The sequence below is a fragment of the Tachyglossus aculeatus genome, chromosome 11 (genome assembly GCF_015852505.1).
Source record: "Tachyglossus aculeatus isolate mTacAcu1 chromosome 11, mTacAcu1.pri, whole genome shotgun sequence".
Classification (NCBI taxonomy): Eukaryota; Metazoa; Chordata; class Mammalia; order Monotremata; family Tachyglossidae; genus Tachyglossus; species Tachyglossus aculeatus.
The window spans coordinates 55,942,888-56,228,155 of NC_052076.1; the positions used below are offsets into that span (position 1 = coordinate 55,942,888).

A 285,268-nucleotide genomic window follows, 5' to 3' on the forward strand; every position below is an offset into this window, starting at 1 on the left:
GTGATGTTGAGAGCATCAATTTGGCCATCAAGGGAAGGAAGTTTGGGTACGGAGGCTAAATGAGGTATGATGATTTCAGAAAAGTGGATGGGGTCAAAAGATCGGAGGTCTCTGTGGGGGAACAGCATAGATTTGTGGAGAGGAGCTGTGTGGGAGAGAAGGCAGGTGAAGAGGCTGGGGTCCAATAGAGGGATTTCCTGCCCTCCCCTTCTCACTCTTAGATTGTGCGCTCCCTGGGGGCTAGGAACCTTACCTCTTACCTCTTACCTTACCTGCCTCATTCGTGGATTACTTTTCCATGTTTAGAATGGCACTTTGCATGTACTATATACTGTAAATGACTGACTATTCTGACAAGCCCAGAGACCTGTGGGAAAAGGACAATGGTGTCACTGTGCCTATTACGAGGCCAAGGCCCACAGAGTTATCAGGACTCCTGCAGTCCCACCTATTGAAGGGATGGCATCTGGCCAAGCCACCATGGTTTCTGGCATCTGGCCTGCCCCTTTATGGGTGTCCCAGCTTAAGAAGACCACCAGCAAGGGTAGCAGCACACTGAACATACTTTAATAAGTCCATCAGAGGCACAAGAACATCTATACAATGTAAAAAATATATACAATAGACACAGTTACCTATTTTAAATGGGCTACAAAAAATATATATTATTTAAGACATAATGCAGTAGTCTTGACACCCCTGGGCCCTTTCAAGGTTGTGGGGATGGAGCAAAATGGGGGGAAGCCAAAGAGATTTCAGTGCAGAACGGAGACTCACTGTGCGTCTGCCACTCATGGAAGTCAAAGAGGAGCCCTGGTACCTTGATTTGGGCAGAGGGGACCACGAGGGGAGAAGTCATATTCAAGAGGTTGATACCCTCCAACCATGGAATGTTTGTCCAAAGGAAGACTTCATTGTCCCATTCCTTCCCCGGGAACTGGTCCCTCTCATCGCTGTTCCAGACCCTGGAGCAGTCCACCCGGCCCTTCTCAAGCTAGTTCTCACCCCCAACACTCGCTGTTCTCCCCTCCTAGGCCCTGGAAAGACAGGGCAGATCTTGGGGAAAGGGAAAAGACATCGCGCGGTAGGCCTGATGGTCTCAGGTCCCCGTTGGAAAGCTGTGTCTCTGGATTTCTCCCAGGCCCGCTAGTCAGGCTCCTCCCATCCTTTCTTTCACTCAAGGGCCACCTTCCCCCCAGCCTTTCCCCACTCCCCCGTACACAGAAAATGAACTCTTCAGGAAAATATACTCCCACAAACATCTGCCCCGTCCCTGACCCCCGCCTCCAACCACCACCCCAGCGACAGTCTCCTGGTGCCTCGTGCGGTGGGAGCCGGGAGCCCCCAGTGGCTCCATCCCTTGGCCGGATTCTCCCCTCAGGACCCGGACTGGCATCCCGGTCCAGAAGGCGCTGAAGCTGCCCCCGCCCACGATGCTTGGGACGGAGAAGTGTGGCTGTAAGCCAGGAACATGGAAGTGGGCAGAGAGAGAGGCCCAGCGATAAGGCCAAGAAGGACTTCCAGGCTCTGTGGAGTGTTGAGAGGCCCAGGATCGTGCATCTCTAGGTCCCAGAATCCCGTGGGACTCGGGCAGGGCTCACAGGCGGTAGGATGAGGTGTGGCTGCCGCTTTGCAGCTTGACGCTGTCTGACGTGCTCTTCAGCGGGGAAGAGGCCTTAGCCTGAAGCTGCATGGACCAGTACCAGAGGAAGATCAGGAAGCCTGGAGGGAAGGGACAGAAAGTCAGGACACTGGGGATCGCCCCTGAGAGAGCTAACGGGAGGGTTTGGGGCAACAGGAGGGTAAAGCACTCGCACTTAAATTTGCACCCTTATTCAACCCTCCCTCAGCCCCACAACCCTTAAGTCCATAGCCACAATTAGTATATTTATATTAATGACTGTCTCCCCTTCCGCACCGCAAGCTCATTGTGGGTAGGGAACATGTCTACCAACTGTGTTATAATGTATTTTCCCAGGCGCTTAGTACAGTGTTCTGCACACAGTAAGCATTCAATAAATACCACTGAGGGAATGTGTCTGTTTATTGTTATATTGTACTCTCCCAAGCGCCTAGGACAGTGCTTTACACTTAGTAAGCGCTCAATAAATACAAGTGAATGAATGAACTCAATGAATGATTACAGCCTTCTCCTGGCTGAAAAACAGAGGTAACAGGAAGGGACTTGATTGGGATCATTCACCAAGTCAGAAGCAAAGTCAGAAAGATAACCCACAGGTTGCAGCTGTCTTCGCCCTCCTCTATTTGGGAACTCCTTCTCCGGTCTCACCTCACCCTAGCCCCCAGGCTAATGGGGCTGAGGGAATTTGCTCCCTTCCATCGATGATGTAATTTGTTAAGCACTTTCTATGTGCCAGACACTGTTCTAAGCACAGGAATAGATACAGGCTAATCAGGTGGGACACAGTTCCCATCCCACAAGGGGCTCACAGTTTTAATCCCCACTTGATAGATTAGGGAACTGTGACACAGAGAACTGAAGTAACTTGCCTAATGCCACACAGCAGACAAGTGGTAAAGTTAGAATTAGAACCTGGGTCTTTTAGACTTCTAGGCCTGTGCTCTATCCTGGCTGAAAAATAGAGGTAACAGAAGGGGACTTGGGATCATTCACCAAGTCAGAAGGAGAGTCAGAAAGACAACCCACAGAGTACCACTAAGCCACTCTGCTTCTCTAAGGTCGAGTCCTTTCTGCTTGAGGAAGAAGGCTCGGGGTCTTTTGGGGCAGAATTCCACCGGTGAGTCAGGGGATCTTTCTTTGGGGGGGCCCAGTGAGGCTAGCACCCCCAGGAGCTTAAAAAGCAAATAATAGTGACCTCTGGCCAGCTCAGCATGCTGGCCATGGAGGCTCCTGGATGGGGACCTAGAGTTAGCGCTGTCCGGGCTCCTCCACCCCCCTCCAGCCCCCGTCCTGCAGGCTGGTCCCGTGCTAACCTTGGAAGGAGGTGATGATGCTGAAGAGATACAGTACCACGAGCTGGAAGGTGCCGGAGGTGAAGGCGAAGAAGACCAGGCCCCAGGGGATGCCCAGCAGCAGGCTGAGGCCGAGGAGCGTCAGGACGTAGTGCCACTCGTCTCCCCGCTGGCGGTTCAGCTTGAAGATCTGCACGGTCATGATGACCAGCATGATGGTATTGAAAAGGAACACCAGGCAGAAGAAGCCCAGGTTCATCACGTAGCTGATGACCGGGTCGGTGAGCCAGCACCTGCGGGAGAAGGTGGGGAGAGTGACCGGCATCAACGTTACAATTAGCATCCCTCCGAACTCAGAACCTAGTCAATCAATAAATCAATCAGTGGCATTTACTGAGCGCTTACTCTGTGCAGAACACTGTTCTAAGAGCTTGGGAGAGTACAATAGAAGATAATTCGGAGGCACATTCTAGCTAGTGAGCTAGACCGTATCTCAGCACACACTGCAGCTGGGAGTTCAGTCTGCCCAGGGATCTTCACTCCAAGATTCCAGCTGGATTCCTAAAGGTGTCTACTCTTACCTGTATCCTCCAGGAAGGAAGGGACCAATTCTAATAACAATAATAATTGAGATCATTGTTAAGCGTTTAACTAGGTGTCAGGCCCTGTACTAAGCTCTGGTATATGTACAAAATAATCAGGACCCACGTGAGGCTCACGGTCTAATTAGGAGGGAGCACAGATGTCGAATCCCCATTTTGTAGATGAGGAAATTGAGGCACAGAGAAGTGAAGTGACTTGCCTAAGGTCACACAGCAGGCTGGGATTTGAACCCAGGGCCTCTGACTCCCAGGCCTATGCTCTTTCCACTAGGCCATGCTGCTTCCCAACTCTAATTTGTCTTTCTCAGTCTAATAATAATAATAATTATTATTATTATGGTACTTGTTAAGTGATTACTATGTGCCAAGCACTGTTCTAATCTGTTCTAATCAGGTTGGAGCCCTGTCCCACTTAGGGCTCAAGTCTCAACCCTCATTTTACAGATGAGCTAACCGAGGCCCAGAGAAGTGAAGTGAGTTGCTCAAGGTCACACAGCAGACACGGGGCAGAGCCGGGCTTAGAACCCACGTCCTTCTGGCTGCCGGGCCCATGCTCTTCTCCACTAAGCCATGCTGCTTCTCTACATTAAAGGGAAAGTGGGGATGGGGGTGGGAGGAAGAGAGGTAGGACCCGAAAAGCTGTCTGTCTGGCCTCAGCCTAGTGTTTCCCAGCGCTTCCCAGTGCTCTTACCTCAGACGCAAAGGTGGAACTGTAGGAAACTTACATGGAGGGGTGGGAGGTCTGCTGAGAAGACATGTGGACGGTGAAAGTGAATGAGCCGTAGTTCTTTCCATCCACCAGCACAGTAACCAACACCAACAGCAGAGGCAGACCTGAGGAGGAGGAGGAAGAAGAAGAAGAAGAGCTTCATCCCTCACAGTTCTTGCTTCTGATCTCCCCAATCTTCCCCTCTCCCTCCCTTCTCTGGAGGTGTCTATCATCCCCTCTGTTCTGGGCCTTCCTCAGATAGGCCATCTCCCTCATCTGATCTCTTCACCCCACTCACTGCATCTAACACCCCACTTCCTGAGGGAAGACCCCAAATGGGACAACCCCTGGGTGAGGAGTCAACCACCTAGTTGCTGAGAAGAGGGCTCAGAACCACAGGACAATCTCCTCCCTCTCCTCTCGAACTTCCACACCCCTCCACCCTTCTCTGCCCAACGCTGGGCACCCCTCCACCATCTCTGAGTCCCCCACATTGCCTCACCCCAGCCCAGCACACAGAGCTTGGTGAGGTAGTGCGGGACATAGGTGCTGAAGACTTCAACGACAAGCCGATACAGGTTGTAGCCCTCGAGGCCCATCCAGGTCAAGCAAGCCAGAAAGGAGAAGTGCAGAAAGATGGCACTGGCCCGACAAGCCATCTCGTTCTCCAGGAGGGCCACGGGCTCGCTGAGAAGGAAGCTGATGTCCAGAAAGAAGACGGCCAGCAGGAGGTTCATGTGGACCTTGATGGTGTAGTCTTCCCGCCTCTGTTTTCTCCTGGAGAAGGGAGAAGGTGGGCAGATCCTGACTCTTTCTGGAGGGCTGACACCCTACAGCTGAAGAAGCCCTGGCCAGAGGACAAGGATTAAGGGCCAAGTCCTCTGGGGTCTGGCAAAGCCCATTCCGCAGCCCTAGAGTTTCAGAATCCACTGGGCTAACAGCCCAGAAAATAGGGAAGATTAATAATAATAACTGCGGCATTTGTTAAGTGCTTACTTGGCGCCAAGCACTGGACTTGGCTCTGGGATAGGTACAAGGTAATGAAATTGGGCACAGGGCCTGCCCCACATGGGGCACACAGCCTAAAAAGGAGGGAGAACTGGGATGGAATCCCCATTTCACAGATAAGGAAATGGAGACACAGAGAGTGAAGTGACTTGTCCAAGATCTCACAGGAGACGAGTAGCAGACCCAGAATTAGAATCCAGGTCCTCTGGCTCCCAGGCTCAGGCTCTTTCCACTAGGCCACACTGGCTTCTAGACAGTCTTCTAGACTGTGAGCCTGTTGTTGGGTAGGGACCGTCTCTATATGTTGCCAACTTGTACTTTCCAAGCGCTTAGTACAATGCTCTGCACACAGTAAGTGCTCAATAAATATGATTGAATGAATAAATACGATTGAATGAATAAATACGATTGAATGAATAAATACGATTGAATGAATGAATGATTGAACGAATGAATGAATGAATGGCTTCTCAGGGCTTATTCTGAGCCAGGCAATCGGGGACTCCCAAGACTTTCTAATGCATCAGGGGTCCCACCCCACCCCCCAACCCCAGCTGTACCTGGAGAAGAGATAGAGGCCGATGGTCAGAGTGCAGGCTACGGCCGAGATGATGCAGCCAACGTAGGAGATTGTGGTGAGATAGTGCTTGTGGACGACATCTATTTCTAGACTGGAAACCTGGGGTAGGGAGGGACGGGGTGTGAAAAAGGCAGGCAGTTCAGAGGAATCTCAGGGCGGGGGCTGGGCCGTGGGGCTGGGGATGGGCCGTAGGAGTGGGGAGGAGTGCTGAGCCAGGCTCGGGTCGGGGCTTGACCATAGTTTGGGAGGGCACTCACCATCAGGACCGCAAAATAAGTAAGATGGTTGCAGAGGCAGGTTGTCTGTCTCTCTCCCACCTCTGTCTCACAGCCAGAGTCATTCCAGTTTCCCGAGACATTTGCTGGGGGAAAAGGCAGTGTGTCTTTACCGAAGAGAAGAACTCGTCCCCCAGGTCCCAGGCTCCCTTTTTTTATGGTATTTGTTAAGCGTTTACTGTGTGTCAGGCACTGTATTAAGCATTGGGGTAGATACAAGGTAATCAGGTTGGACCCAGTCCCCGTCCCACATGGGGCTCACAGTAGCTCCCCATGATATACTGGGGAGATTTTACACAGTAAAATCTCCATTTTACAGATGGCATAACCGAGGCACAGAAATGTGAAGTAACTCGCCCAAATTCATGCAGCAGACAAGTGGCAGAGCGGAGATTACAACCCAGCTCCTTCTAAGTCCCAGGCCCATGCACTATCCACTAGGATTTAGTAATAATAATAATGATGGCATTTGTTAAGCGCTTACTATGTGCAAAGCACTGTTCTAAGTGCTGGGTAGGTTACAAGGTGATCAGGTTGTCCCACAGGGGGCTCACAGTCTTCATCTCCATTTTACAGATGAGGAAACTGAGGCACAGAGAAGTTACGTGACTCGCCCAAAGTCACACAGCTGACAATTGGCAGAGCCGGGATTTGAACTCATGACTCATTTCCACTGAGAGAAACCTGAATGGACCAGGTAATCCCACCAGCTGGAGCCCACCAGGAAGCAGGGAAGTTCTATCACTCGGAGTCTCGCTCGCATCAGCCGGAGCCTGAGAAAGACCCCCACCTCCCTCTATCTGCTTTCACCATAAGGACTCCCAACTTCAAATCCCAGGGCCCCGGTGGAGGGGTGAGGGGGACCGTAGACAGGGAAGAGAGGGGCGGCCTCCTGGAAGAGCAGAGAATCAGATGGAGCAGACTGGTAAGGCCGGAATCTCGGGCAGTTTGTGTCCTCTGCAGGGGTCTGTGGGATTCACAGTTTGCTCCCCCCGGCAGTTCCCCTGGCTCTCAGGCCCGTGGGCTCTACTTTCATTCCTTCATCCAGTCGTATTTATTGGGCACTTACGGTGTGCAGAGCACTGTACTAAGCACTTGGGAGAGTACCACATAATAATAAGCAGACACATTCCCTGCCCACAACGAGCTTACAGTCTAGATGGGGAGACAGACATTAATATAAACAAATAAATTATAGATATGGACATAAGTGCTGTGGGGCCGAGACGGGGGATGGAGAGAAAGTTAGGGAAACGCAGAAGGTAATGGGAGAAGAGGAAAGGGGGCTTAGTCAGGGAAGGCCTCTTGGAGGAGTGTGCCTTTAATAAGGCTTTGAAGTGGGGAGAGTTATTGTCTGTCGGATTTGAGGAGGGAGCAGGATTCCTCATCTCTTTCGAGAAATGTCTGTCCTGGGGCTGAACTGCATTGTTCTGACTCCTGCCTACCCTCCAGCAGGCCCCTCTCCCTCTCCGTCCTCTGGAGACCGGTCCTTGGCTGGTGGTGTTGGGGGACCTGGGGGAATATTCCATGACTCACAGTCTTCTTAGGACCAGTGTCCCTTCTTGGAGTGGAGGTGAGCCTTCTTTGGCTCCCTCATTCCTTTCCTCCCTCCCAAGTCCCGGGGGTCGAATCCCATCCCGAGTTCCAGAGGGAAAAGAGGCAGCTAAGAAACATGCAGGATCATACTTACAGGCCGAGTCTTCCACCCAGAACACACAGCACAGAGTCACATTCCTCTGCAAAGAAGAGAAAAGGAAGTCACAGGACCACTTGGGACTCAGGACCAGGTGCAGATGAAGGAAAAGAGGAATAAGGAAGAAATGAGAAGCAGCGTGGCCTAGTGGAAAGACTATCAGCCTGGGAGGCAGAAGACCTGGGTTCTAATCTTGGCTCCGCCACCCGTCCGCTGTGTACCTTGGGCAAGTCAATTCTCTTCTCTGGGCCTCGTTTTCCTCAACTGCAGAATACCTGTTCTTCCTCCTATTTGGATTGTGAGCCCCATGCGGGACAGGGACTATGTCTGATCAAATGAACTTGTACCTGCCCCAGTGCTTAGAACAGTGTTTGGCATGTAGTGAGTGCTGAACAAATATCATATATATTCTATATATTTTTAAAGAGAACAGGGCAAGCCAAGTTGAACAAGAGCCTATTGATGTCCCTCTCCCTAGCACTCAATAACTCCATGAGGGCTCATCAATCAATAGTAGTTACTGAGCTCCTACTGTAGGCAGAGCATTGCACTGTACAAAGCGCTCAGGAGAGTACAATAGAGTTCATTGACATGTTCCCTGCCATCAAGAAGCTTACATTCTAGCAGAAGAGATGTACGTTACAATAAATCCCACCCTGGAGAAAGAAGAAAAGGGGATAGGTCCATTAGTTTGTGCTTAAGTGGAAGGGTGTGTAATATTGGACTCTAAATTCCACAGGAGGTTGGGAATTGATAAATCCTAAGGGGGTGTGAGAGTGCTGAATGGCAGTTAAGGTAGGTGGTAGAACCTGGGGAAGAGTTGAAACTACCTGGGGGAGGCCTCCAGGAGAGAATGTAATTTCAAGATGGATTTGAAAAAGGAGAGAGCTGGGGTCTGGCAATTATATTTTTAATAGTATTTGTTATGCTCTTACTATGGGACAGGCACTGTATTAATCACTGGGGTAGATACAAGCTAATCAGGTTGGACTCAGTTCAAGTCCCACATGGGGCTCACAGTCTTAATCCCCATTTTACTGATAAGGAAACTGAGGTACGGGCAAGTTAAGTGACTCGCCCAAGGTCACACAGCAGATGAGTGGTGGAGCTGGGATTAGAAACCAGATCCTTCTGACTCCCAGGCTGGTGCTCTATCCATTAGGCCATAAATTTGAATGGAGAAAATAGAAGGTTTGAGCTGGGCTGTGGTGGGAGAAGACAGTGAATCAGTAGGAGGAGAGAGCTGACTGAGCTCCTTAAAGCTGATTGATCATAACCAATGACCAATCGATGAAGAGCCCAGGGAATTAATTCAGAGAGGGTCAGATCATCAACTTGAGCCCTGAGCTCTTGGATACACTCCTTCATCCCCAGAAATGACCACAAAAAGCAATGAAATAAAGGTCAGGGAAAGAGGAGGAGTTGGGTTGTCCTGATGGCAAAAACACAAAGGAGGGTTTTCCTCTCGCTCAGAAATGACGACCTTTCACCTTCTCTGGGGATTTGTCCATTGGATCCAGGAGGAAGAGGACATTTCTCTGTGGGACTTTGAAGAGGACGACTGACCCATTGTTATTCACCTCCAATTACCTGGGTGGCCAGAGGAGGAAGGGAAGAAGGGACCCCTCCTTGTCACAGGCTTGGATAAGTTGGAGGCAGAAAGAGAACGGAAACTAAGAGTGTTGATCTTGGGGCCCACCAGGACATGACCGGGAGGAACCACTTTCTAGAGCCCCAAGAGGCTGAAGGAAATGAGAGGAGGCCACCAGAGCAATAGCACAGCCTTGGGCTTCCTAAATTGGGGACCACAGAGACTCCTACTCTGGTAACCCTCCTCCACCCAGCCCGGTCCTCAGACTGGGGCCTCTATGGGGGCTTTGCTCACAGCACAGACCTGGAGTAGTTAAAAGCAGAAGCAGCCTCACTGTTTGAGGTTCAGGTGCAGCTGGCAAACAGGATGTCAACGAGGGGAAGGGAAAAATGGAAAGTGCAGAAGCAGAGAAGTGAGAGTGTTATTGTGCTAGGGCTAGGCTGGGGTATCCCCTATCTGGAAACCACGGGAGGCACTCCCAGCCCCGGGTCACAGACTAAAACCACCAGCAGTGGAAGAAAGGGAACTTCCCCAGTGGCTGTCCCAGAATAGCCCCAGGGGAGGGGGAGACTGGATAAAGGGGTGGGCAGACCTGCATGGGAAGGAGAGACTTCATTGCACCCTCCGGAATGTGAGCTTGTTTGAACGATATGACAAGAAAGGATTGGTCAGTGATGGACCAAGGGATCGTCTGAATTACCAGTGCAATGGTCTAAGAACTGTGGGCCAATACCTGGCCACCAGAAGAGACCAAAGGCCAGCGGAGTCTGGAGCTTAGCTATTTTTGGAGCCGAGCATCCGGGGACTTACCGACTGTGGCTGATGATGGAAGGTGAGGACCACGGGTTCTGGGAGGTCAACCACTTTGCTGCCGTGCACCACGATGCCCAGGACCTTCTCTCCAAGTACCTGACTGGAGTTCTTGTCCTGAAAGAGCAGAGGGAAGGGTGAGAACCAAGGAGCCAAACAGAAAATTTGGGTTGGAGAGGAAATGCATTTCCTTCATGGAACTCCACACCCCCTCGTTTGTCTTTATAGGGTCTCAGGCAGGAAGACCGCAGGACACAGAGACTCCCATCACTCACTGTGGGAAAAGCTGCAAAGGCACAGATCAACAAGGCAGACGGTATTGGGGATGAGAACCATTTGCTGCATTTATTGGATGCCCCCTCAGAGTGGTGCACTGTACTAGATGCTTGGCAAGACCAGAAGAACAAAATGACTCTGACCACAGGGAGCTTACTCTTGAAATGGAGGGAAGTGCAAGCCTCCTCTGCAATACTTTTCTGAAAGACAGGGCTAGACCAGGGAAGTGGAGAGCATCTTTTCAGCTCTGGTCAGGGAATAGCTCAGAATTTATATGAGCACCACCGCTCTAGGAGTATGGGTTGGCTGAGGCCCTGGCCAGGCTAAGGCTCTGCTCCTCGGTCAATCAGTGGTATTTATTGAGTGCCTACTGTATGCAGAGCACTATATTAATCATCTAGGGAGAGTACCACATAACGGTGTTGGTAGACACATTCCCAGCCCTCAAGAAGGTTTCCTGCCCTCTGAGTGCTCTCTGTCACTTCCTGAGGAACCAGGGTAGAGCTTTGCACAGGATGGCTAACTTTCCAGTTAAAGAGACCCAGGTTCACACCCTCACTGAGGCCAGATAGGTTGAGTCATGCAGACTTTCATTTGGAAACGGAGGCTCTCCCACCCTGTTTTGGTTTTGTTTATCAGTCTGTGACTAGTAGCCTCTGCTCAGGTGAGACTCGGGACAAGGGGCTCTATGGCAGAAGAGAGGGCAGGAAGGAGGAATTTGGAAGGCTGGGAGGAGAGATGGCAGAAGCTTGGCATTTCTGGGATGTTCAAATGCTCATCCCCCCTACCTCCCCTGCAGACCCCATGACACTAAAGCACTTCACATCTTGAGAAGCTGGGTCACTGCCTTTATTTATTACCTGGAAAAGGGCCTGGCTGCTGAAATCCACCAGAAGGAGTCTTTTCTCAGCCTTTCCTTGTCTGCCCTTGGTCATCTCGAAGAGCTTCCTGGGCAGAGTCAGCGAATAGCCCTGCACCTCTTTCTGATCTTTCTGAAAAACAAAAGGCAGCACCAAGGGTCACCAGGTGAGTGAATGAATCCCAGAACATGGCCAGGCCGAGAGCCCAGAGAACCGTTCCCGGAGCCAGGCACAGAGTCCCTCTGCTGCACAATTTGACCTAGTGAATGCAGAACCTTCAATCAATTGTATTTTTTGAGTGCTTACTGGATGCAGAGCACTGTACTAAGTAATCACTTGGGAGAGTATGATATAACAGAGTTGGTAAGTCAGAAGGATCAGGGTCCTAATCCTAACTCTGCCACTTTGCAGTGTGGTCCTTGGGCAAGTTGCTTAACTTTTCTGTGCTTCAGTTACCTCATCTGTAAAATGGGGATTAAGACTGTGCGCCCTATGTGGAACAAGGACTGTGCCCATCCCAATTACCTTGCATAATAATAATTATTATTATTATGGTACTTGTTAAGCACTTAATATGTGCCAAGCACTGTTCTATAAGCTGGGGTAAATACAAGTTAATAAGGTTGGACACATTCCCTGCCCCACATGGGGCTCACATTCTTAATCCCCATTTTACAGATGAGGTAACTGAGGCCCAGAGAAGTTAAATGACGTGCCCAAGGTCGCACAGCACAGTACAGCACACATGTGGCGGAGCTGGGATAAAAACCCAGGTCCTTCTGACTAGTAGGCCCATGCTCTACCCCCTAAGCAATGCTGCTTCTCATCTATCCCAGTATCTACCCAATGTCTTGTATCTACCCCAGTGCTTAGTTCAGTGCCTGGCACATAGTAAGTGCTTAAAGAATACCAAAATAATAGTAATAATTACTGTTATTATTAATATTATTATGAAGGAGCTGTCAATCTAGAGGGACTAGGACCCGAATCCAGGACTTCGAGGAGGCCCCGTGACAAGCTGAGTTTTTAGGCAAATCAGAACTACCCCATTCACCTAATAATAATAATAATGGTATTTATTAAGCATTTACTATGTGCAAAGCACTGTTCTAAGCACTGGAGAGGTTACGAGGTGATCAGGTTGTCCCACGGGGGGCTCACAGTCTTCATCTCCATTTTACAGATGAGGTAACTGAGGCACAGGGAAGTTAAGTGACTTGCCCAAAGTCACACAGCTGACAATTGGCAGAGCTGGGATTTGAACCCATGACATCTGACTCCAAAGCCTGTGCTCTTTCCACTGAGCCACGCTGCTTCTCTAATCCACCAGTAGTATTTACTGGGACCCCTAACATAAGCAGAATACTGTAGTAACCTCTGGGGAAAGTAAAATAGTTAGAAAGCATGAACCCTGCCTTCTGAAGCCCAGCAAAGAGCAGCAGGATTGGTAACTTTCACTGTGGACATTTAGTATGGCTTCTCCTCTCAGAGACCACCACTTAACCCCGCTTCAACCACCCCCCACCATCCTAAAGAGTCATTTCTCCTGCAGGAGAGCCCAGCCTGGGTCAGCTATGGGGGAGAGCGGGGAGCTTATTTTATTTTATTATTTTTAATGGTAGTTAAGGGCTTACTATGTGCCAGGCACCATATTAAGGGCTGGGGAAGATTCGAGATAATCAGGTTTGACACAGTCCCTGTCCTACATGGGGTTCACAGTCTTAATCCCCATTTACGGATGAGGTAATTAAGGTACAGAGAAGTGAAGTGACTTGCCCAAGGTCACAGAGCAGACAAATGGTGAAGCCACCTGCCTCTGATTTCCAGGCCCGTGGTCTGTCCACTAGGCCATGCTGTTTCTCAGTGATTTATTTGGTCTCCCATCAATCAATCAATCGTATTTATTGAGCGCTTACTATGTGCAGAGCACTGTACTAAGCGCTTGGGAAGTACAAATTGGCAACACACAGAGACAGTCCCTATCCAACAGTGGGCTCACAGTCTAAAAGGGGGAGACAGAGAACAGAACCAAACATACCAACAAAATAAAATAAATAGGATAGAAATGTACAAGTAAAATAAATAAATAAATAAATAGAGTAATAAATATGTACAACCATATATACATATATACAGGTGCTGTGGGGAAGGGAAGGAGGTAAGATGGGGGGATGGAGAGGGGGACAAGGGGGAGAGGAAGGAAGGGGCTCAGTCTGGGAAGGCCTCCTGGAGGAGGTGAGCTCTCAGCAGGTCCTTGAAAGGAGGAAGAGAGCTACCTTGGCGGAGGGGCAGAGGGAGGGCATTCCAGGCCCGGGGGATGACGTGGGCCGGGAGTCGATGGCGGGACAGGCGAGAACGAGGCACGGTGAGGAGATTAGCGGCAGAGGAGCGGAGGGTGCAGGCTGGGCAGTAGAAGGAGAGAAGGGAGGTGAGGTAGGAGGGGGCGAGGTGATGGACAACCTTGAAGCCCAGGGTGAGGAGTTTCTGCCTGATGCGTAGATTGATTGGTAGCCACTGGAGATTTTTGAGGAGGGGAGTAATATGCCCAGATCGTTTCTGGACAAAGATAATCCGGGCAGCAGCATGAAGTATGGATTGAAGTGGAGAGAGACACGAGGATGGGAGATCAGAGAGAAGGCTGGTGCAGTAGTCCAGACGGGATAGGATGAGAGCTTGAATGAGCAGGGTAGCGGTTTGGATGGAGAGGAAAGGGCGGATCTTGGCAATGTGGCAGATCTGAGACCGGCAGGTTTTGGTGACGGCTTGGATGTGAGGGGTGAATGAGAGAGCGGAGTCGAGGATGACACCAAGGTTGCGGGCTTGTGAGACGGGAAGGATGGTAGTGCCGTCAACAGAGATGGGAAAGTCAGGGAGAGGACAAGGTTTGGGAGGGAAGACAAGGAGCTCAGTCTTTGACATGTTGAGCTTTAGGCGGCAGGCGGACATCCAGATGGAGATGTCCTGAAGGCAGGAACAGATTGCGGCCCTCCCCGCACCCCGGATCCTGTTCTTCCCTTTCACCGACCTCCATCTTGGAGTTGAGGTGCAGATTCTGAGGACTGAAGGAGGATTTTATCTTCCAAACGGTCGCGTTGACATTCTTTTCCTCAAAAGAAACTATCTCCCCTTGGAAGGCCACGGCTGCTAGCTTTGACTCCAAACTCTGAAGATGCCTTTGGAAGAGATAAAAAACATTAAATGGAGAGCAGATATAGAAAGGGAGATGAGGGGCTCATAGATAACAGATGAGAAAAGCTAGACAGAGAGAGAGAGAGAGAAAGAGAGAGAGAGAGAAAACTGAGGCAGAAAGACAATTAAAAACACAAGAATACAAGAGCAAAGAACTTTAGCCTGCAACTTCCAGCATTAGAAGAGACCTGAAAGGGTGGATCTCGCTGATCTCTTTCAAGACGACAACCAGCCTTGACGGAGACTCCATGTTTTAAAAGCTGCTTAATTGTGATCAATTAGTATGAATTATTAATAGTACCATCCTATTATTGCATCTTATTAATAATAGTGATATTCAGTCTCCTTGCCAGGCACTGTGCTAAGCACTGGGGTAGGAACAAGATAATCAGATTGGACACAGTCCCTGTTGCACAAGGGGCATCCAGTCTAAGGAGGAGGGAGAACATCATCATCATCATCATTATCATCATCAATGGAATTTATTGAGAGCTTACTGGGTACAGAACATTGTACTAAGTGCTTGGGAGAGTACAATATAACAGAGTTGGTAGGCACGTTGCCTGCCCACAGTGACTTTACAGTCTAGAGCGGGAGACAGACATTAATATAAATAAATAATTTATAACACATGACTAGCTTCTTTCTCCCTAATGCCTGCAATTTTGCAAACAGCACGTTGCGATGACAAATGAGCCAAACCCCCGGGGCCAAAGTGGCACATAAACTCTCCTCACTTGTTTACTGTGTTTTGAGGAAACATCCTCTGGGCCTTGAGCGGATGGCTCATGAATGAGCTCAGCAACTTTAACTCCTTTTCCAGATCACACAGGTTGGTCGACCCATTGGAGCTGCCAGCTGTGGAGGGAGCTGAGGAAGCCAAGAGAGAGAGAGAGGATGTCAGACCCAACCCAAGAAAGTCAGGGGTTCCAATTCCAGGGTCTCACCCATGCTGGGTTTTCTTTACGGCCTCAGGGTCTATGTCATTAGTCTGGATCCCTCCCTACCCCTTTCGTCAGCTCCTCAGCCATTCCCAGTCTGGGGAACCAAGCCCAAAGAGCATGCCTTCCAACCGGTGGGATTCCTGTCGAGAAAAACCCAGCGCTGGACCCCCAAACGTCTCCCTTCATCTCACCTCATCATCATCCCCGCAGCCTCAAACTCCTCTGCACTAAAAGCCCCCAGAGCCCGTGGGCTACTTGATCAGTTTGTCCTCTGGCCTGAATCTTGGCAACAGAAATAAGGGAATTGTCCTGCTGAGAAGGTGGCCCTTCGGAACAAATTCCCACATGATATGAGTTAACTGAGACCTACTTCCTGGCTTCCATGATTCAGCACTTCAGCTCCCATCTACTCTGGCTCCCATCCAAGCTCACATCCCTGCTAGATGTTTGCTCTCTGGCTGTTCATTGAGAGTCCTGTAATGCTTCACATGTACCCACTTCCGAGAAGGGTCCCGCTCTCTAATTCAGCAGGGAGGCCCACATGGAGCCCACCGGGATCTGCAGGGCAGCTGGCCCAACATGCCCCAGTGGGGCAAGTCCACCTATTTCAGCAGAGCTGGAGGAGGGATAACCAAGCTACTGAATAGATACCTCTCCCAGAACCTGCTCTAAAAACATCCCACATGAGGACTTTACCATGGGAGTTGAAGCTGTACACGGCCGCATTAGGGAGAGTGGTGTTCTGAGGGAGCCTCCAGGAGCTGAAAGAAGTACTGAGAAGGGCCGGGCTTTTAGACCGATTCTTTCCTGGATGATCGAAACACAGAAATTCGTTGGCCATGTTACTTAACGTATAGGTATTTTTGCCATAGGTAATGTTGAAAATGCCCATCCTTTGAAACCAGTAGATGCAGAAGTGATAAATTCCCTTCTGATGAGGGAAGAGGATTCTGTTGGAATTCGGTTCGAATGGCGCAATGATCTTCAAGACGCTCTGATTGTTCTCGATGGTGATGTGGGTCACATCTCCCTTTTGATAGATGAGGCTACTGTCCTCGGTCTGATTTCTTTGGCCACAGAATATAAAGTCTTCTTTGTGATTCCTGCTTCCGGGGACCCCTGTATCATAAGGTAACCACAATCAGGGTGAGACTCAGCAACCCCACAGCAGCTGAATGTAACAAGGAAGCAGTGCAGCTTAAAGGAAAGAGCATGAGCCTGGGAGCCAGAAGACTTGGGTTCTAACCCTGGCTCTGCCACTTACCTGCTGTGTGACCTCGGGCAAGTCACTTCACTGGGCCTCAGTTTCCTCTTCTATAAAATGGGGATTCAAAACCTGTCTTCCCTCCCCCTTAAACTGTGAGCATAGGTGGGGCAGGTACTGTTTCCACCTTGATTATCTTGTATCCCCCCCAAGGCTTAGTACAGTGCTTGGCACATAGTAAGCACTTAACAACTACTACTATTATTATTATAATTATTAATGTTAAGCCCACAGGTGGGTTCCCTGGGTGGTTGGGTGATACACACTACTTCTACTCTGCCACAGGGGAAAGTCAGCACAGAGAAGTGGATCAGACTACCTGAGGTCACACAGGAAGTCCAGGCTGGCTGGGGGTACTTCAGACACTCCAACCTAGCTTAGAGAGCATCAGCTCTGTGAGGTTATTAGGAACATCCCCCTACTCTCCCCCCCAGCTCCTCAGTGAACCCCCATACTTTATAGAGGAGGCTGAAGGCACTTCTGGAAGTAAAGGGGAGAGGACTAGTACTTCTACTGGCTATTCAGACTGCATTATTATCATTATTATAATAATAGCAGTATTTGCTAAGCACTTACTTTGTGCCAGGCACTGTACTTAGCATTGGGATAGAAATGAGCTAATCGGGATGGTCACAGTCCCTGTCTTACATGGGGCTCCCAGTCTTTATCCCCATTTTACAGATGAGGGAACTGAGGTACAGAGAAATGAAGTGACTTTCCCAAGGTCACATGGCAGGGATAAGGCAGAGCTGGGATTAGAATCCAGGTCCTTCTGATTCCCAGGCCCATCTTCTATCCACTAGGCCACACTGCTTCTCTAGTTTTAGTTCAGAGAGCTCTAGTTTCTGGGGCCAGGAGGAAATTCAGAACTTGGCATCCCAGCAGTCATTGGCTTTGGAGCTTTACAAACCAGGGTAAAACACTTGTCCCTTTTCCCCTCCATGCCTGGAGTGAATATTTTCTCTGTTGATCGACTCTGCTTTGGGGTCTGGGGCAGGTACGGGCAAACTGGGCAGAGTGGTAGGAATGGAAGTGAGCCGATCTGTTCAAAGGAAAACGTTACCTTGGATGAGGAGGAATAGGCCAACCTGCCAAGAAAACATCATGAGCAGGCCAAGACCTTGCCTCTTGCGCCACAGCTGCATCTTGACGTTGTGGTCTAGAAAGAGACAAAATTAAATTGAAACTCAAATGGAGGGTTTTGGCTTTGAGCACCACTAAATTCCTGTGGCTGTCCCGTGGTGGAAGGGAAAGGGAGGAAAAAACAGGGAAGAAAGGGATAACCAAAGGCACTAGTGATGACTTGACTGAACCCTTCCACGGTAGTTCCATATGCCACTAGGAGGAGCAGCACCGTTTGTTCTGGAGGGAGACAGAGAACAAGAACATTCATTCATTCATTCATTCATTCATTCATTCATTCATTCATTCAATCGTATTTATTGAGCGCTTACTGTGTGCAGAGCACTGGACTAAGCGCTTGGGAAGTACAAGTTGGCAAAATATAGAGATGGTCCCTACCCAACAGTGGGCTCACAGCCTAGAAGGGGGAGACAGAGAACAAAACATAGAACAAAATAAAATAAATAGAATAAATATGTACAAATCAAATAAATAAATAAATAGAGTAATGCATACAAACATATATACATATATACAGGTGCTGTGGGGAGGGGAAGGAGGTAAAACGGGGGGGCGGAGGGGGGGAAGGGGGGGGAAGGAGGGGGCAAGAACATGCGCGGAAATGACGCTCACCTAGTAAAGGGAACATTTTTCTTCTCACAATGCTTCAGATTTCTGTTTTGCCATCAATAAGCAGCCTCTCCCTCGGGGCTTAAATTAGTCATTTTTGTTTGTCCCCTGGCCAAGCATTTGAAAATGTTTGACAACAGCCCATTGGCCACAATCATGATGCTTAGCTGTTCCTGAGCTCAATAATGTAAAATCAGTAAGTGCTTCTGGGCAGAATCACTTGTCCACTCAATGAGAAAAGAAACTGCCTATCCTGTCCCCTTTCTGGAGCAGCTTTTCCATCTATCATCAAAACAACCCAACCAGTCATAGGTTTGTCTCATATCTGTTGGAGGAGGAAAACCAAGTTCCAAGAGGACAGACCCTTCTCTTTAGGACTCTGCTAGGTGAATTAGAGTTTTAACTGATTCCCAAATGGGTAAGGTCACTTTATTCACTGGACAAAAGCAGTAGCTATATTTCAGAACCCCTGCCCTGAGAGGGACTCCAGTAGCCATATCGAAAGCAGCTCAATCCCACTCTCCTCCTCTACCTCTCTCCACTAGGAACACCAGTCCAAAAATAACCTTGGGGCGGAAACTGCAGTATAAAGGGCTAGTGATTTATTCTCAGGCACCGAGCCTGGAGTTGAATAGGAATCAGAACTCAGGACTCCTTTGTCTCAGTCTATCTTAGAAGAGACTAGTAACCTCCTTCGATACCACCAGTCTGGACTCTAGAACTCTCCCACTCCAAGCTTACCTCTGCACTCAGCTCCCATTAGAGTGGAAGCTCCTTGTGGGTTGGCAACCTGTCGCTTCTTTTTTTTTTTGTACTTTCCAAGTCCTTACTTACTTCAGTGCCCTCACCAAGTGCATGCTCAATAAATGCTACTACTCTACTACTACTGCTACTACTGCTAGTATTTCTTCCCAGACCCCTCTTCCAGAGACCTTGATTTAGGTCTAAGTTAGCTAGAGTCTCTCCACACTGAGATTAACCCCCAAGTAGCTGCCAAGAAGAAATAATAGTGGGAGAGCAGGGACAGTTTAGACAGAAGAGTCAATGGGCAGATGGGCAACCTCCAGTGGTTACCCATCCACCTCCACCTCCATAAAAACTCCTTACCATTGACTCTAAAGCATTCAATCACTTTCTCCCCAACTACCTCACTAGGCTAATCTATTACTATAACTCAGCTTGCACACTTTACCCTTCTAATGCCAACCTATTCATTATACCTCTCAGTCTAGTCTATCTTGCTGCCACAGCTTCCCTTTTAACATCCCCACCTTCAAATACTTTTTGAAGGCACATCTCCTCCAAGAGGCCTTCCCTGACTGAGCCCTCATTTTCTCTTTTCCCACACTCTTCTGCATCGCCCTGACTTGTTCCCTTTATTCACCAATCCCACCCCCCACCAGCCCCACAGCACTTATGTAAACGTCTGTAATTTACTTATTGATATTGTCTGTCTCCCCCTCTAGACTGTAAGCTCGTTGTGGGCAGGGAATGTGTCTGTTATACTGTTGTGTTGTACTCTCCCAAATGCTTAGTACAGTGCTCCGTACACTGTAAGCACTCAATAAAAAAGATTGATTGATTGATTGATTGATTTGGAATCAGAGGCTTACAAAGGAAGCTCTTAGCTGTCACTTCACCCACGTTCAGTCAGTTTCCCACTCCACAAGCAGTCAGTTTGGGTAGGCTAAAAATTCTGCTGCAGTTAGATTTTTACAGTTTGGCCCTAGAGGCTCTTCCCCTCACCAGAGACCTACATTCATTCATTCATTCATTTATTCATTCATTTAATCGTATTTATTGAGTGCTTACTGTGTGCAGAGCACTGTACTAAGCGTTTGGGAAGTACAAGTTGGCCACATATAGAGACAGTCCCTACCCAACAGTGGGCTCACAGTCTAGAAGGGGGAGACAGAGAACAAAACAAAACATATTAACAAAATAAAATAAAGAGAATAAATATGTACAAATAAAATAGAGTAATAAATACATACAAACATATATACATATATACAGGTGCTGTGGGGAGGGGAAGGAGGTAAGGGGGGGGGATGGAGAGGGGAAGAAGGGGGCTCAATCTGGGAAGGCCTTCTACATCCCTCAGAGCTTCCCTCCCTCCTCTCCTCCTCAAATGAGAGAGGATGAGAGATGGGGGGAAAAAGAAGCAACATGATCTAATGCTTAGAGTAGGAGCCTGGGAGTTAGAGGACCTGGGTTCTCATCCCATCTCTGCCACATGTCTTCTGTGAGATCTTGGGGAAGCCACTTAATTTCTCTGTGCTTCAGTTACCTCATCTGTAAAATGGGGATTAAGATTGTGAGCCCTATGTGGGACAGGGACAGTGCCCATCTTGTTAAGCTTATGCCTACCCCAGCGCTTAAAATAAAATACCATAAAATATAGGGGGGCTTGGAGGGGCTATAGCTCACAATGTTGTAACCCAGGCCACTGAGAGGATATCTTCGGTGGATTTTTAAAGATTCCCTAGGCATCAAATCCCTTGGTTTTGCCAATCCCTCAGAAACTGCCCTTTTCAGCAGGCTGATTTCCCCAGACTGCATGAAGGGAAAGACCCTTCAATGGCTGTCCCGAACCGTGAGTGTGATCTCCTGGGACTTTCTCTCAACATGTCCGGAGAACAAAGAGGGTTGAGTTCACTGAGCCAATGTGTGAGGACAGCCAAGGGGCAGATGGAAAAAGGGGAAGAAAATGAAAAAAGGACATCCCTGCAGCCGCAACTTTACCCAGGTATTGGCTACAACCTAATCTAAACAGAAATTGAAAATATGGCAGGGTGACAATTTTCCAACAATTAGGATTAGTGAGAAGACTAGACTTTGGTAACTATCAAAATTGATTCTTAGTACTCTGTTTTATTATTTTGGGTGGGGGAGCTTATAATGGTATTTGCTAAGAATTTACTACGTCAAGTCAGTCAATCAGTGTGCAGAGCACTGTACTAAGCGCTTGGGAGAGTACATTATAGCAATATAACAGATACATTTCCCTGCCCACCACAAGATTATACCAGGCACTGTACTAAGCCCCAGGATAGTTACAAGCTAATCAGGTTGGACACAGTCCATGTCCTATGTGGGGCTCACAGTCTTAATCCCCATTTTACAGATGTGGTAAATATCATTAAATACCATTAAAATACCATTAACAAAATACTACTGATGGATTTGATCGGGGTGAGATAGGTTCCAGTTTCCTCCTCAGACCAAACCAAACTCATCAAGAGCAAGGGTCGAAATTCCAGTCATCCATCTTTAACCTGAGGAGGGAGTCAAAGGAGCCTGGAGTAATGGTAGTCAGAAAGTCATGGGTTTTAATTCCAATCCCACCACTTATCAGCTGTGTGGTCTTGGGCAAGTCGCTTCATTTCTCTTTGCCTCAGTTACCTCATCTGTAAAATGGAGATTAAGATTGTGAGCCCCATGTGGTACAGGTATTATGTCCAACCCAATTTGCTTGTATCTATCCCAGCGATTAGAACTGTGCCAGGCACACAGTAAGTGCTTAACAAATACTAAAATTATTATTATCACTCCGAGGTCATGGGTTCAAATCCTGGCTCTGCCAATTGTCAGCTGTGTGACTTTGGGCAAGTCACTTAACTTCTCTGTGCCTCAGAAATTGAAAATATAATATGGCAGGGTGACAATTTTCCAGAGATTAGGATTAGTAAGAAGACTAGACTCTGGTAACTAATAAAATCGATTCTTGGTACTTTAAGTGTTTGTTTTATTACTTTTGGGGGGGCAGCTATAATGGTATTTGTTAAGATCTTCCTGTGTCAGTCAGTCATTCAGTTCGTGTGCAGAGCACTGTACTAAGCACTTGGGAGAGTACATTATAGCAATATAACAGATACATTTCCTTGCCCACCACAAGACTACACCAGGCACTGTTCTAAGCCCTAGGGTAGTTACAAGCTAATCAGGTTGTAAAATGGGACTAAAATGGGAAAATGGGAAGAAGACTGTGAGCCCCACATGGGAAAACCTGATCACCTTGTAACCTCCCCAGTGCTTAGAACGGTGCTTTGCACATAGTAAGTGCTTAATAAATGCCATAATGATGATGATGATGATGATGAGTAGACTCCGATTCCTGGGGGCCTCCAAGGGATTGATCTGGGTTCCCTTACCCCCACCCCCTCCTCACCCCCCCGTCTTGGGCCGAATGAGCACAACATCATGGAGGCGGCTGACATGGGGCTGGTGAGGGAAGAAATCCTCGGGCAGCAGCTGCAAGATGGAGAGTCTGGAGTAGAGCCGGTTTGGCCACCAGAATCTGTCTGAACAGGCTCTGCAACAAGGAGGGGACAGGCTCGTGGCAGAGGCCCAAGCTTGTCTGGCTTGTGAGGCAACCTTCTCCTCCCACCAACCGTGAAAAATCATAAATGAAGAGATGAAAGATCCTATTTTCCAGACTAGCTAGGACATGCTCCCCTTTCCATGATTGTACCCCCATTGCTTAGTACAGTGCTTGGCACATAGTAAGTCCTTAGTGAATACCACAATTTTTGTCATGATTAGGATGAACAGACTGATTGCCTTTCCTCCACTCAAAGACGCACCCCTTATGCCGACTAGGGCACCAACCTGCGGCATTCAAAGGAGCAGGGAGAAATAAAGACCATCGTATACTGGGCACTGGGTGAGTTACTCGGGGACAGAATTTCCCTGGGTGGTTATAACCTGCCATTTCCCCACCAATAATGGGAGATCCCTAAATACTACCCACCATGCTAAATGATGTCAGAGAGAGCATCAATTCTGCCTCACCAATGAGAAGGCCCTAGGTGGATTGCCTGATCTTTAATACAACTGAGGTAGTGGATCTTTTAAAGCAGAATTTGCTAAGTGCTCTCCAAAGGGCCTGAATTTAGTGCACAGCCAAAGTAGAAATGCTCCACTCAGATTCCACGGCTGGAGCAGGAATGATTGAGGTTTTATTTTGTGTGTGTTTTTTTTATTGTATTTGTAAGCACTTACTATATGCCAAGCACTGTACTAAGCGCTGGGGTAGATACAAGATAATACAAGATACAAGGTTGGGCACAGTCCCTGTTCCACACAGTGCTCCTCGTCTTAATCCCCATTTTACAGATGAGGTAACTGAGGCACAGAGAAGTTAAGTGACTTGCCCAAAGTCACATAACAGACAGGTGGTGGAGTTGGGAGAGAAGCCAGGTCCTCTGACCTCTAGGCCCGTGCTCTATCTGCTAGGCCATGCCGCTTCTCAGACCACATTGTTTCTAGGGTTGGGTTGAGTTCCCACTTCCTTCCCAATATCAATCAGTGGTATTTGTTGAGCTCTTACTATGTGAGGATCCCCATCCTGGGTGCTTATAACATAAGCTGGTTGTGGGCAGGGCATGAGTCCGTCTATTGCTATATTATACTCTTCCAAGCACTTAGTACGCTGCTCTGCACACAGTAAGCACTCAATAAATACTATCGATTGGCTGAATGACTGACTTTCAAGCCCATGAGCAGGTACAGAGCCTCCTCCTGAGAGATTACATGAAGGGAGGTGTGATGCACAGTCAAAACTTCTGTCGGAAATTGGTACCGGCAAAGGAAAGTGAAAAAGAATTCCTCAGTCCCATAGCTTCCACTTCCCCTCATTAGATGACTTCCTCCACGGCTCTGCCGCCTTACTCAGATCCGGGTTGCAAAATGTGGCTGCATTTCATCTTTTCCATCTCCTAAGCGTTTCTTGACATAGAATTTTTTTACAGGCCTGATAAGGTCTGGGGGAAATGGGAGGAGGTTTAGATCCTGGGAGAGATTTTGAGTCATCTGCCATGCCTCTTCTCTTCTTCTTTCACCTTCAAAATGTTGGAGAAGCTGTAAGTGTGTACTCATTGTGGGCAGGGAATGTGTCTGTTTATCCTTATACTGTACTCTCCCAAGTGCTTAGTACAATGCTCTGCAACACAGTAAGTGCTCAGTAAGTACCATTGACTGACTGGCTGTATGAGGCTGGGAAGGGTGGAGGCGAATAATAAAAAGGGCCAAGAGGCTCTAATGTCAGATTACAGACAGCAATTCAACATACCAGCACTCCATATCCACCCCCAACTCACAAACCCTTGGTATATAATGGGGCTTGAACTGGGGTCTGCTTTATTGAAGTTTTATTTTGCTTTTGTGCCTATTAGCAGGGGAGGTGAGTTTTATGCTATTAGATGTCAGGTTGGCGAGGAAGCATGGGTGGTAGGATCCACTCTTAGTTCACAGGAGGGGAGACCCCGGCCCAGTCACCACTCGGTAAGGGAAAGGCCTGTGGAAGGAATAGGTGAGGCCATGGGTGACAGCTCCCTGTTCCCACTTGGATAATAATAATAACAAAGGTACTCGTTACGCCCTTACTATGTGCCAGGCATCATACTAAACGCTGGGGTGGATACAAGCAAATCAGGTTGGACACAGTCCCTGTCCCACGTAGGGCTCATCGTCTCAATCCCCATTTTACTGATGAGGTCACACTGAGACACAGTGAAGTGAAGTAACTTGCCCAAGGTCACACGGCAGACAAGTGGCGGAGGCTGGATTAGAACCCATGATCCATGACTCCCAGCCCATGCTCTATCCACTATGCCATGCTGCTTCGATGAGGGTCCTGGAGGCGATGGGATTTATTACTCTATTTAGTTTACTTGTACATATTTACTGTTCTATTTATTTTATTTTGTTAATATGTTTTGTTTTGTTGTCCATCTCCCCTTTCTAGACGTGAGCCCGCTGTTGGGTAGGGACCATCTCTATATGTACTTGTACTTCCCAAGCACTTAGTACAGTGCTCTGCACACAGTAAGCGCTCAATAAATACAAATGAATGAATGAATGAATGAATGAATGAATGAATGAAAGGGAAGTCCTGTGACCTAGTGGATAGAAAGATGGGCCTGGGAATCATAAGGACCTGGGTTCTAATCATGGCTCCGCCACTTGCCTGCTATGTGACCTTGGGCAAGTCACTTCACTTCTCAGTGCCTCAGTCATCTCATCAGTTAAGTGGGGATTAAGGCTGTGAGTCCCATGTGGGACATTGACGGTTTTCCAACTTGATTAGCTCATATCTAACCCTGCGCTTAGTACAGTGGCACATAGTAAGTGCTTAACAAATACTATTTAAAAAAAGGGGAAATCACGGGATGAGCTCGAAGGAGAGGTCCCTCCAGGAGCCTCAAGCTACAGAATTTAAGCAGAGAAATTGCAGAAAACCTCCAGAATCCCCGTCCCTGACCGAACAACTGCTCCATCTGGGGACCAATCGGCCCAGCTAGCCACTCTGCCACTACTAATACCAGGTGGCCCATGGAAAGGGCAGAGCAGAGCAGGGAGCCAGGGTTTCCTTCTCCCCATTGGCACCATCCGCGCTCAGGAAAAAACTCCCTCAGTTAGATGCAGGCCACAGTCACGGACGGATAGACAATGAGCAACAGCCATGATGAAACTGCTTCACTTACGTCCTCGGGGAAGCCACCTAATTCTCTCCTTCCCCTCTGAACCAGTGCCTGTTTCCCCAGGAAGGGTGTTTCATACCATGGCAAACTCTCAGGTCCCAAGGGGTATGGGGAGGTGGGGCTGGGGCTGGTCAGAGGAAAAGCTGGTGCTGAATGGAGGAAAGAGAAAAGCCCAAATGCCTTCACTTGGAAAACCCCAGGCTGCCCCTTGTACCTCCACACAGCCTCAGACTTTCCAACTCATTTCAGGTTACCTCACACTTGACCCACTCTGCTAGCATCGACTGGGCCCAACATAACGATGGCGCCCTGATAATAACTCCAGTTGGGCCCCACATCAGTCCCAACTGTGGCTGAGTAACAACAGTTGACCCTTGTCACAGGCAGGGAAACTGAGGCCTAGGGAGGCTCACCCCACATCTTCACAACAGAGCCAGAACCATCTCCAGTTTCCTTACCCTCACCCTCTGGACCCTCTGCCATACACTCTGCTTCCTGAGCAAAGTCTGGCCAGCACACCCCTGACCTTGCCTTGTCCTTCCACAAACGCACACCAAGGAATGCTGAGGGTGGTAGCAGTGGCAAGCAGGACCTGGTAACCATGCCCCAGAGCCCGAGGCCTGACGCTGAGGCCTAATCATTCCCAATCACCCAGATCAGGGTGCGGTGATTTTTAATTTTTTTGTGGTATTTGTTAAGCTCTTACTCTGTGCCACGCACTATACTAAGCACTGGAATAGATACAAGCTAATCAGGTTAGACACAGTCCATGCCCCACACCAGACTCACCATCTTAATCCCTGTTTTACAAATGAGGTGACTGAGGCACAGAGAAGTGAAGTGGATTGTCCAAGGTCACACAACAAACAAATGGTGGAGGGCAGGAAAGGACTAATGCCATGAACATGTCTAATGCCAATGGAGACAAAGGGCAGAAAGTCCCCCTGAGCCCGCTTTCGCCAGTCAGGCGGGGAGTTAGCGTTCTTGCTCCTTAGGAATGTGACTCATTTCCTCAGGGAGGACCAGGCTGTTCCAGCCCAGTACCTATTGAGTTTAGACAAATACACAAGTCGCCATTTCCTCTCTCTTAAAATGCATCTCCCTGGATAGCCCATTTCCTTCTAAACCTCTGCTCAGGTTAACCCCTCTATGGGTACAGAGACCGACTGAAAAGAAACTTTCATTTCCCCACTCCCTTATTTCCCAGTTCTCTCGAACAGAGCAGGGTCAACTTGGCCCCAGAGAGTTAGTGTACTCTAAATTAATCAATGGTATTTACTGAGCACTTACTGTGTGCTGAGCACAGTTCTCAGGAGTTGGTACCAGTTTGAGGGTTGGGCGCCAACCAGGTGGGAGGCTCCAGTTGTTTTGGTGGCCAGAGAGATGGCATTTGTCCCCTAACCCCCTGTTAGGGATGTGGCATGAAACAAAGAGGCCTCAGGCCCCCAGGTCTCCCCACAGGTCTCTGCTGCCTCTGCTCTATCTGTTCTGTCCCTGCTCTAGGCTCTAAAGAGGTCATATTTGAGCACTCTTTCATTCATTCATCATTCAATCGTATTTATAGAGCCCTTACTGTGTGCAGAGCACTGTACTAAGCACTTGGGAAGTACAAGTTGGCAACATATAGAGACGGTCCCTACCCAACAACGGCTCACCATCCACATCTTTGAAATGGCCAAACTTAAAACAGTACCGCATCACAGTTCAAGACAGAACAGACTGTCTCAATGAGGACTGGGTGTCCAGCACATGTGAAATCTCACTCCAACTGTGCTCCCCATGCCCCTCCCCTTGGCATACTTTCCAAGGCTGGTGGGGGCGAGGGGGTGGGGGGAAAAGAAGGATCCACAGAGCCCTCAGTGGGCTCAGCTCCAACTCCTGTCCCCACCAGCCGCAGCAAAGGATCCTGGAAGTGCGTGTAGTCTGGCTCCCTCAACATCCTTCCACTCAAAGACTGTCAATAGAATCTGCTCCACAAGGCAGAATGACAATTTCTTTTGAATAAAGGGGCAGGAGAAACCTATTGAAACCAACTTGCACTGAAACACAGAAAGGATTACCACAGCGGCCCAGAGAGAAGAAAGAGGTTGGGACTTGAGTTTTTTTAAGTTTTGAAGAAGTAACAGAATCACCAAAACTCTCCCTGCTGGAAGGTGATTGAGATTCTTACAGGCTCTGGGCCTGGCTGCCTTGGCCAGAGTCTCATTCTCAGTGTATTTTGAGCCCCAGTGCCTTAGGGTCTGTCTGGATCTGGGGATAGTAAGCAATATCCACTTTGGATTCCTAGCCAGACAGGAGAGCGAACCAACCAGCTTCGGGAGTGGGAAGGGTGGGGTGTGTGGGGGGGGGAGGTATATCAATCAATGGTATTTATTGAATGCTTACTATGTGCACAGCACTGTACAAAGCACTTGGGAGAGTACAAGACAACACTCTCAGGTCATTTGGAAGAGAGCACAATTGGGAAAGAGCAAGGGGAAGGGAGAGCCATGTCTATCCCTCCCGTGGGGCAGGCTGAGGTCACTATCTTACTGCCAGCCTCTCGCCCATGTCCTGTCTCTGGCCTGGAACATATCCGACAGACGGTGATTCTTTCTCTGTTCAAAGCCTTATTGAAAGCACATCTCCTCCAAGAGGACTTCCCTGACTAAGCCCTCCTTTCCTCTTCTCCCCACTCCCTTCTGCGTCACCTTGACTTGTCCCATTTATTTAACCCCCCTCCCAGCCCCACAGCACTTGTGTCCAAATCTGTCATTTTATTTATATTAATGCCTGCCTCCCCCTCTGGACTGCATTGTGGACAGGGAACGTGTCTGTTATACTCTCCCAAGTGCTAGTCCACTGCTCTGCACACAGTAAGTAAGCACTCAATAAATACGACTGGCTGACTGGCTCTGACCTTGGAGAGCAATGCCTGGGGCTCAGGAGCAGGTGGGGAGTGTGTGACATGCTGAAGCAATCCATCCATTACCAGGCATGACAGTCTTCCTCCGAGAACAACCGAGCCGCCAACCCACTAGCTCCCAGGGAGAGTCCCGAAGGGTTCACACACACGGGCCATCTGTTTGGTGTGTGGCCTGTTTCCCAATCCTTGCCACCCCCCAACCATAAGGGTGTTGGCACCTGCCCTCCCCTTGGGGAGAGGCATTCCCTTGAACCAACAGGGAAGGCCAGCTGCCCCGGTCCTGACCTCTTTGGCCGGAGTGGCACCCCTCACTCCCACCAGCAGCTTTGGTTCCAGGGAAGTCCCTGCCAATGCCCTTTGGCAGATTCCGGTCAGAAGGGTCTGAACTGGGCAATCCCTAAAGTAGCCCGGTTGGAAATACCCAAATATGCATAGTTGTTGATGGATGGAAGGAGAAACAAAGTAATAATAATAATAATGGTATTTGTTAAGCGCTTACTATGTGCCAGGCACTGTACTAAGCGCTGGGGTGGATACAAGCTAATCGGGATGGACACAGTCCCTGTTCTACATGGGGTTTACATTCACAATCCTCTTTTTGTAGTTGAGTTAACTGAGGTCCAGAGAAGTGAAGTGACTTACCCAAGGTCACAAAGACAAGTGGTAGAATTGGGATTAGAACCCATGCAGGAGGTGATTAAGGTGCCCCTCTCGTTAGCGGAGGTCATGCTATGCCAGGCTCCCCACCCCCACTGCACCTCGCCAAACTGTCTGTGCCCCAACATTCAAAACACCAACTGTGTCTGGGTCTGTGGTTGCCCGATCCCACCTGCTTCCTCCGGGGTTGCCTAACTACCACAGGCCGGGCGAGGATGGTGTCTACATTCCATTCCAGAGGGGGCCACTCCAGGCGGGCTGAGAGATGCCCGCCGGAGCTCTCCAGGCTCTGTCCTCAGTGGGAGGCCTCAGGCTGCAGGGGGTTGGCCGGCCTCCAGACAGGGGCAGGTCGGAGCTCGAAGTTGGGCCTGACCGGCGCAGCGTCCTGGGAGAGAAGGCCGGGGGAGGACTGAGGGGGATCGGTATCCTGGACACAGGATTCTGGGATCTGTGTGGCCCTGAGAACACAGAACGGCTCCCTGGCTGGGGAAAGACCCAGGCCCGGGAGATGGTGATTGGGGAGGCAGATGCAAAGGGGGTTCAAGGTCAAGCCGATGAGGTCTAGAAAGATCTCCCTTCTTGTCAGGCCTTCAGCAGAAAGGACAGGGCATGGTCGAGCCTTGCTTCACAGCAGCCCCTGAGGCCATGCCAAAGTTGGCCTATACCAAAACCCGAAAACCCCCGACCCCATGACCTTATCACTTTGAGTCCCCAGAGAAACAAAGCAGGGATCCCAGCTGGCTCATGGAATATCCAGGGCAGCCCCCTGAGACTGAGACAGGCTGGGGACCAGGAGAAATTGCTGAAAATAAGCCCCTTCCACCTTGAAAAAGGCTCTTTGCTCATCAGAAGGGCAGAGTGTTTCAGCCTCCCCACACTGTGTCTATGAACTGCCTTCCCACACTATGTCTATGAACTGATGGAGTTCTCACCAGCTCAGAAGGACTTCATCTAGTGGGGAAAGAGTTTAATTCTCTCAGTATCACATAGTACTTTAGTCTGTAGAATGCCCATTTCCCTTCCCTTGGCTCATTCCCCCGCTGTGGTGGAGGTACATTGTGGACTTTCCCAACATGGCTATATTGATGGCTATTAAAATGCTTAGATGTTCAAGCCATGGGGGTGACGGTTCCCCCACAATTTGTTAAGCCGGACTGCCAGATCTGTTCATCCCACGTTTCACATCCCACCCTGCCTCCCAGCCCCTCTCAACATACCAGTCAAGCCTGGCTCCAAGGCCCTGTTGGTGCCCAAAAGACCCCGAAAGGAAAATGGAGACCAAACAGAGGAAAGGTGATGCAGTGGGTGACCGGGCAGAGAGGAGAGCATACGGGAACTCACCTGTGGAGGCCTTTTTCCAGGAAAGCTTTGTGGTGATGGAATGCCCATATTATACCTTTACAGTTAGGTGCTATTTAAATGGCCTGAATATGAATCTGCTCTTATAAATCAAGGTCCGAATTTTAGTTAACTCTGTACTCACTATTGTCTAGCCAAAGATAGATTCCTACAAAGTAAAGCAGCAGGGATAAGGGAATTTTAAAAGTAATCATTACAACAATAATAATAATAATGGCATTTATTAAGCGCTTACTATGTGCAAAGCACTGTTCTAAGCACTGGAGAGGTTACAAGATGATCAGGTTGTCCTACGTGGGGCTCAGTCTTAATCCCCATTTTACAGATGAGGCAACTGAGGCCCAGAGAAGTTAAGTGACTTGCCCAAAGTTACACAGCTGACGAGTGGTGGAACCGGGATTTGAACCCATGACCTCTGACTCCAAAGTCTGTGCTCTTTCCACTGAGCCATGCTGCATTACCATTGTTATTGCTACTACGGTAATGACTAAGCACCTATTAGGTTCCAGGCTCCACAGAAATACAAGATTATCAGATCAGATAAAATCCCTGTCCATACAGGACTCACAATCTAAGAGGCAGGTAGAGCAGGTTTTTTAATCTCCATTTTAAAGATGAGAAGACTCATTCATTCATTGATTCATTCAATCGTATTTATTGAGCGTTTACTGTGTGCAGAGCACTGTACTAAGCTCTTGGGAAGTACAAGTGGCAACATAAGGCACAGAGAGGTCAAGTGGCTTGCCCTAAGTCACATAGCAGGCAGAGGTGGGACTAGAGGAAAGAGCACAGGCGTGAGTCAGAAGTCATGGGTTCGAATTCCAGTTCCACCACTTGTCAGCTGTGTGACTTTAGGCAAGTCACTTCACTTCTCTGTGCCTCAGTTCCCTCATCTGTAAAATGGGGATGAAGACTATGAGCCCCATGTGGGACAACTTGACAACCTTGTATCGACCCCAACACTTAGAACAGTGCTTGGCACATTGTAAGTGCTTAACAAATGCCATCATCATCATCATCATCTCCTGACTCTCGGTCTCGGGCTCTTTCCAATCAGTCATGCCACCTCTCAGGATTCAATCAACAGTATTGATTGAACACTCACTGTGAGCAGAGCACTGTATTAAGCACTTGAGAAAGTACAATACAACAGAGTTGGTAGACATGTTCCCTGACTACCAGGAACTTTCAGTCTTGGGGGGAGAGAGACATTAATAAAAATAAACCAATTATGAATAGGTACACAAGTACTGTGGGGCTCAGGGCTGGGTGAATATCAAGTGTGAGTCCTATGTCTTCTCAATCTAAAATAAACACATTTTGAGTGAAGAGACAAAAATGAAGAAAACACGGGTCTCTTTTCTCCGGACAAAAGCCTGGATTTTAAGGAATTCTAAAGTCTGACTGGGAGAAAGTCAACCCATTGTTGCTTTAACAAAGGGTGGGAAACGGGGTGAGGGGAGTATCCCTGACATCCTAACAATTAGAGAGCATTTTCAGACATTTGACAAGGCTTCAGTCATTTTTATTAGCTATCCTAGGAGACACATAGTGTGGCCTCCTTGGTCCGGTTACACTGAGCCGGCTGGGAAAGTTGCAGAACTGGGATCTCAGCTCTGTCCTCCATGAGGTACTTTGTTTTCTGAAGTCTTTTTCTACCCTTCACCTGAGTCCTTAAAAGCCTCTCTGGGATCCCCTAGTCAACCTTTAGGACTAGTAGCAGTAGCAGTACTAGTATTAGTAACCTTTAGGAGTACTAGTTGTAGCAGTAGTAATAGTAGCAGTAGTAGTTGTAGTAACCCTCAGGAGTACTAATAATAATACTGTTGGTATTTGTTAAGCTCTTACTATGTGCCAAGCACTGTTCTAAGCACTGGGGGGATAGACGTGGTAGTAGCTGTAGTAACTTTTAGGAGTGCTACAAGTAGTAGTTCCCTCTCAAGTTCGCACCTGGAGAGTTTCCAGGACTCTACCAGACTTGGCTATGGGAGGGAGAGTCAAGCAGAGGCCTACCCATTCCATTCCTAGCTTGGCCAGTGGCTAGGCAGTGGAAGGCAATCTGCTACAAGTCAAAACTCACCCATGCTGGGCAGCAGAGGCATGGGGGAGAGAGTCGAGGGAGGAGACTCGAGTTGACAGCATGGAAGGCAGTCGTGGTAAACCACCCCTGTATTTTTACCAAGATAATTCTGTAATAATAATAATAATAATAATAATAATAATGGCATTTATTAAGCACTTACTATGTGCAAAGCACTGTTCTAAGCACTGGGGAGGTTACAAGGTGATCAGATTGTCCCACGTGGGGCGCACAGTCTTTATCCCCATTTTACAGATGAGGGAACTGAGGCCCAGAGAAGTTAAGTGACTTGCCCGAAGTCACACAGCTGACAAGTGGCGGGGCCGGGATTTGAACCCATGACCTCTGACTCCAAAGCCTGGGCTCTTTCCACTGAGCCACACTTCTCTATAGACACACTACCAGAACGATTTGTACTTCCCAAGCGCTTAGTACAGTGCTCTGCACACAGTAAGCGCTCAATAAATACGATTGAATGAATGAATGAATGAAAAATGGAGAGCAGGGTGTTCTGGGAGAGATGTGTCTGTGGGGTCACTATGGGTCAGAAACGACCCAATGGCATAAGACAATACTAGTAGTAGTAGTAGTAGTAGTAGTAGTAGTAGTAGTAGTAGTAGCTATAGTAACCTTTAAGAGTCCTGGAAGTAGTAGTAACCCTTAGGAATACCAGTAGTAGTAGTAGTTATAGTAGAAGTAATTGTAGAAACCTTTAGGAGTTCTAGACTGTGAGCCCGTTGTTAGGTAGGGACCGTCTCTATATGTTGCCAACTTGTACTTCCCAAGCGCTTAGTACAGTGCTTTGCACACAGTAAGTGCTCAATAAATACAATTGAATGAATAATAGTAGTCGTAGTAACCTTTAAGAGGAGGAGGAATAGTGTAGTAGTTGTAGCAGTAGGGATAGAAGTAATGATATTTACTAAGCACCGACTGGATGAGGTTGGACCATACTAAATGCCTAGGAAAGTACAACAGTTGCACAAGAGACATTCCCTGATCACAGAGAGTTTCCGCGCAATTTCCTTTTCTGCAGCTATTTCCATTTGACTCACCAAGGTACATTAAAGCGAAGGGTGTTACTCTGCGCATGTGAAATAAATGCATTTTGATGCAGATGCCTGAAGGTACTTGTCATCTTATGATAGCCCAGCTATCGCAGCTCATAATTGTTAATGTCTTAGGAAGAAACACAAGTGTTCATTCCTCATTTTCCTCACATTTAGACTCCAGGAGGATACCCCTGCCAAGCAAACACCCACCCTTAAGTACACGTTACCGTAAGGGTGGAGGAAATTAGAGGAAGCAAGGGAAGTGATCCAGGCATAGAAATTTCAATGTGTGTGAAGTTCTGATAAACAGCCTCCCCTCCATCACCTTCCAACTCTGTTTTCTCTGTGAGTCATACTGGCCACCTCAGCGGCCCTCCAAGTAGTCAGAATTTGGGGTCCAGTCACTCTGTGTCGGCTCCTGGAGAAGTCAACTCTGTTGCAGCGTACTCTCCCAAGTGCTTAGTCCAGTGCTCTGCCCAGAGTAAGCGCTCAATAAATACAACTGATTGATTGAAGTCACTCTGAAAGGTTATGGGTTCCAGGCAGAATGGTTCCAAGTCCGAAACCCTGAGGTCTGTACCCCTCCAGCCTTCCTCCTGCCCCACCTCCCGCCTTTCTTGCTGCAGACATGGGGAACTGGTTCTCTCCTTCCTCTTTGACTTGAAAGACTGTCAACACATTTGCCTTCCTGCAGTCTCCTTGCCTCTCCAGTTTTGGAGAGGACACAATCACTCATTCGTTTTTGGTCCTCAACAATCATGCATCTTAACTGTGTGGCTAAGTTGCTACCCCATGCCTTTCTTCTCACTCACCCCCTCTCAGTCCCAGCAAAAAAGGGAAGGAAGGGGGAAGACGATAGAAGCAACCGCAGCAACAACAGGGTACAACAAGCTAACCACCTGCATTCCTCCTGTTTGGGAGATGAGGATAAGTTCATGACCCCGCCTCTGCCTGAACTATCTGTATTTTAGCATGCAGGCAATGCCCACACATTGTTGAAATCGAGAAATAAACTCTGCTGATTACTGCTGGTCCTATTATTATGTGACCAACAATAAAATTCTTCCGAAGAGGTGGCTGTGTTTCTACGAAGCGTGAGGCAATCTTGGGACAGCTGGAATGCTGGGTGAGGCAGGCATGTCGGTCCCAGAGCTTTAGCGCAATGAGAATGATGGCTGTGTGGGAGCAAAGCATGAAACCAGGAAGGGGAGTGGGCTTGATTTGATCATCGAAAACTGACATAATCTTGTGGTCAGTGGCTTGTTGCACTGGGATCGCTAACGTTCCCCACTAAGGAGTCATAGAGAAGCAGCGTGGCTCAGTGGAAAGAGCATGGGCTTGGAAGCCAGAGGCCATTGGTTCTAATCCCGACTCCACCACTTGTCAGCTGTGTGGCTTTGGGCAAGTCACTTAACTTCTCTGGGCCTCAGTTACCTCATCTGGAAAATGGGGATTAAGACTGGGAGCCCCTCGTGGGACAACCTGATCACCTTGTCATCATCCCCCCAGTGCTTAGAACAGTGCTTCGCACATAGTAAGCACTTAACAAATGCCGTCATTATTATTATTATTATAAACATTACGTAGTTTGGAAGTTTGAAACTTAGCCAAGGGCCCTAGGGAACTCTGTCTCCTGCTGGCTTGTTCCAGCCTACCCAAGGTCTCAGAAAGGACCCTGTAGGGAGTGGGGGGATGGAGGCATGGTCAGGAGCCCCCCTGGGGACCCCTGCCCACCCTAAAGCCCACAGAAGTATTGGGGAAGATGGAGATGCTGCAGACTGATCTGGGGAAGGAGCATAATCGTCAGCACTCTAGAGAGGAAGAAGGAGGAGAATTTCTCCATGGATGAGGTGGTCCCGACAAGCCAGCAACTGGCACGGTCTACCGTGAAGCAGGCAGCTATTTCTGTCCCGTCCTAAAAATTTAATCAGTATTCAATTATTTCTTCTCGCTCCTTTACTGTCACTTTTCTTTGTTTCTGTGGGCTAGAATCATTTTCCCCATCATGTGGCTGAAGAAATTGAGGCAAGGAAAGGTGATCAGACCTTAATGAAAGAGCCAGGACGGGTCTGGGTTCCACCCACTAGGGACCCCATGTCTTTCAGAGAATGAGACTCCAGACACAAGTCAGCGGGGGGGAATGGTCATTCAATCCCAGCTCATCGCCCCAGGGTCAGCTGCCCACCCTCTCCCCCATCGATGTGCTATAGGGCAGCGACTCTCAGAGTTTCGCTGACCACAAGGAGAGAGCGGGAGGGGCTGCCTTCTGTGCAAAGCATATGGCTGTCATGAGTTTCACAAAGGGAAGAAAGGGGAAGGGGTAGATGTAAATAGGGAGCTTTCTTTCTTTAAAGTTCCAACTGCAACCCTGACACTCCCTCCACCTGTACAGACACATACAGGCTAAACTACAACTGGGAACTCCTGAGGGTCCCAGCAGCCAGCAGCCAATTCTCTGAGCTTGCTTGTAAGTATGTCAATGATATGTCCAGTCATTTTTTGAAGGTCAGTTTGTGGAACTGGGATCCTAGTCTCCACGACAAATTGCAGCCAGAGGAGGGACTCCCTTGAGGCTCCACACCGGTATACCCAGAGTTTCCCCCTTGTAGTCTGCTGCCACCATCCCACGAATGATCCTTAGGTTTGGCACCCTGGAAAGGTAAAGGAAACATTTGGAATTCAGTCTTTCAACCCTGCTCACTGCTGAGGCTTGAAAGAATTCCAAATGCTACCCTCCGGCAGGTTCCCTTAATCACTCCCCCCCCCACCCCAAACAAAATCTTACATGATTGCTCAGGAACCCTCTTTGGTTACAGACAGACAACTGGTGTTTATATAAGATTTCAGCAGCACCTGTGTCCCCAGTACAGTCCTGGAAAGTATCAATAAGGAATTGAAGTAGCACTTGGAATTCATCATAGCTAGTACCAGGAAAGCACAGTACAAACAGAATCTTAAACTAGATCCAAGGAATCCTGTCCCTGTCCTGGTATTTTTTTTCCTAATACCACTTATGTTTTTCCCAAAATTGATTTATTTGCATTAATGTCTCTCCCCATCTAGACTGCAGGCTCCTTGTGGGCAGGGAACACATCTACCAACTCTGTTATATTGTACCCCATGTTAGAACAGTGCTTGGCACATCGTAAGTGCTTATCAAATACCATCATTATTATTATTCTCCCAAGCCCTTAGTACAGTGCTCAGCACACAGTAAGCACTCAATATATGATTGATGGATTCCTAACTTAAACTGTGATTTCTGTCTTGTTGAAATCACTGTCATGTTCCCCTCAAGAGGGGAACATCTCTGTGGGCAAGCTACCCACAGGCCTGTCCTTGGTGGTTCCCCTAGAGAGCCACAGCCTCTAGGAATTCCTGGTGAATTCCAGCTTCCTTCCCTAGCAGAAGCCTGGCAGGGACTGAATCCCTTCAGGTCTCTGGGATTTGGGGCTCCCCTTTCCTCAGCCCCTCCTCCTTGCCCTGTTCTTTTCCTATGATTGGCTGGGCCCCAACTGTTGTCAACCAAGTAAATAACCGACATCTCACGTAAAACCGCTTTCTCTCTGGGAAATCAACCAATCAATTGTACTTATTAAGTGCTTACTAAGTGAACAGCACTCTACTGAGAGTTTGGGAGAATATAATACCACAGAGTTGGCAGTCACTTTCCCTGCCGACAGTGAGTTACAGTCTAAGAGAAGGGTCCCGGGGAGAAAGGAGTTTCTGGTCCACGAAGCTTCTGAGTCTCCCCGCTTTTCCACATGGCAGGTTAGCTAGCTGGATCATCGCGGAGCCCAGATGAAAACATTCCTCAATTCTGGGCCTTCTCCCACTCTAGACTGTAAGCTCGTTGTGGGCAGGGAATGTGTCTCCCGTGTGCTCAGTACAGTGTTTTGCACACAGTAAGTGCTCAATAAATATGATTGACTGACTGGCTTTTCCAGGTGAGGGCCATTTAGGTAGTGTGAACACACTCTGAGGGTTCCCATTGGCCTGTGGGAGACACCGGGGAGGGGGCCTCACTACAGTTGGGCAGGGGCAGGTTTTGTTACTGAATTCAGCAAAGCACGACTGGATGATGCCAGTTAAGGGCCCAGGTGCCAGCCACGGGGCAGCTCCCTCCGGCTGCCTCAGCTCCACCGTGGGGGTTTGACGGTCCATTGTCAACTGAGTGCCACCGATCGGAATGTGCATATGCTCCCGCCTTCTGGAAAACAGCACTGTGGGGATGGCAGGGGATTCGAACCAGGCTGCCACTGGATGTGTTGCTGCGAGCCAGAGGTGTACCCCTAGAATGGGAACCTTCCATGCCGGAACCCCCTGGGGCTGGGAAAGGAAGGTTTGAGCAGCAGGATGGTGGGGAGTTGTGAAGGGGTGTGGTTAGTCCCACACTTCCCCACTCTGGGTCCAGGATTCATTTTTGCTTCCTGCTGATCCATTCCACCTCAGCCAACTAGAAAGCTACGACCTAGTTGGAGTTGCCCAGATCTGTGAGCAAGAAGCAGAGCTCTGCCCAGACCCCAAGTCTGATGGACCAGTTGGTCCCACGTGCCTAGTGAGTGGCTATGCAGGAGCCCAATCCCATGAATCACCCTGTTCAGAGTTAAGTGAGACTGGGCAGCCCTGGTCACAGGAAAACCTTGTTCGAGAGTGTGGGTAGGCTCACTGAGGGCCTAGGGAACCACTGTCTCCAGTTCATGCATCTCCCCATTGGACTCACACCCCAAGCAGTTAGTACTCTGCACACAGTAAACACTCAATAAATGTGATTGATCAATTGATTGAGGCAGGGAGCAGGGAGGCTGCCACATGGTCAGGAAAATCTGGGAAAAGGGCTGCACAGGCCAGGGAACTGAAAAAGAAACGGAGACTCTCTTTCAGACTCTTTTCTCTGGGCTAAATCAATCAATAAATGGTATTTGTTGATCACTTCCTGTGTGTAGAGCACTGTACTAAGCGTTTGAGAGAGCACAATATAACAGAGTTGGTAGAAATGATCCTCGTCCACAAAGAGTTTACAGTCTAGAGCGAAGACTTACAGGTTAGCAGAAAATGAAGCCTCACTCATGGCATCATCCAAGCCTCTAAGGAGGGGAGAGGCACAGGCTGAGATTTTATGAGGATTTGGGAAAAACATGCCTGAACTGGAGCTAAGCACTTCACCTTCCCTGGGCAGCCCAAGGACATACAGTCTGTCTCGCCTGAAGAGTTTCTCAATCATTCTGCCTCTCATGGGTTTGTTTTTTTCTCCCCCTTCATTGATTTTTGCAAATGGAGCAGCGAAAAAATCTAAAAGAATTTCCTGCCTAGAAAGCAGATTGTCCCTTGTGGATTTTAAGTTATGTGTTCTGCTGTTCTCCTGTTGGAAGGCATAGGACCCTTTCTGATTTCTCGGACCATTGGTAGTGCCAATGTCGGGTATTCAAGCAACTGCAGGCTGGGTCCAGCACCCTCCTTGCACCAAAGTGCCTAAACTGTGGCACCTAAAGTTACAGCAGCTGCTTTTCATACTTAGGTGACACGTCATTTATTCTCCGAAGTCACACAAATCCACCCGGCACCCAAAGGGCACAGCCCAGCCAGCCTAACTGCAGTAAGAGCACGGGCCTGTGCGTCTGAGGACCTGGGTTCTAATCCCAGCACCGCTGCTTGTCTGCTGTATGATCTCGGGCAGGTAACTTAACTTCTCTGTGCCTCAGTTTCTTCATCGGTAGAGAAGCAGCATGGCTCAGTGGAAAGAGCACAGGCTTTGGAGTCAGAGCTCATGGGATCAAATCCCGACTACGCCAATTGTCAGCTATGTGGCTTTGGGCAAGTCACTTAACTTCTCTAGGCCTCAGTTCCCTCATCTGTAAAATGGGGATTAAGACTGTGAGCCCCACATGGGACAACCTGATCACCTTGTATCCCCCAGGCACTTAGAACAGTGCACATAGTAAGCGCTTAACAAATATCATCATTATTATCAGTAAAATGGGAATTAAGACTGTGAACCAAATGTGGGACAAAGACTGTGTCCAACCCAATTATCCTGTGTCTATCCCAGTGCTTAGTACAGTGCCAGATAAATAGTAAGCACTTGACAAATACCACAATTATCATTATTAATATTTAACTTCTCTGTGACTCAGTTACCTCATCTGTTAGATGGGGATTAAGACTGTGAGCCCCATGTGGGACGTGGACCTTGTACATCTTCTGTCTAACCCAGTGCTTAGTACAGTGTCTGACATAAAAGTGCTTAACAGATACCATTAAAATTTTAAAAAGTGAGCTAGTACTGTGAGGGAGGGTTATTTTAAGTTCTACACGGTTCCCCTTGAAACACCCCCATGGCTGGCTTTCAATTCCGACTTAAGGGTGCCCAGGGCCCAGGCTGTTCTCCTCAAAGAAGTATCTACCCCCAGCCCCGCGTCTTTCCCTCCCCTTCCAGCCATTGCTGGCTCAGATCTCTTCTCAACGGTTTTTTTGGGTGAAGAGAGAAAGGCAGGGACAGGCAGCTCTCCGTGATGCGGAGAGAAAGGAAGGATGGGACTCTGCAGACCACAGCAAGTCTATGAGACATAAGGGGAAAAGCTTAGCCATTAGACTGAAAGGAAGACTTATGAAAGTCAGATAGCTGCAAGTTGGACCATGGGCAGAAAAGGTGTGAAAACCATTCAAGACCTGCCCCCTTCTCTTCCTCCCGAACCAGCCAGCCTGGGAAATGCCCTTTGGCCAACTCTGCTCCTCGGTGGCAAGGAGAATTCATTTTCCTCACAGTCACAAACATTTTTTCCACCTTTAAAACATGGGCTGTTGGCAGTCCTGAGAGCCTCGGCCTGGGCAGAGCCAGCCCAGCTTGAGACGTCTTTGTGCCAGGCCGCTTGTCCACCTCCCCTGCGGTCTGCCAAGGCGGGCTGGTTGACCGGCTGACCGTCCGGGCACTGCTGGGAGTGCAGGAATCCCAGGGTCTGGCAGAAACTCACATGACGCCCATTAGCCGAGTGAGTCAGACAACCTGGGGCCATGGCTCCCACCACAGCCGGAGAAACTAGCTTTTGTGCTGGATGCTGAAAGGGGCACTTGTGTGGGCTGGTCCAGGGAATCTGGAGAGCGGGCAGAAAGGGGAGCACCAAGGGGGTTCGGAGCTGCAGATCTGGCTCCTGGTTAGTAGGGTGGCTGAAGTTGTGGTGGAAAATAATAATAACGATGGCATTTGCTAAGCACTTACTATGTGCAAAGCAGTGTTCTAAGTGCTGGGGAGGATACAAGGAGATCAGGTTGTCCCACGTGGGGCTCACAGTCTTAATCCGCATTTTACAGATGAGGTAACTGCTCAGCTCCACCACATGTCTGCTGTGTGACCTTGGGCAAGTCACTTCACTTCTCTGTGCCTCAGTTCCCACATCTGTAAAATAGGGATTGAAAACTGTGAGCTCCACGTGGGACAGGGACTCAGTCCAACTCAATTTGCTTGTATCCAGCTCAGTGCTTAGTACAGTGTCTGACACATAGTAAGTGCTTAACAAATACCATTATCATCATTCATTCATTCATTCATTCAATCGTATTTATTGAGTGCTTACTGTGTGCAGAGCACTGTACTAAGTGCTTGGGAAGTCCAAGTTGGCAACATATAGAGATGGTCCTTACCCAACAACAGGCTCACAGTCTAGAAGGCGGAGATTATTATTAAAATTATTGTTATTATCAGCCAAAAACAGAGGTGCAGCCCCAACCCGCTGGACTTTAAGGAGCTTTTGTTTTCTAAAGAGGACAGAGCCTTCGAGATGAGCACAGCAGCAGATGGAAGCCCGGCCAGGTCTGAGGAGGGGAAGGGAAGGGGCTGGGTTCCCCCTCGGTGATTCCCACCCGGTGACAGGCCATGGAAAGGTTATCTAGTGCAAGGGATTTAAAAAACACCATGTCCCAGCTGGGACTTTCAGAAGGGGAGGGGAGAGAGCACCACCACAAGCCCCCTGCCTTGGTTCTTCGAAGGCCTTATTAAACCCACCAGGCGGCAGGTCCCTGAGGTTGGGGGTTGCCCTGGGCACCCAATAAATACTACTGCTTGAATGACTAGAATGCAGATTCTCTGACTCTCAGGTTCTCTCCACTAGGCCACACTGCTTCTCCACTGGTAAGGATCAGTCTCCCCACAGAAACCGGCGTGAGAAGCAGCATGGCCTAGTGGAAAGGGCATGGGCCTCGGAGTCAAAGGATCGGGGTTTCAATCCTGGCTCCACCACTTTTCTGCTGTGTGATCTTGAGCAAGTCAGTTAACTTCTCTGGGCCTCAGTTCCCTCATCTGTAAAATGGGGATTCAATACCTGTTCTCCCTCCTATGTGGGACCTGATTATCCTGTATCTACCCCAGTGCTTAGTACAGTGCTTGACTCAGAGTAAGCACTTAAAAAATACCACTATTATTATTACTATTAATAATATCAACCAGACATGGTTCTAATCAAACCCAGGAAGGCACAACTACTGACAAACTCAGCTGGTAATCAGAGATTTTCACCTTTCCAAATGCAGAGGACCCCATGCTCAAGGGGCAAACAATCAATCAGTAGTATTTATTGAGCACTTACTTTTTGCAACTAAGTGCTTCGAAGAGTACTGTACTATAGAGTTGGTAGCCACGTTCCCTGTCCACAAAGAGCTTACAGTCTAGTGGGATGGCTCCATTTGGGATGGAGATCTCATCACTGCCACCCACGCGGGATTCCCAGTTCAAGCCACAGCTTGAGGTTGGCATCCCACCCCAGCCAGCCCGAGACAAGCCTAGTGCCATCCTGGGGCTGGGGGGCAGTCCCATAGCTGGCAGCCTCTCCCCAGAGCCAGAGGAAAGTGAAACAGGGTTACATAATAGTCCGTCTAGACATCCCCACCGTGAAATAGGCCACATCTTCCGCTTCTCCTTCGAAGGGATGTGGCCTGACCCAGGCCGGCCGGTTTCCCTCTCCCTCTCCCACAACCCCCAAGCTGGCCTCTGCGCTTCTCTGTGCATGATCTGGGAGCTTAAGTAGTGGTCAAATGGTGTCCCCTCCCTTGGCTCCCAGATGAAGGACCACCCCATGTTCAGTTCCCCCATTCTCTCTACCTCCTCTTTCCCTCACCCCCTACCCAGAGAGCTAGAAGGGCCTAGAGTTGTGAGCCTGGGCAACGTCCACCATAGCGAGTTCTGCATGGGCATAGGTCAGCCCATAGTCCTAGTGGACCCCTCAGCTCGTAGAAAGTGCTCAGTAAGTACTACTGATTGACTGACTGAAAAGGGAAATGGAAGAGAACAGAGCTGGACAGGCCACAGCCCTTCCCAACCCCTTCCCCCTCCCAGGCCTCTAAGGGCTGGGGGAAAATGGAAGCCGGGGGAGGAGCAGGGGAGGATGATGGGACCAGAGAGTAGGGATCGTTTTGACCAACTCTATTGCATTGTACTCTCCCAAGCGCTTTGTACAGAGCTCTGCACATCATATGTGCTCAATAAATAGTAGAGAGGCATCATGGCTAAGTGGAAAGAGTACGGGCTTGGGAGTCAGAGGTCATGGGTTCAAATCCCGGCTCTGCCGCTTGTCAGCTGTGTGACTTTGGGCAAGTCACTTAACTTCTCTGTGCCTCAGTTACTTCATCTGTAAGACTGTGAGCCCCACTTGGGACAATCTGATCACCTTGCATCCTCCCCAGTGCTTAGAACAGTGCTTTGCACATAGTAAGTGCTTAACAAATACCAAAATAATAATTATTATTATTATTACTGATTGACTGAAAGAGAGATCAGGTTGCCTAAGATTCGACTCTGGGGCTGGGCAGCCTCAATGCCTTGGGCACCATGGGCACCTTCTCTTGTACCTGTCCAGTAGGATGCATCGGAACTGAGCCAATTCCCTGCACAGCTTCAAGAAAGGAGCGTTCGGAACCAAACTTCCCAGAAGCGAGGAGAATTTATGGTGAGGGCTTCAGAAGTGACCAAGGTTCAGACAGACAAGGCCACTTTTCCCAAGCTCAAGATTAGAGGCTGAGAGTAATTTCCCCTTCTAAGCTTTAGCTCTATCGGGAATTTTGATGGTCGCATGTGCTGAAGTATAGATGAGGTATCTGTTAAGTGTTTACTCTGTGCTGAGCACTGGGATGCATAAGATACAATCAGATCAGATACAGTCCCTGTCCCAGATGGGGTTCACAGTCTAAGAGGGAGGGAGTCCTGGCCTTTAATCTCCATTTTACTGATGAGGTAACCAGGGAAGTTAAATGAATTGCCCAAGGTCACCAAGACGGCAAATGGCAGAGCTGTGATTAGAACCCAGGCCTCCCGACTTCCAGTCCTGCGCTCTTTCCACTAGACTCTGCTGTTTCTCATACTTTCAAAGGGAATCCCTTCATCTTTACTTTTATAGGATGACTGAAAATTTTTAGCTAGAATAAAAACGTTACCTACCATAGCATTGCCATCCTAAATAACATTTTAGGATCAAGCTGTCTCTTATTTTTAAATGGTATTTTTTAAGTGCTTACTATATGCCAAGCACTGTACTACGTGCTGGGATAGCTGCTTGTGGCACAGAACTGGGGAGTCTTTCCCCCAAAAACCAAATCTATCCAGAGTGGATTCTGGATAAATTGGCTAAACAAGTAAGACTTTTTTCCACAGACTGCCATTTCTAAGTGAACTACACAGCCCTGGGCCACAATTTTTTAAATTGGTACTTGTTAAGCATCCACTGTGTGTCAAGCGCTGTTCTAAGCACGGGGGTAGATGCAAATCAACTAGATCGACACAGTCCCTGTACCACATGGGGCACACAGTCTCAGTAGAAGGAAGAACAGATATTGAATTCCCATTTTACAGTTGAGGAAACTGAGGCACAGAGAAGTTAAGTGACTTGCCTATAACATACAGCGGGCAAATGGTGGAACCAGGATTAGACTTCCAGACCTGAGAGTGGCTCAATAGTTACCCTTGCTCCTTCAGCTCTTGTGCTCTGACCCAGAATTCCCAGCAATGGGGGCTTATCCAAAGCAACAAACACCACCGGTGGGCCTGCATCCACCCCCAGCCCCGAATCTGAGCCCCGGTCTATGCTTCTCTTATTCTCCACTGGCCCCAGTTCCATCTGGAACAAAGATGAGAACTCATCCCCAAACAAAACTGGTGGAAAATCCTGAATCCAGAGTCACTTATCATGGGCCAGGGATGGTCTCAATTCATCATGCCCCATTTAGTCTCCATATCCAAACTACCTTCCCCTTGATGACCACCCTCTCTACTGAATTCAACTCACTTGCTCCCCGTCCCTTCGTCAATCTCATACCACTAACCCACAGCCCTGAATCACTTCTGCAGTCTACCACCTTCACTCTTGTCCATGAGCCACAGAGCACTGCTGGCAGAAATCTAGATGTCAGGCCGACTTTATCCACTTCAAGTTTATCCTTGCGTGCCTTAACTCTGCCTTTGACCCCATGGCTTCCTCCAGTTACCACTCTATCTCTATCTCCCTCCTACCATTCCTCGTCAAACTCCTTGAGTGAGCTGTCCACACCCTCTGTCTCAAGTTCCTCTCCAATTCTCTCCTTGACCCTCTGTCCCCTTCACTCCACAGAAACAGCCCTCTCAAAGGTCACCAATGATCTCCTTCTTGCCAAATCCAATGGCTTCTATTCCATCCTAATCCTTGTCAAACTCTCAGCTGTCTTTGACACTGTCGACCACCCCCTTCTCCTAGAAACATTATCCAACCTCGGCTTCACTGACACTATCCTTCCTGGTTCTCCAACTATCTCTCTGGCTACTCATTCTCGGTCTCTATCGTGGGTTCCTCCTCTGCCTCCTACCCCCTAACTGTGGGAGTCCATCACGGTTCAGTTCTGGGTCCCCTTCAATTCTCCATCTACGCCCACTCCCTTGGAGAACGCATTCACTCATACGGCTTCAACTACCACCTCTATGTGGATGATACCCAAATCTACATCTCCAGCCCTGATCTCTCCCCTTCTCTGAAGTCTCGCATTCCCTCCTGCTTTCAAAACGTCTCTACTTGGGTGTCTTCCCATCACCTCAAACTTAATATGGCTAAAACTGAATTTCTTATATTCCCTCCCAAACCCTGTCCTCCCCTCATTTTCCCATTCCTCCTGTCTCACAAGCCCATAACCTTGGCATTGTCCTTGGCTTCTCTCTGTCATTCAACCCACATATTCAAGCCATCCCTAAATCCTGTCAGTTCTACCGTCACAACACAGCTAAAATCCACCCCATCCTCTCCATCCAAACCGCTACTACCTTAATACAAGCACTTATCCTCTCTTGCCTTGATTATTGTATCAGCCTCCTTACTGACCTCCATGCCTCCTGTCTCTCCCCACTCTAGTTTATAGTCCACTCTGCTACCCAGATAATTTTCCTGCAAGAACGTCCTGCAAGAACGTTTGTCCTACAAGCTCCGCCACTTGTCAGCTATATGACTTTGGGCAAGTCACTTAACTTCTCTGTGCCTCAGTTACCTCATCTGTAAAATGGGGACTAAGACTGTGAGTCCCACGTGGGACAACCTGATCACCTTGTATCCCCCCAGTGCTTAGAACAGTGCTTGGCACATAGTAAGTGCTTAGCAAATGTCATTATGATTACTATTATTTAGACCACGTTTCTCCGCTTCTCAAGAAACTTCAGTGGTTGCCCATCCACCTCCGCATCAAACAAAAAGTCTCAAAATTGGCTTTAAAATGCTCACAATCACCTTGACCATTCTTACCTCACCCACTACTTCCCTACTACAACCCAGACTGCCCACTTCATCCTTCTAATGCTAGCCTTCTCACTGTTCCTCAATCTCATCTAATCCACCACCGATCTCTCATCCACATCCTGCCTCTTGTCTGGAATACCCTCCCTCCTCATATCAGACAGACAAATCCTCCCCCAAAGGCACACCTCCTCCAAGAAGCCTTCCCTGACTAAGCCCTCCTCTTCTCCCACTTCCTTCTGCATCACCTTGACTAGCTCCCTCCATTCATCATCCCCTCCCAGGCCCACAGAACTTATGTATATATCTGTAATGTATTTATTTATTTATGCATATTAATACCTGTCTCCCCCTCTAGATTGTGAGCTCACTGTGGCAAGGAATGTGTCAGTTATTATATTGTACTCTCCCAAATGCATAGTACAGTGCTTTGCACACAGTAAGCGTGCAATAATTGCAATTGAATGAATGAATGAATGGATTTTAAGGAGCTGGGAAAGAGCATGACCTAGAGGATAGAGCACAAATCTGAGAATCAGAAGGATCTGGTTTCTAATTCTGGCTCTACTACTTCCCTGCTATGTGACCTTGGACAAGTCAATGAACTTTTCTGTGCCTCAATTACCTCCTCTGTAAAATGGTAAATATGACTGTGAGCCCCATATGGGACATGGCCTGCATCCAAATTGATTAGCTTGTATCTACCCCAGTGCTTAGAACAGTGTCTGGCATATAGTAAGTGCTTAACAAATACCTTAAATAAAGGAACTCAGTGCCACATGGGTTTGTCAGAGAAAGGTCTCAGTCAGCACTGGTGGGACACTGCCCTGGCGCCCCAGAGAGGCCCAGACCCAGGGCAGGGAAGCAGGGAAGTACCCCAGCCCATCTTTGGGAGGGGAGAGGGTCTGGGGAGCCACAGTGGGTAAGCTCAGCTCCTTGCCTATCAGCTGGGAACAGCTGGAAGCAACCAGGGAAGCGTTTGAGGTTTTCCTGTTTAACCGTTTCAGAATGCATTCTGGTCTTGGTCATATGCCCCTGCCCCCAACCCTCTTCGCGTCCCAGGCAATAAGTGGGGTAGCCAAGAGGGGAGGGAATCAGAGGAACTTTAATGGATCCAAAAGCTGAGCCCTTGTGCTTTGGTTTAGCACTGCAGAAACTTTCCCTCCAAGACAAACAGCCCATGCCCTCTGTACCCATCCAGGGACCAGACAGGCTGCTGTGCTACACGCTGAGGCCCTCCTGGGGCCACGCACAGCCCCCCACCTCCTCCAGCACCCCATCTTCCTCCTTCTGCTCCTCACTCACCACTGCTCCCTGGGTCAGGAGTGGCAACTGGTATGGAGAGGAGAAAGAAGAGGAGGGGGAGGAGGATTACCAATTTGTCTGGGGTGGTGCTGGGGGGAGATTGGCACTGTGCCACCCCCTGCACCCTGGTCACCCCCTTAACCCAGCCCTGCCTCGTTCCCTGTCTGGGCAGTGCCGGCACCAGTGAATCTGTTTTCTCCCTGTCCCGAATACTCCCTCAGTCCCTTGCAGGTTAGAAGATCAGCAGCCCCCACCCCAGGCCTTTCCCCACCAACCTAGCCTGTGGCAGAACCCCATCAGGGGGCACCTTGGAAAGCCCCTTGGGGCCATCATTCCCAAAACACTGTGCCGGAGTGAGCGGTGCTGCCGAAATCATATTTAATGTTAAGAAGAGGCATCTAAATAAATCCTAATGATGACAGAAACTTACATCAAGGAAGACCAAAGAGCCTTTCCTGCTCTTCTTTGGTAATTCCACCCTTTATGCATGCAAAAAATGCTGAAGAATACCCCGACAATGCCACATCCTGGCTCTCTGCACACACAGCCCCTGGCCAGGGTAGCCCCCTGCCTCCCCAGGCTGGTGAGAACCAGGGTAACTCCAAGGCAGAACATCTCATACACCCTTCCCCAGAGCCCACTGCGGGAGCCCTCGCTCTAAATCGAGTCCTCGCTGAGATTGGACAGGACGTTCCCAGCCAACCTACACTGAACCCCTGGGTTTTGGGTACAGCTAAAGGCAGAAGCAGCCACTCACAATCAATCAATCAATCAATCAGTAGCATTTAATTGAGCTCCCACTGTGTGCAGATCACCGTGCTAAGCGCTCGGGAGAGCTCAGTAAAACAGAGTTGGTAGACAGGTTCCCTGACCACAGCGAGCTAACGATGTAGAAGGGAAGACAGACATTATTGTAAATTTATAAAAACCTTACAGATACGTACCTTAGTGCTGTGGAGCTGAGGATGGGGTGAATACCAAATGTCCAAAGGGTTCAAATCCAAGTGCACAGTCGATGCAGAAGGGAGAGGGAGTGAGGCATAAAGACTCAGGGGCTCTGATCCTCCTTCCAAGCTGATGCCTAGGGTCCAGATCCTTCCTTCGGTAGATCTGTCTGCACTGCCTCCCCATCCCCCTAGATAAGACCCTCCTCACAGTTACCCGAGAAAGACCCCCATGCCCAAGCTAGAGAGAGGGGAGAGTCGAAATCCCATTTGCCAAACGTCCTCCGAAGCTTACACTTGTAATAATAATAATAATAATGGCATTTATTAAGCGCTTACTATGTGTAAAGCACTGTTCCAAGCACTGGGGAGGTTACAAGGTGATCAGGTTGCCCCATGGGGGGCTCACAGTCTTAATCCCCATTTTACAGATGAGGTCACTGAGGCACAGAGAAGTGAAGTGATTTGCCCAAAGTCACACAGCTAACAATTGGCGGAGCTGGGATTTGAACCCGTGACATCTGACTCCAAAGCCCGGTCTCTTTCCACGGAGCAGTGCATAGTACAGTGTCTGACACATAGCAAGCGCTTAACAAATACCATAATCATCATTACTATTATCATTATCCGGCCCCCAGATGAGTCCCGGGGGGCTCTGGGTCTCCGCTCCTTTGTTTCACAGAGTTCGTTGAAACCGCAAGAGCCCCTGAGCTTGATCTGGATCCGTTTTATTTCGGGGAAAGGGAAAAAACCGAAAACGGACGAGGGCGGCAGGTACCTGTGTCCAAGAAGGCGAGCACCGAGGCGAATGGGCTACCGTGGACCTCCTGAACCCGATTCTCCGGGGGATCCCAGGCTCGCTGCTACGGTGAAGGCAGGACTTCGGAGAGCGCTTGTCTGGAGAAAGAAGAACGGTGCACTCTCACTTAGCAGCCTGCCCAGTGTGTGAGTGTGTGTGTGAGGGGGGGTGTATTGGTGTGTGTCTGTGTGTATACGCGCGCATGCGTGTGTATATGTGTGCTTGTGTGCAGCGCTTACTCTCAGCTGGCTCTCTGCAAGGGAGGATGCACAATTAGTCAGACGCTGCTCCGGGTGGGAGGCAGGAGGGGAGGAGGAAGAGAGAAGCCTCTTTCCACTCTTTTGTTCAGAATGTGAATAGAAAGCAGTGAATCACAAACGGGGCTTTCAGAAAGGAGGCAGAGGGAGAGGGGACCCAAAGCAGTTTTCTCCTCACTCCCCTGGCCCCACTTCAGTGTATACTTCATTCTGCTGCCAGGATTATCTTTCTACAGAGACGTTCTGGGCATGTCACCCCCCACTTCATCATAAATCTCCAGTGGTTGCCTATCAACCTCCGTATCAAGCAAAAACTCCTCTCTACTGGCTTCAAAGCTCTCCTTCACCTTGCCCCCTCCTACCTTACCTCCCTTCTCTCCTTCTACAGCCCGACGCACACACTCCGCTCCTCTGGTGCTAACCTTCTTACTGGGCCTCCATCTCGCCTGTCTCACCGCCGACCCCTGGCCCACGTCCTACCTCTGGCTTAGAATGCCCTCCTTCTTCAAATCCGCCAAACAATCACATTGCCCCCTTCAAAGCCCTGCTGAAGGCTCACCTCCTCCAAGAGGCCTTCCCAGACTAAGTCCCCATTTCCTCAGCTCCCCCTCCCCTCCCCAACACCCCAACTCACTCCCTTTGCTCTACCCCACCTCCCCATCTCACAGCACTTATGTATTTATGTACCTATCTATAACTCTATTTATTTATATTAATGCCTGTTTACTTGTTTTGACATGTATATATCTATAATTCTATTTATTTATATTGATACTATCGATGCCTGTTTACTTCCTTCGATGTCTGTATCCTCCCTTCTAGACTGTAAGCCTGTTGTGGGAAGGGATTGTCACTCTTTATCGCTGAACTGTACTTTCCAAGCACTTAATACAGTGCTCTGCACACAGTAAGTGCTAAATACAATTGAATGAATGAATGAATAGCCCTCCCGCTCCCTGAGAGGGCTCCAGTGGATACCACTGGAGAAGTGGCGTGGCTCGGTGGAAAGAGCACGGGCTTTGGAGTCAGAGGTCATGGGTTCAAATCCCAGCTCCACCAACTATCAGCTGTGTGGCTTTGGGCAAGTCACTTAACTTCTCTGGGCCTCAGTTACCTCTTCTGTGAAATGGGGATTAAAATTGTGAGCCCCCCATGGGACAACCTGATCACCTTGTATCCCCCCAGCACTTAGAATAGTGCTTTGTACATAGTAAGCACTTTAAAAAAACAACGAAATATTATTATTATTATTATTATTATTATTATTATTATTATTATTACCAGGAATCCAGTCCAAAAACCTCAGCTTAAGGGAGAAGGCAAATTCTGTCCTATCCCAGGCGGATGGGACTGAGACTCAGAAGATAAACTAGGAGGCGTTCAGGTGGAAAGTCATTATTTTGGGGACTAAACAAGTCCACAGAATGGACCTCTCCCATGCCAACCTCTCCGAGACCCGTACTCCAATCTTGATGTTGCATGCTGGGGAGAGGGGACCTGATCTTAGACACCAGAGGCAGGGAATAACCATGAGCTCATCCGTCTGTTCCCTGGAGGGCAGAGTCAGAAGGTCCCTTCACGTGCACATTTCAATTTACCACGAGGGAGAAGCCGTAGGACTGGTCGGATGCTAGCTCTCTGGAAAAGCTTTTCTCATTCAGGATGAAAGTGGTGGTATTTGTTAAGTGCTTACTCTGTGCTAGACACTGTACTACGCACTGGGGTGGATGCAAGGAAATAGAGGTGGACACAGTCCCTGTCCCATGTGGGGCTCACAGTCTCAATCCCCATTTTACAGATGAGGTAACTGAGGCACAGAGAAGCAGCATGGTGCAGTGGGTAGAACTTGGGCCTTGGAGTAAGGGTCATGGCTTCTAATCCCCGCTCTGCAACTTGTCTCCTGTGTGACCTTGGGCAAGGCGCTTCACTTCTCTGGGCCTCAGTTACCTCTTCTGGAAAATGGGGATTGAGACTGTGAGCCCCACATGAGACAGGGACTGTGTCCAACTTAATTTACTTATATCCACCCAGCATTTAGTGCAATGCCTGGCACAAAGTAAGCGCTTAACAAATACCATCATTAAAGCAACTTGCCAAAGGTCATACAACAGACAAGCAGTGGAGCTGGGATTAGAACCCATGACCTTCTGACGCTCAGGCCAGTGCTCTATCCACTATGTCATGCTGCTTCTTATAATAATAATGATAACGATGGCATTTATTAAGCACTTACTATGTGCAAAGCACTGTTCTAACTTGTTTCTGCAGCTGCCTCGGAGTGCCCAGCCCTCCTCTGGCTCACCCTCAGCAGGGCTAACAAGGGCAGATCCATCAATTCATATTGTGGTTTCTTGGCACCCTCGTTTTTCACCGAACGCCCAAGCTCTGGGGAGACCTGGCTCACGCATCCTCCCAATGTCCCTGGAAATCAGCCAGGTGGACGGGGGAGGTCTTGCCCAAGGTCGAGCAGAGTTTCAGAGCATTCTTCTACAGCTGGCCTCCCAACTCTCCATCAAGGGCTTTGTACTAAAAAAAGGCACTTCTCCCACTCCTCTCCTCCCACCAGATAAGCTTCTCTGTCAACAAGACGGCTCTCCCTGGGTTCATTCACCTCAGAAAAGCAAGTAAGAGTTCAGAGGGAGAGAGAGGATCCAAAGCAATCAATCAATCATATTTATTCATCATCATCAATCGTATTTATTGAGCGCTTACTATGTGCAGAGCACTGTACTAAGTGCTTGGGAAGTACAAATTGGCAACATATAGAGACAGTCCCTACCCAACATTGGGCTCACAGTCTAAAAGGGGGAGACAGAGAACAAAACCAAACATACTAACAAAATAAAATAAATAGAATAGATACGTACAAGTAAAATAAATAAATAAACAAATAGAGTAATAAATATGTACAAACATATATACATATATACAGGTGCTGTGGGGAAGGGAAGGAGGTAAGATGGGGGAAGAGAGCTAGACAAAGCAGACACTTGAACTTCACTCTCCTCTGAGTGGGGACTTTGTTCCCTCTGCCGCCTTTACAGTCATCCAATTGGATCCACACAATTCCAAAGTCCAGTATTCCCATAGTCCAATTCCAAAACACAATATTGTTCCGGAGGCTGATACCTTAATGAGATTATTCATTTACATTAATCTCCGTCTCCTCTAAACTGTGAGCTTCTTGTGGGCAGGGAACATGTCTATCAGCTCTGCTGCATTGTATTCACTTAAGTACTTAGTACAGTGCTCTCTGCACAGTTAAGTGCTTAATAAATACCACTGATTGACTGGATTCATGAGATAGTTAATGCTCTGCTGGGCTCCTAACTGAATTAATAGAGTTTATGTGATTAAATTCAGCCCTATGCCAAGCTCTCCATTTCTTTTTTTCATCTTTTTTTTTTTAATGACCTATTCCTTCTTGGCACAGAGTAGGTGTTAGTAATGATCCTGTCTCATCCTTGCCACAGGCCTTCTGTCCTGGAGCTGGAGCTGACTGGCAAAAGCCCTTATTAGTAGGTGTTTTCTTTTTGAGGCCCATGACTGCATGTCTTCATAAATGTTGTGCAAAAGGAGGGTTTGAGTATGTGCAGAGTGTTAGTTTCTCACTGGCCTGGGGCTGATCTTTAAGTTAAATTCATGAAAGGGGCCTGCTAGAACAGATCCGTCTGCAATTTTGCTGGCTTCAAGTGCCCTCTGCCTGAAGAAAAAAATAAAAATAACTAAGCACTGGAGGAAGAGAGACAGACACCCAAAGGGGATTTCTCCACCTGCATCGCATTGCTGCAGGCTCAACTAAGATCCTCTGGATGGATGCCAGGCCTGAAATGGGGCTGGGGACTCCCTGCCATCAAAAGCATTTCTTGAAGTCTAAATATGAATATAAATATGATTGACTGACTGAGGCCCTGGCTTCCCCCACAGCAGTTTCAGCCCCTTCAGCCCCAGCTATGCCACCCAAATATGCTGTGCTCGCTCACTGTTCCAGTAAAAGCAGTCTTTTCCTTTTATCCCTGCCTTCAGGAGAAGCATAAGTCACAATCCTTGCCCTTGAGAGCTCACAGTCTAATGGGGAAGACAGTGAGTCCTAAATTGCTGAAAACACAGTAGATTAAAGAGGATCAGAATAGCTATATGTAGCTCTATAAATAATAAATAGGATCATCCAATATATAGAGAGCTGACATGATTGATAGCTGAGGTGATTCGTGATGAAAACTTATCCACGCACATAGATGTGGCTGAAAAGACCTAGACTGTACACTCATTCATTCATTCATTCAATCGTACTTATTGAGCGCTTACTGTGTGCAGAGCACTGTACTAAGCGCTTGGGAAGTACAAGTTGGCAACATATAGAGACAGTCCCTACCCAGCAACGGGCTCACAGTCTTGAAGGGGGAGGCAGACAACAAAACAAAACATATTAACAAAATAAAATAAATAGAATAGTAAATATGTACAAGATATCTCGTTGCGGCAACTCTATAACAACTCTATTGTAGTAGACTCTCCCCAGTGCTTAGAACAGTGCCTGGCACATAGTAAGTGCTTAACAAGTACCATTATTATTTTAATAGTATTCGTTAAGTGCTCACTATGTGCCAGGCATGGAACTGAGCACTGGCCTAGGTACAATCAGGAGGGACACAGTCCTATGTCTCACAGTCTTAATTCCCATTTTGCACATGAGGTAACTGAGGCACAGAGAGTTAAGTGACTTGCTCAAGATCACAAGGCAGACAAGTGATGGAGTCGGCATTAGAATGCAAGTCCTCTGACTCCCAGCTCTGTACTCTTTCCACTAAGCCACACTGCTTCTCCTTTGCCCACCCATTCCTCATGGGTTTAGTATGCTTCCTAGGTAGAAGAATTCAGTGAAAACATTAAGATCTGTTTTGCCACTGAGCCCTTTTGCTCGTTCTGGTTAGGAAACGTCTGCTAATCCTGTTGCATTATATGCTCCCAAGTGCTTAGTACAGTTCTCTGCACATAGTGTTTAACAAACATCACTGATTGTTTAACAAACACCGATTGACTAATTTTGCCTTGTATGGAGTTTTCTGAGTGTTGGCTGATGGATAACCTTTTTTTTAAAATCTAGAAAGTCCAAATCATTCTGCTACCACTGCAGAGCAGTTCAAAAGCAGCAAAGCCTAGTGGGAAAAGCATAGGCCTGCCACTCAGAGGACCTGGGTTCTAATCCTACCACTCCTTATCACTTGCCTGCTGAGAGACCTTGGGCAAGTCACTTAACTTCTCTGTGCCTCAGTTTCCTCAACTGTAAGATGGGGACTCAATCCCTATTCTTCCTCCTACTTAGATTGAGAGCCCCGTGGCGGGCAGAGGCTGAGCATGATCTGATTAACTCGTGTCTAACACAGCACTAAGTGCGGTGCTTGACGCATAGCGCTTAACAAGTATTATGATTGTTATTCTTGTGTACGTGCCTCAAAGGAACAGTCAACAACATCACCCAGCAATTTTTGGATGATTGTCTGAAAGTGTTTTGATGATGCTTTGTAGCCCGCTGAGTAGGAAGAGTTTTCTGATCCACGATTAAAGCCCCCAACCTGCTGGAAAAGAAGAACCGAAAGAAGACTGAATCTATCACATAGTCCTGCTTTACTCCAACAAAAAAGGGAAAATCGGATCCAATATCTTCAGTTCCAACCGATGAGACCATTGTGCAGTAGCCAAAGACCTTTCCTGGCCAGAGATATGTGTTTAACAATTGCTAATGCCCTAAACAGTGGAATATGTCAAATGCTTTTAAGTCTATGAAAACAGTACAGTGGTCTTGGTGCTGTAGTCTTGCAGCTGTCCCGCTGCAGAGATTAGTGCTGAGCTGTCTAAAGCCGCATTGCAGTTTAGTTAGTGTACAGTTAATTATATTTTTCAGTAGCCTGGCCAGAAAGAATTTGGGCTAGACTCTTTCCCGCAGGACAAGCATCTAAAGCATCTAGTCATTTCCACAGCCCCCTCTCTGTTTTTTTAATGGTTTTTGTTAAGCTCTTACAATGTGCCAGGCACTGTACTAAGCACTGAAGTAGATGCAAGGAGTCAGGTTGGATACCATCCATGTCCCACATGGGGCTCATAGTCTTAATCCCTATTTTACAGATGAGGTAACTGAGGCCCAGAGAAGTGATTTGCCTAAGGTCACACAGCAGACAAGTGGCGGGGCCAGGATTAGAACCCAGGCCCTTGCTGTAGCCATCTGGCCTTGCTGCTTCTCATCTTCTTGAAGAAGATGTCTTTGGTGGCATCTTTGAACTTTTGGGACACTTTTTTCAGCACCCAGTATGCTGTGAAAGAGCCACTGCACCTATTTGAGGATTAGTTGCCTTCTTACTTGTCGATTTCTGCAGGAAAAACAGAAGCAGTGTGGCCAGGTGGAAAGAGCATGCACCTCCACTTGTCTGCTGGGTGACCTTGGGCAAGTTACTTAACTTCTGTGCCTCGCTTATCTGTAAAATGAGGATTAAGACTGTAAGCTTACTGCGGGTAGGGAATGTGTCTGTTTATTGTTTTACTGCACTCTCCCAAGTGCTTAGTACAGTGCCCTGCACACAAGTGCTTAATAAATAGACTCGAATGAATGATTTAATGATCATGAACCCTATTTGAGATATGGACTGTGTCCAACCTAATTATCTTTTAACTACCCCAGTACTTAGTAAAGCCTAGGACAGTGCTTAGTTTGTCATATAGTGAGCACTTAGCAAATACCAAAACTAAACTAATATTCAGAAAATCACATGAAGCTCTCGCTGACTGCATCAGATTCCGTCTATGCTTGTGATAATGAAGGCCCACCCTTTAGGCTGTAAACTCATTATGAGCAGGGAATGTTTCTGCTAATCCTGTTACACTGTACTCTCCCAAGCGCTTAGTACAGTGCTCTACACACAGAAGCACTCAATAAATACCATTGATTGACCGATTGATTGATTCGGCAGATCTTTGATCACATGGACAGGGCCCAGGGCTGCTTTAGAGTTGGAAAGACGTCCTTAGCTGGTGGCAGATAGCAAAACACTGGATCTCTTCAACTGATGGTCATCCCCTCCTGGGGTTTCTGTAGACCTCCATTTTAGGAGCCTGCAAGGTACTATCAAGGTATTTTTTTTTTTTTGCAGAAAGTAGCTTTTCAGCTGAGTCATTTTCATCCAATCAGCCTTAATGGCATCTCCTTGCCAACTCCCGAAACTAATGTCTGCCTGAGAGTGCTTCAGCAGTGCCAGGTTCCCTTTTGTCCAAAGGAGACCAAGGTGGCCCAGAGCGCTTTGTCTGTTTCTTTATTCTCCCGAAGTTTGAAATGGAGCCCTCGCCACTTCTGTGTGACTTTCAGCAAGTCATTTCACATCCCTGTGCCCAAGTTCCCTCATCTGTATAATGGGGATCAAGACTGTGAGCCCCACGGGGGACAGGGACTGTATCCAACCCAATTTGCTTGTGTCCATCCCAGTGCTCAATACAGTTCCTGGCACATAGTAAGCGCTTAAAAAATACCACAATTAATTAATTAATTAGGGAAATACAGCATCCCTCTGCCTCACATATTGGAAACATACATTACTAATAAGCCCATTTATCAGTGCTTTATTAGTGCTTATTATTTAGGAAAAGCAGTGTGGCCTAGTGGAAAGAGCATGGGCCTGGAAGACAAAGGACTTGGATTCTAATCCCAGCTCTGCCACATCTCTGCTGACCTTTGGCCAGTCAATCAACTTCTCTGTGCCTCAGTTTTGTCATCTCTAAAATGGGGATTAATACTGTGAGCCACACAAAGGACATGGACTGTGTCCACCCTGGTTATCTTGTATCTACCCCAGAGCTTAATACAGCATGCCTGCCAGATAGTAAGTGCTTAAAAAAACCATAAAAAATTATTGGTTAGTAGAGGAGTACCTAGGAGTGATAAAGTGGCTGACAGATTAGTGTAACCAGGAAGGTGGGGGACAAAATTAAACAAATGAAGGACACTGGAAACAGGAGGCCTTTTAGAAGGACTGAAGGAAAGAAGGGATAATAATAATAATAATGATAATTACTGTATTTGTTAAGCATTTACTACATGCCAAGCACTGTTCTAAGCGCTGGGGTAGATACATGATAATCAGGTTGTCCCACGTGGGGCTCATAATCTTAATCCCCATTTTACAGATGGAGTAACTGAGGCACAGAGAAGTTAAGCGACTTCCCCAAGGTCACGGGGCAGACAAGTGGCAGAACTGGGATTAGAGCCCACATTCTCTGACTCCCAAGCCTGTGTTCCTGTCATTAGGTCATGGTCGGAGGTGAAAAAGATTAGAAGGAGGATTATTTAGGGGGTTCGCTTGGAAGAAGCAAAGAGAACAAGCTGAGGCATAGCAGGAGGAGAAAGCAGAGAGGCAATAGGGAGCCAACTAACCGAGAACCTTGAATTTGATGGTCAGGAGTTTGGTTTTCACCTGAAGCCACAGCGAGCCACTGAAGATCTGAGGAGGGGGGTAAGGAGTTCTGATCAAATTTTGTTAGGATGGCACGTGCAGCTGGAACATGGACCGACAAAGAGAGGCTGGAGGCATGGAGGCTAGCAAGGTGGTGACGGTTTTAAAGAATAACAATAATAATGATAATTATGATACCTGTTAAGCACTTACTATGGGTCAAGGACCGTTCTAAGTTAATCAGGTTGCACACGGTCACTGTCCCACTTGGGGCTCACACTCTTATCCTCATTTTTCAGATGAGGTAACTGAGGCCAAGAGAAGTGAAATGACTTGCCCAAGGTCACAGAGCAGACATGGGGTGGTCAGGTCCTTCTTACTCCCAGGCCCGTGCTCTATCCACTAAGCCCTGCTGCTTCTCACTAAGTCACGGTGCTTTGCAGTGGAGAGGGCTAGGATTGGGGAAAGGGTTAAATAAGAAGTGGGCAGATGGGCAAGAGCATCCTCATTTTATCATTCCAGGAAATGTGTGGGCAGAGAGCCTGAGGGAAGTCACCTGAGAGAATGGACAAGTGCAGGGGAGCACAGAGAATCAGGCTAAGAACAAGGCGGGAGCTGGCTGAGTAAGGCATCTGGAATTCTAAAATCGCTAATCCATAGTTTGGGATTCATTCTAGAGAGAGCATTTAATTTTATGCTCTTTTGGTCTCTCTCTCTCTGTCTCTCTCTCTCTCTCTCTCTCTCTGTGTGTGTGTGTGTGTGTGTGTGTGTGTGTGTGTGTGTGTGTGTGTAGCTGTCTTTTGTACTCAATTTTGCCTCGGACTCTCAATCCGCTCAGAGATTCTGCTCCCAAAGAGCCCCTCCTGTACGATTTCAGCCGGTCCATCTGCTCCAACTGTCTCCCGACTATTAGTTCATTCATTCATTCAATCGTATTTGTTGAGCGCTTACTGTGTGCAGAGCACTGTACTAAGCCCTTGGGAAGTACAAGCTGGCAACACATAGAGACCGTCCCTACCCAACAGTGGGATCACAATCTAGAAGGGGGAGACAGACAACAAAACCAAGCATATTAACAAAATAAAATAAATAGAATAAATATGTGCGAGTAAAATAAATAAATAAATAGAGTAATAAATACGTACAAACATATATACATATATACAGGTGTTGTGGGGAGGGGAAGGTGGTAAGGCGGGGGGATGGAGAGGGGGAGGAGGGGGAACATATAGAGACGGTACCTACCCAACAGCGGGCTCACAGTCTAGAAGGGGGAGACAGACAACAAAACAAAACATATTAACAAAATAAAATAAGTAGAATAGTAAATAGGTAATATACTATTGAATGAATGAGTGAATCCTGCATAGATGCCCAGCCATACGGTCTGAGGCTCCACTTCGCTGCATCCTACCCACCCACGTCTCACCCGAATATTAGGTTCCAATATTTCAGTTCACCACAGGGCAGCCTGTCATGCACTATGCAAAACTGTTTTAAAGTGAGCCAAGATTTAAAATGGAATAACTGACTTCTTTACGTGACATGATCTGAAGTCCATTTTGCAATCTGAGGGGCTCATTGTGGGCAGGGAATGTATCTGTTATATTGTTAAATTGTACTCTCCTAAGTGCTTGGTACAGTGTTCTGCACAGAGTAAGGACTCAGTAAATAGGATTGACTGACTGACACAAGAGATGCTGAAGTGATTGCTCAGGAAGGCGTTGAAGCTGTTAGTGGTGCACTCGGCAGCATTAAAGCTTTGTAGATCTGAAGTTTGGTTTAAAGTTTGATTCCACATTGTTGCCACACTGTCTGTCAATATCCTGTAAGGCATGCTGGTCTTTTTTGATTGGATTTTCTTTTAGTCTGTGGGGACATCGTTGGACAATACGCTACCTAGATTGTGCGAGAGCGTTCACTAGCAAGTTGCTCTTGAAGGGTCTTCGATCAGATGCAATAATAATAATAATGATGGCATTTATTAAGCACTTACTAGTGCAAAGCACTGTTCTAAGCGCTGGGGAGGTTACAAGGTGATCAGGTTGTCCCACAGGGGGCTCACAGTCTTCATCCCCATTTTGCAGAGGAGGTAACTGAGGCACAGAGAGCTTAAATGACTTGCCCAAAGTCACACAGCTGACAATTGGCAGAGCTGGGATTTGAACCCATGACCTCTGACTCCCAAGCCCAGGCTCTTTCCACTGAGCCACGCTTCTTCTCCTAGTGCAGACTAGGTTTTCCTAGTGCAGACTGGTACCTCTCCTCAGTTGTCTTCAGGCTTATTGCCCAGCCCCAGTGCTGGGATAACTCAATCAATCAGCCAATGTATTTATTGAGTGCTTACTGTGCGCGGAGCACTGTACTAAGCACTTCGGAGAGTATAACACATAACATACTCATTGCCTGACCACAAGGAACTTACAGCCTAGAGAAGAAACGGACATTAATATAAAGTGCAGAAATGTACATTAGTAATAATAATAATAATGGTATTTTTTAAGCACTTACTATGTGCAAAGCACTGGTCTAAGCATTGGGGGGTGATACAAGGTGATCAGGTTGTCCCACGGGGGGCTCACAGTCTTAATCCCCATTTTACAGATGAGGTAACTGAGGCATAGAGAAGTTAAGTGACTTGCCCAAGGTCACACAGCAGACATGTGGCGGAGTGAGTTGAGATTAGAACCCATGACCTCTGACTCCCAAGCCCGTGCTCTTTCCACTGAGCCACGCTGCTTCATATGATGACATAAGATGACTCTGCAAAGTGGTTCATAATCATCTTCGTCTCCAAATTTTCTTGCCTACACACCTGGAGGGGACAATCTTTCACTAACAGGAACTCCTGAATGACTCCCTCTAGGATTTTTGATGATGCTCAGAGAATGTTCAGTGACAGGTTTGTTGAAAAATCAGAACTGACTCTAACACAAGCATCCAAACAACTGTGGCATTTATTAAGCACTCACTATGGGCCAGGCACTGTACTAAAAAAAATTAGATCAGATATTGTCCCTGTCCCACAGGGGCTCACAGTCAAAAAGGAAGGGAGAACAGATATTTTGTTTTACAGATGAGGAAACAGGTCCAGAGAAGTTACGTGACTTCCCCAAGGTCGCATGGCAGGCAAGTAGCAGAGCCGGATATAGAACCCAGGTCCCAATCCTGTGCTCTTTTGATTAGACCCCAGTTTCTATGTGTTTTTCCCCTTTATCACTCTCCCCGGAATGCCCCATAGTTTCTTTACCGCTTTCTTTGAAGGGCAATAACAATGGAAGTGGATTCCGCTCTTCAATAAGGCTTTGACCCAGGCAGCGTGTGCCCACCCTTAAAAGCTGACTCTCCTCACCTCCGCAATCCAGTCCCATGATACCCAACTTCACTCTCCCCTCTCTCCCCCCACCAAAGCCTGAGCCTTCCTTCCTCTCAGCAGAGAATCAGAAGAGAAGGCCATGTTCAAAAAATAGCCCAGCGACAGGGGGGGAAACTCTGCCCAGCAAGAATGGAGAGAAAACAACACTTTGGATTAAAGGTTCCCAAAAGATAGAGCAGGGTCCCGTGTGTTAATCACGCTAGCTTGGGGGGATAGAGCGTGGGCCTGGGAGTTAGAATGTCATGGGTTCTAATCCCAGCTCTGCCACACATCTGCTGTGTGACCTAGGGCAAGTCATTTCACTTCTCTGGGCCTCATGTCCCTCATCTGTAAAATGGGGATTAAGAGTGTGAGCCCTATGTGGGACAGGGACTGTGTCAAACCTGATGGCCTTGTATCTACCCCAGTGCTTAGAACAGTGTCTGGCACATAGAAAGAGCTTAACAAATACCATTATTATTATTATTATTATTATTATTATTATTATTATTATTGTTATTATTATTAAACCTTCCTGATAACTGTTTTCAGACTCTATCCACAGCGCTTCCCTTCTGGTTGTCTGCTGGCCTCTCTCAATAATCCACTAGCCAACTGGCACTGGCTGCCTCATTGCCATGAATTCGAGCACATGACAAGCCCCAGCACCTGTGGCAGCAGGGAACTGGTGAGTGGCAAAACATTGGTCCTTATGTGTCCCGCCCTCCTTTGCCCCACACCCTCATGAGTAGTATAATGCTCTAGTCTTCACCTATGAAGCTGATGCTGCTTTCAGGCGATGAGTAATTCCTTCCTCTTCTCTATTATTCTTCTAGGAATTAGATGATGACCTCGCCCCATTTTGCTCATGGGACCCAGCTGGTTCCTAGGAACCCAGAAACTGGCTCTCTCTGCTCCCTGCTCTCAGCAGCAGCTCAGGGAAGGAAAGATAAAGAACGCATTGTGGAGCCCCTGTTTCCATCAGGCTGCCACGCTGGGCTTTGTGCACGTCTCCAAAAGAAGTTCTCGGGGGGTAAGGAGAGAGAGAGAGAGAGAGCAGGGGATGAAGCAGTCTTTTTTCTCCGCTGACATCTCCTAGGCCCCAAGCCATCAGGCCGTCGGCTGGTGCCCCTGTGTTTGACTGGTTCTGGAAAAGTTCCGTCCCACCAGCTCTCCAACTCCACAGCTAAACAGCACCCCTCATCCCTGCCAGGGCCCTTGTGGATCTGGAATCCACCTCCGCTGAAATTGTTCCCCTGCTTTGGAATTCTGGAAGTCTAATGGTGTGTAAATGTCCATTCAGGCAGAGAAAGCCACATTCCCTACCAAACCAGATCAGGCGGGAAAGAGATCAGGGAAAGTTTTGGGTGACCCAGGAGGACCTGAGCTGATGGGTCTGCTGCTCTAATCCATCAGGCTTTTATGGCCTTTGCCAGCTCCCTTGTTTTTGGATTCTCCACGCCCCTCGCTTAGAGCTTTCCCACAGAAGAGAGCTCCAGCCTGGTTGCCAGGTGACGTCTTTGGCCGGCATGACTACTTCAAAGCCCTGCTCTGTGCTCGGAGGTTCAAGGAGGAGAGGAGCCCAGTCTGTCTGGCTAGCATATTCTCTCGCCCCTCAAACAGAAACTCCTCACCACTGGCTTTAAATCACTCAATCACCTTGTCCCCTCCTACCTCACCTCACTACTCTCCCACTACAACCCAACCTGCACACTTGACTCCTCTAATGCTAACCTTCTCATTGCACCCCAATCTCGTCTATCTCGCCGCCGACCTCTCGCCCAAATCTTGCCTCTGGCCTGGAAAGTCCTTCCTCCTAATAATAATAATAATACTAATGGCATTTGTTAAGCACTTACTATGTGCAGAGCACTGTTCTAAGTGCTGGGGGGGGGGGGATACAAGGTGATCAAGTTGTCCCACGTGGGGCTCACGGTCTTAGTCCCCATTTTACAGATGAGGTAACTGAGGCTCAAAGAAGTGAAGTTACTTGCCCAAGGTCACACAGCAGACATATGGTGGAGTTGGGATTCGAACCCATGACCTCTGACTCCAAAGCCAGGGCTCTTTCCACTGAGCCACGCTGCTTCTCTAACATCCCCTGACATCCAACAGACAATTTCTCTCTCCCCCTTCAAAACCTTATTGAAGGCACTTCTCCTCCAAGAGGCCTTCCCTGACTAGGCCCTACTTTCCTCTTCTCCCACATCCTTCTGCGTTGCCCCGACTTGCTCCCTTTATTTAGCCCCCCCAACCCCACAGCGCTTATGTACATATCTGTAATTTATTTATTTATATTAGTGTCTGTCTTCCCCTCTGTATTGTAAGCTCATTGTGGGCAGGGAATGTGTCTGTTCATTATTATATTGTACTCTCTCAAGCACTTACTACAGTAAATGCTCAATAAATAAATAAACAGTCACCAGCCACAAACATCACACTCCACCCTAAGGAGGGGGTGTGCACTCCGGCTTGTCATGGTGCAGACCACAGGCCCTGCCAAAGCGGAGTTCACTTCCCCGGTGTAGGTGGGGAGTCAGTCGGCCCAACCTCCGTCCGCCGCAGCTCTGTGGGCTTGGTAAAGGTGACATGGCCCCCGCCCCCACACCAATTCCTTCCTCTGGCCTGGGCAGAGCCCACATCGCAAACAGGTTTAAATGACAAGAAGGGGCAATCGGGGAGGCCAGGATGAGGGGGCAGGCCTTGGAGCAGATACCAGTTTTCCTTTTTGGTGGATTTGCCCTGATCCCAGTGGGCACCGAACTGAGCTATTGGAACGAGGTTTAAAACCATACACCGGAAGCGCTCGGCAGACAAAGGGGCAGCAGTGAAGCAGAAAGCAGCTCCTAGAGCAAGTTGTCCCAGGCAGGTCCCGGTTTGGTTCTCCCTGGTGGGGTGGAGGGCGGGTGAGGGGGGTGGGCAAGCGCATGCCCAGACTCTCCTCCAACCTCACACTCCCTGGCCAGATGCCAGCACTGGATTACCAGGGGCCGGTGGGAAGGCAGCTTTCAAAAAATGCATTGTGCTCCTCCCAGAAACAGGCTGAGCCTATGCCAAGCTGCCTCAGCTCTGCAGAAACAGGAAAACCCTGGCTCTTCCAAGCATTCTGGCCCTATTCCCTCTCGGCACTGGAAGAGACTGTTTGTGGGTGAGTGAGCACAGCTCTTGGAAACTGTAACAGGGATCAATGATAATAATAATAATAATAATTGTGGTATTTGTTAAGTGCTTACTACATGCCAAGCACTGTACTAAGCGCTGAGGTGAATACAGGCAAATCAGATTGGACATAGTCCCTGTCCAGCATGGGACTCACAGTCTTAATTCCCATTTTACAGCTGAGGGAACTGAAGCACAGAGATGTGAAATGGCTTGTCCAAGGCCACGCAGCAAACAAGTGGTGGAGACGCAATTAGAACCCATGACCTTCTGTCTCCCAGATCTAAGCTCCAAAATACCCCTAAACTCCCCCATCCCTCAGCCCACCCTCCCTCCAAGCACCCCCCCAACCCCCGGTCCAACCCTTCCCCATTCCCACAGAACTCACCCAGGAAACCCAGCTGCCCCACACTGCAGGAGGAGTCCCGGTCCCTTCCGGAAGGGGAGGGATTCAGCTGAGGGGAGAAGAGTCTGCTTCACAATGGATCCAGAGCGAGTCCCTTCCCCATAAAGGACTGATGCTGTTGGAAGATCGGCCGATGCCAGCTGACAGCAGCTCGGCCTCATCCAGGCCCCGTCTCTGCCCCACTCCTGCCCTCCAGCCTTCCTAAAGCCGTTGGTCCCAGGGGATGCTGGCACCAGGTGACAGCGACCAGGGCCGCTCAAAGACCTCACAGCAGGCAAAGCGGGAAGACATCTGATGCCGCCTCCCCTCCCCCAGGATAGAATCAATGAGGCCCCATCTGCCAACTGTTTTTTTGGGCCCAGTGATGGTTCAACCACAGGGCCAACTCTGAAGCATCCCCTCTGCTCCCCACTTTAACAAAAAATCAAAGGCAAAACCGGTCAGCTTCATGGCAAGAGCTACTTCTCCAACGAGAAATAAAGGTCCAGGAACTTAGAAATCAGAGAGGGAGATTAGCCGCATACACTAAAAATATCCCCACAAAGGTTACTGGTGACGTGTTCTTCCCTTCTGAGGCAGATCAACTGATCAGAGAAATCAGATATTGCCCCGATTCAGGGCTGTGTTACATCGAGCACCGTGGTTCGTGTGGATTGAACCGAATCGGGAAAGGGCTCCTGGCAGGAAAGGTGGGGCTGGGTTCTGAATGACTGACCCTCACCGCGCTCCTCTTTCTCCTCATTCTGAGACTGATAAGAGCAGCTGGCAGGGTCTGTGAAGATTATGCTGCCCTACACCCCAAAACTAAAATCAATCAATGGTATTTACTGAGTGCTCACTGGGTGCCGGCCACTGTACTGAGATAAAGCCATAACATCGAGGCCCAGAACGCCCATCTGGCCTCACTCCAGACCCCCAGGGATGGGACCACAAGACTGGACCAGTCTGCCACAAGAACCCACCATACCCAATAATGCGAAAGGAAATGGAAGTGAGGGCAGTGCCAGCTGAAGCATCTAGAAGCCAGAAGATTGAGTACGAGATGGGTACGAGGTCTGCACAGTTTTCCAACATCGGCCGCTGAGAAAGCGGAGAAAGGCAACCATTCACTATGCCTTTTGTGGCTTTCCTTGGTCCCTGATTCAGGCTTGCGGGGACGACAGATTTGTCAATGAGGCTGGGGGACAGGCTTAGCTGAGACAAGGTGAAAAACCCTTCCCCCCCAAGTTCAGCTAGCAGATGGGACTCACAACGGTTTCCTGACGGTTGCCAAGGGAGACAACACGCTCCCCCCCTCATCCCACCATTCTTCACTCCAGCACTTAGTTACAGCCATCTGTCATTAAAATAATCGGGAGCAAGGACATTCTGGATCGGGAACTACATTTTGCTTCCCCAAGAGATTCGACCAATATACCAAAGCTCGCTGTAGGCAAGGAACGGGTCTACCAACTCTGTTATATTGTACTTTCCCAAGCACTCAGTACAGTGCTCTGCACGCAGTAAGCACTCAATAATTACAGATGACTGATTGATTTTTTTACTCTATTGGCTCCTGCCTTTCAGATTCCCTCTCTGTCTCTCTTTGGGGAAACCAGGGGGAGGGTTCCTAGCCCAGGCCCAGTTCTGGTTCCTATTACAGGCCCATTTCTGACTCCACCCGCTGGACGGGATTGAGGAATCAATCAATCAATCAATCGTATTTATTGAGCGCTTACTATGTGCAGAGCACTGTACTAAGCGCTTGGGAAGTACAAATCGGCAACACATAGAGACAGTCCCTACCCAACAGTGGGCTCACAGTCTAAAAGAACAGGCCGAGCCGTCCCCGCCACTGCCCCGACGGAGGACCTGGGCACGGCGCCGGGCGAGGAGGGCCGCTCCCAAGTCCATGGACCAGCCGGTGCTCCTTCAAGGGCTCCAGTGCTCTGTTCCACCTTCTCTGCTGCCCACCGCCGTCTCACCCACCCCACCTGCCCTACCAGCCTGTGCGATGCCCTGTCCTGGGGAAGGCTGAGGTGGGACCAGCCCACAGCCCTGCACCCGCAGCCCAGTAAGGGATGGGGTAGGGGTCCGACGCCCCAGCTGGGGCCAGCTGACGCCATGCCCCACTTCGCTCGCCGCGGAGCCGCAGCCCGTACCTGAAGTGGTGGCTCCAGATCTCCTCTGCTGCGGCTTGTCAGCAGCGGGTTCCCGGCCTGGGCTCGTCCGTACTCCAGGTGAGGCAGCGTGCCAGTGGGCTCCTCCCAGCTTCCTCCTCAGCTCTATGGCCAGCCTGGCACCTTGCCACGGGGAGCCGTTCCCGCCCCCACGGGGCCCTTCCCTACCTGCTGAGCACCTGCAGAGGGGGTGGACGACATAACAGGCCGAACGTTCACCCGGCTTTCTTCTTCATCTTTCATCTAAACAGTAATAATAATCTTTTAGACTGTGAGCCCCTTTTAGACTGTGAGCTCCTTTTAGACTGTGAGCCCACTGTTGGGTAGGGACTGTCTCTATATGTTGCCAACTTGTACTTCCCAAGCGCTTAGTACAGTGCTCTGCACACAGTAAGCGCTCAATAAATACGATTGATGATGATGATAATAATGGGAAGCATCATGGCCGAGTGGGTAGAACGTGGGCCCGGGACTCAGAAGATCATGGGTTCTAATCCCAGCTCCACCACTTGTCTGCTGTGTGACCTTGGGCGAGGTCACTTCACTTCTCTAAGAAGTAGCGTGGTTCAGTGGAAAGAGCCCGGGCTGTGGAGTCAGAGGTCGTGGGTTCAAATCCCGGCTCCGCTAATTGTCAGCTGTGTGAGTCTGGGCAACTCACTTAACTTCTCTGTGCCTCGGTTACTTCATCTGTAAAATGGGGATGAAGACTGTGAGCCCCACATGGGACAACCTGATCACCTTGTAGCCTCCCCAGTGTTTAGAACAGTGCTTTGCACATAGAAAGTGCTTAATAAATGCCATTATTATTATTATTATTATTCTCTAGGCCTCAGTTACCTCATCTGTAAAATGGGGATTGAGAGTGTGAGCCCTATGTGGAGCAGGGACTGCATCCAACCCAATTTGCTTGTTTTCACCTAGTGATTAACAAATAATAATAATAGTAATGGCATTTATTAAGCACTTACTATGTGCAAAGCACTGTTCTAAGCGCTGGGGAGGTAACAAGGTAATCAGGTTGCCCCTCATGGGGCTCACAGCCTTAATCCCCATTTTACAGGTAAGGTAACTGAGGCAAAGAGAAGTGAAGTGACTTGCCCAAAGTCACACAACTGAGAAGTGGCAGAGCAGGGATTAGAACCCATGACCTCTGACTTCCAAGCCCGTGCTCTTTCCACTGAGCCATGTTGCTTCTCTATAATAATACCACTATTATTATCATTATTCATTCAATTGCATTTATGGAGAGACTACCGTGTGCAAAGCACTGCACTAAGTGCTTGGGAGAGTACAATATAACAATAAACAGACACACTGCATTGCCATTGCATGGGAGGGGTCTTGGCCTCTTTGAATTGCTGCCTTCAAACCCCAGAAATGGAGATGATGGTATTTATTAAGCGCTTACTATGTGCAAAGCACTGTTCTAAGCGCTGGGGTAGAGAAGAGGTATTCAAGTTGTCCCACGTGGGGCTCACAACCAATCCCCATTTTCCAGATGAGGTAACTGAGGCCCAGAGAAGTTAAGTGCCTTGCCCAAAGCCACACAGCTGACAAGTGGCAGAGCCGAGATTTGAAACCATGACCTCTGATTCCAAAGCCCGCGCTCTTTCCACTGAGCCACGCTGCTTCAGAGCACTGTACTAAGCACTTGGGAAGAGATGGGTGTGAGGTGACTATTAAGAGGTTCCAGCTAAAAAGTTTGGACCCCGCCAGCCCCAGCCCTACCTCGCTCTCGCCTGTCCCGCCATTGACCCCCGGCCCACGTCATCCCCCGGGCCTGGAATGCCCTCCCTCTGCCCCTCCACCAAGCTAGCTCTCTTCCTCCCTTCAAGGCCCTGCTGAGAGCTCACCTCCTCCAGGAGGCCTTCCCAGACTGAGCCCCTTCCTTCCTCTCCCCCTCGTCCCCCTCTCCATCCCCCCAATCTTACCTCCTTCCCTTCCCCACAGCACCTGTATATATGTATATATGTTTGTACATATTTTTTACTCTATTTATTTATTTTATTTGTACATATCTATTCTATTTATTTTATTTTGTTAGTATGTTTGGTTTTGTTCTCTGTCTCCCCCTTTTAGACTGTGAGCCCTCTGTTGGGTAGGGACTGTCTCTATATGTTGCCAATTTGTACTTCCCAATCGCTTAGTACAGTGCTCTGCACATAGTAAGCGCTCAATAAACATGATTGATGATGTTGATGATGATGAGTAAGGCGAGGCAGAGAGGCCTCTAGACTAATTGACATTCCTCCATTGTGCAGGCATCTCCCACCAATGCAATCAGGTGCCTGGCCCTTTGCATAGGGAATTTGCACAGGCTCTGCACGTCTGTTGTTCAGAGCTGTCTCATTAGGGTGAAGTCGTCTCTCCACTCACAAAGAGGTGATTCTATGGTGGGAGCCTCCTGATGATACAAATGAACAAGAAGGCCCTGGCATAAACCCAGAGAGCTGAATCACAACCCACAGAGATATGTGGAGGCGGGGGTATTCTCTGCCACTCGGCGCAGACAACCACCTACAGTAGCAGCCGGGTTTGGATTTTACATACTCAGGAGATGGGAAATTCAAAATCAGGGCATCTACACAAGTCATCATCTAAAGATAAAGGTCATTTATAAGGTGACATTTGTCTGAAGGGAGCCGAGGACTGAACCTGCAGCCGATCCTCTCCTAAACCCGGCCGTTCCTTTCTCACGGAACCCGGGTTTATGAAAAACGTGTGTTATAGTTCCCACACTTGACTGATGTCACGCACATGTGCAAAACTTCTGTCTCACCTCAAGTTGCGTTTCATCTATCAATCAATCAATCAGTCGTATTTATTGAGTGCTTACTGTGTGCAGAGCACTGTACTAAGTGCTTGGGAAGTACAAGTTGGCAACATATAGAGACAGTCCCTACCCAACAGTGGGCTCACAGTCTAAAAGGGGGAGACAGAGAACAAAACCAAACATACTAACAAAATAAAATAAATAGAATAGATATGTACAAGTAAAATAAATAAATAGAGTAACAAATATGTACAAACATATATACATATATACAGGTGCTGTGGGGAAGGGAAGGAGGTAAGATGGGGGGATCATCATCATCATCAATCGTATTTATTGAGCGCTTACTGTGTGCAGAGCACTGTACTAAGCGCTTGGGAAGTACAAGTTGGCAACATATAGAGACAGTCCCTACCCAACAGTGGGCTCACAGTCTAAAAGGGGGAGACAGAGAACAAAAAATAAAATAAATAGAATAGATATGTACAAGTAAAATAAATAGAGTAACAAATATGTACAAACATATATACATATATACAGGTGCTGTGGGGAAGGGAAGGAGGTAAGATGGGGGGGATCATCATCATCAATCGTATTTATTGAGCGCTTACTGTGTGCAGAGCACTGTACTAAGCGCTTGGGAAGTACAAGTTGGCAACATATAGAGACAGTCCCTACCCAACAGTGGGCTCACAGTCTAAAAGGAGGAGACAGAGAACAAAACCAAACATACTAACAAAATAAAATAAATAGAATAGATATGTACAAGTAAAATAAATAAATAGAGTAACAAATATGTACAAACATATATACATATATACAGGTGCTGTGGGGAAGGGAAGGAGGTAAGATGGTGGGGATTGGGGTGTGTGTTATAGTTCCCACACGACTGATGTCACGCACATGTGCAAAACTTCTGTCTCACCTCAAGTTGCATTTCATCTAGACAGAAGTGCAATGTTGAAAGAATGTTCTTTACTTCCTCAGCTGTGACTGTTTACTGCTGTACTGTACCCTCCCAAGCGCTTTGTACAGTGCTTGTCACACAGTAAGTGCTCAATAAATATGATTGAATGAATGAATGAATGGTCTATCCAAAATGTGAAGGGAGACTCAAATACTAGAACTGAGTGCACATTAGAGTTGTTTTGTTTTAGTTTTTTCCCCAGGAAATCAATCGTGTTTACTGAGTGCTCACTGTGTGCAGAGCACTATACTAAGTGCTTGGGAGACTAGAGCAGCATGGTTTAGTGGATAGAGCATGGACTTGGGTGGCAGAAGGTAATGGGTTCTAATCCCAGCTCTGCCACGTGTCTACTGTGTGACTTTGGACAAGTCACTTAACTTCTCTGTACCTCAGTTTCCTCACCTGTAAAGTAGAGATTGGGACTGTGAGCCCCATGTGGGACAGGGACTGTGTCCATCCCAATTTGCTTATATCCACCCCAATGCTTAGTACAATGTCTGGCACACAATAGGCACTTAACAAATACCACTATTATTATTATTATTATTATTATTATTATTATTATTATTAGAGAGAACGTGGCATAGTGGAAAGACCTCATGGGCCTGGGAGCCAGAGGACCTGCATTCTAATCCTGGCTCCATCATGTTCATTCACTCATTTAATTGTATTTATTAATCACTTATTGTGTATAGAGCACTGTACTAAGTGCATGAGAGAGTACAATATAACAATAAACAGACACATTCCCTTCCCACAACGAGCTCACAGACAGACTTTAATATGAAGAAATAAAGTACAGCTATGTATATAAGTGCAGTGGGGCTGGGATGGGGAAATGAATAATAATAATAATAATAATAATGGCACTTATTAAGCACTTACTATGTGCAAAGCACTGTTCTAAGTGCTGGGGAGGATACAAGGTGATTAAGTTGTCCCAAGTGGGACTCACAGTCTTAATCCCCATTTTACAGATGAGGGAACTGAGGCCCAGAGAAGTTAAGTGACTTGCCTAAACTCACACAGCTGACAATTGGTGGGGCTGGGATTTGAACCCATGACCTCTGACTCCAAAGCCAGGGCTCTTTCCACTGAGCAAGTCAGGGCAACACAGGAGGGGGGGGAGAGAGAGAGAGAGAGAGAGAGAGAGAGAGAGAGAGAGAGAGAGAGAGAGAGAGAGAGAGAGAGAGAGAGAGAGAGAGAGAGAGAGAGAGAGAGAGAGAGAGAGAGAGAGAGAGAGAGAGGGAGAGAGGGAGAGAGAGAGAGAGAGAGAGAGAGAGAGAGAGAGAGAGAGAGAGAGAGAGAGAGAAGCTTAGTCAGGAGAAAGTAATTATCTGTAGGATTTGAGGAGGAAGGACATTAGATAGGACATGGGTGAGAGGTTGGTGTCGAGATAGAGGAAATCAAAGTACAGTGAGAAGATTGGTATTAAAGGAGCAAAGTATGTGGGCTGGTTTGCAGTAAGAGAGTAGTGAGTGAGGTAGGAGGGGATAAGGTGACTGAGTGGTTTAAAGCCAATGATGAAGAGTTTTTGTTTGATGCAGCGGTGGATGGGCAACCACTGGAGTTTCTTGAGGAGGGGGGAAACACGACCAGAACATTTTTGTATAAAAATGATCTGGGTAGCGGAGTGAAGTATAGACTGAAAGGGGGACACACAGAAGACAGGGTGGTCAGTAAGGAGGCTGATGTAGTAATCAAGGAGGGATAGGATAAATTCTGTGTCTGCCGTGTGACCTTGGGCTAGTCCTTTCCCTTCTCTGTGCCTCAGGTCCCTCATCTATTAGAGAAGCAGCGTGTGTCCTGCCGTCGACCCCCGGCCCACGTCATCCCCCTGGCCTGTAATGCCCTCCCTCCGCACATCCGCCAAACTAGCTCTCTTCCTCCCTTCAAAGCCCTACAGAGAGCTCACCTCCTCCAGGAGGCCTTCCCACACTGAGCCCACTCCTTCCTCTCCCCCTCCTCCCCCTCCCCTTCCGCCTTACCTTCTTCCCCTCCCCAAAGCACCTGTATATATGTATATATGTTTGTATGTATTTATTACTCTGTTTATTTATTTTATTTGTACATATTTATTCTATTTATTTTATTTTGTTAATATGTTTTGTTTTGTTGTCTGTCTCCCCCTTCTAGACTGGGAGCCCACTGTTGGGTAGGGACCGTCTCTATATGTCACCAGCTTGTACTTCCCAAGCGCTTAGTACAGTGCTCTGCACACAGTAAGCACTCAACAAATACAATTGAATGAATGAGTGAATGAATGAACTAATAGCCGGGAGACAGTTGGAGCAGATGGACCAGCTGAAATCGTACAGGAGGGGCTCTCTGGGAGCAGAATCTCTGAGCGGATTGAGAGTCTGAGGCAAAATTGAGTACAAAAGACAGCTACACACACACACACGCACACACACACACACACACACACACACACACACACACACACACAGACCAAAAGAGCATAAAATTAAATGTTCTCTCTAGAATGAATCCCAAACTATGGATTAGCGATTTTAGAATTCCTGACGCCTTACTCAGACCGCTCCCGCCTCGTTCTTAACCTGATTCTCTGTGCTCCCCTGCACTTGTCCATCCTCTCAGGTGACTTCCCTCGGGCTCTCTGCCCACACATTTCCTGGAATGATAAAATGAGGATGCTCTTGCCCATCTGCCCACTTCTTATTCAACCCTTTCCCCAATCCTAGCCCTCTCCACTGCAAAGCACTGTGACTTAGTGAGAAACAGCAGGGCTTAGTGGATAGAGTACGTGCCGGTTGTGTAGGGACCGTCTGTATATGTTGTCAACTTGTACTTCCCAAGCGCTTAGTACAGTGCTCTGCACACAGTAAGTGCTCAATAAATATGATTGAATGAATGAATGAATGAATGAATGAATGAAAGAGCACAGGCTTGGGAGCCAGAGATTGTGGGTTCAAATCCTGGCTCTGCTGCTTGTCAGCTGTGTGACTTTGGGCAAGTCACTTAACTTCTCTGGGCCTCAGTGACCTCATCTGTAAAATGGGGATGAAGACTGTGAGCCCCCTGTGGGACAACCTGATCACCTTGTATCCTCCCCAGCGCTTAGAGCAGTGCTTTGCACATAGTAAGCGCTTAACAAATGCCATGATTATTATTATTAAATAGGGATTAAAGCTGCGAGCCCCACGTGGGATATGGACTTTGAACAACCTGGTTATCGTGTATCTACCCAGCACTAAGTACAGTGCCTTGAACATACCGAACACTTAACAAATACCATAAAAAATTACAGTACCCCAGAGTTAGTAGATTCACCCTCTGCCTACAAGATAGCTTGCAGTCTTGAGAGAAAGTTTTATGGCTTGGAGTTTAGCTCCCAATGTTTCATCCACTTGGCAGACCCAAAACAGGCAGGTGTGCCGTGACCTGCGTGCAGAGTAGAATCAGCCCGAGGCAGCCTTGTGAAAGTAGAATGCTCCACAAAAACCTCTGTGGAAATGGGTTTTGGGACACAGCCTCAACCCAGAGGACCTCCAGTTTCCAAGAAGAAGATCTGACAAAATATATGCTTTGGGGAAGCAGCATGGGGTAATAGAAAGAGACTGAGAGTCAGAGGACCTGGGTTCAAATTCCTCAGCATCATTTGTCTGCTGTGTGACCTTGAGCGACTCATTTCATTTCTCTGTACCTCAGTTTCCTAAATTGCAAAATGGAGGTTCAATCCCCCCCCCCGCCCCCAACGTGGGACAACCTGATCACCTTGTAACCTCCCCATCGCTTTGAACGGTGCTTTGCACATAGTAAGCGCTTAATAAATGTCATCATTATTATCCTGCGACTTCCAATGAGGAACAAGGGAGAGGCCAGAGAGAGAGCTGGCCTGGCAAAGCACAATGGGAGCTGGGCAGATCAATAAATCGTATTTATTGAGCTCTTACGGCATGCAGAGCACTGTACTAAGCACCTGGGAGAGTACAATATAGCAGACACATTCCCTGACCACAACGAGGGAAACTTACAGGCTACTCAGCTGGGTATTTCTTCTTTTATGGTATTTGTTCAGATTGTTAAAATGCAAGCTAATCAGGTTGGACACAGTCCATGTCCCACATGAGTTTCGCGGTTTTTCATCCCCATTTTACAAATGAGGTAGCTGAGGCACAAAGAAGTGAAGCGGCTTGCCCAAGGTCGCACAGCAGAAGAGTGGTGGAGCTGTAATTAGAACCCAGGTCCTTCTAAGTCCCAGGCCCATGCTCTAGCTACTAGACCAAGCTGCTTCTCATCTAACCCAGCACTTAGAACAGTGTCTGGCACGTAGTAAGCACTTAACAAAAACCATAATTATCATTATCCCTCCTCCTCTCCCCTGGGCTCTCCTGGGTGAGTTCTCCTCATATCATCATCACCACCACTAGGTGTAGGAGCCTTAGACAATCAGCCTATCGGTAAACTTTCTTAAATTCCTGCCAACTAGATCCATAAACCTCTAAGCCCCTTGCAACCCGCCTTTCACACTCAACAAAACCAAAATCCCGCTAGACATTTCACCGAGCCACGTGGCTACATCAGGTGGGAAGCTCAGGTGTCTTCCAATGTGGGTTTCTATCTTTAAAGTGATTTGCTGGTTTCAGTTTTCACAGGAGCCTTTTTTATCTTTAAAAGTGAAACAAACAGACACAACCCAGCCTCTAAGCCCAGCATGTGAACTTGAGGTATCAGTCCGGAAGGTGTTAGATAAAAATGGAGTGGAGGGCCAGAGGGAAGCCCCATCCGGTGTAAGCAGAAGGCACAGAGGAAATTCCTAGTGACTCACTGGGGTAAAGCCTGCTTGACTGTAGAGCATCTAGCCGGGGACGGAATAAAGTATCAGATGTGCCAGCATGAGGGCACGCTCTTCCTTTTCAGTCATGCCCTAGCGGAAAGAACACTGGCCTATAATCGAGGGGTCCTGAGTTCTAATCACTGATCTGCCACCTTTTTTTCTGGTATTTGTTAAGTGCTTACTATGGACACTATGGTCCATACTTACTATGTTACTATGTTACTACGTTACCATACTTACTATACTTACGTACATACTTACTATGGCACTATACTAAGCTCTGGGGTAGACAACAAGTTAATCAGGTCGTAAACAGTCCATGTCCCACAGTATTAATCCTCATTTTGTAGGTGATGTAATTGTGGCACAGAGATGTTAACTGATTTGCCCAAGGTCACACAGCAGACAATTGGTGGAGCCAGGATTAGGACCCAGGTCCTTCTGACTCCCAAGCCCCGGATCTAACCACTAGACCATGCTGCTTTTCTTCACTTGTCTGTTTTGTGACCATGGGCATGTCGCTTCATTTCTCCGTGCTTCACTTTTCTCGTCTGTTAAAAAGGGGATTTTTAATACCTTTTCTCCCTTCCTCACATGTTTTCCCATGTGGGAAAAGAGACTGTGCCAGACCTGATTATCTGGTGTGGAGACCTAAGACAGTCCCTCCTAGCAGGATGGTTCACCTGGATCCTAACCCTTCCCGGAGTGCAAATGGGGCCGGAGGTGGTCAATTCACAGCATCAAGAGAGACCACGATCCTTCTTCCTCTACTACCCCCAACAATTATCTCCAGGTAGCAGCTCTTTCGGCCTTGCAGGATCCCTATAATAATAATAATGATTGTAGTGTTTGTTAAGCGCTTACTAAGGGCCAAGCACTGTACTAAGTGCTAGGGTAGATACAAGATAATAAGGTTCCACATGGGGCTCATAGCCTAAGTAGGAAGGAGAGCATATATTGAATATTCATTTTGCAGATAAGGGAACCGAGGCACGAAGAAGTTGGGTGATTTGCCCAAGATCACACGGCAGGCAAGAGGCAGATCTGGGACAAGAACCCAAGTCCTCTGGCTTCCAGGCCCGGCATCTTTCCACTCGGCTGCTTCTCTGTGAGCTTCTCTGGGAACGTGTGTGGAAATTAAAAGAGAGAGGCATGATTAATTCAGGGAAAGGCCTTTATCATCCCCTACGTTGTTACCAGGAGTGATTTGGAAAAGAGAGGGAGTCACTCTCGTTGCTCATTTTATAATAGCTGAATTCAGGGTTCTGATTCACGTTACCAATCCCTGGTGACAGCCTCCAGGATTGAAGCTTGTCTTTATTAGCTTGGGCATTTGACATCTGCCTCATCCTCAACTCCACAGCACTTAAGTACATATCTTTAAATTCTATACTATAAATTCCTTATTTATTTATGTTACCACCTGTCTCCCTGTCCAGACTGTAAGCTCATTATAGGAAGGGAACATCTCTGTTAATTCTGTTGTATCGTACTCTCACAATTGCTCAGTACAGTGCTCTGCACTTAGCATTCAAACGTACCACTGATTGATTGATTGATCCCATTTCTTTTTCCAGCCTTATTTTGCTTTGTTTGGGATCTGTTGATTGGATAGAGAGGATTCCAGAAGCTGATTATTTTTTCCACTATTCAATTAATTAGCAAAGGAAATGGCCCTACCTGGGCTCTGCAGCTATATTGTTGGGACACTTCCTGTGTTGCAGAACTTCAGACCCAGCTGTTCTATTGTTCGGTATTATAGGACATTGTAGAGTCCTGGATTTTGACCCCGAAAAAAAGCAGTGTGTTCTAGTGGTTAGAGCCTGGCCTGGGAGAACTTGAGTTCTGATCCCCGTTCTGCCACTTTTTGTTATGGAATTGGTTAAGTGCTTACTATGTGTCAGACACTTTACTAAGCACTGGGATGATAATAATAATAATAATAATAATAATAACAATGGTGTTTGTTAAGCACTTACTAGGTGCCGAGCACTGTTCTAAGCTCTGGAGATACAAGCTAATCAGGTTGGACACAGTCCGTGTCCCTCTGGGGCTCACAGTCTCAATCCCCATTTTACAGATGATGTAACTGAGGTGCGGAGAAATGAAGTGACTTGCCCACGGTCACACAGCAGACTAGTGGAGGAGCCAGGAGGCCTTCTGACTCCTAGGCCAATGCTTTAACCATTAGACCACACTGCTTCTTCATCCTCTGTTTATCTGCCACGTGACTTTGAACAAGTTACCTAACTTCTCTGTGCCTCAGTTACCTCATCTGTCAAATGGGGATTAAGACTGTGAGCCCCATGTGGGACGTGAACTGGTCCAACCCAATTGCTTATATCTACTCAGCAGTTAGTACAGGGCTCTGCACGTAATAAGGGCTTAATAGACATTACTACTACTAACTACTATCTTTTTACCTTAATCATCTTGAAGGAGTTGCTTTTTCAAAAATATGAAATATTTAGATAACTGAGCTGTCTCCTTTCAGATTCCACTGATAGCATCAGTAAGCTGGAGCTGAATAGGAACTGGGGAAGTGTGAGGCCAGGAAATTGTCCGCTTTGTGACCATGGGCAAGTCATTTCCATTCTCTATGTCTCAGTTCTCTCAACTGCAACATGGGGATTAAGACTGTGAACCCCGCATGGGACATGGACTTTGTCCAACCTTGTACCTCAGCGCTTAGTATATCGCCTGACACGTAGTAAGTGTTTTAACAAGTAAACAATTAAAAAAGTACAATGTATAGAATTCTATCATGTCTCTGTGGTCCAGGTAGTTTCCTCACAAAAAAGTTTCCGCATGTCAGAAGCAAGTTGGGGTTTGCAGTTACAAATAGTGTCACGTCTTGAAAGGTTTGAGAGAGCTGTCTCTGTCTCCATCCCATTGAGCACACGGAATGGATGATGCTTTTTCTGGTGCTCACAGATGTAGCAAGTCGCTTCACTTCTCTGTGCCTCAATTACCTCATCTGTAAAATGGGGATTACGACTCTGAGCCCAGTGTGAAGCAGGGACTGTGTCTAACCCAGTTTCCTTGTATCTACCCCAGCACTTAGTACGCGCTTAACAAATACCACAGTTATTATTGTTGTTGTTGTTGTTTTTATTATTAGGTGGGCAACAATTTTAGGTCAAAGCCTAAAATTCTTGTAACCTCAAAGAATTGTGAAGGCTTGAAAGTTTTGGGGAGAACTTATGTTCCCACATGCCGAAGAGCATGGGATGATCAGTCATCAGCTATCAAGTTGTTGTTGGGGAAACTGAAATGGGAGGCTTTCCAGAAGAAATCATGAAAATGGATGGGAGATCATGGGAGAAGCAATGGGATCTTTGCGGGGCGATTAAAGAGGGAATAGTATGGCAATTTTTAAAAGTTTTTAATGTAATCATTCTCTTTCAGCTCTTGAAATAGTTGATTTTTGCACCAAAAAAAGAAAAATCTTCCCTTTGCAATAGGTAGAATACCAACTAAGACTTTTAGTAGTAGTTGTAATGGTACTTGTTGAGTGCTTACTATGAGCCAAGCACTGTACTAAGTGCTAAGTACTAAGGGGTAGGTACAAGTTAATCAGGTTGGACAGTCCCTCTCCCATAAGGGGCTCACAATCTAAGTAAGAGGGAGTAGGCTTAATCCCCATTTTACAGATGAGGTAACCGAGGCACAGAGAAGTTAAGTGACTTGTCCAAGGTCCAACACAGACATCTGTTAGAGCTGGGATTTGAAACCAGCTCTTCAGGCTCCCAGGCTCATGCTCTTTCTGCTAGCCCGAGATGCTTTTATCATTGCTGTCCTTTCTAAGCTCGTGGGAACGAACCTACCAACTCTATTGTACTCTCCCAAGTGCTTAGTACAGTGCTCTGCTCATAGTAAGCACTCAGCAAATATCATCGATTGATTCTCTCCTTCCAACTTTATAAGTTGTCCTTTCCCCCAGCCTGGGGGAAATTCCTCAAGGGCAGGGACATTTCTTTGGTTTCTTTTGTTTGTCCTCAGTCCGTCTCTCCGCACACTGCAGGTGCTCCGTAATATTGTTGAGGTGTTACTGATTTTGTTGGGAAATTAGATTCTCTCCATTTAGTTCATTTTTTAAATGATATTTATTAAGTGCTTACTATGTGCAAAGCACTGTTCTAAATGCTGGGGAGGTTACAAGGTGATCAGGTTGTTCCACAGAGGGCTCACAGTCTTAATCCCCATTTTACAGATGAGGTAACTGAGGCACGGAGAAGTTAAGTGACTTGCCCAAAGTCACACAGCTGACAATTGGCAGAGCTGGGATTTGAACTCATGACTTCTGACTCCAAAGCCCATTCTCTTTCCAATCAATCAATCAATCAATCGTATTTATTGAGCGCTTACTGTGTGCACAGCACTGTACTAAGCACTTGGGAAGTACAAGTTGGCAACATCTAGAGACAGTCCCTACCCAACAGTGGGCTCACAGTCTAAAAGGGGGAGACAGAGAACAAAACCAAACATACTAACAAAATAAAATAAATAGAATAGATATGTACAAGTAAAATAAATAAATAAATAAATAGAGTAATAAATATGTACAAACATATATACATATATACAGGTGCTGTGGGGAAGGGAAGGTGGTAAGATGGGGGGGATAGAGAGGGGGACGAGGGGGAGAGGAAGAAAGGGGCTCAGTCTGGGAAGGCCTCCTGGAGGAGGTGAGCTCTCAGTAGGGCCTTGAAGGGAGGAAGAGAGCTAGCTTGGCGGAGGGGCACAGGGAGGGCATTCCAGGCCCGGGGGATGACGTGGGCCAGTGGTCGATGGCAGGACAGGCAAGAACGAGGTACGGTGAGGAGATTAGTGGCAGAGGAGCGGAGGGTGCAGGCTGGGCTGGAGAAGGAGAGAAGGGAGGTGAGGTAGGAGGGGGCGAGGTGATGGACAGCCTTGAAGCCCAGGGTGAGGAGCCTGATGTGCAAATTGATTGGTAGCCACTGGAGATTTTTGAGGAGATTTTCCACTGAGCCATGCTGCTTCTCATTAGGAACAGCTTGTCAATCAATCAATCAGTGGTACTCATTCATCAATCAATCACTCATAGTTATTAAACACTTATCGTATGCAGAGCATTGTACTTAGCACCTGGGAGAGTACAGTATAGCAGAGTTGGTAGACGTATTTCCTGCCCACAATGAGCTTACAATCTAGAAGGAAGACAGATATTAAAATCAATAAATAAATTATGGATATGTACATTAGTGCTGTGGGGTTGAGGGAGAGGTGAATGAAGGATGCAAATCCAAGGGCAAGGGCCTGAATGCAGAGTGTAATAAGCTTGGGAGAGTATAATAATAATAATAATAATAGTATTTGTTAAAGGATTGCTATATGCCAGGCAGTGTACTAAACACTGGGGTGGTTACAAGCAAATCTGGTTGGACACAGTCTCTGTGTAGGGCTCACAGTCTCAATCTCCATTTTCCAGATGAGGGAACTGAGGCCCAGAGAAGTGAAGTGACTTGCCCAAGTTCCCACAGCAGATTAGTGGTGGAGCCGGGATTAGAACCCGTGACCCTATGCCTCCCATAGCTCTAGCCACTAAACCACATCATCTCCGTAATATAGTAGACAATATACAATATAGTAGGCACAATCCCTCTATTGTACTCTCCCAAGCGCTTAGTATAGTGCTATGCACACAGTAAGCACTCATAAATACGACTGGCTAAATAACTTGCCCTAAGTCACACAGCAGACATGCAGTGGAACTGGGATTAGAACCCAGGTCTTCTGACTCCTAGGCTGGTGCTCTTTTCTCTAGGCCACGCTGCTCCTGCCCATATCAGAGCATCTCTAATGAGCTGTCCAGTCTCTCATTCCGGAACCCAAGCCCATCTGCTGTCTGCCAGAAAGGGGTTGTGGGGGACGAGGGGGTGCTGGGTGGCAGCAGTGTCAAGAAAGTGCTCTGGGGATAATCTTACCCGTTAAATTACCAATGCCCCAAACACTCTGTCACCAAATATAAGCAGAGCATTAGCCAACACTGTTCATACTTCTCCAGCAGCTAGTGCAGCGTTAACACACCTCTTGGGTGCTTAACAAATACTTTGTGCAGCTGTGGGTGACATCTATAAAAACACTTGGCCCAGCAATTAATGAACGTACCATCTGTGAGTGGGGTGGATTTGCACTCTCTGGTCCTCCACAATGTCTCACAACGTCTAGCTAGGCCAAAATGACTAATCGAGTCTCTGAGGGTAACTAAATAGTAAACTCCAATTTCACGCAATGGTAAGTACCTGCAATTATTTGAATTCACAGTAGAGAGACTTTGTCAATGGGAGATCAGTCAATGGGATTTATTGAGGGCTTACTAGGTGCCGAGCACTATACAACAGAGTTAGCAGAAACATTCCCTGCCCGCAATGAGCTTAGAGTCTAGGGACGATCCTTTAGACTTTGGGGAAGAAAGATATCAAGTCATTCTCCTCTTCATCATCATCATCAATCGTATTTATTGAGCACTTACTATGTGCAGAGCACTGTACTAAGCGCTTGGGATGTACAAATTGGCAACATACAGGGACAGTCCCTACCCAGCAGTGGGCTCACAGTCTAAAAGGGGGAGACAACAGTCTAAAAGGGAGAGACAGTAGTTTAGTAGTTTTGTCTTCTTAAACTACATTTCTTGAAGACAATCTCTCTGGCTTGATTGTCCTCCCTTGACTCTTACCGTTTCTTTTCTTTGACAGGATTAGACCCCAGGGAAACATAAGCAGTTCTGTGCAATATAAGCAGGAAGAGAAGGGCAGTCATGGCATGAGCTATCATGGCACCTAAACCAAGCAACAGCCCAGTATGCCCCACTGAATATGGGCTCTAAAGAGACTCAGAGAAGGCTTTCTGAACAAGACTCATGAGCAGACGCAGGAGGCGATTCATCAGCTAGAAGGAGGCTGGAAGGGGGTGGGGACAGTTCCATATTTATGGAGGGACATGAGTCAGTAATGAGAGGGAGGGAAAGAAGGCACCTGAGTAAATAAGGATTTAGAAGGAGCTGTGGGCAGAGCAATGAGCAGGCATCCAAAGCAGGAAAGGTTTGAAGAGAATGACAGAATGTTTGCTTATTATTATTTTTTTAATTGACCCAAGGTCACACAACAGACAAGTTTCAGAATAAGAATTAAATCGAGGTCCTTCTGATTCCCAGGTCCATATCCTATCCACTAGGCCTCGCTGCTCCCTTGCCTCCTCCATAGACTCCACAGTGCCTGCTTAGCAGACAACCAATGGGGATGACTAGTTTCCACTTGTTCCCTGACTTCCTGTCATCTTTCCCTGTAGATTTCCACTTTCCCGAGGTCTGATTAACCAGTAAGAGTCATCAGGGCAAGAGGCCAGAGCAGAGTGTGATGGAAAAACAGACTGGTGCAGAGAAGCAGTGTGGTCTAATGGAAAGAGCATGAGCCTGGAAATCAGGGGACCTGGGTTCTCATCCTGGCTCTGCCACTTGCCTGCTGGGTGGCTTGGGCAAGTCACTCAACTTCTCCATGTTTCAGTTTCTTCACTTGTAAAAATGGGTATAATAGCTGTCCTCCCTCCCCCTTTGACTGTAAACCTCATGAAGGCGGGGTCTATTTCTGACCTGATTTTCTTACATCTACCCCAGTGCTTAGTACAGTGCTTGACACATAGTAAGCACTTTTATTATTGTTGATAATAATAATAATAGCTGTGATATTTGTTAAGAGCTTCCTAGGTGCCAGACACTGTAGTGCTGAGATGGATACAAGCATATCACGTTGGATACATTTCCTGTCCCACATGGGGCTCACATTCTTCATCCCCATTTTACAGTTGAGGGAACTGAGGCACAGAGAAGTGCAGTTACTTGCCCAAGGTCACACAACAGATAAGTGGCAGAGCCAGGAATAGACTCCCAGGTGCGCGTTCTATCCATTAGGCCATGCTCCTTCATCAGGCCGAAAGGGATGAAAAGGGGTCAGAGCCAGCAGCCTCCAGACATCCAAGGAGGAGACCCTTGGAAGCAAGAAATGAGCCCTTCCTCCTCACACATATTTCCCTGCTCCCTTCAAGCCCCAAATAAAACTCCTTAAGCAGGACTAAAGTTCATTCTTTATAATAGAGAAGCAGCGTGGCTCAGTGGAAAGAGCCCGGGCTTTGGAGTCGGACGTCATGGGTTCAAGCCCTGGCTCCACCAATTGTCAGCTGTGTGACTTTGGGCAAGTCACTTCACTTCTCTGTGCCTCAATTACCTCATCTGTAAATGGGGATTAAAACTGTGAGCCCCCCGTGGGACAACCTGATCACCTTGTAACCTCCCCAGTGCTTAGAACAGTGCTTTGCACATAGTAAGCGCTTAATAAATGCCATTATTATTATTATTATAACAATGGCATTTATTAAGCATTTACTATGTGCAAAGCACTGTTCTAAGCCCTGGGAGGTTACAAGGTGATCAGGTTGTCCCACGAGGGGGGGTTCACAGTCTTAATCCCCATTTTATAGATGAGGCAACTGAGGCACAGAGAAGTTAAGTGACTTGCCCAAAGCCCCACAGCTGACAAGTGGAAGAGCCGGGATTTGAACCCATGACCTCTGACTCCAAAGCCCGTGCTCTTTCCACTGAGCCACGCTGATTCTTTATTAGAGACCTGTGGGAGCCCGTCTTCTAGACTGTGAGCCCGTTGTATTCATTCATTCATTCATTCAATCGCATTTATTGAGTGCTTACTGTGTGCAGAGCACTGGACTAAGCGCTTGGGAAGTCCAAGTTGGCAACATATAGAGACGGTCCCTACCCAACAGTGGGCTCACAGTCTAGAAGGGGGAGACAGAGAACAAAACAAAACATATTAACAAAATAAAATAAATAGAATAAATATGTACAAATAAAATAGAGTAATAAATATGTACAAACATAAACATATGTACAGGTGCTGTAGGGAGGGGAAGGAGGTAAGGCGAGGGGGATGGGGAGGGGGAGGAGGGGGAGAGGAAGGAGGGGGCTCAGTGTGGGAAGGCCTCCTGGAGGAGGTGAGCTCTCAGTAGGGCTTTGAAGGGAGGAAGAGAGCTAGCTTGGCGGATGTGCGGAGGGTAGGGATTGCCTCTATCTGTTGCCAAACTGTACTTTCCAAGCGCTTAGTACAGTGCTTTATTAAGCGCTCAATAAATACGATTGAATGACTGAATGAAGAGGGTGAATGGATGAATGACTGAAATGAACCAGATGACTAATCCTCATCTGAGCAACACTGAGTTTCTCCCTCTCTCCAGCCTGCTGGGTCCCCCCCTAAGCAGGGTGGAGACAATAGGGTAAGGCAGGGGCCAGTCCTCCAGACAGAATATGGGCAGGCTGGTGGGCAGAGCACACTGGCCAGCTCATTCCCAAGCGCTTAGTACAGTGCTCTGCACATAGTAAGCGCTCAATAAATACGATTGATGATGATGATGATCCCTCTACTGAAGCGAAAGCCCGATGGGCATCTCTGACTTAGTCTCTGCGAAGATGGGGTGCCATCTCCTGGCCATCTCAGCGAGTCTCCTGGCTGCCTTTTGGGGAGGTTCTGCTCAGTCCATTCATTCATTCGGTTGTATTTATTGAGCGCTTACTCTGTAAAAAGCACTGTAATAAGTGCTTGGGAGAGTACAGTATAACAATACACGGACACATTCCCTGCCCACAACGAGTCCCCTACCCTACGGACAGTGCCAAAGCTGAACCAGGCCCATTCCGGGAAAAGCTTGAATGCCTCTCGGGACGCCCCCAAGCCCCTCTTCCCGTCGGATGGCGTGCTGCCACCAACCCAGGATGGCTGGACCCACTGGGGACAAGTTACCATGGAGACCGGGGCCCACGGCAGGCATTCGTGGGAGGATGCCCTTGGAAACAAGCACACCTGGAACATCATCATCATCAATTGTATTTACTGAGCGCTTATTATGTGCAGAGCACTGTACTAAGCGCTTGGGAAGTACAAATTGGCAACATATAGAGACAGTCCCTACCCAACAGTGGGCTCACAGTCTAAAAGAACAGGACTGGTCCAAGTGGCCGCTCTCTCAGGGTCTGCTTCCAGCTGGCCGGGGTCTCTTTCCTGGCTGCCTCAGGTCCTGCCAGGGGTTCAAGGACCCTTCTGCAACACCACAGCCACCCCTCTCGTTTGAAGGAATAGAAACAATATGGGATCTCCTGGAATGTTTTAGTCATTGTCCCCTCAAATCTGAGCCAATTCTATTCTCCTCTTGGGGAAACTAAGGCAAGAACAGGGGAAGGAGCTATCTCTGACCCCTCAGGGTGTCACATATGGCAGCAGGAATTTTTACTGAGCAAAGGTATTTTTACTGAACACTTACTGTGTGCAGAGCACCTTACTAAGTGCTGGGGGACAGTTCAAAATGGAGGTTAATGTGAGATGTCCCTCCCTCTTATCATCATCATCATCAATTGTATTTATTGAGCACTTACTATGTGCAGAGCACTGTACTAAGCGCTTGGGAAGTACAAATTGGCAACATATAGAGACAGTCCCTACCCAACAGTGGGCTCACGGTCTAAAAGGGGACTCTTAGACTGTGAGCCCCATATGGAGCAGGACTGTATCCAATTTGATTATCCTGTATCTACCCTGGCACTTGGCAAAGTGCTTGGCACACAGGAAGTGCTTAACAAATATTACAATTACTGTTTGTCCGGCGATCATAATCTGTCACAGTACAGTACTGTTAGTTAAAGCTCAAACTTTCCACCTCAGTCACAGTGTTCGGGCGAAGGCGTGTATCTGCCTTTCCCCTAGAGCTAGCTCTCCTAACCGGCCCCTGAGCAGCCTAAGGGGAGAATTGAGATGGATGAACAAACAGGACATAAAGATTTGCCATGTTTAAACACAGTAGTAGGGATGCGGGCCAGTCCTAAGGTGTTGCTGCTAGGTTCAATAGAATTCTGTTTGGATACCAAAGATTTCAAGCAGGAGTTCAGAAGAAGTTGAGGAGGGTTAAAGAAAAGATACTGGGTGGGTTTAGTCCACCATGTTTCTGGAGTGGGGCTTTGCCTCTATACTGTAAGCTCATTGTGGGCAGGGAAAAGATCTGCCAACTCTGTTGTACACTTAGTAATGGTGCTCTGCATACAGTGAGTGCTCAATAAATACCATTGATGATGATAATGTTGATGAATGTCATCCAGGGTTCAGCTATGGGAATTGTTCTCGGGCCTTTTCCTGGAATTCAGACTGAAGAGGATGTTGGTGTCATTCATTCACTCATTCAGTCTTATTTATCGAGCGCTTACTATGTGCAGAGCACTGTACTAGGTGCTTGGAAAGTACAATTTGACAACACCTCCTCTAGCTTTTTTTGTTTGTTTGTTTTTAATGGTATTTGTTGAACACTTACTATATGCCGGACACTGTACTAAGCACTAGGGTAGGTACAAGATAATCAGGTTGGATACAGTCCCTGTCCCACATAGGGCTCACAGTTTTAGTCCCCATTTTAAAGATGAGGGAATCGAGACCCAGAGAAGTGAACTGACTGCCCAAGGTCACACAGCAGTCAAGTAGCAGAGCCACGATTAGAACTCAGGTCTTTCTGACTTCCAACCTTGTGCTCTAACCAGTAGGCCACACTGCTTTTCAGGCATGCTTTGTTTTGCAGCCATGCTGGGGCCAGAGAAAAAAAGATTCAGGTTGATGATAATAAAGAGGGTAGGGGGCAGATGGGGAAACATGAAAAGGCAAATTTCCAGAGCAAAGAAATGGGTAACCAAACAGTGATGAAGATAGCGACATCAATCAGTCAATGGTATTTATTGAGTGCTTACTGTGTGCGAGCTCTGTGCTAAGCGGTATCTCAAACAATTGCCCTAGGAAGCTGGTAACCCCTACCAAATCCAGGAAAAGATTGGACAGTGGGAATGTTGACTTGGCCCCGCCCAACTTCCCACATCATGTTAGGCAGGATTGTGAATGGAATATCTCCTCAACTCTCCAATAAATGCTTTTACTTATTTGTAGATTTATTTGGACATTCAACTCACGATTCAGCTATTTCATCCTGCGATATTTGTGCTCCTCCTTACTGTATTGTTCTTCTTCCTGCCTCCATAAACAAATACCATCTCCCTCCCAGACTAGATCAGAACTACCTTGAGAAGTGAGAGTGTGTCTTGCTTTCACTGTACACTTCCAAGCAATAGATACGGTGCTTTGAATTGTCAGCCTTCAGTAAAAACCACCGATTGACTGCTTATTCGAATATCATTCTCCATTCCAGCAGTGCTATGTGCAGCAAGCGTGGAGGGCACAAGGTTCACTGTGACTCTCCCTAGAAGAGCTTCCTGGAAATGCCTTGAAACCCGGAGGCTCAGAGACCCTTTTTTGGCCTGGGACATCAGTCTGGGGGGGCGGTCAGCCTTTCAGGCTTGACTAACATCTGTGATGGGGTTGTGGGAGAGGTGAAACGAAGATAAAGAAAGAAGACACGATGGCCACCTCCTGTGGGCTGGTCACCGCGAAGAGGAGCTGGACGATTTGCTTTCAGGGTCAGGATGATTCTTGCGGGTGAAGAACCATAGGAAAAGGAACAGGCCTAGGAGTAAGAGGTAAACAATGACAGATCACTGAGATGGTAATGGTAATAATAATTATTAAGTACTTACTGTGTGCACAGCGCTGTCCTAAGCAACGGGAAAGATACGCAGGGGGAAGTGAGATGTGGTCCCTATCCCTTGTGGGGATATAGTCAAGAGACCAACAGCCTTGAGTCAGGGCAGCTAAATCAACACAACAGGCAACCTTAGCACTTACGTATTCAACAGAACTTCCACTCTGAAAATCTGCATGGCCTAGTAGAAAGAGCTGGAAGTCAGAAGACCTGGGTTCAAATCCTACCTCCACCACTTAGGCCTTGGCAAGTCACTTAACTTTTTTGTGTCTCAGTTACCTCATCAGCAAAATGGTGATTAAAATTATGAGCTCTATGTGGGACAGGGATTGTGTCCAACCAGATTATTTTGTATCTACCCCAGCGCTTAGTACAGTGCTTGGCATATAGTAAGTGCTTAACAAATACCAAAAAAAAAAACCTTATGTGCATGTATGTTTACTTGGATTTGGATTCTAATCTGTATATTCAGTTACCTAATTATTATTGTTATTGTTATGGTACTTTGTAAGCACTTACTATGCTCCAAGCACTGTTATAAGCACTGGGGTAGATACAAGTTACTTGTTCTGCTACTGATCCTGATAAAACTTTAACTACTTTCTGTTACACCCTCCTATATACATTATTTGTGAATTCTTTATGTCAGTCTTCTCTAGTAGTGGCTGAGCAAGAGCGGGCAGGGGACACGGGTCTTACATCTAATCTCAGCTCCGCCACTTGCCTTCTGGGTGACCTTGGACAAGTCACTTAACTTTTCCGGGTCTCAGTTTCCTCATCTGTAAAATGGAGCTAAGACACCCACTCTCCTCCCATAGACTGCAAGCCCCATATGGGACAGGGACTGTGTCCCACCTGATTATCCTGCAACGGACAGAGTAAGCGCTGAACAAAGCCCCCAGTTCTTATTATGCTGTACTCACCCAAGTGCTGAGTACAGTACTTCACACTCAGAAGGCCTTCAACAAATCCCCCCGATTGTTGATGTATCGAAAAAGGGAGAAATCACAACCTTCCCCACATCTGAGCACTAGCAGGGACTCTACTACAGAGACGTGAATCAGAGACTGGCGGAGAACTGGGAGATGATCTTGGGAGCAGGAAGGATTCAGGGCCAGTTTCTGTCAGGGGAGGGTGGGTCAGGCCTCTGACGTCAGCTGCCCTGTTGGCTGACACCCATAACTTCCCGTAGAGTGAGATTGCTTGGGAAGCCCTAACTCAAGGATATCCTCGTATCAGAGGTGTCTTGGACAGTTTTGCTGCTGCAAGAGTCAGACGAGTAAGGTCTCTGCCTCCCCTCCCTCCCAAAGACCCCCCTCTCTTCTCCCTGCCCTTTCGAGGCCCAGCCATGAGGTCCGGGGATGGTTACTGACCATAGAGGGAATTGATGATGGAGAAGAGGAATTCCTGGACCACTTTAAAGTAGAAGAAGGCCAAGATCCAGGTGGTACCCAGCAGGACAGTCAGACCCAGGATAATGAGCATGTCCCGGAAAACCATAGGGCCTTGCATCTTCTGCTGACAGTTCTTGGCTCTCAGGCCCCAGATCACTCTCACCACGAGGATCAGGATGACCAGGTTGAAGAGTATGATGACACCCCCATAGCCCAGGACAAAGACGTTCTGGACCATCTGGGAATTTATCCAGCACCTGGGGCAGAAAAGGTTCCAGAGTATTAGCACCTGTTAATGCTAGAGTTTCCTCAGCCTGGGCACTACAACTGACACTGGGGAGAGGGGGCTCTCAGGAATCCCCCGGGTGGGGAGAAGCACCTGCCTGTTTTTGGACACTGGGTACCGACCCCACAGCTGCCCACCTTCCTACATCTGGGCTGTAGGGTTATAGGAAACATCCACTTTCGGCATCCAGCAACCTGGACAGAGCTGACAGCGAAAGTCAGAAGTCTCAGTTCTCAGCCCAAAGTGTTCCTCCCCTCACCCCGCCCACCTCCAAACCTTTTTCTCCCCTGGTGCTGCCCAGGAGACCCAAGAGGCGGGGGTCCGGAGTCCACCAAACACTCACAAGGCAGAGCTGTTGGAGCTGGTGGCATTTGGATTTCTGGTACTGAACTTAATCTCATGGTATCCGTATATGGTTCTATCGATGAGGAGAAGGCACAGGACCACCAAGGAGGGAAAACCTGCAGAAAAAAACAGGAAAAAATGGATGGATGGGGTAAGAGGGTAAGACACCCCCAGCACAGGGGAAGGCAGTGTCCAGGAAGCAAGGAAAATTGTGTTAGTAACTGCCAGGTAAATTCAGGAGAACTGCCACTGTATACCTAACAGGCAACATGAGAGCAGGAAACAAAAGGGCCTATATCATAATGACTGTGGTATTTGTTAAGTGATTATTCTGTGCTACACACCATACTAAGCACTGGGGTTGGTACAAGATAATCAGGATGAACGCTGTTCCTGTCCTTCATAAGGTTCACAGTCTGATGTGGAGAGAGAACAGGTATTTAATCCCCATTATACAGAGGGGAAAATGAGGCACAGTCAGGCCTGGTTAAATTACTCTAATCTGTAAGCTCGTTGTGGACAGTGAATGTGTCCGTTTATTGTTCTATTGTACTCTCCCAAGTGCTTAGTACAGTGCTCTTCACACAGTAAGTGCTCAATAAATATTACTGAATGAAAACAAATGAAATTAGGTGACTTGTGCAAGGTCACCCAGCAGGCAAGTGGCAGAGCCGGGATTAGAATCTAGGTCCCAGGTCAACTGACTCCTATGATCTTTCCACTAGGCCACACTGTTCTCAGCCTTTTCAGAGCCGTTTCATTCCTACAAAGGAAGGGGGGCATGGGGCCCATTCTTCCCATGTGACAGGTGTGAAAACTGTGCCCAGAAAACAGAAAAATAATAATAGTAATAACAATGGCATTTATTAAGCACTTACTATATGCAAAGCACTGTTCTAAGCACTGGGGAGGTTACAAGGTGATCAGATTGTCCCACGGGGGGCTCACAGTCTTAATCCCCATTTTACAGATGAGGGAACTGAGGCACAGAGAAGTAAAGTGACTTGCCAAAAGTCACACAGTTGACAATTGGCAAAGCCGGGGTTTGAACCCTCTGACTCCAAAGCCCGGGCTCTTTCATCTGAGCCACACTGCTTTTTATTTGTACATATTTATTCTACTTATTTTTTGTTAATATGTTTTGCTTTGTTGTCTGTCTCCCCCTTCTAGACTGTGAGCCCACTTTTGGTTAAGGACCATCTCTAGATGTTGCCAACTTGTACTTCCCAAGCGCTTAGAACAGTGCTTTGCACATAGTAAGCACTTAATAAATGCCATTATTATTATATTATTACTCCATTCATTTATTTTATTTGTACATATTTATTCTACTTATTTTTTGTTAATATGTTTTGTTTTGTTGTCTGTCTCTCCCTTCTAGACTGTGAGCCCGCTGTTGGGTAGGGACCGTCTCTAGATGTTGCCAACTTCTACTTCCCAAGCGCCTAGAACAGTGCTTTGCACATAGTAAGCGCTTAATAAATGCCATTATTATCATTATTATTATTTTATTCTCCAGAAGCAACTTGCCAAAGATTCCAGAATCCGTCAAGGTCATCACAAGACCTGAAGCCCCTCAGGGTTGTCCAGTAGGAGACATGGAAGTGGGAAAAGAAGGAAGAGTCCCTGATCTGTTTCTTCAAGGGCCCAAGTTGGGGCAGAATCAGCAGATAGAGCACAGGCTTGGGAATTGTAAGGACCTGGGTTCTAATCCCAGCTCCACCACATGTCTGCTGTGCGGCCTGTAGACTGTAAGCCCATTGTGGGCAGGGATTGTCTCTCTTTATTGATATACTGTACTTTCCAGGTGCTTACTACAGTGCCCTGCACACAGTAAGCACTCAATAAATATGATTGAACGAATGAATGACCTTGGGCGAGTCACTTAATTTTTCTAGGCCTCATTTACCTTATCTGTAAAATGGAATTAAGAATGTGAGCCCCATATGGGACGGGGATGGCGTCCAACCTGAATGACTTGTATCTACCCCAATGCGTAGAACAGTGCTTGGTACAGAGTAAGCACTTAATAAGTACCATAATTATTGTCCAGGGGTTGGCTCCATCTTTACTTGCCTTCCCCACATTCCACCACCCCCTGAAGAAAACAGTGAACAGGGGAGCGGGAAGACGTTGTCAAGTGGGAGGAATCGAGAGCATTACCCCCTGCACCTTACAGAACAGGGGCATGGGCCAGTAACGGGGAGATTGGAGTCCAGCAGCTGAGCAGTTATTTTTATTGTTGTTCTGTGCTCTCCCAAGCACTTAGTACAGTGTTCTGCACAAGTAAGCGCTCAATAAGTTCGATGGACTGACTGCCTGACTGACTGGAGTTCAGAATGAGTGGAACTCAGGTTTGAGGGATGGGCCACCCCTCAGAACAATCCCTGGCCTGCTGGAAAGACCCCTCATCTCTTCCTCTCGCAAATGGCGCTGAAATAGTCACTCCACCCCAATCCCAGGTGGTTTTATCGTAAAATGCTCAATCACAGCAGAGGGGTTGGGCGTGTGAATCTCAGCTGGACTTCCATTTGAACCGATCCGTTTCCAAAGTTAAACTGAGATAAACAGCCTGCCCATTCTAAAGACACATCCAACAAAAACCACAGTGTCCTTCTCCAAGAGCCAACAGTGTAACGAGAATAATTCACTGAGGAATAGCCTGATCTAGTGGAAAGAGGATGGGCCCACAATAATTGCTGTGGCATTTGTTAAGCGTTTAGTATGTGCCAGACACTGTTCTAAACACTGGGGTAAATACAATGTAATCAGGTTGAACACAGTCCCTGCCCCACATGGAGCTCACAGTCTTAATCCATATTTTGCAGGTGAGGTAACTGAGGCACAGAGAAATGAAGCAACTTGCCCAAGGTCACACAACAGACAAGTGGATTAGAACCCATGACCTTCTGATGCCCAGGCTCGTGTTCTAACTACTAGGCCATATTTAATTTCTGGAGGCGAACAGGAAACACACTCACCCCAGCCTAAGGCACAGAGCTTGAGAAGGTAGTGCTGTATGTAGATATTGTATACGCGCACCAGGAGCCGGTAGAGGTGGAACCCTTCGATGGCCATCCAGGTCAGGCAGCTGAGCAGGGAGAAGTGCAGGAAAGAGGCCAGGGCCACGCACCCTGGGCCCTCAGATGCCAGGGCAACGGCCAGCAAGAAGGTTCCGTTCAGAAGCAGCACTGACCCGGGGAGGTTGATGTGGATCTGCCATAAGCAATTGTCTTTCTTCCTGTGGAAGGAGTCCCGGGCACTGCAGAAGGTTACCTGGGCCCACCAGCCTGAGCAGAGGCCAGAGAGCACGTCCTGGCTGGAGGTATCGGGCGGCCCCGGCCTGGCCAGCAGCCTCAGCTTCCTCCCAACCAGGCCACGTTCAGACCCGGCCTCCACCCAGCTGGCCGCTTTCAGCCCCAAACCTACAGAATCTCAGCCCGGCCCAAGCCCGATGAAATAATAATAATGATGACATTTATTAAGTGCTTACTATGTGCAAAGCACTGTTCTAAGCGCTGGGGAGGTTACAAGGTGGTCAGGTTGTCCCACGTGGGGCTCACAGTCTTAATCCCCATTTTACAGATGAGGTAACTGCGGCACAGGGAAGTCCAAAGTCACACAGCTGACATTGCTCTGCACACAGTAAGCGCTCAATAAATACGATTGGTTGATTGACAATTGGCGGAGGCGGGATTTGAACCCATGAACTCTGACTCCGAAGCCCGGGCTCTTTCCACTGAGCCACGCTGCTTCTCCATGCCTGCCTCGATGTAGACCTGCCTGGGGTCCTGGTCTCCTCGAGGGGCCCCCGGGAGTGAGTGAGCTTTGCTCGGCCTGGAGACCACCCAGCAGCTGCACCTCCATTCCCTGCCTGGCCCCACACCCATCCGTGACCCACCTAGAGTGAGGGACAGGGAATCAATCAATCAGTCATATTTATTGAGCGCTTACTGTGTGCAGAGCTCTGTACTAAGCGCTTGGGAAGTACAAGTTGGCACCATATAAAGACAGTCCATACCCAACAGTGGGCTCTGAGCCTGGCCTGGATCTAGCCACTTGAACGGACACAGTCGGGGCTGCTCAGGGACTGGACTCTTGTCCGAGCAGATGGAACTCAGCCCCTGGGATGCACACCGGCAGCAGTAGACCCCTCCACCTGAGTTGTCCTGAACTTGGTCCCGTCCTGAACTTAGCCCAAGCCGCCTAGACCCACTTGGCTGCCCCATCTTCCTTCGCCCAGCCCCTCCCGGAGATTACCTGGAGCGGAGGAGGAGCAGGATCGTGAGCAGGGAAGCTACCACGGAGATGCTGCAGCCCGCGATGGAGATGTAGGTGAGATGGGCCAGCAGCTCCTCATCAATCTCGGCGGAGGAGATTTTCTGCGAACACAGGAAGCTGGAAGTCAGACTCTGGAGGGGAGACGGAAAGGGATCTGCTGCTGCAAAACAGTTCCCGCTTGGGAACTTCTACCCGCTGGGGTAAGCCAGGCCCGCCACAGGAGATGGGCACATACCATCAGGACGGCAAAATAGGTGAGGTGGTTGCAGCGGCACCGAACCCACGTCTTTTCCCTGATGGTTTGGCAGCCGTCACTTTCCCAAGAACCTGAACTCTGTTTTCCTACAAGGAGAAGAGAAGGCTGGCAACTCAAACCTGCTCCGAAATCAGCGGGGCTCAGACATACAGGAAGTCCAGTGAGGTTTTCAGGCCCGTCTACGTGACTCCACACCTACAAGGACCAGTTTGGCCCTCAAAGCCCTAGGATCTCTCTCCTGAACACCACCATCTCGGTCTCTCCAGGTGGAGATCACGTAGGCCTCCAACCAAATGTTTTGACTCCGTTCTCACCCTCAGCAACTTCTTGCCACAATGTCCGGGAGTAACAGTGGGTACTATCCCCCTAGCAAGAAACCAGAACCCTCATCCAACATTACCTTCTCCCTCCTTCCAGAAGACACAGGTCATATCAGCTGTTTCCTAAAAGAGGGGGAAGAGAAGCCAGAGCAGAAGGTTATTTCCCACCACCTCTGGTCAGAAGATACCTAGTGTGGCTCAGTGGAAAAGAGCCCGGGCTTGGGAGTCAAAGGTCGTGGGTTCTAATCCCGGCCCTGCCACTTCTCAGCTGTGTGGCTTTGGGCAAGTCACTTAACTTCTCTGTGCCTCAGTTCCTTCATCTGTAAAATGGGGATTAAGACTGTGAGCCCCACGTGGGACAACCTTGATTACTTTGTATCCTCCCAGCGCTTAGAACAGTGCTTGGCACATAGTAAGTGCTTAACAAAACCAACATTATTATTATTATTATACCTATACACATAGACACACAACCCACCTGGCACTTATGAATTAATCAGTTTTATTTATTGAGTGCTTATTGTGTGCAGAGCACTGCACTAAGTGCTTGGGAGACTAAGATACAACAGAATTCTCAGACATGGAAGTGTTTTTCATCTCATGCCCAGGGCAGGATTATTATTATTACCATTATTACTATTATTATTATTATTATCTCTTTGTTTAGACTTAGAACTTCTTGAGGACCCCTTCACCCCCCAGACCCCTCATCATCCTCCTAGTTTCCTTGTAATCCTCTGCAAAAGGAGTGAAGAGGGCAAGGGAAATTCATTCATTCATTCATTCAATCGTATTTATTGAGCGCTTACTGTGTGCAGAGCACTGTACTAAGCGCTTGGGAAGTACAAGTTGGCAATATATAGAGACGGTCCCTACCCAACAACGGGCTCACAGTCTAGAAGGGGGAAACAAACAAAACAAAACATATTAACAAAATAAAATAAATATGATTTACAGGTAAAGAAACTGAGACCCAAAGTGGGAATGAGGCTCCAGCTTCAACAGTCCCCAGATGATCTGTCGGGAGTTGATGAGATGGGGTGATTTTTTCAAAGCTGCTGGATTGGAAAGCAGGATTTTGGAAATAAGGGTCAGGAGTCAAAGCTAAGCGTCTCTGGGGCAAAGAGAGGCTTCCTTTGTGATCAGGTCCAGATTAATCTTAGACTCCTACACGTGCAGGCTGGCGATTCTTTCTCGATAACCCCTCCCTACGTGAGGCAGGGACTATCTGATCTGTTAGATTTGTAGCTCCCCAGTGTTTGGCACAAAATTAAGTGCTTAATAAATACCATAACCAACTACTTTAAAATAGAAGTATCCACCTCAGGTTCATTTCTCTTCAAATCTATATCTATCCTGAGAAATTGGGTAACTGGGTCCCAGTGTTCCTCATGACCCTGTAGACCGAAAGGTCCTTTTGGGCAGGGATTGTGTCTCTCAACTCTGTGGCATTATACTTTCCCAGGTTCTTAGTACAGTTCTCTGCACAAAGTAAGCACTCAATAAATATCACAGATTGATTGATTGATTGACCCCAAATCCTGCACCAATCCCCTTCACTCAGGCCTTCTCTGGAGTTGCAACAGGTATGTTGGAAGCAGGTAAGAGGTAACAGGTGCTTCTCAACAGGTAAGTTGAGAAACAGCATGGCTTAGTGGAAAGAGCACAGGTTTGGGAGTCAGAGGTCTGGGTTCTAATCCCAGCTCCACCACTTATCAGCTGTGTGACTTTGGGCAAATCACTTAACTTCTCTGGGGCTGTTACCTCATCTGTAAAATGGGGATTAAGTCTTTGAGCCTCATGAGGAAAAACCTGATTACCTTGCATCTATCCCAGCGCATAGATCAGTGCTTGGCACGTAGTAAGCGCTTAACAAATTCCATCATCATCATCAAGTTAAAAGGAGAGCAATCTGATGCTAAGACAGCTGGGCTCAGCATGGCTAGGCCCCTGAAGAACCCCTCGATGGGCTCAGGGTGACCAGACCCTTTCTGCCCAGCCCCTACAGACCCCATCGCTGAGCTCAGGGTGTCCGGGCCCTTCCTGCCCAGCCCCTGTAGAACTCATCACTGGGCTCAGGACAGGGGCAGAACCACTGACCAGATCTTGGCTGTGTTGGAAGCTGATGTTCACCATCTCCTTGAGACCAGAAATGCTGTAGTTGTCCAGTCGGGCCCCCAGAATATTATTGTTGAGAAGAATGCTGTTCTTAGCATCCTGGAAAGCCAATAGGAGTCATGATCAGGGGATGGAATTGATTGATTGATAACTGACAAGAGGCCCGCCCCCCCAGGCTTGTCAGTGGGGCCCAGAATACAGAGGATCTCTGATTGCTCACCTCACCTCAACAGGAGCCTTGGGACCCTCGTCTTCTGAGGGTGGCAAGCTCCTCGAGGAGCAAACTGCTGCCTTCTCTGAGGAGAGGTCAAGAACTCAAATCGCCCCACGGCTTTTGCTCCCAACCACCTTTCCCACTTTCCCTCCTTTCCCTTCCAGGAATGCCTGGAAGTGTCTTAGTGGTGCCCTTGTCGCTCTGAGAAGCAGCGTGGCCTAATGGAAAGAGCTTGGGCCTGAGAGTCAGAGGACTTGAGTTCTAATCCCAGCTCCGCCATTTGTTTGCTGTGTGACCTCGAGCAAGCCTCTCTCCTCTCTATGCCTCAGTTTTCTCATCTGTAAAATGGGGATTAAGACTGTGAGCCCCATGTGGAACAGGGATTAGGTCCAAGTCGATTATCTTGTATCTACCTCAGTGCTTAGTACAATATCTGGCACATGGTACGTGCTAAATAAATAACACAATTATTATTTTCTGGGGTTGCACATCCACCGTGGCTGGGGGAAAAGGCTTCGGGGCCTGATGAGTTTGCTGCAGAACTCACCCAGTCCAACCTGTTGCTCCAACTGCTGCTCATAGTGGGAGGATAAGGGCCATAGGACTTTCCGATTGAGTCTCTGGGGGACAAATTTCAATTGCATTCTATCCACCATTAGCCCTGAGATTATCCCCAGAGTAATGTCCCCCAGGACTGACTCCAACCACTCTCCTCAGGGCACTAGGTTGCAGTTTGAACAAGGGAAGCTCTCGGGGGGGGAAAGATACTCTGAAGCTTGAGCTCAAAAGGAGAAGCAGTGTGGCCTAATGGAAAGAGCCCGGACTGGGGAGACAGAGGACTCGGGTTCTAATCTCAGCTCTGTCACTTGTCTGTTGTGTGACCTTGGCCAAGTCACACTTAACTTTATTTTTCTATGCCTCAGTTACCTCATCTGTATAATGGGGATTTTGAATGTGAGCCCTACGTGGGATCTGAACTGTGTCCAACCCAATTATCTTATATCTATCCCAAAGCTTAGTACTTTGCCTGGTACATAGTCGGTGCTTAACAAATCCACAAAAAGAGATGAGGCCTTCTTCTCCCTTACCCACCCTCGTTCCCTCCCTCCAACTCTTTTCCTCTCCTTCTAGAACCTCTGACCTTGAAGAGGCCAGTGATGGTGAAATAGATGCAGATGAGTTTAATTTTCCTAGAGGTTTCCAAACAAGGTCTCTTCACCAGCTCTGCTGGGAACTGCATTTCGTGCCCGACTTTGTCCTGCAGGGTTCAAGCAGAAACAGGAGCAAGTGAAAACCAACAAATCTCCAATTCCAGCTGAAAGACTGGGAAGAAATTTGAAACCAACCCCAAGTGGCAGAAGAAGTCACAGACTGGAGAAGCAGCAGATAGACCACGAGGCCGGGAGTCAGAAGGACCTGGGTTCTAATCCTGGCTCTGTTGATTGTCTGCTGTGTGACATTGAGCAAGTTACTTAACTTCTCTGAGCCTCACTTCCCTCATCTGTAAAATGGGGATTAAGACTGTGATCCCCATGTAAGATGTAAGACAGGAACTGTGTCCAACATGATTACCTTGTATCTATCCCTGTGCTCAGAACAGAACACATTGCAAGTGCTTAACTAATATGGTAATTATTATTATTATTGCTTATTTTAATAATAAATTAGAAGCCAGAGCTCCAGGACCCAGCTTTGTTCAGAGAGGTGCCGTGTGGACTGAGTCCTGGACTAAGGATGGAGAGGCCTGAATCATGTTCTAACTAAAACTCTGATTTGAGGGGAAGCCCTTAGATTTCCCAACCCTGGGAAAGCCACAGTGCAGAGAAGCAGTGTGCCCAGTAGAAAGAGCACAGGCCTCGAGTCAGAGGACCTGGGTTCTAATCCTGGTTCCACCACTTACCTGTGTGTGACCTTGGGCAGGTCACTTAACTTCTCCGGGCCTCAGTTCCCTCACCTGCAAAATGGAGGCTTGATACCTCCTCCTACTTAGACTGTGAGCCCAATGCAGGAACTGATTATTTTGTATCTTCCCCAGTGCTTAGTATCATGCTAGACACAGAGTAAGCGGCTTAACAAAAACCAAATTATTATTATGATTAGTTCATTGCCTAAATCCCTTATCATCATCATTCAGTATTCATGAGGATTAGGGAACACTAAATGTTCATCTAACAAAGACTGCTTGGTCATACAGTTTCACAAGAGATTTTAGAACTCACCTTCAACACAGGCATACAGATGCATGTGAGTGTGTGTGTGTGTGTGTGTGTGAACTCTACTGTATTCTCCCAAGTGTTTAGAAGAGTGCTTTGCACACAATAAATACCACTGACAGATTGAGACTTCATTTTTGTGGTGTGGACTTCTGTGGATTGAGAAGCTCCTATTACTCGTTTGGATTGTCAGCGACCTGGACCCTGAAGATGTCTCTGGGACCTTAAATTTTTCTGGGGAAACCTGAGCAAAATAATATCCCAAACGGCACAAGAAACAGCCCTCACATGGTGTCCCCTAAATACGATTGATTGATTGATTGTGGTACACCAAAATAAAGAACTGTCACCAAACCAGTGTCAGAAACCCATGCGTGGATGTGGGCAAACATAACAGTGCCCTGATGTAAAACTGTCCTTCACATTCAAGGATAACTTCTGACAATGTGAAACTGTGGTGGAGAAGACCACTTAGTGCCTGGCTATGTTTGGTTTGTGGGAGCAGCTTCTAACCACAGGGCAGGCAACTGCTTACAACCTTGCCCTTATATTTTACAGCCTGCATCCCGCTTTTATTTAAGAAAGGGGCCCTACCTAAGATTCCTGCGCTCCCGACTTATCTATCAGCAACTGGGATTTCGAAGGGCCCTATTCCCTCGTGACAAATGGAAGCCCAGAGGAAAGAAGGAATGAGCGCAAACCCTGCAAGTATTAGGCCAAGCTGGGATTTGAACGCAGGCCAATGCCTCCACCCTTCCCAGCTCCCCTGCCCCTTTCTCTCCCCTGTTCCCTTCCAAGTCTGGGGTGTGTGGAGCATGGGGGTCAGGAAACAGAATTATGTGCCAAAATAGTAGTTCTACTACTGAAATCATCCCCTTGGTTAGAGCCTGCTGAGCCTCTGACTTTGAGGGACCCTGCCACAGGATTTTTTCCTCAAAAATGAGCGGCTCTGGACAGACCAAGTGGGAAGTCACTCCCTGTCAGGGCCCAGGTCACTGCTCTACCTGCTCCTCTCTACTATGTGTACTGTCCCCACAAAATTTCAGCCTCATAACTCCATTACCCTCATATCTTGCTCCACTGGATGGGAGCTGGGTTGCAGGGGCAGGGGGGTGGGCGACGGTTTCAGCCAGGGAACACCAGAGGGGTCCGAGCCCTGAGAGTCGTTCCACCCTGGGCCTCTCTGCTAAGACACACTCAAAGCCAGTGATGGTGATGAATGTGTCTGTAGTCTCCCAAGCACTTAGTACAATGATCTGCACAAAATTAGTGCTCAATAAATACTATTGAGTGAATGAGTGGTGATGGACACATGTGGAGTCTAGAACTGAGGTGCCCCAACTGACCACCTATTTCTAGAGTCAGTAAATGGTGGATTGCCAGGATGGATTCAGCTGAAAGGAAATCTTAACTCCCCAGCCAGGGACTGTGTCCCCCGGATTAACTTGTATCTATTCTAGCACTTAGAACATAGTAAGCACTTAACAAATGCCATAAAAAAAGACTCAAAAGTCATGAGGGACCAACACATCCGGGAGATGCATTAAAATGTGGTCACGGTTACCCTTCCTGTGGCCTGAATGCATTTTGAAGGGGCCATCCAGTGAGCTTCATTGTTTTCTGCTTTTTTTCAGAATCAATCAATCAATCGTATTGACTGAACACTTACTAAGTACAGAGCACTACTGTACTAAGTGTTTGGGAGAATACAGTACAACAGAATTAGCAGACATGTTTCCTGCCCATAACAAACTTACAATCTAGTGGGGGAGAAAGACATTAATATGAATAAATAAGTAACTTATACTACATAATTTAAATATATGATATAATTTAAAGATTGAAAGAAGAGAAATCCAGCCACAGAGATTGGGATGACTGGTTCTTAAACCACAGAAGAAACACTGGAAATAGGATCCAGGAGATCTAAACAGGTCTAAATGAGCAGACTGCTGAATTACACTAGAGAGATGAACATAGTAAGCGCTCAATAAATACGATTGATGATGAAGCAAAGGTGGGTAATTAGAGTGAGGGAGTTCACAGAGGAAAGGGTAAATGAGGCTGGGATAAGGCCACAATCCTCCTGTCAGAGTCATGTCCCCTCCAGAGGGGGACTGAAGTTGTCACTGACCTTATCACGATCACTGTGAAGTCTCAGCCCGGAGAAGCTGCAGTTGAGTTGGAAGGCCAGGGAATGGATGTAGTCGGATCGAACACTGAGATTGCTCTCAGGAAAGTTGAAGTTCAGAAGCCAGTTCTCAAAGTAATGAAGGGGGCTAGGAGAGTGACAAGAACGATTCAAATAAAAGCTGTGCAGAGGGAGGGACAAGAGGCAGAGTTGGAGATGGGGTAGGGGTTGGGAGTGAGGAGGATAATGAAAAGTCAGGTAGCAGGTGGAAGGAAAAAAGTAGGACTCATTGGAAATCCTGAGAGATTAGGTCTATTGATGGCTAACCATTCCCTTCTAGGTCCCTACAATCATTGCATTTTGCACCTACCTAGGTATGGAGACCCTCATTAGAGAAGACCATGATTATCCCTCCACTGTTGGTTGATGACATTCAAAGTCGTCATCACTTGAAAGAGACATCCAAGGAAATCCAGGTCTGTAGCCAGCTCCAGCTAGTACTTCTTAGATTTTCTTTTTTCTGTAAACTCAGTGGTGGTCACCCTTGTATTTGAATTTACACCCTTTATTTACCCAACCCTCAGCCCCATAACACTAATGTACATAAACATAATTTATTTTAATGTCTGCTGCCCCCCTGGACTGTGAACTCCTTGCGGGTAGAGAACGCGTCTACTACCTCTATTACACTGTACTCTTCCAAGCACTCAGTACAGTGTCTGCACCCAGTAAACACTCAATCAATGCCATTGATGGACTGGTTGAGAGCATTGCGCTCCAGGGTAAACAGGTAAGTTTTACTGAATTACCACCTACTTCCCCCCCAGGTTGCCTGTACAAAGTCTGTTTCTCTTTCGCCCAAAATAAAACCTAAACCCAAATTCCAAAGAAGCACCCATGATCTCTCACTTCTCTGCCCTGTCATCTTCTCCACCCACTAGGGTTTCTTTCTCCTAGGCAGAATCTGCCTCAGATTCAGACAGAGACCCCTAGTCTTCCCAATTCTATGGCCTTTATTTTTTACAGACATTTGCAGTGGAGCGATCTGCATGTGCTACTCAGGAATGAGGAGACTCAGGCATTGAAAATACCAAATGTAACAGCTCAGAAAAGGACAATCACGGTCAGTGTTGAAGGGCCTGTTGGTTGTGGATCTGTGCATATCTATAAATTATTTAGTTGTATTAATGGCTGTCTTCACCTCTAGACGGTAAACTTATTGTGAGAAGGGACTACCAATTCTGTTGTATTGTACTCTCCTGAGTGCTTAGTAAAGTGCTCTGCACATAGTAAGCACTCCATAAATACCATTAATTGTGTACCAGTCTGTGCAACTATAACAACACAGGAATAAAATTTCACATTCATTGATGCATCCACAATCAATGCCATTCCTGGGTCATTTAGGCAGTAGTCCATCTCTGATAGTAGCAACAAGATGTCTTCAGGAACCATGTGATGGATGCCCTTCTTGTCCTCCACCATGATGGTGAGGGATGAGACAGCTAATATCACTGTCTTTTCCCCTCTCCATCCCTGGCTTTCTCTTTAATAATTCCTTTTAGCTGTCTCGTCCATAAATGTATCTCGACCTCTCTTTGACCTGCTGATATTTTTAGCCCACACACTTCATGGCAGGACTTACTCTTCTCTTTTCTCACCTTTCTTTTCCTTCTTTCCCCTTCTCCCTTTTCCTTTCCCTAATAACAGTGGCAATAGCATTTATTGAGCACCCTTTTCTGAGTGCTTGGGAAAATGCATCAGAAACACAAGGCACATTCCCTGTCCACAGAACTAATCATGGTATTTGTTAAATGCATACTCCGTGCCAAGCACTGGGCTAAGAACCTGTGTAGATTCAGGATAATCAGGTCAGACTCAGTTCCTGCCTCACACAGAGCTCACCGTCTAAGAGGGGAGGAGAGCAGGTATTTTATCCCCATTTTACAGATGAGGAGCCTGAGGTACCAAGAAGATGAGTGATTTGCCTCCCATGACCCCGAAGCCCCAGCTGGAGGGGAGTGTAACATGGTAGATTCTAAACAAGAAGTGACTGGGACACAACAGGAAGTTGCTTGAGACTCCTCTTGGAAGATCCTGAGATTTCCAGAGTCCCAAAGAGAGATCTGACCCACTTCCTATTTGACCTGGCTCCATTCCAGTACAGCAGCCTCCTGCCTCCAGGCCAAGCTCGCATTGTAATGAAAGGGTCTTGGCAGGGTACGGCAGAGGCTGGTTTAAGCGCTTAGTACAGTGCTCTGCACACAGTAAGTGCTCAATAAATACGATTGAATGAATGAATGGTTTATGCTGGATAGGTCAGTTTCCTGGTGGAAACGGGTTCTAATCCCGGCTCCGCCACACATCTGCTGTGTGGCCTTGCTCAAGTCACTTCACTTCTCTGTGCCTCAATTAGCTCATCTGTAAAATGGGGATTAAGACTATGAGCCTGATGTAAGACAGGGATTGTGTCTGACCTGATTACCTTACACCTGCCCCAGCACTCACAACAGTGCTTGCAACATAATAAGGACTTAACAAATACCACAATTGTTATTATCATTATTATTATTACATGGCCCTGGGTTTTTTTATGTCTGGTATTTTAATCTCCAGCCCCCAGACCCCCTCCGCCACAGCTCCTACCTCTGATATTCCGGAGTTCCATTCAGTGCAAACTTTTCCAGTGACTTCAGTTCCTTCTTAACGGTCAATTCCGTATCACTTGACACTGTCTGTTCTGCAGGGAGGAATTAATTCCTTGGTTTACGTCCCCCATGGCCCAGTCTGCCCAACGCCCCTGAATCTCAGACGGTCCCGCCATGACGTGGTCCACCTCCTCCCCCAACCCCAGATCAGAACCATCTACTACCGCCTTGTTGGCATCTCTGCTTTGCCTACCTATCAATTAATCAATCATATTGACTGAGTGTTAACTGTGTGCAGAACGCTGAACTGAGCACTTGGGAGAGTACAATCGAGGCCGTAAACTCACTGTGGGCAGGGAACGTGTCTACCAAGTCTGTAATACTGTTCTCTCCCAAACGCGTAGTACAGTGCTCTGCACACAGTAAGCACTCAGTAAATGTGATTGATGGATTAAGTGATACAATCCACAGCCCCATAGTACTTATGTACAAATCCTTATTTATTTCTATTAATACATTGATGATTATAAATTAATAATTTTAATATTGATACATTTATAACAATTATATTAATACATTTCTATTAATGTCTAACTCCCTTCTAGACTGTAAGCTTGTCATGGCAGTATATATGTCTACCAATTCTGTTGTATTGTACTCTCCCAAGCGCTTAATATGGTGCCCTGCACACAGTAAATGCTCAATAAATACAATCGGTTGATTCCAATACAATAGAGTGAGTAGCCTATCAGCCCTTCTCGCCCTCCTCTTCCCCCACAAAGGTAGGAACAGCCTTCCCTCCTTTTGGGCCTTCAAAAAGTAGCTCCCTCAACTGCCACTTAGGTCCATAGTGGCTAGCAGACAGGATCAAATCGTTTATCATCATCATCATCAATCGTATTTATTGAGCACTTACTGTGTGCAGAGCACTGTACTAAGCGCTTGGGAAGTACAAATTGGCAACATATAGAGACAGTCCCTACCCAACAGTGGGCTCACAGTCTAAAAGGGGGGACAGAACAAAACCAAACATACTAACAAAATAAAATAAATCGTTTAGAGAGGTCACTTGAGTGTGACAGTCCAGTCAGTCCACATCCCCTGATCCCATCCTGACCTCCCTCAGGTCTAGGCACCTGTGCTCCCTGGGCATAATGGCAGATTAGAGTTGCCCATGGCAAAGGGGTGGCAACCCTGACCAACGTAGACACCCATGGGCAGTCTCTACTCCACCAGAAATATATATTGAGCGCTTACTGTGTGCAGAGCACTGTACTAGGCACTGGGGAGAGTACGATACAACAATAGCCACCTCCTTTCCTAAAAGAAGGAAATGGCTACCCTTGGATTTGCCCCCCAATTCATCCCTCCCCACTTCTAGACTGTGAGGCCATTGTTGGATAGGGATTGTCTCTATTTGTTGCCGAATTGTACTTTCCAAGTGTTTACTACAGTGCTCTGCACACAGTAAGCACTCAATAAACATGATTAAATGAATGAATAAATGAATCTCCACCCTCAGCCCCACAGCACTTATGAGCACATTCAAAATATATTTCAACGTCTGTCTCTCCCGCTAGACTGTAAGCTCCTTTTGGACAGGGAACAGATCTACCAACTCTGCTATATTGTACTCCCTCAAGCGCTTAGTACGGCGCTCTGCACAGATTAAAGTGCTCAATAAATACCACTGATTGATTGAAAGGGAGCTCTGAAAGACATTTACAGAGGTTCAGAAAAGGGTACAGGCTCCCACCCTCACTCAAGCTGGGATTTCTCAGTCCACCTTCCTCCAAGTCGTCGCCTCATATCCTAAGGATGAAATAGAGTCAATCTTACCTCTTTGACAGAGGACAATGAAGTAGAGACTGAAGCAGGTCCACAAAATCGACATCATTGCCCAGCGTTCTCGAACATCACCTGCGGAGACCCCCGCACTGGATGGAAAGATTTTTTTGAAGAATTACAGACCATCTTGAGTGTTTCAAATGTTTTCATATGATTTACATAGTTTAAAAACACTTAAGCCATTCTAAACTGTTTGAAACAGGCATGTTTCCATCCATCAATGGCATTTACTGCCTATCTACTTTGTGCAGATTGCACAGAGTAACAACAGTAAAAGACACGGCCTCGCCCTCGAAGGGCTTACAAAGTTTGAGAATTTTTGAAAAATTTGAATCCATTAGTAGCATATAAAAAACATTTTAGCGTGGCCCGGTGGAAAGAGCACGGGCCTGGGAGTCTGAGGGGCTGAGTTCCAATCCTGCCTCTTCCACTTGCCTGCTGTGTGACCTTGGCCTCAGTTTCCTCATCTGTAAAATGGAGATTCAATACCTGTCCTTCCTACTTAGATTGTAAGCCCTATGTGGCTGTGTCCTATCTCATTATCTTGTATCTACTCCAGTGCTTAGTACAATGCTTGGTACACAGGAAGCGCTTAAGAATAATAATAATAATAATTGTATTTGTTAAGGACTTACTATATGACAGGTACTGTATAAGTGTTGGAATAGATACAAGGTAATTGGGTTGGACATGGTCCCTTTTCCACACAGGGCTCACACTCTTAATCCTCATTTTACAGAGGAGGTAACTGAGGCACAGAGAAGTTAAGTGACTTACCCAAGGTCACACAGCAGACAAGTGGCAGAGCCAGGACTAGAACCCGGGTCCTCCCAACTCCCAGGCCCGTGCTCTATCCACTAGGCCACGCTGCTTCACAAATACTTCTCTATTCACAAAATAGAGAAGCAGCATGGCTCAGTGGAAAGGGTAATGGGCTTTGGAGTCAGAGGTCATGGGTTCAAATCCCGGCTCCGCCAACTGTCAGCTGTGTGACTTTGGGCAAGTCATTTCACTTCTCTGGGCCTCAGTTTCCTCATCTGTAAAATGGGGATTAAGACTGTGAGCCCCTTATGGGACAACCTGATCACCTTGTAACCTCCCCAGCGCTTAGAACAGTGCTTTGCACATAGTAAGTGCTTAATAAATGCCATCAAAAAAAATACCACCATTTTAAATATTATATTTTCAAAATTCTTCAAATCCAGTTGGAAGACATTGAAGACATATTAAATGGCTTCAAAATACTTTAGAACATCCAAGAGTGTTTTACAAATGCTTGGAACATTCAAAGCGGCCTCCTATTTGCCATTTCTTTAGAGGATCCAGGTAGTTCGGGGGAATGGATGAACTATTCTGTCACTGGCCTGTGGTGATGGTGAAGTGAGGGAGTGTGAGTGGGTTTGTGGCGTTATGTAGTAGTAATAGTAGTAGTAGTAATGGTAGTAATAGTAGTGAGAGCAAAGTACTGAACCAAGGGCTTGGAAAGTACTAAGCCACAACCATCATCATCAATCAATCAGTCAATCGTATTTATTGAGCGCTTACTGTGTGCAGAGCACTGTACTAAGCGCTTGGGAAGTGCAAGTTGGCACCATATAGAGACAGTCCCTACCCAACAGTGGGCTCACAGTCTAGAAGGGGGAGACAGAGAACAAAACCAAACATACCCATTATCATTAATAGCATTTATTGAGTACTTGCTGTGTGCAGAGAACTGTTTTAAGCACTTGGGAGAGTACAATACAACAGAGTTGGTAGGCGTGCTCCCTGCCCACAACGAGCTTACAGTCTAGAGGGGCATAAGAAACTTACACTGTAAGGGGAATATAGGCCTGAAAATATTTACAAGTAGAATAATCAAAGAAAGTACTCGAATATACAATTGAATAGCATACATAAAAAAGTGGTCAGGCCGGGTATAAAAAAAGTACATAGATGCTGGAAACTATCGGTGGACTCGAATGATTTGGGATGCTGGGAACTAATCAGGGAAGGCTTCTGGTAGGAGGTGGAATTTGAGGAGGGCAGCAACCATGGGGGATCGGGATCGCACCTAGAGAGTTACCAGTACTCTACCGGTCTTGGCGATGGGGGAGAGAGTCAAGCAGAGGCATACGCATTTCATTCCTAGTTTGGGCAATGGCTAGCGACTAGAGGCAATCGGCTACAAGTCATAACTCACCTGTGCTGGGCAGCAGCGACATGGGAGAGAGTCGAGGGCGGAGACTCGGGTTTAACGCGCAGAAGAAGGCAATAGTAAACCCACTCTCATATTTTTACTGAGAAAACTCTCTGGGTACACTACCAGAACGATTGCAGATGGAGGTGGGGCTTTCTGGGAGAGATGTGTCCATGGAGTCGCTATGGATCAGAGACGACTTGACAGCATAAGACAAGACAAGTGACCGTGTTGGATTTTTGGAGGGAGGGAGTCTTAGGTCGAGGGGAGAACACGGGTGAGGGGACGAAGCTAGAGAGGTGACTTTGGGCAACATGGGTAGGGGGTTGGGAGCTGGAACAGCAGCGGGGAGGAGATGGGGCTTCAGGTCACACTCCTGTGGGGAAAATCTGGAGAAAAGGCTTTAGATTTCGTGGGGAAACCACTCTGGTCGACCATGGTGTTCTTCGCTTCCGACTGCACTGCTGTGTGGAGCTGCTGAGTGCTGAGAAGCAGTGTGTCCCAGTAGAAAGAGCATTGGCCTGGGAGTAAGAGGATCTGGGTTCTATTCCTGATTCCACCACTTCTCTACTGTGGGACCACGGGAAAGTCATTTAACTTCCCTATCATCATCATCATCATCAGTCGTATTTATTGAGCGCTTACTATGTGCAGAGCACAGTACTAAGCGCTTGGGAAGTACAAATTGGCAACATATAGAGACAGTCATCTGCAAAATGAGAATTCAAAATCTGTTCTGCTTCCTGCTTAGACTAAGAGCCCCAAGTGGGGTCTGATTATCTTGTACCTACCCCAGGGCTTAATTCAGTGGTTGGCACATAGTAAGCACTTAATAATACCACAATTACTATTATTAGACTGTAGACTGTAATCTCTTTGTGGGCAGGGAACATATCTACCAACTCTGTTTTATTATACTCCCCTTTCTAGACTGTTAGCCCGTTGTTGGGTAGGGACCGTCTCTATATGTTGCCAACTTGTACTTCCCAAGGGCTTAGTACAGTGCTCTGCACACAGTAAGCGCTCAATAAATATGACAATGAATGAAGGAATGAATACTCTCCCAATCAGTGTTATTTATTGAGTGCTTACTATGTGCAGATCACTGTATTAAGCGCTTGGAAGGAGCACAGGAAATCAGCTCTCCTCTTTGGCTCAACCTCCTTGGTATCGATCAATGGCATTTATTGAGCACTTGTTATGTGCAGAGCATTGTACTAAGCACTTGGGAGAATACAGTATTACAGAATTGTCAAGCACGTTCCCTGCCCACAATGAGATTACACTCTAGAGAAGAGTCAACGTGACTCACAGTTGACCTTCAGAGGCAGTAGCTCCAGGCCCCAGGTCCTAGATCCCCATTCGAAATGTAATCTCAAGAGATGTAATCTTGAGAAAAACAGGGTAGCTTAGTGGATAGGGCACAGGCCTGGAAATCAGAAAGACCTGGGTTCTAATCCCGACTCCTCCACGAGTCTGCTGTGTGATCTAGGGCTTCAGTTACCTCATCTGTAAAATGGGGATTAAGATTGTGAGCCCCATTTGGAACAGGGACTGTGTCCAACCTGATTAAGTTGTATCTACCCCAGCACTTAGAACAGTGCTTGGCACACAGTAAGCACTTAACAAGTACTATAATTATTGGGAAGCAGCAAGGCATAGTGGCTAGAGCACGTATCTTGGAGCCAGAAGGTCATGAATTCTAATCCCGGCTCTGCCACTTGTCTGCTGTGTGACCTTAGGCCTTGTCTGCTGTGTGACCTTAAGCAAGTCACTTCACTTCTCTGTGCCACATCTGTAAAATGGGGAATAAGACTGTGAGCCCTATGTGGGGCAGGGACTGCATCCAAATGGATTTGCTCGTATCCACCCCAGCACTTAGTACAGTGCCTGGCACATAGTAAGCGCTTTACAATGCCATTATTATCGTTATTATTATTATTGTTATTACTATTATTAATCCCGGGGCCTGGTCCAGCCCAAGCCAAACTCCAGAGTTCCGGGACCTCAGACTGACCTCGCTCCCTGAATGGGTTTGGGTTGCATATGCATTATTCTTTGCACAGCATGGCTGGGCTACATCATTTTACCGAGGAAACCCAAATCGATGAGGGGCCAGAGGACAGAGAGGGGAGGAAGGTGACAATAGAACTCAGCTCAGACCTCCTGTGACCCGACCATCAGTAACCCAATCAAGTAATCCCTTTCCCCCAGCTTGAAAGACACTGCCCTAGATGAATACTCGGCTCATGGGACACCACTGTCTCTCCCTTCATGGAGACAAAGCAGAGCACCACACAGCCGTTCTATCATGGCTGGCAGCACTTTAATTTCAATCGTCAATAACACTTAGCAACCAGCTGAGCAATCCAGCTCTGAATAGGACGGAACTTTGCTCTGGGGTAAATGCTATCCAGACCATCTCCAGTCCCTTAATTATAGCTATTTCACAACTCACATCTCATCACACTGCTCCAGATACAATCCTGTAGCAATTCCCATTGTCAAGGCAACTGACTCCGTTAACTGAGCCACAATCTATCCTATCCTATCCCGCCTTAATTACTGTATCGGCCTCCTTGCTAAGCTCCCAGCCTCCTTTCTCTACCCACCCCACTCCATACTTCGCTCTGCTGCCTGGATCATTTTTCTACTAAAACGTTCAGGCCATGTTACCCCACTCTTCAAGAACCTCCAGTGGTTACCCATCCACCTCCGCATCAAACAGAAACTCCTCATCCTTGGCTTTAAAGCACTCAATCACCTTAACCCCCTTCTACCTCACTTCAGTAGTCTCCTAGTTCAACCCAGCCTGCACACTTTGCTCCTCTAATGCAATCTTCTCAATCTCATCTATCTCACTGCCGACTTCTCACCCACATCCTGCCTCTGGTCCCGAACCCTCTCTCGCCTCATATCTGACAATTACTTTCCCTCCCTTCAAAGCCTTATTGAAGGCACATCTCCTCCAAGAGGCCTTCCCTAACTAAGCCCTCCTTTCCTTTTTCCCCCATTCCCTTCTGTGTCACCTGGCTTACTCCCTTTATTCATCCCTCTGTCCAGCCCCATGGCACTTATGTACATATCTGTAATTTATTTAATAATATTAATATCTGTCTTCCCCTCTAGACTGCAAGCTCATCGTGGGCAGGAAATGTGTCTGTTATACTGTACTCTCCCAAGCACTTAGTACAGTGATCTTCACACAGTAAGTGCTCAATAAACACAACTGACTACTCTTTGGGCAAGTCACAACTTCTCTGTGCCTCAGTTACCTCATCTGTAAAATGGGGATTAAGACTGTGAGCCCCCCGTGGGACAACCTGATCACCTTGTAACCTCCCCAGTGCTTAGAACAGTGCTTTGCACATAGTAAGCGCTTAATAAATGCCATCATTATTATTATTATTATTATTACTGACTGACTGGGGATAGGAAAGGTCTGCTCTGGATGGCGAAGCCGAGGGACCTGAAGAATCTGTGGTCCTGAGAAATCTCTGAGCGGAACCACCCAGTCTCCAGCTCCATGGAGATGTGCTCAGCACCCTGACGATCCACCCCCACTTCTGGGGCAAGTGACAGCAGGATGGAGGGGTTTTAGAACCGTTGCTCTACAGCTTTTCCATTTCCCTTAAAAAGCATCCTCCAGCTGAGCAGCACTGTCCTAAGACTGTGGTTCAACCTGCTGGGGCTGAAACCTGAAAATCCCTGTGCTGGACAAGATTTGAAAAATTCTCCTGGGCCCAGAAGGAGCCCAAGGGTGAGCAGGGTGAAAAAAGCGACCCGGAAGCCTTTAAATAGAACTGAGGTTGCTGCTCACAATCTTAAATATAATCCCCCAAATCTCACTTCCTCTTGAGGAAGGTCGCCATCAGCGAGGCCCACGTTAATCATGACACACCCCGCTACCTTCTTCCCAAATGCTTGGAGCACTGATCATGGAAGATGTTTAAACATAGCCTGTAAGATCCTTCTTTTTGTTTTTCATGGTATTGACTAAGCACTTGCTATGTGCCAGGCACTGTACTAAGTGCTGGGATAGATACAGCTAATTCATTCATTCATTCGATCATTCGATCGTATTTACTGAGCGCTTCCTGTGTGCAGAGCACTGTACTAAGCACTTGGGAAGTACAAGTCGGCAACATATAGAGACGGTCCCTACCCAACAGCAGGCTCACAGTCTAGAAGGGGGAGATGGACAACAAAACAAAGCATGTAGACAGGTGTCAAAATAGGTTGGACACAGTCCACGTCCCATAGGGAGCTCACAGTCTTAATCCCCATTTTACAAATGAGGGAACTGAGGCACAGAGAAGTGAAGTGACTTGCCCAAGGTCACACAGCAGACAAGAGGCTGAGCCAGGATTAGAACTCAGATCCTCTGACTCCCAAGCCTATGCTCTTTCCACTAGGCTATGCTGCTCCATGTCAGTCAGTCATTCATAGTTATTGAATGCTTACTGTGTGCAAAGCACTTTACTAAAATCTTGGGAGATTACAATAAAACAGTATAACAGACACATTCCCTGCCCACAATGAGCTTACATTCTAGGTGGGGAGACAGGCATTAATGTAAATAAATAAATTACAGATATGGACATAAGCGTTGTCGGGCTGAAAGTGGGGGGATGAATAAAGGGAGTAAGTCAGAGCCACATGGAAGGGAGTGAGAGAAGAGGAAAGGGGAATTTAGATAGAGAAGGTCTTCTGGAGGCGATACACTCTTGGGATTCAATAAGGCTCTGAAGGTGGGGAGAGCAATTGTCCATTGGTTATGAGGAGGGATGGCATTCCAGACCAGAGGAAGGATGTGGGCAAGATAGACCCTCAAGTCTGTGAGCTTGTCGTGGGCAGGGAATGTCACTGTTTATTGTTGCATTGTACTTTTCCAAACGCTTAGTACAGTGCTCTGCACACAGTAAGGGCTTAATAAATGCGAATGAATGAATGAACAGATGAGATAGAAGTACAGCACAAGAGGGGCAAAGTGTGCAGGATTGATTGTTATGGGCAGGGAACATGTCTACCAATTCTGTTGAACTGTACTCTTCCAAGCGTTTAGTACAATGCTCTGCACTCAGTAAGTTCATAATAAATACCACTGATTGACTGACTGGGTTCTCTGTTCAGCTCAGGAACTGGGCCAATGGACCTGCGGGACATTTTCCTGGCTCACCGGATGGGGAGGGAGATGCTTTCAGGAGAAATCGGGCTCTCAATCTCAGAGAGAAACGAGCCCGCGGCTGGGATGACCAGAGCTGCCAAAAAATGGAGTGACAGAGTCACTTTGGGAGGCCACTATCAATCAATCAATGTTACCTCGGTTACCGCATCTGTAAAACGGGGGTGAAGACTATGAGCCTGATTGGGACAGGGAGTGTGTGAACCTGATTTGCTTGTATCCTCCCAGTGCTTAGTACAGTGCCCGGCACATAGTAAGCCCTTATCAAATACCACAATAATTATTATTACTTTCTCAGATGGGAGCCACCAAACCATGCCCTGATACTCCACCCCTCCCTCTCCACCTTGAGCTTCTCTTACCACGTGTTCAAATCGGTGAGACTCAGGCCTCCAGCGCTGGCACTCTGACTAGCCCAGTTTGGCAGGTCCAAGCCAACTGCATCCTCTGCAAGAAGGGTTTTCTTCCCACCTGGCTCTCCCAAGCAGCTCTGGGCCGGGCCTGCGGGCCGCTGCCACTCGGTAACCGAGACAAGACAACTGACTCCGGGCGAATAAGAACCTTCCTCCCCCGTGCTTATCTCTTGGAATCTCAAGTTCAGCGCTAATGACTTTGAAGTGTGAGACGGAAGTTGCTTTCAGCTAGGGGATCTGTGAACAAAAAAGAATAAGGCAATAGTAACTTCTGTGACTACTGAGTCACTAAGGGAAGTTACAGGAGATCACATGTTGAGAGAAAGGGGGCTCAGGCCAGAGATGTTTTTTGTGGTATTTGTTACTACGTATCAAACGCTGCTTTAAGCACTGGGGTGGATACAAGATAATCAGGTTTGACCCGGTCCCTGTCCCACATAGAGCTCACAGCCTAAGTCTGAGGGAGGAGGATTTACCTGCTTCTCAGATAAGTGAGAAGCAGCATGGCCTAGTGGAAAGACAACAGGCATGGGAGTCAGAGGACCTGGGTTCTAATCTGCCACTTATCTGCTGTGTGACCTTGGACAAGTCACTGCCCTTCTCTGGGCCTCAGTTACCTCAGCTGTAAAGTGGGGATTTAGAGTGTGAAAACTCCAGGAGGTAGCCTTGTATCTACCCCAGCACTTAGGACAATGTCTGGCACATAGTAAGCACTTAAAAATACCATTTTAAAAAAAAAAAAAGGTGATGGAGCCAGGATTAGAACCCAGGTTTAATGGCATCCACAATGTGTGGAGCCTCGGCCTCCCTTTCTAAGCTTCCTAAGCTGTCCGTAAGCCTCTGGATGTCACACCCTTCTCACTTCTTCCATCCCACAAGACCATGGAGGTAGAAAGAGGGGTTTGATCTGGCCCTGTTTTACTTTTGGGAAAAAGCAAGAGGTCCAAAGTGCTAAGAGATATCCAACTCACAGACAGTGGTTCAGGAGCAGTGCCAAGCATCAAAGTCGGGGCTTCTGATTCCAAATTAGAACTTTATCCACACTCCTCCAGATCATAACCAGTCTTATTTAATAGCCCCCAGGCAGCTCAATTCTTTTCCCAGTCAGCTTCCCTGAAAAAGAGGGGAAAAGGGCTGTCAGAGAACTGTGGGCTCCTTCCCTCTAAAGACTCTCTGTGGGGATTTGGAGGTGATTAGACCAATCTCTGCCTTTCATCCTCTCGCTGGCACCCCCCTTCACAAGTGCATTAAGGAGCTGTGGATCCCTGCTGGGATATGTCGGCTACATATGGTCCGGATGGACTTGACCGGAGGGCACTGGAGTGGTGATCCTTCTCTGTTGGGACTGGGGCGAGCAGAGGGAGAAAATGCTGGGGAGGAGAAAGAGAAAGACAGCCAGTTTCCTTCCCTCCACACCTGGATGGGCACATGGCTCACATTCCCCGGACACAGAAGGGAGAATGGGCCTCATCCTCATCATTGTTATCCATTTGCTCTGTTTATTACACGTAGGCATGCGATGGGGAAATTACCAAGAAGCGATTCTTCCAATATACCCCCCAATTCGTCAGCCGCTTCTCTGAGTGCAATGTCCACATTTGGCCAAGGCCTTTCAAAACGAAAGGGAGAAACTGATCAAGGCCCCGACAAGAGCGCCAGAAGTTATTGAAGGGATAGAAAGCAATCCACAAAGATGAAGAGGTTCGAAGTTGTCTAGCCCAGAGAACAGGATTATGGTGGGTTGTCCAGAACTCAGGGACCACCACGGGATCTTTAGGGGGAAGGGACAGGTGGTCCAAGACAGGAACATCTCTTATGCCTAGCCCAGGGTCCTGCAGGCATCCCAGGCTGGGACATGGGACGGGGAAGCAGCACGGCTTAGTGGATCAGAGTACTGTCCTCCGAGACAGACGGACGTGGGTTCTAACCCTGGCTCTGCTGTTTCATTCATTCATTCATTCATTCAATCGTATTTGTTGAGCGCTTACTGTGTGCAGAGCACTGTACTAAGTGCTTGGAAAGTACAGCTCGGCAACAGATACAGACAATCCCTACCCAACAACGGGCTCACAGTCTAGAATGGGGAGACAGACAACAAAACAAAACAAGGAATTTTACTTGTACATATCTATTCTATTTATTTTATTTTGTTAGTATGTTTGGTTTTGTCTCCCCCTGTCTCTATATGTTGCCAATTTGTACTTCCCAAGCACTTAGTACAGTGCTCTGCACACAGTAAGCGCTCAATAAATACGATGGATGATGATGATGATGATCGGTAGAATCAAAATAGATATATAGAATTATAGATATATACACTTGCCTGCTATGTGACTTTGGGCAAGCACTTCTCTGTGCCGCAGTTACCTCATCTGTAAAGTGGGGATTAAGACTGTGCACCCCATGTGGGACAGAGACTGTGTCCATCCTGATGATCTCGTATCTACCCCAGTGCTTAGAACAGTGCTTGACCCAACCAATACCATCATTATTATTATTTCAGCTGGTCACAAGACCCCCTAAACACCAATCAGCCCTACTAGGGGTTGATTTAGCCACCCCAGGTAGGGCCCAGCTGGCCGGTTGCTTACTGATGCCCAGCGTGTGTGAGCGTGGGTGTAGAAACATTTCCTTCTGCTTATCAAGATCTAGGATAAGAGGATGAGGTTGCACACTGATGGGAAGCTCTGCTGGGCAGTTCTGTCACACAAGCAATGTGGCCTAATGGAAAGAGCCTGGGAGTCAGGAGACCTGGGTTCTAATCCTGACTCTTCCACTTGCCTTTGGTGTGACCTTTGGACTGCTGGACTTCACTGCTTTGCACCTCATCTGCAAAATGGGAACTAAATAATTTCTCTAGTTCCTACTTAGACTGTGAAAACTGTGTGGAGCAGAAACTGAGTGTGACCCGATTACCTTGCATCTACCCCAGTGCTTGGTACATAGTACGTACTTAAAAATATTGTTATATAACACATATTCATGCATGTAATATCATATGTAATAATAGAAAGATTCAGTAAGGTTTGTGAACTAGCTTACCTTGAAAGTAGCCTCCAAACTAGTGTCCCTGGCCCTCTCTTTGGCTCCCTACAGGTACGCAATCGATCACTTCCCTTCTGTCTATCCTGCAACGGCTTCCAAATATCACTTGAATCAAAATGAAACTCTTAACTACGGATTGCAATTTCTCCAGGAACCTTCCCCACAGCAGCTGTTCCCCCGGTTCGGGACTCCCTCCCTTCTCCCCCCACCCCCCATATCCAACAGACCACAACTCTCGCCACAGTCAAAGCCCTCCGGAACTCCCACTTCCTTCAAGAAGTCGTCCCCGATTAATTTCCAGCATCCCATGTCATACAAACCCCTCTGCCATCTCTAGCACTTATGTACCTGTTTATATCAGTCCTTGGCACTTATTTCTAAACATTTATTCAATTGTTCATCTGATGATTTATTTTAATTACTCTATTTGTACATACCGTTAGATCTGTCTCCTCTGTTGGAGTGTAAGCTCCTTGGGAGCAGGAAACATATCGCATCTTTTTTAGTACTTTCCAAGCGCTTATTCAAATGCATTGCACTTAGGGATGCTCAATAAATAGTATGACTGCTAACACTATGAGCCACACACCAGCCCGACTTTCCAGCCGTAGCAAATACCCATCTTTGTCTGCCCCTGCTTACTGCTTTCCTGCTTCCAGACAATTGTCCTGGCCAGCCCCTCAATCTTCTATTGCCTTTCCCCCCTCCTCATCATTCAATCATGCCTCATGCCACCAGATCCATGAAGCCCTCCTAGATTCCCTCTCTGTCTCTCTCTCTTTCTCCTTCTCTCTCTTTTCCTCCCTCTCCCTCTCATTCACTATTTCAGTTTGCTCTTTGCAGTTTGGCCGGGGGAGGGGGGAAGCAGTGGTTGCCCTTTTTATGGTATTTCTTTAGTGCTTATCATGTGTTAGTCACTGTAGATACAAGCTAATCAGTTGGACATAGTCAAGGTCCCACATGAGACTTGTAGTTTTAATCCCCATTTTACAGATGAGGGAACTGAGGCACAGAGAAGTTAAGGGGCTTGCCTACGGTCACACAGCCGACAAATAGCAGTGTCTGGATTAGAACCCAGGTCCACGGACTCCTAAGCCCACGCTCTTTCCACTAGACCATGCACCTTCTCATTGAGGAGCAGCGTGGCTCAGTGGAAAGGGCCCAGGCTTGGGAGTCAGAGGTCGTGGGTTCTAATCCCAGCTCAGCCACTTGTCAGCTGCGTGACTTTGGGCAAGTCACTTCACTTCTCTGGGCCTCAGTTACCTCATCTGGAAAATGGGGATTAAGACTGTAAGCCCCACGTGGGACAACCTCATCACCTTCTACCCCCCTCAGCGCTTAGAACAGTGCTTTGCACATAGTAAGCGCTTAACAAATGCCATTATTATTATTTATATATGTAGAAATATATACATATTCACATATACATTTTATATATGTATTTTTGCCCATCCTCAGTGCTTATGTATAGATGTGTACTAAAGGGAATCTTTAATTATTTGTTTTGAAATTTCAACCTGGCACATTTATTCAAGCCCTATTTGATTCTTGTTTTTCTACTGCCCCCACTATTTGCAAATATTTTAATGTCTGTCTCCCCTGTTAGATTGTGAGCTCCTTCAGGGCAGCGAATAAACTGTACTATCCACTCCCTCTAGACTGTAAGCTCACTGTGGGCAGGAAACATACCTACCAAGTCTGTTACGTTGTGCTCTCTCGAGCGTTTAGCACAGTGCTCTGCAAGCATTCAATAAATATGATTGATTGGTTGGGAAATGTGACTTTCCCAAAGATTTAGAGTAATATATCGCAATCAGTTCACATTTATGACTGCTATCCACTCCACTTTCTCCGCCTAATGATAATAATCATAATATTTGTAATGTGTTTATTATGTGTCAAGCACTGTACTAAGCACTTAGTTAATTAGGTTGGACACAGACCTTGTCCCACCAGGGGCTTGCAGTCTAGGTATGACTCCTAGAGTCCTCCTAGAACTACAATTAAATACTGCCAGTTCAGCTCCCACCAAAGCCCATCGATTGTCAACTCGAAGAACAGATCCATCATTGATATTTCTAAGGGGACCTGGATCAAGAAATCAAAGCACCAGGCCAGAGGCTGCAGGGGATGGTCTCCAACTCCCTCTCTTCACCAACCGCCGTCCTCCAGGTGGTCGACTCTCCGGCTCATTAGTGCTCTGGTCATCTGCACTCAGAGATGAGGGTTTTAGAGACGCTTTTCCACAGTCCTGCCCATCCAGGGCTGAAAGCAGAAGTCTGTGATCCTTTGGAACCACCCTCTGAGACCACACGGCAGAGTCCAAACCAGCAGGCGGTGGTGGAGACAGGGCAGAGTCACCAACATTCCCAGGGGCTGAGTTCAAATTAATCAGAAGGCCTACAGCAAGGGACAGTCATGTGGAAAATTAACCACTGTCTGCAAAGGCAGAAAGGAGTAGTTTTTAATGAGCCTCAAAATACTCATCAAAAAATCGGTTACTCCTGATCCCTTTTTTCATTCGAAATGTGACTGAAAACAGATAATAATAATAATTGTGGTACACGTTAAGTGCTTACTATGTGCAGTGCTGGGGTAGTTATAAGATAATCGGGTTGGACACAGTCCCTGTCCCACATAGGGCTCACAGTCTTAATCCCCATTAATAATAATGGTATTTGTAAGTGCTTCTTATGTGCCAAGCACAGTTCTAAGCACCGGGGTAGATACAAGGTAATCAGGTTGTCCCACATGGGGCTTACAGTCTTAATCCCCATTTTATAGTTGGGGGAATTGGGGCACAGAAAAGTGAAGTGACTTGCTCAAGGTCACACAGCAGACAAGTGGCAGAGTAGGGATTAGAACCCAGGTCCAGGTTGGAGGTCCTGGGGGGTGGAATACTAGGGTAAGGTGCTGAGCGGTGGACCTTAGAGGGAAAAAAGGGGAAAAGGGAAGAGGGAGGGGAGAGCAAGGGAAGTGGGAAGGAGGAAGCAGATGGAAGGGAGGGAGAGACAGAGAGAGGGAGAGATGGCAGGAGAGAGAAGAAAAGAATTCACTCATTCTGCCACTCTGCCTTGTCTTCCTCCTCCTCCACAGCCACCACCATCTTTCCCATTCTCGTTGGGCTCTGGGACTGGATCATTTCATGCTCTGCACCTCTTGAGAATGAACCATTCATTTGCCTCACCCCTGCCTAGTCCCATGGGATCTTTCAGGCTGCCTGGGTGGAAAGGCTAGATGTGACTACCCAGTTTGGGGACCCCATCCGCCCAGAAAGCTGTGGAGGTGAGGTTAATGGCTGCTCTCCATCAGAGCCAAAACCCCCACTGGGCCAAAACCCCCACTCCCATCCCCATGGAATCGGCCCAAGGCTGGAAATGTTTGTGGCAGGAATTTGGGGAGTTTTTATTTTTAAAAAATGAGAATTATTCTTGTTCCTTTCAGATGACTTACTGGACACCCAATGAAAAATTGGTTGTGTAATACAGACTAGGGGAGCCCCACACTCTCAAACGAAATAGCAGATCTCCATCCCTCTCTTCTGACTCAGTGGGGTCCCTACTATCCTCCTGGTTTGAGGCAGTGATCCCAGGAATCCCAATACCAACTCTAAATCTCAGGAGAGGTCAACAGACTGTGGAGGGTGAGGCATGTCCTTCCAGGACCTGGACTAGGCCAGGTTTGGTAGCTGCCTTGGAGCTGAGCGTCAGGGCTACGTCACTTCTACTGGTTCAAAGGAGACCCCTGAGGCTCACAGAAGTAGAGACTATCCTCACTGGTCTCCCAGTGGGTCAGTTGGGCCTACCCAGTGGTCTCAGAGCAGACCAGGACTCTACTACCCGGTATCAACTGGCAGAGCTTGAGGGGCTGTGGATCTGCCTGAAAGGGGAGGAGCGACGGGGTGGGGGAGAGTGAGAGCGAGAGAAAGAGAGCCAGTTGAACCAGTAAAGAGTCAGTGCTGGACAGAGCTTTCGGGCCAGCTTCCACCACACCCAGGGTCCAGACTGTGAAAAACGGAAGTTTTCAGTCCCCTCAGTGGCACAGAGCCGAGCCTCCCGCAGCAGCTCTTCTGCCCCTTTCTGACCCTGGGCTCACTTCCACTTTCAGCTGTGCAGAGCTAGGGAGGCTCAGCAAAAGAAGAGTGGCTTTCGGAGTTCCCCCGGGGGCCCAGGCTGGCTCAGGTCTACCCACAGTCTGAGGCCTAAGCAAGGGCCTCACACTTCCTGCCCATCCCACCGCACATCTGGAGACAAGAGCAGGGGCCCGAGGGAGGGAGATGGGGGAAGGCTGAGGTAAAAGCTGCTGGAGTCTTGGACCTGCTGTCTCTCCCTCTAGACTGCAATCTCATTGTGGACAGGGAATATGTGCTATATTGTACTCGCCCAAATGCTTAGTACGATGCTGTGCATACAGTAAGTGCTCAATAAATACGACTGACTGACTGCTTGCAGGCTCTTCTAGCCAAGTTTTGAAACTGGGATGTCTTTTCCTCTTCATGCTCTTGGGTGTTAGCTTGCTGACCACCCAGCCTTCTGTCTCTCCTCACTTCAGTCCATACTTCACTCTGCTGCCTGGATCCTTTTTCTACAGAGCCACTCAGTCCATGTTTCTCCACTCCTCAAGAACCTCCAGGGGTTGCCCATCTATCTACTCATCAAACAGAAACTCATTCATTCAGTTCATTCAATCATATTTATTGAGCACTTACCATGTGCAGAACATATGTACTGAGCACTTACTGTGTGCAGATAAGCACTTGGGAAAGTACAATACAAAGTCCCTGCCTACAATGAGCTTACAGTCTTGGGGGGTGGGGGGGAACAAACATCAATATAAATAAATAAAATGACAGATATGTACATAAGTTCTGTGGGGCTAGGTGGGGCGAAGAGCAAAGGGAGCAAGTCAGGGTGATGCAGAAGAGAGTGAGAGATGAGGAAAAGTGGGGCTTAGTCTGGGAAGGCCTGTTGGAGGAGATGGGCCTTCAATAAGGCTTTAAAGGAGGGGAGAGTAGCTGTCTGTCAGATTAGAGGAGGAAGGGTGTTCCAAACCAGAGGCAGGAAATGGGCTAGGTGAGATCAAAGCACAGTAAGAAGGTTAGCCCTAAAGGGGTAAAGTGTGTGGGCTGGGTTGTAGAAGAAGAGAAGCGAGTGAGGTAGGAGGGGGCAAGCTGATGGAGTGCTCTGAAGCCTCCGCTGAGGTGTTTGTGTTTGATATAATAATAATGGCATTTATTAAGCACTTACTATGTGCAAAGCACTGTTCTAAGCGCTGGGGAGGTTACAAGGTGATCAAGTTGTCCCACGGGGGGGCTCACAGTCTTAATCCCATTTTACAGATGAGGGAACTGAGGCACAGAGAAGTTAAGTGACTTGCCCAAAGTCACACAGCTTGTGGATGGGCAACAACTGGAGTTTTTTTGAGGCAGGGGGTGACATGCTAAGCTTTAGAGCACTCAATCACCTTACCTCCTCTTACCTTAGCTCCCTGAATTCCTACTACAACCCAGCCAACAAACTTTACTTCTCTAATACTAACCTCACTGCACCTCAAGATCTATCTCGCTGTCTACCCCTCACCCACATTCTGCCTCTGGCCTGGAATGCCCTTCCTCTTATCCAATGGAAAATCACCCTGCCCACTTCAGAGTCTTCTTAAAACCTCATCTCCTCCAAGAGGCCTTCCTGGAGTAGGGCCCTATTAACTTGTTTCCCACTCTCTTCTGTGTCACCTTTGCACTTGGACTTGCTCCCTTTATTCACCCCTCCCTCAGCCCCACAGCACTAATGTACATATCCACAATTTATTTATTTATATTAATGTCTGTCTCCCCCTCTAGACTGTAAGCTCATTGGGCAGGGAATGTTTCTACCAACCCTATTATATTGTACTCTCCCAAGCACTTAGTACAGTGCTTGGTAAACAATAAGCACTTGATAAGTCCGATTGATTGATTGATAGCTGGAGACGCTCAAATTTCAGATGTAATATTCTACCTCTCCAGAACATCCCCCCAATATCTCTTCCATCAACATGATACAGGATTCATCGTCTCTTCCCATTCTGCCTCTCTGCTGAATTGCACCCCAGAGGTGGCTGATTCTCACAAGGGAAAGGTAGAGGTGCCCTGGAGGTCGAAACTCTGGCTGGCATTGACTGCCCCACACTCCCAAGGGTCTCTAGCCCCCAGGCACAGCTAACTCTGTGGGCAATTAGCCCCTCTGTGGCTGAGAAGAGTTGAAGCTGGGATCAGAAGGGGTAGGGCATGATCTCAGTGAGGTGGGAAATGGCACATGCCTTACTGCTGGCTTCTGACCACTCGCCCACATCCACAGGCAGGCCTCTGGCCTGGAACACTCTCCCTCTTCATACCTGACAAACAATTAATAATAATAATTGTGGTATTTGTTAAGCACTTATTATGTGCCAGGCACTGTACTAAGCACTAGGGTGGATACGAGCAAATCGAGTTGGACACAGTCCCCGTCCCATGTGGGGCTCACCGTCTCAATCCCCATTTTACAGATGAGGTGACTAAGGCACAGAGAACTAAAGTGATTCGCCCAAGGTCACAAAAAAGACAAGTGGTGGAGACAGTATTAGAACCCATGACCTTCTGAATCCCAGGCCTGTGCTGTATCCACTAAGCCAATTACTATCCCCACCTTCCAAGCCTATTGAAGGCACATCTCCTCCAAGAAGCCTTCCCTGACTAAGCCCCTCTTTCCTCTTCTCTCACTCCCTTCTGTGTCCCCCTCCAAGCCACACAGCTCTTACGAAAATATCTGTAATTTATTCATTTATATTAATGCCTGTCTCCCCCTCTGGACTGTAAGCTTGTCGTGGGCAGGGAATGTGTCTGTTTATTGTTATATTGTACTCTGCCAAGTGCTTAGTACAGTGTTCTGCATACAGTAAGCTCTCAATAAATGCGATTGACTGACTGACTGACTCCTTGGACAGCCAAGGAGTTGGAAAATGGGGACTGAACAAGGAAGCCAGGGAAGGAGGGAATGTGGGCATTCTGAGAGACCTAAATTAAAGTCCATAAATTAAAGCACGGAGCCCTGGTTTCCTATCCCAGCATAGAGAAGGTTGGGATGGTGGGGACATGACAAGAGGAACAGAGGGTTTTTCTCAGGGCTCCAGCTCTGCCATGCTTCTGCTGTCCTGGGTATGTGAAGTTCCCATGCTACTCCACTAAACTTTTCCAGAGACTGGGTCTCAGAACCCAGGACACCCCACCCTAGCCAAGCTCCCATCGTTCCTGTTACAGGCTCTCACTCTTGCTACTCCAAGCTCTCACTGCTGCTGTTTCAGGCTCTCGCTCTTGCTGTTCCAGGCTCCCACTATTCCTGTTCCAGGCCCCAACCCTTATTCCCCAGAAAGAAATCAGAGCAGTCTCTCCCTTTTCTCCAGGTAGGGCTGCCTTGGGACACCCTGATGGTTTTATGGTATTTGTTAAGCGCTTACTATATGCCAGGCACTGTACTAAATGGGTAACTCGCCACCAACCTCTCACCCACATCCTGCATCTGGCTTGGAACACCCTCCCTCAACAGCACACAGACAATTACTGTCCATACCTTCTAAGCAGTTGAAGGCACATCTCCTCCAAGAGGCCTTCCCTGCCTAAGCCCTACTTTCCTCTTCTCCCACTTCATTCCATGTCACCCTGACTTGCTCCCTTCATTTATGCCCTGTCCCAGCCCCACAGTACTTATTTACATATCAGTAATTTTATTTATAGTGATTTCTCCCTTCCCCTCTAGACTGTAAGCTCATTGTGAGCAGGGAATGTGTCTTTTTATTTTTATACTGTACTCCCCCAAGTGCTTAGTACAATGCTCTGCATTCAGTAATCACTCAATAAATATGATTGACTGACTCACTACGATAGATATAAGCTAATCAGATTAGACCCAATCCATGTCCCACAAGGAGCTGAAAGTACTAATCCCCATTTTACAGATGAGATAACTGAGGCAGAGAAGTTAAAGTGGTTTGCATGGAGAAGCAGACAAGGGGCAGAGCCAGGATTAGAAGCCAGGTCCCTCTCACTCCCAGGTCTGTGCTCTATCCACTAGACCACACTGCTTTATTGATCCAACCAAGGCCCCCCTTTGACTCCGAGATTGATGAAGAAAGGTTTCTCCCACAATCAAGAAAGGGCAATTTGGCAACAGAGGCCTGATAAAAAAACAAAAAGCCTTTCCCCCCAGCTGATGGAGGAGGGAGGTCACTCCTTCAGGGTTCAGGTCTGTTGCCTTTCTCCACAAGTCCCAGCTTTCCAAAATCCTTGGGAGAAGAGGCCAAGAGTCTGCCCAGGCACCCCCGGGACAGGAATGCAAGCTCCCTAACTCCAAAGGATGAGATCATCCTGGGAAGGGGGAAAGAGGAGGGCAGATGAGAGGGAAAGAGATCAGCAGCTCTGCAGCCCCTCCCTCTGCTCCCCTCCAAAAGACCAGCCACTCACATGCCTTGGCCTGGGCTCTAGCAGCGACCACCCACACTCCTGGAAGGAGGCCAGGGCTTTGCTCCTCTTTCGTCCTCCTCCCTGCTCAGCTCTGGTGAGCATTTAAAGACACACCACTCGAATCCCCAGTCAGAGCATTGCTGTATGCTTTATGCCTCGGGGGTCTGGGAAGTCCAAGCTGGGAGACCGCAGCCTGGATCCTTCTGCTGGGGGAGCCGATTTTGCTTACATTGTTCCAGACGAGGCATGCTCCATCCTCGCCTCCGGATTTCACTTTGTCCTGGAAAATGTGGGTAGGGGGTGGGAGAGAGAAGGAGTTGAACGGTGGGTGGAAATGGACAGGGAAGGACCAGCTCAAATTGCCAAACCAAGTGCCCAAGTATGACTGGGGACGTAATATCCTGTCAGTCTTCAGAGAGATGCAAGTCGTTTTTACCCCCTTTCTTCCAGAGGGATAAACCGAGGCCCAGAGAAGTGAAATGACTTGTCCAGAGTCACACAACCAGTCAGAAACCAAATCACACATGAACTCGGGCCATGAAGCCACACCTTCTGTTTGATCTTTTTTTTTTTAAAGGAATTTGTTAAGCCCTTACTATGTGCCAGGAACTGTACTAAGCACTGGGGTAGATATAATCTAATCAGGTTGGACACAGTCCATGTCCCACGTGGGGTTCGCAGTCTTAATACCCATTTTATAGATAAGTAACTGAGGCAGAGAGATGTTAAGTGACTCACCCAAGTTACACAACTGATAAATGACAGAGCCGGGATTCGAATCCAGGTCATCCGACTCCCAGGCCCGAGCTGTTTCCACTAAATCATGCTGCTTCTCCATCTCTAGGCCCTGGCCCCATGTCTGATCTACCAAGCAGTAGCCAACAGCATGTCCAGCTGGTCTTTCGACTCTCCCTTCCTAGATTTAGCAGCAGTCTCAGGCCAGTGTTTCCCCCTGAATCTCCCCGGTGACACCCAGAACTCCCACTGCCCAACACCTCTACAAGGCCTAATCATATCAAGGGGATTGGGGCTGCCATGGCACAGTCAGGTAAGTAGGTGCGGTTAGTGTGGACACCAAGCTTGTGGACACCTCCATAACAAATTTCTGAGGCCCTGCCCAGCTCCTAAAAGGGAAACGTCATTACTATGCTTCAGTCTGGGTGTAGGCTGAGTGACACTGCTTGGGTTAGGTGCCTGAGATCTGGACATTACCGAGTGCTTCAGAGTGACAGCCATTCTATATTCATTTATTCAATCATATTTATGGGGCACTTACTGTGTTCAAAGCACTTAACAAAGCGCTTGGGAGAGCACAATACAGTGGAATTAGCAGATACGTTCCCTGCCCACAGTGAGCTTACAGACTAGAAAGCACAGTTGAGCACCACCAAAGAAATTCCAAAGGTGGAAAGAGTGGAGTCTCAAATACTTTTAACCACCGATGTCTCCAAACAGGCCTAAGAATAAAGACAAGAGGAAGGTCCTCACAACAAGAATTAAGATGGAAGTCCCGAGCTACATATGAAGATTGGCAGTGGAAAAATTTTGCGTTAGCATGAGAAATCAGAAAATCAGATATAAAAGCCAAAGTGATTGTCTTCAAGAAATGATTTGGTATCCTTCTTCCCCAAGGTCTGAAGGATCGTCTCTAGATTGTTAGCTCATTGTGGGCAGGGAGTGTTTCTGCTAACTCTGTGGTACTGTACTCTCCCAAGCACTTAGTAGAGTGCTCTGCACCTAGTAAGCGCTCAATAAATACCACTGATTGATCTCCTGACAAAGTCTTTTTACTGGGAATTAAAATAATTGCAGGTTTTTACTTTTGTGCGAAATTGGAGCTTACTATTTAGTTACCCTTAGAGGCCCAATTACTCATTTCGGCACACATAATGTAAAACATTATGGAGGACCAAAGAGTGCAAATCCACCCCACTCACAGATGGTACATTCATTAATTGCTGGGCCAAGTACTTTTGTAGATGTCATCGACGGCAGCACCAATTATTTGCTAAGCGTCCATGAGATGTGTGACGCTGTACTAGCTGCTGGAGAGGTATGAACACTCCGCTTACAGTTGGTCACAAAGTGCTCTGGACATTGGTACTTTAGTGGGTTAGACTAATCCCAAAGCACTTTCTTGGCCCAACAACCTCCGCCACCTCCCTCAACTCCCTCCTGGCAGATGGCAGACAGTCATGGTTCCTGGAATGAGAGACTGGACAGTTCATTAGAGATGTTCTGGTTGGGCAGGAGCAGCATGGCTTAGCATAAAAAGTGTGGGCCTGGGTGTCAAAGGACCTGGATTCTAATCCCAGTTCCACCACTTGTCTGCTGTGTGACCCAGGGCAAGCTAGTCAGCCAGTTGTATTTATTGAGTGCTTACTGTGTGCCCAGGACTCTACTAACCACTTGGGAGAGTACAATATAACAATGCAATGGACACATTCTCTGCCCGCAAAGTCTAAAGGAGGAGATGGATATTAATATAAACAAATAAATGACAGATATGGACATAAATTCTATGGGATTGGGAGAGGGATGAATAAAGGAAGCAAGTCAGGGTGAACCAAAAGGGAGTTTTCTGTGTCTCAGTAAAATGGGGTTGGAACCTCATGTGGGACATGGACTGTGTCCAACCTGATTATCTCATATCTTGAAGCAGCTTGTTCTCAGTGGAAAGAGCACGGGCTTTGGAGTCAGAGGTCATGGGTTCAAATCCCAGATCCACTGTGTGACTTTGGGCAAGTCACTTCACTTCTCTGGGCCTCAGTTACCTCATCTGCAAAATGGGGATTAAGACTGTGAACCCCCTGTGGAACAACCTGATCACTTTGTAACCTCCCCAGCACTTAGAACAGTGCTTTGCACATAGTAAGCGCTTAATAAATGCCATTAGTAGTAGTAGTAGTAGTAGTAGTAGTAGTAGTAGTATATCTATATATCCCTGTGCTCACAGGGGCAGGCATCTAAAACATTAAGTCCTCACCCTTTGAAAAGTCACAGAACCTTCACGAGAATGGTTTCAACAGAGGGAGGAGGTGGACAGGGAGGGAATCGACAGGGTGGGAGTCGACCGGGAATGAGATGATGTGGAGGGAATCGACAGGGAATGAGTTGACATGGAGGGAGTTGCTCGTGAATGTGTTGACAGGGAATGTGTCGATGGGATGGGAGTCGAAGGGTGGAAGACAAAAAGGAGAGGCTCAGGTGATGAGGTAAGCAATTGTCCTGTGGTAATCACTCGTGCTTTAAAATCCTTATATTGGTTATTCAAGGTTGGGTGTGAAGAACCTTGTTTTCCTGTGTCTGTTATATCACTGTAGGCATCACCACGATCCTTCCTGTCTCACAAGCCCTTAACCTTGGCTTTATCCTTGACTCCTCTCTCTCACTCAACCGACATATTCAACCTCTCACTAAATCCTTTTGGTTCTACCTTCACAGTGGATAGAGCATGGGCCTGTGAATCAGAAGGACATGGGTTCTAATTCTGGCTCTGCCACTTGCCTGTGTGACTTTGGGCAAGTCACTTCATTGGGCTTCAGTTTTGTCATCTGTAAAATGGGGGAGAGAGGAGAAGGGGGAGGAGGGGGAGGAGGAGGAACAGTGCTTTACATACGGTAAGCGCTCAATAAAAGCAGGAGGAGGAGGAGGGAAGCAGCGTGGCTCAGAAGAAAGAGCCTGGGGTTGGGAGTCAGTCATGGGTTCTATTCCCGGTTCTGTTGCTTGTCTGCTGTGTGACTTTGGGCAAGTCACTTCACTTCTCTGGGCCTCAGTTGCCTCATCTGTAAAATGGGGATTAAGACTGTGAGCCCCATGTGGGTCAATCTGATCACCTTGTATCCTCCCCAGCGCTTAGAACAGTACTTGACACATAGTAAATGCTTAACAAATGGGAGGAGGAGGAGGAACAGTGCTCTGCACACAGTAAGGGAGGAGGAGGAGGAGGAGGAGAAGGAGGAAAAGGAGGAGGAACAGTGCTCTGCACACAGTAAGGGAGGAGGAGGAGGAGGAGGTAGAGGAGGAGGAGGAGGAGGAGGTGGAGGAGAAGGAGGAAAAGGAGGAGGAACAGTGCTCTGCACACAGTAAGGGAGAAGGAGGAGGAGGAATAGGAGGAGGAGGAGGAAGAAGAGGAGGAGGAGGAAGGAGGAGGAAGAGGAGGAGGAGGAGGAAGAAGAGGAGGAGGAGGAGGAGGGAGGAGGAGGAAGAGGAGGAGGAGAAAGAGGAGGAGGAAGAGGAGGAGGAGAAAGAGGAGGAGGAGGAGAAGGATGAAAAGGAGGAGGAACAGTGCTCTGCCCACAGTAAGGGAGGAGGAGGAGGAAGAGGAGGAACAGTGCTCTGCCCACAGTAAGGGAGGAGGAGGAGGGAAGAGGAAGAACAGTGCTCTGCACACAGTAAGGGAGGAGGATGAGGAGGAGGAGTAACAGTGCCCTGCACAGTAAGGGAGGAGGAGAGCAAGAGGGAGGAGGAGGAGGAGTAACAGTGCCCTGCACAGTAAGGGAGGAGGACAGCAAGAGGGAGGAGGAGGAGGAGGACAGTGCTCTGCACACACAGTAAGGGAGGAGGAGGAGGAGGAAGAGGAGGAGGAAGAAGAGGAGGAGGAGGAGAGGAGGAGGAGGAGGAGGAACAGTGCTCTGCACACAGTAAGGAGGGAGGAGGAGAAGGAGGGAAGAGGGCAGAGGGAGGAGGAGGAGGAGGAGACTCGTCCGGCTTCCCCTTGGTGTCTGCCGGCAGCGGGCCGGGGCAGGGGCGGCGAGCCGCCGTGCTGGGCGCTGGGCGCTGGGCGCTGGGCCCGGCCGGAGGAGGGCAGGGGGCGGCCCGGCCTGCAGGTGAGCCGGGAGACCGGGAGGATACCGGGATGATACCGGGGGCCCAAACTGCCCCATACAAACTTTGGGCCTCCGCGGGCGGGGGGGGGGGGGGACCGCCGGGGGGCGCGCTCCGAGTGGTCGCCATGGTAACCGGATGACGGACGTGCGCGGGCAGCCAACCGGGGCCGCGGGGGGAGCCTTTGTTTCTCGTGGCATCGGCTAATCGATCGATCCGTCCCGTGGGTTGAGCGCTTACTACGTGCGGACCACTGTACTTAGCGCCCGGGAGGGCACACCAATCAATCAATCAATCAATCAATCGTATTTATTGAGCGCTTACTGTGTGCAGAGCACTGCACTAAGCGCTTGGGAAGTCCAAGTTGGCAACATCTAGAGACGGTCCCTACCCAACAGTGGGCTCACAGTCTAGAAGGGGGAGACGGACAACAAAACCAAACATACTAACAAAATAAAATAAATAGCGGACACGTCCCCTCTACCCGCTGCCAGGGTCGCATTTATAATAATAATAATGGCATTTAATCATAATGATAATGATGATGGCATTTGTTAAGCGCTTACTATGTGCAGAGCACTGTTCTAAGCGCTGGGGGGGTACAAAGTGATCAGGAAAATGGGGATGACTGTGAGCCCACTGTTGGGTAGGGACTGTCTCTATGTGTTTCCAACCTGTACTTCCCAAGCGCTTAGTCCAGTGCTCTGCACACAGTAAGCGCTCAATAAATACGATTGATTGATTGATTGATTGACTGTGAACCCTATAAGGGACAGGGACTGGGTCCAAACCGATTTGCTCGCAATAATAATAATAATGGCATTTATTAAGCGCTTACTATGTGCAAAGCACTGTTCTAAGCGCTGGGGGGGTTACAAGGTGATCAGGTTGGCCCACGGGGGGCTCACAGTCTTAATCCCCATTTTACAGATGAGGGAACCGAGGCACAGAGAAGTGAAGTGACTTGCCCAAAGTCACACAGCTGACAATTGGCAGAGCCAGGATTTGAACCCATGAACTCTGACTGCAAAGCCCGTGCTCTTTCCACTGAACCACGCTGCTACTCAATTATAATAATAATAATGATGGCATTTGTTAAGTGCTTACTATATAATAATAATAATAATAATAATAATGGCATTTATTAAGCGCTTACTATGTACAGAGCACTGCTGCAAACGCTGGGGGGGGGGGGGATGCAAAGTGATCAAGTTGTCCCACGTGGGGCTCACAGTCTTAATCCCCTTTTTACAGATGAGGTAACTGAGGCTCAGAGAAGTTAAGTGACTTGCCCAAGGTCACACAGCAGACATGCGGCAGAGCCGGGATTCGAACCCATGACCTCTGACTCCAAAGCCCGGGCTCTTCCTACTTGTGGTGGCTAATTGTCAGCTGTGTGACTTTGGGCAAGTCACTTCTCTGGGCCTCATCTGTAAAATGGGGATAATAATAATAATGATGATGGCATTTATTAAGCCCTCACTATGTGCAAAGCACTGTTCTAAGAGCTGGGGAGGATACAAGTTGATCAGGTCGTCCCACGGGGGGCTCACAGTCTTCATCCCCATTTTACAGATGAGGGATCTGAGGCCCAGAGAAGTGAAGTGACTTGCCCAAGGTCACACAGCTGAGAAGTGGCAGAGGCGGAATTAGAACCCATGACCTCTGACTCCCAAGCCCAGGCTCTTGCCACTGAGCCACGCTGCTTTCCTATGAAGCCAGGGAGCCTCACGTGGGACAATCTGATCACCTTGTATCTACCCCAGCACTTAGAACAGTGCTTGGTACATAGTAAGCACTCAACAAACACCACAATTATTATTATTATCATTATTATCAATCCTGGTTCTGCCACTTGTCTGCTGCGTGACCTTGGGCAAGTCACTTCACTTCTCTGTGCCTCAGTTCCCTCCTCTGTAAAATGGGGATGAAGACTGTGCACCCCACGTGGGACAATCTGATCACCTTGTATCCTCCCCAGTGCTTAGAACAGTGCTTGGCACATAGTAAGCGCTTAACAAATGCCATTATTGTTATTATTAGAGCACAGGCCTGGGACTCATTCATTCAGTCGTATTTATTGAGCGCTTCCTGTGTGCAGAGCACTGGACTAAGCGCTTGGAAAGTCCAATTTGGCAACATTTAGAGATAATCCCTACCCAACAACGGGATCACGATCTAGAAGGGGGAGACAGAAAACAGAACAAAACAAGTAGACAGCAGAGGTCTTGGATTCTAATCGTGCCTCTGCCGCTTGTAATAATAAGCCCGTTGTTGCGTAGGGACCGTCTCTATATGCTGCCGACTTGCACTTCCCAAGCGCTTAGTCCAGTGCTCTGCACACAGGAAACGCTCAAGAAATACCATTTGAATAAATGAATGAATAATAATAATCATGGCATTTGTTAAGCGCTTACTACGTGCCAAGCACTGCACTTGTCTGCTGGGTGACCTTGGGCAAGTCACTTCGCTTCTCTGGGCCTCAATAACTTCATCTGGAAAATGGGGATTGAGACTGTGAGCCCCATGTGGGACAGGGACTGTGTCCATCCCGATTTGCTTGTATCCACCCCGGTGCTTAGTACAGTGCCTGGCACAAAGTAAGTGCTTACCCAATGCCATTATTATTATTATTATTATTATTATTATTATTATTATTGAGAAGCAGCATGATGTAGTGGACAGATCATGGGCCTGGGAGTAAAAAGGTCATGAGTTCTAATGCCAGTTATGCCACTTCTCTGCCAGGAGAACTTGGGCAAGTCACTTCACTTCTCTGGGCCTCAGTTCCCTCATCTGTAAAATGGGGATTGAGGATGTGAGCCCATGTGGGACGGGGACAGTGTCCAACCCTATATACTTGCATCTACCCCAGCGCTTAGTACAGTGCCTGGCACATAGGAAGCGCTTAACAAATGCCATAATTATTATTATTACTAAGCGCCAGGATAGATAGAAGCTAATCAGGTTGGATGCATTCTTTGTCCCATGTGGGGCTCACAGTATTAGAACAGCCACTGTTGGGTAGGGACCGTCTGTATATGTTGCCAACTTGTACTTCCCAAGCGCTTAGTACAGTGCTCTGCACACAGTAAGCGCTCAATAAATACGATTGAATGAATGGATGAATGAACAGTGCTTGGCACGTGGTAAGTGATCAACAAGTACCATAATTATTTAATCCCCATTTTGCAGAAGAGACAACTGAGGCGTAGAGAAATTAGGTGACGTGTCCAAGTTCTCCTAGTAGACAAGTGGCGGACCTGGGATTAGAACCCGGGTCCTACTGACTCACTAGGCCGTGCTGCTTTGATTTGTTTAGCGCTTACTCTGCGGCAGGCATTGTTCCAAGCACCGGGATAGGTACAGGCTACTCAGTTCCCTGTCCCACATTCTTCATCCCCTTTTTACAAGATGAGGGAACTGAGGCAAAGAGAAGTAAAGTGACTTGTCCAAGGTCACATAGCAGACAAGTGGTGGAGCCAGGATTACAACCCAGATCCTGCTGATTCCCGGGTCCATTCTCTAGCCACTAGGCCACTAGAAGCAGTGTGGCCCAATGGAAAGAGCACGGGCTTGGGAGTCAGAGGTCACGGGTTCGAATCCCGGCTCCGCCAGTTGTCAGCTGCGTGACTTTGGGCAAGTCACTTAATTTCTCTGTGCCTCAGCTACCTCATCTGTAAAATGGGAATGAAGACGGTGAGCCCCATGTGGGACAATCTGATCACCTTGTATCCTCCCCAGTGCTTTGCACACAGTAAGCACTTAAATGCCATCAGCAGCAGCAGCAGCATCACAGTGCTTTTCTTTGGGAAATTACCAGGGAGATTGTGTCTCCCTGAAAAGGGGAGAGGGAAAAGCAAATGAAGCGGAGCAGAGAAAGAAAGGGGGAGGTAGAGAATGTACATCTGGAAATACAATGCATTTGTGGAGATTCGAGTGGACGGGGAAGCCAGGAAAGGTCCCAGCTGGCTGCTTGCCCCCGCTCTGGCCTTTTGGAGCTGGGAAATTATGGGGAGGTGGCCTAGATGCTGAACACTAGCCGTCCAGCAAAGTGGGTTTGCCAAGAAGTATCCTGAACAGCCTCCCACCCTCCCTCCAGATTGTGACACTCAGCCCATCCATATTGGGGAAACCATTTGTTAGTCATCATCATCCTCGTTAATGGCATTTATTGAGCACTTACTATGTGCAGAGCACCGTGGTAAGCACTTGGAGGACTACAGTACAACAGAGTTGGCAGACACATTCCCTGCCCGCGACAAGCTTACAGTCTGTCCCACATGGGGTTCACAGTCTCCATCCCCATTTTACAGAGGAGATCGTTGAGGCCCAGAGAAGTCGCACAGGTCACAGAAGAGGTCGCACAGGAGACAAGACAAGCAGCACACAGTCCCTGTCCCACAAGGGGTTCACAGTCAAAGTAGGAGGGAGAACAGGTATGGAATCCCCATTTTACAGTTGAGGAAAGTGAGGCATAGATAAATTTGTGACTCACCCAAGGCCACACAAAGGACAAGTGAGCAGGATTAGAACACAGGTCCTCTGACTTCCAAGCTCGTGCTATTTCCACTAGGCCATGCCGCTTTCCTTCAGATGATTTCTTCTTGTAACCACCTTCACCCCATCCCCTCCCCTCCCATTCTCTTTCCTCCAGAAAAAAAGACAAGAATCTTACAGCTCATCTTTTAAAAAAAAAAGTATTTGTTAAGCGCTTACTATGTGCCAAGCACTGTACTAAGAGAAGCAGCATGGCCTGGTGGAAAGAGCACGGGCTTCGGAGTCAGAGATCGTGAGTTCTAATCCCGGCTCCGCCACGTATCAGCTGTGTGACTTTGTGCTAGTCACTTAACTTCTCTGTGTCTCAGTTACCTCATTTGTAAAATGGGGATTAAGACTGTGAGCTCTATGTGGGACAACCTGATTACCTTGTATCTACCCCAGCGTTTAGAACAGTGCTTGGTTCATAGTCAGCACTTAACAAATACAATCACTATTATTATTACTAAGCATCTTTCCTTCAGCATTACAACACTGAGGGTAAACCAGGTCACAGGCTCCCCATTTCTGAGGATTGGGACAGGGCTTTGGGGGGTTTTGTTTTGTTTTAATGATATTTGCTAAGCGTCAACCATGTGTCAAACACCGTTCTAAACACTGGGATAGGTAAACGTTAATGAGGTCAGACACAGTCCCTGTTCCACAAGGGGCTCATCGTCCAAGTAGGAGAAAGAACCGGAATTGAATCCCCATTTTGCCGGGGAGGAAACAGAGGCTCGGAGAGGTTGTGACTTACCCAAGGTCACACGGTTAGCAATTGGCTGATCTGGGATTAGAACCCAGGTATTCTGCTTCCCAGGCCCATCATCATCATCATCATCAATCGTATTTATTGAGCGCTGACTGTGTGCAGAGCACTGTACCAAGCGCTTGGGAAGTACAAGTTGGCAACATATAGAGACAGTCCCTACCCAACAGTGGGCTCACAGTCTAAAAGGGGGAGACAGAGAACAAAACCAAACATACTAACAAAATAAAATAGAATAGAATAGATATGTACAAGTAAAATAAATAAATAAATAAATAAATAAATAGAGTAACAAATATGTACAAACATATATACAACCCAGGACCTTCTGCGTGTAAAGCATGCTCTACCCTACTCTAGGCCTACTCTACTCTAGGCCCCTGCTCTACCCACTGGACCACACTCCTTCCCTACCCCCTTGCTCATTTTCAGCTCCCCTTCCCTCCCATCTCCACCCTCTCCTTCCTGGTCACCGCGTCCAGTAGTCAGGTTGGCGCGATAAGGCTCTTTTCCCGCTGTGGGCTGCCCAGCCTCCTTCAGACCCTGCATTTACTCCATTACTTCCCCGACCTCCCTCCCACTGAGGTTTTCTGCCATGCCGTGGTTTGTTGGCTTGGCCGGGAGAATGACCGCTGGAGCTCAGGCCAGAGGTTGGTACCAAAGTTGAAAAAACCACGGGCTCTGGCAGGGGGATCAACAGAGAAGCAGAGCTGGAGGAAGGATCATTTCCTCTTCTCCCACTCCCTTCTGCCTCATCCTTGCCCTCGGATTGCCCCCCCTTTTTCATCCCTCCCTCAGCCCCACAGCACTTCCATACATAGCCGTAGTTTGTTAATTTATATTATTGCCCATCTCCCCATCTAGACTGTAAAGTTTTTTGAGGGCAAGGAACGAGTCTACCAACTCTGTTATATTATACTCTCCCAAGCACTTAGTGCAGTACTAAGCAGCGAAGCAACATGGCCTAGTGGATAGAGCCCGGCCTGGGAGTCTGAAGGACCTGGGTTCTAATCCCGGCTCTGCCACTTGTCTGCTGTGTGACCTTGGGCAAGTCACTTCACTTCTCCGGGCCTCAGTTCTGTCATCTGTAAAATTGGGCATGAAGACTACGAGCCTCAGGTTGAACTGTGAAACCCAATTTTCTTGTATCCACCCCAGCGCTTAGAATAGTGTAATAAATACTTAGCAAATACCACAATTTATTATTATTATTATTACAGTAAGCAGTCAATAAATGCAATTGATTGATTGATTGGCACTCTGCTCTGCCTAGCAAAATGAGATCAAGAAGCAGGATCAGGGCTGGGCCAAGAGGATTGGATCTGAATTCCCATGATTGTCCAGTAATACTAATTGTTATTATTGTGGAGTGTGTTAATCACATACTATGTGCCCCTAGACTGTAGGCTCTTTGTGGGTAGGAAATGTGTCTACCAATTCCGGATTGTATTCTCCCAAGCACTTAGTACAGTGCTCCTCGCACAGTAAGTGCTCAATATGTGCCAAGTGAGGGGGAGGTACAGTTCAATCAGGTGAGGCAGTCCCTGACCCACATGAGACTCACCGTCTAAGGGGGAGGGAGAACAGGTATTTAATTCGCATTTTACAGATGAGGAAACTGAGGCACAGGGAAGCGAAACATCTTGCCCAAGTTCGCACAGCCGGCAAGTGGCACAGGCAAGATTAGAACCCAGGTCCTCTGACTCCCACGCCTGTGCTCTTTCCACTAGGCCACGTCCCTACTGATGCTGCTTATTAAACATTTTAGGGGGGTGAGATTCCCAAGAAGGCTTTAAAGCGAAGAGTTCAAACCGAACCCCGACAGTAAAGTGCTCTGCGTACAGTAAGCACTCAAGTGTGGCTCAATGGAAAGAGCACGGGCTTTGGAGTCAGAGGTCATGGGTTCAAATCCTTGCTCCGCCACTTGTCAGCTGTGTGACTTTGGGCAAGTCATTTAACTTCTCTGGGCCTCAGTTACCTCATCTGTAAAATGGGGATTAAGACTGTGAGCCCCCTTGGGACAACCTGATCACCTTGTAACCACCCCAGCGCTTAGAACAGTGCTTTGCACATAGTAAGCGCTTAATAAATGCCATAAAAAAATAATAATTACCATCGATTAGCAGGCGAGGCTGGATTTGGGGAGAGAGAACCTGTGTCCCCATCCCTTGCTCGGATCAGGCCTTCTCAGATCTCCCCCATTGGCTGGCTGGGGTCACTTGGGATACTTCACATCTGCAATTCCCACAGGACCCAGGGCAGATAGAGTCATCGTTCATCCTCAAATATGCCCCTACTTGCCCGGGGAGGGGAAGTTTTCCGGTGGGACTAATAATAATAATAATAATTGTGGTATTTGTTAAGCGCTTACTATTTTCCAAGCACTGTACTAAGGTGGATACAAGCAAACCGGGTTGGACACAGTCCCCTGTTCCTCGTGCGGCTCACCGTCTCAATCCCCATTTTACAGGTGAGGTAACTGAGGCCCAGAGAAATGAAGTGACTTGCCAAGGTCATGCAGCAGACATGTGATGGAGCTGGGATTAGAACCCATGACCTCCTGACTCCCAGGCCAAACCCAGCAGCAGCCTGCCTTTCTTCTGTCCACTTAGGTCTGTGGACGTAGAAGCACGAGTGAAGGATCTCAGCAATCGCCGCAGCCCCACCATCACGGCTCCAAATCTCCCAGGCCAGTCGGTCCGTCAGTCAGTCGATCGTATTTATTGAGTGCTTACTGTGTGCAGAGTGCTGTACTAAGCACCTGGGACAGTACAGCATAGCAGTATAACCGACACGTTCCCTGCCACTAATAAAATTAGAGAGGAGGAACCCCAGAGGCAGGAGAAGGGTGTAGAAGGGACGGGCAGGGAACAAGCGATCTCTACCGGCCCTTCCGTCCAGTAAGCCAAAGTCCGGCGAGCCATGGCTTAGGCCGAGTCCAAGCCCTGGGGGCTGTGAAGGGCTGAGAAGTATCGTGGCCTAGCGGAAAGAGCACGGGCCTGGGATTCAGGTGGACCTGGGTTCTAATCTCGACTCCGTCACTTGTCTGCTGCGGGCAAGTCTCCCTGCTCCTCCACTTGTCCACAGTGTGACCTTGGTCTAGTCATTTGACTTCTCTGTGCCTCGGTGACTTCATCTGTAAAATGGGGATTGAGACTGTGAACCCCATGTGGGACATGCACTGTATCCAACCTGCTTAACTCGTATCTATCCCAGCCCTTAGTACAATGCTTGGCACGTAGTAAGTGCATAACAAATACCATTTTTTAAAAGGGTGCCCCCTTAACTTTTTTATTCCTTTCCAAATAGGGAGTGGGGGTGAGTTGGGGGGCTTGGGAAGGAAAGAGGTTGGCTATGACAGCCCCCCAAATTCTCCTGTTCTCCTTCCTCCTAGCAGTATTTCCTAGCTAGAGCACAGGCCTTGGAGTCAGAAGGTCATGGGTTCTATTTCCGGCTCTGTCTCCTGTCGGCTGTGTGACCTTGAGCAAGTCACAGCACTTCTCTGTGCCTCAGTTTCCTCATCTGTAAAATGGAGATTGAGACTGTGAACCCCACGTGGGACAGGGACTGCGTCCGACCCGATTTGCTTGTATCCACCCCAGCGCTTAGTACAGTACCTGACATACAGTAATCGCTTAATACCAGAATTATTAGGCTGTGAGCCCCATGAGGGAGAGGGACTGTGTCCAACCTCTTGTATCTACCTCAGCACAGTGTTTGTCACACTAATAAGCGCTTAACAAATGCCAAAAGGCAAAACAAAGAAACCAAAAGCTCAGTGGAAAATTAGTGTAAGGTCCTTCAGCATCCCCCTCCTCCCTCCGCTGCCCCTCTTTCTGGCTGCTCCCTGCCCTGTCCTCTGCGGGCAGTGTTGCTTGGAAGTGGGAAAATCTGCTGCCCGTTATTCAGTGGTGGGTGGTTTTCCCCCCCCAGCTCCACCCCCTGAGTCGCCCACTGCCGGGTTTGGTTTGTGGGCCTTTGGGAGAGAGATGGGGAGAAGGGCAGCCCAGCCAGCCCAGCCCCCGGCTGGGGAGGAGGAAGTTGATTCTGGGAAGATATCGCCCGTTGGAAGCAGCAGAGCGGAGGAGGATGTGGTTTTGGACCCTGGGCCCTTTCACAGTTGGTTTCCAATGTTTCTGACGCCCCCAGCTCTGCTGCATCCCAGCCCCCGCCCCAGGCCCCCAGCCTGGGCCTCCCCACCTCAGGTGGGAGGGCCACAGCTCGGCTCCGTGCCGTTGCTACTGCTGCTTGGGGTCTGGCACCAGGAGGACTGGTGAGGTGGGGGGAAAGACCGGGGAAGGGGCAGGACGGGGGGATGGGCCGGGGGCAGGCGCTGGACCTGGAGGAGCCGTCCCCCCGAAAGCCGCCCCTCTCATCTCCAAACGGAGACGAGGACAGGCGAGCCAACGGCTTGGCTTCTGCAGAGGCTCTGGTTTCCGGCTTTTTGGGCTTTCCAGATTTTTTTTTTCCTTTCCAAGAATCCCATGTGGAGTCGCTCCAAGAATCTGAGGCAAGGGATTGGTGAGTGTGTATGTGAACGTGTACGTATAGGAGATCGTTGTGTGTAACTGAAGACCCACGCGTCCATATGTGGAACTGTGCGTCTTATATGCTGGAGTCCATTTCTTCAACCGTTTACCTCCCACACAGGACTGTAAACTCCTAGAGGGCAGGGATTGTGACTACCAACTCTGATGTACTCTCCCAAATGCTTAATAGAAGGTTCTGCGCACAGTAGGTGGCCCTTAAATACTACTGACCCACGGTCTTAATCCCTATTTTACAGATGAGGTAACTGAGGCACAGAGAAGTTAAATGATGTGCCTAAGGTCATATCACAGACACATGGCGGACCTGGGATTAGAGGCCTGGCCTGTGCTCTTATCACTTGGCCATGCTGTGCTTCCCAGCCAACTCTTGTTTGATGTTTTATGGTATTTGTTAAGCACTTACTAATGTGACAAACACTGTTCTAAGTTCTGGGGTAGATACAAGTTACTTAGGTTGGACACAGTCGCTCCCCCTAATGGGGCTCACAGTCTGATAATTCTGCTATTTGTTAAGCTCTTACTGTGTGCCGGGCACTCTACTAAGCACTGGGATAGATAAAAGCAAATTGGGTTGGACACAGTCCCTGTCTCACATGGAGCTTACGGTCTCAATTTTACAGATGAGGAAACTGAGGCACAGAGCAGTACAGTGACTTACCCAAGGTCACACAGTCAACAAGTGGCAGAGTCGCAAATAGAACCCAGGACTTTCTGATTCCCAGGCCCATGCTGCTATTAGGAGGGAGAACAGGAGAACTTTTTGGCCTGTCGTAGCCAACCTCCTGCCTCCCCAAGCCCCCCAGTTCTCCCCACTCCCCATTTGGAAGGGAGTAAAAAGTTAAGGGTGTACCCTTTTTTTTAATATGGTTTGTTTTGTTTTCTGTCTCCCTCTTCTAGACTGTGAGCCCACTGTTGGGTAGGGACTGTCTCTATATGTTGCCAACTTGGACTTCCCAAGTGTTTAGTACAGCGCTCTGCACACAGTAAGTGCTCAATAAATACGATTGAATGAATGAATGAATAATGGTATTTGCTCCAGTTGGCTTGGGAAGGGCTGTGAAAGGTGAGGAGTTCAGCCCCCTGGTAGAGCAGGCTCAGGTTAGAGCTCGCTGCGATGGGGGGGCTCAGGCCAAGGCGGGGAATACTATCCCAGCAGTATCCCCCCTCTTTCATTCCAAATGCCATTATTATTATTATTATTATTATTATTATTATTATTATTATTATTATTATTATTCCTTACCATCGGTTTTAAAGCATTAAATCACCTTGCCCTTCTACCTCACCTTGCTACTCTCGTAGTACAACACAGCCCACACATTGTGTTCCCCTAACGCCAACCTTCTCACTGTACCTCGATCTTATCCATCTCACCCACATCCGGCCTCTGGCCTGGAATGCCCTCCCTCTTCATATCTGATGAACAATTACTCTCCCCACCTTCAAAGCCTTATTGAAAGCACCTCTCCTCCAAAAGGCCCTCCGTGACTAACCTCTCATTTCCCCTTCTCCCACTCTCTTCTGCATCACCTCGACTTATACCTTTTATTCATCCCCCCTCCCAGCCCCACAGCACTTATGTTCATAGCCGTAATTTTATCTAAATTAACGTCCATCTCCCCGTCTAGACTGTAAGCTCCCTGTGGGAAGGGAATGTGTCTTTTATATTGTGAAATTGTACTCTCCCACGCGTTTAGTCCAGCGCACTGCACAAAGTAAGTGCTCAATAAATACGATTGATTGACTGACTGAATTCTAGGGGCAAAGAGGAGAGGCCCAAGCTCTTGTGGACTGGTGACCCGTTTGTCTTAATTTTGTTTCCCTTTCAGGTTTCTGAGATCTCCAGCCTTCGCCCCCACCCCCTGAAGAAGGGTCGCCACGGAGAAGCCCTGACATTTCTCCCTGCTCCAAAGCCTAGGGCATGAGAAGCCAGGCCCACCTGCCTCCCCCTCCCCAGGAAGCCATCCTCTTCCCAGGGTGCTACCTGTCAAGCCCTTCCTGTGGTAACCGTTGGTGGGGGAGGTCTTCCTGGCCCCTCCGGGACTGCTCCTTCCAAGGCCGATAAGACCCTGCCAGGGCCAGGGGTCAAGCGAGAACCCTGAGCCCACCCCAGAGCCTTATTATGGGACTCCCTTGGATTCCAGAACTTTCTGTCAGGCCGGCCTGAGCCCCCCTGGGCCGTCCCCACAACGGAGCCCACACCCAGGACGTCCCCCGAGCGTCTGAAACTGCCCAACGGGAGAGGAGCTTCTGCTTCCAGGAACCAGCGGGCACCTCGGCCCTGGCTGTTGACTCCAGGCACGAGCTCGCGGCTGGTCGGCTCCCCTTAGCCCTCCAAGGCCCCGTCTCCAACTCGCCTCCCCGTCCCGCCACCATGAGCCACAGCACCAGTTCGCGACTGTCCGACTCCCCTCAGCTCTCCAAGAGCAGCCTCCTGACCATCCTGGGCAGCCCCTCCCCGGAGCGCATGGGCCCGGTAGACTCGCTGCCCCCGACGCCAACCAGCGGGACGCCCTCGCCCGGGCCGCCGCAGCTGCCCGCCCTGGGCGGCGGGGCCGGGCCGCTCGACGGAGACTGGGAGAGCCGGGAGGAGCTCCGGCTGAGGGAACTGGAGGAAGCGCGGGCCCGGGCGGCCCAGATGGAGAAGACGATGCGCTGGTGGTCAGACTGCACCGCTAACTGGCGGGAGAAGTGGAGCAAGGTGCGGGCTGAGCGCAACAAGGCCCGGGATGAGGTGCGGCAGCTGCGGCAAAAATTGGAGGCGCTGACCAAGGAGCTGACTGGGGCCCGGAGGGAGCGGCAGGACGCCCTGAATGAGAGTGAGCAGCTCGGCAGAGAGCTGGCCAGGTGGAAGGGCGGGCAGGGGGAGGAGGGAGAGGGGGAAAGAGAAGAAGAGGAGAAGGAGAAGGAGCTGGACAACCGGGTGGCCTCGGAGAAGGAGAGCGAGGCGAGCGGGCCCGAGCAGGAGCCGGTGCGGGACGTGTGGACCGAGAGGCCGCCCAAGAACAAGGTGAGCGGGGTGGCCGGCTGGGGCCGGCGGGAAGGACCACGCCTCTCCCCACAACCTCATATGGGACTAGGAACCGGCTAGACTGCCCAGCTGCAAAAGGGGCCAGAGTCCGGGAGTCAAGAGCCAGAGTCGAGGTGCCCACCTGTTCCCGGAAGCCCCTCTTCCGGTGGGCAGTTTCAGATCATCCCATCTGAACTCCCACTGGGCCCGACGGTCAGGCAGATGAAAGACTGGGAGGCCTCTGGGGAGGACTGCCTGGCCCAAACAATAATAATTTGGCATTTTTAAGCGCTTACTATGTTCCAGGCACTGTACCAAGTGCTGAGGTATGTTGCCAACTTGTACTTCCCAAGTGCTTAGTACAGTGCTCTGCACACAGTAAGCGCTCAATAAATACGATTGAATGAATGAATGAGGTGGATACAGGCAAATTGGGTTGGACACAGTCCCTGTCCCACATGGGCCTCACAGTCTTAATCCCCGTTTTACAGATGAAGGAACTGAGGCACGGAGAAGTGAAGTGACTTGCCCAAGGTCACACAGCAGACAAGTGGCTGAGCCAGGATTAGAACCCAGGTCCGCCTGACTCCCAAGCCCGTGCTCTATCCATTAGGCCTCACTGCTTCTCTGCCTTTTCACGCAATCTTCCCTGGCAACCCAGTGCTTAGAACACGTGGGGTGCCTTTGGGCAACCCTGTTCCCCACTCTAAGTACCCCCAGAAGTTGAAGTGAGATAATCTGTGCCCCCAGGGGCTCATATTGGTGGCACTGAAGACACTGATTGTTTTGCTGCTCAGAGAAGGGGAACCAGGTCAGTTCAGAGTCCGCCAAATGCTCTCCGCCACCAACACTGACCCCTGTCCTGAGTATATCCTGAGAAGCATATCCTGAGAAGTATATCTTGAGAAGTATGTCCTGAGAAGCAGCCTGGCTCGGTGGAAAAAGCGTGGGCTTTGGAGTCAGAGGTCATGGTATCAAATCCCGGCTCCGCCAATTGTCAGCTGTGTGTCTATGGGCAAGTCACTTCACTTGTCTGGGCCTCAGTTACCTCATCTGTAAAATGGGGATTAAGACTGTGAGCCCCCCGTGGGACAACCTGATCGCTTGTAACCTCCCCAGCGCTTAGAACAGTGATTTGCACATAGTAAGCGCTTAATAAATGCCATTATTATTATTACTATTATTAGATCATGTTCTAGCTCCTGTAGCACTTAAACAGCAAGCCCCATTGAGGTCACTTCCCCTTCAGTGCCCCACCCGACTTCCACCCCCCAAGCACCCTGGTGAGCTCATTATCTTTGCAGCAAAAAAAAATCAAAAATCCTCCTTAAAGCCACAGAGGAAACCTTAGATCTCCCGTGAGCCCTGAACGGCATTCCTCTGCTCCCAGAGCCCAGCTCTGACCCCAGGTGAGGGAGGGGAGGATCTCCCCAGGCCAGCCACTCTACTCACCCCAGAATACCAAAGGCGGGGCAGGGCATTGGGGGATGAGGCAGCAGGTCACTCGCGGTCCCACAGGAGCTGGAGCTGATGGAGAACCTCCTGAAGAGCAAGCACGAGGGGCCCGACAGCTGGGAGGGCCGGGGCGTGCGGACCCCCTTCTCCCGCCAGGAACGGAACCGGTTGCTCTGGGAGGAGGTGTCGGTCATCGAGGAGGATGCCACCAGAGTGACCGCTCTGAAGCTGCGGCTAGACGAATCCCAGAAGGTGTTACTCAAGGAGCGCGAGTGAGTCGCTGGGGCTAGGAGCCTTGCCCACCCAGGGAGCCTTTCATTCCAGGGTTTACGGGATGGTGGGGTGGCAGGGACTTCTCCAACCACCCCCTCTCCGGCTGTGTGGACAGCGAGAAGTCGGCCAGCCACCTCTAGGGAGGGGCATGGATGCGTCAACCAACAGTATTGGAGGGAGGCAAGGAAGATCTTTTCTACCCGGGAACTGTGAGGAGGGTTGGCATAAGGGGAGGAGGGAACCTAGGGTGAAGCATAGGGAAGCGGTTACAGGGAGGCCCTTGGTTTCGGGTGAAATCTCCCTTTTTCATTCATTAATTCTTTCAATTATATTTATTGAGCACTTACTGTGTGCAGAGCACTGTACTAAGTGCTTGGAAAGTACACTACAGCAATGAAGAGAGACCATCCCTGCTCGTAACGGGCTTACAGTCTAGAGGGCGAGGAAACTCTTCACCAAAAGAAGAGTTTTGTTTCCTGACAGTTTTCCCTTGAATCCGGTATCGATGAAATCAGCCACCTCCCTGGGATCTGAAATGGATAACGGAGAGGAGAGGCTGGGATGCCTGGGATCTGTTTCTGTCTTGGGGGCGGGGATGGGAAAGATGCGGTTGGTCCCAGGAAAGATGCTAAACACTGTCCTAACCAGGATCAGGAGTCCCCTCCCATCCTCTCCACCCCCCTCACAACAGCTCCAGACCCTGCCCGATGTGGTGGAGGACTACAGGACTCCTGGATGTGCATCCCATTAGCTAGGTAGAAATGGCTCACCTATTCTTCCCCTCCAATTTCTACCTATTTTTGTTTTCATAATAAATCCTGGGAGAAGTGAATAGCCAAGGACCTAGGAGCCCTCTGCCCAAAGGGCAGTCTGGGGGAACTCACGGTCTTATCCCCACAGGGATAAGCTGTCCCTCAGTAAGAACATCGAGAAGCTGGAGGGAGAGCTCAGCCAGTGGAAGATCAAATACGAGGAGCTGACCAAGAACAAGCAGGAGGTGCTAAAGCAGGTGAGCAGAGGTGGGGGGAAACTGACCCTGACTTGGCAGCATGGTCACAGGTTCTAATTCTGGCTCAGACGCTTGTCTGCTTTGTGACCTTGGGCAAGTCGCTTCACATCTCTGGGCTTCAGTTATCTCATCTGTAAGATGAGGATTGAGACTGTGAGCCCCAAATGGGACAGGAACTGTATCCAACTCGATTTGCTTGTATCCACCACAGCACAGCTCCTGGCACATAGTGAGCACTTAACAAATACCACCATCATCATCCAGCTCCTGGCTCCTCCAGGGGCTGAGGCTCCCTCACCTCATCCCGGGGCTGGAGAATTTGCTACTCGTGAACCCAGTCATGCCCCATCTGCTCTCTACCTCTAAACTGCAGCTCTAATAATAATAATGATGGCATTTATTAATCAATCAATCAATCAATCGTATTTATTGAGCACTTACTATGTGCAGAGCACTGTACTAAGCACTTGGGAAGTACAAATTGGCATCACATAGAGACAGTCCCTACCCAACAGTGGGCTCACAGTCTAAAAGGGGGAGACAGAGAACAGAACCAAACATACCAACAAAATAAAATAAGTAGGATAGAAATGTACAAGTAAAATAAATAAATAAATAAATAGAGTAATAAATATGTTACTTAAAATATGTTACTTAAAATAAATAAAATTAAGCGCTTACTAGGTGCAAAGCACTGTTCTAAGCGCTGGGGAGGTTACAAGGTGATCAGGTTGTCCCACGGTGGGGGGAGGGGGGGGGGGGCCTCACAGCCAATCCCCATTTTAAAGATGAGGTAACTGAGGCACAGAGAAGTTAAGTGACCTGCCCAAAGTCACACAGCTGACAATTGGCGGAGCCAGGATTTGAAGCCATGACCACTACTGACTCAAAAGCCCGTGCTCTTTCCACTGAGCCACACTGATTCTCTAACAGCCCCCTCCCCAGGCCCTTCCTCTTCTAGGTCCTCTTTCATTCATTCAAATCATTCGATCGTATTTATTGAGTGCTTACTGTGTGCAGAGCACTGTACTAAGCACTTGGGAAGTACAAGTCGGCAACATATAGAGACGGTCCCTACCCAACAACGGGCTCACAGTCTAGACGGGGGTTTATCCTCCCTCTATTCCCTCTACCCCCCTTCCCCTTTCCCCCAGGTGGGGTCTACCCTCAGGTCCCCTCTAGCCTCAGGACCTCAGCCACTGCCTCCCCGTTCTCCAGGCCCCTTCTGCGGCCCCCACCAGCCCCACCCCACAGAGATCAACCCCGCCATCCATTGTCTCCCTATTGCCTCCTCATCCTACCCACCCCCCAGCCCTGACCCTGTCACCCCCATGGTGCTTTGAGGGGGGCAGAGGCTCCGGGAATGGAGTCACCCATTTGCTGCACCTCGAAACTGGCTTTCTGCAGCCGAAATCCACCGCAGCTGGCTTAAAGCAGGGATGTCGAGATTCAGGGAAGCTCCTGGTCTCCAGGAATCTCCAGTCATCCCAGATTTCCCCCACCAGGGGGAAGCAGGGCCCCAGGAATTCCTGCTTCCCGGCCGTAGGAATGGGAGGGAAAGAGAGAGCTTGGGGTTAGGGTTGGATGCTGGGACCCCCGCCCCCCAAGCCTATCTTGAGTCACAGGGCTTAGCCCCATCTTGCCAAACTCCAGGCAGGGGCTCTCCCTATTCCAGCTGCGCCCCTGGGGTACACAGAGTGGCAGGGCAAAGCAGAGAAGCAGCGTGGCTCAATGGAAAGAGCACAGGCTCGGGAGTCGGAGGTCATGGGTTCAAATCTCAGCTTCGCCAATTGTCAGCTGTGTGACCTTTGGCAAGTCACTTAACTTCTCTGGGCCTCAGTTACCTCATCTGTAAAATGGGGGTGAAGACTGTGAGTCCCACAACCTGATCACCTTGTATCCTCCCCAGCGCTTAGAACAATGCTTGGCACATAGTAAGTGCTTAACAAATGCCATCATTAATTCGTTAATTAGCTTCCTATGGGCCAGCACACTCCATCCGACAGAGTCTAAGTGTCAAATGTGGGGGCATTCTCAGGCCCCGACCCCCCTCCGCTGGCTCCTGGAGCCAGAGTGGAGGAGGGGGAGGGTCAAGACCCCTCTGACCCAAGGCAGAACTGTCTCTGCAGCTAAACATCCTGAAGGAGGTACACCAAGACGAGCTGGGCCGCATCTCAGAGGACCTGGAGGACGAGCTAGGAGCCCGCTCCAGCATGGACAAGAAGATGGCAGAGCTGCGGAGTGAGGTCAGCCCACGGGGCACCGGCCAGAGGGTCTGGGCTACGGAGCCGCCCCTGGGGGGAGGATCGGCCAGAGGCTGCAGAACCGCAGCTGCGGGGGACCGGCCAGAGGCCTGGTCTGCGGGGCCACCACTCAGGGGGGCGGATCGGCTGGAGGGTCCGGGCTGCAGGACCACCGCTGGATGGTGGGGTCAGAGACCTTGTCCGCTGGAAGGTGGAGCTGATGGTTTGGGCCCTGAAGACCCGAAAGGTCAGGCCAGCCTCCAGCAATCCCAGGCAGGAGCAGCAGCTCTGACCCACTGACCTGGGGTTCCCACCTCTACACCCTCAAGGCCTGCTGAGCAACCTCCTGCTTTCCCATGAGGAGCAAGTATGGTCTAGTGGAAAGAACCTGGCCCTGGGAATCAGAGGATCTGAGTTCTAATTCCAGCTCTGCCATTTTTTCTTAATGGTGTTAAGCGCTTACTATGTGCCAGGCACTGTATTAAGCACTAGGGTAGATACAAGTTAATCAGGTCCCACATGGACCTCACAGTCTTAATACCCATTTTACAGGCGAGGTAACTGAGGCCCAGCACGGCAGACAAGTGGCGGAGCCGGGATTAGGACCCAGGTCCTTCTGACTTTTAGGCCCTTGCTCTATAAACTAGGCATACTGCTGTACGTCACTTGCCTGTTATGTGATCTTGGGCAAGTCACTTGATCTCTCTGGACCTCAGTTTCCTCATCTGTAAAATCGGGATTCAGTGTCTGGCCTCCTTTCTGCTTAGTCCGAGAGCCCCCATAAGGTACAGGGACTATGTCCAACCTGATGATCCTTGTATCTACCCCAGTGCCTAGTACAGTGCTACAGTGCTCTGCACACAGTAAGCGCTCAATAAATACGATTGATTGATTGATTGGAATATAGTAAACGCTTAACAGATACCACAGTATTATTATTCATATTATCATCATCGTGACTCTTATTTGATAACGTTATTAATCTTGTTCTTGTTACTCTCCTCATCATGGCCCTGGCCCAGATGGGTGTATCTACCCCAGTGCCTAGTACAGTGCTTGGAATATAGTAAATGCTTAACGGATATCACAATATGGTTATTAATATTATCATCATCGTGACTCTTATTTGATAACGTTATTAATCTTGTTCTTGTTACTCTCCTCATCGTGGCCCTGGCCCAGATGGGTGTATCTACCCCAGTGCCTAGTACAGTGCTTGGAATACAGTAAATGCTTAACAGATACCACAATATGATTATTAATATTATCATTATCGTGACTCGTATTTGATAACGTTATTAATCTCGTTCTTGTTACTCTCCCCATCACGGCCCTGGCCCAGATGGAGCGGCTTCAGGCGGAGAACGCGGCCGAGTGGGGTCGGCGGGAGCGCCTGGAGACGGAGAAGCTGAACCTGGAGCGAGAGAACAAGAAGCTGCGAGCTCAGATCGAGGACCTGGAAGAGGTCCTGGCCCGTAAGCGGCGGCAGACGGCCAGCGCCCTGGATTCCGACCTCAAGGCCATCCAAGCTGAGCTCTTTGAGAAGAACAAGGTGGGGAGGCCGGGGGATAAAGAGGGGCAGAGAACGGGAGGATGAGGATGGGGGGCGGGGGATCAGGTGGGGCAGAGAACAGGGGTGGGCCCGGGGAGCCAGGAGGCTATAGTAACATCTGTCTCTCCCTCTAATCAATCAATCAATTGTATTTATTGAGTGCTTACTGTGTGCAGAGCACTGTACTAAGCGCTTGGGAAGTACAAGTTGGCAACATATAGAGACAGTCCCTACCCACAGTCTAGAAGAGGGAGACAGAGAACAAAACCAAACATATTAACAAAATAAAAGAAATAGAATAGGTATGTACAAGTAAAATAAATAGAGTAATAAATATGTACAAACATATATATATATATATATATATATATATATATACAGGTGCTGTGGGGAAGGGAAGGAGGTAAGATGGGGGGATGGAGCGGGGGGAAGCAAGCTTGTTGTGGGCAGGGAATGTGTCTGTTTATTGTTATATTGTACTCTCCCAAGCACTTAAAACAGTGCTCTGCATGCAGTAAGTGCTCAATAAATACGATTGACTGACTGAGGGTGGGGATTAGGTCAGGGTGGGATTCATTCATTCAATTGTATTTATTGAGTGCTTACTGTGTGCAGAGCGCTGTACTAGGCGCTTGGGAAGTACAAGTTGGCAACATATAGAGACGGTCCCTACCCAACAGTGGGCTCACAGTCTAGAAGAGGGATGGAGATCAGAGAGTGGGGATCAGATGAGGCTAGGAGCTGGGGTGGGGGTGGGGATGAAGATCAATTGGGTGGGCTGGAATCTGGAGTCCTCAACCCTCTAAATGCTCTAACATACTCTTCCAAGCTCTTAGTACAGTGTTCTGCACTCAGTATGTGCTTAATAAATACTGTTGATTAATTGATTGATGGATGGATGCCTATAAGCTCCTCCTCTAGACTGTAAACTTTTTGTGGTCAGGGAATGTATCTGTTGGACTCTCCCAAGTGCTTAGTACAGTGCTGTGCAAACAATAAGTGCTCAATAGATTGTACTCTCCTAAGCACTTAGTACAGTGCTTTGCACACAGTAAGCGCTCAATAAATATGATTAAATGAGTAAATGAATGAATATGACTCATCGATTGATGGATGGATGCCTGGCAGCAGTGCCCAGGACGGGTAGCGGGGGAATCCCTTCCTTCCTTTCTCCAGGAAGGGGTCGTGGGGCAGCAGAAAATAGCTGAGAGCCTTGGGCTAGGTAGCAGAGAGAATGCAGCTATGAGACTGCTATGTCCTGAGGCAGGGGAGTTTAATTTTCACCCCTCTTCCTTGTGGTCCTTCACATCCTTTGGGGTCAGCCCTCCAGCTCCACCAATCAATCATATCAATCGTACCATGTGCCATCACTACACGGAGGATTCCCAAATCTACCTCTCCAGCCCTAACCTCTCTCCTTCTCTGCCGTCTCGCATTCCCCCCTACCTTCAGGACATCTCTACTTGGATGTGTCACTGGCACCTCAAACTGAACAAATCCAAAACGGAATCCACATCTTCCCACCCAAACCCTGACCTCCCCATGTCTTTCCCATCCCTGTAGACAGCAGCACTGCAACTTTGGCTTTATCCTCAACTCATCTCTCTCATTCAACCCATGTATTCAACTGGTCACTAAATCCTATCGGAACTACCTTCACAACATAGCTAAAAATCTGCCCTTTCCTCTCCATCCAAACCACCACTATGCTGATCCAGGCACTTATCCCATCTCACTTTGACTTCCGCATCAACCTCCTTGCTGACCTCCCTTCCTTCTGTCTCTCTCCACTCCAGTTCTTACTTCATCCTGATGTCCAGATCATATTTCTAAAAAAAAAAAAAATCAAGCCATGTCTCCCCACTCCTCAAGAACCTCCAGTGGTTGCCTATCCACCTCCGTATCAAACAGAAACTCCTTACCATCGGCTTTAAAGCACTCAGTCAGCTTGGCCCCTCCTATCTACCTCATTGACTTCCTATTACAACGCAGCCCACACACTTCCACTCCTCTAATGCCACCCTTCTCACTGAACCTCCATCTCATCTATCTCATCACGGACCCCTTGCCCGCATACTCCATCCCCCTTCAAATCTGACAGACCACCACTCTCCGCTCCTTCAACGCCTAGTTAAAACCACATCTCCTCCAACCGGCCTTCCCCAACTAAGCCCTCAGTTCCCCTACTCCCTCTCCCTTCTGTGTCAATCAATCGATCAACTGAGCGCAGCACTGTACTAAGCCCTTGGGAGAGTACAATATAACAGAGTTTGTAGACACGCAATGTGTTTACAGTCTCAAGTGTCGCCTAGGTACTTGTATCTGTGCCCTTTAAGCTCTTGATATTCACCCCACCTTCAGCCTCACAGCACTTAAGTAAATAGCCATAGTTTATTTTACATCTGCTTTCCCGTCTAGACTAACGTCTGCTTCCCTGTCTAGACTGTAAACTTCTTTTAGAGAAGCAGCGTGGCTCAGTGGAAATAGTATGGGCTTGGGAGTCAGAGGTCATGGTTTCTAATCCTGGCTCCACCACTTGTCCGCTGTGTGACTTTGGGCAAGTCACTTAACTTCTCTGAGCCTCAGATACCACATCTGTAAAATGGGGATTAAGACTGTGAGCCCCACGTGGGACAACCTGATCACCTTGTATTCCCCCCCAGCACTTAGAACAGTGCTTTGCACATAGTAAGTGCTTAACAAATGCCATCAGTATTATTATTATTATAGTCAGGGATCGAGACCAACTCTGTTGCATGGTTCTCTCCCCAGCACTTAGTAGAGTGCTTTGCACACCGTAAGCACTAAATAAATGTCATTAATTAATTGGTTGATTCTTGGTATTTATTGAGCACTTACTGTGTGCGGTGCATTGTACTAGTGTTTGGGAAAGTACAATACAATACGGTCAGTAGACATGATTCCTGCCCACAAGGAGCTTACAGTCTACAGGAGGAGACAGACAATAAAATAAATTACAGACAAGGGAAATAATAGAGTATAAGGGTATTTCCAGAAGTGCTGTGGGGCTGGGGTGAGCATCAAAGTTCTTAAGGGGCACACAGCTGAGTGCATAGTTGACCATGAGCGGTGGGTGGATGGGGAATTAAGGATTTAGTCAAGGAAGGCCTCTTGGAGGAGGTGTGAATTTAGGAGGGTTTTGAGGGTGGAGAGAGTGGTGGACTGTCAGATATGAAGGGGGAGGGACTTCCAGGCCAAGGAGTCAGTGGAGAGATAGACGAGATCAAAGTACAGGGAGTAGGTTGGGATTAGAGGAGCAGTGTGTGTGGATTGGGTTGTAGGAGGAGATCAACAGGGTAAGGTAGGAGGGAGAGAGTAAGCTCTGTCTTCCATCCTCCTTCCATCAGTGGGTCTGGGGTGAGCAGGGACCCTCGTGCCACCCCCACAGCCCCCAGCCAGCTGAAGCCAGACACCGCACCGCCCCTGCCAACTCACCTCCCGGTTTCCTTCTTCCTCCCCCTCCCTCTGTCCTACTTCCCCTTGTCTCCCAGGAGCTGGCAGACCTGAAGCATGTCCATGCCAAACTGAAGAAACAGTACCAGGAGAAGATGGCAGAACTAGCCCATGCCAACCGGCGGGTAGAGCAGCATGAGGGGGAAGTGAAGAAGCTGAGGCTGCGGGTGGAGGAGCTGAAGAAGGAGCTGGCCCAGGCAGAAGACGAGGTGGTGGGGGCGGGGGCTGGGGGCTTGTTGGGGCGGGGGGGAGCAGCCAATTCAGTGACTCCTGAGCCGAGGGGCCCACTGGCCTCCAACAACCCAGCACTGTTGGTCCTGACAGACTGGTGAGGGTCCTGGGGAGAGTCTAACCCAGTGGCCAGGGCTGAGTTTGAGGAGGTTCGTTCAGCCTACAGTTAATAATAATAATAATAATAATGGCATTTATTAAGCTCTTACTTTGGGCAAAGCACTGTTCTAAACACTGGGGAGGATACAAGGTGATCAGGTTGTCCCATGTGGGGCTCACAGTCTTGATCCCCATTTTACAGATGAGGTAACTGAGGCACAGAGAAGTTAAGTGACTTTCCCAGAGTCACACAGCTGACAGTTGGCAGAGCCGGGATTTGAACCCATGACCTCTGACTCCCAAGCCCGTGCTCTTTCCATTGAGCCACGCTGCTTCTCATGTACTAGTAGTATATATTGGAGTATTATTATTATTATAATTCTGATATTTGTTAAGTGCTTACTATGTGCCGGGCACTGTTCTAAGCACTGGGGTAGATACAAGCTAATAGGGTTGGACAAAGTCCCTGTCCCCCTTTGGGCTCACAGTCTTAATCCCCATTTTACAGATGAGGGACCTGAGGCCCAGAGAAGTGAAGTGATTTGTCCAAGGTCACACAGCTGACAAGAGGCAGAGCCAGGATTAGAACCCAGGTCCTTCTGACTCCCAGGCCCTGCTGTATCCGCTAGGCCATGCTGTCCCCACTGACACATGCCTTCCCAAGCGCTTAGTACAGTGCTCTGCACACAGTAAGCGCTCAATAAATACTATTGAATGAATGAGTGACTTCCTCAGGAATGGCTCTGCTCAGATCCCACTGGTGGTACATAGGCTAAGCAAATCAACAGGAAGATTCATCAATCAATCGATCGTATTTATTGATGCGTACTGTATGCTAAGCACTTGGGAGAGTACAATATAATAGAGTTGGCAGACACATTCCCTGCCCACAACAAGTTTACAGTCTAGAAGGGGAGGCAGACAGTAATACAAATAAATTATGGATATAACATTCCAGGTTGGAGAGACCCCAGAGAACTTGGGAGATCTGACATCTCCCTCTTGCCCTCTGGGGAGCCTGTGGGGGTTGGGGCTGGGGTGGGGGCCCCAGCGGCTTAAGGGGAGAGGGAAGATCTGGCTTATATGGTAAGTGTGCATTTCTCTGCCACCCTTCAGCTGGATGAGGCTCATAACCAGGCCCGGAAGCTGCAGAGATCCCTGGATGAGCAGACCGAGCAGAGCGAGAACCTCCAAGTGCAGCTGGAACATCTGCAGTCCAGGTGAGGCCCAGGGAGAGGCACTCAAACCTGATGAGGGGAGGCTGAAGGAGGCCAGAGACCCCCGACACTTCACTGACTGGGCCGAGCCGGCGGCTAGTTGAGATCACCTCAGCCTTCTGTCAGAACAGTGGGAGGACTGGGGATCGGCAGGGATGAAGGGGAGGAAGAGAATGGAGAGATAGTGGGGCTGACTCCTCACTGCGGGGGTCCTCCAGCATCCCACCCCCCGACTGGGTGGAAAAGGGAAGGGGCAGCAAGGGGAGGAAATCAGAGGAAGGAAGGGAGGGAAGCTTCGGGGTGGGGAGGGGGCCGAGCGAATGACAGGCCCAGGCAGATAGAAAAATAGGAATGGGAGGAAGGGAGGAGACAGCACTGCGGGAAGGACAGGAAGCCAAGATGTTAAGAGCAGGAAGTAAAGGCAAATAGGTTAAGAGGGAGCTTGACCTGGTGTATATTTGTTGGGTGCCACTTGGGACGGCTCAGATTTCCGTTCCCCACTCTGAGAGCCGGGCCTCCCTTCCCCGGCGGATCTGGACAAGAAGCAGGGAGCGTGGAGGACCCACCCCCACCCCCGACCATCCTGAAGGGAGTTGCTCAGAGCAAGTCCCTCCTTTCTTTCCGCAGACCAGGAAGGGCCGGACTCTCGATGCCGCTTGGCTCCTGGGGCTTTGGCCTTGAGCTGCTTATCCGGATGAAGAAGGGGAAGGCTGGGGGAGCTTAGGAATTCCTGAGAGTAGGCCCCATTGGTTTCATCTCCTTGGGCTTGGCTTAATGTGATTCCTGCTTTGGAGGAAATCCAGAGGACTGGACCATGGGATGGGAGAAGCGGAAGACTTGGGGGAGGGGAGGAGTCGGGCTAGAACTCCTGAGATATTTATCCTGCAAGAGCACGCTCACACCAGTGACAGATCACAGCACAGCAGCAGCAGAAATCACTCAACAATGGTTTTTTTATGGTATTTAACTGTACCAAACACTGGGGTACATATAAGCTAATCAAGGGGGACACAGCCCATGTCCCACATAGAGCTTATAGTCTTAATCCCCATTTTACAGATGAGGTAACTGAAGCACAGAGAAAGGCACACAACAGACAAGTGGCTTGAGTACTTACTTTGTGCAGAGCATACAACAGAGTTGGAAGACGTTCAAAGGAGCTTCAGCAAATTCTCCCATTCTTCCGTCAGCTCTGGGTGGTGATGGCTGAGGGAGGGGTAACACAGAAGCTTGTGAGGAGGGGATGCTCACTGAGGGCTGAGAAGAAATCGCCTCATGGCCATCTCTGGTGATGGAGTGTTCCGGAGCCGATCCAAAGTCTTGTATGCTGGGTTCCACTCTGCTTCCGCCTTGTTTGCTCACTGTTTGCTCTCTTCTGGTCAGCTTCTCCTGTCTCTCCTGTTTTGGTCCTGTGCATGCCTACCACTTCTGCACAAACTCTCTCTCTCTCTCTCTTTTTAAATATCATATTTGTTAAGCACTTACTATGTGTCGAACAATGTTCTTAGCGGTAGGTACAAGTTAATTAGTTTGTACACAGTCCCTATCCTGCATAGGACTCACAGTCTAAGTAGGATGGAGAACAGGTATTCAGCCCCAATTTAGTTGAGGGAACTGAGGCTCAGACCAGTTAAGTGACTTGCCCAAGGTCACACAGCAAGCAATCGACAGAGCTGGGATTAGAACGCAGGTCCTCTAGCTCCCAGGCCCATACTCTTTCCACTAGGCCATGCTGCTGCTGCTGCTTCTCTCTCTCTCTCTCTGTCTCTCTCTCTCTCTCTGTCTCTCTCTCTCTCTCTCTCTCTCTCTCTCTCTCACACACACACACAGACACACACATATCTACATAGTTATTGCTTCTACACACATGTATCCTCCAGTCTCTCACACAAATATGTGTCAATCAACCTTAATCCCCTTCTTTACTGATAAGGTTACTGAGGCACACAGAGGTTAAGTGCCCAAGGTCACATAACAGACAAGTGGCAGAGGTGGAATTAGAACGCAGGTCCTTCTAAGGCCCAGGCCCGTGCTTTATCCATTAGGCCACACTGCTTCCCAGTATTTATTATTTACTGTACGCAGAGCACTGAACTAAGCTCTGGGTGGTTCTGGGACCAAATCCTCCTCCCTTTCTCAGTGGGTGTCTCTGCAAGCAAACCCCAGAAGTAGCCGCACAGCAGCGGCAGCTTTCAAAGGGTCTCTCCTCTCTGAAAGAGGTGTCCAGAAATTACACGAACCCCACTACAACAGGAGAGTGGGAATGAGGAAAGCAATCCCGCCTGCTTTAAAGCCCTGTCTCAGCATCTGTGGCAGCCTTTGATTCAGGCCACACCTCCCGTAAACCCGGAGGACCTGCAGTGCCCTGGCCTGCTCCAGATTGCCTGATAAGCACCACATTGGCGGCCACATCCTAGACGAAATTGCTTGCCAGGGAGGGGTCACCCTGGATCCTTCTCTCTTAATTGTTCTTGCTGCTGGGTCTCACTTAGGCCTTTTGCATCAGCACAGATGGAGCCTCTTAACACAGAGCTTCCGTGGCAGCAAAGGGGCTTTGAGCTGCGTGGAAGGAAGGAGCTAGGGAAACACAAGGGGCCCTGTTCTTCTTGTCCAAGTGGAGGAAGGACCCAGAGGGAAAGCCCCAAGAGGGATCCAAGGCGGCCTGTTTCTAATCCCGATCCATGGGGCGGAAGTTGAGGAGGAAGGGGACCAGTGGTCGGTCTCATCGCCCAGGCGTATTTCCACTCTGAGAAGTTACCAGTCTCAGAATCCTTTGTGAGATGCAGGACAGCCGAGGAGCCAGACAGTGTTGTACGCTTCAAGTTGCTTATATTCAGATTCTTCAAAGAGGATTTGGGGTCTGGTTTTTGTTGTTGTCGTTTGGTGTGTATAATGATGGCATTTGTTAAGCGCTTACAATGTGTGAAGCACTGTTCTAAGCGCTGGGGAGGATATAAGGTGATCAGGGTGTCCCACGGGGGGCTTACCATTTTAATCCCCATTTTACAGATGAGGTAACTGAGGCCCAGAGAAGCTGACTTGCCCAAAGTCACGCAGCTGGCAAGTGGCGGAGTCGGGATTAGAACCCATGACCCTCCAGGGGCCGAACCCCGAGAAAGATGGAAGACTAACATTCAGATAGCTAAAGTGCCTGATTCCAGGGAGGGTTCACCAAGCCATTTCCTCAATTTTAACTTTCCTTTTTTTTTTTTAATGGTACGGGGACATCTCCATTAAATCACCCAAGAGTAATGGAGCCTCCATCCCCTCCCCTGTGCTTCCCTGCCCCCCCCCCCAACACACACTCCCCTTCAATAATTCATGCTTTCCAGTAAGATGCAGCCAGAGCATCCACTTTGTCAGGAGAGTTATGGGGAGGGCTGTTTCCGTCGGCAGCGTGCGGCTTTGATTTGAAATTTTGCTCGTAAATTTTGTCTGATGAATTTTAATGCTGAAAGAGTGAGATGCAGAGGCGGCTAAGAGCTTTTCTGTCCACCGGGAAGTGGAGTGCTGACTTGGGGACTCCCTATTTCCCTCCGTTCCCTCCACATCTGGAAGCCCCGAGGTCACTGTTTCAAGGAGGAATGACAGGGGATTCTAGGCGCTGCTCCTAGATGCTCCTGCTCCCTCCTCCTGACCAATGTTCATTCATTCATTCAATCGTGTTTACCGAGCACGTACTGTATGCAGAGCACTGTACTAAGCACTTGGGAGAGTACACTACAACAATAAACAGACCCACTTCCTCTTGAGCTGAGAGTCTTCTGTCCTGTGTCTACCATCCTGGGGGCCAGGGGAGAGGGGAAAGAAGAGAAAGAAGGCCTTGTGAATAGAGTACAGGCCTGGGAGACAGAAGGACCCTTCTCCCCACTCCACCGCTTGTCTGTTGTGTGACCTTGGGCAAGTCACTTTGCTTCTCTGTACCTCAGTTTCCCCAGCTGTGAAATGAAATGGGGATTAAGACTGGGAGCCCCATGTGGGACATGGGCTGTGTCCAGCCTGATTAGTTTGTATCTAAACCAGGACTTAGTACAGTGCTTTGCACATAATAAGCGCTTAACAAATGCCATAAAAAAAAGAGGTCCTAGGCATTATCTATTATGGGCTGGGTTGAGCAGAGTTCTAGAAGTAGCAGGAGAAACAGCTATGTGGTCTATTGAAAAGAGCTCAGGCCTAGGAGTCAAGAGACCTGAGGTCTAATCCCAGTTCTGCCACTTGCCTGCTGTGTAACCTTAGGCAAGTCATTTAACTTCTCTGGGCCTCAGCTTCCTCGTCATAAAATGGGGATTCGCTATTTGTTCCTCCTCCATAGACTACGAGCTCGTGTGGGGTAGAGACTATGTCTGATCTGATTACCTTGTCTCTACTCCAGTACTTAGTACAGCACATGGTACAGAGTCAGCCCGTACAAATGACACAGTAATTATTATTACTATCATCATTGTTAGTACTAAATATGCCTAAGTCCTGGAGAAGCTGGGGTTTCCTGAGAAAGACTGTCTCCTTGAGGCTCAGGGGAAGTAGCACGTCACTTCAGGAGCCCCTTCCCCATCTCTTTCCCTTAGGCTCCGGCGGCAGCAGAACCCGCTCTTTGGGAAGATCCGCAGTGCCCGTTTTGGACCCGAAGAATCTGGGGATGGCACCAGCGACCTCGACGAGGACGAGGACTTACAGTTACAGGTTCCCTAGCGCCCGGCGTCAGAAGGAAGAGGAGGAGGAGGAGCATGAGGGGAGAGCTTCTCAGCAGCGGCTCTGCCCCTAACAGGGCTGTGAGGACGTGGGCAGGGCATGGCCTCCGTTGAATTGCCAAATCCAGGAGGGGTGCAACCACTGGGACGCGAGCAGGATCTTAACCCAGGAGAGGAGGCCGGCCCACTTAACCACCCCCAGTGCAAGGCAAGCCCATGTAGGCTGGAGCCTCCAGGGCCTCCTTCCTTGCTTCCTTGGATTCCTGCTAGGCCCCACCCAAATCGCACCCTGTCCTCTTGGCAACTCTCCCCTCTCCCCAGCTTGCCTTGAGCTTTCTGACCCACTCTGCCACCCCAGCCTCCCTGGGAATAACCAGAGAAAATCTGGGAGCCAGAATGGAGGCCACAGAGGCAGGATGGAAGCTGAGGTGATGGGTGTGGAGGCCCAGTTCTGAGGAGAGGTGGGAAACGTGTTCTATGTCATATATATTTTATATATATATATATTATATATATTTGTAATCTGTTTTATTATATAAACGAATGAGCTGAGTGGTGAGGTGGTAACCCCCATTAAGGCTCTGGGGATCATCTTCCCCATAACAGAGTGCCGCCCATAGGCCAGCGATGGACCCGTGGCCCCAAGCCCGAGCATTTTGTTCCACCCAAGGTCCAACTCGCTCTCCCTCTCCCTTCTCTACCCCACTCCATCTTCAGGGTAGGAGAAGTACAGAAGCTGGGGGCCACTGGACTGAGGTGGAGACCCCACAGAGGCACGGTTGGCTCTTGGGAGCATCAGAAGGTTGGGGCGACTCCCCCTCACCTGATCCTCTCTCAGCTTGGGCTCACAGTCGGTCTGACTCGGGGCTCAGATCCCACAGATCTGAGGCAGGCCCAGGCCTGGCCCTCAATTTCCACTCCATTTGGGGTTCTACCAGCCATTTGCCAAGCCTTCTCCATACCTTTCCTCTGCCTCTTTTCCCACCCCCAGCATGAAGTCGGTCTCCCCGCAGAGGCCAGGCTCCGATGCTTCGAGGCTTGGCTGGGCCAGTTGCCCCAGAGCCAGAGGCTTGGGGCAAATGAAAGCAGCCCAAGAAGGGATCCAACAAAAGGAAGATTGGCCAACTTATTTTTTACAATTTCTGTCTTTTGTAATAAACTGAGTTAAGATCAACTGAGGCTCAAAGAATACGTCTTTGGTGTCGGGGAGCTTGGTCCTGTTGGGAGTGGTTTTGACTGCCAAAGGAAGCTCTCGAAGACTGGACATCTTGGGAAAGGGGGGGTGGGAGGTTGGGAGAAATCCTCTGACTCTCACAGGATTTTTAGAAGGGCGATTCAGCTCCCCATGCCCCCCACCACTGTGAGGATTTTGTGGTCAGTCCCATTGCAGGGGAAAAGGGCAAGCCAGGGGATTAATGCTTAGAACTGGCAGAATTCAGTTCTCTGAGAAAGCATTTGGATGTGCCCCCGGCCCCTGCCCAGATGTGAATAAAACATGGCAGCTGACAGTTACCAGGTTCTTATACCACATTCTGTGAGGTGGCTAATACTGTTCTTGGAGACAGGCCTAAAACGATGATAAAAAATTTAAAAACCAATGGTGTGAGCAAGTGGTTTTTATAGGCAGCATGGGGTTTGTTCCCATGGCAACAGAAGGCAACACCAGTGAGCTCACTTCCTGGATGCTTGGCTTTCTGGAAGGTGCTGGAGGGAGCTGGGTGAGAAGGCTGATGGGTGGGAAAGAAGAAGGAAGGGAGGAGGAGGAGGAGAAGGGAGGTCACAGCTACTCCCAACACTTTCTTCTCCCCAAAGGAAGGTCCTGGAGTGGGAAGAGAAAGGAGGAAAGAGGAGGACAGAAGCCCAGCCTGCCTGGGAGCCTTTTTTTTTTTTAATGGTATTTGTTAAGCACTTACTGTGTGTCAAACACTGTTCTAAGCACTGAGGTAGATACAAGTTAACTAGGCTGGGCACACTCTGGCTTCTTCCAGATGGCACCAACTGGAGAGGTAAAAATCCCAAACAGTAACTGGAACATAAGGAGGAGCTGAAGTAGGGTAACCTCTGCCCCTTGTCACACACACACACCAAAAAAAAACCCACAACTCACTTCAAATTCTCTCCACCAACCCCCAATGGACGGCCAGGCTAGTGTCAGCCTTAGAAGCTCTGCCCCCTCCCCAGCTCAGCCTGGGACATTCTCAGACATACAACAGACCCGATCAGGACGTGGTGGTATTTCACTCCAGACTCCCTGGCACCTCCAATAAGATAGTGTCTGCTCAGAGCAGTAATTACAGATCCTATATCTTCCTTCCCCTGTTTGCCCAGGAAGGCTCTCCAATGAGGGACTCCAGGAATCTCCCCCAGGTTGGAGAGGGAGAGGAAGGGTGTGAAGGGGTTGGGAGGAGGGGGGTGAGGGGGAAGAGAGAGGTAGAAGGGAAAATAATCATGTTTGCTTTTCAGGAAAATCCAGGTCTTGTGGGCTGGAAAATATCCGGCAGGACAGAGGGGAGGAAACAGCAGCCTCACACCTCCAGTGCGTGAGAGCCTACATCATAACACCCTGGGGCCTCTCTTCCTTTTCTGCTGAACTACAGGGTGTCAGGTCTAACTCCCTGAAAGTGGCCCATGAAAGGAGGTCAATTAAGCGCTTAGTATAGTGCTCTGCGCACAGTTAGCGCAAAATAAATACGATTGAATGAATTGCTCCAGTGCGGGGAAGAAGCCAGGACAGCTGAGAACTCCTCCATAGCCACCTCTCTGATGATAATAATAATTATGGTACTTGTTAAGCACTTACTACGCACCAAGCACTGGGGTAGATACAGGTTAATCAGGTTGGACACAGTCCCTGTCCCACATGGGGTAACTGAGACCCAGAGAAGTGAAGCAACTTGCCCAAGGTCACACAGCAGATATGTGACTGAGTGGGGATTAGACCGCCGGTCCTTCCGACTCCTAGGCCTGTGCTCTATCGAAGGGAAGCAGCACAGTATAGTAGATAAAGCACAGGGCCTGGGAATCAGAAGGTCATGGATTCTAATCCCACCACCACTTGTCTGCTGTTTGGTCTTCAGCAAGTCACTTCACTTCTCTGTGCCTCAGTTCCCTCATCTGGAAAATGGGGATTAAGAGTGTGAGCCCCAAGTGGGACAGGGACTTTGTCTAACCCGATTTGCTTGTATCTACCTCAGCACTTATACAGTGCCTGGCACATAGTAAGTGCTTAACAAATACCACAATTATTATTACTAAGCCACACTGCTTACATGACCTGCAGCTCACTGCATTCCTGTGCTATTTCCACAAGATGGGGGAGGCTGTAAGGCCAGAAGCAATTCCTCCCCAGACTGCTCATAAAGATGAGAAGCAGTGTGGCCCAGTGGAAAGAGCACAGACTCTGCCACGTACCTGTTGTGTGACTTTGGGTGAGTCAACTTCTCTGTGCCCTCATCTGCAAAATGGGGATTCAATACCTGTTCTCCCACCTACTTAAACTGCCCTAAGTGGGACCTTATTATCTTGCATCTACCCTAGCGCTTAGTATACTGCTTGGCCTATAGTAAGTGCTAATACCACTGTTATAAAGGTAGCAGGAATGAATGAACAGGAGGTAATAATCATCTTATTATGGGGCCGCAGCTGGCGAGGGGGAGGAGCAGGAGGGACTGGGGGCTTGATGAGGGGTAGGAGGGATTGGGGCAGATGGGATGGAGCTACATTCCCATCCCAACTTACCTGGCATCTTGCATCTGACTCTCCAGGGCAGACGGGTACATGTTAATTTGCCCTTTCGTGACCTCCAGATAAAAATAATAATAATAATAATGATGGCATTTATTAAGCACTTACTATGTGCAAAGCACTGTTCTAAGCGCTGGGGAGGTTATAAGGTGATCAGGTTGTCCCATGGGGGGCTCACAGTCTTCATCCCCATTTTACAGATGAGGGAACTGAGGCCCAGAGAAGTGAAGTGACTTGCCCAAAGTCACCCAGCTGACAATTGGTGGAGCCGGGATTTGAACCCATGACCTCTGACTCCAAAGCCCGGGCTCTTTTCCACTGAGCCACGCTGCTTCTCCATGAGAGGCCTTCTCCTGAGGAGAAGTCGCCACCCCAGATGGCTAATGCAAATATATCCTTTCACCAAAGAAGAGCTTAAGTCAAAAGGAGGCAGAAGAGGCTGTCCCTCATCTCTGTGGAGAACCAAGATCTCACCCCGTCTCTTCACCACACAGGTTCTTTGTCCCATCCACTAGTCCAGGATCTCCCAGGGAAAGAAGCAGGAGGGTTGCCTACTCTCTGGTTGGGGAAATCAAAAGGTGGAAATTCTTTAGCCCAGCGGAGGAATCACTGAGCCTCTCTTTCTCACCCTTACCTCTTGCTCCCAAGACTCCTCCCCCATTCTTGAACTGAACTCAAAGCTTTCTCAAGAATTCTAGGAAACTCACCCAAACCCTATTTGGCTTCCAAATCTGGACCCTTGCCCCTGTAATGTACCTGTTGGGATTTAAAGCGTTGTCCTAGGTCACGATTTCTGAATTTCATCATCTTGTGCAGACTAAGGGGAAGCAGACTTCCAAACTTCACGAGTGGCATGGAAAGGGCTAGAAGAATCCATGAGAGGCCTTATCCTGAGGAGAAGTCGCCACCCCAGAAAAGTCCAGAGGAGATCTTTTCTCCAGGACCCATAGAGGAAAGCAGCATTATGGAATAGGTCCAGTCTGTAATAATAATAATGGTACTCATAATCATAATAATTAAGCCCTCACTGTGTGCCAGACACCGTACTAAGGGTGGGGGAAGATAAGATAATCAGGTCGGACACAGTCCTTGTCCTTCATGGGGCTCACCGTTTAAGGGGGAGGGAAAACAGGTATTAAATCCCCATTTTACAGATGAGAAAACTGAGGCCCAGAGAAGTCAAATACCAAAATACCTCTGGTCTCACAGCAGGCAAGAGGTGGATGGGATTAGAACCCAGGTCCTCTTATTCTCAGGTCTCTGTTCTTTCCATCAAGCCATAGTGCTTTTCTAAAGAGTGTGTCCTGGTCACGCAATGCTGTTGTACTGTATTCTCCCAAGCCCTTAGTAAGGTGCTCTGTACCAGATGCTTGATAAAGTACAAAATCACAGAGAATGGTGAACACTTTCCCTGCCCACAAGGAGGTTAGAGTCTAGAGGGGGAGATTGTTTAAGGAATGGGGTTCCCTTAAGGGAACTGAGGGAAGGCAATGGCAAGGAAGGCAGGCAGTACTTCCCAAGAGCTTAGTACAGTGCTCTGCACACAGTAAGTGCTCAATAAATATGATTGAATGAATGAATGAACACAGGTTTTAAAGATCTAGAGAGGCACAGCTTCAAATCTGGTGGCTTAGCATTGTACTGTGGGAAGGTAATAAAGTCAGGAAGGCCAACTTGGCATGTGGCTATTGGGAGAAGATGGGTTCTCCTTGAGCAGAATTTTGGAGAAGACTGGAAAATTATGAGGCCGAAAAGGAAACTGCACCAGACACTGGCAAATGACCAGTGCAACAGCACTACAAAGGACTGTCTTTACCTGGATACGGAGTGGAAGGGAATGCTGGGGGCAGGAAGACCTTTGCTGTCAGGCCTGCAGAAAGCTCATCTTAAGTGACATCATCTTAGACTATGAATATATCAACCAAACAATTTACTGAGCACTTACGATGTTCAGAGCATTCTACTAAGCACTTGGGAGAGTACAATAGAACAGAGTTGGCAACACATTCCCTCCCCACGGTGACCTTATGTCTTTCAGATGTATCTTTCGCATAAATTCCCTTGCCACCAGGCTTTTCTCATAGAAGACAATCACTATAATCCTAAAGTATTGTCATTTAGCCCCAGGGAGGACAAAAAATAGTAACAGAATCCAAAATCCTCAGACTCTTGCAAGAATTACACTTCACCTGACTACCAGTCCAGCTAAGGGACCTCAGAAGTAGTTTGGGGTCTCCATCCTAGGACAGAAGACCCAGTCTGGGAGAGGGCTCTGTTGGTGGAGCTTTCACCAGATAATCCTCTAGGCTGTAAGGTTCTTGCAGGCAGGGAATATATCTACCAACTCTATTTTATTATACTTTCCCAAGTGGTCAGCACAGTCCTCTGCACACAATAAATACCACCGATTGATTGATTCTTTCATCTGGTCCACAGGTTCCACCCCAAGCCCTTCCTCGCCCCAAGCCCTTCCTCGCTCCCCTGGCTCAGGACCTGCCCAGGATGCCCCAGATTCCCCCCCAAGCCTACCGTGGCTGCAACTTTGCCCCTAGCTGGCTGCATTCTTGAGGTGAATTAACTACCAGTCTGGCTCCAAGGCTGGGGCGGGAGTCACATGGCAGGAGGAGACCAACAAGGCTTTCAGAACCAGCTGCTTCTCAGGAGCCAGGCAGGCTCCATGCTGGCTGCTAATTGCAGGGTTGTGGGATGCCAGCTGCCTATCCCTGCCCCCTCTAGCCTCCAGCGCACATGTCTGCATGCTACAACTTTCTACTAGGGACCTCTCAGATGGGTCTTTCTACCCATTCCTTCACCACTCCCTTTATTCATCCCCCCTCCCAGCCCCAGAGCACGTATATACATATCTGTAATTTATTTATATTAATGTCTGTCTCCCCCTCTAGACTGTAAACTCACTGTGGGCAGGGAATGTGGCTGTTTGTTATATTGTACTTTTCCAAGTGTTTCATACAGTGCTTTATTCACAATAGGTGCTCAGTAAATACAATTGATTGAGTTAATGTTCTTTCCACCTTCAAAGCATTACTAAAGTCACATCTCCTCCAAGAAGCCTTCCCCAATTAAGCCTCTTTTTCCCCCTGCTCACTCTCCCTTCTGCATCACCTTTGAAATCTGCCAATCCGTGGCCTTTGGACAACTGGTATTCAACCCACCTGCAAACCCACAGCACTTAAGTAATAATAATAATGATAGCATTTATTAAGCACTTACTATGTGCAAAGCACTGTTCTAAGCACTGGGGAGGTTACAAGGTGATGAGGTTGTCCCACAGGGGGCTCACAGTCTTCATCCCCATTTTACAGATGAGGGAACTGAGGGCCGGAGAAGTTAAGTGACTTGCCCAAAGTCACACAACTGACAAGTGGCAGAGCCGGGATTTGAACCCATGACCTCTGACTCCAAAGCCCAGGCTCTTTCCACTGAGCATGCCGCTTCTCCTAATTCATTCATTCATTCAATCATATTTATTGAGCACTTACTGCGAGCAGAGCACTGTACTAAGCGCTTGGGAAGTACAAGTTGGCAACACATAGAGATGGTCCCTACTCAACAACAGGCTCACAGTCTAGAAGGGGGAGACAGACAACAAAACAAAACATGTAGACAGGTGTCAAATTCGTTAGAACAAATAGAATTAAAGCTATATGCACATCATTAACAAAATAAATAGAACAGTAAATATGTATAAATAAAATAAGCAAAGTAAGAGCCCAGACTTAGGAGTCAGAGGTCATGAGTTCTAATCCTGATCCACCACTTATCAGCTGTGTGACTTTGAGCAAGTCACTTCACTTCTCTGTGCCTGTTACCTCATCTGTAAAATGGGAATTAAGACTGTGAGCCCCACAGGGGGCAACCAGATTACCTTGTGTCTCCCCCAATGCTTAGAACAGTGCTTGGCACATAGTAAGTGATTAACAAATACCATAATTATTATTATTATATATTTATATTGCATAAATTATTTATTTATTCATATTAATGTCTGTCCCCCTCGCTATACTGTAAACTCTGAAAGGGCAGGGAATGTATCTGCTAATTCTGTTATATTGTACTCTCCCAAGTGCTTATTCCGATGCCCTGTACCTAGTAAGCACTCGATAAATATGATTGATTAATGGATTTTAGATCCAGGTTCTCAGGGGCTTGTTTCCTCAGGGACCCCAGCCTGCACCCAAGAAGGAGAGAGGAGGAAAAGTTTCCAAAGTTCCCTAAGGGAGATGAGGTTCAAATTAGCCCAGGTACACTACATGTTGGTGACTGCTTCCTTTCCTAGGGAAGCAATGTGGCTTAGTAGCACGACCCTGGGAATCAGAAGACAAGGGTTCTAATCCTGGATCTGCCACTTACCTGCCGTGAGACCTTGGGTGAGTCACTTCTCTAAGCCTCAGTTTTCTCACCTGCAAAATGGAAATTCAATACCTGTTCTCTCTTCTGCTTAGAGAGTGAGCCCTATGTGGGACTTGATTATCTGGCATTTGCCCCCGTGCTAAGTACAGTGCTTGGCACATAGTAAGTGCTTAACGAATGCCACAGTGATTATTGTAGCGGACCGGTGGCTCAGTGGAAAGAGCACGGGCTTTGGAGTCAGAGGTCATGGGTTCGAATCCCGACTCCGCCACATGTCTGCTGTGTGACCTTGGGCAAGTCACTTAACTTCTCTGAGCCTCAGTTACCTCATCTGTAAAATGGGGATTAAGACTGTGAACCCCACATGGGACAACCTGATCACTTTGTATCCCCCCCCCAGTGCTTAGAACAGTGCTTTGCACATAGTAAGCGCTTAACAAATGCCAACATTATTTATTTATTATTATGTTCATCCTCTCACCCTTGCCCCTTCCTGGGACCTGAGGGGTGGCATTCTGGTTCCCTGTTCTTCTTACCCTCCATGTCTCTGATCTGGCCCCTATCGGAGAAGAAGGCTGACACTATTTGCTCAATTCCTGCTCTCCCCTCACTCTAATGCCCCACCCCCAAAATCAGAACTCCAGACAAGCAGCACTAGTATGGGCAGAACAGCAACATGACCTCTGTCCCCCTCATCCACCCCAATATGCAGCCTCCCCCGGGATGGCACTAGTGTCCAATAATTAACAAACTCACTTGGCCCACAAAGATTATCAAAGCATTCTCAAAGCATTAGGCCTGGGAGTCAGAAGACCTGAATTCTAATCCTACCTGTGCTGTGTGAACTTGGGCAAGTTACCTAACTTCTCCGTGCCTCAGTTACCTCATCTGTAAAACGGGGATTGAGACTGTGAGCCCTGTATGGGACAGGGACTGTTTCCAACCTGATTATCTTGTATGTATTCCCCAGCACCTAGTATGGTTTCTGACACATAGTAAGCCCTTAACAAATAGCATTAAAAAATAAAAAAAGTTCCTAGCTCAGGGATTCTCCCACCCCACCAGAGCCCATTCTGTCTTTAACATTTTACAGATGGGGAAACAGGCCCTGAGACCCATCCCCACTGATGTCCCGCAGCTCCTGGGGGCCAGCTCTGAGATTAGACCCAGGAGCCACCATGCCCAGAGTAATGAATTCTCTGCCCGCATTCCCGGGAAGCCTAAAAATCCTTGCTCTTCCTCTGATCCTACTAGTGGCTCCTCCAGGGTCTCTGGACAGACCTTATTTTTATTAGAAGCTTTTTTCCAGGAGGGGAACACATCTCCGACAGCCGCTTTTCTTCCCTAAGCCAAGCTGCTGCTCTTGGGCAATGAAAGGACTGAAGAGAGAGAAAATCCTTAACTCTACTGTTCTGGGAACTCGTATTTTTTTGTGCTAAGCTCATTTTGGTCAGAGAATGTGTCGGTTATATTGTTATATTGTACTCTCCCATGCATTTAGTACAGTATTCTGCATTCATTCATTCAGTCTTTGAGCGCTTAATGTGTTCAGAGCACTGTACTAAGCACTTAGGAGAGTACAGTATCACAATGTACAGACACATTCCCTACCCACAATGAGCTTTCAGTCTAGAGGAAGAGATAGACATTAATATAAATAAATAAATTACAGATATGTACATAAGTGCTATGGGGCTGGGAGCAGGAATGAATAAAGGGAGCAAGTCAGAATGAAGCAGAAGGGAGTGGTAGAAGAGGGAAGGAGGGTTTAGTCAGGGAAGGCCTCTTGGAGGAGATATTCCTTCATTAAGGCTTGAAAGGGGGAAAGGAATTGTCCATCATATATGAGGAGGGAGGGCATTCCAAGCCAGAGGCAGGACGTGGGCGAGAGGTTGGTGGTGAGATAGAAGAGACCGAGGTACACTGAGAAGATCCACACACGATAAGCGCTCTGTAAATATGATTAACTGACTGACTGACTTGGTGGCTCCTGATGTGTTAAGAATGTCCTGCCCCTGCTGTGAATTTGGTATTCCTGGCTTTGCTGCACTTTTTTTTTAGGGGTATTTGTTAAGCAGTTACTATATGCCAGGCACTGTACTAAGTGCTGGGGTAGATACAAATCTAATCAGGTTGGACACAATCCCCACCCTACATGGGGCTCAGAGTCTAAGTAGGAGGGAGAAGGTATTGAATCCCCATTTTGCAGATGAGGTAACTGAGGCACAGAGAAGTTAAGTTAAGTTACTTGCCCAAGATCATACAATGGAGAAGTGGCAGAGCCAGGATAAGAACTCAGGTCCTCTGACTCCTAGGCTTGTGTTCTTTCCACTAAGCCACACTGCTTCCTTTTCTTGAGTTAGTCCTGCTCTCTCATCATCAATCAATGGTATTTATTGAGCGCTTACTGTGTGCAGAGCACTGTACTAAGTGCTTGGGTGAGTATACATCCCTCCAGAACCCTCAAGGGCCAAATGAATGTTTTGAGAGTTGGCCACAAAAGTCCCCTTACAATAATATTAGTGATGGTATTTGGTAAGCGCTTAGAACTGCACTAAGCACTGGTGTATATTCAAGATCATCAAGTCAGACACAGTCACTATCTCACAGCGGGCTCACAGTCTAAGTGGGTGGGAGATAGGGTACTGAACCCCCATTTTGGAGGGTGAGGAAACTGAGGCACAGAGAAGCAAAGTGACTTGTCCAAGATCACGCAGCAAGCAAATGGTGGAGCTGGGTTTAGAACCCAGGTCCTGTGACTCCAAGTCCTGTGATCTTTCTACTAGAGCACTAGGGTTCTTTCACTTACTAGTCGATCAATCAATCTATCAGTCATATATGTTCTGCATCTTCTGGGTGCAGAGCACTGTACTAATGGCTTGGAAGAAATCCCTCCCTTCAAGGCACTTGGCGGAGATAGACACTAAAGTAATTTTCAGAAGATAGGAAGAAGAAATAGAGTTTATAAAATCTGTACAGAACTATGGCGGGCTGTTGTGAGTTCTTAAATGCTTAGGTGGCAGGAAAGTGCCGACTGAGGTAGCAATTAGGGGATATGAAGTAGGGAGATTAGAGATTACTCAGAAAGATCTCCTGAAGGAGATGGGATTTCAGATGGGTTTAGGATAAAGAGGATGATGTTCTAGACTGTGAGCCCATTGTTGGGTAGGGACCGTCTCTATATGTTGCCAACTTGTACGTCCCAAGCGCTTAGTACAGTGCTCTGCACACAGTAAGCGCTCAATAAATACAATTGAATGAATGAATGACGATGATGATAATGATGATGATAACATTTGTTAAGCACTTATTGTGGTTCAAACACTGTTCTAAGTGCTGGGCAGATACAGGGTAATGAGGTTGGACACAGCCCGTATCCCAGACTGCGCTCACAGTCTAAATCAGAGGGAGATAGATTTAATCCTCATTTTACAGATGAGGTAACGGAGGCTCAGAGACATTAAGCGACTTGCTCAAGCTCACATAGCAGGCAAGTGGTGGAGCTGGGATAAGAACCCAGGTCCTCTGATTCCCAAACCTGGGCTCATTTCACGCTGCTTACCTGAAGATGGAGAGAGTTGAGGTCCTCACTCTAGACTGTAGGCTTGTTGTGGACAGGGAATGTGTCTATCATCATATTGTACTCTCCAAGGCACCTAGTACAGTGCTGTGCACACAGTAAGTACTCAATAAATACGAATGAATGAGGGAATCCATTGGCTATGAAGGGGGAAGAAATTCCAGGCAGAGAGTAGGGTGTGAACAGGAAGTCAGTATTATTATCATTAGATGTGTTATGTTATTTATTTAATATTTCCTCAATGTCTGGGATAATTTATCTTGACCACCATCATCAATGGTATTTATTGAGTGTAGAGCATTGTACTAAGACCTCGCGAGAGTATAATTCAACAGAATTAGCAGAAACAATCCCTGCCCATAACGAGTTTACAGTCTAGAGGGGGAAACAGACATTAGTACAAATAATTTATAATATATAGTTTAAACATATGTACTGATCTGACTTTGCAGTGCTCCCATGGGAGGGGGCCAGTAGAAATTTCCCCCTTACTCCGAGCCTAGGGAGCAAATCAATTCATCCTCCTGCCTCCTCCCATAAGGCTTCACCTCAACCACCCCAGATCGGCTGAGGTCTCTTATTCCATTTCTAAAGTTCCCAGGGAGAAAAAAAAAATCCACAGCTCCCTTTGATCACCTAGTTCTGAACTGCCCAATCCTTACTGAGAGGCAATGATCTCCTACAGGAACTCACCTAAACCACCCCAACCCACTGCAACCCAAGACCCTTTCCTCTTGTAACCTCCGTGGAGGTGGAAAATAGCCCATCACCATCCCTAGAGTTTTAAACTGATCTTAAATCACCCTTCAGGCCTCTTTTCTCTAAAGTGAATAATCTGAAGTCCTTTGACCTTTTCCTCCTAAATTGCTTTTCCAATCCTCTGGTCAGTGTCATTGCCTCTGCCCCAACTGCACAGTTTTCTTATGGGGAGAAACTGAGGGGATTCCACTTTGGTTCGTCAGTAAGCTGTGAGAAGAAATGAAAGTCGACCCCTCTCCCCTCCTCCCCCTCCCCGCCTCTCCCTCCCTGTACCCCTCCGAGTTCTGGCTCCCAGCCCTGGGCCTGGCTCCAATATCTAGATGTTGCGGTTGCAGGGAAGAACAGTAAAGTCATTGACCTCCGAAGTGCCCAGGCTCAATTCAGACCCTGCTGAGCCTAATCAGGAGCTGTCCTGGGTATCAGTGCCCAGATTTGGGGGCAGGTGGGCGAAGAAAGCTTATAAAGCAAGGAAATACAATCTGCAAAGTTTGTTGGAAGAACTTAAAGATGCCGGGTGATTAAAAATTGATAATTCAATGAGATAATCCTTCTCTCTCTCTAGGGCTTTTAATTGATTGTCTAAAAAGCCTTTCTCCATTGTTTTTTATTTGTAGAGAACATTATTTTTTTTAATAGGCAGTCAAATCCGGTGGGGGTGGCTGAGTTTGCTGCACAGAGGATTTGAGGGCTATAAACAGGGAGACCAAATTTAAACATTTGGGGTGACCTCCCCAAGGGGCCAGATCACCCCTGAACCACCTCCTAGGAGGCCAGAGGAAAACTGACCTCAGGCATTTGACACCCAGTGAAATCTTTGAAAGGGCAAGTATAGATGGCCTGGGCTAGGGGATGTTGGTTAGAGGCCATCGCAAATTCAATCAGTTAATCAGCGGCATTTATTGAGCGCTTACTGTGTGCAGAGCACAGTACTGAGTGCTTGGGAGACTAAGTACAATAGATTTGGTAAACACAATCTCTGATTTCAAGATGTTTACAATCTAATGGGGATAACAGACAGGAAAATAGCAAGCTTTGCTGTGAGTCCAACAAGGATGCCTTCATCTGGGGGCAAGGGATCCCACTTTCAATCCCTGCCCTACTATGAACTTGGGTCTAAGACTCTGGGCAAATGCCTTCCCCGCCTCATTCATTCAATCAATTGTATTTATTGAGCACTTAAATCCCGGCTCTGCCAATTATCAGCTGTGTGACTTTGGGCAAGTCACTTAACTTCTCTGTGCCCCAGTTACCTCATCTGTAAAATGGGGATTAAGACTGTGAGGCCCCCATGAGACAACCTGATCACCTTGTAACCTCCCCAACACTTAGAACAGTGCTTTGCACATAGTAAGCGCTTAATAAATGCCATTATTATTATTATTATTATTATTACTACAGAGTACTGTACTAAGCATTTGGAAGAGTACAATTTAACAATGAACGACATGTTCCTCACCCACAGTGAGTTTACAGTCTAGAGGGGGAGAAAGACATTAGTATAAATAAATAAATTACAGATATGGTTGTAAGAGCCGTGGGGCTGGCGGGGGGGATGAAAAAAGGAAGCAAGTCAGAGCAATGCAGAAGGGAGCGAGAGAAGAGGAAAGGAGGGCTTAGTCAGGGAAGGTCTCTTGGAGGAGATGTGCCTTCAATAAGTTTTTGAATCCTGGGAGAGTAATTGTCGGATTTGAGGAGGGAAGGCATTTCAGGCCAGAGGCAGAATGTGAGTGAGAGATCGGTGGCAAGATAGATGAGATGGAGGTACAGTGAGAAGGTTGGCATTACAGGAGCAAAGTGCAGGCTGGGTTGTAGCAATAATAATAATAATGGCATTTATTAAGTGCTCACTATGTGCAAAGCACTGTTCTAAGTGCTGAAATAATGGCATTTATTAAGCACTTACTATGTGCAAAGCACTCTTCTAAGCACTGGGGGAGATTACAAGGTGATCAGGTTGTCCCACGGGGGGCTCACAGTCTTCATCCCCGTTTTACAGATGAGGGAACTGTGGCACAGAGAAGTGAAGTGACTTGCCCAAAGTCACACAGCTGACAATCAGCAGAGCCGGAATTCGAACCCATGACCTCCGACTCCAAAGCCCGGGCTCTTTCCACTGAGCCACGCTGAGGGGGCAAGGTGAATGAGTGCATGCAAGACTCTGCCTGACCTAATACACGTGGGCCTGCTCCAGTGCCTATCCTACCCCTTAACGAATACCACTGCGAAAAAGAAAAAAAGAAGTGAGAGGAGGACAGGAGTGAGCACTGTGTGCACCGTTAGCCCCCGTCAGTCATCCTGCTGGGAAGAACAGCCGGTGTCTGTTTCGTCTCCCTCCGCCGCCTCATCCGTCTCTATTACCATGACAGGCTGCCTAAACACTGGCCCCAGGAGAGCCAGAGATGGCACCTCTCCGATAGGCCCCGTGGGGGAGGCCGAACGGACCCGATGCCCTCTCCCTAACCTCTGACTCACACCCCATCCATCTCCCCTTGCCGCGCTTCCTTTTCCTCTTGGTTCCCCCGACGTGTTGCCCGTCTGCTCCCATCTGGCACTTTGTCGGGAGGAGAGGTGCTGGAAGTGGCCATCTGAGCCCCAGAGTGGAAGGAGTCATTCAGGTCCACTTGTCTGCTCTGTGACCTTGGGCAAGTCACTTAACATCTCTGTGCCCCCTCAGTTACCTCATCTGTCAAACGGGGATTAAGACTGTGCGCCCCATGTGGGACGTGGACTGTGTTCAACCTGATTAACTCGAATCTCCCCCATTGCTTAGTACGGTGCCTGAAGGGCTTAAAAAAATACATAAAAAAAAGCTTCTGGGTGAAAAGCAGTGTGGCTCAGTGGAAAGAGCATGGGCTTTGGAATCGGAGATCACGGGTTCAAATCCCGGCTCTGCCAATTATCAGCTGTGTGACTTTGGGCAAGTCATTTAACTTCTCTGGGCCTCAGTTCCCTCATCTGTAAAATGGGGATGAAGACTGTGAGCCCCCCGAGAGACAACCTGATCACCTTGTAACCGCCTCAGCACTTAGAACGGTGCTTTGCACACACTAAGCGCTTAATAAATGCCATCATTTTTATTATTATTAACCAACCAGCTGCCATAGAAGTAAGTTTGTTGTGGGCAGGGAATATGCTGGTTTATTGTTATACCCTACTCTCCTAAGTGCTTAGTACAATGCTCAGCACACAGTATGTGCTCGATAAATACAATTGATTGAATGAATGAATGAATAGATGGAAACAGACTCCAGTTGAGTGGATGGACTATCTTGCCGTTCAGGACCAAACTCTCCAGACCCCTGGCATCTGTCTGATGCTGTGCCCCCTAAACTGTAAGCCCATTCTCTAGACTGTAAGATCATTTTGGGCAGGGAATGTGTCTGCTCATTTCTCTTATATTGCACACTCCCAAGTGCTTAGAACAGTGCTTTGCACATAGTAAGTGCTCAATAAATACCATTAACTGATTGATAGAGAACTTCACTTCTGCCCCACGACACCTCTCCAGGCCTCCATTCTTCTTGTCTTTAATAATAATAGGGTATTAATAATAATTGTGGTATTTTTTAGGCACTTACCTTGTGCCAGGCACCATACTAAGCACTGGGGTGGTTACAAGCAAATCCGGTTGGACACAGTCCCTGTCTCACATGGGGCTCACAGTCTCAATCCCCATTTTTCAGATGAGGTAACTGAGACATAGAGAAGTGAAGTGACTTGCCCAAGGTCACACAACAGACAAGTGGCGGGGCCGGGATTAGAACACGTGACCTTCTGATTCCCAGGCCCATGCTCTATCCACTACGCCATGCTGCTTCTTGTCAGATACTTACTAGATGTCAAGCACTGCACTAAGCATCAGGCTAGATACAATACAATCAGATCAGTTACGGTCTGGGTTCCACATAGGACTCACAGCCTAAGAGGGAGGGTATTGCACTCCTGTTTTACAAATGAGGAAATCAAGGCCCACAGAAGTGCAGTGACTTGTCCAAGGTCACACAGCAGGCAAGTGACAAAGCCAGGATTAGAATTGGGGTTCTCTGACTCCCAGGGTCTTTCCACTGGGCCACCCTGCTTCTCCTGGCATCTGCTTGATGCTCTGCTACCCAGGGAACTGTACCGTTGGCCCATGGCACCTTTCCAGATCTCTTTCCCTCTTGCTTTTCTACGCTGCTTGTAAACCTTCAACTCCCGCTTGGCGGTTTTCCTTTGTCAGACACTCCTCAGGCTCCCATTTCACTCTCACTATTCCAGGCCTTCTCTGTCCCCAGCCCTGGGCCTGTTAACCAGAGCTGCTCAAGCAGAAGGAACAGCTGTCATGCTCCATTCATTCCCTTCCCACTTCCCCAGACCCTCCAGTCCGGGACTACCCCTTACCTACCACCACCGGGGAGTGTCAAGTGATAAGTGCTCCTGTGAGAGAAAGAAAATCTGTGAACAGACAGAGAGCGACTGGGATCTAGCTTCTTCCTTGTTAGGCGTCTGAGCTCATAATGCAGTGGTCTGAGGAGTAGCCAAGACACAATTAGAAAAGGATGTGGGGAAAGGGGGCTGGCAGTCAGTCAGTCAATCGTATGGATGGATCACTTTCTGTGAGCAGTGCACTGTACTAAGCACCTGGAAGAATATGATACAACAATAAACGGCAGACATATTCTCTGCCCACAAGGAGCTTACAGTCTGAGGGGGAAAGGCATCCCACATACTGCAGAGGACTTGAGGTTGGAGATTAGGCTACATAATTCTCCCCCTTTTAGACTGTGAGCCCACTGTTGGGTAGGGACTGTCTCTATATGTTGCCAACTTGTACTTCCCAAGCGCTCAGTACAGTGCTCTGCACACAGTAAGTGCTCAATAAATACGATTGATGATGATGATGATGATGATAATCATAAGCCAGGGGTCTAATGATCAATCAATTAATATTTACTCAGCACCCATTGGGTGCTGAGCACTGTATTTGGCACTTGGGAGAGTACAATAGAGATAGTAGACATGATACCTGCCCTCGAGGGGCTTACAATCCAGCAAGGAAATCAGACACTAAAATACGTTAGAGGTAGGAGAGAGCAAGTGAGGCTCAAGATAAAGAATAAAGTCAGAAGAAGCGTGGTTTATTCATTCATTCATTCATTCAATCGTATTTATTGAGCACTTACTGTGTGCAGAGCACTGTACTAAGTGCTTGGGAAGTGCAATTTGGCAACATATAGAGACAGTCCCTACCCAACAGCGGGCTCACAGTCTAGAAGGGGGGAGACAGACAACAAAACAAAACATATTAACAAAATGAAATAAATAGAATAAATATGTACAAGTAAAATAAATAGAGTAATAAATATGTACAAACATATATACAGGTGCTGTGGGGAGGGGAAGGAGGTAAGGCGGGGGGATGGGGAGGGGGGGAAGGGGGAGAGGAAGGAGGGGGCTCAGTCTGGGAAGGCCTCTGAGGAGTAGCCAAGACACAGTTAGAAAAGTTTAGTGAAAAGAGCACAAGCCTGGGAGTCAGATGACCTGAGTTCTAATCCTGGATCCACCACTTGTCTGCTGGGTGACCTTGGGCAAATCACTCAACTTCTCTGTGCCTTAGTTGCCTCATCTATAAAATGGGGATTAAAGCTGTGAGCCCCAGGTGGGACATGGACTGTGTCTAACCTGATTGTCATGTATCTACTCCAGCGCTAGGTATAGTGCCTGGCACAAAGTAAGCACATAACAAATTCCATTAAAAAAGGATGATATGGGATGGTGGTAGTATGGGAGAAGGGGGTTGGGTGAGGGTACCTCGGGTACGGAGTGCTTAATAAGGAGAGAGGCAACCAAGATGTCCTGTCAAGTGACTGAGTTGTTATGGGAGTGTCGTAGGAGCATGGAATGGGCCAAAGACGGGATGCTTAGAAGGAGGAGAAGGGAGCACTGAGACTGGCCACAGACAGGACATTATTGCCTAGAATGTTAGAGGCAGCTGACATGAGAGGAAGGCATCCAATCGAATTAAGGAGATGAGCAGAAACAAAGCAAGGATGACACTTTTTGAAACTGGCATTGTAAGTCCTCGAACTGGGAGGCCAGTGGGATAATCAATCAATCAGGGCTATTTATTGAGTGCTCACTCTATGCAGGGCACTGTACTAAGTTCTTGGGAGAGCACATAGCTGGGCTGGTGGAGCTGATCTGTAATGGAGAGAATGCAGCAGTCCTTTCATCATGTATAAAATACAATGCATTATATGATAAAGTGTAGTGTAGTAGTATTAATATTATCAAGGGAGACAGTGTGGCTTAATGGACAGAGCAAAGGATTTGGAGTCAGAAGACCTGGATTCAAGTTCTACCACTGGCCTACTGTGGTCGAGACACTTGACCTCTCCTGGCCTTCTACAGAATGGGAAGAAAATAGATTGTGAATTCCACGTGAGACAGGGCCTGTGTCTTAACTCACATCTAATCCAGCGTAATAAAATTCCAAAATGAATGACTAAAATGTGCCTCAGATGCTGGCATAATTACAAGATAACAGTCTGCCTAGTTTTTTTTTTGTTTTTTTTTTAGATTTTAGCCTTACTCATTTAACGTCAACAGTGTGCAAAAAATCTCCCAGACATCGGCCCATTTCCCCCGAGCGTTGTCGATGAACTCCTGCTGTGTCAGGTGGGACTAGCCCAGCCTCGAAAACTGATTGTTTGGGCTCCACCTAGGTGCACCCGGTTTAAACCGGGGTAATTGGAGAGGCAAAGAGAGCCAGAGGGTGTTGGTCACCCTGGCTGGGCCCTCTCAGGAATCTGCAGGGTGGTTGGCAGCTAAAGGGAAGGAGGTCAAAGGGCTACGGGGCAGAGTGGTCCTTGGAGAGCCTGGGATCTAAGGATTCCCTTCCAAAGCCTTTGTCCCAGCGGCCGATCCCGGTGGAGGTGGGATTCAGAGGCTAAGTGCCTGGGAGGAGCCAGGAAAAGCCCCTGCAGCCAAATACACCCTCTCTCTCTGCTGTAATCCATCGTGTAGAAGCGCAGTAATAATAATAATGGTATTTGTTAAGCGCTTACTATGTGCACTGCACTGTTCTAAGCGCTGGGGATACAAGGTGATTAGATTGTCCCACGTGGGGCTCACAGTCTTAATCCCTATTTTACAGGTGAGGTAACTGAGGCACAGAGAAGTGAAGTGACTGGCCCACAATCACACAGCCAGTAAATGGTGGAGCCGGGATTAGAACCCATGACCTCTGACTCCCAAGCCCATGCCCTTTCCACCAACCCATGCTGCAGGTCCAAGAGGAAGGAGAGTAGGGGACAGGGTGAGTGATGGGGGGGGTGGGGGTCTGTTCAGCGCTTAGTCCAGCGCTCTGTACTCAGTAAGTGCTCAATAAATATGAGCACTTGACCTGGAATCATCCCCCGGGCCTGGAATGCCCTCCCTCTGCCCATCCGCCAAGCTAGCTCTCTTCCTCCCTTCAGGGCCCTACTGAGAGCTCACCTCCTCCAGGAGGCCTTCCCAGACTGAGCCCCTTCCTTCCTCTCCCCCTCGTCCCCCTCTCCATCCCCCCATCTTACCTCCTTCCCTTCCCCACAGCACCTGTATATATGTGTATATGTTTGTACATATTTATTACTCTATTTATTTATTTATTTTACTTGTACATATCTATTCTATTTTATTTTGTTAGTATGTTTGGTTTTGTTCTCTGTCTCCCCCTTTTAGACTGTGAGCCCACTGCTGGGTAGGGACTGTCTCTATATGTTACCAACTTGTACTTCCCAAGCACTTAGTACAGTGCTCTGCACACAGTAAGTGCTCAATAAATATGATTGATGATGATGATGAAGATGATGATGATGATGAAGGGGGAAAGACCCAGAACAGGGGTCAGTGGGCACCAGGAAAGACCAGCTTCGGTCCAGGGGCAGAGGGGAGAGTAGTGGTCATGGCAGAGCTGGACAGTTTAGGGGAGGGGGCTCCCCAGTCCCAACCGCTCAAGAGGAAAACTGGTTAGGAAAATGGGTTCCTCCCCACAGGAGGTGAATGAAAGGTCAAAGGGAAGGAGGACGTAGAGAAGGAGGTGTGGGCTCCCTGCGGGCCGAGGCTGGGGATCCGTGACTCCTTCCTGCGTGTCTAGCCCACATGTTTCTGGGAGAGAGTCTTTATTACCGGGTTACACAAAATGCCCCGTGATGAAGTCTAATAAAACCGTCTCTGGGAGAATGAGGTGTTCCCAGCCGGGGGTGGAATTCCACCCTAGGCTCCTCGTCTGCCATGAGAGCCTGTGTGTTCTGAAATCACCCCCCCGCGCACACACACAGATGTCTCCTCTACTGTAGATTTCAGAGTTTTCAAGGTGAAAATACAACAAGAAAACAATATCTTCCTCTGCTTGGCCCCAGGATGGTTCCTAAATCACTTTTGATTCCACTGAGCATTTTGAGGCTGGAAATAGAACACAGTCTAAATTGAGAGGAACAATTTTAAGTGCTAGTTTAAAAACAAAACACACATACATATACCCACACACATAAAATGTGCCCTCTCTTACCAATGAGCCCCAGGGATCACTTATCCTGGGACCATTAACAGGATGAAGGTTGCTGTGATTATATACTGGATAGTATCACTGCTGAGGTTATACCTTATAAATATGATTTTTCTTCCTTAAAAATCACAGTACTCCATCAGTCATGTTCATATCCTGAAGCAATGGAGTCCGTGAGAGACACAGTACACAAAATTTTGTCTTTCCTCGCTGTCATTTTTGATGACCTGCCCTGAGTGTGGGTGTGAAGGGGAAAGGAGAAGCAGTCATTGTAGCTCGTTGTGGGCAGGGAATGTGTCTATGTTATTGTGGTTTGTACTCTCCCAAGTGCTTAATACAATGCCCTGCATATAGTAAGAGCTCAATAAATACCACTCTGTATTCTGTACTATTGACACCTCTACTTTGCAAAGTAAAATGACTAGGGTTTGTGAGCGTACAGTTTAGAGCCCAGCAGGTTTCCTTGTCTTAATTTGCCTTCCTGGGAAATGGGAAGACTGATTCCATCCAACATTCATCCATTCAACTGGGAAGTAGCATGGCCTAGTAGAAGGAGCATGGGCTTGGGAGTCTGAAGACATGCATTCTAATCCCGACTCTGCCAACCTGTCTGCTGCATGACCTTGGGAAAGTCACTTAGCTTCTCTGTGCCTCGGTAAAAAGGGGATTAAGATTATGAGCCACATGTGGGCCCTGGATTGTGTCCAACCTTATTAGTTTGTACCTGCCCCAGCACTTACTACAGTGCCTAGCACTTAGTAAGTACTTAATAAATAATGAAATAATTGTAGTGCTCTATCGGGAAAGGCTCTGGATAACTCTCCAATTCTTCTAGAATTGCTTAGAATTTTATTCAGTACCTGATAAAGATCTCTCCCCTAAGACCAGTATCTCAAATAAATTTCCCTTTCTTCTTCTTGACATGGTTCAGGAATAGCCAGTTCCATAATTATACACTGGGTAAATGCTGAAAACATAAACTACACTAGTATTTAGTAAGATCAATGTTTCATCTTGTCCTGTACTCTGACAGTGGCAACAGGATGCTTATAGGAATTGTGTGATGGTTCCTTCTTTGACATCAGATTTTAATGTTTAGGGACGCATTATTTAATCAATTAATCAATCAATGGTATTTATTGAGTGCTTACTGTGTGCAGAGCACTGTCCTTGCAAAAATACAAGTTGGTAGATACGTTCCCTGACAACAGCGAGCTGACATCTAATAACCTTAACTTTACCTCTAGTAACGCATTAAGTACCTCTCATCCACAAATTAATCCAAACCTCTCATGAACCTACTGATACATTCTGCCTGCACAATTTCCTGTGGTAATGAATTCCATATGCCTACCGCTCATTGTGTGAAGAAGTGTTGACTTTTGATGTTTTGAACCTATCAAGCTTCAATGGAGTGTTACCTCTGCTTGGTGAGGTCACTTGGAAAACACAAATTTCATATTTTGCCCTGAGCACAACTTCCGTGATTTTGTAGACTTCAAGTGTATCTCTGCCAATGTTGCATCTCTCCAGGTTGAAGAATACCAACTCTTTAGATCAGCTGTCATAAGGCAGTTTCTCCATTTCCCTAATCATCTTGGTTGTCTTTCTCCATTGGAGAAGCAGCATAACCTGGTGGAAGGAGCACGGATCTGAAAGTCAGAGGACTTGGGTCCGACATTTGCCTGCTTTTGTGACCTTGGACAAGTAGTTTAATTTTTCCAGGCCTCAATTTCCTGACCTGTAAAATGGGGATGAAATACCTTTACTCACTCTAACTCCAACTCTTCCCATCTAGATTGTAAGCTCCTTAAGAGCGTGGAATGTGTCTGTTTATTGTTATGTGGTTCTCTTCCAAGCGCTTAGTACAGTGCTCTGCACACAGTAAGCTCTCCATAAATACAATCGACCGACTGACTGACTAACTTAGATTGTGAGCCCCATGTGGGTCATGTGTCTGACCTGATTATCTTGTATCTACCCCAGTGTTTACAGTGCTTGGCACACCATGAGCACTTAGTAAATGCCATACTTTTCATCATAACCTCACAAACTTAAAATTCAGTGTCCAGAAATGCACACAATATTCCAGGTCAGGTATAGAATGTGATAAAACTGTGTCTTCTGTTTTGTTTTCCATCTCCTCTTTCTGACAGTAGTTGCACACTGGACCCGTGATTTAAAGAACCGTAAGCAATAATTCACGTGTCTTTTCTGCAAGCCATCATCATGAAAGAGCCATGCAGAACAATCTGAGAGGAAAATCAGCCACTAGAACCTTCCATCGACTTATCCCTAGGACCATGGCGTGTGTTCCAGGATTCTGGATCCTGCAGCCTGCTGATACCTTATCCTGGCACTCAATGGTCAGCTCCTCCAGCCTGATGAAAGAAATCCCAGCCCCATCTTACTGGAACACGGCACAGCAGAATGCCACGGTGCTACGTGGGCTCTGATGAAGCCTCAGTTGCAGTCTGAGGATATTTCCTCATGCCACAGGGAAGTAGCATGGCTTCCTGAATAGGGAACCACTTTGGGAGTCAGAAGGACCTGGGTACTGAACCTGGCTCTACCACGTGTCTGCTGTGCGACCTTGGCTAAGTCACTTAACTTCTCTTTACCTCAACTCCCTCACCTGTAAAATGGGGATCAAGACTGAGAGTCTCACATGGGCCAGGGACTGTGTCCAACTTGATGATCCCGTATCTACCCCATCGCTTAGTACAATGCTTGGCACATAGCAAGCACTTAATAATTACCATAAGAAAGCCTCAGTTTTCTCATTTGTGTTTATGGGGACGAAAAAGCTCACCAGTACTTTGGATCCTCAGATGGGAGGTGAAACTTGGCGGTCATCATAGAAACCGAAGTTCAGTTTCTAACCTGGGGGCAGGTCATGAAAGTGCTGAGGTTTAATCAGAAACTTCCTTGATTGTCCAAATCTGTCAGTGCTCTCATTCGCCATCTCTACCAAATTCCATTTCCGCTCCAGCCAAATTAAGCCATTTGCTAGTTAAGAAAACGGAGCCCGAGGCCCCCAGAACAGCTCAGGGCCTCACAGTTGAGAGAAAAAATTAAATCAAATCTCCTGACCCAGAAAGAGCATAAGCCAAGGGACCAAAATTTAATCAACTGCAAATCAAATGGACCGTGGGACAGATGCTCTGGTCTGATGACTCGGGCCTAGGGTGGTCTCTTATTTGCCTTCCCACTGAGGGTCCTCTTCACATAGACAGCAGGCATTTTGAGTAAAGTTCAGATTCTTCAAAGATTGAATTAAATGTATACAAAGAATATATACAAAGAAAAAAGCAAATATAGGTGGGAGCCTGGATGCAGAGGGTAGAGCTGACAGCAGGCTGGTGTAGTTTAGGACCTCCCTCCTGGCTCCTGCCAGATTGGAGCAGAGTGGGTACTGAGAAGACCTTGACAATTTGGCAGGAACTAAATTAAGTCATTCGCCAGCTAGAGCCTTCCCGAGTTGGGAATTGCTAGGGCGAGCTACTGTCTTTGGGTTGGAGGAGAGACGGAGAGGCCAGACGAATGATCACGAATGAACAGCAAAACGTAAACAAAGAAGGCTGGTTAGTCCCCACTGGCCCAGAGAAAATATTCCACTCTGCCTTTTGACAGCTCATTTTTCTTTTCTGTAAAATGTGTTAGGTCCTTCTGGTTGTCTCAGTGGTGTGCGACAACAGAGGAAAAGTCAAAGGGCTCTGGTGAGGAGTCTTTGAGGTTCAAAGAAGAGCAGATAGGGTCAGGCGTAGAAAGAATGTAGAAAGAACGGATTTAGAGATGGTCAAGAACTTGAGGTTGACAATACCAGAGGGTTTCAGGTCCTGGAATGGATCTTGGGATCTTCAACCGGAGAGCTGTTGGGAGTTTTCCTGCCCTTACCTGAGGAGTGAGTTCTGTGAAAGGTAGGAAGAATGAGACCGAGGAAGCAACGGCCAGAGTTAAATGGATGTTGCTATGGACAGGGATATGACTGACTGTTCTGGGTAAAAGGAGGATGTGGAGAATGAGGGTGGTCATTTGGTGGAGGGGCTGAGGAGACATTAAACAGCAGCGAAGTCAGGCAAGTGGACATCATCATCATCATCAATCGTATTTATTGAGCGTTTACTGTGTGCAGAGCACTGTACTAAGCGCTAGGGAAGTACAAGTTGGCAACAGAGACAGTCCCTAGTAAGTTCAAACAACTGATTCTAGAGGACAAGATGCCTTATTTAAAGCTTATCTCCAAGCGGCCTTTCTAAGCCCTCATTTCCTCTTCTCCCACTCCCTTCTACATTGCCCTTGCTCTTGGACTTGCAAGTTTTATTCACCCCTCCCTCAACCCTATAGCACTTTTGTACAAATTTGTTATTTATTTACTTGTAGTAACATCTGCCTTTCCTCATTGTTAGCTGTAAACCCACTGTGGGCAGGGAATGTGTCTACCAACTCTGTTATATTGTACTTTCCCAAGTGCTTAGTACAGTGTTCTGCACACAGTAAGCGCTCAATAATAATAATAATAATAATAATAATGGCATTTTTATTAAGCGCTTACTATGTGCAAAGCACTGTTCTAAGCACTGGGGAGTTTACAAGGTGATTAGGTTGTCCCACAGGGGGCTCACAGTCTTACTCCCCATTTTACAGATGAGGTCAATGAGGCACAGAGAAGTTAAGTGACTTGCCCAAAGTCACACAGCAGACAAGTGGCGGAGCTGAGATTTGAACCCATGACCTCTGCCTCCAAAGCCCAGGCTCTTTCCACTGAGCCACGCTGCTTCTCTGAACACTGTTCTAAGCACTGGGGAAGTTACAAGGTGATCAGGTTGTCCCACGGGGGGTCACAGTCTTGATCCCCATTTTACAGATGAGGGAACTGAGGCACAGGGAAGTGAAACGACTTGCTTCAATAAATATGATAGATTGATTGACATGGAAGGAGGTGAGTTGAGATTATAGCTTTCATTTGCCTGGTTTTATACTAGCCTGTCTAGTTATTATTATTATTATTAGCAATAATCATAATAACATTTGTTAAGCCCTTACTCTATGCCAAGCTCTGTACTAAGTAGTGAAGTAGATTCAAGAAAATCAGGTCAGACACAGCCTCTATCCCAAATAGGAGTCACAGTTTAATGGAGAGGGAGAACAGGTATTGAATTCCCATTTTACAGATGTAGCAGTAAAGTGACTTGCCCAAGTTCACACGGCAGGCAAGTTGTCAAGCTGGGAGTAGAACCCGGATCCTCTGACTCCAGGGCTCTTTCCACAAGGCCATGCTGCGTCCCATTTGGTCTATCCCTTGTCCAGTACTTACACAACTCCAGGCACCTTTATGTCCTCTATTTTTATTTTGAATGCCCAGAGATTATCTACGTTCAGCAAATTGCCACCCAGGATCTGCTGGTGCATGTCTCCTTACTTGTATAACTTAAATTAGGTCTGTTGCACAGCGATTAATATGAGACCATTGTCAGCATGTTCAAAACAAAGAAGTTTGAATGTCACTAGGAATGGACTAATTTGAACACGTGGCAAATACATACTAGTTTTTATGTTCGATATTTTAATAGTTATTATTGTGATTATTTCAAATAAAAGTATCGGTGCGTGGCAAAGGGGTGCCTGGAATTTTTGAGAGCCATAGGACAGGGAGCTAGGGAATGATGTGTGAGAGAGGGTTTGCGGGGATGAGAGGAGCTGAGGAATTGGTATATTAGAACAGTGCTTTGCACATAGTAAGCGCTTAATAAATGCCATTATTATTATTATTATTATTATATAACTAGGGGACTGAGCGGGAGCTGGATGCTGAGGGGAGTTGAGTAGGGAGTGAGGATGGCTGGCAGGGAAGGCTGTGACAAAATGGAGCTAAAAGGAGGGTTTTAGAGCTGAGGGAATGAAGGTATAGTAAGAGAGGGAAAAGTGGGGTGGGTTGGGCCCTGCCAGAGGCAAGGCTTCAGTGTGCAGCAGTTGAGGCAAAGTGACCTAGTGGAAAGAGCAAGGGACTGGGAGTCATAGGACCTGAGTTCTAATCCTGACTCCTCCATTTTCATGTTCTGGGCAAATTACTCACTTCTCAGTGCCTCCCCTTCTTTATCTGTAAAATGAGGATTCTATACCTGTTCACCCTTAGGCTGTGAGCCCCATGTGGGAAGGGAGCTGTGTCAGATCTGACTGCCGGGTATCTGCCCCAGTGCTTAGCACATAGTAAGCACTTAACAAATGCAAATTCCCCCTATAGACGGCAAGCTTGTTGTGGGCAGGGAATGTGTCTTTTTATTGTTCTATTGTATTCTCCCAAGCGCTTAGTACAGTGCTCTGCACACAGTAAGCGCCAATAAATATGACTGACTGAATGAAGAATGAGTGTATAATAGTAATAATTCTGGTATTTGTTAAGCACTTGCTATGTGCCAATTCTTCTAAGCACTGGGGTAGCACAATCTCTGTCTCACATGGGGCTCGCGGTCTTAATCCCCATTTTACAGATGAGACAACTGAGGCACAGAGAAGTGAAGTGACTTAAGTGAATGAATGAAATTCCATAATGATAATAATAATGGTATTTTTAGGCACTTTCAATGTGACAGGTACTGTACTAAGCCTGGGATAACAATAATAATGGCATTTGTTAAGCCCTTATTATGTGCAAAGCACTGTTCTAAGCACTGGGGGAGATTTAAGGTGGTCAGGTTGTCCCACGAAGGGCTCACAGTCTTAATCCCCATTTTACAGATGAGGTAACTGAGGCCCTGAGAAGTTAAGTGACTTGCCCAAAGTCACACAGCTGACAAGTGGCGGAGGCAGGATTAGAACCCATGACCTCTGACTCCCAAGCCTGTGATCTTTCCACTGAGCCACACTGCTTCTCAAGTGTAAGTGTAGGGTAAGTGTAATTGGTTAGACATAGTCCCTATCCCATATTGGCTTTACAGTCTTAAGCCCCATTTTCCAGATGAGGTAACTGAGGCACAGAGAGGCAAAGTGACTTAAATGAATAAATGAAATGCCATAGTGATAATAATAATAATGGTATTTGTTAAGCACTTACTATGTGACAGGCACTGTACTAAGCACTGGGATGGATCCAATGTAATTGGTTAGACATAGTCCCTGTCCCATATTGGGTTTACAGTCTTAAGCCCCATTTTCCAGATGAGGTAACTGAGGCACAGAGAAGCGAAGTGACTTAAATGAATAAATGAAATGCCATAATAATAATAATAAAAATAACAATAATGGTATTTTTAAGTGCTTACTGTATAACTATATGACAGGCACTGTACTAAGTGTGGGATAGAGTCAATATAATTGGTTAGACATAGTCCCTGTCCCATAATGGGTTTACAGGGCTTGAGAAACAGCGTGGCTTAGTGGAAAGAGCATGGGTTTGGAAGTCAGAGAAGTTGGGTTCTAATCCCGGCTCTGCCACTTGCCTGCTGGGTGAGCTTGGGCAGCCACTTAACTTCTCTGTGCCTCAGTCACCTCATCTGCAAAATGGGGATTAAGATGGTGAGCCCCATGTGGGACAACCTGATTACCTTGTATACACCCCAGCGCTTAGGACAGTGCTCTGCACATAGTAAGTGCTTAACAAATCCCATCATTATTATTTGTACATTTTGTGCATATTTATTACTTTATTTATTTTATTAATGATGTGTATATTGCTATAATTCTATTTATTCTGATGGTATTGACACCTGTCTACTTGTTTTGTTTTGTTGTCTGTCTCTCCCTTCTAGACCGTGAGCCCGTTGATGGGTAGGGACTGTCTCTAGATGTCGCCGACTTGTGCTTCCCAAGCGCTTAGTCCAGTGTTCCGCATGCAGGAAGCGCCCAATAAATACGAATGAACGGATGTGTATATTGCTATAATTCTATTTATTCTGATGGTATTGACACCTGTCTACTGGTTTTGTTTCGTTGTCTGTCTCCCCCTTCTAGACCGTGAGCCCGTTGATGGGTAGGGACCGTCTTTAGATGTCGCCGACTTGTGCTTCCCAAGCGCTTAGTCCAGTGTTCTGCACGCGGGAAGCGCCCAATAAATACGAAAGAACGGATGTGTATATTGCTATAATTCTATTTATTCTGATGGTATTGACACCTGTCTACTGGTTTTGTTTTGTTGTCTGTCTCCCCCTTCTAGACTGTGAGCCCGCTGATGGGTAGGGACCGTCCCTAGATGTCGCCGACTTATGCTTCCCAAGCACTTAGTCCAGTGTTCCGCACGCGGGAAGCGCCCAATAAATACGAATGAACGGATGTGTATATTGCTATAATTCTATTTATTCTGATGGTATTGACACCTGTCTACTGGTTTTGTTTCGTTGTCTGTCTGCCCCTTCTAGACCGTGAGCCCATTGATGGGTAGGGACCGTCTCTAGATGTCGCCGACTTGTGCTTCCCAAGCGCTTAGTCCAGTGTTCCGCACGCGGGAAGCGCCCAATAAATACGAATGAACAGATGTGTATATTGCTTCTATTTATTCTGATGGTATTGACATCTGTCTACTGGTTTTGTTTCGTTGTCTGTCTCCCCCTTCTAGACCGTGAGCCCATTGATGGGTAGGGACCGTCTCTAGATGTCGCCGACTTGTGCTTCCCAAGCGCTTAGTACGGTGCTCTGCACACAGTAAGCGCTCAATAAATACGATTGATTGATTGATTGAGGCCAGGTCCTTCTGCCAGCCGGGCCTGTGCTCTTTCCAGTAGGCCATGCTGGGATGAGGATTGTGGATTGTAGAGCAGGAGGGCCCCCTTCTAGACTGTGAGCCCACTGTTGGGTAGGGATTGTCTCTATATGTTGCCAACTTGGACTTCCCAAGCGCTTAGTACAGTGCTCTGCACACAATAAGCGCTCAATAAATTTGATTGATTGATTGATTGACCGTGGGGGGAGAGGTTGAGGGGTGGGAGTTTGGGGCAGGGGATGCCTGTCAGCTCGGAGGATTACGGTGCCGGGCAGGGGGCGGGGTCGGCCAAGCTGGAGTCGCCGCGTCTCGGGGAAGGCCAGGACTGGCACAGTGGCCGGGCACAGCGGGCATGTGCCACCTCTGCCACCCGGACCCCCCCGGACCCCGCCCAGGTAAGGCCCCCCGGAGGAGATCCCACCCCTTCCATCCCCTCCATCCCCGAATCCATGCCAACCCCAGGGAGATGGGCAGCCTTGCCCACCCCTGCCAACCCTGGGGGATTTGCAGAGGAAATCAACAGAAACATTACATTTTTGCGGGGAGGGGGGCCTGATGAGGAAGCCTTTCCTGCTTTATTGAAAGCCGGGGGCTTTTAAGGGGATGTAGGAGGATTTGCACATTGGGGTGAAAGAGGTTTTATTTATTTTTTCCCACCCCACCCCGAATGGTGAGAAATTGGTGGTTCGGTCAAAACATTCCAGTAGTGGCAGAGAATAACCACCCACCCCACACCGCCCAAATCTCTGGAGGTGTGGGCATTTGCTGGAGGAGGCTCTGGTCTTTTAGACTGTGAGACCACTGTTGGGTAGGGACTGTCTCTATATGTTGCCAATTTGTACTTCCCAAGCGCTTAGTACAGTGCTCTGCACATAGTAAGCGCGCAATAAATACGATTGATTGATTGATTGATTGGTCCCTTTTCACCTGGGCAAGGGGCAGAAACCGGAGGGCCTGAGAGGCTTGTTTTAAAGGGTGGTAAAGATCAAAGGGTCAATTCATTGAAGGGGCTCCCAACTCTGGCCACCTTCCCCCAGCGCTCAGAAGGGTGCTTTGCACATAGTAGGCGCTTAATAAATGCCATCATCATTATTATTATTATCCCCCTCTTCCTCAGCTTCTAGATCTGTTCTTCCCCAGCTGGAGACGAGCAATGTCACCCCAATTCCCCGGTTAATAAAACCCCGTTGCCTGCATCTAACGACTGTTTTTGCCCGGCCCCATTTTGCTCTTTTGTTTGACTTCTTCCCTTCGCATTCCCTGTGTGGTGGTCTGTTGGAAAAAAATGCAGCCGTGCCTTTGGAAGTTGAGGGTCCAGGCCCCTTTTTCGGTAGCAAAACTGGTGCAGCTGCGGCCTCGCCGAAAGAAACCCCCTGTGGAGGTGGGGGGCTGGTCGCAGAGACCCTCACAAACCCTGGCCACAGCCTGGGTGACCAAGCGGAGGGCGACGGAGGCGGCCTTCAGCCGGTGACTTTTGACTGAACGATTCTTGAGTATGGCACCAGAAGCAGCGAGTGGCCAGGCCCTCCACACTGGATTTGAATCTGGTCCCCAGGTCCCAAAGGCCTCAAACTTGGAGCTGGACACAGAGGTAAATCTGGTCCCCAGGTCCCAAAGGCCTCAAACCTGGAGCTGGACACTGGTGGACACAGAGTTAAATCTGGTTCCCAGGTCCCAAAAGCCTCAAACCTGGAGCTGGACTCAGTGGTAAATCTTGTCCCCAGCTCCCAAAGGCCTCAAACTTGGAGCTGGACACTGATGGACACAGAGTTAAATATGGTCCCCAGATCCCAAAGGCCTCAAACCTGAAGCTGGACATGGAGGTAAATCTGGTCCCCAGATCCCAAAGGCCTCAAACCTGAAGCTGGACACAGAGGTAAATCTGGTTCCCAGGTCCCAAAGGCCTCAAACTTGGAGCTGGACACTGATGGACACAGAGTTAAATCTGGTCCCCAGCTCCCAAAGGCCTCAAACCTGGAGCTGGACACAGAGGTAAATCCGGTCCCCAAGTCCCAAAGGCCTCAAACTTGGAGCTGGACACTGATGGGCACAGAGTTAAATCTGGTCCCCAGGTCCCAAAGGCCTCAAACTTGGAGCTGGACACAGATGGACACGGAATGGTTGATGCAGGCTAGTGCATTAGGCAGGCTAATAGCCAGCCAGCCCCAGCTATTGCCAGAAGGCTACTGGAGGCCTGTGAGAGGTGTGGAGAAGAGATGGGGACAAAAGGAAGCTCCTTAGGAAATTGAGGGGAAAATTAATAGGAACTGGACATCCCCTGGCCTGTGGATGAACTAAAATCTCGGCATCACTTTGTTGCTAAAAAAGGGGGCCTGAAACCTCAGGAGCAGTGTGGTGTAGTGGATAGAGCACAGACTTAGGACTCAGAAGGACCTGAGTTCTAATTCCAGCTCTGCCAATTGTCTGCAGTGTGACTTTGGGTCAGTCACTTCATTTCATTCAGTTGCATTTATTGAGCACTAACTGTGTGCAAAGCACTGCACTTGGCGCTTGGGAGAGTACAATAGGACAATAAATAGACACATCCCCTGCCCACAACGAGCTTCTCTGTGCCTCAGTTACCTTACCTGTAAAATGGGGATTGAGACGTGGAACAGGGACTAGGTCCAACCCGATTAGCCAGTATCCACCCCAGCGTGTAGTGCAGTGCCTGGCACACAGTAAGTGCCTAAAAAATGCCACCGTTATTATTATTCGTCTGCACCAGTCCTCTGAGCCTGGAATGAAGTTTTGTAAGTCATTCCCCCACCCCCCAGCCCACTCCACTTCTGCTCCCAGCTTTCCTGTTGCCTGTCTCTCCCCTGGCTATTTGATCAGTTCTTTGCCACCCCTGATAAGATCACATTGTTTGGAGTTGCCCTCGGCGGTGGAGACTGTGGGCGGCTCAGACTTTACCCCGATAAAAATCACACTCCCGGATGAGAAGGGCCAGATCCGAGCATCCCTGGATCTGAGCCTCTGAACCTTCCTGGTGCGGAGAAAAACCTGCTCATCAGATCCCCGGGCGGGGGGATAAAAAGAGGGGGACAGGGTGGTGCTTTCTGTCGGGGTTTGATAAGATCAGATCGGGTTTGTGAGTGGGGAGGGGGGACGCCCTGATGTCAGTTTGGCCTCTTATTTGTTCTTCACTTCGGGTGTCTCTCTGGAGACAGAGTCCTGGAGGCTGCAGGCAAAGTAGGTTCAGGGAAACAGGGTGCAGGAGCTGATCGAAAGTCAGGGGGCTGCGGTGGGATAGGATAATCCTTCCTCCCTCCTCTTCAGGGCTGCACTTCTAGAGAGCTTTATTAGCAGGTGAGTTTTTTTTTTCTTTCTTTTTAAGGGAATTAGTTAACCGCTTAATAGGTGCCAGGCACCTTACTAATTACACACTGGTACAAGTTAATCAGGTTGGGCATCATCCCTGCCCCATATGGGGCTTGAGGTCTTCATCCCCATTTTATAGATGAGGTCACTGAGGCGCAGTGAAGTGACTTGTCCAAGGTTACACAGCAGACAAGTGAAGGCCTATGTTTTAGCCACCAGGCCCCCTGCTTTGCGCACAGTGTAAGTGCTCAATAAATACATTTGAATGAATGAATGCTTCTCTGCCCATTTTGACTCATAACCTTTTCTCCTTTCCCACATTCCCTTATTCCCCTCACCCTCCCTTCACCGCTTGGCATTTCCCTCTGCCCTCCCTTGGAGGGATTCTTCTTTCCATGACTCTTGTGGACACTGTTTATCCAAAGAGGAGATTGTGAATCAGACCCAAACCTGACAGTAAGAGGTCCAGGTGGCCATCGCCCCCACCACACACTTTTTGTTGTTTTTGGAGGATTGGCCCAGGATCAATCAATCAATCAATCATATTTATTGAGCACTTACTGGGTGCAGAGCACTGTACTAAGTGCTTAATGGAGTGAAGGCTGATGGGTATGAGCAAGTGCTCAATAAATACTCTTGATTGATTGTTTGAGTGATTGGGTGCTTCTCCCTGATCTCCCTCTGAAATGACTTTTCCAGCGCCAGTAAGGATGGCTTGAAGACCTCATCCCTGTCTCACTCTGTACAGATTGCCCTTCTGTGCCTCAGTTTCTCACAGTGAATAGGATCTACCATTGGCAAGTCTAATACCTCAATGGTTTTCAAGTTTTGGTGCCCAGGCCTCAACATTCAAGCCTGGAAATCCCCAGGGCTCAGTAAGGAATTTAAAAACGGTTGGGAGTCTGGGGAGAAAAGTAAAAGTGATCAGTGGACCCTCATAAAGCTGGGAAACTGTGTTTACCTCGTGCCTTTTTCCCAAGGAGCTGAAAGGAGTATACAGGTGTTATCCGATTCATCCTCACACCATCCCAGTGAGGGTTTTGCAGATGGCGAAACCACAATGTAGAGAGGGAAAGTGACTTGCCTGAATTCCCGCAGCAAATCAATCAGTAGTATGTCAATCAATCAATCATATTTATCAAACACTATGTGCAGAGCACTGTACTGAGCTTGGGCTTGGGCGAGTACAATAACTGTGAGCTCGTTGTGAGCAAGGAATGTGTCTACCAACTCTATTTTGTACTCTCCCAAGCACTTAGTACAGTGCTCTGAACACAGTAAGCACTCAATAAGTAGGATTGATTACAACAGAGTAGGTAGACATGTTCTCTTCTGACAACGAGCTCACTGTCTAGAGGGAAAAACCCTTCCCCCTCATCCAGAGCTCCTGGATTGCTTTTTTTGAGGTGCTTTCTGCACCCTGGCTAAGCAGTGCAGCTCAGTGGAAAGAGCCTGAGCTTGTGAGTCAGAGGTCATGGGTTCTAATCCCGGCTTCACCTCTTGTCAGCTGTGTGACTTTGGGCAAGTCACTTAACTTCTCTGTGCCCATTACCTCATCTGTCAAATAGGGATTAAAACTGTGAGCCCCACGTGGGACAACCTGATCACCTTGCATCCCCCCAGTGCTTAGAACAGTGCTTTGCACATAGTAAGTGCTTAACAAATACCAGTATCATCATCATCACCTCTAGACTTAGGCAGGGTTTTCCTCAGTGTCCCCAGGTTCTCTTTCCACCCCTTCATCGGGAAGGATTCCCTTACTGCAGAACCTCTGGTCTGCTCTTCTAAATTTCACACATGGCTGGTGGTTGCTGATTGGAGGTTGTCGTGGGTCTGCTTGGGTTTTCCCCTGAGGGTTTGTTCTTTTTTCTGGCCCTTATTTTTGCAGCCTCCTTCCCCCTTCATCCCCTGTTGAATCTGAGCCTATCCCTTTCTGATCGTTTGTTTTTGTTTTCTTTTCGGTTCTTCTGTTCAGTTAGCACTGCTGAGTGCCATCCTGTCACTTCTTTCCTCCTCCTTCATTTCCTCTCCTTTCTCTCTCTCTCTCTCTCTTTTTTAATGGTATTTGTGCCAGGCACTGTACTAAGCGCTGGGGCAGATACAAGATTGGACACAGTCCATGTCCCACGTGGGGCTTACGTTCTATTTTATAGATGAGGTAATTGAGGCACAGAGAAGTGAAGTGAGTTGCCCAAGGTCACACAGCAGACAAGGGCAGATCTGGGATTAGAACCCAGGTCCTTCTGACTCCGAGGCCCGTGCTGTATCCACTAAACTATGCTGCTTTTCCTCTAATAATAAGAAGAATAGTAGTGGTTTTTAAGGGCTTAAGCCAAGCACTGTACTAAGGTAGATCGAGATTATGAAGTTGGACACAGCCCCTGTCCCAAAGGGGACAGTGGGGAGGGAGAACAGGCATTTCATCCCCATTTCATAGATGAGTAACAGGAGGCACGGAGAACTCGACTTCCCCGGGGTCACACAGCAGACAAATGGTTGAACCGGGAATTAGAACTCAAGTCCTCTGACACGCAGGCCCTTTCCACTAGGCTATGCTGCTTCCCTCCAACTCTCCCCCACGTATTCTTCTTCCTGCCTCACTTTTTCTTTCCTTTCTGTTTCGGGGTCTTCATTTGTGTGACTGGTGTCTAATGTGGTTGGTTAGCGTTATTGACTGATCAATCATGTTTATTGAGCGCGTACTGTGTGCAGAGTACTAAGCACTTGGGAGAGTCCAATATGGCACAGGCCCTGCTTACAGTGAACTTATAGTCTAGACGGGGAGGACTGATCCCAAACGAACTAGCCGGAATTGAGGTTAGGAATTGTTGGCTGGTTTGTTATTTTGAGGTGGTTCCAAAGCTATATATTCATTCCTTCAGTCCTATTTATCGAGAACGTACTGTGTGCAGAGCACTGTAATAATAATAATGATGATGGTATTTGTTAAGCACTTACTATGTGCTAAGCGCTTGGGAAAGTACAATGCAACGATGAACAGTGACATTCCCTGCCCACAAGGAGCTTAAACCCTCTAGACTGTAAGCTCATTGTGTCTGTTTATTGTTATATTGTACTCTCCCAAGCTTAGCACAGTATTCTACACACACAGTAGGCGCTCAATAAATAAGATTGAATGAATGAATACCTTTATTTCTTAGGAAGATGGGAAATAGGGTTAATCCCTAGACCTGAGCTGCTGACACCTTGTTTGTTGGTTTTCAAGGAAGATTACTGATGCATCTGTTAGGGTAAGGCGGGCATTGGGCTTGTGGAAGGAATGACATGACCTCGCTTTGCAAACATACTTCAGAGGAGCTGCAGATAAGAATCTGGATGGTCCAACCTTGGAAAGCCTCTTTAAAAAAATAACTGGAACTTTTCCTAGTTGGAGTGGAGCCCCTTGGCTGGGTCCAGACAGTGGAGAAGTGTCTCTGGAGCCCAACAGTAGATGCACAATGCATTAGTCAATCAATTGTATTTATTGAGTACTTACCGGGTGCAGTGCACTGTATTAAGTGCTTGGGAGAGTACAATACAGCAATAAAAACAGACCTAGAGACGGGGACCATGGCAGCCATAACGCATGGTTGACACCGATTTTTCTTTCTTTCAGTGGTGGTACTAATGCTAAGCCCTGAATTAGATGCTTGGGTAGATGCGTATTAGCAGGTCAGACGCAGTCTCTGTCCCATGTAGGGCTCACAGACTAAGGGGGAGGGAGGGCAGACAGGTTCTGAAATATTCAACCACAACACAACCTCTCCCAGGGATAAGTTTGTGTTTTACAGGGTGGCCTAGTGGAAAGAGCCTGGCCCTGGGAATCAGAGGACCTGGGTTCTAATTCCAGTTTCACCACTTGCCTGCTGTGTGACCTTAGGCAAGTGACTACTTCTGTATGCCTCAGATGTAAAATAATAATAATGGCATTTATTAAGCGCTTACTATGTGCAAAGCACTGTTCTAAGCGCTGGGGAGGTTGCAAGGAGATCAGGTTGTCCCACAGGGGGCTCACAGTCTTAATCCCCATTTTACAGATGAGGGAACTGAGGCACAGAGAAGTTAAGTGACTTGCCCAAAGTCACACAGCTGACAATTGGCAGAGCGGGGTTTCAAACCCATGAGCCCTGACTCCAAAGCCTGTGCTCTTTCCACTGAGCCACGCTGCTTCTCCGGGGATGGGGATGCAGTTCCTGTTCTCCCTCCTACTTAGATCGGGAACTGTGTCCAACCTGATAATTTTGTATCTGCCCCAGCGTTTAAAACAGTGCTTGATCCATAAGTGCTTAACAGATATTATAATTATAATCATTTTTCTTATGGTGTTTCAATTCAGTTGTATTTATTGAGTGCTTAGTATGTGCAAAGCACTGTACTAAGTGCTTGGAAAGTACAGTACAGCAATAAAGAGAGACAATCCCAACCTACAGCCAACTTACAGTCTAGAGGGGGTAGACAGACATCAAAATGAGTAAATAGGCAAGTGCTTACTAAGTGCCATGCGCTGTACTAAGCACTGAGGTTGATGATAGTAATAATAATAGTGGCATTTGTTAAGTGCTTACTATGTACTAAGCACAGGGATAGATAAGATAATCAGGTCCCACATGGGGCTCACAGTCCAAGTAGGAAGGAGAACAGGTACCATGTTTTTGTAGATGAGGGAACTGAGATACAGAGAAGTTAAATGACTTGCTCAAGGTCACACAATAGGTAAGCGTCAGAGCTGGGATTCAAACCAGGTCCTTCTGATTCCCAGACCTTTGCTCTATCCACTAAGGCACGGGGCTTCTTGTGGTTTAGTAGATTATTAGCTTCAGGCCTTGGGCCCTCCTGGCAGCTGGGAGTCTCCAGGCAAGGACCCATTTTGCCATTTTGTCAGATGTTCTTGCCCTTGTTTCTGCCTCAGTCAGAATCTGGGAGGCTAGGAGCATACAGGCGAGTAATTCTAACAAGTAACGTCTTCACTGTTTTCACTGGAGCTGCCTGGGATATCAGTATATATGTGGTCCTCATCCAAAGCCCAGGCCGGTTGGGGAGGACTGAAAGATGATGGGAGTGGCGTGGAGGGGCTGAGGCTTTGAACAGTTGGTTGAGCTGGGAGTGGGAAATTGCCTCTTTGCCTCTCCCCACCAAACCTTCACCTATCAACCCCAAAGAGGAAAGCAGAAGGGACATTCCTAGAGAGAAGGGACAGAGACAAAGATACTGAAGAGATGAGGTGAAGGAGGTGGGGGTGAAGCATTGAAGGATAGAGGCTGCTGCCTCTTGCTGATTCCAGCCCCATTGTTTAACTGTGCCCAACAAGCTGCCCCATCTGTTCCTCGTTAGGGACTGACAGACCAGGAGGGCTCCCAGAGATTAATTAGTACCAAGCTGCTACCGCAGCCTGGCCCTTGGGGCTCTCCTCCTGGCCGCCGGGAACTCCTGGCTGGCTCCAGTGAAACTAGCCCGGGGAGTGAGTGCCACTCTGGTGTAGTTGAGCAGTCCCGGGAATCAGGGCTGCCGTGGCGCCTTGCTGATGCCTGGGCTGGCGGCGAGAGTGCCCCTGGGGCAGGCGGGCACTGGTCCCGGCAGCAGGAATTCCCCTGGGGGTGTTTCCCTTTGAGAAGTCTGGCCAGTCCTACCCCTGTACCAAGAAGAACCCGGACTATGAGTGCCGTTGTGTTCCGGCTGTGCCCAGGCCGTGCCAGTGCTGCCTGGAGCCAGGACCTGGAATCCTGCTTCCAGCCCCAGAAAGCTCTGGATGGTTGCCCGCTTGATTTCAGTTCTAATCAGTAGTATTGATTGGGTACTTCCCGTGAGCAGAGCATAATGGTAAGTGCTTAAAGGAGTGCTACTGGGTGAGGGGCACGGTCCCTGCCCTCCAGGAATTTCTAGTCGTACAGGGTAGGCTGAAAGACGCAAGATAGCCGCAAAAGGTTATACATGTGGGGAGCAAAAGTATGGAAGAAAATGTACTGTCAATACATGTAAATAAATTTAAATCGACATTATGCCGAAGACTCCGAAATATAAGGGTGGAGAGACTAGGCCATTCCCCAGTGAGGTTGCTGGGAGTTGATCTCTCACTGGCAAACAGAGAGGTGAGGGATGCTGGAGTCTCTTGGAGACAAAGGATATGAGTTGTTTTTTTTTTTAAATGGTATTTGTTAAACATTTATTACGCGCCAGGTGTTGCACTAAGCATTGGGGTAGATACCAGATTGGACACAGTCTATGTCCCATGGGGGGCTCGCAGTCTTAATCCATATTATACAGATGAGGTAACTGAGGCCCAGTGAAGTGACTTGCCCAAGTTGTGGAGTCTGGATTAGAACCCAGACCTTCCTGACCCCCAGGCCTTTGTTCTATCCACTAGGTCACGCTGCTTTGCTAGTTGCATTTTACCTCCGAGTCACCTGGAATTCTTTCATATGTCCTTGTTCTCCTTTAAGACAGTGCCCAAGACCCAAGACCTGCACTAAAGACCACAACTTTTACCCATTTCCTCCTATTGCTGCTCACCGTGGGGAAGCCAGCGTCCTTGTCATTACTGCTTTTTTCCTCAGTGAATCTCCCACCTCCGAGCCCCAGAGTCCCGGCTAGATACAGTGGGAAACTCACTGGCGTGTAGTGGAGCCACCGAGAGACCCGGGGGAGGCGAGGACTCTCAGTCCAGCGTGGCGCCCTGCTAGCGTGGTGCCCTAGATTTGCTGCAGGAGCAATGAGCCAAAGGTGGTGAAACCCATAACTGGCTCCGGAGGAAGATCTCGAGGGTGGGGGCCAGCTTAATGTGGACTATTGCTGATGCTGACCATTTCTGCAGAGCCAGAGTGGAGTACTCAGTGGTCAGCGCACCCCTGGTACCAGCCTCCTCCCCCCAGCCCAGCCCCTTTCCACAGGTCCCCAGCCTGGCAGACAAAGCCGCTCCACAGAGGAAGGGGTTAAGCAGCAGCTGAGGAAACTGGGCTGTTCCATTTCTTCTGGCAGTGGACTCTACCTCGGTTTTCCTGAATGGTTTAATCGTGGGGTGGGGGCCTGCGGGGAGAGATGAGCGTGGGGGGCTGGGAAGAAGGAGGGAAGGGGCAGAGAGAAAGAGCAAGATGTCACTACCTCTAATCTCTCTGTCATTTTTATTTCCCAGCCAGCACAGGGGAGGGCTCCACGAGAAGGGACAGCTAGAACAATGCTGCTGCTGCTGCTGAGGTGTGTGAGGTGAGAAGGACCCTCCAGCCGAGACCCCCGGGAACAGGTGACTGGAGCAACCCGGAGGAAGGCGGCGGGAAGAGGAGCCAGCCCGAGGAGCAGATCCCGGCCGGCTCAGCTGGACGGACAGAGTCCAGCCCGGGGGGAAGGAAGCTGGCGGGGAGGGGGGCGGCGGCGGCGAAGCCATGGCGACCAATTTTAATGACATCGTCAAGCAAGGCTACGTGAAGATGAAGAGCAGGAAACTCGGGGTGAGTGAGACGGAGGCGCGGCGAATGACGCGCTCGCTATGGGCAGTCGCTGCTGCTCGAGGACCCGAAGCCGGGGGGATCTGGGAATTTGGAAACCGGGGCTTTGTAGGCCGGCTGCTGAGCGGTGTCTGGCTGGAAGACCCCAGGGACCTAGGAAGGGATTGATGTGATAACCGCCCCCAGAATCCTCCCAGTGCTGCCTTCCCCCTGGAAGCCCCAGTGAAGGGTTGGGGTGTGTGGGTGTATGTGTGTCTGTGCATGGGAGTGTGTGTATTTGTCTGTGTATGTGTCTGCATAGAAGTGTGTGTCTGTGCATGGGAGAGTGTGTGTGTCTATGTATGTGTCTGCATAGAAGTGTGTATGTGTGTGTGCGTGCATGGGAGAGTGTACATGTATGTGCATGGAAGAGAGTATGTGTGTGTGCAGGTGTGTGTATGTCTGTGCCTGGGAGAGTGTGTGTGGGTGTGTGTATGTGTCTGCTATAAAGTTGTCTACAAGGCGTTTGCCCTGGAAATCCAGGACCGAGACTGTGTTGTGAAGCAGGCATCCCTCTGGGATGGAATTTGGCAGAAACCAGTCTGGCCCCAGAGACCCCTTTTTCTTTTACGCACATTATCTCCCCTCCCAATCAGATTGCTTGTGGGCTGGGATTTTTCAGGGTTTTTTTCTGGGTTTTTTTTTAAGTTAAGTAGGTGAGGAGGGAGGGTGATGAAGGCAGTAAGGCAAGCTGGTCAGAGAGGTGTCCAGGTACAGAGGCAATTCTTTGCTTTGGTTGATTTCAGTGGAAATAAATAGGAATTTAGCTGAGTGACCATTGTACTCCCCTGCCCCAGGAGTTGGTCAGCCCCCTCTCCTTTGTCCCCACGCGCCCTGTCCTATCCAGAAGCAAACGGCCAAGTCTCCGGACCCCAGCTGGGACTTCCTGAGCCGTGGTGAGTCAAGGAGCGGAGCCCTTGGGATTCTCCAAGTGGGTTGACGTTCTTTTGTTTCCTGGTTTGTCCCTCCCCACCCCAGGCCGCTCTCGACTCCACCCAGTCCCCCCAGCGTTGCTGGCCCAGGCTCACCCCACCCTCCGGGGAAGCTCCAGTGGGACTCAGACCCCCGCTCCTCCCCTTAGCCATTTCCCCCAGTGGAGCCCTGGAGCCACGGCGGAGGAAATGGCTTGGCCGAGGCCAGTTTGGCTGTGGGGAGGAGAAGATTGGCTGGAATGGCGGGAAGGGTGGAGGGCAGCCAGGGTGAGCCCCTAGAAAAACAAAAATCCTCTCATCTTGGGCCAGGCCAGGCACTCTAAGTCCCCCAGCGCCCTGGGACGGGCCTGAAACCAGTCTCCAGGGAGAGAGGGGCCTTTCCAAACTCCCAGCCCCCTGCTACTTCCTGGGAATGGTGCGCTGGATTGGATCGAATGACCCATCCTGGGGTGGGGGCAATGAGGGGAAGGGGCTAGCCACCCCGAGCCATGAAGCCCTCACTTGCCAGAGGGGATCTTCAGTGACCCGAGGAAAATTCCTGGATCTGTACGACTACACCGTCTGCGTCCCTGAGCTGGCTCTGTCCCAGTGCGACTGTTGTTAGCCCACCTAGCCACAAAGTAGCCCCCGACCCCCTCACTCCCTATGTGGGAAGGGGAGTACTCAATGACTTCCAGTTCTTCTCTAAGACGTGAGCCCTCATAATCAATCGTGGCGTATTTATTGAGCATTTACTGTATGCCGAGCACTGTACTAAGCAGTTGGGTGAGTGCAATATAACAGAATTAGCAGACATGTTCTCTACCCATAATGAGCTTACAGTCCGGAGGGAGAGAGAAACCTTAATACAACTAAATAAGTAATTTGTAATGTATAATTTAAAGATAGATGTATAAGTATTTCAGGGTTGGATGTGGGGTGAATATCAAATGCTCAAAGGCCACAGATCAAAGTGCATCTTTTCCCCCTCATGGAAAAGATGTGGCCTTAATAATTGCTTTGAAGGTGGAGAGAGTTGAGGTCTGGTCGTATATGGAGGGGGAGAGAGTTCTCAGCGAGGGAGATAATGTGGGAAAGGGGTTGGTGGCGAGATAGATGAGATTCTCTAGACTGAAAGCTTGTTGTGGGCAGAAAATGTGCCTGTTTGTTTTATTTTACTCTCCCAAGTGCTTAGTACAGTGCTTTTCACACAGTAAGTACTCAATAAATATGCTTGAATAAATAAATGAATCAGGGCCAACTTGGCGCTAGAGAAGCAGAGTGTGTGGGCTTGGCTGAAGTAGGAGATTAGTGAGGGAGCATGGGGTGAGCTGATTGACTGCTTTAAAGCTAATGGTAAGAAGTTTGAAGCTGAAGCCTCTTGAGGCTGGGAACAAAGAGACAGGCAGAGGTCAGCGCAGAGGCTGAGGAACTACACGGAGTTGAGAAGCCGTCGACCGCTTCTGTATCCCCTTTCCTGCCAAGGAGAGTCTTCCCTGAGCCCAGTCTTTGAACCTTCCCTCAGCATCCCAGGTAGCTTGGGAGCAGAAGCAACAACGCAGACCCTGAGCTGTATTTGGGATGGGGGAGCAGAGGGGAGAACAGGGAAAGGAGGGAGAGGCCCTGGCCAAGCTACGAGAGGCAGGATCAAGGTTCGGATGGTCCAGAGGCCGGAGGGAAGGGTGGTGGCAGAGCTGAGCTGTTGGTCTGCAGCTCCTCATCGTGCTCTCCAAAGTCCTCGATTTCCCTCTAGGTGAGGGCAGCCCTGGGCTGCAGAGGCCCAAAGAAGGGTGGGCGGGCCTTAGGGCTCCTCAGCCAGCCAAGGCAACGCTCTTGTCGCTTCAAGTGCAGGATCGGGCTGTGGTGCAGAGGGGAGAATTGGGGTTTTGGCCTCATTCCTGGGTCAGGGGCTCCCGGGAGACTTAGGTGTGATCTTGTGACCCGCTTGAGTGGGGCGGGTGGCTGAATGGTAAGTGGTCAGAGAGCCCAGGCTCGGAGGGGGCTGCTTACTAGCAATGATTGGCAAGTGGCTGCCTTGGCTTCAGACTTACCTGTCCATTATCCTCACCTAATATGGGAATGGACCAAGACCCAAATGACAGAAAGCACCAAGAGTGTTGGACTCAACGTGGCTGACCCCTGTTCTTGGTTTTGATTTCCAGCCTCAGAGGGAAGGGAGTGTGGTGCAGTGAGCATTCATTCATTCAATCGTATTTATTGAGCACTTACTGTGTGCAGAGCACTGTACTAAGCGCTTGGGAAGTACAAGTTGGCAACATATAGAGACGGTCCCTACCCAACAACAGGCTCACAGTCTAGAAGTCTAGAGCAGAGAAGGGAGGCCATCTCTGAAGGTCACTCTACTGCCCTGGGGGTGGGGGCAGGGTGAGGGGCTTCCCTTCTCCATCATCCAGAGCAGGGATAAAGACCACACTCCTCTCTAGACTGTAAGCTCATTGTGGGCAGGGAATGTGCCTACCAACTCTGTTTTATTGGACATCCCAAGTGCTTAGTGCAGGGCTCTGCCCACAGTAAACACTCAATAAGTACCATTTATTGATTGACCTTCAGACTCCTGGAGGCTAAAGAACTCCTCCATGTGCAGTGAGAATCGGAGATTGAGGGGCATCGTCTGGGCTTTGTGGAGCAGAGCTCCAATCAGTCAATCAATCAATGGTATTTATTGAGCACTAAATATGTGCAGAGTTTGTATTTAGTATCTGGGACAATACAGTACAACAGAGTTGGTTGAAATGTTCCCTTCCCACAAGGAGCTTATAGTCTAGGGGGGAGTCAGACATTCAATCAATTGCATTTATTCAATCAATCATGATTTGAGCGTTTACTGTGTACTAGGCGCTTGGGAGAGTACAATGTAACAAGAGTTGGTAGGCATTGTTCCCTGCCCACAATGAGCTTACATTAAAATAAATTACAGGTGGGGGAAGCGGCAGAGTTAAAGGATAAGATCATGAGTGCTGAAGGGTTGTGGTGGGAATCAAAGTGCTTAGAGGGTACAGGTCTAAATGTATGGGGGACACAGAAGGGAGGGTGTATAGGGTGGCGAGATTAGAGTTTAGTCAGGGAAGGCTTCTCAGAGGAGGTGTGATTTTAGTAGGGCTTTGAAGATGGGGAGAATGATGGTCTGCGAATTCCAAGCTCCAGAGTCTCCCAGACATGGGCAAGGCATAGCTCTAAGTGTCCTTTCTTAGCAGGCACTGAGAGGACACTGGGGAGAGAGCGTGGTGACCCTCTTTCTTCTTGCTCTTTCTTCTGTCTTCGAATGGCTCTTCCCTTCTGACTTATGTGAGAAGCAGCTGGAGGTTTTGAAGTCCAGGGCCTCCATGGGGATGGCCCTTCGGGGATAAGGTTCTGTGATTCTTAATACAATGGCTAGAGCAGTGGGATGGGAGGATGGAGACCTGGATATATTTCCAGCTGTGTCCCAGTCTCCCAGTCTGACATCTTAGTGGAAAGACCACAGGCCTGCGAGTCAGAGGATCTGCATTCTAATTCCAGCTCTTCCACTTATCTGCCCTGTGACCACGGGCAAGTCACTTAACTTCTCTGGGCCTCAGTTACCTCATCTGTAAAATGGAGTTTAGCCTCTGAACCCCCTGTGGGACTCGATTGTGTCCAACCTGATTATCTTGTATCTACCCAAGTGCTTAGTACGGGGCCCGGCACGGAGTAAGCACTTAATACCATGGTGTAACAATCCCAGTGCTTAAGTCAGTGCTCAAATCCTCTTCACGGTCTGTGCTTCCCTTTCCCCACTTCTGCCGCGGGAGAGGAATCCCGGAAGAGGAATCCCTGCACGCCTTTCTCCCTTAGGCAGAGTCTGCTGACTTTCAGTGTGAAAATTGTCTAGTCATAAAGAACCCAGACGCAAGAGCCTGGCATTGTTAGGGTGAGGAGCTGTTGAAGAGTTGGTCTCTGCCTTAGAGGTTTACGCATCTGGTAGAACCACAGCTGATCTTATATCCTGATGCAGGACTGGATTATAGTATTTTTTTTAATTATACTTGTTGAGCACTTACTATGTGCCGAACACTCTTCTAAGCACTGGGGTAGATACAAGTAAATCAGGTTGAACACAATCCCTGTCCCACGTGAGACTCACAGTCTAAGTAGGAAGGGAGTAGGATCGAATCCCCATTTTGCAAATGAGGTAACTCAGGCATGGGGAATTGAAGTGACTTGCTCAAGTTCACACAGCAGACACATAGCAGAGCCAGGATTGGAAACCAGATCCTCTGGCTCCCAGGCCTGTGCTCTTTCTATTAGTACTGGTATTTATTAAGTGCTCACTTTGTGCAGAGCAATGTATGATTGAATGAATGAATGAATGTACTAAGTGCTGGGGGAGAATACACAGGTGCGAATTAGTTATGGTCCCTGTCCTCGGGGGGCTTATAATTTAAAAAAATATAAGTATACTCCCATCCCTCCCTGCTTCACCGCTCCTGGGGTTCCTCCCCTCCCCACTTCACCTCTCCTGGGGTTGATAATAATCACAATAGTGTTATTAAGCTCTTACTATGTGCCAGGCACAATACTGAACGCTGGGGTATATATAAGATAATCGTGTTGGACACAATCCCTGTTCCACATGGGGGCTCACAGTCTTAATCCCTGTTTTACAGTTGAGGAAACTGAGGCAGAGAGAACTGAAGCTACTTTCCCACAGTCACACAGCAAAGTGGCAGAGTGGGATTAGAACCCAGATCCTCCTGACTGCACTCTTATCTACTAGGCCACGCTGCTTCCTCCTCCTCCCCACTTCACCTCTCGTGGGGCTTCTCCGATGTTGTCAGGCCGGGCTGCTGCCCCTCCATTTTAATGCTGGTGTCTTTGGGCCTCGGGCTGATCACGGTCTTGCCCCCTCACAGTGGTCATCTCTCAGAGCGATGGACAGAGGCGGCTTTCTCTTGTTTTAAAGGGGATTCTGAGAGATGGAGGGGGATTTTGGGAGAAAGGGTCAGCCCCACCTTTAAGTTGAGGTCACTCAAGTCCCTGGTTTTCTCCTGGCTCTGTCCCCAGGATTTAAACGATGTGGAACCCTGTTCCCTGTGTTTGAGGGGGCTGTTGCGGTCCGACCCTCCCACCCGCCGGAACCTGATGGCTGGTGAAGGTTTTTCCACTAAAGTCAGGCAGGAATCGGATAGGGGGCCAGCGGGGTGGTTGTGGCCTGACCTCCTGGGCCTCATCTCCCCGACAGATCTATCGGCGGTGCTGGCTGGTGTTCAGGAAGTCCTCCAGCAAAGGGCCCCAAAGGCTGGAGAAGTACCCGGATGAGAAGTCGGTGTGTCTCCGGGGATGCCCAAAGGTGAGCGTTGCCCTTGGAGAGCGGGCTGGGCCCGCGACCCCTCATTCATCCACTCATTCAATCGTTTTTATTGAGCGCTGTGTGCAGAACACTGTACTATCAATCAATCAATCAATCGTATTTATTATGTGCAGAGCACTGTACTAAGAGCTTGGGAAGTGCAAATTGGCAACATATAGAGACAGTCCCTGCCCAACAGTGGGCTCACAGTCTGAAAGGGGGAGACAGAGAACAAAACCAAACATACTAACAAAATAAAATAAATAGAAATAGAATAGATATGTACAAGTAAAATAAATAGAGTAATAAATATGTACAAATATATATACATATATACAGGTGCTGTGGGGAAGGGAAGGAGGTAAGATGGTGGGGATGGAGAGGGGGACGAGGGGGAGAGGAAGGAAGGGGCTCAGTCTGGGAAGGCCTCTTGGAGGAGGTGAGCTCTCAGCAGGGCCTTGAAGGGAGGAAGAGAGTACTAAGCGCTTGGGAAGTACAAGCTGGGCCTGGGCTGCTCCCAGCTGGTCTGTCCTACCTCCCTCCTCCCTGGCAGAGCCTCATCCCCTCCTCACCCCATCGGGGAAGGAGCCTAGGGGCTGAGCAGGCTGGACTGCAGCAAAGCACGTTTCCTTGATAATAATAGTAATAATATTAATGGAACTTGTTGAGTGATTACTATGTGCTAAGCATTGTTCTAAGCCCTGGGGTAGTAATAATATTAATAGAACTTAAGTGATTACTATGTGCTAAGCATTGTTCTAAGCCCTGGGGTCGATACAAGTCAATCAGATTGGACACATGGGGCTCCCAGTATTAATCCCCGATTTACAGATGAGGTAACTGAATCAATCAATCAATCAATCGTATTTATTGAGCGCTTACTGTGTGCAGGGCACTGTACTAAGTGCTTGGGAAGTACAAGTCGGCAACATGCTTGCCCAAGGCAGCAGACATGTGGCGGAGCCAGGATTAGAGCCCAGGTCCTTCGGACTCCCAAGCCGGTGCGCTATCCACTAATAATAATGATAATAATAATGATTCATTCATTCAATCGTATTTACTGAGTGCTTACTGTGTGCAGAGCACTGTACTAAGGGCTTGGGAAGTACAAGTTGGCAACATAAGCGCTTACTATGTGCAAAGCACTTTTCTAAGCACTGCGGAGGTTACAAGGAAATCACGTTTCCCACGGGGGGCTCACGGTCTTCATCCCCATTTTACAGATTAGGGAACTGAGGCACAGAGAAGTGAAGTGACTTGCCCAAAGTCACACAGCTGACAATTGGCAGAGCCACTGAGCCATACAGCTCCTCCCTGTTCAATTGGCGAGGCTCCGGTCCCTCTCCTTAGATGGGTAGGGATGGCCAGAGGCCAAATTTTCCCCGACGTCCATAATAGGTGACAGAGATCAGCAATGTCAAGTGTGTCACGAGGCTCCCCAAGGAGACCAAGCGGCAGGCCGTGGCCATCATCTTCAGCGACGACTCGGCCCGCACGTTCACCTGCGACTCAGGTAGGTGCCCGGGATTGGGCATTCCCTGGGGTCTCCTGACGGAGTTGAGTGGGAGGGAGCGAGAAGGGGAGAGCTTTGGGCTGGCGGCCATGGGATCAATCGATCAATCAATCAGTCGTATTTATTGAGCGCTTCCTGTGTGCAGAGCACTGTACTAAGCGCTTGGGAAGTACAAGTTGGCAACATATAGAGACAGTCCCTACCCAACAGTGGGCTCACAGTCTTAAAGGGGGAGACAGAGAACAAAACCAAACATACTAACAAAATAAAATAAATAGAAATGTACAAGTAAAATAAATAAATAAATAGAGTAATAAATATGTACAAACATATATACATATATACAGGTGCCTAGCCTGGTTCTGTGGGCGGAGAGAGAGTAAGGCCCAGAACCGGGCTGAGGGCGGCTAACAGCGTCAGGGTTTAGAAAAGTCCCGGGGACCGTGTTGCTTTCGGGGGGCGGTGATGGGAGAAGAACTGGGGAAATGGAATGGGGGCGGTTTTCCTGGGCCCAGCTGAAAAAGGGATGTAAAAGGAGATTCTACCTGATGCAGGGAGGAATTGTGTAACCCTTGGAGGTCTTTGAGGAATGGGAGGATGGCCGAACGACATTTTAGAATAGCGATCCAGGCAGCAGAGTGAAGTACGGACCGGAGAGGTGAGAGACTGGAGGCAGGGAGGTCCGCGGGGAGGTTGGTGCAGTAAGGCAAGCTGGGATTTGACCCTTTGAGCACAGACCCCCCGAGGGGAGTGTCAGAGGCTGGGGGCAAAGGTCATACGGTCCACGACCTGGATGTCTCTGGTAAGGAGCCCACAGACTCTCCCACCCACAGTCTGAGGTAGAGGAAGAGAATTCTTGGCCTCAGGGATCAACCTGCAGCACCCGAGGCAAAGGAGACTTCCCTTAAAGCCAAGTGAGAGAATCCATCTGGGCGTCACAGAGGGGAACTGTGCTTCCCTCCACCCTCAACCCCTACCCTGAGTCGTTTGGTCTTTGCTCTCCGCAGGGCCTAGGCTAGGCGTGAAAGGGGCTTGGGAACAAATGATGGGGCTTCTGTTTTTCAGAGCTGGAGGCAGAGGAGTGGTACAAGACACTTTCAGTGGAGTGCTTGGGAGCCCGGCTCAATGACATCAGCCTGGGGGAGCCTGACTTGTTGGCCCCGGGGGTACAGTGTGAGCAGACGGGTAAGTGGCGTGGCCTAGCAGAGAGTAGCCTGGGCCTTGGCGCCGGGGGACCTGGGTTCTAATCCCGACTCCTCCACTTGGCTGCTGTGTGACCTTGAGCAAGTCACTTCACTTGTGCACCTCAGGTTCCTGATTTATAAAACGGGCAAAAGATACCTGTTCTCTTTTGCCCTTAATGTGAACCCGATGCATAGGGAAGCAGCACGGCATAGTGGATAGAGCACAGGCCTGAGAGTCAGAAGGTCACGGGTTCTAATTCTGGCTCTGCCACTTGTCTGGGTGAATCACTTAACTTCTCTGTGCCTCGGTTCCCTCATCTGGAAAATGGGGATTAAGACCGTGAGCCCCATGGGGGATGGGGACTGTGTCCAACCCAGTGCGTAGTACAGTGGCTGGCACGTAGGCGCTTAACAAATACCGCTGTGGGACAGGGATGTGACTGACCCGATTGGCTCGTATCTACCCCAGTGCTTTGCACTTAGCAAGCGCTTAACAAATACCACTGGGACGACAATAATGAGGATAGTTGGGGAAGCCAAGGCTCGAAGAGCGGGCAGTGTTGTGAGGCCAGGAGCGAGTGGGGCAGTTTTCCCAGGAAGCTCCAGCAGGCCCGTCCCCTTCTCCCTGCAGAACGTTTCAATGTCTTCCTGTTGCCCTGCCCCAACCTGGACGTGTACGGCGAGTGCAAAATGCAGATCACCCACGAGAACATCTACCTCTGGGACATGCACAACCCCCGCGTCAAGCTCATCTCGTGGCCCCTCTGCTCTTTGCGTCGCTACGGTCGGGACGCCACCCGCTTCACCTTTGAGGCTGGCCGGTAGGATCCTGCACACCCTCCCCATCCCCTCAGTCCGCGGCTTCCTCCATGCTCCCTCCCCAGAACCCTCTTCAGCCCCAGCCCAAGTCCGGCTTTAGGCCGGGAGATTTTTGGCCCCAGGGAGGGGGGACGGTAAGTCACAGATCAATCAGTCAATCAATCGTATTTATTGAGCGCTTACTGTGTGCAGAGCACTGTACTAAGCACTTGGGAAGTCCAAGTTGGCAACATATAGAGACAGTCCCTACCCAACAGTGGGCTCACAGTCTAAAAGGGGGAGACAGAGAACAAAACCAAACATACTAACAAAATAAAATAAATAGAATAGATATGTAGTATAGATGTCCTTGTGGAGATTCAGAGTCTCTACACACCTGGTAGCCCAGGTAACCCAGATGCTTGGCAGCCCAGATATCCAGACTTGGGGGGCAGAGGACCTCCTGCAAGTCTTGAAGGGCTCACCTGATATCTATTCTATTTATTTTATTTTGTTAGTATGTTTGGTTTTGTTCTCTGCCTCCCCCTTTTAGACTGTGAGCCCACTGTTGGGCAGGGACTGTCTCTATATATTGCCAATTTGTACTTCCCAAGCGCTTAGTACAGTGCTCTGCACACAGTAAGTGCTCAATAAATACGATTGATGATGATGATGATGAGGACCCGTAAGCCGGCGAGAACCGGCTCCGTTCACACACCTGTGCTATGCCCATTTGCCGCATGGGAAGGTAGTCAGAGTGGCGTGCGAGTGTATACGTCTGTACACGCACGAGCGCGTGCAGGCCCCCTAATCTAGAAAGAGCACGGGCTTTGGAGTCAGAGGTTGTGGGTTCAAATCCCGGCTCCTCCACTCAATCAATCAATTAATCGTATTTATTGAGCGCTTACTGTGTGCAGAGCACTGTACTAAGCGCTTGGGAAGTACAAGTTGGCAACATATAGAGACAGTCCCTACCCAACAGTGGGCTCACAGTCTAAAAGGGGGAGACAGAGAACTAAACCAAACATACTAACAAAATAAAATGAATAGATATGTACAAGTAAAATAAATAGAGTAATAAATATGTACAAACATATATACATATATACAGGTGCTGTGGGAAAGGGAAGGAGGTAAGATGGGGGGGATGGAGAGGGGGACGAGAGGGAGAGGAAGAAAGGGGCTCAGTGTGGGAAGGCCTCCTGGAGGAGGTGAGCTCTCAGTAGGGCCTTGAAGGGATGAAGAGAGCTAGCTTGGCGGATGGGCAGAGGGAGAGCATTCCAGGCCCGGGGGATGACGTGGGCCGGGGGTCGATGGCGGGACAGGCGAGAACGAGGTACGGTGAGGGGATTAGCAGCGGAGGAGCGGAGGGTGCGGGCTGGGCTGGAGAAGGAGAGAAGGGAGGTGAGGTAGGAGGGGGCGAGGTGATGGACAGCCTTGAAGCCCAGGGTGAGGAGTTTCTGCCTGATGCGCAGATTGATTGGTAGCCACTGGAGATGTTTGAGGACAGCTGACACTCGTCAGCTGTGTGACTTTGGGCAAGTCACTTCACTTCCCTGGGCCTCAGTTCCCTCATCTGTAAAATGGGGATTAAGACCGTGAGCCCCACATGGGACCACCCGATCACCTTGTATCCCCCCCGCAGTGCGTAGAACAGTGCTTCGCACATAGTAAGTGCTTAATTAATGCCATTATTATTATCGTTATTATCCGTGGCCATGTTGCGGCTCAGCAGGATGTGTGACGCGGGCGAGGGGCTGTACACGTTCCAGACCCAGGAGGGGGAGCAGATCTACCAGCGGGTGCATAGCGCTACCTTGGCCATCGCCGAACAGCACAAGCGGGTCCTGCTGGAGATGGAGAAGAACGTGCGGGTGAGAACCGCGGGCGGGCAGGCGTGGTGGGGGCCGGGGCCGTGGCGAAGGGGCGTGAGGATCAGCATCATCATCATCATCAATCGTATTTATTGAGCGCTTCCTATGTGTAGAGCACTGTACTAAGCGCTTGGGAAGTACAAATCGGCAACATATAGAGACAGTCCCTACCCAACAGTGGGCTCACAGTCTAAAAGGGGGAGACAGAGAACAAAACCAAACATACTAACAAAATAAAATAAATAGAATAGATATGTACAAGTAAAAGAAATAAATGCAGGGGACCGGCCATCCACAGCTCCCTAGAATGAGGGTGGCTTCAGGGGGCCCCCCCCCACCCCCTGAACCCCAGCCTGAAACGGGGCTTCCCCACTCGTTGTGGACGGTGAACGTGTCTGTTTACTGTTGCGCTCTCCCAAGCGCTTAGTATAGAAGCACTATACTTCTATACTTGGGAGAAGCAGTGTAGCTCAGTGGAAGGAGCCCGGGCTTTGGAGTCCGAGGTCACGGGTTCAAATCCCGGCTCCGCCAATTGTCAGCTGTGTGACTTTGGGCAAGTCACTTCACTTCTCTGGGCCTCGGTGACCTCATCTGGAAAATGGGGATTCATTCATTCATTCATTCAATCGTATTTATTGAGCGCTTACTGAGTGCAGAGCAGTGGACTAAGCGCTTGGGAAGTACAAGTGGGCAACATATAGACGGTCCCTACCCAACAGCGGGCTCACAGTCTAGAAGGGGGAGGCAGACAACAAAACAAAACATATTAACAAAATAAAATAAATAGAATAAATATGTACAAATAAAATAAATGGAGTAATAAATATGTACAAACATATATCCATATATACAGGTGCTGTGGGGAGGGGAAGGAGGTAAGGCGGGGGGGAGGGGGAGAGGAAGGAGGGGGCTCAGTCTGGGAGCCAATTGTATTTATAAATACAATAAATCAATTGTATTTATTGAGTACTTACTGATGGCGGCGGTTGTTCCTCATCTGTAAAATGGGGATTAAGACCGTGAGCTCCCCATGGGACAACCTGATCACTTTGTAACCTCCCCAGCGCCTAGAACAGTGCTTTGCACATAATAAGCGCTTAATAAATGCCATCATTATTATTATTGTAGTGCTCTGCGCACAGGAAGTGCGTAACGCTGCTTGAGAAGCAGCGTGGCTCAGTGGAATGAGCCCGGGCTTTGGAGTCAGAGGTCGTGAGTTCAAATCCCGGCCCCGCCAATTGTCAGCTGTGTGACTTTGGGCAAGTCACTTAACTTCTCTGTGCGTCAGTTAACTCATCTGTAAAATGGGAGTTAAGACTGTGAGCCCCCCGTGGGACAACCTGATCACCTTGTAACCTCCCCAGCGCTTAGAACAGTGCTTTGCACATAGCACTTAATAAATGCCATTATTAATAATAATAAATACGAATGAATGAATGAATGGCGCCCAACTTCCCTAACTGTGGCTGGGGAAGAGGAGCCTCGAATGGGGATCCCGGCGGTGACAGGCTGGATCTGTCCCCCCCCCCCCCCCGAATCCGGTCTCTCCTCAGCTGCTGAGCAAGGGCACCGAGCACTACTCGTATCCCTGTACTCCCACTGCCATGCTGCCCCGCAGTGCCTATTGGCATCACATCACTGGCTCGCAGAACGTCGCCGAAGCCTCCAGCTACCCCGGTGAGTGTCCGCCTCATCCCAGTTTCCTCCTCCGGGCCCCGTCGGCCTCCCTTCCCACCGGAGTCCAGGGATTCTGGGCCTTCCCTTGACCCGGGTGTCATGGATGAGGCTTTTCGAGGGTGGGCACGGGGGTCCCCTTCTATTGTTTACTCTCCGCCACCTGAAAGTAGTGCGTACAGTAATTAGTGCTCCGTCGGTAGGTAGTCACGGTGGTGGCGACGAGAAGGAGCGAAAGCCGGGAGCTCTGACAGAAAACAGAAAGCTGTTTTAAGTCCTCTTTGGGCTTCATGGTCTCCCCTTGAATCTACCCCCTGGGGCACAAGCCCTGTGGCGCCCACAGAGCCAGCCTAGCTCCATCTGCCCTTGTGCCCGCAGGCGAGGTGTACGGGGCGGCCCAGGCGAGCTCGGAGAGCGACCTGCTGAACAGATTCATCCTGCTGAAGCCAAAGCCCAGCAAGGGCGAGCTCAAGGACGCCAAGTCTGCTTCCCAGTGACTGCTCCCCCCAACCGAAGATGGCCCCTCGCGGGGTGCGGGGGGGGAGGGACCGACCACGCTCAAGAACAGACCCCTCTACCTCAGCTCCCCTGCCCGGAGTGGCAGTCGGCCTGGGTCCCCCAACCCTGCAGCTGGAGAGCCCGGGTCCAGGGAGCAGGTGGCCCTCTGTCCCGTCCCCAAGGGCCAGGTCCAGCCCAAGGCGGGTCCCACCGTCGGCTCTGCTGGGGCCCCAGAGCTGCCACGGGACTGTATACTGTTACTGATTTTAAAAAATATATATATATATATACATACATATATATATATTGCCTATTGCATATTCTATGTAGTGGACTTTTTTCCCCCCATGAATGCAATTTTTGTATGTGTTGGCAACCAGGAACTAAGGACGTTGGTGATTCCTGAGTGCTGCGGCCCCTACGGGGGCAGGCCTCAATGGGACAACTCCCCCACGACTGGAAGGATTGGATGGGGCGGGAAGTTGGAGGCCTAGCGCAGGACCAAGAGGTGGCGGGGAGCCTGCTTCTCCCCGGGGCTCCCCTTTACTTCCCGCTCTGGGCCGGGAGCTGGCCAGGGAGATGGCCTCAGCCTCCCGCCAGCCTGGTTTGCACTTGATTATTTAAGAAGGGGAAAAAAAAAAACGAAGTGAAACTTGGTTGATGTCTCAGGAGAAACTGGTTTTCTTTCCAATCTGCAATTTCTGCACAAGTCCCTCCCCGAGTCTGGGCAGGGTCCCAGCTGGCTTGGAAATGTACATAATCTCCTTCCTGATATAAGGCTGAGGGGTTGCGGGGGGAACTGGGCCCCTGGCCAAGCGGGCCACAGGCCACGTCTATTACATCCCAATGACCGCTCCCCCCATCAACCGACCCTCACCGTTTCCTCTCATCTTGAGGCGGGAATGGTCGGAGCAGGCCGGGCTGGGGAAGCCCCCTTACCACCCCCTGCCCCTGTTGGCCAGAAGCACTGTCCTGCCTGGGCCTTCCCTCCTGTCCTACCTAGGTCTTCCTCCTTCTTCTGGGTAGGCTGGTTCCCTAAACGCTGCTGAAATGCAATCAAAGCAATTGATTTTTTAGTGCTGGTATTTATTGACTTCAGTGCAGAAGGGCTATCTTTCTATTCATGTCGAACGTTTTGGTTTTTTTTTTTTTTTTAAAGTTGACGTTCCTGGCTTTTGAGAGTCCACGCTGTAAATACCATGTATTCCCGTTTGGGCAAGATAAAGGAGTCCTCCCCACCCACTGGAAAAGGAGTGATATGGCTCAGGCCTGGCCTGGTTCACCGCCCCCTTACCTCCGTCTGGGTCTAAACTGGGCTCCTCCGCGTTGGGTTGGGCAGTGTTTCAGAAGCCTTTCCCTCACCGCTGACCTTTCCTTTGGAGAGGGTCCTCGTGGGGAATGCAGAGAAAACTGGTTGCTGGCAAAGCTGGCTAGGCCAGCCCAGGACAGGAAACTGCACTGAGGGGTTAAAACCAGGAACTGCTACGCTGTTTATTGCCAAAACGATTTTTATTAAATAAAAAAAAAAAGATAAACTCCTCCCCCACAAACCTGCTCACTCAATAAAGGACCTGTACTCTCCTGGTGTTGATTTTCTTCATCTTCCAGCTTGGACTGTGTGATGGGACCTAGTGCAGCCACGGTCCACCATCTTCATTAAGGAAGCAGTTTCCTTCCTCTGTGAGACAACATTATTCCTTTTCCAAAAATTAGGAAAAAAGTCCCTGTGCCAGAGGGGCAGAATGTTTTATCAGAAGCCTAAATTTCTTTCCAAACGTGGTCCTCATCTCGTTAGGAGGAGGGTGGGAGTGAGGGCCTGGGGTCTTAGCCTGAGATCGGTAACCCTAGCTCACACGGCGGTCAGGATAAAGGGCGTCTGAGGAAAAGCCGTGGTTCAGCCAATAGTCCCCTGGCAAGACGAGGCTTAAACTGACCGGTGATCTCGGCCACGGATCCCTCCACCCACTGACGATAGCTCACTGTGAGGGAAATGATTCAAAATGTCTTAGCTAGTCAGGCACCTTCACAAAAGCACATCAGCACATCCTCAGGGTTAAACGTAGAATTCCTGGATTCCAGCCCTTAAAAGGATTACTCACTCAGGCCACATAATGCCCCAGCCACATAGAGAGGTCTGCAGCTGTTTGTGCAGGATTATAAAAGAGTTGGGACTTAGACCTGGCCCATCTTCACTAGGGGTTAGGGTACTAGTGAAACTTAGGAGGAGGGGAAGTGGGCGGTCCAGTTCCTCCTTAGGGACCACACGAAGATGGGGATCTGGGGATGTGGAGTGGGCCAGCACCCAGTTGGAAGGGGCTGAGTCTAGTTTATGGTTAGGACATCACTCTGGATCTCGTGGCTCAGCTGGGTCTGGAGATCACTTAGTTTCTTCTTTAAACCAGACAGAGCCGAGAGGACGATGGTCTCGGGCCGCAGCGAGCCGCAGGACTCCACGTTGTAGTAGAACCTGCGATGCCAAGGGGCAGAAGGGGAGTGTTGGTTGGGCAACTCTAAGGGTAGACCTGTCCCGGGGAGAACGATGTGGCTTCACCGTATCTCTTAACCTCTCCTAAAACTTCCGCCTCCCTCTATCCTAGACCCACCCTAGCTAACCCTCCCAAAGGTGGAGCCCAGTCATTGGTCACTAATTCTACCCTCCTCAGGAACGCTAACTACGGGATGCCTCGACCCCCACACCAGGGAAGCTATGTTCCCATAGCTTCAGCCCTAGGAGGCCCCTCTTCACTCCAGGTGGCACAGAGGTGCGAGGGGAAGGCTTCTGCCAGGCAGTGAGACTAGGACAGCATCTTCACTGCTGAGGATTTAGGAGCCCCTCCCAGCTTGAGACTGGAGACTTGTGGCTTCCTATGGGGCAGAAAACAAACCTCTCCAGCCAATCGGTTGAGCTTCAGTCTAGAGTGTAGTACTGTACAGGCTCAGGTGATAGGAAGAGGTCTGACAGGGCCCCTCCAATTTCTGGAGTTTAAAACTGAACCATCCCTTCCTAGTTGGGGGTCTATTTGAGCCAGAGAGACCAGGGTGTGATGGCGGGGGGCACATGGTCTCTCCCGACTGCTGGCTTACTACGATGCAGATGTAAAGCCACCTCCATCCCCACCATCAGACACTCTATCCTGTAAGCTCACTGTGGGCAGGGAATTTGTCTGTTATATCTGACTCCCCCAAGTGCTTAATACAGTGCTCGGCCCACAGAAAGCACTCAATAAATATAACTGACTTACTGAGAGGCGAACAGCTTTCTCTGCCTAACAGGAGTCTCAAAAAACCGAAAGAGTACTCCTCCGTCAACCAAGTTGTGTGTATCTGTGCTTGTGGCCTTACCTTTCCGGCTTGCCGTTGGGGTCGTAGGGAGCCTGGGCTTCATCTTCGTCAATCTCAGAGTACTCGCTCTTTGGCCTAGGATCAAACAGAAGTAGTCACCACTGGGGTGCCCCAGCTCAGCTTTACGCGGCAGGTGCTACCCACCCTGTCAACTCTTGGGGGAAGAGGTGTCTTAAAGTGTAAGGAACATTATTTTAAAGATAAAACCAGCCTGACTGTTCCTCATTCTCACTGTCCCACCTCCCACCCCTTTCTTATAACTTCCCTGACCCGAGATGTTACCCTAAAACCATAGCCTTCTTTCTCTGAAGCAGTCATCAACTCCAGGAGGCATTTTCTGATCAAGTCCCGCATCACACTACAGTCACCTCTGCACCTGGATCTATTCCTTTGTTATTGATTGATTCACTAGTGGTTATTACTTAAATCTATTTTCTCACTCTTAGAGATTTGACATTAGAGCTCAACCTCCCTGAGGGCAACAACTATATCTGTACTTTTCTGAGTATATGTTCCAAGTGCTTAGTTCAGGACGCTGCAGATCGTGGGGGCTTTAATACCGTTGCAACCGATGCTAATAGACTCTGGTGATTTTAAAGAGGGTTAAGAAACACACTTTTTCTCATGAGCCAACTCAATATGCATACCAACAAGTGACTTGTCTCGTCTTCCCTAAAGGAAGTTAAGAACGACAAAAAGCTTGCTGAAGGGAATACCCCAATAATTTCACTTGTTTGGAGGAATATTGGAAACGCAAAAGTGACAGAGGCTGGGAACTTTCAGCAGGGTCTTCACCTGTCGTTCCTTAAGTATTACAGGCACTGAAAGGTGGGGAGGGATGAGGGGGTGAAAACGGGGTCCCAGTCAGAGAGGGAACTAACCATTCCTCCGGCTTGGGGTAGACCGTATGCCTCAGAGCGTTATCTGGGTCGTACTCGAAGGCCACCCCTGCAGTGGGGTTCCACTTAGTATGCTCCTTTCCAAAGCCCTTCTTGGCGTAGGCCCGCAGTCTCAGCTCCTGCCCCTTGCGCAGCTTGACGATGAGGATGTCTGAGGGAGAAGCGGGAGACCCCCCCATCGATCATAAGCGGAGGAAGGCCGGGCTCAATCTGCAGCCCGAGGACCCCGCCGGGGCTCCAGAGGGAGAATTTAGCTGCTGGTCTCAGTCAAGTCAGGTGGCCACTCACCATCCTGTTCTACGTAATCATTGGGATCGTTGTCTCTGCTCCGAGAGGTCACCTGCACATAACATGAAACATAAGGAAACAAGCTCTAGAGATGGTAAGCTCGTTAAGGGCAGGGAATGCGTCTGCTAATTCTGCTTTACTGTACTCTCCCGAGCGCTTAGTACAGTGCTCTGCACATAGAAAGCGCTCAATAAACACCACTGATTGATTGGGAAGTCTGCTGCCCCTTCCCTAGTCTCCATTTACAGCAGAAGGTACGGGAATATAGAAGTTACCATGACTCAAAGGGGTCCTAATCCTGGCTCTGCCACTTGTCTACTATGTAACCTTGGGCAAATCACTTAACATCTCTGTGTCTCAGTTAACTCATCTGTAAAATGGAGACTAAGACTGTGAGCCCCGTGTGGTACAATGACTGTCCAATCTGATTATTCTGTATTTACCCCAGCGCTTAGAACAGTGTTTGACACATAGTAAGTGCTTAAACACCACCATTACTATTTATTATAATTAGGGAGCATGTCTGCTAATTCTGTTGTATTTTACGTGTTCTGTACATAATAAGCGCTCAATAAATACCATTGATTGACTCTCCCAAGCGCTTAGTACAGTGCTCTGCAGTCAATCGCACTTATTGAGTGCTTACTGTGTGCAAAGCACTATACTATGTGCTTGGTAGAGCACAATATAACAATAAATAACACATTCCCTGTCCACAACAAGCTGACAGTCTAGAAAGGGAGAAAGACATTAATATAAATAAATTACAGCTCCTCATATAGTAAGTACTCAAATAGCATTGATTGATTGATTGATGGCAAAAATCTAGCTTATGTCAGAGCAGGGGGAGGAGTCTCCCCTGCACAGTCTGAAAAGTGTTTTGAGATTCTAGGGGATGAAGTTTCCCTGCCAGCCCCGTGAGACCATATTTGGTTTCTCCTACTTGCTGAACAAAGAACTTGTTCAAAGAAATGGGCACAGGCCAGAACCCTCAGGGGCCCAGTCTCAGTGACTCGCGGACATCCGATCCCGGGAGACGGCGACGCAGGGAGCCCTGAGCCGTCACTTTAGGGTGGTCGGGGTCTAGAACTTGGCGGCAGGGTTGAGGAATTGGGTGGAGGTAGCCAAGCACAGACCGGAATGACCCGGGGGCTGTTGGAGATGAGATCCCGAGACGTCACGTGGCGAGTCTGGTCTTCGTTGCAGCGGACGTCGAGCGTGAATTCCACGGAGCACTCGGGGCAGAACTCTTCACAGGTGCAGTCCTGGGAAGGAGGGGGAAAAACAAAAAATGGAAGAGAGAATCAGGGGAGCACTGGGCCAGGAGTCTGTGAATTTGTAGTCCTGACTCCACAAATTGGGGATGATCAAAGATGCCCAGATCCCTCCATTTCAGTCCAATGTTTCAAAACATCCTGCTCCCTCCAGCTCTGGGGAGGAAGTGAAAATTACTACAAGGTAAGTCTATCCATGTAGGCAAGGGTAGATTCCCTTGTTCAGAGGAACGGGAAAAGACACCCCCAGAATAGCCAGCCGTGACCCAGACCGCACAAAAACTCGCTTCATCGAAGGGGAAGACAACCGGATCCTTTAGAACCCAAGTTAAATAAACGGGGAATTGCAAGGGCATCCTGAAGTAGTCAAGAAGCTGAACCTGCTCACTGTGGGTGGGTAACGTGTCTCAAAACTCCGTTGAATTGTACTCACCCAAGTGCTTAGTACAGTGCTCTCCACACAGTAAGCGCTCAGTAAATGACTGAACGAATGATGACAATGAAGAGACCTGGTCAACCCTCTCGGCGTATGCTTCATCTAGATTCCTGTGATCACCTCGTCCTCTGTCCACTCTTCTTATGTCCTGCAGGGTACTTCCAAGGCTAATTCCAGAACAGGACTCGCTCTGGCTAAGAGCACCCATTCAAAAATGGTGTATTTAGGAAAGTAGCTGAGGGAAGACCCAGGCCTGACCCGCCTTCTCACCCTTTCCCAACCCACTTCCAAAATGGAAGTGGTCCACGGGGACTCTTGCCTAGCCAAAGCGGTTTAAACACTAAAAAGTTCAAGGATCACTGCCACCTCAGATAAATAGGTAAACTGTGACCTTGACAACCACACAGAAACCTGGACATCCTGGGGGAGGAGGCCTCAGGGACTGCTTGTGGACTATCAGACAAGGACAATCAGATGTAGGCTTCACAGCCTGAGAGAAGGAGAATCACTGACCCTAAATGCCCTACGTTGGGTTACCCCCAGTCACTTCCTTCTCACCCTGGAGTATTGCAGCTTGTCCACGATGTCATCACTGGTGAGAGGGATCAGCCCTGAGGAAAGAGACCGTGTTTTATGATGGAGCAGGGAAAAATTGCTTTAAACAAGGACATGATGTTAAAAGAAAATGCAGAAAGACTGGTTGGCTTCACAGCACACATCCGCACCCCCGCCCCCTTCACTTAATTTTTTTAAGGGGTCTTTTCCAATGACCAGATCACAACATCAGTTTTCACTTTCCCCACCCCAACACTCACCAAGCCTATGGGCAATGAATTCATCATGAAGCACTGAGGAGTTGGCGTCTATCTGGACCCAGTCAATAGCTGGAAAACAAGCAGACGCAGTTCGGTTCAGAGCTCAGGTCAAGAAAACTAACAGGGAAGAAGACACTAATTTGTGTTGAGCTGAAATACAGGAGGCAAAGAGCTAAGTGGTGGGGAGTGGAGCGGTTGGGCTAAGAAGGTTGTAAGCAGGAGAGGGTGTTTAGTAGAGCTACAAAGGATGGGAAGGGCTTGGAGAGGCAAACGGTCATTCCAAGTTGTGTGGCAAAGAGGATAAGAGGGTTAGGGTTGAATATGGCAGACAGAGGATCCAAGCTGATGAATGGGAAGTCAGAGGAGGAGCAACTGGAGAAGTAGCAGGAGAATCAGGAAACAGGATAATAACAGTGGATCACGGACTGAGAAGTAGTGTGGTCTAGTGGATAGAGCACAGGCTTGGGAATTGGAAGGACCCAGGTTCCAGTTCTAGTTCCAGCCACTTGACTGCTAAATGACCTAGGGCAAGTCACCTCACTTCTCCGGGCCTCAGTTACCTCATCTGTAAAAAGGGGGTTAAGACTATCAATCAATCAACCGTATTTATTGAGCGCTTACTGTGTGCAGAGCACTGTACTTAGCGCTTGGGAAGTACAAGTTGGCGACATATAGAGACGGTCCCTACCCAACAGTGGGCTCACAGTCCAGAAGACTATGAGACCCATATGGGTCATGGACTGTGTCCACCCTGATTAGCTTGTATTTACCCCAGCGCTTGGTGCCTGAGACATAATTAGCACTCAACAAATGCCATTAAAAAAAAAAGACACAGGGAGAAATGATGATGGGGGAAGGGGCAGAAAACAAGGTGATAATAAGTAACAAGCTGCGGAGTGGAGGGGAGGGGAAGGGAGAGAATGACGGGCAGCTACATCGGTCTGGCAGCCAGGAGGGGTGAGCTCTAGGAATATCAGTCTTCCCCTCGGTGACTGCATTTGACGCCACTAACTGGCCCCATCCCAAGGACATGCCGTTCCCATACCTACCTATGATGGGCACCTCGGCGATGAAGACTCTCCGGATGGAATTGGCCACTCTGCGGAGGGGAAAAGCAGGGGCTGGTGAGGGAGGCTGGGGCTACCCCGAATTCATTCATTCAATCGTATTTATTGAATGCTGTGTGCAGAGCACTGTACTGAGCGCTTGGGAAGTACAAGTTGGCAACATATAGAGACGGTCCCTACCCAACAGTGGGCTCACAGTCTAGAAGGGGTCTAGCGCAGTGACAACCCTCTGTGGGGGCGATTCTTCTCCCACTCTGACAGCTTCGAGGGACACTTGCACTGCCCACGTTGTGTCGAAGCTGAGAAGATGGCAGGGGCTCGAACCCTTGGCACTCTGGCCCCGGGGGGAGAGAGTTCCTCGGACCCCCACTCCGGCATATCTGCCCTCCGGCCCAGAGAAGCAGCACGGCTCAGTAGATAGAGTGTGGGCCTACGAGTCTGAAGGTCCCGGGTTCTAATCAGTGTGTCTTAACAGCATGCCTTAGTGGAAAGAGCACAGGTTTGGGACTCAGAGGTCCTGGATTCTAATCCCGGCTCCGCCACTTGTCAGCTCTGTGACTTTGGGCAAGTCACTTCGCTTCTCTGGGCCTCAGTTCCCTCGTCTGTCAAATGGGGATGAAGACTGGGAGCCCCACGAGGGACAACCTGATGACCTTGTATCCCCTCAGCGCTTAGAACAGTGCTCGGCACATAGTGAGCGCTTAATAAGTGCCATCATTATTATTATTAGAGAAGCAGCGTGGCTCAGCGGAAAGGGCCCGCGCTTTGGAGTCAGAGGTCAGGGGTTCAAATCCCAGCTCCGCCAACTGTCAGCTGTGTGACTCTGGGCAAGTCACTTAACTTCTCTGGGCCTCAGTGACCTCATCTGTAAAGTGGGGATTACAACTGTGAGCCCCCGCTGGGGCAAACTGATCAGCTTGTAACCTCCCCAGCGCTTAGAACAGTGCTTTGCACATAGTAAGCGCTTAACAAATACCGTCATCATCATTATTATTATTCTCCTACAGCTCTCCAGTCCTGCAGCCCTAGGGCCCCCCTCCTTTGCAGCCCTCCAGGCGGGGGGCCTTGCAGCCCAGTAGGCCTCCAGCCCCAGGCCGCCCCCTGACCCTTGACCCTTGACCCTTGACCCTCACGCCAAGTCGGTGTTCTCGATGATGAACTTGACGTTCTCGTCGGTGAGCTCGGTGATGCGCACGGTGGGCTGGTTGGCGTACGGCATGCTGATGGCCTGGTCCTCGGCCCGCCCGCCCTGCCACTGCGCACGCGCGCGCCTCCCCCCTCCTCCTCCCCCGCCCCGCCCCTCCGATGACGTCACCCACCACCGAGCCGAGACGCGCCGGCCAGAGCGCCCCTCGCCGCCACGGCGCGCTCCCCCCCTTCCCCGCAACAGCGCCCCCTGCCTCGGAGGACTAGCCTACGCAGGCGGCCGTTCAATCAATCAATCAATCAATGAATCGTATTTATTGAGCGCTTACTGTGTGCAGGGCACTGGACTAAGCGCTTGCGAAGTACCAGTTGGCAACATCATCATCATCAATCGTATGATTGACGGGAAGTACAAATTGGCAACATAGAGAGGCAGTCCCCACCCAACAGTGGGCTCACAGTCTAAAAGGGGGAGACAGAGAACAAAACCGAACATACGAACAAAATAAAATAAATAGAATAGATATGTACAAATAAAATAAATAAATAGAGTAAAAAATATGTACAAACATATATACATATATACAGGTGCTGTGGGGAAGGGAAGGAGGTAAGATGGGGGGATGGAGAGGGGGAATCAATCAATCAATCGTATTTATTGAGCGCTTACAGTGTGCAGAGCACTGGACTAAGCGCTTGGGAAGTACAAGTTGGCAATAGATAGAGACGGTCCCTACCCAACAGTGGGCTTACAGTCTAGAATCAATCAATCAATCGTATTTATTGAGCACTTACTGTGTGCAGAGCACTGGACTAAGCCCCCTCCTTCCTCTCCCACTCCGCCTTACCTCCTTCCCCTCCCCACAGCACCTGTATATATGTACATACATTTGTTCGTATTTATTACTCTATTTATTTATTTATTTATTCTACTTGTACATATCTATTCTATTTATTTTATTTTGTTAGTATGTTTGGTTTTGTTCTCTGCCTCCCCCTCCTAGACTGTGAGACCACTGTTGGGTAGGGACCGTCTCTATATGTTGCCAACTTGTGCTTCCCAAGTGCTTAGTACAGTGCTCTGCACACAGTAAGCACTTAATAAATACGATTGATTGATTGATTCCCCAGGCCCATCCTGTGACAGCCCTCTTTCTTCCCCATTGCAGGGGAGTTGTGTGCCCACGGAAGCTATTCCTCCCATCAGCTGAAAGGTACATACTTTACCATTTTTTTCAGCAATAGCATCCCAGGATGCTTTGGTTTTCCACCATATACGTTCCCTCAAAACTAAAGTGGGCAGTGGGACAGACTTAATTTTAGCCCCATCCCAGTGAAGGCAAGATATAAGGTTTCTCCCCTAGTCCCTTCCTTGGGAAATGCTTCTTCTCCAATCTCCCTCCTGGTTTGTCTCAGGACTGAGTAGCCCAGGGAGGGACAGCCATTTTTGTGCTCCAACTATAAGCCTCCCCAGGGGCAGGGGCTGTGTCTAATTCCCACTCGTGTATTCTTTCCCAGAGCTTAGTGCAATGCTCTGAACACAGTGAGAGCACAGGCCTGGGAGCCTGGATCTACCAATTGCTTGCTGTGTGACCTTGGGTAAATCACTCAACTTCTCTGTGTGTGTTTCTTCAACTGTAAAATGGGGATATCTGTTCTCCCTCCTATTTAGACTATAAGCCCCATCTGGGACAGGGACTGTGTCTGACCTAGTTAATTTGCATCTACACCAGCGCTCAGAACAGGGTCTGATACATAGTAAGTGCTTAACAAATACCATAAAGATAAATAGTACTACTACTATTGTAGTATTGGAGAAGCAGCGTGGCTCAGTGGAAAGAGCCCAGGCTTTGGAGTCAGAGTTCATGGGTTCAAATCCTGGCTCTGCCAATTGTCAGCTGTGTGACTTTGGGCAAGTCACTTAACTTCTCTGGGCCTCAGTTCCCTCATCTGTAAAATGGGGGTTAAGACTGTGAGCCCCCCGTGGGACAACCTGATCACCTTGTAACCTCCCCAGCGCTTAGAACAGTGCTTTGCACATAGTAAACGCTTAATAAATGCCATCATTATTATTATTATTATTACTACTACTATCCTGGGCCTGTTACCCATGACAACAGAGAATCACTTCAGATGGGAATCTTTATTATCATTTTTACACAGTCTCAATTCGCAAACTGCCAAATCTGGGTGGACTCAACACGAATAACAACCACAGGGCCCAAGATCATACACCTGGGTCGGATGGGCAAAGCCGCTATCTGGAGAACTCCCTGAAAACCCAGGTGGTATCACAGACGGCGGGACCGAGAATCAGGGCAATGGGTGAAATCTCATAGTGGCATCACCACTAAAGGATTCTATATCGTGGTCTTTGGGACGTAGTCAGACAATGACAGCCGCTACTGGCACTAGGCTGCGATTATATCGTTGTCATCAATTTATAGGCCCCTGAAAGTGCTTCTGGGAAATACGTCGTCATGTTCCTGAGGTGAATGGACAGTTAAATGGGAGGGTGATCGAAGGTATTGGGTAGCCTTGGTTTGGACAGTCTATTCAAATTCTAATTACCTAACACTGTAGCCACAGTGCAAGGTTTGGCTTGGCCACAAAGTCAGAGAGCATCAGTGGCCTTTGGATGCTTCAATCGAGTGTCCGTGGTAATCCCGGACAACTAATTCCTTCACTTTTCTTTCACGGCGCAGTGAACTCCTTCCTTCTCTCTCCTCATCGGCGCTGATTCAGGCCGGTCAGGTTCTTGAGCTGGTGCAAAGGGGATGGAAACAGATGGATGGCAATGTGAGAGCCCTTTCGTGGACTGGGAAATGTGCTCGTGGAAAGGGAGACACCAGTCGGACTGCCCTGAGACTGTCCGTACAAATGTAATTGTCCTTCCAGTTCAATGGTGACTTGAATTGGTGGGCAACAAAGACTGATGATGTATAACCCACAGAGCCTTACCTATCGGACCTTAGCCGTTCCAAGCGGCCCTTTGCTATTTGTCAGACTGGTGCCATTTCCGCTTGCCTCTCTGACTGTGGCGTCATGTGACAAGAAATTTGCAGCCATGGATGCTGCAAATTAACATTCAAGTTGTTGTTTGGCATAGGGAGGAGTGAAGGAAAAGGAGAACATGGGCCAGCGAGAACGGAGGGCTGAATCCCTGACCATCTGTTTTCCTTAAGGTCAGTTACAGAGCCACTTATAGTATCTAAGCCAAGGATGGGCAAGCCTAATGAGCTGAAGAACCACTGAAAAGTAACATGATCCAGGGTTGCTGATCAAGACAGTCCTTTTACCCGGAGCGGTGAACAGGGGGAGCGGGTGAGAGCAGCGGCGAAAGGCTGAACTAGAAAATAAATATGCCTCAGCCACCCAGAGTGTTGGGAGCCACATGTGGCTCACCAACCAGTTTGGCTACCCCTTTTCTCGGCTCATGAAAGGGAGCTGTGGCTTGGAAAATACCACGGACCACTCAAAAGAGAGAGACGTGACCCCTGGAACCTGCCTCGGAGGAACACTGAAGAAGGAAAGGAGGTAGATCAGGGAGATCTGGAGTCGGTGAGAGACCCAGAAACAGGCTAAGGGCAACCCGCCAGGATAACTGAGTCGGACCGTTACCGATCCCACAGACTGAAGCTCCCAGGAATACTCACGGTCACGGCTGCTCCCATCATTCCCTGGACAAGGGCCTCCCCGGTGGACTTGACCTGTGAAAGTCAGGGAGAAGAGGAGCTGAGCTGGAATAGCTTCAGGCTAGCTTGGACCCTCGGATGGAAGAATCGAGCAGGTCCCTGCCCAGCCTGGTGCGGTCTACGGCCATCTCTGGGTGGCTTATCTCTCCAAGTGGACTCTCCATTTGGAGAAACGGCATGGCCTAATGGGTAGAGCATGGGCCTGGGAATCAGAAGGACCTGGGTTCTAATCCCAGCTCTGCCACTCGTCTGCTGTGCGACCCTGGGCAAGTCACTTAAACTTCTCTGTGCCTCAGTTACCTCATACGTAAAATGGGGATTAAGACTGTGAGCCCCATGTGGGACAGGGACTGTGTCCAACCTATTATATCTACCTCAGCACTTAGAACAGTGCCTGGCACATAGAAAGCGCTTAACAAACACAATAAAAATTAAAAACAGTGACCACCTCCCAGGCCGGAGTCCCGGCCCCCAGGACCAGAGGGAGATTAAGGACTTTCAACACCAGGGCTCTTTGGGTCCACGTTTCCCTCCCTGCTCCCCCCGCGGCCATTTCCAAAAGGCCAGGACCAAGGTGTACCTGTTGAGCTGTGTGACCCATGGCCATCGCATCCCTGATCCGGTTTTCCAAGAAATTCCAGGTATCCTCGAAATCGGGGGACGTGTCCTGCATCATGACCAGCTCGGTCGTGTTGTAGATGCCGGCCAGCACCGCGCGGCGCGTGTACCAGTTAATCTACGCGGGTTCAAAGCCGGGAGACGGTCACGGCCGGGATAGATCCCGGCCCTGACTGAGCCCTGGTCCCCCTGCTTCAGGGGGACATTAAGCCTGGCCGGCAAATAGGGAAGTTGGAGGGTCCCGGGAAAGATCACCCAGCTCAGACATCCTCAGCAACTTTCTGACTTGGGAAGGAAGGGCCCGTCCCTGTGTGCCCCTCTCCAAACTACTGTCTCAGCTGCTTGGTGTTTTATTCCTTTAATTTCTTTTGATTTCCAATTTCATTTTCCTCCCGACGCGGTTGGTGGTATAGTCCCACTTGAGGAGGGGGTGGGGACAGTTTATTAAAGCAATTTGTTACGACCACGGGGGGAGCCTGTTCCCCCACCTCCCGGCCCTGGATTCCAGGGCACACCATCACTTATTAATCGCTTTTACGATGGTATAAGTAACTTCTTTTTATTTCCTGCCAGAAAGATGGTGACTTTAACGAGGCTAACGCTTTGCTGGGGGCTGCCTTAAAGGGGCTTGATGATCCCTCAGCGGAGGAGGAGGAGGCGGGCCAGGGGAAGAGGAGTTCTTTTTAAAGCCCTGGGAGTCTCTCCGGAGTTCTTTTTTGGCAGTGGAGCTAATGGAGTCAGTGGCAGTAAAGAAAAACAGTCAGATCCTACAGCAGAATCTGAATCTCGGGACGCCGAGGAGAGCGTGGTCCTACGGAGGCAGTTTGCCGAATCAGGACCTTCGGGGCCCTGACTCGGTCTGCTGAGAAGGGGGACTGACAAAGTGGGCGGAGAGGAGGTCGGGCTGAGAATTAAAACTTGCTGGTGCCCAGAATGTCCTTAGGCAAGCCCGGGCCCCTCTGGGCCTCAGTTTCCCCTCTTCCCTAGCAAGGGAATGGCCCCGCCTGTCTTGTGTGAAAATCGATTCAAGTGCTCTGGACACTATTCTTAGTCTCAGGGCAGAGATTCCCCAGTGTCCGATGGAGCGCCGTGGCTAACCTGGGGTCGCTGCTCAAAGCCGGGGGGAGGAAAGAGTGAGGGGAGGCAGGGGCCTGTTGCTGACACTTACATCAGTGGACTGATCTCCAGCATAGTGCCACATATCATCCACCATGCTGGTTAGGAGGTTCAGGCTGGCTGGGATGTTCGGAGGGAGCAGGAGGATGCTGAGGGCCTGAGGGGAGAACAGAAGGGGACAAACACCATTACTGGATTAGGATTGCCATTTTGTTATTCCTAGACAAAAGGATTATGTAGCAACTGAGTTTTGGGGGGGCTTTTGTCCCCCATTCACTGCTATTTTCTCCAAGTGTTCTCTTAAACCACTACCTAGCAACTTAGTGGGTGACCTCAATACACCTGACTGTCCAGTGCAGGGTAAACCGAGAATCCACGGCCTCAGAGAAGCAGCATAAGGAAAGGGAGAGTCATTGTTGGTCTCTTCAAGAGCTGCACCAAGGACTAACCCTTGGCCTGTGGATGCTTCATCTGTGAGGCAAAAGCCTCCTCAGACAGACATTGGAAAGGCCTCGATACCACTGCCAGCCCTCAAACCAACCGAATGCTACAGCGACGAGAGTGGATTTAGCACCGTGAATGACTTGCTGCAGGTTTGAAGCTTCGGGACCTGGGAGAGCCCAGGTGGAGCCCAACAACATGACGGAAGAGGAAAAGAGCTCACTTAACAGTAATGAGCTCAATTCACTCTTTGAAGAGCATGTTCATTTCTGAGGAGAGGACAAAGGTGTTTTAAATTTGAAGCCAGGGGCTAGTTCTCTCAGTCACAGAGAGCATAACCACTGCCCACTCCAAGCCCAGGGGAGAAGAAGGTTCAGTAATAATAATGATTATTGTGCTTGTTAAGTGCTTACTATATGCCAAGCACTCTTCTGAGCACTGAAGTAGTATTATTTGACCTTCAAAGGAGGCAATTCAATCAATCAATCAATCAATCACTGGCAGATGAATGCTTACTGTATGCAGAGCACTGTTTGAAGCAGGGGTCATTTTTCTAGAGGCCCTAACCCGGGCTGAATTTTCCACAAATTGCCTGCAGGCCCCTCTTAAACCACGGAGTGAGGAGGTGGATGTTGTGGAAATAGTCCCCATGCTGGGAATTCTGCTCCCACAGACAGCTGCCTTCCCCAAACCAGGGTCTTTCACCACCTAGGCTTCCCTTCCTGCTGTTTCCTCTAACTGACCATGATTAAATTTCTTTCAAGGCCCCAGTCTTCCCCTACCCCAGAGCTCAGGACACAAGCTAATGCCTGAAGCTGTTTTCATGCTTACATCCCCAGGTAGCCCTGGGGGGAGTGAGAGCAAGAGAGGGACCTTGGACTGTGTGAGCCCCCTGAAATCAGCAGACCTGGGTTTCACACATTAACTGGGGCTCGCCTCAGTGACTTAATTTGGGGAAAATTCTTGCGCTCCAAGATGATTCGTGTTATTTGCGGGGCCACTACAAATAGGATCTATCAGCGGAATGGATGTGGACATGGTACCCGAGGCCAGTGTTCGATGTACGGGATCAGCATTCTCAGTCTGGTTTCCACCACCTCCCTCAGGAACTGGTCTGTCTTCATCTTCCTGGAAGAGGGAAAAGAAAACCTTGGATCTTACGAACGTGGAGCCTGTTTGGAGCTACGCTGATCTGCCCAGTCACGGGGTAGGAGTGGCTCAATCCAAATATAATTATGGCCTGGTTAAAGGGGCCAACAGCTGGATCCTGAGGCTACCCCTCTCAGGACAGGTTTCCTGGTGGCTGGGACTCAACAAAGATGTCTCGCGAAAAGTCCTAACCTCGGCTCAGCCACTTGTTTGCGATGTGACTTTGGGGTAAGCCACTTCACTTTCTCAGTGCCTCTTTGAGGGATGAAGTGGGGATGAAGACTGTAAATCCCATGTGGGACGTGGACTGTGTCCAGTTAGCTTGTATCTACCCCAGAGCTTACTATAGTGCCTGGCACATAGTAAGCGCTTAACCAATATGATTAAAAAATAAAAATTATTACCTACAGGCAGCAACTTGGGTGACCCAAGCTTTGGGTGGCTTAAGGCGCGGGCACCAGAAATGAGTGAGGTTTCATCACTCACCTCTTCAGCCGCTACCTATTCTCTGGCCCCTCCCAACCCGACCAGAAGTCAGCCAGTTACGTTCCCGCACCTTTCCCCCACTGCCCTGCAATGACATTTTGAGGGGCATTGTACGAAGGGGGCCATGCTTAGGCTGTAAGCTCGCTGTGGGCAGGGAATCTGTCTGTTACATTGTACTCTCCCAGGCGCTTAGTACAGTCTTTGCATGCAATAGGAGCTCAATAAATATGACTGAGTGCTGTGAGACACTCTCTTGGTAAAAAAAAAATTGCACATCCTGCAGTCACTCAAACTCCTATTATTACTATTATTATCTCCTTGCTGCTTTCCAGGCTGTTTGGGCAATTACCCAGTTCACTCAAACTCCTATTAATTCTGATATTGGTGATTATGCTCAGCGTCAATCATCATCAACATCAATGGTATTTACTGAGCGCTTACTATGTGTGCAACACTGTACGGAGTTTTGGGGAAAGTACATTACAACAGAGATGGTCAACATGTTCCCTGCCCACAACGAGTTTCCAGTCTAGAGGGGGAGGCAGATATTTAAGTAAATGAATAATACTTCTCTGTTGAACTCCCCCCGCTCCCGGGATGGGCTGGGAAGCCGAGGCCCCGCCACAACTGCCCCTTGGACCGTTGCCACCCTATCGTCCACTCACTCGGCTTGGCCCAGTTGGACCAGCTTGTGTTTCTCCTCCATCAGTTGGGTGAGTTGGGAGTTGCACTGGGACACAAAGTGCAGGATCAATTCGCTTCCGTCAGCCCCAAATACGCCAGCTGCTGCACTAGAGAGGCCCAGGGACTGTAACAGAGCGGAGAGGGAGAGAGAAAGAGACGGAGAAAAAGTGGGAAGACTCGGAGGTAGGGAGAGAAGGCTTTTGGGAGGAGAGGGGGAGATTCCAGATGGATTCTTGTCGCTTTTAACAGTCCAGAGAAAAGAGTTCCCAAAATCCACCCAAGTTGTCCTTTACCAAGAAACCTGGTCCCATGGCTGAAAGTCCCATTTTCTTTCTGTTTTCTCACGAGAAGCAGCGTGGCCTAGTGGATAGAGCATGGGCCTAGGAGAGAGGACCTGGGTTCTAATCCCGACTGCCACCTGTCTGCTACGTGACCTTGGACAAGTCACTTCACTTCTCCAGTCATCAGTTTCCTCATCTATAAAACGGGGATTAAATAAACAGCTGTTCTTCTTCCTGTTTGTACTGAGAGTCCCATGTGAGACAGGAACTGTATCCCCTCTGATTAACTCGTACCTATCCTATCAATCAATCAATCAATCGTATTTATTGAGCACTTACTGTGTGCAGAGCACTGTACTAATCTCTTGGGAAGTATAAGTTGGCAACATGTAGAGACAGTCCCTACCCAACAGTGGGCTCACAGTCTAAAAGGGAGAGACAGAGAACAAAACCGAACATACTAACAAAATAAAACAAATAGAATAGATATGCACAAGTAAAATAAATAAATAGAGTAATAAATAAATAAATAGAGTAATAAATAAATACATAGAGTAATAAATAAATTAATAGAATAATATCCTAGCGCTTAGAACAGTGCTTGACGACTAGAAAGCACTAAATCAATTCCATTATTATCACTATTATTACTATTATTATCTCCTTGCTGCTTTCCAGGCTGTTTGGGCAATTACCCAGTTCACCCCAATCTGCCTCTGTAAACATAATAATAATAATGATGATGGCATTTGTTAAGTGCTTACCATGTGCAAAGCAGTGTTCTAAGCGCTGAACGTACCTGGGCCCCTTCGGCAATGGCTTCCGCGGTCCAGCCATGAGAGGGCACAAACTCCAAGGCTGCCGTTAGGATCCGATGCTGCAGTTGCTCCTCGCTCTCGTGGTCCTCCTCCTCTTCCCCGCCTTGATCTGTGTACCTGAAACCGAGGACCGGCAAGACACGGCCGCGATTGACAAAGCAAGGTCTGATTTGGGTCCCAAAGAGCGAGTGAAAATAGTTGAGCTGATTGATTGATTGAGCGAGGGGTAGCTTTTTTCAGCCCCATCTGCTCACCAGCCCCACGGCTCCTCTCAAAACCTGGGTTGTTTCATCACAGGATTGTGCACAGCACCAAGTTCTCTTTTCCACCAGCACTGATGTTCTATACGTCTTGGCACCATCGAGATCAGCAAGGAGACCTCAATCCCTCTAACCTGCCCCATCACCAACAGAGTTAAATTCTCACAAACTGCTCCCTTCCAATTAGTCAACAATCAATCAATCAATCGTATTTATTGAGTGCTTACTGTGTGCAGAGCACTGTACGAAGCGCTTGGGAAGTACAAGTTGGCAACATATAGAGACAGTCCCTACCCGACAGTTGGCTCACAGTCTAAAAGGGGGAGACAGAGAACAAAACCAAACATACTAAGAAAATAAAATAAATAGAATAGATATGTACAGGTAAAATAAATAGAGTAATAAATATGTACAAACATATATACATATATACAGGTGCTGTGGGGAAGGGAAGGAGGTAAGATGGGGGGGATGGAGAGGGGGACGAAGGGGGAGAGGAAGGAAGGGGCTCAGTCTGGGACCCAGACTGAGGATCTGGAACCCAGATCCTCCGATTCCCAGGCCCGGCCTCTTTCCACTAGGGCATGCTGATTGATTGATTGATTGATTGATTGTATATGTGTATATATACACATATATACAGGCGCTGCGGAGAAGGGAAGGAGGTAAGATCGGGGGGACGGAGAGGGGGACGAGGGGGAGAGATTGCACACATGCAAACTTGAACCCAGATTTACAGTTGATATTCTGTACGATTTTCTTGCCACCCGGTTCGTCTGCAACCCGGGAAGGCTCTGTCTATCCAGGGACGGAAACCAGAACCAAAATGAAAGAGGCCTTACCTGGGACGAGAGCGCGGGGACCCCGGATCAGAGTCTTCCGTTGCCTGTGACTCAGACGATTGCTGAGCAGAAGAAGGTGGTGGATGATATTTCTGTTCATCTGAGGCCCTCAACTGCACTGAAGCCTGAAAGGCACGTGATGTCACAGGCAACTGACACCAGGCCACTGCAATGGAAAGCACAGCGATCAGTTCTTCAGAACTAAGGACGGGCAAGAGAGCCCGCCGGATCATTCCGAGAGCCGTCGGTTCCTAAATCCTAACTCTCATCCAAAAATCAGCCCCGTCACTCTACTTAAGATATACGGTTCTAGTCCCACTATAAAATGATCAGCGTCCTCATTAACCTGCTGCATTCCCCAAAGAGATCAAAATCTCACTTAGTCGAAGAATCTATAAAATACTTTACGTACCAAGAGACTGCCGGAAGGTGACTGGTTCAGTAATAAATATTACCTAAAGAGGATGGTTGGGTGGTGGCGAGGGAGGTGAGGGCGAAGGGAATCATTTCGGCATCTCATTTTTTCTGGGAAATCAATCAGTGGAATTTACTGAGTGCCTAGTATGTCCACTGCACTACGCATTTAGCACTGTACTGTATCTTACATTTTTCACTACGCGTGAAAAATGGCCAGCCCCACACCCACAGTGAGTTGGAATTTAAAAGTCTCCCAAAGAGGCTCCCCTGTGCCATCCCATGGCTTAGGGTGAGAGCCAGACTTGCAAGACAGAGGACGTGGGTTCAAATACCGGCTCCCTTGTCTGCTGTGTGACCTTGGCCAAGTCACTTAATTTTTCTGTACCTCATTTACCTCATCTGAAAAATGGGGATTAAGACTGTGAGCCCCATGTGAGGTAGGGCCTGTGTCCAATCTGATTACTTTGTATCTGAGTGCTTAGAGTGCTACCCGCCATCTAAAACTCAGTATGTTCAAGACTGAACTCCTTATCTTCCCTCCCAAACCCTGCTCTATCCCGGACTTTCCCGTCACTGTAGACGGCACTACCATCCTTCCCGTCTCACAAACCCGCAACCTTGGTGTCATCCTCGACTCCGCTCTCTCGTTCACCCCTGACATCCAATCCGTCACCAAAACCCGCCGGTCTCACCTCCGCAACATCGCCAAGATCCGCCCTTTCCTCTCCATCCAAACCGCTACCCTGCTGGTTCAATCTCTCATCCTATCCCAACTGGATTACTGCATCAGCCTCCTCTCTGATCTCCCATCCTCCTGTCTCTCCCCACTTCAGTCTATACTTCACGCTGCTGCCCGGATCATCTTTGTGCAGAAACGCTCTGGGCATGTTACTCCCCTCCTCAAAAATGTCCAGTGGCTACTAGTCAACCTACGCATCAGGCAAAAACTCCCCACTCTCGGCTTCAAGGCTGTCCATCACCTCGCCCCCTCCTACCTCCCCTCCCTTCTCTCCTTCTCCAGCCCAGCCCGCACCCTCCGCTCCTCTGCCGCCGCTAACCTCCTCACTGTACCTCGTTCTCGCCTGTCCCGCTGTCGACCCCCGGCCCACGTCATCCCCCGGGCCTGGAATGTCCTCCCTCTGCCCATCCGCCAAGCTAGCTCTCTTCCTCCCTTCAAAGCCCTACTGAGAGCTCACCGCCTCCAGGAGGCCTTCCCACACTGAGCCCCCTTTTTCCTCTCCTCTTCCCTCCCCGCCCTACCTCCTTCCCCTCCCCACAACACCTGTATATATGCTTGTACAGATTTATTACTCTATTTTACTTGTACATATTTACGATTCTATTTATTTTGTTCATGATGTGCATCTAGCTCTACTTCTATTTATTCTGATTCATTCCTTCGTTCATTCAATCGTATTTATTGAGCGCTTACTGTGTGCAGAGCACTGGACGAAGCGCTTGGGAAGTACAACGTTGGCAACATCTAGAGACGGTCCCTACCCAACAGCGGGCTCACAGCCTAGGAGGCGGAGACAGACGACAAAACAAAACATATTAACAAAATAAAATAAGCAGAATAAATAGCTACAAGTAAAACAGAGTAATAAAGATGTGCAAATAAAAATGTATGTAAATAAATATGTACAAACTGATGATTTGACACCTTGTTTTGTTGTCTGTCTCCCCCTTCTAGACTGTGGGCCCGTTGTTGGGGAGGGACCGTCTCTGTGTGTTGCCAACTCGGACTTCCCAAGCGCTCAGTCCAGTGCTCTGCACACAGTAAGCGCTCAATAAATACGATTGAATGAACGAATGAACAGTGCATGGCACGGAGTAAGGGCTTAACAAATACTGTCATTATCACTAGGCCCGGCTGAGGGGTCGTGGGCTTGCCGTGGTTGAAGTGCTTGGAGTCTGGCAAGGGGCTGGCAACTAAAGACCCCTAAACTCGAGCCCTCCCTCTGCCCATCTGCCAAGCTAGCTCTCTTCCTCCCTTCAAGGCCCTGCTGAGAGCTCACCTCCTCCAGGAGGCCTTCCCACACTGAGCCCCTTCCTTCCTCTCCCCCTCGTCCCCCTCTCCATCCCCCCATCTTACCTCCTTCCCTTCCCCACAGCACCTGTATATATGTATATATGCTTGTACATATTTATTACTCTATTTATTTATTTATTTTACTTGTACATATCTATCCTATTTATTTTATTTTGTTAGTATGTTTGGTTTTATTCTCCGTCTCCCCCTTTTAGACTGCGAGCCCACTGTTGGGTAGGGACTGTCTCTATGTGTTGCCAATTTGTACTTCCCAAGCACTTAGTACAGTGCTCTGCACATAGTAAGCACTCAATAAATACGATTGATTGATTGAGTGAGCCGGTGGGCTTGGGATTCCTCTTGCTAACAGCCCTCTGTGTGCTCAGCTCCTTCCTGTTCGGACCTCCAGATGCAAGGCGGGGTCCAACCCCATCGTTGGTGTCCTTGCTGTCAGGAGGCGGGAGAGTTAATAATAATAATAATAATTATTATGATAGGATTTATCAAGCGCTTCTATGTGCCAAGCACTGCTCTAAGCCCTGGGGGGATACAAGGTAATCAGGTTGTCCCACATGGGGCTCACGGTCTTAATCCCCATTTTACAAATGAGGCAACTGAGGCCCAGAGAAGTTGTGACCTGCCCAAAGTCACACAGCTGACAAGTGGCGGAGCTGGGATTGGAACCCATGACCTCTGACCCCAAAGCCCGGGCTCCGTATATAGCTTTTAATTCTGTTTACATTGATCCCCCTTTACTTGTATTGATGTCTGTTGCCCCTCCTCTAGACAGTGAGCCCGTTGTGAGCAGGGATTGTCTCTCTTTGTTGCTGTCTTGTACTTTCCAAGCGCTTAGTACAGTGCTCTGCACACAGTAAGCGTTCAATAAATATGATTGAATGAATGAATGAATGAATAGGTGCCAGGCACTGTACTAAGCACTGGTGCAGATAGAAGATAATCAGGTTGGACATAGAGCAGCAGCACAGCTCAGTGAAAAAAAGCACAGGCTTTGGAGTCAGAGGTCATGGGTTCGTATCCCGACACTGCCATATGTCTGCTGTGTGACCTTGGGCAAGTCACTTAACTTCTCTGAGCCTCAATTCCCTCATCTGTAAAATGGGGATGAAGACTGTGAGCCCCACGTGGGACAACCTGATCACCTTGTATCCCCCCCAGCGCTTAGAACAGTGCTCTGCACATAGTAAGCGCTTAATAAATGCCATCATTATTATTATTATTCTCTGGGCCTCAGTTCCCTCATGTAAGGATTGAGAATGTGAGCCCCAGGTGGGACAACCTGATTACCTTGTGTCTACCCCAGCGCTTAGAACAGTGCTTGGCACATATTAAGTCCTTAACAAATACCATTATTATTATTCTCTGGGCCTCAGTTCCCTCATCTGTAAAATGGGGATTGAGACTGTGATCCCCATAGTGGGACAACCTGATTACTGTGTATCTACCCCAGTGCTTAGAACAGTGCTTGGCACATAGTAAGTGCTTAACAACTACCATCATTATTATTATTATTCTCTGGGCCTCATTTCCCTCATCTGCAAAATGAGGATGAAGAAGACTGTGAGCCCCATGTGGGACAACCTGATTACCTTGTGTCTACCTGTGCTTAGGAAAGTTCTTGGCACATAGAAAGTGCTTAACTAATACCATCATTATTATTATTATTATTATTATTATTATTATTATTCTCTGGGCCTCGGTTCCCTCATCTGCAAAATGAGGATGAAGACTGTGAGCCCCATGTGGGACAACCTGATTACCTTGTGTCTACCTGTGCTTAGAAAAGTGCTTGGCACATAGAAAGTGCTTAACTAATACCGTCATTATTATTATTATTATTATTCTCTGGGCCTCAGTTCCCTCACCTGCAAAATGAGGATGAAGACTGTGAGCCCCATGTGGGACAACCTGATTACCTTTCATTCATTCATTCAATCGTATTTATTGAGCGCTTACTGTGTGCAGAGCACTGTACTAAGCGCTTGGGAAGTACAAGTTGGCAACATATAGAGACGGTCCCTACCCAACAGCGGGCTCACGGTCTAGAAGGGGGGGGACAGACAACAAAAGAAAACATATTAACAAAATAAAATAAATAGAATAGTAAATATGTACAAGTAAAATAAATAGAGTAATAAATATGTACAGACATATATACATATATACAGGTGCTGTGGGGAAGGGAAGGAATATATACATATATACAGGTAGTCCTAGGCCTAGTCTTTAGGGCCTCATTCATTCATTCAATCGTATTTATTGAGCACTGTGTGCAGAGCACTTGTGACCTTGGGCTAGTCACTTTAATTACCTGGTGTCTACCTGTGCTTAGAAAAGCGCTTGGCACATAGAAAGCGCTTAACTAATACCATCATTATTATTATTATTCTCTGGGCCTTGGTTCCCTCATCGGCAAAATGAGGATTAAGACTGTGAGCCCCATGTGGGACAACCTGATTACCTTGTGTCTACCTGTGCTTAGGAAAGTGCTTGGCACACAGAAAGTGCTTAACTAATACCATTATTATTATTATTATTGTTATTATTATTCTCTGGGCCTCGGTTCCCTCATCTGCAAAATGAGGATGAAGACTGTGAGCCCCATGTGGGACACCCTGATTACCCTGTGTCTACCTGTGCTTAGGAAAGTGCTTGGCACATAGAAAGCGCTTAACTAATACCATTATTATTATTATTCTCCGGGCCTCGGTTCCCTCATCTGTAAAATGAGGATTGAGACTGTGAGCCCCATGTGGGACAGGGACCAGATTTGCTTGCACCCCGGCACCAGCGCTTACTGCAGTGCCTGGCACATAGTAATAATAAAAAATAATGATGGTATTTGTTGATAATAATAATAATAACGGTATGCGTTAAGCTCTTACTATGTGCTGAACACTGTCCTAAGTGTTTAACAAATACTATAATTGTTGGCTCAGCGGAAAGAGCCCAAGCTTGGGAGTCAGAGGTCATGGGTTCTAATCCCGGCTCTGCCACTTGTCAGCTATGTGACTTTGGGCAAGTCACTTAACTTCTCTGTGCCTCGGTTACCTCAGCTGGAAAATGGGGATGAAGACTGTGAGCCCCACGTGGGACAACCTGATAATAATAATAATGGTATTTGTTAAGCGCTCACTATGTGCACAGCACTAAGTGCTGGGGGGATGCAAGGTATTTAGGTTGTCCTACGTGGGGCTCACAGTATTAATCCCCATTTTCCAGAGGAGGTAACTGAGGCACAGAGAAGTTAAGTGACTTGCCCAAAGAAGACAAGTGATCACCTTGTACCACCTTCTTGCAGAGAAGCAGCATGGCTTTTTTTTTTTTAGACTGTGAGCCCACTGTTGGGTAGGGACTGTCTCTATATGTTGCCAACTTGTACTTCCCAAGCGCTTAGTACAGTGCTCTGCACACAGTAAGCGCTCAATACGATTCATTGATTGATTAATTGATTGATTGGAAAGAGCCCGGGCTTTGGAGTCAGAGGTCGTGGGTTCTAATTCCGACTCCACCACTCTTCATTCAATCGTATCAAATCCCGACTCCGCCAATTGTCAGCTGGGTGACTTCGGGCAAGTCACTTCACTTCTCTGTGCCTCAGTGACCTCATCTGTAAAATGAGGATCGAGACTGCGAGCCCCACGTGGGACAACCTGATCACCTTGTATCCCCCCAGAGTTTAAAACAGTGCTTTGCACATAGTAAGCGCTTAACAAATACCTTTATTATTATTCTCTGTGCCTCAGTGACCTCACCTGTAAAATCAGGATTGAGACTGTGAGCCCCACGTGGGCCACCCTGATCACCTTGTATCCCCCCCAGTGCCTAGAACAGTGGTTTGCACATAGTAAGCGCTGAACAAATGCCATCATTATTATTACTATAGTAAGTGCTTAACAAATGCCATCATTCTGATTAATAATAATGGCATTTACTAAGCGCTTACAATGTACAAAGCACTGTTCTAAGCGCCGGGGAGGTAACAAGGTGATCAGGTTGTCCCATGGGGGGCTCAGTCTTCATCCCCATTTGACAGGCGAGGTCACTGAGGCCCAGAGAAGTGAAGTGACTTGCCCAAAGTCACCCAGCTGACAAGTGGCGGAGCTGGGATTTGAACCCATGACCTCCGACTCCAAAGCCTGGGCTCTTTCCACTGATGATGGCATTTATTAAGCACTTACTATGTGCAAAGCACTGTTCTAAGTGCTGGGGAGGTTACAAGGTGATCAGGTTGTCCCTCGGGGGGCTCACAGTTTTAATCCCCATTTTACAGATGAGGTGAGGCACAGAGAAGTGAAGTGACTTGCCCAAAGTCACACAGCTGACAAGTGGCGGAGCTGGGATTTGAACCCATGACCTCTGACTCCAAAGGCCGGGCTCTTTCCGCTGAGCCATGCAGGGGGCAGGACTTAGGCGTCGTGCCCTGGGGTAGGCCCAGTGCCTTTGACTTCACCTTGGCACCTCACCTCGGTAATAATAATGGCGTTTATTAAGCGCTTACTACTACTAATAATATATATAATATAATGGCATTTGTTAAGCGCTTACTATGTGCAAAGCACTGTTCTAAGAGCTGGGGAGGTTACAAGGTGATCAGGTTGTCCCATGGGGGGCTCACAGTCTTAACCCCCATTTCCAGATGAGGTAACTGAGGCCCAGAGAAGTGAAGTGACTTGCCCAAAGTCACATAGCTGACAAGTGGCAGAGTTGGGATTTGAATAATAATAACAATAATGTCATTTATTAAGTGCTTGCTATGTGCAAAGCACTGTTCTAAGCGCTGGGGAGGTTACAAGGTGATCAGGTTGCCCCTCGGGGGGCTCACAGTTGTAACCCCCATTTTACAGATGAGGGAACTGAGGTCCAGAGAAGTGAAGTGACTTGCCCCAAGTCACCCAGCTGACAGGTGGGGGAGCCTGGATTTGAACCCATGACCTCTAACTTCAAAGCCCGGGCTCTTTTCACCGAGCCTAGATGTCAGCACAAGCCACGCAGGGGGCAGGCCTTAGGCATCGTGCCCTGGGGCGGGCCCAGTGCCCTTGACATCACCTTGGCACCTCACCTTGGTAATAATAATGGCATTTATCAAGCGCTTACTATGCACAAAGCACTGTTCTAAGCGCTGGGGAGGTTACAAGGTGATCAGGTTGTCCCACGGGGGGGCTCACAGTCTTAATCCCCATTTTCCAGATGAGGTAACTGAGGCCCAGGGAAGTGAAGTGACTTGCCCAAAGTCACACAGCTGACAAGTGGCGGAGCTGGGATTTGAATAATAATAACAATAACGTTATTTATTAAGCCCTTGCTACGTGCAAAGCACTGTTCTAAGCGCTGGGGAGGTTACAAGGTGATCAGGTTGTCCCTCGGGGGGCTCACAGTTGTTACCCCCATTTTACAGATGAGGGAACTGAGGTCCAGAGAAGTGAAGTGACTTGCCCAAAGTCACACAGCTGACAAGTGGCGGAGCTGGGATTTGAATAATAATAACAATAATGACATTTATTAAGCGCTTGCTACGTGCAGAGCACTGTTCTAAGCGCTGGGGAGGTTACAAGGTGATCAGGTTGTCCCTCGGGGGGCTCACAGTTGTAACCCCCATTTTACAGATGAGGGAACTGAGGTACAGAGAAGTGAAGTGACTTGCCCCAAGTCACACAGCTGACAGTTGGGGGAGCCTGGATTTGAACCCATGACCTCTAACTTCAAAGCCAGTGCTCTTTTCACTGAGCCTAGATGTCAGCACAAGCAACGCAGGGGGCGGGCCTTAGGCGTCGTGCCCTGGGGTAGGCCCAGTGCCCTTGACCTCACCTTGGTAATAATAATGGCATTTATCAAGTGCTTACTATGCACAAAGCACTGTTCTAAGCATTGGGGAGGTTACAAGGTGATCAGGTTGTCCTACGGGGGGCTCGCATTCTTCATCCCCATTTTACAGATGAGGGAACTGAGGTCCAGAGAAGTGAAGTGACTTGCCCAAAGTCACACAGCTGACAAGTGGCGGAGCTGGGATTTGAATAATAATAATAATAACAACATTTATTAAGCGCTTGCTACGTGCAAAGCACTGTTCTAAGCGCTGGGGAGGTTACAAGGTGATCAGATTGTCCCTTGGGGGGCTCACAGTTGTAACTCCCATTTTACAGATGAGGGAACTGAGGTCCAGAGAAGTGAAGTGCTTGCCCAAAGTCACACAGCTGACAAGTGGTGGAGCTGGGATTTGAATAATAATAACAATAACGTCATTTATTAAGCACTTGCTACGTGCAGAGCACTGTTCTAAGCGCTGGGGAGGTTACAAGGTGATCAGGTTGTCCCTCGGGGGGCTCACAGTTTTAATCCCCATTTTACAGATGAGGTAACTGAGGCCCAGAGAAGTGAAGTGACTTGCCCCAAGTCACCCAGCTGACAGTTGGGGGAGGCTGGATTTGAACCCAAGACCTCTAACTTCAAAGCCAGTGCTCCTTTCACTGAGCCTAGATGTCACCACAAGCCACGCAGGGGGCAGGCCTTAGGCGTCGTGCCCTGGGGTAGGCCCAGTGCCCTTGACCTCACCTTGGTAATAATAATGGCATTTATCAAGCACTTACTATGCACAAAGCACTGATCTAAGCATTGGGGAGGTTACAAGGCGATCAGGTTGTCCCACGGGGGGCTCACAGTCGTAACCCCCATTTTACAGATGAGGGAACTGAGGTACAGAGAAGTGAAGTGACTTGCCCAAAGTCACACAGCTGACAAGTGGCGGAGCCGGGATTTGAATAATAATAACAATAACGTTATTTATTAAGCGCTTGCTATGTGCAAAGCACTGTTCTAAGCGCTGGGGAGGTTACAAGGTGATCAGGTTGTCCCTCGGGGGGCTCACAGTCGTAACCCCTATTTTCCAGATGAGGGAACTGAGGCCCAGAGAAGTGAAGTGACTTGCCCAAAGTCACACAGCTGACAAGTGGCGGAGACAGGATTTGAATAATAATAACAATAATGTCATTTATTAAGCACTTGCTATGTGCAAAGCACTGTTCTAAGCGCTGGGGAGGTTACAAGGTGATCAGGTTGTCCCTCGGGGGGCTCACAGTCGTAACCCCCATTTTACAGATGAGGGAACTGAGGCCCAGAGAAGTGAAGTGACTTGCCCCAAGTCACCCAGCTGACAGTTGGGGGAGCCTGGATTTGAACCCAAGACCTCTAACTTCAAAGCCCGTGCTCTTTTCACTGAGCCTAGATGTCAGCACAAGCCACGCAGGGGGCAGGCCTTAGGCGTCGCGCCCTGGGGTAGGCCCAGTGCCCTTGACTTCACCTTGGCACCTCACCTTGGTAATAATAATGACATTTACCAAGCGCTTACTATGCACAAAGCACTGTTCTAAGGGCTGGGGAGGTTACAAGGTGATCAGGTTATCCCTCGGGGGGCTCACAGTTTTAATCCCCATTTTCCAGATGAGGTAACTGAGGCCCAGAGAAGTGAAGTGACTTGCCCAAAGTCACATAGCTGACAAGTGGCGGAGCTGGGATTTGAATAATAATAACAATAACGTCATTTATTAAGCGCTTGCTACGTGCAGAGCACTGTTCTAAGCGCTGGGGAGGTTACAAGGTGATCAGGTGGTCCCTTGGGGGGCTCACAGTTGTAACCCCCATTTTACAGATGAGGGAACTGAGGTACAGAGAAGTGAAGTGCTTGCCCAAAGTCACACAGCTGACAAGTGGCAGAGCCAGAATTTGAATAATAATAACAATAATGTCATTTATTAACCCCTTGCTACGTGCAAAGCACTGTTCTAAGCGCTGGGGAGGTTACAAGGTGATCAGGTTGTCCCATGGGGGGGCTCACAGTCTTAACCCCCATTTTACAGATGAGGGAACTGAGGTCCAGAGAAGTGAAGTGACTTGCCCAAAGTCACACAGCTGACAATTGGGGGAGTCTGGATTTGAACCCATGACCTCTGACTCCAAATCCCGGGCTCTTCCCGCTGAGCCACGCAGGGGGAAGGCCTTAGGCGTCGTGCCCTGGGGTGGGCCCAGTGCCCTTGACCTCACTCTGGCACCTCACCTTGGTAATAATAATGGCATTTATTAAGCACTTACTATGTGCAAAGCACTGTTCTAAGTGCTGGGGAGGTTACAAGGTGATCAGGTTGTCCCTCGGGGGGCTCACAGTTGTTACCCCCATTTTACAGATGAGGGAACTGAGGTCCAGAGAAGTGAAGTGCTTGCCCAAAGTCACACAGCTGACAAGTGGCGGAGCTGGGATTTGAATAACAATAACAATAACGTCATTTATTAAGCGCTTGCTACGTGCAAAGCACTGTTCTAAGCGCTGGGGAGGTTACAAGGTGATCAGGTGGTCCCTCGGGGGGCTCACAGTTGTAACCCCCATTTTACAGATGAGGGAACTGAGGTACAGAGAAGTGAAGTGCTTGCCCAAAGTCACACAGCTGACAAGTGGCAGAGCCAGAATTTGAATAATAATAACAATAATGTCATTTATTAACCCCTTGCTACGTGCAAAGCACTGTTCTAAGCGCTGGGGAGGTTACAAGGTGATCAGGTTGTCCCTCGGGGGGCTCACAGTCGTAACCCCCATTTTCCAGATGAGGGAACTGAGGCCCAGAGAAGTGAAGTGACTTGCCCCAAGTCACCCAGCTGACAGGTGGGGGAGACTGGATTTGAACCCATGACCTCTGACTCCAAAGGCCGGGCTCTTTCGGCTGAGCCACGTAGGGGGCAGGCCTTAGGCGTCGTGCCCTGGGGTAGGCCCAGTGCCCTTGACATCACCTCGGCACCTGCCGTTGGTGACCCCAGGATGACCTCAGGGTGACCCCAGGATGACCCCAGGGTGACCCCCCGCCCCCGCCCTGGCCGTGGGCTCCTCCTCCTCCTCCTCCTCCTCCATCCCCCTCAGGGGGTCCGGCCCCATCGCCCCCTGACCGGGTCGGCCTCGCAGCCGCAGGAGCCTCCAGCCCGCCCTACGCAGGGACGCCGCTGCCGCCGCCGCCGCCATCTTGGAAGCGGGCACCGCCGGCTCTGGTGACGTCACCGCGCCGCCGGCTGACGTCACCACGCCGCCCCGTGTGTTGGGGAGGGGGGTGGCCGTGCGAGGCCTTGATCTCGCGAGAGTCGGCGCGCGCCTGAGGGGAGGAGGAGGCAGGTGAGCGCGCCTCGTCGTTAGGCCCCTTCGTCCCCCTCCCACCCTTTTATAACTACTACTAATAATGGCATTTATTAAGCGCCTACTATGTGCCAAGCACTGTACTAAGCGCTGGGGCGGTTACAAGGAGATCAGGTTGTCCCATGGGGGGGCTCACAGTCTTCACCCCCCGCCCCCTTTTATTACTACTACTAATAATGGCATTTATTAAGCGCCTACTATGTGCCAAGCACTGTACTGAGCGCTGGGGCGGTTACAAGGAGATCAGGTTGTCCCATGGGGGGGCTCACAGTCTTCACCCCCCGCCCCCTTTTATTACTACTACTAATAATGGCATTTATTAAGCGCCTACTATGTGCCAAGCACTGTACTAAGCGCTGGGGCGGTTACAAGGTGATCAGGTTGTCCCATGGGGGGGCTCACAGTCTTCATCCCCCGCCCCCCTTTTATTATTAATAATAATAATGGCATTTATTAAGCGCTTACTCCGTGCCAAGCACTGTACTAAGCGCTGGGGCGGTTGCAAGGTGATCAGGTTGTCCCATGGGGGGGCTCACAGTCTTCATCCCCCGCCCCCCTTTTATTATTAATAATAATAACGGTATTTATTAAGCGCTTACTATGTGCCAAGCACTGTACTAAGCGCTGGGGCGGTTACAAGGTGATCAGGTTGTCCCATGGGGGGGCTCACAGCCTTCATCCCCATTTTACAGATGAGGGAACTGAGGCCCAGAGAAGTGAAGTGGCTTTCCCAAAGTCACCCAGCTGACAAGTGGTGGAGCCGGGATTTGAACCCATGACCTCTGATGACTCCAAAGCCCGGGCTCTTTCCACTGAGCCACGCTGCTTCTCTTAACTACTATTACTACCACTACTACTAATAATAATAATGATATTTATTCAGTGCTTACTATGTGCCAAGCACTGTACTAAGCGCTGGGGCGGTTACAAGGTGATCAGGTTGTCCCATGGGGGGCTCACAGTCTTCATCCCCCGCCCCCCTTTTATTATTAATAATAATAATGGCATTTATTAAGCGCTTCCTATGTGCCAAGCACTGTACTAAGCGCTGGGGCGGTTACAAGGTGATCAGGTTGTCCCATGGGGCGGGGGGGGGCTCACAGCCTTCACCCCCATTTTACAGATGAGGGAACTGAGGCCCAGAGAAGTGAAGTGACTTGCCCAAAGTCACCCAGCTGACAAGTGGCGGAGCCGGGATTTGAACCCATGTCCTCTGTTGACTCCAAAGCCCGAGCTCTTTCCACTGAGCCACGCTGCTTCTCTTACTACTATTACTACTACTACTACTACTACTACTACTAATAATAATAATGATATTTATTCAGCGCTTACTATGTGCCAAGCACTGTTCTAAGCGTTAGGGAGGTTACAAGGTGATGAGGATGTCGCACGTGGGGCTCCCCGTCTTCATCCCCATTTCCCAGATGAGGGAACTGAGGCCCAGAGTAAAATGGTATTCATACATCAATCGTATTTATTGAGTGCTTACTCTGTGCAGAGCACTGTATTAACAATAATAGTGTACTGTAATAATAATAATGATGGTATTTGTTAAGCGCTTACTATGTGCCAAGCACTGTTCTAAGCGTTGGGGAGGTTACAAGGTGATCAGGGTGTCCCATGTGGGGATCCCCGTCTTCATCCCCATTTCCCAGATGAGGGAACTGAGGCCAAGAGAAGAATAATATTCATTCAATCGTATTTATTGAGTGCTTACTGTGTGAAGAGCACTGTACTAATAATAATGTACTGTAATAATAATAATAATGAATGATGGAATTTGTTAAGCACTTACTGTGTGCCAAGCACTGTTCTAAGCGTTGGGGAGGTTACAAGGTGATCAGGGTGACCCACGTGGGGCTCTCTGTCTTCATCCCCATATCCCAGATGAGGGAACTGAGGCCCAAAGAAGAATAACATGAATTCAATCATATTTATTGAGCGCTTACTGTGTGCAGAGCACTATACTACTACTAATAATGTACTGTGATAATAATAATGTTGGTATTTGTTAAGCGCTTACTATGTGCCAAGCACTGTTCTAAGCGTTAGGGAGGTTACAAGGTGATGAGGATGTCGCACATGGGGCTCCCCGTCTTCATCCCCATTTCCCAGATGAAGGAACTGAGGCCCAGAGAAGAATAATATTCATTCATTCAATCGTATTTATTGAGCACTTACTATGTGCAGAGCACTAATAATAATGTACCGTAATAATAATAATGATGGTATTTGTTAATCGCTTACTATGTGCCAAGCACTGTTCTAAGCATTAGGGAGGTTACAAGGTGATCAGGGTGTCCCACGTGGGGCTCCCCACCTTCATCCCCATTTCCCAGATGAGGGAACTGAGGCCCAGAGAAGAATAATGTATATGTGTTTGTACGTATTTATTACTCTATTTTATTTGTACATATTTATTCTATTTATTTTATTTTGTTAATACGTTTTGTTTTGCTGTCTGTCTCCCCCTTCTAGACTGTGAGCCCGCTGTTGAGTAGGGACCGTCTCTATATGTTGCCAACTTGTACTTCCCAAACACTTAGTACAGTGCTCTGCACACAGTAAGCGCTCAATAAATACGATTGAATGATGAATGAGCAATAATAATGATGGGATCTGTTAAGCGCTTACTATGTGCCAAGCACTGTTCTAAGCGTTAGGGAGGTTACAAGGTGATCAGGGTGTGCCACGTGGGGCTCCCCGTCTTCATCCCCATTTCCCAGATGAGGGAACTGAGGCCCAGAGAGGTTGTGACTTGCCCAAGGTCACAATAATGATGGCATTTATTAAGCGCTTACTATGTGCAAAGCACTGTTCTAAGCGCGGGGGAGCTCACAGTCTTAATCCCCATTTTACAGATGAGGTAACTGAGGCCCAGAGAAGTTAAGTGACTTGCCCAAAGTCACACAGCTGACAAGTGGCGGAGCTGGGATTTGAACCCATGACCCTTGACTCCAAAGCCTGCGCTCTTTCCACTGAGCCACGCTGCTTTAAGCACGTACTATGTGCAAAGCACTGTTCTAAAATAATATAAGATCCTGCACACAGTAAGCGCTCAAATACTATTGAATGATGAATGAATACAGAAGGGAGGGGAAGCAGGATGGGGGAGATGAGAGATTAATCAGGGAAGGTTTCCTGGAGATGTGATTTTATTAGGGATTTGGGGAGAGTGGTGATCTGTTGGATATGAGTGGGAAAGGAGGGTGTGAACAAGGGGTCGACGGCATAATAATAATAATGATGGCATTTGTTAAGCACTTACTATGTGCGAAGCACTGTTCTAAGAGCTGGGGAGGTTACAAGGTGATCAGGTTGTCCCACGTGGGGCTCACAGTCCTTATCCCCATTTGACAGATGAGGGAACTGAGGCCCAGAGAAGTGAAGCGACTTGCCCAAAGTCACCCAGCTGACAAGTGGTGGAGCCGGGATTTGAACCCATGACCTCTGACTCCAAAGCCCGGGCTCTTTCCACTGAGCCACACTGCTTCTCTATGCTTCTCATTTCTCCCCCTCGCCCCCCTCTCCATCCCCCCCATCTTACCTCCTTCCCTTCCCCACAGCACCTGTATATATGTATATATGTTTGTACATATTTATTACTCTATTTATTTATCCTACTTGTACATATCTATTCTATTTATTTTATTTTGTCAGTATGTTTGGTTTTGTTCTCTGTCTCCCCCTTCTAGATTGTGAGCCCGCTGTTGGGTAGGGACTGTCTCTATGTGTTGCCGACTTGTACTTCCCAAGCGCTTAGTACAGTGCTCTGTACACAGTAAGTGCTCAATAAATACGATTGATTGATTGATTGATTTAGAGAACTGATTGAGTACCTTAAAGCAGCTACTTTCTCCATACTGGGACCTGACTTGGCTGTGCGTGACCCTTGTCTGTCAGGAACCAGACTTTGGCAGTACTGAGGGTGCAGTTGTCAGGTGCTGGAGCCCAGGCTTTGGAGTCAGAGGTCATGGGTTCAAATCCCGGCTCCGCCAACTGTCAGCTGTGTGACTTCGGGCAAGTCACTTCACTTCTCTGGGCCTCAGTTACCTCGTCGTCTGTAAAATGGGGATTAAAACTCTGAGCCCCCCCCGTGGGACAACCTGATCACCCTGTCACCTCCCCAGCACTTAGAACAGCGCTTTGCACATAGTAAACGCTTAACAAATATTATTATTATTAATCGAGATTTGGCCCCAGAGGGCTTGGCTTCATCTCTTCAGAGTCGAACGTGCTGAGTTCCGGCCCCACTTCCACAGGTAAGCAGGCCAGATGGAAACTTGAGGATGTGGATCTTGTTCCTTGTTGAAACCTTGAATTTTTATCTCACACAAATCAGATATCAGCTAATCTTCTGGAGGTGAAAGGTTCCGGGCTCTCGTTCCGTGTCATCCTGTCCCCTCTTCTTTATATTGACCTGCTTTTACTCCTTTACTGGGCTACAACTACCATCAAATTATAGTTTTCCCTGTATCTGATTTGCAGAACGAAGTCCTAACCCTAAACAGAGAGTGATCCTCCAACTTTGACCTCCTTTCTCTTGATTCCTTTCCTCATAAAAGGGACGAGTCAATACAGTGTTTCCCGTCCCAGCGGTGAAATGCTAGTGAAATAAATTTGTAAATGTCTCCTCCCGTCTCCAGAGAGTATTATATCATATATTAGGTCTTTTGGAAAGGCACTATATGGGGCTGGGACTTGAACATCAGGGGCCAGAAACATTAGAAGTGACACAGAAATGCGAAGTCAGTTACTGTTACTGAACCGGACTTGGGAGTCATGAAGCTCATAAAAGCATTGTCTCAGTGGCTGGTCATTTAATTTTTTTGTTGTTGCTTTCAAAGAGCACTCCGAATTTAGAAAACCTATCTGACAAAACGTTGCTAAACAAAACTTTCTCCCATTTTGCTGAGGAATTGAGGGCCCAACTCTACTACTTTTTTAGGTGTCAGTGCTTAATGAGTGCAATTGGGATCACTTCTGATCCATTAGGATTGTATACGTTTTTAAGGAGATGTGGAACCAGAAGACGATTTAAAATTACCGATCTGGTCTCGCTGTGTCCATTGGATTCATAAAGGGCAGAGCTTGTACAGTGTGATTGCAGCAAAGAGAAATTTTAAAGTTAAAATCATGCCACTCTCTAGGGAGACTTCCTAGTAGGCGAGACTGGCTAGTAAAAATAAAGGTTTTACTAGTCTTTTTCACTCTCGAGCAACTAAACTGGACTTGGAGACAAGAATAACCAAGAGGGTTGGTTTAAAATCTGTGCTGTTCCTCCATGATTCCTTACTGGAGTCTAGGAATCTCTTTTGGGGACTAATTTAGCAATCCATCCCTTCCCTCCATCTCCCTCTTTTCCTCTCTCCGGCCTCCTATCAATCAGTGTATTTACTGAGCACTTACTATGTGCAGAGTACTGTACTAAGAAGCCCTCAGAAGAGTATAGTACAAAAGAGTAGGTATAGCCAGTCCCTTCCCACAAGGAGTGCACAGGTTAGAGGGGGAGACAGGTGTTAAAATACATGACAGAGGATATATATTGGGCTGGGGGAGGGATGAACATCAATGCCTGCTTTGAAACCTTGGGCAAGTCACAACTTCTCTCTGCCTCAGTTGCCTCAACCGTAAAATGAGGCTTCAAAACACTTTCTCCCTCTTTCCTAGGCTGCGAGCCCCGTGTGGGACAGGAACTGTGTCTGACTTCATTACCTTGTATCTTGCCCCAACTTAGAGCCGCGTTTGACACGCAGTAAGAGCTTAACAAATAAAAGAATAATAATCGTACCACTGAGTTAAAATCAGCAGTTCGTGGATTTTGGTCCATCCCATGACTACTTCCTTCTGTGTGGGCTTCAAATTCTTTTCCCTCAGGCATTGTCTCTCAGACTTCAAATGCGTTTGTGTGTGCCTTGCCAAATAGGAAAAAGGAATCAATCAATCAGTCATATTTATTGAGTGCTTACTATGTGCAGAGCACTGTACTAAGCGCTTGGGAAGTACAAATTGGCAACATATAGAGACAGTCCCTACCCAACATTGGGCTCACAGTCTAAAAGGGGGAGACAGAGAATCAATCAGTTGTATTTATTGTATACTTACCATGTGCAGAGAACTGAACCAAGCACTTGGGAGAAAACAGTACAAATGTTAACACGTTCCCTGGCCACAAGGAGCATAGTGCTTTGCACATAGTAAGCGCTTAACAAATACCATTATTATTATTATTATTTATTAAGGACTTTACTGTGTGCAGAGCACTGTACCGAGCATTTGGTAGAGTACAATATAATAATATAACAGATACATTCCTTACCCACAATGAGCTTACGGTCTAGAGGAACTTTCCTGATCATGTCAAACCAGACTTCTTTTGTGGTACGTTTTAATTGAAGGAACAACACTAGTATCTGCTCACTTGACTGGTCTTTTATTAGTCAAAGCCTGGCATAGATGGCCGGCGGAATCTGCCAATTTGCTCTTCTCGCCGAGTCACACTTCAACCTTGTGATCAAAAGAAGCAGAAGCCTGTTGTCCTTGTTGGGGTTTGGGTTGAGCTTCGGCCCACGTCCTGTGTGGAAAGGGAAACGATCTGTCTGCCGCCTATCTCCTTACCCAGACTGAATCCCTTTTTCTTGCTCTTGCCCTTTGAAAAGAGTGATCCGGAGCATCCCCAGGAAAGCCAGCCTCATTTAATTGGAATCAGTCGTATTTACTGAGCGCTTACTGTGTGCAGAGCACTGTACTGAGCCCTTGGGAAGTACAAGTCGGCAACATATAGAGACGGTTCCTTAGGCTTATGCTCACCGGGGATAATCAGGTGCTTATTCAGCCCCTGTTACACCAGGAAAATAAGATTTTTCTGGGGTTGTCAGCATTCCCGGGTGCATGGTCTGCACTGTGCCAAACGAATCCTTTTTAGTTAGGCTTCAGGGGTGGAACTTGGGTTCATGATGCTGTATGTTCTTTTACTGGGAATCTCTTTGACTCATGTGTTTCAGGTTGGCATCACTGTACTTCTGTGGAGATGGCAGACTATGGAGTCTCAGCTGGCGAGCAGGTCGCAGTGGTCTGGGACAGGTCATCCCCCGTTGGGGCCCTGAAGGACTTGGTGGATAAGCTGCAAGGCACAGCAGGCTCAGAGAGCCGGGTGTCGGTGGAAAACATCGACCAGCTGTTACAGTGTAAGACTCCTGGACTCCTTGAAGCAGGGGCATGGGGTAGGAGGGCGGCGTTTCTCCAGTCAGTGGTATTTATGTGCCGAGCACTGCACTAAGCGCTTGGGAGAGTACAGGGCGGCAGAGTTGGTAGACATTCTCCCTGCCCACAACAAGCTTACAGTCAAGTCACTTCTCTCGGCCTCAGTTCCCTCATCTGTAAAATGGAGATTAATCAATCAATCAATCAGTCGTATTTATCGAGCGCTTACTGTGTGCAGAGCACTGTACTGAGCGCTTGGGAAGTACAAGTTGGCAACATATAGAGACGGTCCCTACCCAGCAGTGGGCTCACAGTCTAGAAGGGGGAGATTAAGACTGTGAGCCGCCTGTGGGACAACCTGATCACCTTGTAACCTCCCCAGCGCTTAGAACAGTGCTTTGCACATAGTAAGCGCTTAATAAATGCCATTACTACTATTATTCTTTGTGCCCGGTTACCTCATCTGTCAAATGGAGTTAGGAGTGTGGGACAGGGATTGTGTCCAACCTGATTATCTTCTATCTACCCCCAGCATTTAGAACAGTGCCTGGCACATAGTAAGCGCTTAATAAATACCATAATTAGAGGGGGAGACAGACATTAATATAAGTAATGTATCATTTTCTCCTCCTGTCATCCATTCACTTATATTAATGCCTGTTTACTTGCTTTGATGTGTGTGTATATATATATATATATATATGGGTAGGGACCGTCTCTATATGTCACCAACTTGTACTTCCCAAGAGCTTAGTACAGTGCTCTGCACACAGTAGGCGCTCAATAAATACGATTGAATGAATGAATGAATAATATGTAATTTCTAGATATGTGTGTGAGTGCTGTGGGGTTGAGGGTAGGGCAAATATCAAATGCCCATTGCTTTTATCCATGGGTCTCCATGGTGTTCACTGAAGAGAAGCAGCATGGCTTAGTGTTCAGAGCACCGACCTGAAAGTCAGAAGGACCTGGGTTCTGATCCCCGCTCTGCCGTTTGTCTGCTGTGTGACTGTGGCCAAGTCACTTCACTTCTCTGTGCCTCATCTGCCAAATTGAGATTAAGACTGTGAGCTCCATGTGGTACAGGAACTGATTACCTTGTATCTACCTCAGCATTTAGTATAGTGCCTGCTACGCAATAAGGGCTTAACAAGTACCATAAAAAAATAAAGGGCGCTGCTCTCTGTCAGCAGAGCGCTCCCCAGCCTTGCCCGTGGACGTGCTGTGAATCTGAGAGTAGGGAGATTTCCCCGTCTCCATCCCCCCGTATTACCTCCCTCCCTTCCCCACAGCACCTGTATATACGTATATATGTTTGTACATATTTGTACATATTTTTTTACTCTATTTATTTATTTAATTTATTTGTACATATCTATTCTATATATTTTATTTTGTTAGTATGTTTGGTTTTGTTCTCTGTCTCCCCCTTTTAGACTGTGAGCCCACTGTTGGGTAGGGACTGTCTCTATATGTTGCCAATTTGTACTTCCCAAGCGCTTAGTACAGTGCTCTGCACATAGTAAGCGCTCAATAAATACGATTGATGATGATGATGATGAGGGAGGTCACCGGGACTGAGGCAGCTGTATTTTTACAGCTATAAGACCCACTCTCCTGCCCAGAAGTTTGCCGATGGCCCCGACTGGTCTCTTTCCATAGCAGTAGACGTCAGGAGCAGAGTGTAAGATGACGGGTCGGGGAGGAGAGGGAGAAAATGGTGGGAGCCAGAGAGGCTCTGCTCCCCACCCGCCCCAAGCCCAGCTGGGAGAGCTCCGGGGGCAACTGCCGAAGCCCGTTGGACCAACCAGAAAGTTAGTGGAGCTCGGTATCCCCATGCTGCCCCTCGGACCCGGGGGAGAGAAGACTAGCCTCGAGCATATCTAACCAATGCAGTCCACATCTTTTCACCTCTAACCCGGCCTCCTTCCCCCAGCGGCTCACAAGGAGTCCAGCTTCGATGTAGTCCTGTCGGGTGTGGTCCCGGGAAGCGCCACCCTGCACAGCACGGACCTTTTGGCAGAAATAGCTCGGATCCTTCGGCCAGGCGGTCGTGTGCACCTGAAGGAGCCCGTGGAGACAGCGAAAGGTAAGGGAAGACCTGGTCCCGCCCTCCTGGGCCTCTGTTTCCTGGAAGGGAGAGAGCAGGACCAGGAGCCAAAGCTTCCTCCTGAGACTTGGCCGGTGTCAGTGGAGGTGCGAGGGGGAAGAGGGAAAGTCTGAGGGAGTGCCGTGGGCTTCAGCAGAGTCACCAGGCTAAGAGGAGCAAAGCCCAGACTCAGATTCTCCAAGGAGTCGACCTTCGGGAATGCCTCTCACACCATGCAAGATTCCCCCTCCAGACTGTGAGCTCCTTGTGGGCCGGGAATATGTCTGTTTGTTGTTTTGGTGTACTCTCCCAAGGGCTTAGTACAGTGCTTTGCACTCTGACAGCGCTCAATAAATCCGATTGAGTGAATATATGCCTGAGGAGTCCTGGGGTCCTCAACGTAGATGAATGAAGATGTAGTGAGATTGCTCCCGCTGGAAATAAGCAATCAGTGGTATTTATTGAGTGCTGTCAGAGTGCAAAGCGCTGTTCTAGGAAAATAGATGCACCCAAGGGCTGTGGATCTCAGCCCACTGAGCAGGGCTCAAGGCAGGGCTCATCGGGACCCTTGGGGAGAGGCGTTTTAGGTCTGACTGAGGTTCCTTACTTGCCGTGCAGCTCATGGCTTGGTATTCATTCTTTCCTGGTGATGAAGAGGGGCGGCCAGGAATGTGGCTGAAGGAGAGGGTTGGGGGCGGGTGGAGTGGAGGGAAGAAAGTTGTTCCTGGAGAAGTTGAGTAGCAGCAACAGGGAATGCTGCTATAAAGTAACTCTGTCTTCCCTGCGTAAGATGGGTGTCTTGGAACACAAACCCGGAACATAAGTGCCTGCCTTAGTCCACCCTGCCCTGGCCCCAGCAGGAGCCAGCAAAGTGGTCGTTGCTTCCAGGTTGATCCTGAGGGTCCCCAGAGGAGCTGCCCGGAAGGATTTTCCCTGGCCGAGCCCCTCCCCAGCCCCATGAGTTGGGGGTCTCTGCCTGTACATGCCCAGCTCCTGCACACTTGGTACAACCCCAGCCCCGTGGTTCTGGCTCCCAAATGCAAGGGGTCGTAGCAGCCCCCGCCCCGAAGCCCAAGGGCCAACAAGGGTCTTCTTTTGCGCCTCCAGAGTTATGCTTTAACTCTTCTTCCTGGAGCCTGTCTTTGAAGTTGGAAAGTTTGATCGCTTGAGTTCCTCATTCTGTCCCCTCCCCTCCCTTAAGTAACAAGGGAAAACAAAGGAGAGTCCATAGGGAGTTTTTCCCTCAGGGATCAGCACTGGAAAAGGGAAGTAGTGGTGCCTGCGTGCTGTTCCCTGTGATTGTTGAACGAGTTGTCTACACGCGCTGCCTAGAATTCCTCAACAACAACTCTCTCCTCGACCCCCTCCAGTCTGGCTTCCGTCCCCTTCATTCCACGGAAACTGCCCTCTCAAAGGTCACCAATGACCTCCTGCTTGCCAAATCCAACGGCTCATATTCTGTCCTAATCCTCCTCGACCTCTCAGCTGCCTTTGACACTGTGGACCACCCCCTTCTCCTCCACACGCTATCTGACCTTGACTTCACAGACTCCGTCCTCTCCTGGTTCTCCTCTTACCTCTCCGGTCGTTCTTTCTCAGTCTCTTTTGCAGGCTCCTCCTCCCCCTCCCATCCTCTTACTGTGGGGGTTCCCCAAGGTTCAGTGCTTGGTCCCCTTCTGTTCTCAATCTACACTCACTCCCTTGGTGACCTCATTCGCTCCCACGGCTTCAACTATCATCTCTACGCTGATGACACCCAGATCTCCATCTCTACCCCTGCTCTCTCCCCCTCCCTCCAGGCTCGCATCTCCTCCTGCCTTCAGGACATCTCCATCTGGATGTCCGCCCGCCACCTAAAGCTCAACATGTCGAAGACTGAGCGCCTTGTCTTCCCTCCCAAACCTTGTCCTCTCCCTGACTTTCCCATCTCTGTTGACGGCACTACCATCCTTCCCGTCTCACAAGCCCGCAACCTTGGTGTCATCCTCGACTCCGCTCTCTCATTCACCCCTCACATCCAAGCCGTCACCAAAACCTGCCGGTCTCAGCTCCGCAACATTGCCAAGATCCGCCCTTTCCTCTCCATCCAAACTGCTACCCTGCTCATTCAAGCTCTCATCCTATCCCGTCTGGACTACTGCACCAGCCTTCTCTCTGATCTCCCATCCTCGTGTCTCTCTCCACTTCAATCCATACTTCATGCTGCTGCCCGGATTATCTTTGTCCAGAAACGCTCTGGGCATATTACTCCCCTCCTCAAAAATCTCCAGTGGCTACCGATCAATCTGCGCATCAGGCAGAAACTCCTCACCCTGGGCTTCAAGGCTGTCCATCACCTCGCCCCCTCTTACCTCACCTCCCTTCTCTCCTTCTACTGCCCAGCCCGCAACCTCCGCTCCTGCACCGCTAATCTCCTCACTGTACCTCGTTCTCGCCTGTCCCGCCGTCGACCCCCGGCCCACGTCATCCCCCGGGCCTGGAATGCCCTCCCTCTGCCCCTCCGCCAAGCTAGCTCTCTTGCTCCCTTCAAGGCCCTGCTGAGAGCTCACCTCCTCCAGGAGGCCTTCCCAGACTGAGCCCCTTCCTTCCTCTCCCCCTCGTCCCCCTCTCCATCCCCCCATCTTACCTCCTTCCCTTCCCCACAGCACCTGTATATATGTATATATGGTTGTACATATTTATTACTCTATTTATTTATTTATTTTACTTGTACATTTCTATCCTATTTATTTTATTTTGTTGGTATGTTTGGTTCTGTTCTCTGTCTCCCCCTTTTAGACTGTGAGCCCACTGTTGGGTAGGGACTGTCTCTATGTGTTGCCAATTTGTACTTCCCAAGCGCTTAGTACAGTGCTCTGCACATAGTAAGCGCTCAATAAATACGATTGATTGATTGATTGATTGTTTTTGGGATCTTGACCTTTTGGCCAGAGTGCACTTTTGGTTTGCTACTCTTTGGTTCACAAAGTTTGACACCTTCCACAGCATGCGTGTTCTCTCTCCCTCTCTCCCACTCTCCCACTCTCCCTCTCTCCCCCTCTCCCCCTCTCCCCCTCTCCCTCTCTCCCCCTCTCCCCCCCCCCCCCCCCTTTTAGGCTCTTTAGAGAGTGATGGCAGACAGTTTATAGGAGGCAGCTGACACCCAGATTGATAGGACTAAATGAGTGGTTTAGGATTAGAGATAGGAGCACAAACTGAAGGTTACTAATAGTTGGGGTTGTTTTTAGGACAGCTAACTGAACTGTCCTGTGCAGGGCGGAGGGACATGGGGATCGTCCAGCAGTCTAGCCTCTCCCTGAGCTTGGAATCCTCTCTTCCCTTGAACTCTGATTCCATTTTCTACAATTTTTCTTTTTTTGGTCATTTCTCCTTGGCAGTTGACAACAGCAAAGTGAGGACGGCTGATAAGCTGCGCACAGCTCTGACGCTGGCTGGGTTTGTCGAAGTGACGGAGGTAGGCTTGCAGTGCGGTCGCGGACACCCTCCCACGGACCGTCCTGCCATTCCTCGAGCTGGGGACTGGTTGGAGGAGGAAGAGGAGGCGGAGGGATGACTAAGCGAGTGCGAGGTTGCCGTCTGCCATCCCACGAGTTACAAGGAAATGTGTAGTCGAGGGAGCCTCACTATGACCCTGATATTTCATCATCCCCAAGCTCAGGGATATGAAAGTGAAGTTTTCCTCTTCCATGGTAAAGAGCTCTCTCACCATGTCAGCAAGTAAATGTGCATGGCTTGGTGGAAGTGGTAAGAAAGGGCACTGACTTGTGGTAGTAAGCTCAGCTTCCTTCTTTCTTTAGCCACTCATTTGCTGAATGATCTAATAATAATAATAGTTATGGTATTTAAGTGCTTACTTTGTGCCAGGCACTGTACTAAGCGCTGGGGTGGATACAAGCAGATTGGGTGGACACGGTCCTTGTCCCACATGGGGCCCACAGTCTCCATCCCCCTTTTACAGACGAGGTAATTGAGGCACAGAGAAGTTAAGTGACTTACCCAAGGTCACACAGAAGACAAGTGGCAGAGGTGGGATTAGAACCCATGACCTTCTGATTCCCAGGCCCCTGCTCTATCCACTACGCCATGCTGCTTATCTGGGTCTAGGACCCATAACGTTTTCTGTATCTCCCGGGAGCAGGTGAAGATAATAATAATGATAATAATGATGGCATTTATTAAGCGCTTACTATGTGCAAAGCACTGTTCTAAGTGCTGGGGAGGTTAGAAGGTGATCAGGTTGTCCCACGGGGGGCTCACAGTCTTAATCCCCATTTTACAGATGAGGTAACTGAAGCCCAGAGAAGTGAAGTGACTTGCCCAAAGTCACACAGCTGACAAGTGGCAGAGCCGGGATTTGAACCCATGACCTCTGACTCCAAAGCCTGGGCTCTTTCCGCTGAGCCACGCTGCTTCTCTGAAGGGGATAACGTTTGGAAAGCACTCTGAAGCGGGGTGGCCTGCTGGAAAGAGCGCAGGCCTGAGAGTCCGAGGACCTGGGTTCTAATGCTCGCTCTGCCACATGCCTGCTGTGTAACTTTGGGCAAGTCTCCTCACCTCTCTGGGCCTCAGTTGCCTCATTTGTAAAGTGGGGGTTAAAACTGTGAGTCCCTCGTGGGACATGGACCGTGTCCAACTTGATTAGCTTATATCTACCCAGTGCTTAGTACAGGGCCCAGTATATAGTAAGCGCTTAAAAAATGCCATTTAAAAAACAGCACCCAAAAAAACTTGGAGTAGGCACCAAAGACTGTTTCGGAAGGAATTTGTACTGTCGGGTATGTTTCACACTCTCCTTGCTGCTTGGTTTCTGGGTGCACTACTTGTAGCTGAAGCAGAGAGCATGAATAATAATAATAATAATAATAATAATAATGGCATTAGTTAAGCACTTACTATGTGCAGAGCACTGTTCTAAGCGCTGGGGGGGTTACAAGGTGATCAGGTTGTCCCACGTGGGGCTCACAGTCTTAATCCCCATTTTACAGATGAGGGAACAGATTAGTTTTGTCCTCGCTGCAGGCTAACTTTTCCTTTCTGGATCTTTGGATTCCAGCTCCAGAAAGAGCCTTTAACTCCTGAGGAGGCACAGTCGGTCCAGGAGGTCCTGGGCTACCAGAGCGACAACCTCCAGTCTCTCCAGGTCACGGGCAAGAAACCCAACTTTGAAGTGGGCTCTTCAAGTCAACTCAAGCTTTCATTTCCTAAGCAGTCCAATCCCGCTGGTAAGACAGAGCTCAGAAGCGTACCTCTTCAATTTGTATGAACGTAGATTCCACCCTGCGCCAGGGAGGGGCTGATAACCTTTGGGCTCTTAATAAATAGTTCTGTGAGGAAACTGGCCAAGAAAACATAGTAGAAAACCAGTTTGGGAGGTAAGCCAGGTTAACATGCCAGTCTCTGTGGAGGTTAATTTCTCTCCTCTCTAGGCAAGTCTTGGTAGATTCAAGGCCGAACCCAGAGATCAAGTGTACGGAATTCGTTACCACAGGAAACTGTGCAGGTAGAAAATATCAGTAAGAACAAGAGGGTGTCGGGAAATTAATGAACACTTAGTCCAGGGTGGCTTATAATAATAATAATAATAATGATGGGATTTATTAAGCGCTGGGGAGGTTACAGGGTGATCAGGTGGTCCCACGGGGGGGGCTCACAGTCTTCATCCCCATTTTCCAGATGAGGGAACTGAGGCTCAGAGAAGTGAAGCGTCTTGCCCAAGGTCACACAGCAGACATGTGGCGGAGCCAGGATTCGAACCCATGACCTCTGACTCCAAAACCCGGGCTCTTTCCACTGAGCCACGCATTCGAGGGTGACGTTTTCACTATTAAAAGATGTGACCTTTAAGGGAAGCAGCATAGCGTGGTGGCTAGAGCCCGGGCTTGGGAGCCAGAAGGTCATGCGTTCTAATCCCGATTCCACCAATTGTCTGCTGGGTGACCTTGGGCAAGTCACGTCGCTTCTCTGTGCCTCAATTACCTCATCTGTGGAGTGGGGATTGAGATTATGAGCCCCAGGAGGGACAGGAACTATGTCCCGATCTGCTTGTATCCACCCCAGCGCTTAGTACAGTGCCTGACACATAGTAAGGCACTTATCCCTGGGAGGTGCTGATGACTACCGATAAGTATCAGAGAAACGTCAGGAACAAGTGAAGGGACATAGTCTAAATTTTAGCTTTATATCTAAGCACAAAACACTGAGCACAGCAGTATTGAATGTCACCTAGTGTGATAGAGACTTCTAGACTGTGAGCCCACTTTTGGGTAGGGAACGGCTCTATATGTTGCCAACGTGTACTTCCCAAGCGCTTAGTACAGTGCTCTGCACGCAGTAAGCGCTCAGTAAATACGATGGAATGAATGAATGGAGATCTAATCCAAGTATTTTTGCACCATTTCCCCCATCTTTCTCAGTGGAAAGATAGCCATGATTTTGCAGGACTAGAGTTACAGGAAAAACGTGTGTACTTGGCCACTTAGGAAGGAATCTAGGGGAAGAGGGGCTTGATAGTGACAGGAAGGGTTTTATCTTGGGATAGCAGACCCCAGTTGATAAAGGAGAAGCCGTGTGGCTTAGTGGCTATAGCCCGGGCCTGGGAATCAGAAGGACCTGTGTTCTGCTCCTGGCTCTGTCGCTCATCTGCTGTGTAACCCTGGGCAAGTCTCTTAACTTCTCAGCGCCTCATCTGTAAAATGGGGATTGAGACTGGGGAACCTGGACTGTGTCCAACCTGATTATCTTGTATGTACCCCAGTGCTTAGAACAGTGCCTGACACATAGTAAGCGCTTAACTAATACCGTTAACAAGAAAAAAAAAAAAGGAGATGGAGAGGTGGCCTGGAGTTCGGGGCCTTTCAAAAGTAGGAGTCTTCAGGCACTTATTTCCCTCAGGGTCCTTATCGGTCTCTAGCGGAGCACCTAAAAGGAGAGGATCCGCCAAAGGGGCTGAAGCCATTTTAAAGGGATATGGGTCAAGGACTGGGGGTGAACTGGCAGAAAATCACCCAGGAAGAGGTATGGCTCTCCACCTTACCAGTGGGAACTGAGGCAATGAGAAGTGAAATGACTTGCCCAAGGTCACCTAGCAGACGAGTGGTAGAGCTGAGATTAGAACCCAGGTCCTTTTGACTCCGAGGCCCATGATTTATATCGACTAGGCCATGCTGCTGCTTCTTCCCTCCGTCCTCATCCACCCTCCTTCCTAGCCGCTTCCCACCCAGACAAGAGAACACAAAAGGGGAAAAAGCAGAACGATCCTAGACCCAGAAAGTCTGTTTTCGGCTCAGTTAGCGATCACAGGTGAAGCTCCTGGAGCTGCTGCACTTGCGCCGGGTGGTCTTCTGGTAGCCTGGGTCTGGCTGCTCTGTGGAACAACATGCTTCTCTGCTGGTTTCAGAGAAACCCGCTGTGGACCCCGCCACTGCCAAGCTCTGGACGCTGTCCGCCAACGACATGGATGATGAGGGGATGGTGAGTCGGGCCTCTGCTCGCCCACGAGGCCGGGCCTCACCGGGCCCTTAGCGCAGGTGGAGCAGCTGTGTTGTCAGGGGCTTAGTTGGGGTGGTGGGGATGATGAAATGTCTGAGCAAAGGCTGGGCTTCCCAGAGTTGTCTGTTGTTGATGCCATCACGCTCCTCCCACAAACACAGCTTTCCCTACTCTTCCAGGGAACCAACGTGCCCTAGTGGGAAGAGCTCAGACCTGGGATTCAGAGGACCTGGGTTCTAATCCTGGCTCCCTCGTGTGTGATCTTGGACTTCTCTGTGCTCAGTCCCCTCATCTGCAAAACGGGGATTCAGTACCTGCTCTGCCTCCTACTCTGTGGGCCTCATGTGGGACCTGAGCACTTAGTACAGTACTTGGCATGTAGAAAGCACCTATCAAATACCACCATTACGACTCTCACTGTCGAGCCAAGACAAAGACCCTCCTGTGCTTTGGTGTTTACCGGAGCTTTTTGTCAGAATTTCCAGAACTTCTCCTTGGCCCAATTGCCCAGGAAAGATGTTCATGGACCCCCTGATTCCTGGTACACTTTCAGTTTTGCAGGGTGAGGAAAAAAAGAGGCAGAGCACAGCAATGGGGCTGCCTTGCTACTGCCTGGCTCCCGCTCCTTTTGGCTCGAAGGGTGCCTGACACACTCTCTTGGTGTGTAGGCTTTGGGCCCGAGCTTCAGCAACCCACTTTGTATTTCTGCCCCTTAGCTTGTTTTAGCAGGTAGACTATCTTCTGGGGGCTGGATCTGAGGGAAGCCATCTCAGAGTCTCTTTTAGAAGCGGGCACGGATCTATCCCTCCCTGACCCAAGCACCCTCTTCCAGGATCTCATCGACTCCGATGAACTGCTGGATCCCGAGGATTTGAAGAAGCCAGATCCAGCTTCCCTGCGGGCTCCTTCGTGTGGGGAAGGGGGGAAGCGGAAGGCTTGCAAGAACTGGTGAGTGGGGATGAGTGTGGTCCCTGAGTGCTAGGGCCTGGGTGGCAGCGGAAGAGCCTGGTCCTCGGGTCGGGTCTCAGGACCAGAGAGGGGAATGGGATGGTTATGTGTGGATGGAGGGGGATTGAACCGTCAGTCCGTGGTTCCCGTAAATAGGGTCGCTGGCGGTTGGGAAAGAAACAACTCAGCCTGAGGGATTTGAGGTGCTTTAAATCTGACGGATGAGGAGGGTGGGGCTAGGAGAAGCAGCCTGAGGGCGAGGGGTTTCTGGACCGGCAGGTTATCGTCACTGGCCGCCTCCTCCTTTTTTCCCGTGCAGCACGTGTGGCCTAGCGGAGGAGCTGGAGCAAGAGAAAGCCAAAGAGAAGGGCTCCCAGCCCAAGTCGGCCTGCGGAAACGTAAATATCTTCCCGTCATTATTCGGCATTCAGACAGCACCCGCCACCAAACTCACGTACCAAGTGGGACTCTGCCCTAAGGAGACCAGCCATACTTGACCCAGATTCTTCTTGAGGGAGGAGAATGAGTTATATATTGTGTCCTTGGCCCCTAGGGACCTAGAGCATTTTAGACTGTGAGCCCACTGTTGGGTAGGGACTGTCTCTATATGTTGCCAATTTGTACTTCCCAAGCGCTTAGTACAGTGCTCTGCACACAGTAAGCGCTCAATAAATACGATTGATTGATTGATTAAAGGGAGAGGGCTGAAGATTAGAGAGGTCCCTTAGGGATTGGTCTGCTTTCTCCCTCCCCAAGCTCTTTTCTCTCCCCCTTTCCCTCTGTCTCAGAACCCTGGTGGGTGGGTGTTTTAGCGGTTTATGGTACTAGAAACCCCTCCTTGGATGAGTCTTCACTGTCGGAAGCCAACAACCGAGCAATCGTATTTATGGAGCGTTGTGTGCAGAGCACTGTACTAAGCACTTGGGAGAGTACACTATAACAGTTGGTAGACCTGTTCCCTGCCCACAAGTACCAGAGGCCCTTCGGGAAGGGCCTAGGACCTTGCTGAGGTCCTAGGGGACCCTTGTTAGCCATTTTTGCCCAACCCCTGTGAGAGTCCGCACTGGGCAGGAAGATTAGGAAACACTTCCTTGTCAGCCGTCTGCCTCTCCCTGGTCAGTAGATGCGAGGCCTCACTCTCTGTCCGACTCTTCCACAGTGTTACTTGGGCGATGCATTCCGCTGTGCCAGCTGCCCCTACCTGGGGATGCCGGCCTTCAAACCCGGGGAGAAGATTCTGCTCAATGAGAACAACCTACAAGACGCCTAGAAGACCACCCGTCACGGGACTTGTATGTGGCCCAGCTGTTCAAGCGCTCACTCTAGCCACCCCTCACCCTCACCTCCCTCCCCTCATCTCCTGGTCCACTCCTCACGATGGGATTTCATTACAGAGGGCTGGGGGGTGGACGGTGGGGAGGAGGGAGGGGGAGAGGAAAGGCCTGCTTGACTGCGCAATGTTGTGGGAACCAAAGGGCCGCAGTGTACTCCCACCTTATTAAGTGGACATTGGACCCCTGTCTTAAGGAATACCACAGTCCAGCAAAGGCTGTACCCCGAAGAAGCCAACCTCCTTGTGTCAAATATTGACCCGTCTGTCGGAACTCGAAACCCCAACCGTCCGTTACCTCGGTCTCTGTGGATCGTATCACTCTAAAAGCGTTATCCTTGATGCGTCAAGTGTGTGGTAGACCCCAGGCCCCCGGCCAGTGTCCTGGTCTCAGCAATAGCTCAAACTCCCGCTCCTCCGTAGGCCATAGAGCTGGTTAACTTTCATTTCGTGGGCGAAGTTGTCAGCAGAAAAAATTAGACTGGTATATGGTGAACTCCCAACTGAATGAGGATCAGGCAGCCCTTCCTGCCCCAGGACAGACCACTGACTCCGGTAGGCAACTTGCACTGAATCTGTGTCCTCTTGCCGTGTTATTGTAGATGTTGAAGTATGACAGCCCTAATACCAACTTGAGAGAGAGAGAGAGAGAGAGAGAGTGTGTGTGTGTGTGTGTGTTTGTGTGATGTGACTGGCATGGGAATCCTTGAAAAACAGCCCCAGTCTGAGGTAGCACTCATTAGCATAGCTGGAGCTACATGGGGGTGTCCATGTCACAAGCAAAACACTCAGCCTGGTGATATGGGATGCACCCCCTTCTCCCCCGGGCTACTCTTAATAATGGGGTTTGGGTCTTCCCTGCAAGAAGGTGATCTTGTTCCTGGCCTTTACGGACTCGCAACGTAAAGCAAACGAGGGGAGATTGTGTGGATTTAGGGAAACTGGATTTTATGCCCTGGGATCAATAAATATTAAAACCAAATGTCCTCGAGTAGCTTCGATATCACTGTCACGTTTATTGAGTTCCTTCTTTTGGCACCCTTGAGTTGCCTTGGGTTCACACATGAAGGGGAAGAGAGTTAAATCTAACTGGTCAGTCCCGGCTGAACAGCCAAAGCAAGGAGATCGATCTGGGAAAGGACTCTTAGCTGAAGCGCCCTTGTGAGCATTGAGTGGGGTGAGCTTGCGATGTCAGCACCAGAACTATTTCCTGAGGGGGTCTTTATCATTCCCGAATTGCTGTGTGGACTGCCACCATCAGGAATCATCCAGCTGAGTGCCTCTGGTGCTGGGACCTGCTTGCTGCTGCAATGGGAAAACAAGGTCAGGGGTACAAGGGGGATTATTGATGACCTCAGAGTGCAGATAGTGGGTTTGATAGTTTAAAGAGAGCAAGCAGTGAGTAAAAGGGAAATTATCCACTCCTTCAAACTACCAGGGATAGTGAGGTCTAAATTCTAGAGGAGTCTCCTCCAACATTTCATAGATTCTGGGAGACTCATGATTTGTGCAGACTCCCAGCTCTGCACCCAGGCATGGGTATTATTATACATTTGTATTTTCAAAGGCAAGACTCACCCTTTATTTGGAAAAAAAGTGGCACTGAAATCCTTTGGGCCCGGGAATCAGAGGACCTGAGTTCTAATTCCGGCTCTGGCACTTGCCTGCTGTGACCTTGGGCAAGTCACGTCACTTTTCATTCATTCAATCGTATTTATTGAGCGCTTACTGTGTGCAGAGCACTATATTCAGCGCTTGGGGAGTACAAATCGGCAACATATAGAGACGGTCCCTCATCTGTAAAATGGGGTTTCAATGCTGGAATCTCCTTCCTACTTACTGTGAGCCCCATGTGAGACAAGGACTTGACTGAACTGATAAACTAGTATCTACCCCAGTGCTTAGAAAAGTGCTTGTCATGTAGTAAGTGCCTAACAAATACCATCATTGTTGTTATTATTGATTAGTGGGGGGTTTCAGGGAGGATATTTTAAGGACCCAGAATGATTTAAATTGCCATTGTCGTTTTAGGTGGTTGAAGTGTAAGTGGCTGATAATTTTCCCTGCCTTGGCTGTGAAGGACCTCTGCTGGAAGGTAGAAGTCCCTGGATTAGTCAGTACCTCAAAGGATGGGGATCAGGAGATCTGGGTTCCATTCCCAACTGGCTCACTGCTTAGCTTCATTATCACTACCATTCTTTTTGAGTACCTATATTTTGCACTTATGTCCAGGCATGTTATCGAAGGTAATTTTTCACCAGAAAACGTGCGTGGGACAGATGAATTTTGTCAGCCAGAGGACCACTAGGGAACAGACCAAATATCTCCAATCTCACCTCCAGGACCATCCTCTGAACCACGACCTCTGTCAAATGAAGAGCATTCCTTTTTTCCCCCCACTCCCAGACCTTTTCTCCCTGCCCCATTGCAATCCTGAGTTGGAAAGAAAGAGGGTTCACAGGAAGGTGGTGTCCTATGGTCAGGTATCACTCGGAGACAGTCAGTGGCATTTATTGAGCACTTTGTGCAGAGACTGTTCTAAGTGCTCGGGAGACTGCAATACAACAGAGTTGGTAGACATGTTCCCTGCCCACAAGGAGGTTACAGTCTAGAAGGGGATTTAAGCATTAAAATATAGATATGTACATAAATCCTGTGGGGCTGACTATAGGGGGATAAAGGGTACAAATCTAAATGCATGGGTGATACAGAAAGGAGAGGGATTAGGGAAATGAGGGCTTTGTCAGGAGGCTCATCTGGGACAAGAAATAAAACACCTGTTTATAATCCAAAATTCCTTTTTTAGCCCTGTGGAGCTGAATTGCAGTAGTCCTAAAATTAGTTGCCAAACCCCTCAGCCGGCAAGTGATCAGATTTCATTAGCACTGTTAGAACAGGCAGATTATGTGAAATGTTTCAGCCTTTTATTAGGTTTGCCCTGGGAAGACCTAGGTGACCTTAGCATCATGGAACTGGAAAGGGTCAGACGATCACCTGGTGCAGCTCCCTGCCTCTAAAGTGTGTCTATTCTTTTAACTTTTCCCACTCCTATAACACAGAAAAGTCTATTTCAGGATTTAATTACCCTTTCATTCTAGTCACTCATTTGCAGTATTTTTAAAGTCTTTTCTTTCCTCTTCCTCTGGGGAAGCAGAAGCTACAGGTAAAAAAAAATCCTCAAAACCCCTCAGACTTCAGGGACAATTAAACCATTCTTCAATGTTTGACGAAACCTCAATTCCTTTAACCTTTCCATTTCTATGGGCTCCACTTTCTTTCATCATCATCATCAATCGTATTTATTGAGCGCTTACTATGTGCAGAGCACTGTACTAAGCGCTTGGGAAGTACAAATTGGCAACATATAGAGACAGTCCCTACCCAACAGTGGGCTCACAGTCTAAAAGGGGGGAGACAGAGAACAAAACCAAACGTACTAACAAAATAAAATAAATAGAATAGATATGTACAAGTAAAATAAATAAATAGAGTAATAAATATGTACAAACATATATACATATATACAGGTGCTGTGGGGAAGGGAGGGAGGTAAGATGGGGGGGATGGAGAGGGACGAGGGGTAGAGGAAGGAAGGGGCTCAGTCTGGGAAGGCCTCCTGGAGGAGGTGAGCTCTCAGTAGGGCTCATCCCATCCTCATCCCAATTCTCTCGTTTCTGGAAATAGAGTGGGAGAATCCAAAATAATTCCCATGTCCCACCCATGATGCATACTATGAACAGAATTCATTGAACATATGTCCACTGGACATTTTGGTTGACACGTTCCTTCATTCAGTCCCTGAGGGGCCTTTGGTTCACTCATTCATTCAATTGTATTTATTGAGCGCTTACTGTGTGCAGAGCACTGTACTAAGCACTAGCACACTGCTGTAGCACATGAAAGAAATAATGCTCAACTAAAGTGTCTGTCTTCTACGGAACATGGCTAATTTACTAATTAGCCTGGAGGAGACCTGTGGCAGTCGAGTGTGATTGATAGATTAACGAGGTATTGAATTCCCATTTTGCAGAGTAGGGAATTGAGGCAGAGAGCGGTTTAAATGACTTACCCAAGGTCACAGTGGTACATAATAGAGCTGGGATTTAGACCCCAGGCCCATGCTTTTTCCAGTAGGCCATACTAGGCCACTGGACTAAGCACTTAAGTATAATGGCCCAGGAGCCTCAGCAGGGTCAGCTGAGGTCCTGGCTGAGTTTTGACTGGTCTCCGCCCAAGTTATCTGAATCGGGACATATTTACCCACCTCCCAGCTGGAAAGCAGATGTGCCGCACATTTGTGACCTGGTTTAGCTCATATTCTTCTCCATAAAACCAGGCAAATTAACATTCTGGAGCTGAGTCGATAATTTATTCATAAAGAGCACTCGTCAACATGAAGGCTGATTATGCACAGTATTTATAGTTACCATAACCCTGCTCACCCAGGATAATGCATTATTTAATACAAGAGTTAGTTATGCTCCCCAAGCACCCAAGTGATGTGTTACTATCTGTAAATTATAAGTTATTGCTAGAGCCTGAGGTTTATGGGTATTTACTTGTTTCCCATTAACTTTTTCCTCAACTCGCTCAGCTTTTCCAAAGTTTTTACCCACAGCAGGTTAAGCATAGGGGGTCTGGTGGGTGGTACTGACTCTAGGTTCTGGGTGGATCGCTTCCCATCCGCCCGCAGCAAGAGCAGGAGGACGGTCTAGTAGATGGAACTCCAATCTGGGAATCAGGTGATCTTCTAAATGGAATTTTTAAGCACTTACTATGTGCCGGGCACTGTTCTAAGCACTGGGGTGGATACCAGACAGGTTGGACACAGCCCCTGCCCTTCATGGGACTCACAGTCTTAATCCTCATTTTACAGATGAGGTCACTGAGGCACAGAGAAGCTAAGTGACTTGCCCAAAGTCCCACAGCAGACATGTAGCGGAACTGGGATTAGAACTCAGGTCCTTCTGACTCCCAGCCACGCTGATCTGGGTTCTAATTCTGGGTTTTCACCCAATTCACTCTGACCCTCCTCTATTCTTGAGTCCTGGTTTCCCAGGTGGTAAAATAGACTATTTCAAAACCATCTCTCTGGGCCATAGTAATAGTATTAAGTGCTTGTTTTGCACGTACCACTGAAATAATAATAACAATGATGGCATTTGTTAGGCACTTTCCACGTGCCAAGCTCTGAGGTAGGTACAAGCTAACCACCGTACCAAGGGCAGGGAGAGTTTACAAGTGGGAATTGCTCCCTGTCCCTTGGGAGGTTCACGGTCCCAGAGACAAGGACGTGACAGGTTCTGCAAAGTCAAGAGTGCCCTGAAAACTCACTGGCACAAAACCCAAGGTGTATCAGCAACTGAGCGCCCATCCACCTCCCTGTCTCAATCCAAAGCATCCACATACATCGACTTCATGTAACAAGGTCAAAAACCGCATCTGGAGAAATCCCAAATGCTGAAACTTGGCTTCTTAAACTGTGAGCCCAGTGAGGGACAGGTCTAATTCCCACCTGTATATTCTCATTCATTCATTCGTATTTCTCGAGCATTTACTGTGTGCAGAGCACTGTACAAGGTGCTTGGGAGAGTGCAATATCACAATAAACAAACCCATCCCCTGCCCACAACGAGCTTAAAGTAAGTGCCTAATAAATGCCGTCACTACTACTGCTTCTCCTGTCACTCTCTCCTGCTCCAGTCCCCTCAGCCCGGGACACTCCTGGGCTCAAACCCCAGGAAGTTGGACGCGGGGAGCCATCCCTGTGTGAATCTGTATGTGTTGTTGCATCTGTCCATCAGCTATTTGCAGCCCTGCCTCCTCTCAGCTCGACTGCTCCGTCTACCCTCTGCTGGCATATTCAAAATCAGCCTGAACCTCATTTCTGGAACAAAGGGAGTTTCCTAAATAATAATAACAATAATTATGGTATTTGTTAAGCACTTACTATGTGTCAGGCACTGTTCTGAGCGCTGGGGTACACGATAATCAGGTCGGACACAGTCCCTGTCTCACGTAGGGCTCACGGTCTTAATCCCCATTTTCCAAATGAGGGAACTGAGGCACAGAGAAGTTAAGTGGCGCACTCAAGGTCACCCAGCAGACAAGTGGCGGAGCTGGGATTAGAACCTAGATCCTTCCGACTTCCAGGCCTGTGCTTTATCCACTAGGTCATATATCTTCAATAAATCAATCGTATTTATTGAGCGCTTACTGTGTGCAGAGCACTGTACTAAGCACTTGGGAAGTCCAAGTTGGCAACATATAGAGACAGTCCCTACCCAACAGTGGGCTCACAGTCTAGAAGCGGGAGACAGAGAACAAAACAAAGCATATTAACAAAATATAATAAATAGAATAGATATGTACAAGTCAAATAGAGTAAGAAATACGTACAAACATATACATATATACGGGTGCTGAGGGGAAAGGAAGGAGGTAAGGCAGGGGGAAGGGGGAGAGGAAGGAGGGGGCTCAGTCTGGGAAGGCCTCCTGGAGGCCTCTTCATTTTCCCCTTCAGCACATGACCCCTCTACACCTCCCCATGGAGGTAGGGGAGATAATAATCATAGTTCTGAAGCGCTTACTATGTGCCAAGCACTGGGATACATACAAGTTAATCAGGTTGGACGCAGTCCCTGTCCCACATGAGGCTCAACTCTTAATCCCCATTCTACAGATGAGGGAATTGACATCACAGAGAACGAGGGAATTCTCTGTGATGAGGCACAGAGAAGTGAAATAATAACGATGGTATTTATTGAGCATTTACTATGTGCTGTCCTAAGCACTGGGGAGGTTACAAGGTGATCAGGTTGTCCCACGGGGCTCACAGTATTAATCCCCATTTTACAGTTGAGGTAACAGGCACGGAGAAGTTAAGCGAGTTGCCCAAAGTCACACAGCTGACAACTGGCAGACCTGGGATTTGAACCCATGACCTTTGGCTCCCAAGCCCGGGCTCTTGCCACTGAGCCACGCTGCTTTTCATGTGACTTGATTTACCCAAGGTCACACAGCAGACATGTGGTGGAGGCAGAATTAGAACCCAGGTCCTTGTGACTCCCGGTCCCGTGCTCTAACCACTAAGCCACACTGGCATTTCACTGGAAACATACTGGGATTTATATCTGCCCCAACACCCTTCAGGAGAGGCACGAATGTGGGGGCTGTTTTTTCTAGAAACCGCTCACTTGCTCCTGCCTTGTGTTGGTGGGAAAGCCTCATGAGGCTCTCCAGACGTAGAGGGGAGGCTGAGCTGTCCGGTTTCTCCCTCGTCTCAGGGTTTTCTTCACTCTGGAAAAATTCCGGCCTCTCAGCTTCCAGTTTTCAACTTCTTGGGCAGGGAGTCCCGTGCAGAGAGAGATGTCAAGCTTCCTTGGAAAATCCTTGCTGCTGCGTGGCTTGGGGAAAGAGCACGGGACTGGAAAGCGGAAAACTTGGCTTATAGTCCTTGCTCTGCCACTTGGCAGCTGGGTGACCATGGGCAAATTGATCCATCAATCAGTTAGTCAATCGATGGTATGGATTGAGGACTTACTCGTTGCAAAGAACTGTGATAATAATGATGATTGTGGTATTTGTTGGGGACTTACTATATGCCAAGCCCTGTACTAAGTATTTGGGCAGATACAAATTAATCTGTATCTGATTAATTAAGCAAATTAATCAAATTAATCTGATCCCACACAGAACTCAGTCACAGCCCCGCAGCACTTATGTACATATTGGTAATATATGTATTTATGTTAATTTCTGTTTCCCCACTCTGGACTGTCAATTCATGGACAAGGAATGGGTCTACCAACTCTTTATATTGTACTTTCCTAAACACTTAGTATGGTACTCTGCACATATTAGAGAAGCAGCGTGGCTCAATGGAAAGAGCACGGGCTTTGGAGTCAGAGGTCATGGGTTCAAATCCCGGCTCTGCCAATTGTCAGCTGTGTGGCTTTGGGCAAGTCGCTTAGCTTCTCTGTGCCTCAGTTACTCCGTCTGTAAAATGAGGATGAAGACCGTGAGCCCCCCGTGGGACAACCGTCTCTATATGTTGCCAACTTGTGCTTCCCAAGTGCTTAGTACAGTGCTCTGCACACAGTAAGCGCTCAATAAATACAATTGAATGAATGAATGAACCTGATCACCTTGTAACCTCCCCAGCACTTGGAACAGCGCTTTTCACATAGTAAGTGCTTAATAAATGCTGCTGTTATCATTATTATTATCAAGTGCTCAGTAAGTGTGGTCACACTGAGCCCCTTCCTTCCTCTCCCCCTTGTCCCCCTCTCCATCCCCCGCATCTTACCTCCTTCCCTTCCCCACAGCACCTGTATATATGTAGATATGTTTGTACATATTTATTACCCTATTTATTTATTTATTTGACTTGTACCTATCTATTCTATGTATTTTATTTTGTTAGTATGTTTGGTTTTGTTCTCTGTCTCCCCCTTCTAGACTGTGAGCCCACTGTTGGGTAGGGACTGTCTCTATATGTTGCCAGCTTGTACTTCCCAAGCGCTTAGTACAGTGCCCTGCACACAGTAAGCGCTCAATAAATATGATTGATGATGATGATGATGATGGTTGATTGACCAGATATCAAATTACTATTTTGCAGATTAGGGAACTGAGGCAGAGAGAAGTATAAGTGACTCGCCCAAGGTCACAGTGGTAAATGGTGAAGCTGGGTTTCGAACCCAGATCTTCTGACTCCCAGCCCCGTGCTTGTTCCAGTAGGCCACACTGCTTCTCCACTAGGCCACTGTAGTCAAAACTTAGTAAAATACAATTTGAAAGAATGTAATAGACATGATCCCTGCCCACAAGGAGTTTACAGTCTACAGGGGGAGGACTGTGAGCCCACTGTTGGGTAGGGACTGTCTCTATATGTTGCCAACTTGTACTTCCCAAGCGCTTAGTACAGTGCTCTGCACATAGTAAGCGCTCAATAAATACGATTGATTGAAAACAAATGACAGAAATGGGAAAAGTCACCACTTCTCTAGGCCTCAGTTTCCCCACCTATAAAATGGGGATTAAATATCTGTTCTCCTTCCCTCTTAGCCTGTGAAGCCCATGTGGGATAGGATTGTGTCTGATCTGAATGAATTCTATCCCCCACCATGCTTAGCCCAGTGCTTGGCATATAGTGAATTCTTAACAAATACCACAGTTCTAATTATTATGAGGTCCTGGGAGGCCTAGTGCTGGTTCTGCCCAAATCCTAGAAAGGATAGGATCTAGAAGGGCAGAAATGGAAAGAAAACTAGGCAAGTTGTCGCAGTAACTTCCGGAGGTGAGCCTAGGCTGGGGTTCAGAAGGGCCTAACCGCCTGTTGAACTCTAAAATACAAGCCCGGCCAGCATCCTCCTGTTGAACAAGAAGGAACAAAAAGCAGAAGCTCAGCCAGCCCCTTCCGTAATCCGCCGGCCTCCACCCTCCAACCGGAAAACCTGTCTCCCCCTGCAAGGAAAAATGGCTGAACCTCTGGAGACCAGTCATTGGTGCCAAGGATATAAATTTGGATGTGATGTTCATGCAGCTGAGGTCCAAATCAATGGCCGTATGACTTCATTCAGAAGCCTAGGCGCTCTGGAAATTCCTTCATTGGCGTCACACCCTCAGAGACCTTTGATTCATATCTCTGAGGAGATAACTTGTTTAACAGCTGATGTTTCCTTGGCCCTGCAGTGTGGGGACCAGGAGCAGATTGCTCCCATGAAGAGGAGCCAAGAAACTCCCGGGAATCTGTGCAGTCTGATGGCAGGGAAGGGAGCCAGGCTCCCGTTCGAGAATTGCCTGGGGTCTCGCTGCGGGTCAGGGTCTCTGCGGCTCCCGGTCTTGGCCTCACCGGGTCCAACCCCATTCCCAGCTCCAGCTCATCAGAGCAGAATTCCCGTTGTGCCCGGGCAAGTGGATTTCTCTGGTCCACTCAAGGAGCAGCATGGCCAAGTGGAAAGAGCACAGACTTGGGAGCTGGAGGACCTGGGTTCTAATGCCAACTCCGCCACTTATCTGTGTGTGACCTTGGTTGAGTCACTTCTCTGGGCCTCATCTGTAAAATGGGGATTTAAGCTGCGTTCTCCCACCTACTTAGATTGTGAACCCCATGTGGGACAGGGATTGGGTTCGATATGATTAACTTGGATCTATCCCAGTGTCTGACACATAATAAGCGCTTAACAAAGGTTCTACGAACAAACCAGAAGCCTGATTAAGACTCAAAGGAACAAGGAGTCTTAATCAGGCTTCTGGTTTGTTCGTTTGTTTTTTTAAGTGGTATTTGTTTTATTCTGTTAATATGTTTTGTTTTGTTCTCTGTCTCCCCCTTCTAGACTGTGAGCCCACTGTTGGGTAGGGACCGTCTCTATATGTTGCCAACTTGTACTTCCCAAGCGCTTAGTACCGTGCTCTGCACACAGTAAGCACTCAATAAATACAATTGATTGATTGATTGATTAAGCACTTACTATTCACCAGTGCCTGGGGTAGCTACAAGCTAATTAGTTTGAACACAGTCCATGTCCTACATGGAACTCACAGTCTTAATTCCCGTTTTACAGATGAGGTAACTGAGGCATAGACAAGTTAAATGTCTTTGCCCAAGGTCACACAACAGACAAGCGGAAGAGCCTGAATTGGAACCCAGGTCCTCGGATTTCCAGACCCGTACTCTTTTCACTAAGTCATGCCGCTTTGGCCCCGTTTCCAGGATCTGGGCCATCTAGGCTGTGATCAACCTAAGAGCTTAGTACAGTGCACTGCACATAGTAAGCGCTCAATAAATACGACTGAATTAATGAATCAACCCAAAGACGTCATCTCAGTGCCACCTTCTCTGACAGGGAAACTTTCCCTGAAATTCCCTTGGATCTGTGAGTGGCCAGCAGCCATTTTCCCTTTCAAGAGTCTCTCTCTCAGAGATACTCAGCAGGGCCAGATTAATTTTTCCCTTCAAAGCCCTACTGAAAGCTCACCTCCTCCAGGAGGCCTTCCCAGACTGAGCCCCCTTTTTCCTCTCCTTTTTCCCTTCCCCCCACCTTACCTCCTTCCCCTCCCACAGCACCTGTATATATGTTTGTGCAGATTTATTACTCTATTTTACTTGTACATATTTACTATTCTATTTATTTTGTTAGTGATGTGCTGCTTCTAGCTTTATTTCTATTTATTCTGATGACACCTGTCCACATGTTTTGTTTTGTTGTCTGCCTCCCCCCTCTAGACTGTGAGCCCGTTGTTGGGTAGGGACCGTCTCTCTATGCTGCCAACTTGTACTTCCCAAGCGCATAGTACAGTGCTGTGCACACAGAAAGCGCTCAATAAATACGATTGAATGAATCTTTGACCCAAAGGTCAGGCTCGCGCTCAATAAATACGATTGAATGAATGAATGAATCTTTGACCCAAAGGTCAGGCTCATGTTACGGAGAGGATCATATCTCTGCTCCCGGAATGGCATGCCTTCCTTCAGACCCCTTGGGTGTTTTCCTGTCCTCCCTGCCCTCCCTGCCAAGAGCCCTTCATTCATTCAGTCAGTTGTATTTATTGAGCGCTTACTGTGTGCAGAGCACTGTACTAAGCGCTTACCCAGGGGTTTTGACTAAGTGTTTCACTTAGTGTTGCAGGGATGGAAGACAGCCACTTCTAGGGAGAAAGACTTTAATACTAGGGTAGGGTTGACAAAAAGGGAGAGGAGCAGGGAAAACATTTCCAAATCCAGGCAGCATGGCAGCTCAGAGGGCTTATTCCTGCACAGCCAGGCCTCGGCTCTTGCCCTCCTCCGGTTCATCTGTTCCCGTCGGCCCGAGGAGAGGAATGAAAGACTCCGAAGAGTCAGTTTCTCCAGGCATTTGGAGGCAGAAGTCACTGCAGGGGGACTGGGGGAATCAGCACCTCCGAGAAGCAGGTCTGGTTTTCGATTTCCATGTTTTCAACAATTTGACTGCTTTCTTCACCCAGTTCTGGTTGGGATCAGCACAGATGGTGTGGTTCTGGACCGTGTTAAACCTGGAAGCGAGAGAATCAGAGCCTGGATGAAGTGCCTAAAGGACGTTAAATAACGAATACCCACTCCTGGTGAAGAGAGAAAATCTCAGGGGACTGCGAAGATCTTTTTACAGTTTTTTTAATGCTATTTCATTCATCCAGTCATATTCATTGAGCACTTACTGTGTGCAAATAATAATAATAATAATGATAGCATTTATTAAGCACTTGCTATGTGCAAAGCACTGTTCTAAGCACTAGGGAGGTTACAAGGTGATCAGGTTGTCCCATGGGGGGCTCACAGTCTTCATCCCCATTTTACAGATGAGGTAACTGAGGCCCAGAGAAGTATACTGTACAGTGAAATCACTGTACTAAGCGCTTGAACTCTACTACCGTAAGTGATTACTACGTGGCAGGCACTGTACTAAACGCTGGGGTCGATACAAGTTAACAGGTTGGACAGAGTCCCTGTCCCACCTGGGGCTCACAATCTTAATCCCCAGTTTTATAGATGGGGTAGTTGAGACACAGAAAAGTGAAGTGACTTGTCCAAGGTCACGCAGCAGACAAATGGTGGGGCTGAGATTAGAACCCAGGATTTCTGACTCCCAGCCTCGCACTCTATCCACTAGACCATGCTGTTTCTCATGACCTAATGAAAAGAGGAGTCTTCAGGAGTCTCCCTCTGTTCCCACTCCAGATGCAAACTTCCCTCTGAACGTTTTGTCCTCAGCCCCAGGGGACTCCCCAGCAGGGATAGGGATATTGTGTCTTTCCTCCCACACGGAGAGTGAGGGAGAGAGGCAGGATGGCCCAATAGAAAGAGCACAGTCCTAGGACCTGGGTTCTAATCGTGACTCTGCCATGTCTCTGCTGTGTGACCTTGGGCAAGTCATTTCACTCTTCTGTGCCTCAGTTTCCTCATCTGTAAAATGGGGGTTAAATCCTACTCCCTCCTACTTAGACGGTGATCCCCATGTAGAACAGGCATGGTTTCCAACCTGATTAACTTGTATCAACCCCAGCACTTGGAACAGTGGTTGGCACTTAGTAAATGCTTAACAAGCATTATTATTATCACTATCATTGTTATTATTATTAATCCACTAGATTGCAAGATCCCCGAGGGCAGGGATTGTGTCTAGTTTCCCCACACTCCCAAGAGCCAAGTGCAGTACTTTACACACAGTGATCTAATCCCAGCTCTGCCGCTTGCCTGCTGCATGCCTTTGGGCAAATCCCTTAATTTATCTGTGCCTTAATTTCCTCATCTGCAAAATGGGGATTCAAAACCAGTTTTCCCTCCTACCTAGACTGGGAGCCCCATGTGGGATCTGATTAGCTTGTATTTTTCCCAGGGCTCAGTACAGTGCTTGGCACATAGTAAGCGCGTAACAAAAGCCACAGTTATAAATAGGATTATTAACAGTAAGCATTCGGTAAATCCCATTTATTGACCGACTGACTGATCGATTGATTGTTTGAAAGACCGTGCGGCAGCTTGTGTTGGAGACCCCTGGATTGGACCTGATGGTCCGACGTCCGTGGGTAGGTTTTGATGCTGCTGACTGAAGGTGAACAGGCAGTACTTACACAATAGCTTCCTTGAGGCAGTCCACGGAGGTCTTTTGGCAGCTCACCACCTTACAGAATTTTATGGGTTTCTTTATGTAGTCACTGCAACATTCCTTGCCGGTGTTCGTGCCTCTTGCTGAGAGAGAGAGAGGGAGGGAGAGAGGCATGGGGAAGTCAGGCTTAGCCAAAGGATTCCCTATGAGCTCCTCCTCACTCGGAGTATTTACTGAACACCTATTGTGGAAAGATCATGGTATTGTGGAAAGAGCCTTGTACTTCGCACCTGACCTGTTTCTCCCTCCGGCCTCCTGCTTCTTCACAAAACCAGGTGAGAAGCAGCATGGCCTAGTGGTTAGAGCACAGGCCTGGGGATCAAAAGGACCTGCCTTCTGATCCCGGCTCTGCTACATGTCTGTTGTGTGACCTTGGGCAAGTCACTTAGCTTCTCTGTGCCTCAGCGGCTTCATCTGTAAAATGGGGATTAAGATTATGAGCTCCATGCTGGACACGGACTGTGTCCTTCCTAATTAGCTTGTATCCATCCCAGTGCTTAGTAAAGCACAGTAAGCGCTTAACTAATGTCATAAAAACCCCCCACCAAACCAAAAATTAAAACAACAATCAGAAAGGCAAGGCTGAGGTTGACTTGTTACGCAGCCACCCACAGCCAGGCTTTCTCAGGAGTTGGTGGCGGTGGAGACAGCGGGCGGAGAAGCCAAACTGAGATGCAGGTGAAGAAATGACTCGGGTTTGAGTACAAGGGGAATTTGGCAGTTTCTTTGGGTTACTGAAGCTTGATTCCCTTGTGCTATTGTCATCAGCCTGGGCCTCTGCCGATGGCCCTCCTGGGCCTGCGGTCTGCCCAGGCCCCTCACCTGGAAGCCTGCTTCCTTAACCAGGAGGGCTTGCACAGACATTAGAGAAGTGGGCTGGAGTTTGCATGAAGAAGTGGGATAAGAGCCTGCAGCTTACGGTCATTAGCTCCTGCTGCTGCTGCTATAACCACAGGGACAGAACCCAGCTATTCCCGCTGGATGAATCAATCAACCACTCAACCAATCTGTGGTATTTATTGCGCACTTCCTATGTGCAGAGCACTGAACTAAGCACTTGGGAGAATACAATACGACAGAATTAGCGGACACATTCCCCACCCATAATGAGTCTCTAGTCCAGAGGGAGCTTGTAGACTGCGTGGCTCAGAGGAAAGACCACGGGCTTGGGAGTCAGAGGTCATGGGTTCTAATCCTGGCTCCGCCACCTGTCTGCTGTGTGACTCTGAGCAAGTCACTTAACTTCTCTGAGCCTCAGTTCCCTCATCTGTCAAATGGGGATTAAATCTGTGAGCCCCCCGTGGGACAACCTGATCACCTTGTATCCCCGCCGAGCGCTTAGAACAGTGCTTTGCACATGGTAAGTGCTTAACAAGTGCCATCATTATTATAGACCGGACTGGAATGTCTGCAGAGGGTAGCCCGTGGCTAACTGAGGCCATCCCCTTTACCAACATTTCAGGAATGAAAGCTCAGCCTAGAACTGCAACTCAATTTCTAACCTGGCATTTCAAACTCCGCCATCGGGATTCTTTTCCTTGAATCCCCTTCCATTGGCATGCTTCCTAATATTTCCACCAGTTTCCCTGTGCTCCTCCCCCACCACCCGCAGAGGGATCTGGGGGTTCGGGAGCATTTGAGAGTGTAGGCCCGGCCCCGCTCCTCACCTGCTGGGATATTTGGAAGAGAAAGCCCCAGGATGAAGGCTATCAGGAGAGCTGTCTTCAGGTAGTGCATGGTGGCAGGAGATGGGCTCTTTGGGTGCCGCTTCTGCTCTTGGAGCTGTGGCTGAGAGCAAGGTAGTGAAGCTGGGCTATTTAACCCCTTGAGTGGGCTACCCTGCTGCTTCCTCCCCCGCCTCCCCCCCCCCACTCCATCCGGTGAAATACAAAGAATCTGAACGCCCCCCCGATTTCTGGAATGTTTGTGGCTTTCTAGAGAATATCCTCCCCGTGAGGACAGAATTGGGGGGCGGAGGGGATGTGCCAGGGAAGGGGATAGCTGAAGACGATTGACTTCTCCTTCTGAGGAACTGTTTGGCAATTCAGAACAGAACCGAAAGTCTCTGCCCAGAGTTGCTCTTGATGGAATTTGTGTCAATAGAGATGTCCGGAGCTACAGAAGATCATGCCATGGCTCGATGCTCAGCCAAGCAATCTATAAGGAGAACGCGTAGAGCAGTCTTCCTGGCCCTGGGAACCTGGGTCCGAGGATCAGTCATTCAGTTAACCCGTCAATGAGCGTGCACTGTTTGCAGAGCACTTGGTACAGAGTTGATAGACACATTCCTTGCCCACCAGAAGCTTATACTTTAAAAGGGAAGACAGACATTAAAGTAAATTATGGGTATATAAATAAGCATTTTGGACTGAGGGTGGGATGAATTTGATAATGCAGTGTGGCCTAATGGATTGAGAATGGGCTTGGGAGTCATAAAAACCTGGATTTTAATCCTGGTTCCGCAACTTGTCTGCTTGTGTGACCTTGGGTAATCACTTAACTTCTCTGTGCCTCAGTTACCTCATCTGTAAAATCATCAATCGTATTTATCAATCGTATTTATTGAGCGCTTACTGTGTGCAGAGCACTGTACTAAGCGCTTAAAATGGGGATTAAGACCATGAACCCCATGTGGGACAGGGACTGTGTCCAACCTGATTAACTTGAATCTATCCCAGTGCTTAGTGCAGTACCTGGCACCTAGTAAGCACTTAATAAATTCAATTAAAAAACGTGCCTTGAAGGGTACAAATCCAAGTGCAACGGTGACACAGAGGGGAGAAGGTGTAGGGGAAATGAGGGCTTAGCTGGAGAAGGCTTTTTGGAGGAGATGTGAAGGTGATAAGTTGGATATGAAGTGGGAGGGAGTTCCAGTCCAGAGGCAGGATGTGGGCGAGGGGTCGGAGATGAGATAGATGAGATCGAGGTAGAGTGAGTAGGTTGGTGTTTGTGGAGCGAAGTGTGCAGAAGGAAATCAGTGAAGAAAGATAGGAGTAGGCAAGGTGATTGAGTGCTCTAAAGCCAATGGTAAGGAGTTTGTTTGATGTGGAAGTGAATGGGCAACCACTGGAGGTTCTTGAGGAGTAGGGAAACATGGACCAAATGGTTTTTTAGAAAAATGATCTGGTCAGCAGGGTGAAGTAGGGACTGGAGTAAGGAGAGACAGGAGGGTTAGAAAGGAGGCTGATACAGTAGTCAAGGTGCGATAGGATAAGTACTGGGATAAACATGGTAGTTTGGATGGAGAGGAAAGGGTGGATTTTAGCGATACTGTGACGGTAGAACGGACAATCAATCAATCCATCAATCAATGGCTTTTATTGAGCCCTTACTGTGTGCAGAACACTGTCCTAAGCGCTTGGGAGAGTAAAACAGAGTTGGAAGGCTTATTCTGCGCCCAAAAGGAGCTTACAGTCTAGAAAGGAGACAGACATTAAAATAAATAATGGATACGTTAGTAAGGTACTGGGGGCTGAGGTGGGGGTAAATATCAAGTGCTTAAAGTGGACAGATCCAAGTGCATAGGTGATGCTAAAGGGAATGGGAGTAGGGGAAATGAGGGCTTAGTCAGGGAAGGGCTTTCAGAGGAAATGTGATTTTAGGGGGGCTTTGAAGGTAGGGCGAGTGGTCATCTGTTGGATATTCAATTGTATTTATTGAGTGCTTACTGTGTGCCAAGCACTGGGAAGCAGCGTGGCTCAGTGGGAAGAGCCTGGGCTTGGGAGTCAGAGGTCACGGATTCTAATCCCGGCTCTGCCTCTTGTCAGCTGACTTGGGGCAAGTCACTTAACTTCTCTGTGCCTCAGTTGCCTTACCTGTAAAATGGAGATTAAGACTGTGAGCTCCGTATGGAACAACTCGATCACCTTGTATCCTCCCCAGGGCTTAGAACAGGGCCTTGCACATAGTAAGCACTTAACAAATGCCATCATCATTATTATTATTATTCAGTACTGTACTAAGCACTTAGCACTGTACTAAGTGCTTAATATGAAGGGGGAGGGAGTTCCAGGCCAGAGGGAGGATCTGGGTGAAGGGTTGGCAGCAGGGAGAACATACTTTCATCCTCCTTCTGCCCTCATTCCCTCCTTCTAGAGCGTCCCGTGGATGCTTCCCGCCCACCCTTCCCTGCAGCCCTGGAAAAAACTGAGTCGCCCTCAACACGGCCCTGGTAGCCAATCAACCCCCAAGCTGGGATTTGTCTCTAGTGGCAATCCAGGGCTGAGTGGCTGGCCCCAAGTACGGCGAAGGTGGATACAGCAGGAACCCTCCCAGGAAGAAATCAAGCGAGGCATTTTAGTGAGTAGTTTAGAGCCCCTCCATTTCCAAAGGGAGAAACTTCCCTTTTCTCCCACCAACCACCGCGGTGACTTTGGTGGCAGGGCGATGGTTGTGCTCCAGTGCTCGTGGTGGTAAGGGCAGGGTGACAGTGCTCCCTCTAACCTAAGCCTGATACTTTTGAGCATGACCCAGGAGAAAGAGTGCAGGACTAGGTTCGAATCCTGCCTCTGCCATTTGCCTGCTGTGTGAGACCTTGGGCAACTCATTAAACCTCCAGATTGGAAGCTCCTCGTGGGCAGGCAACACGCCTGTCAAATCTGTTGTCCTCTGCCAAGTGCACTTTTTACAGTGCTCTACACACAGTAGACACTTAATAAACACCATTGATTGATTAACCTCCCCTGAAAAATGAAGATAAAGTCAATCCATCGTGTTTATGAGTGCTTACTGTGTGCAGAGCGCTATACTAAGTGCTTTGGAGAGAACACAGTAATATACTTGGTAGATATATTCCCTGCCCACCACGAGTCTAGAAGGGGAGACAGACATTAATACAAATAAATAAATTATGGATAAAATGCCTTTTCTCCCTCCCCCTAGGATAGTGCCTGATCTGATTACATTAACTCAGTACTTAGCACAGTGCTTGGCACGTAGTACATTGGGAAGCAGCACGGCCTAGTGGAAAGCACATGGGCTGGGAGTCAGAGGCCTGAGTTCTAATTCTGGTTCCACCACTTGCCTGCTGTGTGGCCTTGGGCAAATCACTTAACTTCTCCATGCCTCAGTTCCCTCATCTGCAAAATAGGGCTTCAATACCTGTTCTCCTTCATACTTGGACTGTGAGCCCCGTATGGCGTGATGATTTTGTATCTAACCCAGAGCTTAGTACAGTGCTTGGCACATAGTAAGCACTTAACAAATACCACAGTTGCTGTGTTGTCGTTTTGTGCTTAACAAATAACCATAAAGACCTCGACTATTGCCACCCCATCCTATGCTCAGCCCTGCTCTCTACTGAAAGCTCATTAGAGACAGTCCGTGGGTTATCTCTGCAGACAGTAATTCTGATGCCTTCCTTCTCCACATCTCCTCCTCCGGAGCCTGTTCCAGTTACCACGGCAACCACTCTTCCCTAATAAGAACAGGAAATAATGAGAGGGAGCACATTTAAACCACGATCCAGATGTGCTCCTTCTCTCCTGAAGGGCTCTCTACCATTCCCAGCAGCCAGAACATGTTCAGTCAATCAGTCGTCTTTACCGAGCGCTTAATGTGTGCACAGCACCGTACTAAGCAGTTGGGAGAGTAACAGAGTCGGTAAGACACGTTCCCTATCCGATCTTCATTGGCTTGAGAACATTAGTAGAGCCCAGCCTGAGTAGCCCATATTATTTCTCCTCCTAAGTACCCCAGTGTGGGATAGGGACTGTGTCCAACCTAATTCATTCATTCAATCCTATTTATTGAGCACCTGCTGTGTGCAGAGCACTGTACTAAGCTCTTGGGAAAGTACAACAATCAACAGTGACATTCCCTGCCCACAACAAGCTTCATTACCTTGCATCTCCCCCAGCGCTTAGTACAGTGCCTGGCACATGTAGGAAATGCTTAACAAATACCTCAACTATTATTATTATCATTATTAAGTGCCAACCCTGTCTATAGCCTGCCAAGCCGATGTCCTTAGCTCTAGCCCTTATCTTGGGGCTTTGCAATTCCCTAGGACGCTGGTTCCCTCAGAGCTCACCCTCCCATACAGACACTCTCCTCCTCTACCTCTGCTACCTTCCAACCTTCTAGACTGTGAGCCCGCTGTTGGGTAGGGACCGTCTCTATATGTTGCCAACTTGTACTTCCCAAGCGCTTAGTACAGTGCTCTGCACTCAGTAAGCTCTCAATAAATATGATTGAATGAATGAACCTTTGCCCATGTACTTCTACCCGTCATTATTAGCACGCTGCGATATTTCCTGAGCTCCTGTTTGTGTACTGACCCATCCCTAGACTTTCCAGGAATTTCCAGGGATAGTTTACAATCTTAAGGGGGAAGCCAAATAGACCTGAACATAAGACTAGATAAGAAGAGCCAAGATTAGGAGCATAAAGCTTCAGATCAGAAGCCGTGCAGAGGGGCAGCTCTCTGTGGGGGATGTTAGGAACCGGTCGAGAAAAATCCTTTTCTAAAGACCCAAAGCTCCTCCTTTGGACTGTGACCTCCTTGTGGGCAGGTGACCTGTCTACCAATTGGATTGTGCTCGCCCAAGCACTTAGTACAGTGCTCTAGAGAAGCAGCGTGACTCAGTGGAAAGAGCCCGGGCTTTGGAGTCCGAGGTCATGGGTTCAAATCCCGGCTCCGCCATTTGTCAGCTGGGTGACTTTGGGTAAGTCACTTCACTTCTCTGGGCCTCAGTTCCCTCATCTGTAAAATGGGGATTAAGACTGTGAGCCCCACATGGGACAACCTGATCACTTTGTTATCCCCCTAATGCTTACAACAGTGCTTTGCACATAGTAAGCGCTTTACAAATACCATCATCATCATCATCATCATGGTGGGAGAAAGTCAGGGTGCCCCTTCCAGGCAGGAGTGAGATTGGGAGGCTAGGAAGGAACTGGGGCCCTTTTTTAGGACGAAGTTCAAAAGGCCACCTTGGGTGGTTTTACATTTTCGTATTCTGACAATAGGTCGTCTCAT

At 48.5% G+C, this 285,268-nt stretch overlaps 8 protein-coding genes and 1 non-coding gene across 13 annotated transcripts; 4 read left to right on the forward strand and 5 right to left on the reverse strand.

Moving 5' to 3' along the window:
* Positions 1-545: 545 nt before the first annotated feature.
* Positions 546-67,621, reverse strand: ADGRG1 (adhesion G protein-coupled receptor G1). 3 transcript variants are annotated; one of them, XM_038754039.1, is made up of 15 exons: positions 67,560-67,621; positions 49,783-49,901; positions 17,799-17,894; positions 16,168-16,590; positions 15,265-15,397; positions 14,364-14,511; positions 11,339-11,470; positions 10,203-10,319; positions 7,799-7,844; positions 6,091-6,194; positions 5,814-5,932; positions 4,748-5,022; positions 4,262-4,370; positions 2,956-3,227; positions 546-1,722 (listed from the first exon to the last, which is right to left on the reverse strand). In XM_038754039.1, the coding sequence occupies exons 3-15, from the start codon at positions 17,878-17,880 to the stop codon at positions 1,598-1,600; spliced, it is 2,085 nt and encodes a 694-aa protein (XP_038609967.1). In that variant the 5' UTR covers positions 17,881-17,894; positions 49,783-49,901; positions 67,560-67,621; the 3' UTR covers positions 546-1,597. The 3 variants fall into 3 exon arrangements, with proteins under 3 accessions (XP_038609967.1, XP_038609966.1, XP_038609968.1); XM_038754038.1 differs by lacking the exon at positions 67,560-67,621 and adding an exon at positions 65,401-65,473; XM_038754040.1 differs by lacking the exon at positions 67,560-67,621 and adding an exon at positions 50,043-50,181.
* On the forward strand, positions 32,825-32,962 carry LOC119935481. Its single transcript, XR_005453362.1, has one exon. It is a non-coding gene; the product is annotated as a small nucleolar RNA SNORA7 (small nucleolar RNA).
* A 20,322-nt stretch (positions 67,622-87,943) lies between the features above and the next one.
* ADGRG5 (adhesion G protein-coupled receptor G5) lies at positions 87,944-123,230 on the reverse strand. The gene is made up of 15 exons (XM_038754336.1): positions 123,225-123,230; positions 121,451-121,524; positions 116,133-116,209; positions 112,425-112,568; positions 104,974-105,067; positions 102,331-102,475; positions 99,125-99,241; positions 97,752-97,868; positions 95,732-95,774; positions 95,311-95,417; positions 95,055-95,176; positions 93,776-94,035; positions 90,793-90,910; positions 90,143-90,420; positions 87,944-88,694 (listed from the first exon to the last, which is right to left on the reverse strand). Exons 1-15 carry the CDS (start codon positions 123,228-123,230, stop codon positions 88,612-88,614), a joined length of 1,785 nt encoding a protein of 594 aa, XP_038610264.1. The 3' UTR covers positions 87,944-88,611.
* Positions 123,231-130,911: 7,681 nt separating this feature from the next.
* On the forward strand, positions 130,912-160,528 carry CCDC102A (coiled-coil domain containing 102A). The gene is made up of 9 exons (XM_038754227.1): positions 130,912-130,950; positions 142,636-143,816; positions 145,335-145,543; positions 146,445-146,553; positions 148,683-148,799; positions 150,139-150,348; positions 153,861-154,031; positions 155,269-155,372; positions 159,935-160,528. Exons 2-9 carry the CDS (start codon positions 143,181-143,183, stop codon positions 160,056-160,058), a joined length of 1,680 nt encoding a protein of 559 aa, XP_038610155.1. The 5' UTR covers positions 130,912-130,950; positions 142,636-143,180; the 3' UTR covers positions 160,059-160,528.
* A 29,517-nt stretch (positions 160,529-190,045) lies between these two features.
* DOK4 (docking protein 4) lies at positions 190,046-214,571 on the forward strand. 2 transcript variants are annotated; one of them, XM_038754349.1, is made up of 9 exons: positions 190,046-190,128; positions 200,184-200,496; positions 206,665-206,772; positions 208,171-208,285; positions 209,351-209,470; positions 210,101-210,290; positions 212,000-212,141; positions 213,695-213,818; positions 214,194-214,571. In XM_038754349.1, exons 2-9 carry the CDS (start codon positions 200,431-200,433, stop codon positions 214,310-214,312), a joined length of 984 nt encoding a protein of 327 aa, XP_038610277.1. In that variant the 5' UTR covers positions 190,046-190,128; positions 200,184-200,430; the 3' UTR covers positions 214,313-214,571. The 2 variants fall into 2 exon arrangements, with proteins under 2 accessions (XP_038610277.1, XP_038610278.1); XM_038754350.1 differs by having other exon boundaries at positions 212,003-212,141.
* A 1,232-nt stretch (positions 214,572-215,803) lies between these two features.
* Positions 215,804-223,677, reverse strand: POLR2C (RNA polymerase II subunit C). Its single transcript, XM_038754444.1, has 9 exons — positions 223,568-223,677; positions 222,417-222,466; positions 221,368-221,436; positions 221,111-221,163; positions 219,979-220,107; positions 218,843-218,894; positions 218,537-218,705; positions 217,656-217,730; positions 215,804-216,780 (listed from the first exon to the last, which is right to left on the reverse strand). Exons 1-9 carry the CDS (start codon positions 223,651-223,653, stop codon positions 216,636-216,638), a joined length of 828 nt encoding a protein of 275 aa, XP_038610372.1. The 5' UTR covers positions 223,654-223,677; the 3' UTR covers positions 215,804-216,635.
* Positions 223,678-225,704: 2,027 nt separating this feature from the next.
* Positions 225,705-245,440, reverse strand: COQ9 (coenzyme Q9). The gene is made up of 9 exons (XM_038754476.1): positions 245,366-245,440; positions 233,971-234,136; positions 232,850-232,985; positions 231,751-231,893; positions 230,494-230,578; positions 229,062-229,166; positions 227,856-228,011; positions 227,237-227,290; positions 225,705-226,343 (listed from the first exon to the last, which is right to left on the reverse strand). Exons 1-9 carry the CDS (start codon positions 245,436-245,438, stop codon positions 226,308-226,310), a joined length of 954 nt encoding a protein of 317 aa, XP_038610404.1. The 5' UTR covers positions 245,439-245,440; the 3' UTR covers positions 225,705-226,307.
* A 114-nt stretch (positions 245,441-245,554) lies between these two features.
* Positions 245,555-265,658, forward strand: CIAPIN1 (cytokine induced apoptosis inhibitor 1). Of its 2 annotated transcripts, XM_038754794.1 has the most exons (10): positions 245,555-245,585; positions 249,812-249,868; positions 252,611-252,793; positions 254,746-254,898; positions 258,276-258,352; positions 259,952-260,120; positions 262,295-262,368; positions 263,219-263,334; positions 263,654-263,732; positions 264,494-265,658. In XM_038754794.1, exons 3-10 carry the CDS (start codon positions 252,637-252,639, stop codon positions 264,602-264,604), a joined length of 936 nt encoding a protein of 311 aa, XP_038610722.1. In that variant the 5' UTR covers positions 245,555-245,585; positions 249,812-249,868; positions 252,611-252,636; the 3' UTR covers positions 264,605-265,658. The 2 variants fall into 2 exon arrangements, with proteins under 2 accessions (XP_038610722.1, XP_038610723.1); XM_038754795.1 differs by lacking the exon at positions 245,555-245,585 and having other exon boundaries at positions 249,802-249,868.
* A 10,695-nt stretch (positions 265,659-276,353) lies between these two features.
* Positions 276,354-280,032, reverse strand: CCL17 (C-C motif chemokine ligand 17). The gene is made up of 3 exons (XM_038753337.1): positions 279,957-280,032; positions 278,255-278,372; positions 276,354-276,679 (listed from the first exon to the last, which is right to left on the reverse strand). The coding sequence occupies exons 1-3, from the start codon at positions 280,024-280,026 to the stop codon at positions 276,559-276,561; spliced, it is 309 nt and encodes a 102-aa protein (XP_038609265.1). The 5' UTR covers positions 280,027-280,032; the 3' UTR covers positions 276,354-276,558.
* Positions 280,033-285,268: the final 5,236 nt, after the last annotated feature.

Excerpts from the sequence above, each read along its gene's own strand:
- CCDC102A (XM_038754227.1), top strand. The coding sequence starts at position 143,181 with ATGAGCCACAGCACCAGTTCGCGACTGTCCGACTCCCCTCAGCTCTCC. Across the intron at positions 145,544-146,444 it reads GTGTTACTCAAGGAGCGCGA|GGATAAGCTGTCCCTCAGTA; the intron begins GTGAGTCGCTGG and ends TTATCCCCACAG. Across the intron at positions 150,349-153,860 it reads AGCTCTTTGAGAAGAACAAG|GAGCTGGCAGACCTGAAGCA; the intron begins GTGGGGAGGCCG and ends CTTGTCTCCCAG.
- ADGRG5 (XM_038754336.1), bottom strand. Across the intron at positions 112,569-116,132 it reads ATTGGAAGAATCGCTTCTTG|AAGTGGGGGTGGATCGTCAG; the intron begins GTAATTTCCCCA and ends CACTTGCCCCAG. Across the intron at positions 90,421-90,792 it reads AGCTCCAACAGCTCTGCCTT|GTGCTGGATAAATTCCCAGA; the intron begins GTGAGTGTTTGG and ends TTTCTGCCCCAG.
- DOK4 (XM_038754349.1), top strand. The coding sequence starts at position 200,431 with ATGGCGACCAATTTTAATGACATCGTCAAGCAAGGCTACGTGAAGATG. Across the intron at positions 209,471-210,100 it reads GGTACAGTGTGAGCAGACGG|AACGTTTCAATGTCTTCCTG; the intron begins GTAAGTGGCGTG and ends TTCTCCCTGCAG. Across the intron at positions 213,819-214,193 it reads CGAAGCCTCCAGCTACCCCG|GCGAGGTGTACGGGGCGGCC; the intron begins GTGAGTGTCCGC and ends TTGTGCCCGCAG.
- CIAPIN1 (XM_038754794.1), top strand. The coding sequence starts at position 252,637 with ATGGCAGACTATGGAGTCTCAGCTGGCGAGCAGGTCGCAGTGGTCTGG. Across the intron at positions 263,335-263,653 it reads CGGAAGGCTTGCAAGAACTG|CACGTGTGGCCTAGCGGAGG; the intron begins GTGAGTGGGGAT and ends TTTCCCGTGCAG. Across the intron at positions 263,733-264,493 it reads CCAAGTCGGCCTGCGGAAAC|TGTTACTTGGGCGATGCATT; the intron begins GTAAATATCTTC and ends ACTCTTCCACAG.
- ADGRG1 (XM_038754039.1), bottom strand. The coding sequence starts at position 17,880 with ATGCAGCTGTGGCGCAAGAGGCAAGGTCTTGGCCTGCTCATGATGTTT. Across the intron at positions 15,398-16,167 it reads GTACAGCTTCAACTCCCATG|CTCCCTCCACAGCTGGCAGC; the intron begins GTAAAGTCCTCA and ends TGGCTTCCTCAG. Across the intron at positions 6,195-7,798 it reads CTGGGTGGAAGACTCGGCCT|CAAATGTCTCGGGAAACTGG; the intron begins GTAAGTATGATC and ends CTTTTCCCCCAG.
- COQ9 (XM_038754476.1), bottom strand. The coding sequence starts at position 245,438 with ATGGCGGCGGCGGCGGCAGCGGCGTCCCTGCGTAGGGCGGGCTGGAGG. Across the intron at positions 230,579-231,750 it reads GTCCAACTGGGCCAAGCCGA|GAAGATGAAGACAGACCAGT; the intron begins GTGAGTGGACGA and ends TCCCTCTTCCAG. Across the intron at positions 228,012-229,061 it reads CTGGAGATCAGTCCACTGAT|ATTAACTGGTACACGCGCCG; the intron begins GTAAGTGTCAGC and ends GAACCCGCGTAG.
- CCL17 (XM_038753337.1), bottom strand. The coding sequence starts at position 280,026 with ATGCACTACCTGAAGACAGCTCTCCTGATAGCCTTCATCCTGGGGCTT. Across the intron at positions 278,373-279,956 it reads TCTTCCAAATATCCCAGCAG|CAAGAGGCACGAACACCGGC; the intron begins GTGAGGAGCGGG and ends TCTCTCTCTCAG. Across the intron at positions 276,680-278,254 it reads TGCCTCAAGGAAGCTATTGT|GTTTAACACGGTCCAGAACC; the intron begins GTAAGTACTGCC and ends TCTCGCTTCCAG.
- POLR2C (XM_038754444.1), bottom strand. The coding sequence starts at position 223,653 with ATGCCGTACGCCAACCAGCCCACCGTGCGCATCACCGAGCTCACCGAC. Across the intron at positions 221,164-221,367 it reads ATTCATTGCCCATAGGCTTG|GGCTGATCCCTCTCACCAGT; the intron begins GTGAGTGTTGGG and ends CTCTTTCCTCAG. Across the intron at positions 220,108-221,110 it reads ACAAGCTGCAATACTCCAGG|GACTGCACCTGTGAAGAGTT; the intron begins GTGAGAAGGAAG and ends CCTCCTTCCCAG.